The 261,807-nt window shown below is 36.9% G+C and overlaps 2 protein-coding genes across 2 annotated transcripts; one reads left to right on the forward strand and one right to left on the reverse strand.

Moving 5' to 3' along the window:
• Positions 1–36,518: 36,518 nt before the first annotated feature.
• Positions 36,519–160,956, forward strand: C15 (homeobox protein C15). Its single transcript, XM_067771847.1, has 4 exons — positions 36,519–36,950; positions 55,981–56,333; positions 87,484–87,712; positions 160,520–160,956. Exons 1-4 carry the CDS (start codon positions 36,784–36,786, stop codon positions 160,716–160,718), a joined length of 948 nt encoding a protein of 315 aa, XP_067627948.1. The 5' UTR covers positions 36,519–36,783; the 3' UTR covers positions 160,719–160,956.
• A 57,096-nt stretch (positions 160,957–218,052) lies between these two features.
• LOC137237533 (solute carrier family 46 member 2) lies at positions 218,053–259,746 on the reverse strand. Its single transcript, XM_067761270.1, has 11 exons — positions 259,332–259,746; positions 259,024–259,255; positions 234,121–234,234; positions 233,681–233,840; positions 233,423–233,511; positions 232,927–233,361; positions 232,755–232,856; positions 223,065–223,168; positions 222,483–222,600; positions 220,174–220,330; positions 218,053–218,206 (listed from the first exon to the last, which is right to left on the reverse strand). Exons 1-11 carry the CDS (start codon positions 259,518–259,520, stop codon positions 218,101–218,103), a joined length of 1,806 nt encoding a protein of 601 aa, XP_067617371.1. The 5' UTR covers positions 259,521–259,746; the 3' UTR covers positions 218,053–218,100.
• Positions 259,747–261,807: the final 2,061 nt, after the last annotated feature.

The following is a 261,807-nucleotide window of genomic DNA, read 5'->3' on the forward strand; positions in this document are numbered from 1 at the left end:
TTCACCCTCAACCCTCCAGCTCAGCCCGTTAACAGATTCATCCGACTCTTGTCTTATATTAATTCCCCACTACGTTGAACGCTTGAATAATATGAGTGACCTCTCACCTTTCTCTGAGCCTTCGCTTCGTCCGACTACGCCGCAACAGCTGTACCACTCGACAATCTGCTTATGAATCCTACCAGAGCCGCTTCGACTTCCAGTGTTGGGAGGGCCTTTTCAATTGCCGCTGGTTGGAAATTGTTGAAGGCTTCTTATATACTAAGCAAGGCACCCAGCACAAGTTCTTTGTTTTCGAGGAATCCCTCAATCAATTTGACAACCGAATGTAGAGCTGTTCCATAAACCTGCCCTTACAATCGGGGCCGAATTAACCAGTATGCAGAATAAGCAGTTGCCAGGGCCTCCGATTTTTGGGGGCCCCGAAAAATGAAAAAGACTTCAAAAATTTTCTTACAAACATAAACTTCTAGAGAGTGAAAGAAAAATATAATCAGAATTGAAAACAAATTTTACTCAAATAAATAAAATTCAATTGACCGTATTCAAAAGGCGACGACCGACGAACTAGACAAGGTTCCTAAAAAGAACATTTACGACTCATTTGACAAATTGTATTTTGAAAAATTTCGGTTATTTTTGGAACAGAGTGTGTAGAAGCCTTCAAGCGGAAATTTCTACAAGAATGAGTGAATGATTAATGATGGATGACAAATTTGTAACAAATTTGGGGATTTCCTGACATTTTGCACCTTCTGCTAACGTTCGTATCGCTGAACTGTCGAATAAATAACTCAAATATTTAGTATTGTAATATGGTCTTTATTAAGTTTTTTTTGGGACTAGTACAATTACACTTCAATATCGCGTACTTCACAAAACCGTGGTTAAATCAAACTGATTCCTCAGCTTGTGCTGCTTTTATACTCTCTGTTTTTTCGTTCACCCATCTCTGTTAAGGTCTAGTAATTTCGCGAACAATTGTAAGTCATGCTTGGTTACCAGCTATGTACATGTATAATTGTAGTTTATGCATATGTATGTGTGAGTAACTACTTCGGCTGATGACTATATATGTGTGCGTGGGATATCTCCTCACTTCGAGCTGCTGGTTAGGTATATTTGTGGAATGTTCTTCGTTGACTTGTACATAAGTGTCGCTGCTTATTGTGTTTTGTTGTTGCGATTATTACTAACAGCTTAGTGATGCTAATATTCGCCACAGTATCATTTAGTATCATTTAACAAATACCTTTTCGTGAATGTTCGAGAATAGAAGTTAAAGAAAAGGTCGAGAATATTCGAGAACTATAAATGACTGGAATCTTCGATAATATTCTGGAACATTTGAATTTGTATATAAGATGGATAATCAATTAGCAGATGTATTTCCTAACACAGAAATAGCTGCTAGGATTTTTTTAACATTAATGATCACAAATTGTTCTGGCGAACCATCCTTCTCGCAATTATAAAGAATCAAAGCTGCTGAAAGAGCTACAACGCGACAAGAGCGACTAGAGATGTTAGGTATACTTTGCATTGAGTGAGATTTATTGAACAAAATCGATATTGATGATATAATTGATGAATTTGCCGAAAAAAAATGTAGAAAACGACATGTTTAGAATGTAGATACACAGTAATTTATTGATTTTATTACATTGTGACAATAAAATTTTTATGAAAGATATAAGTTTGTATATTTTAATCGAAAAGAAGGGAACGGACGTGAAAACAGGGCCCCCAAATTGATGGTTCCCTAGGGCCCCGTTGAGGGTTAATCCGGTCCTGCTTACAATAAGCATGCTGAAATGCGAAAAATCGCTCTAGAGAAATTCTGTCCGCTACGTAAAGATCAATCAGGCGTTCCAACGTTTTTAATAGAAACGAGAATAGGCTTATTGGTGTAAAGTTTTTGGGAGAGATGTAAGAGCATTTCTTCGCTTTTGAAAGGAAGGTGGCTTTGTAAATTTTTCATTATTTGTGAAAATAGCCCAACCGCAAAGAATTGGTGTAAATGGAATCTAGTAAGCTGCAAAAAACCCCCAAAAACATTATTGAATCCGGCCCACGAAACTTGCACGGGTTAAAAGAATTAATGTCTATGGACTTCGGCTTGGGGGTGGATGGCATTTATTTTTAAGCTGGCAATAGTCGGCTGCGAAACAGAATCCTGCGCAACTGGGACATCTGCTCATCGCCTAGCTTCAATTCAAATCTCTCAGACACTCCAATGGCGCAGGCTCACTCGAGGGAAAACATACCAAAGCGTCTCATTTGGCTCTCCTAACCTCATATTTAAAAATACCCAACCCCACTTTGTAGCACTCCCAGTTAGTGGGTAGTTTACTCCTCTTGGCCAAAATGAAAAGCCATCTACTGAAAGCTCTGAGATCACTATGTTTCTGTGTCCACCACGGATGTTTACCTCTACCGATAATAATCTTCATTGGACAGCAATAATGAAAAGCGCTGTTACAAGCCAAAGTGAAATTTTTTACCGAATTTTTGACGGAGTTACCCCGTGTGTGATAATAGGAATTCACATCGGCTCCGATAAAATAATTCCTGCTCCTTTCTGCTAACTTCAGCTGTGATTTCGCTAATATTTGCTAGCTGCGGCCCCCAATTATTGTCGTGGATCATGTATGCCGAAACCAGCCACCAAATTCCTTTCGCCACTCTGCAGACATGTCGTCGTTACTTCTTCATTACTGAAATTACACAAAAGCAATGCTTTAATATCTCTTTCAACAACTACATAGGATCTCGGCCTCCTTGCCTCACCTTTGTTGGCGTTAGTACTTAGCCAAGGCTTTTGGACAAGGACTTGTTTAAGGCAAAGCAAATTAAAATTCTTTCAGACCTCGAATAGGAACACGACGCAAATTGGCGCAAATCTCTTCGGAGGTTATTGCGCCTTATATTTACTTATTTTTGTTTTTTCTCGTCCTTCCATGCTATAACGTTCTTGGGATCGTACATATTCAGCAGCAAACGAGATCACTGCATCATAGTTGCTATATCTTGACGAAGTATTTGGTAAAAGCTTCTCAGGCGTTGGACATTCACAAAAGGGTTTGGTGTTCAGTGTGAAAATTGTGGAAATGGGAAACCTTATCCCCGTTGAAGCTGCTATCCTTCTACATGGCACATAATACCTGAAGCGACTATGGCCTGTGTAGAAATTGTAAGTAATTAGGCGTCCGCCTAAACAATAAACCTAATTTAGTACAAAGTTTTGGTCTTCTTTTCAGCTGCATGCAGCTGAGGAAATTTCAATAGCAGATATCAATTTTAAATTAATCTCAACTATGTCTATACAGCTAGATCTTATATCTTGTAAAGAGTGCAATCGCTGTCTTCTTTAGACTGACAGCCGGCCCGTGCGTAAAAGGGGACCCCCGTGAGAACGCATGGTTCTTAGAAAACTCCCTGAAAGACCAGTCTCATCATATATTCAGGGCCGTTTACAGCACCCACCAACATCATAAGGGAAAAATAAGATCCCCCCGGGTTGTATGCAAATAACGCAGCGTCCCCTTTAAAAATGAACTTAAAATATTTTAGATTCACAAACTACCGACCACAATGGCATACCGCATTGATGATACTTTTCTGCGAGCAAGTTCGATTTGTACAAATCAAACTAAAAAATCACTAAAATGGAAAGTGGCATTTCTTCCAAATGGATTTCGAAAGATTTAATCAAATGATCATAACTTAACCAAAATCGGCCACAATGGGATTGCAGCTGAGGAGCATTGATGTGCATAGTCCGACATGATTGAGATAGATACATATGTATGTGTTATGTGTGAATGTAAGCATTTTAGTAAGAATATTTACATTTATGGTCATGTGACACGAATAAAAATGCATAGAAAATGAAAGCCCAACTTCATATGATTGCTCAGAAACAGACGTGTGCACTTAGAAGATATTGTCAGCCAAAATGTATTTGCACACAAAAATTTGCCATCATCAGTACCGCAAAAATTTACCACAGGAGACAGAGGACTTTTAACAAGATTGACACTATTTCGTATAAGTATGTGGGTCCAGTGGTATTGTTGACGGGTTGATGCTTGAGGAGGAGCGTAAGAAAAATTGCTGGAAGCAACGTTATTGGTTAAATATTCCATGAGTTGGCAATAAAGTCTGGATTGTGTGATGTATGTGTGTAGATGTGAAAAGATTTCGATAGCTGAAAAGGCTCATCTGCTTTGGATTACATTTACTTGCTCGTAGGTACCACAATTACTTTACCTTCGTTATTACAAGTGTAATATACAATGCCCTTGTTGTTGTAACTAGCGGTACAAAATGGTAGAATATGTACGTAAATACATATATTAAATGTGCAGGGGGGTAGTAGGACTTGGACCAAGGGCGGGATAGAGATTTATATAAACCAACAGAGGAAAGTTTCCCGTTGAAAAGCTACGCACGATACATGGATTTATCCATATCACACTTGTATTTTTAAAAGCAATATTCTACCATCGAGGAAGAGCACATTTTGCAGAACTTCCCACACTTCATCTCGGATGTACTTTTGTACCTTTCTTGGTCAATGAAAATGGCGGTACAGGACTTACATGTAGCTGCAGGGCAGACGAATTTTTATAAAGAAAATTATTTTATGCAAAAATACAGTCGGAGTGTTTCCCAAACCACTGCCGAGGGGCTATACCGCTTAGAAACACTTGTTTCTAAATGAAACACTATTTCTAAAATTTTTGACGGTGCTTTGCACGGAGCTGGAACTCAAGACCTTCGGTGTGGTAGGCGGAGCATGCCAATAACACACCATTAAAGCCGAGTGAGTTTTAAGCAGATATGAACATAACACAGTTAGTAAAAGTTCAAAGGACTCGCTCGCTGGATCATTTGACGCGAAGGTATGGCTTTGGTCTAGGAAGTATTCTACTGACTTCCGAATTTGGTAAAAAAAGAAGAGGAGAGTTTAGAGTAGGGAAAAACTGACAAATTATGGGCACTGCTAGTGAGAGTTTTTGTGCAAAATCTTCTAGAGCTTAAACGCTCAAGAGTCCATTAGAAAACGCAGCCATTACACCCCCTTGCTTTGGCCATGAAAAAACATTTGTGTAATGGTGTGTGTGTCTGCTATGCTATGTATGGCGAAATATTTACTATGTATTACATACAACGACCAGCTTACAACTTCGTGCTTTTCTGATTGCCACTTGCCTCTTACCTCATTTTGTATGCTCTGTTTGCCGTATGCCGTCTGCCACATACCAATTGCCTATCCATTTTGCCAGGCTCTTTTGTCTTTTACAAAGGTGAAACTAATTTTGTATTCATACCAAGTATCAATTTCGTGTTGCTGATGTTGCTGCTGTTGTTGCTTGTTGTGATGTTAATGCTGCTGTTGCTGTTATTAACTGAAATAAAAGTAAAGAAATGATATAAAAATTTCACCAAATGTTGTTATTGCCCTCTTTTAATGTTTTCTTATTTGCTGGCAATGTTGTTGATGTTCTTTTTTGTTGTTGCTGCCGCCACTATTGCTTTTATTGTTGCGTGGAAATTGTTATTTGGTATTAAAATTGCATTGCAATTGTTTTGCGTTTTATTGTTGTTATACATACGTTTAAACATGTATGTATGTACTTATGTATGTTTGTATATGCCTATTTTAGTTGCATTTGTTTTTATACTCAGCGTGCTTTGCACACAGAATATATTAACTTTGATTGGATAACGGTTGGTTGTACAGGTATAAAGGAATCGAGATAGATATAGACTTCCATATATCAAAATCATCAGTATCGAAAATAAATTTGATTTAGCCACGTCCGTCCGTCCGTCTGTCCGTCTGTCTGTCCGTTAACACGATAACTTGAGTAAGTTTTGAGGTATCTTGATGAAATTTGGTATGTAGATTCCTGGGCACTCATCTCAGATCGCTATTTAAAATGAACGATATCGGATTATAACCACGCCCGTTTTTTCGATATCGAATATTTCGATAAACCGAAACAGTGCAATAATTCATTACCAACGACGGATAATGCGATGAAACTTGGTAGGTGGGTTGACCTTATGACGCGGAATAGAAAATTTGTAAAATTTTGGACAATGGGCATGGCACCGCCCACTTTTAAAAGAAGGTAAGTTAAAAGTTTTGCAAACTGTAATTTGGCAGTCGTTGAAGATATCATGATGAAATTTGGCAGGAGCGTTACTTCTATTACTATATGGGCGCTGAATAAAAATTAGCAAAATCGGATGAAGAACACGCCCACTTAAAGAAAAAATGTTTAAAAGCCAAATTTTAACAAAAAATTGAACATCTTTACTGTATATAAGTAAATTAACTCCAGTATGAAATAGTGAAACAAAATACAAAAATAAAAGAAAATTTAAAATGGGCGTGGCTCCGCCCTTTTTCATTTAGTTTGTCTAGAATACTTTTAATGCCCTAAGTCGAACAAATATTTTTCTAATCTTGTGACCTTGCGGCGGCCACAGTGGTGTGATGGTAGCGTGCTCCGCCTACCACACCGGATGCCCTGGGCTCAAACCCCGGGCAAAGCAACATCAAAAATTTTAGAAATAAGGTTTTTCAATTAGAAGAAAATTTTTCTAAGCGGATTCGCCCCTCGGCGGTGTTTGGCAAGCGCTCCGGGTGTATTTCAGCCATGAAAAGCTCTCAGTGAAAACTCGTCTGCCTTTCAGATGCCGTTCGGAGTCGGCATAAAATCAAGTAGGTCCCGTCCGGCCAATGTGTAGGGAAAATCAAGAGGAGCACGACGCAAATTGGAGGAGAAGCTCGGCCTTAGATCTCTTCGGAGGTTATCGCGCCTTACATTTATTTTTTTTTTGAAATTTGGTAGGGGTATAGATTCTATAACGATAACTGTATTCTGTGAAAATGGGCGAAATCGGTAAAAACCACGCCCAGTCTTTATACACAGTGGACCGTCTGTCCTTCCGCTCGGCCGTTAACCCGATAACTTGAGCAAACATCGACATATCTTTACTTTACTACATAAAATTAGATATATCTTTACTAAACTTAGTTCACGTACTTATCTGAACTCACTTTATCTTGGTATAAAAAATAGCCGAAATCCGACTATTACCACGCCCACCTTTTCGATATCGAAAATTACGAAAAATGAAAAAAAATGCCATATTTCTATACCAAATACGAAAAAAGGGATGAAACATGGTAATTGTATTGGTTTATTGACGCAAAATATAACTTTAGAAAAAAACTTTGTAAAATGGGTGTGACACCTACCATATTAAGTAGAAGAAAATGAAAAATTTCTGCAGGGCGAAATCAAAAGCCCTTGGAATTTTGGCAGGAATACTGTTCGTGGTATTACATATATAAATAAATTAGCGGTACCCGACAGATGATGTTCTGGGTCACCCTGGTCCACATTTTGGTCTATATTTCAAAACGCTTTCACTTATACAACCAAGAGCCAATCCCTTTTAAAACCCTCATTAATACCTTTAATTTGATATCCACGTCGTACAAAGACATTATAGAGTCACCCATGGTCCACCTTTATGGCGATATCTCGAAAAGGTGTCCACCTATAGAACTAAGGCCAACTCCCTTTTAAAATACTCATTAACACCTTTCGTTTGATACCCATATCGTACAAACAAATTCTATTCACCTCTGGTCCACCTTTTTGGCGATATCTCGAAAAGGGGCCCACTCTCTTTTAAAATCCCCATTAACACCTTTCATTTGATTCCCATATCGTACAACACATTCTAGAGCAGACATCGGCGTTTCATACATCTTAAGATGGTGAGCAACTCACACAGATAGCCTGCGCTCTTTGTTTAGTGAATGGGTTCAGTCTGTAATGAGCAATTGGCGTGTTAACATCGAGTGTTGGTATCGCTAGTTGTGCAGCGAAAAATATATGCAAGTATTTTCGTAAATACATTTTATTAATATGAATTAATTTAACTAATTTAATACGAAAAAATGCAACAGGATCCAATAGAGAAACTGTAAATTTTATTTGAAAATAATACTAAAAATTCGGTGGATTTTCATCAAAATTCTTAATTTTTTAGTGTATATGGGGTATTCCATCCCATGGAATACCCCATATATAGTTTTTTTGTCCATTTATTTCTAGTACAATCAGGTGTCAGTCTCAAATTTGTAAATATTAATAGTAATAGTAAAAAACGTATGTATTTATTAGGAAAATTATAGGGATCTATTTGTATATGCAAGTGGAATTTAAAGTAGTAAGTAAAAGATAATAAAAAACATTTTAAGGACTACCTTTATAAAAATTGATCAAAAAGCAGGTCTTTTTGAAATTCCTATCAAGCAGCATCCTGTATCTGTAGATTTGATCCGGGCATTGAATTTGCCCAAAGGCGTTGTTCAACATAAAATATTCGCTTGCCATTGTGCGCATCAATAACTTATTATTTATTGCGTGCTTAGCCGTTGCAGTTTAACAAGAGAATGATCAGTGAATTAATTGATTCGTGCGATCAAAGCGCTCTCACTAATACATCCACACAACATTTTTGCCGAAACTTGTTCTAGAGTCACCCTAGATTCATTTTCCTACATTCTTATTTTCCCTTATTTTGTCTCCAAAGCTCTCAGCTGAGTATGTAATGTTCGGTTACACCCGAACTTAGCTTTCCTTACTTGTTGTTTTTATTATGGTCGTTGATGTGAAATCCAATTAGCCATACAGCAGCAATTGTGCTTTTACTTATACATGCATACATGTGTGTGAATGTGTGTACCTCAATGATTATAAATATCATACACACCAGTGAGCTGCAATTATTCATCTTTTAATGTTATTAGTGGACTAACCAAAAAATGAGTATTAGTGCGTATGCAAACAAAGAATATCAAACACTTATATCCACTAACACACATTTACATAGTCAAGCTTCATAAAATGAATAACCGCTCATAAGCCACTAAGCAGTTCAGTATACAATTGTCTTATTGAGCAAGAAAGTCAACTGTATTATACGAATTGGAATAAGTAAGACTAACAGTGCAATAAAATGAATAAAGTCATATCAGTCTTCTGACGCTAGCAACACAACGATTTACACGAAACTAAACTGAATACAGCGCCAAAGTAAAACCCATGATAAACGAAGTATACAGTGTATTACACACGAAATCAACGTGCTACTGAATTAAAGCGACTATGACATCAGTTTATACCCTGCAAAAATCGTTGGATCATGTGGTTCACTTGTGTCATACTGGAGTACTAACCATTATACTCCACTGTAATGCAGCAATGGACCATCATGTTTCTACATGAACATATTTTAAGCCGATCATTGCTCGTTTTTAACGATTTTAATCATTACACGATGTTTATTGGACTGTGGGTACTCCATGGATTACTCTGATGTAATGCGGAGCTGGAGTATATGGTCCAGTCCTAGGACATCGCAATGTTAATTGGTCCATATTTTTTGTATGAATTGTGGTTAATTTTAGAGCACTCGGTTGGTCCATAGCGAGTACTCCATACATGCATGCATGGAGTACTCGCGATTTTTGCAGGGTATTTAACAATGTCATATATGTATCAGACATATGTGTTGCGGGGCACTCGTATGTATTTTCTATTTTATGTGCTAATCACTCATAGTATTTGTCTGTACTTGACTAAGTACATATTTAGACACAATTTTTTGGCTCATGACTAAGTGCATTAATTTTATTAGTACTCAAAGCAGATCTCTGATACACACGAATGTTAAGTATTTGTCTGATTGCGAAAAAGTGCAAAACTGCGCATAAAGACTTTTATGTAAATTCTATGTGTGTCTTTCCACAAATGCCAACGGGGTATATAGAAGAAATTTACTTATGAACAGTATGAGCTTTTCTCTCGACACCGTTCACGGTTCAGAGCCATATCTCAGGATAAGTGCGATTAGGGACGTATAACGTATAATTTTCGCCGAGAAAAGCTTTTGTCTATTTAGATCTCACAGAACTTGTTGTCAAGGGAGGTTCCTCAATGGATTTCGCTTTTATCGCAGGATCCAGACGGAGTTCTTAACAGTTTCGAATTTATATATGACAACAGTGGTATGGATGCGAAGGCTCTTCATAATGAAAGCATGTACTTCGTCTTGTCCCTTTTCACGCCAAAGCCCAATATTTTCGCTTTTTCTTTTTTCTCCTTTTGTAGCTGAGAAAGTTGCGGATTTTACTCCGCCATAGTCGAATGGCAGAAGGTGCATTTCGCCGTTAGAAATCGTCATATCGACACTGCAATCTCCTTCGCTATATTGCAATAAGAAGAAGAAGCTTCCTCCATAACTTAAGCACGCGACGGCAGCTGCTGCGAGGTCACCATTATCATACCTGCAGGAGATTGTTGTAAGAACGGATGTGAGATTGATAGCAGAAACCAGCAGAGGTCTGTTTTGTGAGCAGCTTCCTGATGAAAAACTTACCTTCCTCCAAAGCTTTTGCATTATAGCTTTTTAAAGTGGGTGTGGTTATATATATGCATGCCTTTATATTTCTTCCTGAGTCAATTCCCCCTTTTAAATATGGAAGATGCGTACTCAATTGCGTCATTGTAACAAATCGATAACATTCCGATAAAAAATATATAACATATGGATAGCTTTTCGATTAACAATCCGTCACTTCTTGATATTAAGTCAATCACTTTCTGACATTTTAATAACAAATCGATAAGTTTTCGATAATTTTTTGATTACCTTTGCTATTGACAGAAAATGTATGACACTTCGATAATAAATCGATAATTCGTTAATACCTCATCGCTAATACACCTATAACAAAAGGATAACTCATAACAAACTGTGAACACTTTGGTAACAAATTGATAACACTACGTCTGTCTTCGCTTTTGGCTTTGATTTCGACTTGTAATCTTTCCTTTCTTCTCACGTCCTTTTCTTTTTTCCTTCCCTCTATTTCCATCGCTTGGCTATCATCGTTATTATTACTTACTTGATTTGCGCTTAACCGTTCAAACGGTTACGGCTGTCAAACAAGGCGCACCAGTCGCATCTTCGTTGGGCTTACTGGTGCCAATTCTTAACACCAAGGGACTTTATATCTTTTACAACTGGTCTTTCGAGCGGGGTGGGGCCGACGTCTCTCTTATCTTCTGTAGGCGGTTTCCTGGAAGAATACCCCCTTAGCCGTATAATCATCTGTGATTCGCATTACACGGTCTACCTAGAGTAGCCGCTGTATTTTAATTCGCTGAACTATGTTGATGTCTGCATAAAGTTGATAAAAATAAAATAAATAAATGTAAAGCGTGATAGCCTCCGAAGAGACTTCCAATTTGCGTCGTGCTCCATTTTAATTTTTCTACAAATTGACGGGACGAGACCTACATGTTTTACGCCAACTCCGAAAGGCATCTGCAAGGGAAATGAGTTTTTACTGAGAAGCTTTTCATGGCAAAAATACACTCGGAGTGTTTTCACTGCTTAGGAGCGACCCCGCTTAGAAAAACTTGTTTCTAAATTTTTGATGTTGCTTTGCCTGGGAATTGAACCCAGGATTTTCGGTGTGGTAGGCGGAGCACGCTACCATCGCACCAGGGCGGCAACCCTTTACCATTTGGAAATTATGGCAGTCAATGGTGGATGCCAAGGCGCAAATTCGATTACCCTTTGCTTGATGACAGCATATACTCTGTTGTGAGCCGACCACCAGCCGGTTTTACAAAAGGTAATCTTCCGTCGGTAATAATAACCGCTTTAAATGTTCAAATGTCTAAAACTCCTACTTTAACACCCCTTTGTCTTATAAACATGTACTCGAGACAGTTTTTATCCGTTTCAAGTTAGCTATAAAGTTAATAGATATAAACATTTCTAAGTCCAAGCATTTCAACGTAAATTTGCTGCCATTTAATGAAGTAATAATACTCAAATACATTTGCCAGCTGCAATAGAGTTGTCAATCTAATCGACGTTTATCGATTAGGCCACACCAGCATTCATTCGAACGTTTGTTAAAAGTTTCCAATTTGTGCCGAAGTAAAAACAAGGTAACTGCATTTATGTACAGGAGATACTCTTAGTATTGAAACTTTAGCCAGTACACACATATATATACCTATATAGGTTCCCTGCAAAAAATGCGATTAGCCTAGGATGAATCCGGGATCAGTCGCAAAGGAGTATGCGACCAATGCCTGTTTTGATCTCTTTGTATGAGTTGAACTGTTCGATTTTCTTTGAGCATGTCCTATGAAGAGGCTAATTGTACCCATTTATACCCGAAAGGGACCGATAGGACATATGGGATCATATGAAGATTAGCCCTTTTCGGTTCAATAAGACCTCAAATAGGGTCCAGTCGCATTTTTCATGGCAGTAACACAATCGAAGGGTTTGCCAAACCACCAAATCTATTTGATGTAAGTTGCTTGCCCGCTTTTCAAAAAGGAATAAAAAATATTCTCCGAAAATTTAACCCTAACTCCGGCGTAGCCGTTAAATCCTAGTAATTTAGGTTTGGTATAGGGCTCCGCATTTTTCTTAAATAATTCGATTCAATCATCTGTAATCTTTTGTATTTTACTGATTTCATTGCCGTTTTTTAAATATTTCTTAAAAGGGCTACATAGATTTCAAACTGACTAATCGCAACTGTACCCAAAAGGGGCTAAAAGGGATCAATTATGGCCAATTGTAGACAAAAGAGATCAATTGGGAATCTATCTCCTTAGGGATTAATCACACGATTTTTTGCAGGGTTTCTTTATAACTGTACATGAAGTGTATACATTAGGTTGGTACTTATTTAACTATTTTGTCGAGTTTCACCCCTTCGAACTGCAACACCACGTCAAAATAATTACATATAAATTTTCGTCGAGGTTAGAGACGGTTAAGAGGTGTCCCTCAGGGGTCATATTTAAGATTTCTCTATAGAGAGTAAAAGTAAATTATAGTGGGCGCTATCTCTTCTAAAATTCTGTCTCGATTTGAAACGAAGATGGGGCGCAGGACAGTGATTAAAGTTAATATTCGTATGTACGAGTCTTCATAGAGTAATTGATATTTATAAGGACTACCCTTACATATATACATACATAAAGTCAGTGTGTTGGCTGAGGTATATGGGGCTGGAAATGGCTGGCAATAAGTCAGAAGTGGTGTTGGTGACCTCAAAGTGGACTGTGGATGAGTTAGGCCTAACCATAGGAGATTATGAAATATATAGTAGTAAAAACTAACTTTCAAGGAGCACTTCAGGGCGGTGGGAGAGAAAGTCTCTAGAGTTAGTGGAGCCATAACACCAGTGTTGCCATTTTGGTGCTTTTGAAGCCAGATCTAGCCCTTCTTTCTTGCGTTTAGCTCTAAAAAACTCCGGTTTAGCCTCGAGCTTTTTTTTTGGCCCTCTTTAAAATGTTTGCCCCAGTTTTGGCTCCAAATCTATTTCGGTAATACGTATTGTGAAATTTGTAATGTGTTTTATGTGTGTCGAAGTTTTGTTTAATTTGTTTCGTTAACAAAAACTTTAATCGATAAACTGTGTCATGTGGTTGTATATTTGCTTTCCAGGTTGTGTAACAGCATAGTGTCACCTTCTAAGAGCTTCGGCCCTTTAACTTCAGATTATAATAAATTTTTGTCTCCCGCACCTTAGTTTCATTATACCTTTGAAGAATATATACGAATTAAAAAATAAGATTAAATAAACGAATTCATTGAAAGAAAGTTGCGTAATATATGTGACCCGGCCTATGAAAAGGTGGCTTATGACTCAAAAAAAAGAAACAGCTGTTAAAGATAAGCAATGTATTTCTTCAGTTTCTTAGTAGTTTTTCTTTTGCATTATTTTTTTTGAGCCACAAGCCACCGTTTCATAGACCGGGTCACATATGTCGCGACTTCATAATTAAATTAATAGAGCAATTAAGGCAACGTTTGCCGCACAATATAGAAACGCATAGCAAAATAGATTTCTTTTCGGTTGAAAACACATTGAGAATTGTAAAACCGCAAAGGTTTTCATATTTCACAAATGAAAAAACAAGTATAGCAAAGATAAAATAACAGGATTACAAATGCAGTGGAAAAATATTTAACTCCAAAATTGGAAAAATGTGACTTCAACATTAAATTTTTGGTTTGATGTTAAACAGTATAATTCCAAAAGCTTGCCCACTTTGTGCTGCCTAAGTAATGCTAAAGTTGCAAAAACGTTTTCAAACATGAGTTTGATTAAAAGTAAACACAGAAACAAAATGAGTTAGTTATGATGAATTTCATATCAAATCCAATATGCGTTGAACCCAACCCCCTCAGAATTTGATGAAATTTTGCATGGGGTTACATCTTACCAAACCAACCCACACAACCTCATTTTTATAAATTGCATTTTCGAAAAATTGTGGGCGTAGCAAGGTATCGAAATATCCGAAAATATTAGAAAAATGACGATAATAGGTACTTTTAAAGTGTGATTACTACGGAATGGCTTTACCGATTTCAAAGCTCTTTATACCATTAGAAAGGTATTGAAATAAGCTTTCAAAAAAATATACTGTAAAATTTTTTTTAAATTAAATTTAAAACTGAAAAAAAACACTTCAAAGATCAAGCGATTTTGAAAAATAAAATTTTATTTTAGAAAGGTCTATTTAATATATAACATATCTGAAAACTAAAATGGGGTTTTTTTTTTTAAATTTATTTAAGTAAATGCATCTCTTGGTTACTTTCTGATATTTTGATAACACGTGTAAACTAATCAACCGATTTCAAAAAATTTTATACCGTTAGAAAGGTATTAAAACCACCTTTTGAAAAAATATACTGTAAAAAATGTTTATTCCAGTGGGGTGCACCCCAGCTAACATCAAAACAACGGCTCGAATACTTCACGTACAAGGAAAATGTCGGCGGCTCAATGTACTTGAGAACATGGAGATATACAAGTTAAAAACATTTGACGGCAGGATAATAAACGAACAAACCAACACTATCTCTGACGAAATATTTGAATACTTAAAACCAGGCATGCTTAACCAACGAAACGATATCATTTCGTTACGATAATCAACGTTAATAAACGAAACGAAGTCATTTCGTTTCGTTTATTAACGTTAAGATCGTCAAATTAACGAAATGATTTCGTTTCGTTTTCTGCCATATCAAAACGAAATCAAATCGTTTATGTTGATTATTAATTTCAAACTATGCTGGCAAAGCTGATTGATGGCGGAGTCATTAAAGGTGAAAGCATTATCCAAGCTGATTGCAACTTTTCTCATGAATTTTGACAGTACGAACATTTCTCAGAGAATTTTTGACATTACCACCAACGAATTACACAGACAAATTACATAGAGTTTGTGTGTGTATGTGCGCTCGTTGTTGCCACCTTACGGCTTCACCATGGCTATAGCATTGCCAGCACAATTCAAACATAAAGTATCACGTTTTCGTTAACGTTTTTAACGTTAACGAAAGCTTTTCGTCTCGGTTAAAAACGAGATACAATTTATCTTGATAATTTCTTTATCGATAATATTTCGAAGTGTTTCAACGGAAACGGTGGAAATTTTTTGATAAACGATTAGCTTAACGTTAAGGTGCATCCCTGCTTAAAACTAGTTTACAAAAAACAGCACAAGCCAGAAGGTACTGCAACCAAACACGTAACAATGAACAATCAATAACGAAAAATTTACAATTCGGACGTATCAATACCGCGCACACACACACACGCATATTAACGTTACCTACCACGGACACATAGATTGACATTACCTGCCACAGCACCCATGGACTATAAAAAACAACACAACGGATAGACACAGACCAGAACGAAACTAGGCATTGATATGGAATCAACTAATAAATACAGATGTGTGCAGCTATCAAGAAAATGTTCCTCTCAACTTCGAAACATTAGCTTAAACGAAGCAGCGCTGATATCTGAGCATTTTCCAGCAGTCTCCGACATTCATCGTTGCCGTATTTGCGAAAGTTGTCGCTTTAAACTTAAGGATGCTATCAAGATTGCTGATAATAAGCGTTCTACTGAAACGGAAAGTGAAGAGGCACAAGAAATATTGACTAGCGGTGAATTATATCAAGAATATAAGGAAGTTCCAACATGCAGCAGCTATACTAAATCACTCGAACTCATCTTGGAAGCCATCCATCGCCAATGAAGCGAAAATATTTAGAAAGGGATTCATACTGCAAAAAAAAAAACACAGCAAATTGCGCAAAGTATTACGGATTCACTTGGAGGTCGTTCACTGTCAACTTTATCAGAAGACCTAAAGATCAAAGCTTACTACGAACAAATTTTGGAGAACATGAAATATCAAATCGAAAACTGCTCAAATAATTTGGATAAGCAAAAAATATTATCTCTATTACCAAACACCATGACATCTAAGGAAATTAAAGACATTTTTGAGCATGATTTATCTTACGAATTGATAAAAATTAGCAAAGATATACAAAAAAATAAAACAAAGTTTTCGGACGTCAAACGCTCTAGCATGGACAGGCGTAGTTTACCTGAACAAACTTTAAACACAGTAAAATTGTTTTATGAAGATGATGAAATCAGCCGAATCATGCCAGGGTCACAGGACTCAATTGTAGTAAGACAAGGAAACAGACGCTGATGAATACAACAAAACAAAAGAAGAGCTACTTTCAAGATACAAAAATGCCAAAAATATTACGGGAACTCAAAGCTTCCATTCTTTTGTACCTTTAGATGAAACATCACTAAAAGTAAGCAAATATTCCGAAAGTCAGCAGTACGAGCTGCGCAAAGTTGTATATTAAATCTAAATAAATAAAAATAAAAAATTAACTTTATTAAGTGTATGTCTATTTATTGTGCGTGTCTGAAAAATTTGATAATACGATTCTTGTTCGAAACTATTAGAATACTTAGTCATAGTATCTGTATCTGTATAACTTCCAAAGTATAGCTAGGTACCTTTTTTGTCACACAATAATAGCAAAATAAAAAAAAAGCTAACAAGAGATAGTTTTACTTATAAATTTTTTTAAAAGAAAAAAAACACCATTCTAGCTTTTATATTAAATCGATCTTTCTAAACAAATTTTTTGTTAAATCGCTTGGTCTTTGAAGTGTTTTCCCAGTATGAAAAAAAAATGTAGAAAAAAAATAAAAAATTTTTTTTCTTTCAGTGTAATATATAATCTTTACAGTATATGCTTTCAAAGGTGATTTTAATACCTTTCTAACGGTATAAAAATTTTTCAAATTGGTTGATTAATTTACGCGTGATATCCAAATATGAGAAAGTAACCAAGAGATGCATTTACTTAAATAAATTTAAAAAAAAAACCCATTTTAGTTTGAAGATATGTTATATAGATATATTAAATAGAACTTTCTAAAATAAAATTTTATTTTTCAAAATCGCTTGATCTTTGAAGTGTTTTTTCAGTTTTAAACTTTAATTAAATAAAATTTTTTTTTTCAGTGTACTAAACAAATTTTACAGTGTATTTTTTGAAAGCTTATTTCAATACCTTTCTAATGGTATGAAGATCTTTGAAATCGGTAAAGCCATTCCGTAGTAATCACACTTTAAAAGTGCCTATTATCGTCATTTTTCTAATATTTTCGGATATTTCGATACCTTGCCACGCCCACAATTTTTCGAAAATGCAATTTCTAAAAATGAGGTTGTGTTTGGGTGGGTAAGATGTAACCCCATGCAAAATTTCATCAAATTCTGAGGGTGTCGAGTTCGAAATGTACGTTTTTTTCAGCCTTTGATATGAAATTCATCTTATGTTGAATTCGCTTCTGACAATAAGAGGTCGTCTTAAACGGCTGAATAAATGCTGTCATGTCTTTGAAATAGTTTAATGAACACAAAAAATATCTATGAGTGTAGCAAAAATAATAATTCATCTTCTGAGGACGAAATCATAGATTTTGAAGTCTAAGGCCTTCATAAATCGTTAGCTTAATGTGAAAATGTGCTAAATCACTTTTTTTGAAAATTTGTATTTTAATGCAGTTTTAAAACTGAATTCAAAATACATCGATCACAAGAAAAAGATATTTAAATTTTTAATTTTTACGTGCTGTTTGCAAAGATGTGTAAATGTGCTAAGGCGTCAACTGTTCAAAAAAAGTGTGCTAAGTCAACCAGTCAATAACATCAATCTGAATTACTAGTCGTTTCTTTGTGCGCGCATTTTATTTACTTATTTAATTCATTAAGTGTAAAAGTACATGCTTTGTTGTTATTGTTGTATTAACGATAAAGGCTCTGGGTCGATGTTGAAGGCCCTTTGCCGCATACAGATCCGGTACGTTCCGGTAACAAAGCACTATAAAGGTACTAGTCCGACCATCTCGGGAACGATTTATATGACCACATTAAACCTTCTGGGCCATCCCGTCATCCCCAACCCCTAGTTCCATGAGGAACTTGGGGTCGCCAGAGCCTCGGCTGTCAATGAAATAGAATTCGCCACGGGTAGGTGAAGTTGGCAATTGGGTTGGAGAAGCTATATATTGCGCTGGGAACCCCTTGAGAGAGTTGCCTACACAACACCTTCAAATTGGATTCACCCAATTGAGGCATACCTTTGGTGTTTGATAAATGCTTTGCGCTGACCATAATCTACTTCAATTCTTACACGTCGATAACTACACGCTTTGTTACAGACTAGTTAAAAATAGTAAACAATTCAAGCACTTATGTATATAAGCTGTTATTAAAATTAATAACACTACTGAATCGATTTGCTAGATGTATAGTCCTAGTTATAGGTTCATTCAAAGTATAATTCGTTTTATGAGTTATTTCGATAATTTCGAAGATCACGCAGTGGAATATATGGAATGAAAAAATTAGATAAATCAGAGCAATTCGTGCTAAAGTTTATTACATTTAGGCAAGCATGAGTGAGATAAAAGTTCTATGAAAAGCCTGAAGACCAAGCAATTTGCACCTGCTGGTATATGATGGGAGGCCGTTTGGCCAACGAAGCATACGTAAAGAAATTTTTGTAAAAAATTGTTGAACTCTCTCAATTTTATAGGAGTTATATTCATAGAAAGGATTCCATATTATTGAGCAATATTCAAGGCCACTTCTGACCAAGGATATATAAAGTGCCTTCAACGTCATAGGGTCCTTAAAGTCACTGGTGTTACGTTTACTGAACCCAACCATTGCAACAAATTTTGAAACAATAAAGCCAATGTGACTAGAAAAAGAGAGTTTGGAGTCAAAAATCACACCCAAGTCTTAACTCTCTTACGATTAAGAGATTTAGCATTTAGTTTGTAGATAAAGCATGTGGCAGTTGTCTTTTTGGAATAAGACACAACACAGAATTTGTTTGAATTTAAATATAATTTATTGTCTGCGCACCATCCGGCAAAAGAGTCCAGATCAGAACCGTTAGAAATAGTTTGACAAATAAATAGTATTTTTGGTGAAATATATAGTTTTAGTGTTATATTTCAATCATTAAAGGGGAGGAGTGATAGGGAAACATATTGAGTAAAAAGTGCTAAGCCAGAAGAAAAAATTTGTTTTGAGTGATGAAATTGTGCTAAGTCATAAAATAGCTGCTGGGTTAGCATACATGATTTTCATTTATCTTTTTCAAAGCTTCTACACTCAAAAGTATTGCAACTAAGGTATCCTCATTCACAGTTTTGAAAAAAGAGGGTTATTTCAAAAGTTATTCATTTTTTTTCGTCTCCTGTAAAATTCGTGAAAGTTGACTTAGCACATTTTCACATCAAGCTAACAATATATCTCGTCCCAACATACACTTGAATATCGCACACGTGTATTTTAATGGTGATTCGTACACCCGTAGGACGTTAAAAATTAATAAAAAAATTGGAAAAAATTTAAATTAATTTTCATCGCCCAACATTTTGGCAAGTCGTATTTTTGACGAACCTACTTTTTCACTATACCTTACCGCCAAATGGCAAAACAAAAGTTAAAAAAAAAACGTATTTTTGTTATTAAAAAATATAAAATGAACTATAAAACAGTATTATTTATGTACCTCTCTTGTACCTCATTTTTTTTTTTTTTTTTTTTTTTTTTTTTTTGTAGTTTACTGTATCTTTTTTTATAACTTTGTTTAAGTTTGATTTGAAATAAATGTGAAAACTTACATTGAAAAATGTACATATGTATACTTTTAGCTCTTTTTGCAACAGGTTTTGGATTTTCTTGAAGAACTTTAGCTCTTTCTAGCCCTTTTTTCTAGATTCTAGCCCCAAAGAAATGTTTTTCTGGCAACACTGCATAACACGAATAACAACATCAGCGCCCTGGCAAAGCTACCCGTCAGCTATTATCCAACGTAACCAGCTCTATTATATTATATGCAGCACCAAAAAGAGATACTAGGAGTTTACCGTATTACTGCTTTACGAATATCATATGCTTATCGGACGGGATCCTGCTTTTATCTCGATAAGTCCGAGTAGATTTACTCTGTCAAGTGAAATGGCCGATTTGTATGGTATTGGAATTGGCCGACCACCTGAAGATGCAAAGAAAAGCGCGAGGTGACGAATCGAGGAAAGGGCGCTGCACCTTCATGTTAGTTCGGAACATACTAGAATGGTACGAGCGGAAGTACGGCGAACTAAACCACCACCTCACGCAAGCGTAGGATAGTGGATGACCCTTTCTGTCCAGACTGTTCCACCGAATTGGAAAACGCAGAACACGTAATATTACATTGCTCTAGTTTTCACGGCGGAAGACTCTCTGTACACAGAGTTTTTGGAGAGGAGCCTTCCATTAGGAATTTGGTTCCCCTAATGTACAGAGAGATACATTGAGAAGCATTGGCGACTAAATCGCCTTTTCGCTCTGTGACGTTATGCCTCACAACGGTACAGTGGGGTGTGGGTACATGAACAGGGTTTGCATGGTTTCATTGAGCTACTTGAGAGCAGTGCGCTGCCCCAACATCCAAGATAAAAAAAAATGTGTAGACACGCATAATGTAACAATATACGTTCTACTTAAGATAGTAATGGAACATATCTATTACAATTTTTGAAACTGATATGTTATTCCGTTCATTTTAATGGAAAAAAGAAAACAAAGCTCTTTTAACATAAAAGGCTATGAACGAAAGACCGGAAGTAGTTCATATTTATGGTGGCAAAAGAAAGTGTAGATACAAATTGGGGTTCATTTGTTGCAAGGAAAGAATCCGTTATACCTGTTAATCAACACACAATACAATGTGGAAGATAGGGCCAGGAAGGCCGCGGTTGCCTTGTACTGATGCAAGGGGGCTTTCGGAAAGAGATGTGGACTCTCGCCAGGAGTAGTATATTGGCTTTATGAGATGGTGGTCAAACCGATTCTGCTCTATGGGGTGCTGGTCTAGTGGAAAGGACTGGACACGGCGAGCAACTTCAAAATTTTAGTGTCAGTGCAACGGATGGCGCTGATCGGTATCAGTGGCGCTCTCAGAACAACACCTACCTTGGCACTGAATGTCATGCTGAACATATATCCAGTAGATATTGTGGGAAAGGCGGCCGCGGCCCGGTCGTTAGTCAGGCTTCGTAATATGGGCTATGGGTTTTCTGACTTCGGACACTCTAGCCTTCTTATCAGTTTCGACTTTATCCCGGACAGAACGGACTATTGTATGCCGATAACTGCTCCCTATACAAACTTCACCCAAGTCATTCCACCGAGAGAGGAGTGGGGAAGAGGAATTATCTGGGACAGGGGACCGGTTAACTTATTCACGGATGGGTCGAAGTGGGATGGAAAGGTTGGAGGGGGTCTTTTGTCAAGAGCTAAACGTAAGCCGCAAGTTTAAGTTGGCTGATCACTGCAGTGTATGGTGGATGACATGCTATCCAGTGCTATTACGGTTAGGGAATTTAACATCTACCCTGATAGCCAAGCGGCTATCAAGGCATTGAGCTCAACTAGAGTGCGATCGAGGGTTGTCAGGGAGTGCCTGACCTCGCTTGCGATTGCATCGAACTATTTTGCAATTAAGATTATCTGGGTGTCGGGCCATAGCGATATCCCGGGTAACTGTCAAGCGGATCTCTTATCACGCATCGGTACAACTGAACCGGATGAAGATGGCTGTAGGGATTTCGGGATCCCGCTGGCCACCTGCGGATTGCCCCTCCATAGCTGGGCCTCTAGTCAGCTCAGCAAACTTTGGGCGGACACCCCCTTTTACAGGGTAAAAGATCTTTCTGGCTCACCTATCTATGGTTATTGAGGTTTTGACAGGGCACTTATCCCATGGGTATCCATGCGGTACATCTCAATATACTGGAAACTCCATCCTGCTGCGGCTGTATGGAGCATGATAAGGTTGAATCACCAAATCACTTTATGCTTGATTGCCCAGCTTTTGCCAGAACTAGGCGAAAGTACTTCGGTCGCGACTCACTTGGATCTCCCGAAGGTTTGACCAAACTTGAGATCGGTATCATTCGGAGCTTTGTCGTTGCTACCCAACGATTCTCTAAGTAGCTATATCTACGTCACCGTTATATTATTGTATGTGGTATCACAACGGACCTTCATGTTGTCCAAGAGAGCTTACCTTTTTAGGGCGCCTACCACCTAACCTAACCTAATCTACCCCGTTATACAGACACCGGCTCTGGATGACAGGCGACATAAATGAACTGCTGAAGTGTTTTGGTGGTTGCGATCGTTAGTTATTACCAAATTGGTGATATTAGTCTAAAAGAAGACACAAAACTGTGGAGAAGTATTGTTGACAAAGACAAAAATAAAGGAAATTGGAAAATCGTTTCACATTGGGCAGACCCCACCGACTAAGTGGTGCTAAAATATGGTTAGTTAGTTAAAATAACTGAAAAATATATTGTAACGATTTTACTGCAATTCCCCTTATTTGCAATCTTCTGCCAACGTTCGTATCGCTAAACTGTTGAATAAATAACTCCAATATTGAATAATGGAAAAATGACCTTTATTAAAGTACTTCACAATAACACTTATACTTTGCAACGAATAGCTTGCTTAATAGCGAAACTGATTGATAGCTCAAATGAAAACGCTTCTATTGCCCGACAGATTGCGTGCTTAATCAAAACTGCTTGATAGCTCAAATCAAACTCTTCTATTGCCCAACAGATTGCGTGCTTAATCAAAACTGCTTGATAGCCCAAATCAAACTGAATTTCAAAATAATACTGCTACTGCTCGCTAGATAGCGTCTTAATCGAAACTGCCCATAGCACCTCTATCGCTGATGCTTTTATACTATGTGATTTCCTCGTGTCATCTTCTAGGCGCTTCCAGAATTATTTAGTTAGTTATAAATTTCTCAGCTACAACTACAGATTCTTATAGCTTCTCTCATATCCCATGCGCTTGTGTGTGTGAGCGACACTTCCACAATCACAATTGCATACCTTTAGGAGCATTTCAGATAAGATATCTGCATGTGCTTGTGCGTTGCTCTCAGCTGCGTGTACCTACATACATATGTGTAAACATAATGATTGATTCGTTTATGTAGATACATAATGATTGATCTATGGATGTGCATGCAAGGCGCTGCTTAGCATCGGCTTAGAGATGGCAGCACCCCTTAGTTTTGCTAATATTCGTAACAATATTATAAATATCAGGTGCGGCATTAAGTGTCAGACAATGCATCGGGACAATATGCAAACGGTCGACATGGGCAAATTCTATTGAAAAAATTTTAAATTCTTACCTGGAGTCATGTTCTTGTCCCATCATACTATGGCGGGTAGCCTATCGTTGCATAGCGCTTAATAGGTTTTCGCTGGCATTTTATAACTCTCAGTAGAATGATGAAATAAGTACATATATTCCATCGTCAATAACTGAAATATCAGGTTAGCCATTTCTCTCGTTATCTGGCAATAGGGAAGGATATTCCCCGGTCTTAATGCTAGAACTTTCGGGCATTATCCTTTCCGCCAGCAACTGGAATTTTTCTTTCGGTCTCATGCTTCATTCTTCCAACTGGGATGATTATTTGTTTTTTCAAACTCTGTTGTTAAAGTCGTCGCACATGATTTTGATGTCATGATGGGGACAGCGACCGTATTATTACGTGTTATTTTTCAAAACCTTGCGTTGATGTTGATGTTGGCGACACAACTTTACATAGCCGTGATCGATATTACTAAGTGGCGAAGTCTCTTTTCCACCACATATTCAACACCATGTCTAATATTCCGCTTTCATTTTCCATGACACTGTAGTAGATGACGCAGGCCCGATTGCTCTCCTGTCTTTCTGCGCACATCGCACTTCCGGTTCGAAGGTTATGACAGCCTTAACACTCACAAAGACATAAACCAAACGGGCATGAGTACCTCCCTTTAAAAGTTTCAATATAATTCTGGGACAAATCTCCAAATTATAGTCATTTAAACGTCACCTGAGGCATTGCGGGCGCTTTTTTATTCGAAACTTTCACTAACTGCCATTTAAATAAGTTATTGTTATCTTAAACAAATTCACTGAAACTAGACTTGAATACAGAGAGAGGATCACCTCAGGCAAAAAATTTTATATCGCGCGATTTTTATTCAGATTTTTTTTTTTGAGCCATTTTTTTTGTATCAGAAGAAATATAGAATATAGAAAGGGTGTGTGTAATGCAAGGAGGAGCCGAAAATTCGAATAAAAGAAAGTTCTGAAGGTAATTATTGGGCTTTTCCGGTCAAAGTTTTTTTTAAAATGCGAAATAAAATTACATTATTCCACTTTTCTAACCCAACGTTTCGCTAATAACTTTTTAGCATCATCAGGGGTATATGTTTATTTGTTAAATAATATTGCACTCTACCGCAGGTTTTTTGAAATTATTTAAAACTATTGTTTTTAAACATACAACACTTTTGAAAAACATAAAAACATTGAACATTTATGGACAGTAAATCAATACCATCTTAACGCTGTCCATAAATGTTCAATGTTTTTATGTTTTTCAAAAGTGTTGTATGTTTAAAAACAATGGCCCGTAATCATAGTCGAAATAAAATAAAGTTTTATTGGTTTAAACATGGTTCTAAATTAAATATCATTTTAAGTCTGTTATAGTCCACTCAAACACTATTTCATCTCTAAAAAGGTATTTTAAATTTAAAATGACATGAGCCCGATTTTAATTTTTTAAAATAGGTTTTAAGTTGGTGGTCTGCTGTCAAAAGTTGTGAGAAATTAAACAATTTGCTATTTAAACGCGATGAACTTAAATGGAACTGAAAAAAGGCTTCCCCGACAAGCAAATATACGCCAGGAGCTAATTTATTATACCTAGAATGCGTATCTATTAATATGTTTGTGACGAAAATTACACAATCTAGAAATGTGCGATGGTTACTTGCCTCCACATATGCGAAATCTTTAATTAAGACTATTCAGCATTCAAAGATATTTGTGAGTTTTGATATTTTAGTATCTTTTGGGGAAAAAGTAGCATCCTATACTGATTTTGGTATTAAATTTAGAAATAAATATTCAATGGAAGGAATTATTTACTTTATTTATTTAAACATTTTTTTAACTTTCTGCCATCCTTTTAAAAGTTTTTAATCATATATCAGTCAAATGATATATGTAGGTACCTGACAAGAAAATGGCTAAAATATATTTTCCTTCAATCGCATCAATTCGCCATCTTCTTTTTCCACGTTATCATTGACTATTCATTTAACTGATGATTATGTTCTGTTTTAAGTTTCTTGACATTTCCAGAGAACCGTACATTTCAGCTTATTGTACCTACAACTGTGTTTTTGTTGTTGTTATTCTTATACATTCACATTGCCAATTGTTCTATAAATATGCCACATTTGCGCTTGCCACAATTTAACGATGTCTTCTAAATAGCAAATCAGAGAAATTGAAAAAAATTGCTTTATGCATTTGTGTAGGTGTATCACAAGCACACAAAACCAAAACGTTTTCCATTTAAAACATCGTTGTTGTAATCAAAACACACACACACAAACAAATTCCATATACCTCATAAATAGATCGTGCGTTTGTGTTACGAAGAAATACTGAAAACTTAAACCATAAGCAGGGGCAAGTCAATAAACGACTCCATGAAAGTACCTGGCGACAGCAAATTCAAAGTAATTGTAAACAAAGAGAAGAAAATGGAATAAATAAAAATGCTGGCGCATGCCCACTGTCAATGGCAAAATAGCTGTTATTTTGTTGGCCACGCCTCCATGTAGTTTGTGAAGTGTACTTCACATAGCTAAGCGCGAGATATAAATTATACCAGTGCTGCCAAGTTTCTGGGTTATAACCAGTTTGTATATGCTCACAGTGAAAAAATAAATAACAACCTAACATGTAAATATTTTCGACGGATTCCACGTGCAATTGAAGTGAAACTTCTTCCGATTCATTTAGAGGAAACACGCCCTGCAGGAAAAGAAGTTAACTACGAATCAACCATAAAGTGATGTCAAAAAAAAAAAAAAAACAAAAAACACAAGTGTGCATTATTATTTAAATATTTGGTATCTTACTAGGCAAAAAAAGCCTGACTACTCTGTGCTAAAAAGTTCTGCAACTGGTAATAAAAGTCTAACTAAGATGAAATATTATGATAAATTGCCTTGTTTGTGGAGCATTTAACTAAATAATTTTGTGAACGACAAAAAAGGGGCTTTCAGTCTTTTAAATAAAAAAAATAGATTTTTTATAGCTAAATTTATAGATAATCAGAATATAACTTAAAACATGTAAAGGTGTCTAAGTTAGGGTGTAATCATATATTAAATACTCAACTTAGAGTTTCTATAGCAAATATAGTTCATTTAACTTAAAGTTTTCGAAACTAAGTTCTATCAAAGTGGGCGTGTTTAATAATCAATTTTTCCCACTTGAAATAGATATATCTATAACTCTTCATAAACGAAATAAGTGCACCAAAGTGAACTATGTACATCATGCATCAGCTTCTTTGCAAAATATGGTGGGACGAGAGCATTCCTGACGATTGGAATCTAAGTATTATTTGCTTAGAACATAAGTCGGGCGATCATGCAAACTTCACGAACTACCGCCGAATCTGCCTTCTTAATATCGCATATAAGTTCACGTCAAACGTATGGTGCGAACAATTCAAACCCAACTTGAATCGGCTGATTGGGCCTTATCAGTGCGGCTTTAGAGCTGGTAAATCTACCATCGACCAGATTTTCAATAGGCGCCAAATCTTGTAAAAGACCCGCGAAAAAAATTGACACACATCACCTATTGGCCAATTTTAAAGCCCCAATCGACAGCACGAAAAACAGCTGCCTATATGGCGCTATGTCTGGACTAGGTTTCCCCGCAAAACGTACACAGCTGTGCAAAATACCATTGAGCGACACCATCAGCTCAGTCATAATTGGGAAGGACCTCTCCGAGTCGTCCGAAACTAAACGAGGTTTCAGACTGGGTGACCCCCTATCAGGCGATTTCTTTCAATTGGATGCTGGAGCAAATAGTACAAGCTTAACGATTCTGGAGCAATATGCTATTAAAGCGTGCAATAACTGGCACAACACGCCACTGTTGGCAGGCATAATTCCGAAATTGTAAAAGACTTCGTCGTTCTAGCCAATTGATGATACTTTGAACTAGGTAGGCAATTGAAAAGAAAAGTCCTCTATCGGCATACGAAAATCATGCTCTGGGAGTTTTCGAAAGAAAATTTTTGCGTAAGATTTACGGACCTCCAAACTTTAGCAACGGCGAGTACCGAATAAATTCGAATGATGAGCTGAACGAGCTTAAAGCAGCCATCAACAAAGCCCATCGAATTAAAACACAGTAGCTAAGCTGGCTAGGCCATGTCAAGTGAAAGAATTATAAAGCTCCAGCTAAGAAAGTATTTTTATCGGAACCGCCTATTGGAGCAGAGGAAGAGGGTGTCCCCCAGTCCATTTGAGAGACCAGGTAGAAAACCATTTAAATTCCCTTGGTGTGACCAATTGGCGCCAGTTAACCCAACGAAAAAGCGACTGGAGCCTTTATTGGCCTTGTTGTACGGTCAAAACTATTTAAACGGTTAAGACCCGATTTAGGAAGTAAGAAGTCCTCAATGAATTATTCACTACCTCCAATGAACTTAAGTAGGAGTGAAAGATCCATCAAGTTTATGTATTAACCCCATTCCTCCCCATCCTGACAGCTTCAGCAGAGAGAGTTGGTTGGCGAAATGACCTGGCACCCGTAATTACTGTCACTTCAGATTTGTCACATATTCCTCCATTTTCCTAAGGATATAACCCAGTGATGGTCGTACGGAGCTGTCAGCGTCGCTTATGTCCATTTCGGAACCTATCATGGCTATTTTATCTGCACATTCATTCCCTTCAATATCACTGTGCCCAGGGAAACAGCAAAGTGAGGCATTAAGATGCCTTATGAACGCGATATCCGACTTTTTATACTCAGTTGAGCAGAGCTCACAGAGTATATTAAGTTTGATTGGATAACGGTTGGTTGTACATATATAAAGGAATCGAGATAGATATAGACTTCCCTATATCAAAATAATCAAGATCGAAACAAAATTTGATTGAGCCATGTCCGTCCGTCCGTCCGTCCGTTAACACGATAACTTGAGTAAATTTTGAGGTATCTTGATGAAATTCGATATGTAGTTTCCTGAGCACTCATCTCAGATCGCTATTTAAAATGAACGATATCGTACTATAACCACGCCCACTTTTTCGATATCGAAAATTTCGAAAAACCGAAAAATTGCGATAATTCATTACAAAAGACAGATAAAGCGACGAAACTTGGTAGATGAGTTGAACTTATGACGCAAAATAGAAAATTAGTAAAATTTTGGACAATGGGCGTGGCACCGCCCACTTTTAAAAGAAGGTAATTTAAAAGTTTTGCAAGCTGTAATTTGGCAGTCGTTGAAGATATCATGATGAAATTTGGCAGGAACGTTACTCCTATTACTATATGTACGCTTAATAAAAATTAGCAAAATCGGATGAGGACCACGCCCAGTTTTAAAAAAAAAAATTTTTTTAAAGTAAAATTTTAACAAAAAATTTAATATCTTTACAGTATATAAGTAAATTATGTCAACATTCAACTCCAGTAATGATATAGTGCAACAAAATACAAAAATAAAAGAAAATTTCAAAATGGGCGTGGCTCCGCCCTTTTTCATTTAATTTGTCTAGGATACTTTTAACGCCATAAGTCGAACAAAAATTAACCAATCCTTTTGAAATTTGGTAGGGGCATAGATTTTATGACGTTAACTCTTTTCTGTGAAAATGGGCGAAATCGGTTGATGCCACGCCCAGTTTTTATACACAGTCGTCCGTCTGTCCTTCCGCATGGCCGTTAACACGATAACTTGAGCAAAAATCGACATATCTTTAATGAACTTAGTTCACGTGCTTACTTGAACTCACTTTATCTTGGTATGAAAAATGAACGAAATCCGCCTATGACCACGCCCACTTTTTCGATATCGAAAATTACGAAAAATGAAAAAAATTCCATAATTCTATACCAAATACGAAAAAGGGATGAAACATGGAAAGGTAATTGGACTGTTTTATTGAAGCGAAATATAACTTTAGAAAAAACTTTATAAAATGGTTGTGACACCTACCATATTAAGTAGAAGAAAATGAAAAATTTCTGCAGGGCGAAATAAAAAACCCTTAAAATCTTGGCAGGTATTACATATATAAATAAATTAGCGGTATCCAACAGATGATGTTCTGGGTCACCCTGTTCCACATTTTGGTCGATATCTGGAAAACGCCTTCACATATACAACAACCACCACTCCCTTTTAAAATACTCATTAACTCCTTTCGTTTGATACCCATATCGTACAAACATATTCTAAAGTCATCCCTGGTCCACCTTTATTGCGATATCTCGAAAAGGCGAACACCTATAGAACGAAGGCCCACTCCCTTTTAAAAATACTCATTAACACGTTTCATTTGATGCCCATATCGTACTAACAAAGTCTAGAGTCACCCCTGGCCCACCTTTATGACGATATCTCGAAACGGCGTCCACCTATGGAACTAAGGATTACTCCCTTTTAAAATACTCATTAACACCTTTCTTTTGATACCCATATCGTACAAACACATTCTAGAGTCACCCCTGGTCCACCTTTATGGCGATATTTCGAAACGGCGTCCACCAATAGAATTAAGGCCCACTCCCTTTTAAAATACTCATTAGCACCTTTCGTTTGATGCCCATATTGTACAAACAAATTCTAGGGTCACCCATGGTCCACCTTTATGGCGATATCTCGAAAGGCGTCCACCTATGGGACTAAGGATTCCTCCCTTTTAAAATACTCATTAACACCTTTCATTTGATACCCATATCGTACAAACGCATTCTAGAGTCAACCCTGATCCACCTTTATGGCTATATCCCTAAATGGCATCCACCTATAGAACTATGGCCCACTCCCTTTTTAAATACTCATTAACACCATTCGTTTGATGCCCATATTGTACAAACAAATTCTAGGGTCACCCCTGTTCCACCTTTGTGGCGATATCTCGAAACGGTGTCCACCTATAGAACTAAGGATTACTCCCTTTTAAAATACTCATTAACACCTTTAATTTGATATCCATATCGTACAAACGCATTCTAGAGTCAACCCTGATCCACCTTTATGGCTATATCCCTAAATGGCATCCACCTATAGAACTATGGCCCACTCCCTCATAAAATACTCTTTAATGCCTTTCATTTGATACACATGTCATACAAACACATTCCAGGGTTTCCCTCGGTTCATTTTCCTACATGGTTATTTTCCCTTATGTTGTCACCATAGCTCTCAACTGATGTAATGTTCGGTTACATCCGAACTTAACCTTCCTTACTTGTTTATGTTGGATTCTAATGCGTTTCCTGAAGCAGTCTAACCGCTCTCTCTGTAAGACCCTTCATAAGTGAGGAAGTCGGTACGATTGATTTTCCAGCTGATGCTTTGAGTACTTTACAGCTCGAGCTCTCCTTTTGATTTTCGAGCCATCTGTCCATATTGTTATGCCCCTACCACTATCTAGGCCATTCTTCCCTTGAAGGGTATCTTATGTTCGGTACCTGGAAGTTAACACCCGCCGTGATATGGGCGGTATGGTACGTAAGGTCAGTTATCATTTCATTTGATTGTACCCTTTTCATTACATTTAATACCGTCGCGTGCCCATAGTAGGTTTTAAGCCTTAACCCAGGCATGCTAGCCTTTTCACCTTCCCAACCCTAAGTTGTGGAATTCAATAAGTTAGTATCGGTGGATGAATGTGTTGTACATACTATGTATGATATACGGTGAGATCCCCCGGTTCCTCCCGATAGCAGGGGTATTATGCTGCCATTTCTTTGATCTCACCTCAACGTTACTTTTCCAGCTTAATTTGGAGTCGACAACCACGCGAAGGTAAGCTAAAGGAGGGAATTTTTGTGACAGGAAATTATCTGTGCTACAAAGTCGTCGGCGTATGCTACTACCCTCCTTCCTTCTGCCAAGAAGATATCCAGAGTTTCATTAACTGCCAGTAACCATGGGAAAGGTGATAGCATGCCACCCTTAGGAATGCCTCTGGCAGCCATATTACGTACTGAGCGAACTTCTTAAATTGCGTTGACGAGCCATGCAACTTGGGTTCGATGTCGAATAAGTGCCCTGCAAATGACCGCTTTTGAAGTTGTTGAGAGCACCTTCAATATCGAGGAAGGCTAGGTATATTCGTTGCAGTTCAATAATTTTTTCATGAGGTTGACTAGCTCGTGAGGGGCGCTTTCAACATATTTGCATTATTGGTATGCGTGCTGAGCTGCTTCCATTTTGCAAAAGTTTACGTATAAAGGAGACATCTTGAAGAGATACCATGTAGATAGTGCTGCAGTTTTGAAAGTTCGCATGATTTGATAGCCCATTGTATCTCATCCCGTTCTGCGATGTTTGTGAAGTTGGTTTCGGGAGAATAAGCAGGGTTCTAGCATAGGGATGCTCGTTGCATCCGTATATCCCGGGTAGAGTGTATACTTCAATACCTCCAAAGTTTCCTGAATAGAGGCTGTCCGTGAGCCATCAGATACATTTTTTCAGCTATTTCATATGCAGGAATAAAAAATTGCCACTAAAGAAACTAGGGTCAGTGTTTTGTTTGGCTTTACTTAATATTTACTTCATTATTTTATGTTGAATATTTGACTGTAACATAATGTAGACAGGGTGCATTTATTTTCATTTTTACCGATATCCAAAGAGGCAAAATGTTCTCCGGAAAAAAAATTTCGATTATGCAAAAAGAAAGTCGAAGAAAAAAATTGCAAAGCATCTGCCCAACAAGATGGGATCAATGTCATGAAGCGGTATCCACTTACATTGAACTTCAGCCAGCAATCTTCGAAGCCTTTGAAGAGATAGCAGAAGGGAAAAACGACAAAACTTCAGAACGAGCTTCTCACTTACAGACTGCTATTTCTACCGTGCAATTCCAAACGTCTTGCTATATAATGCAGTATGTGCATTCGATCGTTTTGCCTTTGAGTAAGCAATTGCAATCAGAAATTCAAGATTTGTCCGAGGCCCTTAAATGTGCAAAAGATGCTATGCGGGAATTTCAAGAAATGCGACAAAATTCAGAAATACATTTTCACGAAATTTTCGAAAATGTAAAAAAACAAGTAAAGGTTTCTAAGTTCGGGTGTAACCGAACATTATATACTCAGCGCGAGCTTCAGTTGCACATTTCATTTCAGATAAATTACTTTTCAAAACTATTATTCTAGTAAATGACCCTTTTAACCCTAGAATATCATACTTCGTCGAAACGACGACGCATGTGTTTGTTTTTGGTTTTTCTCCTTAAATTATATGTTTTTTTTTGCTGATTTTTTGTATATATAATATTAAAAAGCTAAACTGTTTTTGTCTTATTTTATTAAAAAACATTAAAAAGAATTTATTAATACAAATTTGAACATCTTTTTTAAACAGGAGACATCCTTTGTACCCTTTTAAATATTACCGTAGTCGATTCGACGAAGTGTGATGTTTACGTATTAAAAATAAGTATGATATTCTAGGGTTAAGCTGGTTTTATATCTAAATTGCCGTGGTCTGTAACCGATCCCGTACATTTTTACTACAAATATTTTCTGCTATAAGGAATATTCACAATTTCATTGCTATATGCTATATGTTAACTTTTCTTCGAGTTATGGCTCCCGAAACATAAAAGGGGCGGTGCCACAATAATTTTCAAAAATTTTAGTGTTTTCCAAATTAATGTTATAATTCAATTTAGAAAGTAAAATTCTATTGATACAAATCTCTTTTTCGCTAAGATATAGTTTATTATTTTCGCCCACGACCCTTTTAAAAATCTTTTATATAAAAGTGGCCGTGGTCATTAACCGATTTCGTTAATTTTTCTTCAAAGCATTCCTTATAGTAAAGACAATCTCTCTGACGAATTTTGTTACGATAGGTTTAACGATTTTTGATTTATGATTAATAATATTTGTAAAATTGATTTTATCAAATGGGGTGTGCTACGCCCATTCCAATTCTTATCAGCAGTCTCAATATCAGACCGCATGTCAAATTTCAACATTTTTTTGTTTTCCAAAATGTTATATATATAAAAAGTGGGCGTGTTTATCATCCGATTTCGCTCATTTTCAATACCAATCTATTCTGGGTCCATGTAAGCTCGTATACCAAATTTGGTGAAGATATCTCAATATTTATCGTGTTAACGGACGGACGGACGGCTCAATCAAATTTGTTTTCGATCCTGATGATTTTGATATATGGAAGTCTATATCTGTCTCGATTCCTTTATACCTTTATTATCGAATCAAAGTTAATATACTCTGTGTGCAAATCACGAAGATTATTATAGAATCACCTTCTATATTCCATTCCTTGATGCATTCATTACTCATATCCAGAGCCTTTCAGGAAACACCAATAAATTTTCGAAAATTTTGGTGTTTTGTTCCCTAAAAATGAATACAACGCTGTAAAATGCAATAAACTTCATGAATTTTATGAAAGTGTTCTGAGTTGTTCCAAAACCGAGTTTGCAATGGAAGTCAAAATGTGGAGAAGGCGAGTCGATGGTCGGAATTTTAAAAACGTGTTTGATGCACTTGAGGTGGGTACAATGATTACCGAAAAAATTTGTATGATATGTTGTTGTTGTTGTAGCGATAAGGACACTCCCTGAATGCCTAGAGGAGTGTTATTGATGTTGATGGTCCTTCGCCGGATGCAGTTCCGGTACCAAGCCCGATCATCGCGGGAACGATTTGTTGCACTTAAAAATCAAAGTGTCAGCAGTATACATGACACTGAAAACTACTTTCGAGAGCAATTCGAAAATTGGCGAAAATTTCAGATTTTCATACGATGGAGTGTTCTATATATATGTCAAAAATATACCCAATATTTGTTCTTTATAGGTATCTGCAGTGCTCCGAGCCGTTCGAAACTAAACGAGGTTTCAGACAGGGTGAACCCTATCGTGCGATTTCTTTAATTTGATGCTGGAGGAAATTATACTAGCTGCAGAACTTAACCGCACTGTAACAATATATTATAAAAGCGTGCAATTACTGGCATGTGCTGATGACATTGATATCATCGGCCTAAACACCCACGCAGTTAGTTCTGCTTACTAAAACTCGAAAAAGAAGCGGTAAAGATGGGTTTGATGGTGAATGAGGACAAAACGAAGTACCTGCTGTCATCCAGCAAAAAGTCAGCGCATACTCGCCCTGGGCAACCACGCTACTGTTGGCAGCCATAATTTCGAAATAGTAAAAGACTTCGTTTATTTGGGAACCAGCATCAACACTAGCAACAACATCAGCACCGAAATCCAGCGATGAATCAATCTTGCCAATAAATGCTACTTTGGACTAGGTAGGCAATTGAAAAGTAAAGTCCTCTCTCGGCGAACGAAAATCATACTCTACAAGTCACTTATCGTACCCGTCCTGCTATATGGGGCAGAAGCATGGACCATGACAACAGCAGATGAAGCGGCTTTGGGAGTGTTCGAGAGAAAATTTCTTCGAAAGATTTATGGACCTATACGCGTTGGCGATGGCGAGTACCGAAGAAGATTTAATGATGAGCTGTACGAGCTATACGCAGACATCAACATAGTCCAGCGAATTCAAACGCAGCGGCTGCGCTGGCTAGGCCATGTTATGCGAATGAAAGATGATGCTCCGGCCAAGAAGGTGTTTCCATCGGAACCCGCTTATGGAAGCAGAGGTAGAGGGCGGCCCCCACTCCGTTGGAAGGACCAGGTGGAAAACGATTTAAACTCCCTTGGTGTGACCAATTGGCGCCGGTTGGCGGAGCGAAGGAGCGACTGGCGCGCCTTGTTGGACGGCCATAACCGTTTAGACGGTTAAGCGCCAATTAAGTAAGTAAGTAAGGTATCTGCAGTGGAGTTGGAGTAATAATTTCACCTATCACATTTCCGTAAGAAATTACACTTAGCCAAGGCATAGAAGTTACACTTCAAAAACAATTTGCTTGATTGCCATAAAAGCGAAGTACAAAAAGTGGGCGGTGCTTACTGTTACGCATTAGTGGTGTTTGTGTTGTTGCATATATGAAAGTGTTGGTAATAATGTCGGCTGTTTTATATGTATTTTATATGTATATTAATAGATGCTGCTTGTTTTTGGTTTTTGGCTTTATAACACACCAGGATTACGGTAGGTTAGGGCGGAACGGCGAACGTCATATATTTACTTGGTAACGAGCTCAGAGACCTGATCAGGAACATACACACAAACATGCATACCCTCATCAGGAAGGAAGCCGTAAAACTGGTATAACGAGTTCGCTACTAGTGGTGTTGCTGCTGCTGCAAATAACAACAATAACAACAACAACAATAATAATAACAAGCGAGTATTTAGTCATTTGCAGCGGGGTGTGTTGGTTGAATTGGTTGTTTTGGTACTTTATTGTTGTTATTGTACGCTTAACAAAATTGCTCTGCTGACTGTCGGAGAATCAAAAAGCGTAACGTTTTATTATTGTTAATTTGCTGCTGCTTTAGTGTGGTTGGTAATATACGAAAATCGCGTGCGTTCGCACAAAATCATTTCAAAATCGTTTTTAACCCGTTCAAGTTAATTAGTAGCCGGTTGGTACTCGCGCACTTAATTCAATAATTGTGAATGAGTTCTATATTTAAATAACATATAAAAAAAGGAACGTGCAACCGCCCTCACCTCGCGACTAGCATTGAGTGCATTTGAATTGTTTGCCCGTCGCAAACCAATGACAATAATTATTTGCGACTCTCTCATTCGCTGGAGTTTGATGACGGTGGTCCGATTAATCGGAAAGTTTTTAACTGTTGGTGTTTTTTGAAAAAATTAATTTACTCTAACATTAAACACAAATTTAGTTATACATACTTGTAGTGAAAGGATAAAATATAGGATAACAACAAAAAAGTTTAAACAAATATAAAAAAATATCTAAAAAAATATTTTAAAATTTATTTTAGTGATATATACTTGAGTGTTAAAAAATTAAAATACGTACACATAAATTTTAATCTAAGAAAAAAAAAAACAACAGAAAGTTCATAAATCCGACTCTTGTCCAAGCTTTTCTTAAATACCAAGCGATTTTTGCTTTAAATTGGCGCCCCACATCATCAACATGTCTTCAACACATGAGCACGAGGATGAGGAACGTGATGAAGGCGAGGAAGATGAGCAAGAGATTCATGTTGACGTCGATTCAGATTCACGCATATCTTGCGGCAGTGGATCGGAGGTGGATATGGAAGGTGGCAGTTGCTATGACGATATGGAAACACCCCCTAGGTAACACTTAAATTATTTTCTTATAAACAAATTCCCAACGCAAAAGAGTCAAAAACTGAGCATCAGGGAAACTATAGAGTGCGCTCAGTCCTGTGGCGCAAATACTTCTTTCTAAGCAGTTCAACTGTAGCAAGTTTTTACAGTTGTTATACACTTATCTGGAACTCTGCAAGAGCCTATCTAAAAATATTCCACATCCATTTATAATAAAGCTAATAATATTTTGGTGCGGTATAACTCCGAGGTGCCCTCTTCAAGTCTCCACCTGTTTTTTCTTATTTTCGCTGCTAATTGGCGGATTCACATGTTATATGCTGTTGTTGTTGTTGTTGTAGTAGCAGTGCTTCGCCCAATCCAATAGGTGCGACCGATCACAAGTTGTCATTAATATCCTCTAACGGGAGTCCAAAGAAATATGCAGTTTCAACAGGGGTGGACCATAGTGAGAGGGGTGTTAGGGGCGCTGGTTCCACATTACAATTGAAGAGACCAACCATCTCTTGTCATGTGGGGGCACATTGCAATCAGGACATACATTTTGTATGTCGGGTTTGAGTCTAGATAGCTAAGAGTTTAACCTTTTTGCCTCATACGGCTGTGTTCTCAGGTGCCGTATTTCCTCATAATGCTTACGGAGATGACTCCTTAAGCCCCTGAGAGGTGTAGCCTCATCAATCAGATGTCTGTTGGGATGCCCAGGTTTCTGGGTATTCAACAGAAACTGTTTCTTCAGCATTTCATTTCTCTCCCTATTGGGGAGTACACTCACCGTATTGTGTAGGTGGTGTTCTGGGGACATAAGAAGACAGCCGGTAGAGGTTCTGAGGGCAGTATTTTGTCAGGCCTGTATTTTCTTCCAGTGAGTAACCTTTAGACTTGACGACCATATCGGGAACGCGTAGCATGCAATCGGACGGCCAATTGTTAACCCCATATTTTATGCCAACTTCGAGTGGCATCTTCTAGGACAGACAAAGTTCGCTGAGTTGATGACAGAGCTACACTCACAAAGGTAGCCAAACCCCTGTCATGGGACAAACATACATACATATGTATATTACCTTTGTTGCCATAACGGTAGCTTGTAATAGCATAAACTAATTGAGATGCAGAGTTCCATACATCAAAGTGATCTGGGTGAGCAAAGAATTGCATTTAGCCATGTCCGTCCGTCCGTATGTCAACACGGTTAATTCAGTAAACTTTAAAACATCTTGTTTAAACTTGGTATGTGGGTTGCTTCGTATTTATCTCCCATCGCTATTTCTTAAATTTTCAAAAGGGGGCGTGGCACTGCCCACTTCTGTAGTAATTCATTTCACATACAACTGGTCGTAAATCAAACGGTTTAAGCTGTCATCGTTAAACTTATTAAAATTGCCGTTATTGTCCTAAACAAACGCGCTGTGAGTTCTGCCTGGGATTAGGTAAAGCAGCAAAAAAGTGCGTCTCTCGGTAAATGAGAACAAGATGAAGTACTTGCTGTCATCCAAGAAAGAGTCGGAGTTTTCGCGCCTTGCCAGACACGTCGCTGTTGATGGAAATAAATTCGACACTGTGAATGATTTTGTCTATTCGGGAACCTGCATTAACAACAAAATCAATGTCAGCTAAGAAATCAAACGAAGAGTAACTCTTTCCAACAAAGGCCACTTTGGACTGAGTAGGCAATTGAAAAGTAAATCACGCTGTGCAAGTCGCTCATAATACCTGTCCTAATGAATGGCTCGGAATAATGGACGGTGTCGGGAGAAGATGAAATGGCTCGTGGAGTGCTCGAGAGAAAATGTCTCCGGAAGATGTATGGCTCTGTCCGTGATGCCGACGGCGAGTATCGAAGAAGGTGGTAATGATGAGCTGTATGCGCTTTACGCAGATATGACGATAGTGCAGCGAATAAAACCCAAAGGCTTCGCTGGCTAGGTCTTGTTATGCGAATTAACGTAGACGCTCCGACCAAGGAAGTATGTTATTCGATGTCGCAGGTTGGAGGCAAAGGAAGTTGGAGACCTCCACTGTGTTGGGACAAGTGCTCGAAATTGGAGTCAGTTATCGCAAAACGGGGATAGCATTACTTGTTACGGAGCGGCGAAAATCGATTAGGCTGTTAAGCGCCAATTAATGATGATGATGATAAGGAATGAATGAGTCTTGGCAAAATGAACGAAATCAAATAGTCCCGAATTTTAAGTACACAACGTCATCCAGAATGTTCTTTGTCAGTACAAGCAGGATGTTTTAAGCCGGCAGTATTATCTTTTCTCAACCCTTAACTTTCCTTTTAATTATATATCTTTATCCTTGTCACAAAAATTTTGAACTGAGGATATTTAATTGTTAAAGAATAAGTTTATTATCTTTCTAGCTCTTGTATTTACATTAGATTATATTATATTACTCTACTTTTATTTTTGATAATGTAATACGATTGAGGTACTATCTAAAATACTATGTCTTACTTGTACAAAAAACTCAAATATATGAAATGAAAATGAAATAAGGACCACGCCCACTTTTCTGTAAAAAAAATTGAAAGGGCCGTAGACAAATATAATATCGCACACTAACAACAAAAGAGTCACAACTTAAAATTTTTCAAAATCGGTTTTTTTCCATAACCCAATTCACAGTACACATCTCTAACTGCCCCTAAAATTTCGTTGTCATTATTTTCTTCTTTAAGTGGAAAATTACCGTTATGTCAGTTTTGGTGTTGATTGCATCGCTTGCACTATATCAACTAAAGAGTACTATTTTTAGTTGTGTCAATGTGCTTAAGAACAAGTGAACAGTTTTTTTACGCATAAAGTGCATTATTTTAAATTCTGACTATATTGTTGCAAAAAACTTTTAATTTTGTTGTGTATTAATTAAAATTGTGTCTTTTTATACGTAAATAGTGAGTAAAGTTGCTTGTATTATTGTGAAATATGCCTTTTTTGATGAAATAATTGTGAATGTACGAGTAGTAAGTTTTCTTAGAAATAGTCATAATTCAAAATTGCTATATATTTTGTCCGTAAACAAATAATTACAACAAAATTTCGTCAATTCATTTTATAATGAAGGTATCCTTCTTTGTAAAACTGGATTTCAGTATAACATTACAGACGTTTTCACATAAACCGTTTTTCTTCTTTCCTGAACATTTACATTTTTTCAAGTTGTGACTCTTTTGTAGTTAGTGTGCGATATGGTTTATCTTTTCGAAAAATAACTTTATACATATCAATGCTCCTTTACTCCTGAAGCGTATTTATGAAAATAAAAAAAAGGAAACTTGGCAAAGGGCGTAGCATCGACTCTTTTTTAAGCAATCATTGTTTTACGTTTCGTAAGCCATAACTATGAGAAGAACTGACCTATCGTAAAAAACTCTGCACATTTGTTACTTTTATATAGCGGAATATTTTTAATAAAAGTGGGCAATATCCATCAACAAACACTCCATTACAATTTACAGTCGTTTGTATGCAAGTGATTGCAATCACCTTTCCGCAACATTCATTGATTTGAAACATATCTCGGCTACAATCAGATTTTAAATTAATTGTAGCTTGAAATTTTTACCATAAAAAAAATTATCAAATTTGATTGCAATATCTGATAAAAAATTTGTTTGGAGATTGCAACTTTTAAAATCAAAAAAGAGAAATCAATTTTGTTTACAATCAAATATGCAGGATAATAATTGATTGAAAATCAAAATATTTGTACATTTTTACAGCTCAGGCTGTTACGTACTTCACGTCGATTAAAAAAAACCTAAAGCCTAAAAATGTTATCCCGAATAAAATTGTCCTTTTATTATTCCCAACTAATCTCTTTTGATATTCTTGAAAGCAAAGAAATTTTTATACAACTATACATACATAATTCCAAATCTTTTTAAGATATAAATAAAAATAAATAAATACTTGGCGTGATTTACCTCCGGCGAGGTTTGGGCCGAGCGTCTCATCCAATTAGCGTCGTGGTCGTTTTAGTTTTGCCTACAAATTGGCGGGACAAAAGCTATATGTTTTATGCCGACTCCGAACGGCATCTGCAAAGCAGATGAATTTTCATTGAGAAGCTTTTAATAGCAGAAATACACTCGGAAGGTTTGCCAAACCATTTCCGAGCGGGGACCCCGATTAGAAAAAATTGTTTCTAATTTTTGATGTTACTTTGCACTTGAGTGACACCTAGGACCCTCGGTGTCGTAGGCGTAGCACGCTACCACCACACCACGCTGAAAATTAGATATAATACAAATTAAATTTTGCTAGCCATTTTTGTGTTACTAACCATTTGGCGCCTCTTTGAGAGTAGCGCCCGCGGCTTGATAGCCCCTTGCAGCTGTTCGTATTGTTGTTATGTTGGCCTCACGCAGTGATTTGGGAAAACCTCCGAGTGTATGTCTGCCATGAAAAGTTTCTCGCTGAAATTTCAGCGGCTTGCAGATTCCCTTTAGAATCGACATAAAACATCGAACTACCCGTCAGTTTGTAGGAAAAATTTAAAAGGAGCACAACCCAAATTGGAAGAGCAACTTGGCCAAAACCTCGGAGGTATTCCGCGCCTTGTATTTCTTTATTTTAATGAGATTAATGAACTTTATTGGTAGACAAATACTAAAATATGAGAGCATTGATGGCCGCGAGAGCATGACCATCCCAGAAGGAAATCGAAACATAAAGTGTAACATATGTTTTTGATTTCTGAGGACATTGAGATATTATTATTTAATAAAATGACCCTTTGTAAATCTGAGGCAGACATATGTCATTTTAAGACTTCAATAAGCAAAATATAACCAGTATATCGACTGGTTTGCTTTTAGCAAGTTAGGGTCTTTAATTTTATACATACCCTGCAGGGCAAATGTAAGACAGTCGCGCAGTTCTGCACTAGACGTTTAATGACAACTTCCGAACTGGTTCTTATTGGATGCAGGGCGGGACAGTCGGCAGCCACACTGATAGGCTTAAGGCTTAGCTATATGTATATAAATTAATCGATCAATAGCTGCGACTATCCCTGTTTGCATAGGGGGTGATTAACATTTCGTAGGGCATTACAATGTTAACAAGTAAGGAAGTCTAATTTCGGGTGAAACCGAACATTACATACCCAGCTGTACACTTGAAATGCTGTTGTTGTTTGTTTTGTGTGTTTAATAGTGTTACAAGGCTGCACAATAATACATATACATATGGCTCTATTCTGAACTAATTTTTCTTCGAGATATGGCTCCCGAAATATAGAAAATTAACTGCTTAGTCATAAAAGCATTTAAATTTGAAGTTTTACATATTTATTGTCTAAAATCCACTTGGGATATGAAATACCATTGATATAAAGCTCTTTTTTGCAAAGATATAGCTTATTTTATTCGTCCACGACCCTTTTAAAAACCTTTTATTTAAAAGTGGGCGTGGTCCTTACCCGATTTCTTTAATTTTTCTTCAAAGCATTCCTTATATTAAAGGCAACCTCTCTGCCGAATTTTGTTACCATAAGTTTAACGATTTTTTGATTTATGATTTATAATATTTGTAAAATTGATGTTACGACAAGTGGGCGGTGCCACACCCATTTAAAAAAAAAATTTCAAATTTTTGTCAAAGGTCTCAATATCAGTCCACACCTCAAATTTCAACATTCTAGGTTCATTATTTACTAAATAATCAGGTTTTCTTTTGTTTTCCAAAATTATGAGGTGGGTTTGGTCAAAGGCTGAGGTATGCTCAAGTCAATCCAGAATCGGATGGAGGTCCCACTTCCCCCACCTAAATAAATACACAGTGAATTAGTGTTTTGATTTCGAACACACACACACGTGGCTCTCGGGCTAAAATATCCACAACCTTGAATCCAGGGGAGAGAGAGAGATGTTCACTAGGTAGTGTCGCTGACAATATAGTGTAATCCAAGGACGATGGCTCTCCACAGAGAGAGGGAGATAGAGTGCTAGCTTAGCGGTGGCTGAGATGGTGAAGACGACGGTGGCTCTCGCTAAGGGGTGCTAACGGCGGTAGTAATGACGGCGGTAGTTAGGATCACGCCCGAAGAGAGAGTACTGAGTGACGGTTGCTCTCACTAAATAGCTTTGACGACGGTGGTGGCTAGACTTCGGGATGGGATGTCCGAGGATCGGGATGTGGTGATGGCGAAGTGTCGATATTAGTATGAGGCTAACTAACTACAATATATTGGCTCGGGTATTCGGCTAGGGTAGTAGGGGAGTTTGTCCCGCCGCAGGCGTTGGGAAGTGTTCCCCTCTTACCTGAGCCGTATATCCGTGCATTACCCTTCCTCTGAGTAATAGGGGGTGAGTCCCGTCTTACTCAGAGATGATAACAAAATATTACGGTTGCCCAATAGGCCGGGGGGGGAGGGGGGGAAGTACCATCGGCAGAACCGACCTTGTAACTTTACCCCGCTCGACGCAAAGGGAGTCCCTGGAATATGGGTAAGGCTGCCCAATAGGCCTGGGAGGAAGTACCATCGGCAGAGCCGACCTTGTAACTTTACCCCCCGTCGTCCCAAAAGGGAGCCCCTACCATGTATTTATATTGACGTAGTGGGGAGAACCGCCCCGCCACTGGCGTTGGGACGGGTTTCCTTCCTACCCGAGAAGGCTGCTCGTGCATTACCTTGCCGATGAGTAATAAGGGGTGTAAATCCCGTCTTACTCACCGGAAATGTGGGTAAACCTGCGGGGTGTCCGATAAGCAGGAGGGGCGTACCATCGGTGGAACCGACCTTGTAACGCACCCCCCTAACCCAAAGGGCACCCCTTGTCGACCGCCAGTGGCTGCCGCCACGCACTTCACTTACCTATGCCGAAGTGTGCCTGGTGTATTCCGGCTAGTGATGGAACGTTATTTCGCTATTGGTGATTGCATCGCCGCTATTGACAAATCGCTAATAGCTATAGCTATTGCAATCCAAAAATATCAGTGATTGGCGATTTTCCTTCATTCGATTCTTTTGAATGGCAATCACCTCTGGCAGAATATCGCCAACAGCGATTATAGCGATTTGCGATTTTCCTTCAGCATGAAATTCTAATACTAATATAGATAGCGGGGATGCAATCATCGATAGTGAAATATCGTTCATCACTACTCATCTGTGTACTTTCCGACTGTGTATTGGCGACAAAAAGGAATAATTTTCTTGAAAATTGGAAAAAATATACTTTTACAAAAGTTTGCCAGCTATTATCGAAAAATGGGGATAGTTATCTTAAGAACTGCACAACAAAAAAATGTCTCAACAGATAGTGGTAAATAAGGGCGAAAAAAATATGCTTTTTGTGCAGAGAAATTGTGGAAACGGCGAACGGAACAAAGCAAACTTGTGCAACAACAATTTCGACGACGAAGTGATGTGCAATAATTGCAAAAAATGGTTTTGCAATGGGCGTGGAAGCACATCTGGATCCCAAATTGTTAAACTTTCGGTGACGGCTAAACATAGGGAAGTCACCCTACATTCTGAAGGTCCACTTCGAGAAATAGTACTAAAATTTTACTCGTGTGGCGTACGTAATGTATATGAATTGGGATCAAGAACAATGGAAGCCACTTATAACTTATCGTTCGTTTTTGCCATGGTTGGTTAAGGTGCCTACCGAGCAAGAGCAGTGGCGTGCACGACAAATATCAGCAGCACAAATAAACAAATTAGAGGAATTATGGAAGGGAAATGTCGATGCAACATTTCAGGATTTAGAGAAGCCAGGTATAGACACGGAACCATCACAAGTGCTATAGCGTTATGAAGATGGTTATCAATACGAGATAGTTTTTGGTCCACTTGTGCGCCTAGAAACAGAATACGATAAAAATTTAAAAGAATCGCAAATACAGGAGGGTATAGAAATAAGATGGGACGTTGGCCTAAACAAAGAAACAATAGCATATTTTACGCTTGCTAAAACTGATTCGGACATGAAATTAATGCATATGTTATTCATAAGTTAATACTTCTAGGCTGTAGCCGTTAACAGTTTTATAAAATTTGTGTTTTTGATGGAAAAATAAAAGAATTATAGAAACATATATCACTCGTCTTATTGTAAACAGATTAACTCAAAATTTAAGTTTTTTGGGAGAATGCAATTCAAGCTTTGTCATATGGTTTGTATATGGTTGAATTCTCCGGCTAATTTCTAGGGCACTGAAGTGGGTGGCTATTTTCTGCTAAAGAATATTTTTTTAATAGTTTGAAGAATTTGCTATATTTTTCCTCTGTATTTTTCATTAAAAATTGATTCACTTTACTATATAAATATTATGCAGGCAAATACAACTTTCAGAATAAATTCATACGGAGTATTTCTGAATACATCGGTGTAGTATAATATAGTAAATAAATCATGTTTTTATGGTGTTACATATACCGATTTATTTCGGGTTGATTCATCTTACATTTAAAAATCAAAGCATTTTCAATTAGCAAAATTTATAAAACAAAGATGCATAGACATCTACTTCAGCTAGTTTCATCTCATTGAGTGTAATACGAGACTGAACATATTAGAATTTCACATTTCATCAGTTTACTATAAAAGGTACATATTTTCGTCTTTTTATTCCAATTTTGGTTCATATATTCTGTATACTAAATTAAATTAATGTATAATATTCAATCTACTCCGGTAAACAAACTTAAACATTCAACTTTTATATCCAAGTATACAAATAATTGCAGATTCGCTTATCAAAGATAAAGCGATCGCCATAGCTGTAAAAATAGCCATATCTACTGATAGCTTAAAATCGCTGTATCGCCCATCATATCTTCTTTAATGAATCGCTTTTAAAAATAAAGCGATCGCTATAGCTATAAAAAATAGCCGTGATTCAAAAATAGCCATATCTATTTTCACTGATAGCTCAAAATAGCCATATCGTCCATCACTAATTCCGGCCAATCATTTTATTCATAGGTAACTATGAACACGGTGGGAATTATGCTCGCATTGTCGCGCACAGCGCGCCACGAATGAAAATTCTCAAGCATTGTGCGTTCACCATCGCTGGCTTGCTTTGTGCTTGCGCGATGGTTGTTGGGCCGGTATGTATGTATATATGTATGTCGGTACATACACTACTAGGGGTGGGCAGTAAATGGAAAATATGATGTTAGGGGTGGGCGCTAAATAGGAAATAGATATTGTGGCGTAGCATTTGCTATGTTACAAAATGTTATAAATATTAAAAGTGGGCGTGTTTATCATCCGGTTTCGCTCATTTTCAATACCAATCTATTTAGGGTCCAGATAAGCTCGTGTACCAAATTTGGTGAAGATATCTCAATATTTACTCAAGTTATTGTGTAAACGGATAGACGGACGGACATGGCTCTATCAAATTTTTTTTCGATACTGATGATTTTGATATATGGAAGTCTATACCTATCTCGATTCCTTTATACCTGTACAACCAACCGTTATCCAATCAAAGTTATAATACCCTGTGTACAAGTACAGCTGGGTATAAAAATGTTAGTGAAAAGCACTGCGAGGGAACAGAATTAAAACTAGTGCCTGTGCTTGCTATTCTAAATCACCGTCGCTGCGCTCACAGCTTTCGAAGGTATTTCTGATTTAAAGCATAGCGAGCTTCTCGTAGCTACATTTTAGAGTTGCTTTCGGAGGGCAATAATTATGCCGATGCTATCTGTTCCATGCCTTGAACCTAGGATCTTCGGTATGGTAAACCAGCACATTTCATTTATACTACGGAAACCGACCTATACCAATTATAAAAAATGATAACTATGCAATGAGAAGAAATACTTTTTAGTAAAAATTTGTCAGACGTTTACAAAATAAAAGAAAAAAGTAAATATGTAACAGCTTGCGTAAATAATTCGAAAATTTACTAACAAATTAGTTTGTCAAAAGCGACCAAGAATGGAAAGAGGAATGAAAGATAATAATTTAATGGCTATAGTTAAGTAGACAAAAGCAAAGAGAAGCAGAGCGAGCAAACCAAACGACATTTCTTGTTAAAACTCACAATCATGGCCGTAATGAATTTTAACGGTTGATAAAAACCATAGCTGCGTTTCTTGTCAGTGGAGCGTTTAATAGCAAACAAGCTGATGAAATTGTTGATTTGGATATACAATTTTTTTATGTCTAGGCACATTTGCATTTAAATTCGACTGTGACGGATGTGGTTAAGTTAAACATAGCAAATGATTATTCAGCGTTTACAGCTATAAACTATTGAATTTGATCACTGTGCATGACAGACAGTAAAGAGTGAGGGAACAAAAGGGAAGACTAGAAATACCTTCTGCAGCACAGTGAATCGCACCAGTTCCGAACTAGCATAGAACCATAGTTTTAATAAAAGTTACTAATTCTAGGTAATTCTGTTTCCTCCCAGTGGTTTCAGCTGAAACTTTTAACATTGTGATGTCCTATGAAATGGCAATCACCCCCTATGGAATACTGGTCGACACCTCGAAAATGAGAAGCGATTTGTAATCTTGCACAGTATTCATACTTTGATGTGTTGAAACTTGTACTTCAATAGCACCATAACTACAAAAAACATGATACGTTTTCCCTTACATTTGACGGCTTCAACTAGGTTTTCAATTCCTGGCATATTAATGAAGCTCATCATATTTATCTCCAGGAGCCTATCCATCTTCGTATTGACCATATGGTATTCTTGAAGAAAATGTACTTACGAATTCGCTGCGAACATGTCGACAGTATTATATTAAAATCGCTTGAAAAAAAAAAAATAAAACAAGTAAGGAAGTCTAAGTTCTGATGAAACCGAACATTACATACCCAGCTGTACACTTGAAATGCTGTTGTTGTTTGTTTTGTGTGCTTTATAGCGTTACAAGGCTGCGCAATAATACATATACATATGGTTCTATTCTGAACTAATTTTAGTTTAAAAGAAGCAAAAAGGATACAGAGGCTAACACCAGTGACCTTGAGCGGGTAATAATGCAGTGTTCCTTCAGATATGGGGATTTCCCTACTGTTTATTTTAAAATAAAAATGTAACAGAACAATAAACATAAACACCCAAGTGCCATAGTACTAAAAAGCGTTATTACAAAAAAGGGCAGGGTTATTAACGAAATTTTCCAACTTTTACTAGAGATAGCTTACTACCTGCATCTAAGCACTTTTACAAAATCTTCTATATTAAAGACGGCTATATAACCGATTTAGTCCATTTTTACAGAAAATATTTACTGTTAAAATACATACATGTGCACCAAATTTTTTGTCGAGTTATGGCTCCAGAAACTTGGGAAATGCATTGTAAGAAAAGGGCAGTACCACGCCTTTCCCATTTCTTGTTATAATGGCACAAAAGACGATTGGTACAAAACTAGTTTTTGCTAAGATTTAACTTATTATTTTCGTCTACGACCCTTTTAAAAATCTTTTATATAAATGTGGGCGTGGTCTTTAACTTTTTATCAAGAGTCTCAATATCAGTCCACACGTCAAATTTCAACATTCTAGGCGTATTATTTACTAAATATTCAGGATTTGTGTTTTCCAAAATGTTATATATATAAAATGTCGCTCGTTTTCAATACCAATATATTCTGGGTCCAGTTAAGCTCGTGTACCAAATTTGGTGCAGATATCTCAATATTTACTCAGGTTATCGTGTTAACGGACAGACGGACGGACATGGCTCAATTTTTTTTTTTTCGATACTGATGATTTTGATATATAGAAGTCTATATCTATCTCGATTCCTTTATACCTGTACAACCAACCATTATCCAATCAAAGTTATAATACCCTGTGTACAAGTACAGCTGGGTATAAAAATGTTTTAAAAACATAAATTGCAATTGTGCAATGCGTTGCCTAATAAAGTAAAGTCAGAACTAAATCCTAAGCGCTTCAAGTTAGCTGTACACCAGATCCTTTGTTAATGAACTTATGAAAAATATCTATGATTTTGTCTTACTTCATCTCACTTTTTGAATTGATCTCACTTTTTGAATCGCGCTCTGTCAGTAACTAATATTAAATATATAAATAAGTTATAAATTTGAACTAGTATTAAGTAAACATTTCAAATATGACACTGTAAGAGACCATGTCTTATATGTGCCTTAAATAAATGAATGAATAAATTTAAATAATTAATAAATATAATTAAAATTAAATTGTAGCCGCTACAACAAAACGATGAATATATATTATGGTTTTATTCGCACGCATTGGTATAAAATAATGAATTCATGGGCGGATTAACATGCAGATCGGGTTCGGGTGATCTCTAATATTGATGCGAAAACGCCAATTATAATATATCTTCTTATTTAAAATTTTACACACAATATTGCGTTGATTGAACTTGAAAATAAAATCTAAAAAATCTTCATCGATTTCACGCTGATTTTTAGTTCTTTAAGAGGCTATGTCTCTTCCAATTTGCGTCGTGCTACTCTTGATTTTCCCTACAAATTGGCCGGACTGGACCTACATATTTTATGCCGACTCCGAACGGCATCTGCAATGCAGATGAGTTTTCACTGAGAGCTTTTAATGGCAGAAATACACTCGGAACGCTTGCCAAACGCTGCCGAGGGGCGACCCCGCTTAGAAAATTGTTCTTCTAATTGAAAAACATTATTTCTAAAATTCTGATGTTGCTTTGCCCGGGGTGTGGACCTAGGGCATACGGTGTGGTAGGCGGAGCACGCTACCATCACACTACGGCGGCCGCCAGAGGCTATGTCTGCTTAAGCATTAAGGCCAATATGCTTATTTTCGCACTTGCTGTACAATTTTGACACCAAAATGTCGCATTTTGGCATTAGCACTATAAATGCGACAGTCGCATTTCTTTTCATTTCCTCCATCAGTTGCGACCGGCAAATTCTTATAATATTCTCCTCTCCTTGGGAGCAGGGCTGTTGCGTTTTTATTTTATTTCTTTTTTGCACTAAACTATTGGGCCTTTTCTCGAGCACAGCGTAATTACGTAATCCCATAAAATATTGATGATTTTCGTTGAAACATTTACAATACCAACGCGGTAAAGGTTGTTAAGACCTATTTATGGTAAAGTCAGAAGGTTATTTTATTCCAACATTTACCATTTTATTCGATGGTTTCTTAAAAGGCATGTGGGCGGGCACCTTGCAGCGAATCGCACTTATACCGAACTAACGCAGAACTACCTCATAAGATACAGCCTATTAGCCTACTAGTTCTAATTCTGTTTCTTCGCAATGCTTTTAACAGTCATTTTTAACATTGTGCTATCTTACCAAATGGCAATTTTTACTCTTTGCAGATATTTTGAACGCGTTCCGAACTGGTTCAGTCGTAAGCGGTTCTGAAATAGTCGCTATCTTTGAGAAATTAATTTAAATTAAATTTAAACTATTCCGCTATGCAACCGATTAGTACCAGTTCGGAAGTAGTCATTAAACCTGTAGTGTGAAACTGGTGATTTGCGTGACTGTCTTCCATTTTCACTGCAAGGAATGAGAATTTTAGCTATGGACATGGTATCCAGGAAAATTTACCCCTCGGAAGTTTATACGGATGGCAAATTTTTTAAGCAGGGTCGCCCGTCGGCAGTGTTTCCGCCGTGAGAAAACTTCTCAGCGAAAATTTATCTGCTTGCAGATTCCGTTCGGAGTCGGTATGGATTAAGTTGAAGTGGGCAGTGTGGAATCGACATAAATTTGTAGGAAATGTTAATGGTTAATGGTAGGGAAAGCTCGGCCTAAATCTCTTTAGAGGTGTTTTGCACCTTGTATAGAATTTTTTTATATGCAACATATTCATTCAACCATCTTCGGGAACTTTCAAACTGAACTTTCGCCCAATATACATATATCGCCCCATAGAGATGCCTATAACGGCTTAGACTGAACACTCAACATTGCATTGACATACTCACGAAACCAAATCACATTAACATACATACATACCTTCAATGCATTTATTTGATTTCCATTTTAAATTAATGAGTTTCACAAAGTGTCAGCGATAAGAATGCAAATATGTATTAAAAGCTCTACCTTCCATTCATACGTACATACATTACGTATTACTCACATTTATTAATTAAGAGTTTCGAGCGGAGACTGGGAGCCCACGCAAAGCACGACATAGCGTCGCGGCTGTTAACAAATAGCCAGTCGTACGACAATAAACACTAAGATTGGGGGGAGTTGGGGAAAAGTCGAAGTTGCAAATGACAAAATGAGAAAAAAAAAAAAACAATTTCGCATCAAAAGCAAAAACACCAAAGTAAAACATGAGAAACGCGCGCTTGAAAGCAAATATTCGTGTGAAATTTGTGATTAAAAGGCTGGTGGCAGGCTGTTGAAGAAATTCCCAAAACAACAAAATCGGCCTTTAAATTGTGCGTGACTCGTTGCGTGCGACTGTGTCTGTGTCTTTTGATTGGAAAAAGATTGTTAGTATCTAATAAAATTTAAGTTTTTCAAGTCATATTATTTGCTGTATCTAATTTAAGTAGCAGTAGCGAAACAATGGCAAATACCAAACTTTGTAGCCATTTTTAAACGGTTTTATTTAAGTTGACTTGACAGGCTGGTTAGGCGGCACGAATTTTGTAATTGAAAATTGAGTAACTTCCCGATAAGCTACAAGCTTGAAACTAGGAATATAGTCCAGGACCCGATGACAATGCAATAATAAGAAAAAAAACTCCGATAGGTGGCGCATGGATCGAAATATTTCAAAAAATCGTATTTGTCGTCCGATTTAGCTTATATTTGGAACACATAATACATACAAGAATAGCAAGCGACCTCTGGAAAAAATCGCCGCTAGGTAGTGCAATGATCGAGATATTCAAAAAAATCGTATTTGTCGTCCGATTTGGCTCATATTTGGAACACATTATACATTATAGAACAGAAAGCGACCTATGAAAAAAATCGCCGCTAGGTGGCGCAAAGATCGAAATATTCAAAAAAGTCGTATTTGTTGTCCGATTTGGCTCATATTTGGAACACATAATACATATAAGAATATAAAGCGATCTATGAAAAAAAAACGCCGCTAGGTGGCGCAAGGATTGATATTCAAAAAAATTGTATTTGCGGTCCGATTTGGCTCATATTTGGAAATTCTTTATTCAATTTATATAGTCGCTTCATCATTTTCTTTGGCTGATTTCCAAATATACCCAGTTCCTCAGGGCCTACAAATTTGAACTGGTAACGTTGACGGGCCACTAAGACGCAAGTCCACTGAATATTTGTTTGATAACAGTAAGTGCATTGTCTGAGAAGACAGATCTTATTGCGCAACGATTGAAGCAATGATTCATTAAATATGCAAAATTGTGGAAAAAAATTCCTTCGAACTATCTTTAAGGGTATTCGTCAGATATGATTTAATGAACTTTCGGCTGTCTTAGGTTAGGTTAAGTGACAGCTATCCAGTGAAGAAACAGCTCACTTGGGCTTTTTTAGGTTGGTCCGTTAATGTTACCACACAGTCCAACTGTGAAACTGGCTCGCAGTTATTCAACAAATTGTTATGTTTCAACATTAAATTTACGAATAAGGCCCACATCGATCATGGAAATTTCCTCCAGAGTGTCAAGTACGTCCCGACCGGGATATTTACGCCTCGCCCACAAATTCTGAACGGCAGGGGACACAATGTTAACGGCCATAACGTCAATTGACCTTATGATTTCTTCAAATAGCTACACTGAAAGAAATGGTGCTAGTAAAATCAACAAATCGGCTCGGTTGTTCTTTACTTAACGGAGATTCGGTGAAATTGATCGAATTAAGGTTAATTCGACCAAGTTCTTTGTCAAACGAACAAATTAGTTCATTCATTTTAACAGAGGAGAAATTGTCGCTCTTAAGTTAACAAAGTTCTGTAAAATTGACAGATTCCTGGTCAATCTAACAGATTTTTCTGTTAACACAACTGATCTCACTGGTCATTTCAACAGCAATCAACAGTCAATACGTGAGCAAATTTCAAAGAGAATTTTACGCCCACTGCGCTCTCTACTTTGTGCTTACGACGATAGTGCCACTTGTTTAAAAAAAAATACCAAACTAAGAAAACCACCAAATCGAAAAACACACAAAATGGGAAAACAACAAAAAACTGGTTTTTCAGCTATCAATACAAAACGAAACACCCTTTTTTGAATTTACTGTGCAAAAATTATGAGATACGGGGCACCTATTTATCGGGTACAATTTTGCAACTTCTCCTCCAGTGCAAAATTGCGCCCTCTTGTTGCAAAAGTTTTGTTTGAACGAACAGGATTTTTCCAAAGTTAGTAACATTTTGTTCAAGTTTTTACGAATTTTCACACACGCGAACAAATTTAATAAGAAAATAAAAAACATCCTTTTTTAATGTTGATGTTTCCGACAACATAAAAGTTTGAGTTGTTTTGGAATCGTTTCAACTTAAGGTGTTACGAAAATTAAACTTTCCGAATTACATTTAAAGTTACTCCAGTGGTGAATTACCTTCTAGCGATTTGATTCTTTACTTTTCTATAACTTACAAGTTTTCTATTTAAAATGTTATATCAAACATTTATACAAGTTTTGTTCTAAACAATCAAGTGTGTCAACTACATGCTAGAGAAGAAATTGAGAATGAGCTGAGCTGCAACCGAAAGAATTGAGAATCAGTTTTGTGACTACTATTTTCATTTCTATTTGCAAAGCGAAGTTCAGAACTATAAATTAAATAAATTATAAAATATAAAATTTGGGTTCGCACCCAATAAGGTGAAATAAGGATTTTCAATTAGAAGAAAATTTTTCTAAGCGGGGTCGCCCCTCGGCAGTGTTTGGCAAGCGCTCCGAGTGTATTTCTGCCATGAAAAGCTCTCAGTGAAAACTCATCTGCCTCGCAGATGCCGTTCGGAATCGGCATAAAACATGTGGGTCCCGTCCGGCCAATTTCTGGGAAAATCAAGAGGAGCACGACGCAAATTGGAAGATAAGATCAGCCTTAGATCTCTTCGGAGGTTATCGCGCCTTACATTTATTTATTTATATGGCAACATAGGTACTTTCGTACAAAGCTGTCGCAACAACTTTTTTTGTTCATTCATTTGACTACGAAAACGGTCAATTACGAATCAACGATTGGTGCGCAGTTGATTCAACATCTTGTTGCGAAGGATACAAATTAACAGAAATTTTGGTTGAATTGACCCGTATTTCGGTTGATTTTACCAGTCTTTCTCTTTCAGTGTACAAAGTTAGTTGAAGTTATGGCCATATTAAGAGGTTACAACGTCAAATTTCAAAAAATTACAATGTCAACAATATTGACGTTATGGTCAAAAATGGTCAAAAAGAAAATTTTTTTTTCTCAAGTGGCCATAAGGTCAATTATTTTATTTCCCATATTAACGTATTAAAATGCTAACAACTGTTGAATTACAGTTACGTTTTATTGTTTGTTGTTCAGTCGAATGAAAAGAGAAATTTGTTTCAAGTTTTTAGCTACCGCGTTCCTATTCTTATACTTTGGTCACATTCTAATGCAAAATCGGAAAAAATAGCCCATATGGTCCAATCTGAGATAAAAAGAACTTATTGAATTAAAAGTTTAGATACATTTTGGAATAAAAAATCGTGCTAATTAGTCTTATTTATGGCCGTTTAAACTGGACATAACGTCAATGGAACTTTTGGCCGTAGACCTTTTGTCACGTGGACCTTTTGTCAAGGATCCATGCAAATTACAAGAACTGTCTTCCCGTTAATACAAAAATAAAATCGTTCTACCCAAACTTACGGAACCTGCCGACAATAGACTTAAGAAAAGTAGTTTGTGTACCATTTGCTTTGAATTTCCGCCATAATGAAGTCAATTGAATTCAAAGAATGCTGCACTAACCTTGCAAAGAATATGGAAAACAGTCACACAAAGGACAGTTTTGCACTACAGGCTTAATGAAGGTCTCCTAACTGGTGCTAATCGAATGCAGAGCAAGACAGTTATTAGCCACACTTGTACCAACTGCGCTCAAGTCTTATTTATAGGTATTTAAATTAGTTAATGAAAGGCTGCAACTATTATAGGACAACCTACGATTAAACCGGTTAAGAGCGCATGCAAAAGGGCTACTACGGGGGCAATTACCATTTCGCAGGGCATTACAATGTTGAAAAAGTGTCAGTTGAAAGCACTGGGAGGGGATATAATAAGAACTAGTACCGTCTTTTAATGAGATAGCTCTGCGGAGCTAGTGCGATTACCTGCAGAGAGTCTAACGATTTATGAGGCAGTTACTCACGAACGTACGTACGAAAAACGTGTCAGCTGACACGACCTATCTTATGAGTGTGCAATGTAAACGAAAACTCACCGACGTGCAACGCCCGTACGCACGTAGCCCGGAACGTAGAAATCAAAACAATTTTAATTTTTTCCGTAAGAACGTGACAGCTGACCGCTCTCTCACTAGACAGAGTTGCCTAGTAAACTTTTGTGCGCTAATTTTTACCGTTTGCAGTTTTATGCAAAAACACCTAATTAAAGTTTGAAAAATTGTGAAAATAATTCGAAATAATTATGTAAAAGTGTAGATTATAAATATGTAATCTATTTATACTTATTTAATATTTATTCCGGCCTTTTACAGTATCAAAAATTAAATTGGAAAAAGTTGATGTTTCCATAAGCATACATGCAAAATGATCAATGGCAACAGTGCTTATCTGTACACAATACACACACAAATATGTTATGTACATATACACAGTCGCACACATTGATTCCTACGGGCTTGAGAGTTCGGTCAAACGTGCTTCGTACGACAAACGTACGTACGTACGGCACACGTCGGTGGGTAACTGCCGCATTACTCTATCGAAATCTTAATTTTTTTTGTTGGGTGCACACAGATTCCAAGTGATGTTGAGAGCTATAAAGATCATCGTAGGTCTAGTAGAATACATACATTATACGCAAACCTCCTTTTAGAACAATGCTTGCACTTGTGATTTTTTGCAATATATTTTTTTCTTATTTCAGTGAATCGGTGCAATCCGAACAAACACGTTCATCGTCCAGTGAAAACTTAACCTTTAGTATATCTCGCCTGCTATCGAAACCCTTCGAGCATCACAATAAACAAAGTCCCGAAAATGATATTCATAGTGAACATGATTTAGCAGCATATAAATTGGCCACAAGTATAGCAACATCGACATATGGTGGCGCCACCGCACTCTACACCTATCCACATTTATATCCAACGGCGGCTGCGGCAGCCGCTGCCGGCCATGTTTTACGTGTACCACCACAACGTACACCGCTAACATGGGCGCTACCGCCTTTACACCATGCAGCTTTGGCTCATCAAGCGGTTAAAGATAGATTGGCAGGTGAGTTGTTTGCAAATGTTTACATAAATACAACTACAAGCCAACTTACTACAGCCAATGTATCTACAACGTTTTATTAGTAAAAAGCAAAAACAGTGAAACGCAAAGAACAAACATGACCATTAACAAAAGAGCTTCCGTTTTATGACTTCTCACACATGAGAATTTGGTATTTAAATTTATTTTTACAATTTAATGATCCATCAAAATCAATGGCAACATTAACCGTTTAAGTTAGGCAAAACTTGTGGAGGGAGAGCAAATGGACATACATATGTACCTAAATAATAGACACTGCGGGATGTTTTTCAGGAACTGACTTTTAGGCAGTTGTGACGAATGCGGTTGTACAGTTAGCAGCGTCTTTGACTGACATGCCAAAATTTGCTCATGCGTTAGTTAGGAAACTACTCGAGGGAACTTTACCAAAAAATCGTCTCTAGACAAAAAAAGGCTCTAAATTGTAAGCCGACGGCTAAGTGGAAGATCTCCATGACTAGGCTGCCGTGCATCAGTTTTTTTTTTTTTTTTGAAGTTCTACATCAGAGCTTTATCACAAAATAATCCATTGCAGAATTCGGTTGCAGAACACACCGTTTAAAAACCGCTCTATCTTCACATGCTCAACCGAGTTGGCGTTCTTGAAATAAATTCTGAGATAGAGGGGTTTAGGCCCTGCAGGAGAATCGAATTTAATAAAGACCTCATATAAACTGAATATGTCCGTGGTGTAGTCAGCTAAACACTTTTTTTCGATAACTTAAGCAAAAACTTCTATGGATCTGAAAATATGCGAAGCAAACTCGGAAACATGTTCGAAAAAATTCGAAAATTACAAAACAATTTACCCAAACTTCGAACTGTTTATTTAGAGTTTTTTTTGCAATTTTTTAAGTATGCAGTTTTGCAGCCCAATCAATTTAATGCTTACAAAGCAAAAGTTACGGATCTTCAAAATTTGCATTGACAATTTTATTCCCGAAAGGTGTTTTAAAACGGTTTTCTCCCACACGAATGGCGCATAGCTTTATTTTTTTATATGGAAGAAAATTCCTTCCGATAAACAATTTTCAAAAATTAATGCGAAATGTGAGAGATCATTATTTTGTATTTTGTTAGACAAAAATTGAGAAATTGAGCTACAAAACTGCATACTCAAAAAATTCAGTGAAATTAAAAAACCAAAAACAGAAAGTTTTCATATTTTCTCGATGTTTCGAACTTTTCGAAGAACATTTTGAGATTGGTTTGCATAGTAGTTCAAGTTACAAAAATTAAGCAAGTTTTTTCTTAAATTATTGCAAATAAAAAAGAGAGGAATTAAATTGACCAAACTTTATAAAAATTGCTAATACTATTTCTGCGTCCGCTGCTGTAGTATGCCAACGTTTTGTGGTTGCATGCGGCAACCCTAATGCAACACATGCATTTTTATTCACCTATGTATTTGCATTAATACTTTTACAAGTAGCAGAAAATTACAGACTTTAACAATAAAATGCAAAATGTACTCCGGTAAATAATCGATCGTAAACATTAAATCGCCGCTGAGGTGATAAAGTTAAATAAATGTACAAAATTTGTATACATACATACATGTTTATGTGGTGAAAGGGGTTTGTTCAGTTACTAGTGTTTTTTCATGAAAAATAAAATCAATAAAAAAAGTAGATTTTATGCCAACATATTTTTTTTTAAATTTGGATAAGCGTTAATCCCGTGACCTACTTATATTAAAAATAAATTGCTTATGAGTCAAAAAAGATCATTTTTATATCTACTTGCACGCACACAAAATGGAGTGGTCTGCGATTGATCTCTTTTGCTTTCATTGGGGGATAACTGGTTTCCTCTAGTGCCAGTTGGGACTAGTCAGTTTGAAATTTATGTAGCCTATTTCAAGAAACCATAAAAAACAGCAACGAAATGAGTAAAATAAAATATTTGATGGAATTGAAACGAATATTGTAAGTAAAATGCGAGTCTAGGAGCCCCTGCTCCATTATGGTAGAATTTATTTTTGTTTTATTTTTCTACAATACCAATACGAAAATTGAAAATATTGTATTAGGGGTTTTAAAAGAATTATAAAATCTGTAAGAATAATCGTACAGTTGGAAAGAGGACTTGTTCGACAGTACGAGTACAAAGAGGATCTGCGGGACAGTACCCGAAGGGATACAAAGAGAAACTGTTAAATAATACCCGTACACTCCGAGAAAAATGCCGCTCTAAAACCCAGCACCACCGGACTCAATTCAAGCTTGTCATGTTCTTACTATTTTGTTCTTGAAAAACGAACGACCTGTTCTCAAAACAACAACCTTGTTGTTGAACTGACAACCATGTTCTTGAAAAGATAACGATTGGTCTTAAAATATGAACAAATGTTCTATTAATGAGAACGATGTTCTTAAATTAAGTTCATGAAAAAGGAAACTACAATGTTAAGTACAACATTTGGCACAATCTATCGAGCAGTTGTAGTGGCCTATGATGTTGCGGTTGCGATCGTGTGGTGCGAGTTCGCTCACCGTCAAACTCTGAAGTTTTTTAAAACAATTTTTTTATACTCTATTTTTTTAACTCTTATTTTTCGTTCAGTTACATTCGGGTAATTCTGAAACTTGTTATGAAATGAAATATATATTCAGATCGGATCATCAAATAAGAAAGATTTCTCTTATCGAGGAATCTCTGAAGAAATGCATATTATGCGTTTTTTTCAAGCCTTTTTGGCATTTAATAATAGTTTTTTGTTATTAATATTTCTTATTAATAACAAAAAAAATTATTTATTAATAAAAAATAAATAAATAAATAGGTAATAATTAATAAGTTATCTTCCTCGCACCAATGATGAAGCACAAACCGTTCTTAAATGAAGCCCAAGTAGTGCTTGAAATGAGCACAGAAGGTTCACAAATCAATACCAATGTGCTCATAAAATATGAACGGTGTACTTGGAAAAACTGTTCTTAAAACAAGCCCATCGGTCACGAGTTAAGAAAAAACGTACTTAACAGACTTTTGTCAACGAATGTTCTCAATTTTGAACTTGTTTCGTTCGTTTTAGAACGATTTTTTCTCTGAGTGTAAGGACATTAAGTAGAAGAATAAATATAGTTTAAACAAGTAAGGACGGAACAGTCTTCGGCACAGCCTGTCATGAATGGGTGTGCGCACTATCCGGATAGTACTATCCGAATAAACGAATAAAAAATCCGAATAAATATTATTCGGATTACGAATACCTGGCGGATAAAAGAGTTTATTATTCGGATAATTTTTATTCGGATAGTCCCACAACTAATGCATATATATATGTATACATAAAAAATCATGGCTTGCTAAGCATAAGTTCAAATTAACATAAATGCGGTTGGTTCAACATGATTCATTTTTAAATCAGCTGCAAATTCTGTTAGTTGTTACCAGATAAAGGGCAATACCAGATGTACGATTTATTTAACAGTGGCAAATGATAATTTAATGAAGGGATTTGTGTATCTAACAGTGGTAATTGGAAAATCAACTGCGATTTTGTTTAGTAATCAATAGATTTATTTGTTGAATTACCAGTCACACCCAACAGCTTAAATTAACAATTTTAGGGTTCAAGGCTACAGGGAGACCGTTAACACAACAGTGCCACTTATTATACGAAACATAATTTCTGGCAATAGTTTATTGTAATAAGCTGAACAGGTTTATTTGTTATAGACACAGTTTCTCATAGTTCCTTTACCCCATAAATCCGTTAGATTAACAAAGAATTTGTTGTTTTAGCGGTTTTTAAAAACAACAGCAGAGAACTGTTAATATTACAGTATTTCTTCTCTGAGTGTACATATATCTGCCCATGTGTATATATGTATTTTGCAAGTCCATATTATTTATGTCAATGCTGCAAGCCAATCCACATTAATCATTGCAGTCGATGCTGCAGGAATGTTCATTGAATCAAATGGATTTCTGTTTTATCAATATATTGGCGTAAAAGCTTTTTCTCGATGGACCACCGACTGGAATTTGACAAATGAATTTCATTCAATTATCTCATTACAGCGCGTCATTGACTCTTTCAGTTTGAGCCGGAAAGTAAGCAGCTTTCGTGGAGTTTTACTACAAAATTCTACAACTAATGTGCATATGTATGCATCAAGCTATGCATGTGTGTATGTATGTTTTTGTACAATTGTCTTTGCATGCCATTATGTGCAAGTTTTGAAATACGCATCAAGCGTTTGGCATTAATTAGTAGCAGCAACAACACATGAACATCATAAACATAAAATTGATGGCAATAGTAATAACAACAACAATAATACAAAGTGTTAAATATAAAAATAATAAAAAACAAGTAAGGAAGGCTAAGTGCGGGTGTACCCGGACATTACATTACAGCTTGCAAAACGTTTAAGTTACCTTCTTTTAAAAGGGGGCGGTGCCACGCCCATTGTTCAAAATTTTACTAATTTTCTATTCAGCGTCATAAGATCAATCCACCTACCGAGTTTCATCGCTTTATCCGTCTTTGGTAATGAATTATCGCACTTTTTCGGTTTTTCGAAATTTTCGATATCGAAAAAGTGGGCGGGTTATAGTCCGAGTTCGTTCATTTTAAATAGCGATCTGAGATGAGTGCCTAGGAACTTACATACCAAATTTCATTAAGATATCTCAAAATTTACTCAAGTTATCGTGTTTACGCACGGACGGACAGACGGACATGGCTAAATGAATTTCTTTTTTCGCCCAGATCATTTTGATATATAGAAGTCTATATCTATCTCGATTAGTTTATGCCGTTACGGTGTACCGTTATGAGAACACAATTAGTATACTCTATGAGCTCTGCTCAGCCGAGTATAAAAATCACTTTGTGACTCCTTTATTGATCAGAGGCAGAAGCAGTAGCAAGAATAATATCTTTAACACGCCCAACATAACGCCGCCCGCAGTGTTAACAACAACAAAGTCAATTTGAACTATACCAAAAATGGCAGTTTTGTACTGTGGGACAAGAGTCATGGTTTTAACTAAACTTTGTCATAATCAAAATCAGTTCTTATAAAATAATAACGAATAAGCGACTGGCTCGCCTTATTGGCCGGACAGAACCGTTGAAGCGCCAACTAAGTAAGTTAGCTTGGTATTGAATTATTTTGAAAAAAATCTTTCTTGATCCTCTGTAAACTTTGCGGCTTGTTGGCTCGTTGACTTCTCCGTGATTTTAATTTGTTTGTTTTCCGGGGGTTGATTTCGAGTTGGTGGAAAAATTTTACCCCACAGTTTGTTTGTCAAAGGTGTCTGGGCACTTTTCTTGCAAGGGCGATATTTCTCGATCTAGCGTCACTTTCTTTGTTCATTATTGCCAAAAATATACAAAGAAGTTAATTTATGTACATACATATTTATTTTATAATATGTCTAATAACTTTTGTCCTGGAAATTCTTTGTTAAAGGCTTCTTAAAAGACTAAAATTTTCTGGTAATATTTTTTTACGGTCAGCCTTAGAATTTTAGTTGAACATTAAAAAATCGTCCAATAAATCGACTCGCTTCGCATGAAACCCGTCTGTTTGTCTGTTTATGTTGGTTCAGCATTTCCTAGAAAACTGTAAAGGGGTTAGCGGTATTTATGTACATAGGTATGTATATGGTGGGATGCGCCCCTCCCAGAAATTATTTGATGCCAAAACTCTATTCATGTACTCTGCGGACCGCCCTGCCCTTTGACATGTAGGTATTGGTCAAATTAAGCGTATTAGTGGCTTTCAATCAGAATATCATACCTCGGAAACCAACAATGCTAGATGTGTCAAACCAACTGGAGGCAGACTACTCCCAACTAATATCTTGGAGCAAATCTCCACTGAATGTTTACTTACATCAGCTATACATTGTGGCTCCTGTTAAAAATATGATATATGAGCAGGTATGTATATTTACCAAGCGAGACTCTCGATCTCCTTAAGAAGACTTAAGGTGGCAAAACCTAAGCTTTCACAGACAGTCGTGCAAGTGCCCGGGTGTGCTACTACCCTATTATAGTGGGCGGTGGGATAAGTCGGGAAACTGAAGTTACGCGGTTATCGATTATTAACTCATGCTTATAATGCCGGCCAAAACATTTTGGAATGAACATATAGCCATTAATATATGTGACCCGGCCTATGGAAAGGTGGCTTATGACTCAAAAAAAATTACTACTACTAAGAAACTGAAGAAATGCATTGTTTATCTTTAACAGCTGTTTCTCGCAATTTCTTTTTTGAGTCATAAGCCACCTTTTCATAGGCCGGGTCACATATTTCAATTTAAAATTCGCCGCCTTTGTTAAATTGGTTTAACGAAGGCCATTGAAATAAATGTTTCGAACACAGACGTAAGCAAATTTTGGTCTATGTTTTGAGAATGTTATCCGGGGTCCCATTCAATTTTAGCATAAAGTAGTACATGGACCACCGGCAAAACTGAAATTGGATTCGTCGGAGATTATACGATTTTCACAGGATATTAACGCAATGATATCTACTCCGAGAGCGTATGATTTCGAGGGCGGCATATTTGGCGCATAGGTATTCCCTGACGTTTTAAGGTGTTTCTGAGGTGAAATCCGTCAAGGTTCTTCGTAGTTACACTCAGATCAATTAGAAGTGACGTCGAAGAATGCTGTAAGTAAGCACTGTACTGGTGTGCGGTGCACACTCTATTAAGGTTCAGGAGCTTATGCTCTTGTCTCACACGAATGTTGGTGCTGGAAAAAGAGCATGGAGGTATTTTAGCTCTTAAAGACACTCACAAAAAACTGGAGGCGCTCTTGGCGCGAGCATCAACGAAGATTTTGTTTGGCTATCTAGCCAGCATTGGTGCTAGCTTTTAAAACTGTGCCATGAAAGTCATAGGTTTCATTAAGTTGAACTGGCCGGCCGATAAGGACCTCATCTCACTGAATAAGTTCGTAGTGTTACCAGAAGTTTGCTAATCGACAAAACTTAAAAACCCTATCAAAACCAGGACCCATGTTATAAAATAACTTCGTCCTTTTGGCAAATACTAGAAGCTTTCTAGGACCTATGTTTGCTGCTGGAGTTTTAGCCTGCAAGCGCAGGGCACGATCACAAAACGTTATCGATCGTTTCCTCCTCCAACCCGCACTTCCCACATCAACGATCACTGAACAAGCCTAATTTAAGGGCAAGTTACGCCACTGAATCTTTACATGAGTCTACAGTTCTCTTCTTTAAATGATAGAAGTAACTTTGTTAGTATAAGGTTGTAAGACCTACACATGAACTTCGACACTTTGCAGCCCCACACTTGGGTCCACGCCTTTCCGCTTATTCGATCATGTGTATCTCTCGCCTTTTCACAATTTTGTCCAAAATTAATTTGTACGTTAACGGACCAAGCTTCGAGGGATGTGCCCTTTTCAGCTAGTTCATCCGTATTTTCATTCCTATCCCAATTCCGATTCATACCTACGGATACTGATATGCATTTTTCTTTTCGGCAGACGCAGCAGTACCAGGCTTCAATCCAGGGTTAGGTTCAACGTTTCCTTGCAGTAAGTGATTGAGGGGCAGTTCCTCCGTATAAAACTATTCCATGACGAGAAATTCACCGCGAAAAACTAAGCCATGTTATATTGAAATTTCAGCCCTTGGTCCTGAAAAAAAACAGGTTAGCAGGCACCTTCGTTTCTTCGACATGCAGATTTTGTAGTTTTTTTTTTTTAAATTAGATAGCTCTGTATATATATTCAAGATGTTAGTTCTTGGGAATCGACTAGGCTTGTGACAAAATATGTGAACAAATAGGAGTAAAGTTGCATGACTTAACAAGATAGCTAGAGTATGCCCCAGCGGTTAAGGGGCATATAATATACCCTCGGCTGGTATGCCTGTCATAGGAGGCGACAAAAATAGCCATATGATTCTATGAGCTGTGTAGCGCAACCCTTTCAAGGGGCTTGCCAGCGCAATTTATAGCTTCTCCAACCCAATTGTCAACCTCACCTATCCGTGGCGAATCCTGTTTCTTTTACAACCGAGGCTCTGTATCTTGTGCCTTAATGGTGCTTGTTAACAAAACGTACCGTGTCTATATCCGGCAAAGGACCATCAACTTCGATAAAACTCCCTAAAACCTTCGGGTAGTGTCTCTATCGCTACAACAATAACAACATAGCTAGAGCAGCATTTTTTATCATGAGCGAAGACGGATCTCTCATATGGGATGATGCAAGCTTGCGTCAGACATAAAATTAAAATTTCTGTATCAGTTGAACTGTGTTTATGATGTTATGCAGTTCTATATTCTCTTTTAGCAGAGTATCAGACCCTTGGGGAGATTGTATGAAGGCGTTTATCGATAGTTCATTATTGGCAGTTTGGCTTATGAACCTTTAGCAGCCCAATTATTGCAGATGCCGCGATAAGTTCATTAGTGTTATCGGTGATATTATTAGCGCCGTTGACTATTTTAATGCAAGCGGCTATCAAAAATTTAGTTTGTGAAACCTAATCGCGATTCCGGAACATAAGTTAAGTACAAAGCTTAACTTAAGACTTTCTGGTATTTCTAGTAACATCGTTCTCCTCCTTATCACGACAGATGACTTCAAGTTTCACGAATGAATGTTTAAGGTAACTGCAACGTCTTGCATTATGAAATTGCTGCTATTAAAGACTTGATTGAATGCCTACCAGAATTTCTTCGATCTAGCTCAACATCTACCCTAACAACAAAGAGAACTCTTAGGCGACTATTGTTCGTTACTGAATTTTAGATAGAAATATTACTATTTTTCCCCATAGTGCATTCGCAGGATACCTGTATGTCTGCTTGTGAAGAAATGCAGCAGCAATAACATGATTTGTATGAGGCACGCACACTTTACGAATGCGTGCCACATCGATCTTACAAACGAGTGCTAAGTGAAAAAGAAGGCAGCAACAACAATGAAGAAATGCATGTATGCAATCAAAACAAAAAAAAAAGATGATGCAACAAAACATTTACAAACAAGAAAAAAATAAAAAATATCAGCTCAGAATGTTGGGGTGTTCTACACTTGCATTGCACGTAGATTCTGGGGGTGGCATACTGAAATTTCAAACTAAATGACAGCATCATGCCATTCATACATGCACACACACCACTGTGTTACGCATATGAGCTTGATCGTGTTGGTTGTGTGCTTGATTATAGTTGTTGCTGCGGATCTTCTTGTATAGCAGTTGCTCTTGTTTCCTCTCACTATTGCATTTCAAGCCGACATGATCCACGCAGTTTTGTTATTGTAGTTGTTGTTGACGGTTTGCAAATTACCTTTTCCTAAAGTACAAAAACATGTTCGCCTTCAAAAGTTTGCGTTCTCAACTAAATACATTATCACCCATTCAGTGTCGATGAGTTTGCCGCCCAGAAGTGTTGGCTCTACAATCATGGAACTCCATGGTTGCTGTTCTAGTGATACATACATCAGGTTGTTTGCTACTGTTGAAAGATGAATTTACATACGAATGACGTTGGCAATGATTGTACGCGTTAAGTATTCATTTTGAAAGGAAATGCCTATTCGATTTCGTTTCCGTCTGCAAGCCAGATCATATAGTATGGGCCCACATTATACAGACTTTGGCTTCTGCTAATTTGTTTACATTATGCCCGCTTTATTTGTGAGTAGAGGCTCGTGCGGCAGCTCCAGTTGGGACAAGTACTTATGCAAATGTATGTTAATATTGGAGGCAGAGACGGTAGCTGTCGGCGATAATCAGGCAATGTGTTCACCAAAAGGTGATTAAATAGCGACAGCCATGGAAATTTCAAAGTAACATCGTAACTCAGAGTTTTCTAAGTCTGACGATGTTTGCAGATTTCAAAATTCTAGAGAGTGTGCAAGGCTATGTTTGGAGCTGGGTTTATGACTCAATGTGTACTCAAAGGCTGGGCGTCTCGAAAACTTGAGGATTAGTGTAAAATGTGAGTGAATCCACTATCTCTGTCTGCCGTGCTTGTTTGCCTGCGCTGATGGTAGATGTTTAAAGGACGAAGAGGTGGAATTATACTTTCTCTTCCTTCTAAATATATAAAGAACCCGTGGGCTCTGTAGTATGGAAGCAGTGTGCTGACTTATCATACCGAGGAACCTAGGTTCAAACCCATGGAGAAGTAATATCAAAAAACTTTAGAAAACTTTAGAAACGTCTTCGTCCCCTAACAGCGGTTTGGCATAACCAGCAATATTTGCGGCACGAAGAGCTTCTAAAATTATGAATCTAGTAGATAAAAATTGGAAGTTGGCCTATTTTTGCGCTTCCTCATTTACCAAAGACGGTTATTGGTAAGACCACTTTTAGGGCTGACGTCTTTATTCCCGAGAGTTTATATTTGTGGATAAATTGATAAATTGAGCAATACTCATGAGTCCCCAACAAGTTCTGTACATCGCTTGCTGCCTTAAATTGATGGAAGTCACAGAAGGTTGGAAGGAATAGGCACAGTTGCAGTACATATGTACATTAATCATCCATGCATCATGGTATGTACAATACAGTGACTCGATGGATACTAACGTACTACGCGCTAGCGCAATCTATTTACCCAGCGGTTTAAGAGGCTTAAAATATTCACGGAGTGGGCATGTCTGCCTTAGAAGGCGACTAAAATCTACAGCCCCGTATATACGCGAGGTAAAAACTCGTTTCCGAGACAGGGTGGTACCAGAGGATGCTCTTACCGTAACATAGATGATTCATTTCCAACACTCCATTAATCGATGTATATTGGAACGATTTTCCGTCATCCCTACAAAACAAAATTAACAGCCCTTTAAACCTTCAGTGAGTGTTTTTGTGGTTACAGTAACAACAAGCAATCAATTGAATTTTGGCGAGTTTTACGACAAGATTTCCCAGAAATAGTGCAGTGGACATCGCCTAAGTCACGCAACGATCAAGGGGAAGACTAAACGATATCAAGACCTAGTATCTGTTATAACACATCAGCTTTTGGCTTCCAGATACAAAATATGGAACGGGAGAAGATTTCAGTTAGGAGATTTCAGTTCATACTTAGGAAAGGAAAAGGGAACTGCGTCAATTAATTTTACCGTCTTCCTGAATTTTGCGGTCTCCTCCAGCGGGGTAATTGCACAAGAAATAATAGGTAGATGATACAGGGTAGCAATTACACTCCCAGCACCTAGCATAATGATCTCTGCTCAGGATTTATAATGCAGATTGATTAGAAAAGATATTGGAGTAAGCTTTCGAGCCTCGCTGGCGTTTGTATTGTATTTCGATGTGGCTTTTTGCTGGGTCTCGAGGCCTAGATATGACAATGTGAACAAATATGTTGCTAAGATAGCCAGAAAAGCAACAGAAATGAATATAAGTGACTCGAACGAGCTTCCTTCTCAAATAAAACAAACGTCAGTGCGAGTACTTATGCACATTATCACAAGTTCCTTCTGAAGAAGCTGAAACTGAGAGGGAAAAAAGTTGATTCATCACTTTCTTTTTCCCAGAACTGCAGAAAGAATGTATTTTCCACTCCTTACTTAACTCCCGCTTAGTCATCTTAAGCGATTTTGGTCATCCTACAAGTTGCGCCCACCACTTCTTTGTGGGACTAGCCGGCACCAATGGGTAACACGAAGGGAATTTAGATCGTTTTCCACCTGGTCCTTCAAGGAGAGTTGTGGCCGTCCACTTCCTCTCCATTCATAGGTCTGTTCCGATCCCTCAGTCGCATAACATGGCCTAGTCATCGTAGGCGCTGTGTTTTGATTCCCTGGACTATGCTAATTGGGTTCTTCATTAAATTTTATTCGGTACTCGCCGTCGCCAGCGCGTAGAGGTCCCTAAATCGTTCGAAGACTCCCAGAGCCGCTTGATATGATGATGTCATTGTCCATGCTCCTGCACCATTTAGTAAAACGGGTTCGAAAAGTGTGTTGTAGAGCATGATGTTCGTTTGACGAGAGGGAACTTTTCAATTGCCTACTTAGACCAAAGTATCATTTATTGGTAACAATGACTATTCCCTGGATTTCAAGGCTGTCGTTGTTGCTTGTCTTGATGTGAGTTCCCAAATAAAAACGTAGGAGCTGACTCCTTGCTTGATAACATCAGGTACTTCGTACTCTTATTTCAATTAATGAACGCAATTGCACACACTGGCGACACTCTTTATGGACAAAAAATTACCTGAATGAAAGTTAGGAAATTCACATGCAAGCCTTTTTAGCCCATCCGAACTTATCTTAAGGGAATAAGAAACGCGTAGTTCCACTTATCTGTCTTAAGACTCACTTACTCCCTTGGTTTCCGTGTCCAGTGAAAGCTTGCTTCTGCAAACATCGTTCTGCGTGCCTATCTTTTTGTAACTCACCTGCAAAGGTTATCAATAGGTAAGGGCGCTCGACTTACTCAATTCTCATTTTTCTATACTACAAACCAAACAACTATCACGTGGTTATTGTTGTCATGCACTTGCACTACAAAGACTTCCAACTCACAGCGCTAAATTAGAACACAAAATAATGCCGATTCGGCTTCGCACTTTTGGCCTACCACTTAGCAGATCACTTTAAGTGCGTATCACCGACGGACTAAACAGTTCAACGCAGCGTCCCTTGTTTTGCTACTTTCGCGATTCTTTTATATCCTCAGTCGAAAGTATTGGCTTTTAACGCTAACCGCGGTCATGCATAGGTCTTTCACTGACTCTCTGGATTTTTCGTTATTTTAATGAGGTGGTTTACATGACTTTTTAATTTCGAGTAGAAGGAATTAATTACGCGTTGGGCGGTCGTGGCCGACAAAACGACTTTGAAATCGAATGCCGATATGCGAGCCGCATAGATAGATGTATCGCTGTCAGTTGCTTGTACTCTGACTACCCTTACACCTTCGACTTTGTGTTGAGATCGACAGCAAGCTGCGCGTCTTTGTTGTCGGCGCATACGTTTTATCCATGCAAATATGTGCTTCACGCATGCGCTTGACTAGTTTGTACCAGTGCGGGTCGTTGAATGTGAGCAACACATCCAAACATATATCCACTCATATAAATGCTTCCATGTGTCTGTTAAGCTTTTAATTTTATTAATTACTAAAACAGTGGCTGTTAGCTGGAGACCCGTAGTGTTGGTGGTACATTCGCCATTTCCGCCTATCCCCGCATTTTTTATTACTTATTTCTCATCTCCTTTTCGGCTTTTATGCGATTATATACATTTTTGTACATTTTTATAAGAACACAAATTTTTGAATTTTATATCCGTTTGTTGTCTTGTAGCTCCTTCGTTTCTCCATCCGCGTGCGTTCGCTTTTAGTTTCGTTCCTTTGCCGTCTCGTTGTGCTTATTAATTCTTACACTTTTATCAGAAATTTACGTTGTCGCTTGTTGTGCTCTTTGTCTCCGCTGATAAGGTGGCGCCTTGGCTTTTTCTCTAAATTGACTTCTTTTTCCAGTCATTGCCCCGCATTAGCGCGCAACCATGGTGGTAACATATCGCATTGTTACTTGGCCTCATCTGTCCCGTCCATATGCTTCGATGATTTATAGTCGCCTTAAGCCGTTTCTGAACCGTTTAAAGATAGGGCGGGCGTCTGTATGCATATTTAGCGACAATCAACAACAATAATTGAGTAACAGGGAGAGTTCAGGAGTGATCGGTGACGGTGATGATAACTGCTGTACTCTAACCAGTTGTCTAACGAATTTTTATTTTAAGAAATTTGGTTGGAAAAAATTCAAAGAAGAAGAAGAATGATTTTAATATTTTTTGTTTGTATGGATGTATTTACAAACTAGGGATGTAACAGATAGACGTATAACGTTTCCGTCCAAATCAATTTCAAAGTTCCGACTCCGGTTCCAGCAAACACAGTTCCGTTACATCCCTAGTACAAACAGCAGGGCAGCACCACCAGCAACAAAAAATGTTTCATTATAAGGCCCTTTAAGGTGTAAAAACTTTAAAATTCTAACTGTAACATTTTTAACAGTAACCTTTAACAAATCAGAAAACTAACATGGGGTTCAAGGAATTGATAAGCGCAATACAAAGCTTTACAGCTGCACAGCTTCCGCAACGCAGTTGTCAGCCTCACTTTCCCGAGGGAAATCCTGTTACAAATATGAATGCATCATACACATGCTTACTAGGCGAGGCTCTGGCGACCATAAGTTCCTCATGGAACTCAATGCGGTCATCCAAATCGTTCTTGAGATGGTCGCGCTTGTACGTTAATGGTACTTGTTACCGGAATGTACCGAATCTTTATCCGGCAAAGAATTATCAACATCGATAACACTCCCCAAAATCTTCGGGTAGTGTTTTTGTCGCTACAACACCAACAACGCAGAAGACCAATATTTCAAATTTGCTGTATTGTTGCTCATCGTTTCGATAACAGCTTCGGCCTCTGTTCCAGTTAGGAATTACGGTTTAAGTATTTATCGCATCCAATTACAGTTTGGGTCACTTTTCTAACTTCCGTTTCGGTCTCGGTTTTGGTTTCGGTTTTAGCTTCAGTTTCAGAAACATATAGGCCTCGCTTCCAACTTCGGATTCAGCCTTGGTTTTGATTGCGGTTACAGTTTCGATATCGATTTCCGTTTTGTTCCCAGTACCAACATAAATCCCCGCTGCGTCTTAAGTTAGAATTAAAGGTTTAGTTTTCGTTTCGATCTCGATCGCAGTTTCATCTTTTTTGCCGTTTCTGTATTAACTTTCATTCTCGTCCTCGCTCCTGTTTTCTGCTGGGTTTCTTTTTGTAGATTATCGATTACCTTTCGATTTCGCTCCCTCTTTCGGCTCGATTCTGGTTCTTGTGCATTTTTTATTTTCAATTTCGCTTCGGGTTGATATTTCGATATAGGTTACAGTTTCAGTTCGAGTTGTTCCAATGATGGTGCTTGTTAAGACTTCAGATCTACATAGTTTGGCAAAGGTTTTTGGTTGCTATTACAGTTTGAGCATTGGTTCCAGTTTCAGCAATAGCTACTTTTGCGGATACAATTCATTCCAACTTTTAGTATCAGTTCACGTTTCGACAACAGTTTCACTTTCGGTTCCAGTTTCTATTTGGATCTTATTTTTGTGTCCCTTACAGTTTTTGTGAGATTTCATTTTTTTCTGCCTCAATAACAAATTCCGCTCCCGTTCCTATGTGGGTCACATTTTGATAATTTTAGAAGTTAGTAAAACCCATCACGGTATTTTTTTTTTTTTTTTTCGTTTGCATTTCTCGTTCCAATATGTATAACTTTTCACTAATATTTTTAGTTTCGATTCCAACTGTGCCTGGTTTCAGTTTCTGTGGCTATGTTCCCTTGGATACTCCTTAAAAATTCGCGGGACTTGCAGTTTTATACAGGCTTCGAAAGAAACCTACTCTCCTTTTTTTGAAGTGATTCCAAAACGGGTTTCGAAGTGACCTTAAAAATGTTTCGAAACAGAATTGAAATGTTTCATTCATCCCGAAATGATAACTAAAACAATCCAAAAGTGATCATGAAACCATTCAAAATTGGTCACAAAATAGTCTCGAAATGATTCGAAAACAGTCCGAAGTGAATCCGGGAAGATGCCAAATTGTCCCAAACTCGTCCAAATTTCGCGTAATGATACCTAAAATAGTCCCAAAGTAGTCCTGGAACAGTCCTAAAATGGTTTCGAAATAGTCTCGAAATTATCCTGAAATTGGTTCAAAGTGGCATTTATATAGTTTCGAAGTGATCATTAAATATTTCCATCTTGTTTCCGAAAAGAATCTTGAAGAAATCACCCTGTAACTTTCCCGATAAAGTTTCAGAATACACTCGAAACGATCCTGTAGCTGTCCCGAAATGATATCTAAAAAAGTCCCAAAGTCGTTTTAAAACTTTTTCAAAATTATCCCGAAACAGTATCGAAATGATTCTGAAGTTTTCCCGCAATGATACTTAAAATTACGTCGAAGTGATCCTGAAATTATTCCAAATCGGTCCTGAAATAGTCTCGAAATGATTCCCAAAATAAAACAGTCCCAAAATTGTCCAAGAAAATACAATCCGATTCTATCCTCTTCAAAATTTGATCGAAGTCCGTCAATCCGTTTCATATGCTCATAATCAAAATATTCAACAACCTTTGAAGTGACCTTTTTGATTTTTCATAAAAAAATAATTTTCATGATTTATAACACGAACTCTCTTATTGGACATTTGATAGTTGTTCGTATGATAAATGACTACTTTATGTACATCACTTAAGCGAAAAGCAATTTTCTTAAGTACTTTTATAAAGTTATATAAAACCAAAGTTTATGCAGTTAAAACTTTTCGTTGCCTTCAATGAATTTCACAGCTTTTGCTATATTCTCATATTTTACGATGCCCCTGCCCAAGCCTGCTTTTTCTTTTTAGCCACAAAAATCGTTTCGATTCTATTTTTCAATTTATCTAAATCAAGTTCAACTATTTATGTACTGAAGTGGGTATTTAAATTTCCAAAAGGTCGTCCGCATACCTGAGCAGGGCATAAGTATTAGGCTTGCGACAAACCGTTCTCTCAATCATCCTTTTGCTGCCGATGGTTTTCCAAATAAATAATGCATGTTAAAAGCTTTTCGTATTATTCGTCGTCGACGTCGTCATCGTTGTCTCAACTTGAATGCCAGCACACCAGAAAGCAAGGCGAAAAAAGCTGCAGCGAGCTAGGGAAAAGTTCTTAAGAAACAACTCGATAAGCACTCAAGCTGTTGGTATACACAAATACTTGAAGTATCATAAAATTCATATTCCCTTTTGGATTATTCAAAAACTCTTATGTGGAAAAATAATAAATAAATATGCGTTTATGTAAATCCGTATAAGTTAGCATGTAATGCTGTAAGTACGCCCACATCCCCCACAGTTAGTACTCGTAAGCAACTTCTTAAGAAGCAGCTACTTCTAGCTGTGATGCATGTATGTATAAGTGTACGGTATACCTTTTGCACAGGTGTGGGCACATGTGTTTAAATTTAATCGAATACAAGTAAAAGCAAACAAGGATGCAACTGTCTTCGGTTTTGCCAAAGTCCTTATACCTTTCATGAATTTAGCTTAGCTATACATAATCTGATTGAATTTTTTAGACGAAGTCAGAATAGCTATAATAGGATTAAACAAAATAATTTAAAAACAATTTTTAAGTTAAACGGTTTTATTGAAAACAATAATTACATTATAATAACAATAATTACATTATAATAATACTACTAAAAGGTATAAAATAATTAGATAGGTCCTAGGTTCTAGTCTTCGCACTCCTCATCAATCTAAGGCGTTGATCAGACAATTAAAAACAGCATTGGGCGCGTGAAATTTCCAAAAATGTGAGGCGTAGCATAACCTGATTAAAATTCAGTTGGTCTTACTTATGACTATCAATAGGAATTTGACGCGTCCAACGCTTTTATTTAATTATCTGATCAACGCCCAAGTTGATGAGGAGTGCGATGACTAGAACCTGGGACCTACCTAATTATTTTCTAACTTTTAGTATTATTATTATTTCATGTAAGTATTGTTTTCAAAAAAACCCTTTAACATACATTTTTTTTAATTATTTTACTTCAAGTTTTTAGTCCATATTTAGTCCCTATTATTTCTCATTCTATTTAGTTCATTTAGTGACTCATCATTACAAAGACTCTTTCCTGACAATTTGTTACAATCTAAGTCCTCAATACATAATCCTTCCATAGACTTTACTCGACTCAGAGCCACGTATGCTTGTCCCTCCTCGAACTCCAAAGTATTTTGATGTCACATCTACCGGACTGTATGTAATATTTGTTCCAAATATGAATATCTCGATCCTTGCGATCATAGGTCGCTTTTCATTGAACACATTTGAACCAAATCAGACCACAAATACGATTTTTAGAAATATTTCGATTCATGCGCCACCTGTCGGAGTTTTTTTCTTATTGTTTAAGTGACTTAAACTATGCACATTTTTTCGTTCGTTTGTTTCATTAGCCATTGAGTGTGCTTGTAATTCTCAACTGGTTAGTGAAATATTCTAAAGACATAGTTTAAATTTTTTATCCCAAAGCGGGGTTTTTCAGAGCAAAATAAGGTGGTGAAGGCGTTTTCCACATATCGACCAAAATGTGGACCAGAGTAACCCAGAACATCATCTGTTGGATACCGCTAATTTATTTATATATGTAATACCACGAACAGTATTCCTGCCAAGAATTCGAGGGTTTTTTATTTCGCCCTGCAGAACTTTTTCAGTTTCTTCTACTTAATATGGTATGTGTCACAACCATTTTACAAAGTTTTTTTCTAAAGTTATATTTCGCGTCAATAAACCAATCCAATCACCACGTTTCATCCCTTTTTTCGTATTTGGTATAGAATTATGGAATTTTTTTCATTTTTCGTAATTTTCGATATCGAAAAAGTGGGCGTGGTCATAGTCGGACTTCGGCCATTTTTTACACCAATTCCAAGTGAGTTGGGATAAGTACGTGAACTGAGTTTAGTAAAGTTATATCGATTTTTGCTCAAGTTATTGTGTTAACGGCCGAGCGGAGGACAGCCGGGCGACTGTGTATAAAAACTGGACGTGGCTTCAACCGAATTCGCCCTTTTTCACAGAAAAAAGTTATCGTCCTAGAATCTAAGCCCCTACCTAAAAGTATCCTAGACAAATTAAATGAAAAAGGGCGGAGCCACGCCCATTTTGAAATTTTCTTTTATTTTTGTATTTTGTTGCACCATACCATTACTGGAGTTGAATGTTGACATAATTTACTTATATACTGTAAAGATATTAAATTTTTTGTTAAAATTTGACTTAAAAAAAAATAAATTTTAAAAGTGGGCGTGGTCGTTCTCCGATTTTGCTATTTTTTATTAAGCATACATATAGTAATAAGAGTAACTTTCCTGCCAAATTTCATGATAATATCTTCAACGAATGCCACATTACAGCTTGCAAAACTTTTAAATAACCTTCTTTTAAAAGTGGGCGGTGCCACGCCCACTGTCCAAAATTTTACTAATTTTCTAATCTGCGTCATAAGTACAACCCACCTACCAAGTTGCATCGCTTTATCCGTCTTTGGTAATGAATTATCGCACTTTTTCGGTTTTTCGATATTTTCGATATCGAAAAAGTGGGCGTGTTTATAGTCCGATTTCGTTCTTTTTAAATAGCGATCTGAGATGAGTGCCCAGGAACCTACATACCAAATTTCATCAAGGTACCTCAAAATTTACTCAAGTTATCGTGTTAACGGACGGACGGACGGACATGGCTCAACCAAATTTTTTTCCGATCCTGATGATTTTTATATATGGAAGTCTATATCTATCTCGATTCCTTTATACCTGTACAACCAACCGTTATCCAATCAAATTTAATATACTCTGTGAGCTCTGTTCAACTGAGTATAAAAGTAACAACGCCGCGTCCGCTGATGGATTGCCTGCGGACTATTCAACTACGGCGACGAGGAGTTGGTAAGGCGTATGCATCAGCTTCTTTCCAAAATACGGTCGGACGAGTGACAACTGGAATAATAGTGTTCTTTTCCCAGCCACACGAATGGAGATCCCGCAAACTGCACCAACGTTCGCGGAATCAGCCAGCTAAATGTCGCATATTAGATCCATTCAAGAGTAATGTGCGAAAAATTTAACCCCACCGTGAATCGCCTGGTTGGACCTTATCAGTGCAGCTTAAGACCTGATATAGCTATCATCGACCAGATTTTAACTATGCGCCAAATTTTGGAAAGAACCTGCGAAAAGAAGAATTGACACACCTCACCTCTTCGTCGATTTTAAAGCCGCCTTCCACAGTACGAAAAGGAGCTGCCTATATGCCACTTTTTTTTGAATTTGATTTCCCCGAAAAACTTATACGGCCTTGCTAAATGACGCTGGGCAACACCACCAGCTCAGTCAGAATTGGGAAAGACATCTCCGAGCTCTGGAAAAATATTGTTTATATGTGTTCAAGTATTGACGTGTGCTGACGACATTGATATCACTGGCCTGACAAAGACTCGGCAAAGATGGGTTTGATGGTGAATGAGGACAAAACGAAGTACCTGCTGTCATCCAGCAAAGAGTCAGCGTATACGCGCCTTGGCAACCATGCAACTGTTTGGCAGCCATAATTTCTAAACAGTAAAGGACTTCGATTATTTAGGAACCAGATACAAACAACAACATCAGCTTTGAAATCCAGCGAAGAATCAGTCTTGCCAATAAATGGTACTTAAAATTCTCGGCAATGAAAAATCATGGTCTACTGGTCATTCATTGCACCCGCCCTGATATATGGTGCTGAAGCATTGACCATGACAACATCAGATGAAGCGGCTCTGGGAGTGTTCGAGCCCGAGAGAAAAGTTCTTCTACGAGCTTTACGCTGACATCGATGTAGTCCAGCGAATTAAAACGCAGCGGCTACGCTGGCTATTTTTATTTTGAGACTGCGGTGTAGCTCTCATCTCTTTTTCTTTAAATGATAGGAAAAACAGGGTTGGAACAGTGAGATATAGATGCATTCCTCAACTGCGAGTTTGGGGTATTTGTCATGAAGAACGCGGTTCACCGGGAAATCCCTGGAATAGTAGCGCGATGCATTCTGTGTGCCTCTGAGTGTCTTATCTTGCTTGTTTTCATACGGCTGAGTTCCTTTATGCCGAATTTTTTCATAGTGTTTACGGAGACGACTTCTTCAGTTCCTGGGAAGCGGGGCTTACGGATCTGGACTTTAGGTACAATTGCGGCTGCAAGCATACCAAAATGTATATCCTGATATATCTAAGACAGTGGATTACTTCATTGAAATCCTTATTGACAGCTAAAAACAAGGTTTTGTTAGGATGTGTTCCCGAACATCAGGGACATGTAGGTAATGAACATGCAGATTACCTAGCAAAGCAGGGTGCTACAGCAGCATTCTATGGTCCAAAGCCCTTGTATGGACTCACAAAATCACTCACCAGGGAAACCATAAATAATTGGAAAACAAAACAAATCAGACGTCACTGGATTTACGGCCAAATTGTGCATATTTCCGGCAATGACAGTATAAGCCAAACTCATTAATCTAAGCAGGGAGGACCTACGAACTCTCACTGGGTACTATACGGGACATTGTGGTCTACGATATCACCTAAGTATTTGTTGTTTCTGTCAGCTGGAGGATGAAACGCCGGTTTACATTTTCTGCGAATGCCTTCCTCTGGTAAGGCAGAGACTCTCCCATCTAGGTGTTGTGACTCTTAATCCCTATGTGATATGGAGTAAAAAGCCTGAAAAGGTAAACAGTAGGGTATAAAAGTTAATTTGTTAATAGGTATAATCATACCCAATCGCCTACTTTTCAGTTGAGTGAGTGGCGTTAAATATACCTTCAACCAAATATCCACGCTTACGCATCGATACGTCCGCCTGCTTCTGCTGGTTCACACGTTGGTAGGAACATAATTTGTTACTTTGAATGGGGAATGGGGAGCCTATAAAATTATGCTTATGTGGTTTCTGACGGATTTAAAGCTTTCTCCACAACAAGTTCACCCCTTTTCACTGCCAACAAAATCGGTAACATTGGCTGATTCAAAGCAATTGGGGATGGAAGTCGAGTTCGAATTGGGGTTAGTGCTATAAATATAATACGTTTGTGAGGGAAAGGTGCGTGTATATATTTGTAAGCGAGTGTACAGGAAATCATGTGATTTTGATGTGTAGCGTTAGCGGTGCGATAAATGGCTTTTACTGCAATTGATATCACCAAAATATTGCTACTAGAAGACCCAGGCTAAGCTCGATATGAAACGCAATGTACAAAACACTTTGGTGGAGTTAAAATTGGATGGGTATAACGGAATTTATGTTCATGTGTATGTTTTATATGAGAATACTCGTACGTGAATGATTTCAATTGGTAGTAAATTTTCAACATATTGATTCCTAGCAAATTTACAGCCGAACGCCAAAAGGAAACATAAACAACGCATAAAATGTGGTATTCAATGTTTGTTTTTGGCAGTGTATAATAAATTTATTAGTTGGGCCATTTTGTGGCTGTTTTTATGTTGGCAGTAAAAAACATCAATAAGGTGTACGATTTGTCGGTTTAACACTTGATCACGTGTTCATATTAAGAAGTGAATTGAATAGTTCAGAGTAAAAGAATCACTTCAACAAGACAAATTTTTGGGTTCACTTAAATATCGATACTCGCGCCTAAAACTTAAACAGTTTTAATATATATTTGATTGAAGCAAAGCTCATTTATTTTATACAAATTTATTGTGTTTAGGACACATATCTGAATTACCAGATAAGATAAGAGCCGAATGCTCTTCCTGAATAGTATAAGAGTTAATTTCTGTCCGAGGAAAACCATAGAAAACTAAAAAAATGGCTCAGCTCAAATTTGATTCCAAGTTCCATTTAAGATCTAAGTTTGGTGGACAACACTGTGTGAAAAAACAAAAGCTTTTTACAAATATTTTCGATACGATCATTAATTAAGTACATATATTAAGCCTGCTTTATTTCTGTTTATTCTACAAACAGAACTTTTATTTCAATAAATATAGAACATTTTTTCACTGTTTGCATTTGTTACTCCAGAGTAGCAGTTTTGCCACTTTGGTGCTTTTGGAGCTAGACCTAGCCGTTTTTTTGTGTTTAGCTCCAAAAATGCCGGTTTAGCCACTAGCTCTTTTTTTTGGCCCGCTTTAAAATGTTTGCCCCTTTTTGGCTCCAAATCTATTTCGGTAATACGTATTGTGAAGTTTGTAATATGTTTTATGTGTGTCGAAGTTTTATTTTATTTGTTTCGTTATGAATGATATGGCAACTCGGTACTCAATTGATAACAAAACCTTTAATCGATAAACTGTGTCATGAGGTTGTATATTTGCTTTCCAGCTTGTGCAACAGCAAAGTGTCACCTTCTAAGAGTTTCGGCCCTTTAACTTCAGATTATAATAAATTTTTGTCTCCCGTACCTTATTTTCATTATACCTTTGAAGAATATATACGAATTAGAAAATAAAATAAACGTATAGACGAATTCATTGAAAGAAAGATACGACTTAATAATTAAATTAATAGGGCAATTAAGGCAGCGCTTGCGGCAGAATAAAGAAACGCATAGCAAAATAGATTTCTTTTCCGTTGAAAACACATTGAGAATTGTAAAACCTCAAAGGTTTTCATATTTCACAAATGAAAAAAAAAAAAAACAAATTTAGCACTTATCAAATAACGAGATTACAAATGCAGTGGAAAAATATTTATCTCAAAAATTGGAAACATGTGAATTCAACATTAAGTTTTTGGTTTGATGTTAAACAGTATAATTCAATTTTGTGCTGCCTAAGTAATGCTGAAGTTGCAAGAACGTTTTCAAACATGAGATTGATTAAAGCAAACACAGAAACAAAATGAGTTTAGTTATGTTGAATTCGCTTCTGACAATAAGAAGTTGTCTTGAACGGTTGAATAAATGCTGTCATGATTTTGAAATAAACAACGATTTTTTAAAATTAATGAACACAAAAAATATTTATGAGTGTAGCAAAAATAATAATTCATCATCTGAGGACGAAATCATAGATTTTGAAGTCTAGGGCCCTTCAAACATATCTCGTCCCAACATAAACCTGAATATCGCACACGTGTATTTTAATGGTGATTGGTACACCCGTAGGACGTTAAAAATTGAATAAAAAAAATGGAAAAAATTTTAATTAATTTTCATCGGTCGTATTTTTGGCGAACCTACAGCCATGCTATCATTGTAGTGGTGTGAAAAATACTTCTTATTTTTTAACGAAACCTTAGCGCCAAATGGCAAAACAAAAGTTAAAAAAACGTATCTTTGTTATTAAAAAATATAAAATGGACTATAAAAACAGTACTATTTATGTACCCCTCTTGTAACTTATTTTTTTTGGTAGTTTACTATACCTGATTTATAACTTTGTTTAAGTTTGATTTGAAATAAATGTGAAAACTTACATTGAAAAATATACGTATACTTTTAACTCTTTTTTCAATGGGTATTGGATTTTCTTGAAGAAATTTAACTCTTTCTAGCTTTTTTTTCTAGATTCTAGCCCAAAGAAATGTTTTTTCTGGCAACACTGCAGAGTAGCAATTAACAGCTACTGCTCTAGCTCTGAACGTGAACAGAACATGGAGCATAGCCGTAGCATAGAAGAGTGATAGCATTTCTTATGCTCTGCTATGAGATACGGGAATGTTATTTTCATTGAAAGGCAGAGATGTTTCATTTTGACCACATCTAAGCGGTAAATGCTTGTACTTCTTATAACTAACGGTTTCAAAAGTTCAAAACAAAAAACAAAGCGATATTTGCGCTGTTTTTTTTTTTGTCGTTATTATTTAATATGAAGCATAAACCTTTATGGAGCTTTAAGGGCCAATTAATGGTGACTTTTAACCATATAACCATAAGCAGATAAAACAGCTGATCAACCTACCTTATGGAAATCAATGTAATCGATTAATGGTGCCATACCATAACGCTAACGCCATAACCATACCATAGCCAACCAACTGGTTTTTGGTTTCTCGCCATATCCATAACCTAAAAATATTTGAGTTGGTTAATTTAATAACCTTTTGTAGATTTTATTCATTGTTTTGGATACGTTATGACTAAGAAACTTATTTTTTGTGGAATATGTGTGTAATTTTTTGCGTTTCACGATTTTTAGGTTAAGGCAGCATTAATCGTTCACAATGGAGATGGTTATGGATATGGGTATGGTTACGACTATGGCGTTGCGGTTAAGGAAGTTTAATTAGCCCTTTAAGTTTCATATCTCGTTGAAAATAGAATTTACTCGGATTTTCTCTCAATAATTCTACTTAGTATCTCGGCAGTGATCTGGCAAACACTCCGAGTGTATCTCTGCCATAAAAAGCTGTTCAGTGAAAACTCATCTGCCTTGCAGATGTCGTCCCAAAACATGTACATACATAAGTCCCGTCCCGCCAGCTTGTAGGAAAGTTCACAAGGAGCAGGACCAAAAATGGAAGAGCAGCTCGGCGTAAATCTTTTCGGAGATATAATTTCAACAATAATTCAAACTTTTCTTATACGTTTTATATTTTTTTTCGTAAAACTAGCAGTTATATACCGCAACAAACCCAAAATTTCCTCTTCCTGGCCTTTAAGTTCACTTTAATAACGATAGAGGCAGTTAAAAATGGGTTGATGACCTATAATTTCAGATTTGAGGTGTCTACTCAAAACTGTACACTTCAGCTAAAAACAATAGTGGAAAATCTATACATAACCTGGGACCAGTTGAGTTGTGTCATATGATAGATAACTCTGTCTAGGACCTAAACAGGTTCTATATTTTCTGTAGATGTCCTAGCTAGATTACTATAGATAAGTACATATGTGCTGGGCGAATAGCAAATTCTGTGTTAGCATCGTGTGGGCCACGGCTGCCTGAAGGCAGCCACCGTGGTGTGATGGTAGCGTGCTCCGCCTACCACACCGCATGCCCTGGGTTCACACCCCGTGCAAAGCAACACCAAAATTCTAGAAATAAGGTTTTTCAATTAGAAGAAAATTTTTCTAAGCGGGGTCGTCCCTCGGCAGTGTTTGGCAAGCGCTCCGAGTGTATTTGTGCCATGAAAAGCTCCCAGAGAAAACTCATCTGCCTTGCAGATGCCGTTCGGAGTCGGCACAAAACCAATTTGTAGGGAAAATCAAGAGGAGCACCAAGCAAATTGGAAGAGAAGCTCGGCCTAAAATCTCTTTGGAGGTTATCGCGCCTTACATAAATTTTTTTTTTTAGATTCTGCCTATGTAGAAAATTCTATTGAATCGCAGTAGTGAAGCAATTTAATTTTTTCTTAATGATTTAAAAATTGCAGGTAAACTTTAAAGCATTAATCGTTTTAAGCTATTTTTCTTAAATTTTTGTACTAAATTGGAAACCTGTGAATTTAATACTGCGTTTTTGTTTAATTTTATTCTCTTTATACTCAGTTGAGCAAAGCTCACAGAGTATATTAAGTTTGATTGGATAACGGTTGGTTGTACATATATAAAGGAATCGAGATAGATATAGACTTCCATATATCAAAATAATCAGGATCGAAAAAAAATTTGATTGAGCCATGTCCGTCTGTCCGTCCGTTAACACGATCACTGAGTATATTTTGAGGTATCTTGATGAAATTTGGTATGTAGATTCCTGAGCACTCATCTCAGATCGCTGTTTAAAATGAACGATATCGGACTATAACCACGCCCACTTTTTCGATATCGAAAATTTCGAAAAACCGAAAAATTGCGATAATTCATTACAAAAGAGAGATAAAGCGACGAAACTTGGTAGATGAGTTGAACTTATGACGTAGAATAGAAAATTAGTAAAATTTTGGACAATGGGCGTGGCACCGCCCACTTTTAAAAGAAGGTAATTTAAAATTTTGCAAACTGTAATTTGGCAGTCGTTGAAGATATCATGATGAAATTTGGCAGGAACGTTACTCCTATTACTATATATACGCTTAATAAAAATTAGCAAAATCGGAGAAGGACCACGCCCACTTTTAAAAAAAAAAATTTTTTAAGTAAAATTTTAACAAAAAATTTAATATCTTTACAGTATATAAGTAAATTATGTCATCATTCAACTCCAGTAATGATATAGTGCAACAAAATACAAAAATAAAAGAAAATTTCAAAATGGGCGTGGCTCCGACCTTTTTGTCTAGGATACCTTTAACGCCATAAGTCGAACAAAAATTAACATGGGCGAAATCGGTTGATGCCACGCCCATTTTTTATACACAGTCGTCCGTCTGTCCTTCCGCATGGCCGTTAACACGATAACTTGAGCAGAAATCGACATATCTTTAATGAACTTAGTTCACGTGCTTACTTGAACTCACTTTATCTTGGTATGAAAAATGAACGAAATCCGACTATGACCACGCCCACTTTTTCGATATCGAAAATTACGAAAAATGAAAAAAAATGCCATAATTCTATACCAAATACGAAAAAAGGGATGAAACATGGTAAGGTAATTGGATTGTTTTATTGACGCGAAATATAACTTTAGAAAAAACTTTATAAAATGGTTGTGACACCTACCATATGAAGTAGAAGAAAATGAAAAAAGTTCTGCAGGGCGAAATAAAAAACCCTTAAAATCTTGGCAGGTATTACATATATAAATAAATTAGCGGAATCCAACAGATGATGTTCTGGGTCACCCTGGTCCACATTTTGGTCGATATCTGGAAAACGCCTTCACATATACAACTACCACCACTCCCTTTTAAAACTCTCATTAATACCTTTAATTTGATACCCATATCGTACAAACTCATTCTAGAGTCACCCCTGGTCCACCTTTATGGTGATATCTCGAAAAGGCGTCCACCTATAGAACTAAGGCCCACTCCCTTTTAAAATACTTATTAACTCCTTTCGTTTGATACCCATATTGCACAAACGAATTCTAGAGTCACCCCTGACCCACCTTTATGGCGATATCACGAAACGGCGTCTACCAATGGAACTAAGGATTACTCTCTTTTAAAATACTCATTAAAACCTTTCTTTTGATACTCATATCGTACAAACACATTCTAGAGTCACCCCTGGTCCACCTTTATGGCGATATTTCGAAACGGCGTCCACCTATAGAACTAAGGCTTACTCCCTTTTAAAATACTCATTAACACCTTTCATTTGATACCCATATCGTACAAACTTATTCTAAAGTCACCCCTGGTCCACCTTTATGGCGATATCTCGAAAAGGCGAACACCTATAAAACGAAGGCCCACTCCCTTTTAAAAATACTCATTAACACCATTCATTTGATACCCATGTCGTACTAACAAAGTCTAGAGTCACCCCTGGTCCACCTTTATTGCGATACCTCGAAAAGGCGTCCACCTATAGAACTAAGGCCCACTCCCTTTTAAAATACTCACTAACTCCTTTCGTTTGACACCCATATTGCACAAACGAATTCTAAAGTCACCCCTGGTCCACCTTTATGGCGATATCTCGAAAAGGCGAACACCTATAAAACGAAGGCCCACTCCCTTTTAAAAATACTCATTAACACCATTCATTTGATACCCATATCGTACTAACAAAGTCTAGAGTCACACCTGGTCCACCTTTATTGCGATACCTCGAAAAGGCGTCCACCTATAGAACTAAGGCCCACTCCCTTTTAAAATACTCACTAACTCCTTTCGTTTGACACCCATATTGCACAAACGAATTCTAGAGTCACCCCTGGCCCACCTTTATGGCGATATTTCGAAAATGCGACCACCTATACAACAACCACCACTCCCTTTTAAAACCCTCATTAATACCTTTAATTTGATACCCATATCGTACAAATACATTCTAGATTCACCCCTGGTCCACCTTTATGGCGATATTTCGAAACGGCGTCCACCTTTGGGACTAAGGATTACTCCCTTTTAAAATACTTATTAACACCTTTCTTTTGATAGCCATATTGGACATACAAATTCTAGGGTCACCCCTGGTCCACCTTTATGGCGATATCTCGAAACGGCGTCCACCTATGGAACTAAGGATTACTCCCTTTTAAAATACTCACTAGCACCTTTTATTTGATACCCATATCGTACAAACGCATTCTAGAGTCACCCCTGGTCCACCTTTATGGCGATATCTCGAAAAGGCGTCCACCTGTAGAACTATGGCCCAAACCCTTTAATACCTTCCATTTGATACCCATGTCATACAAACACATTCCAGGGTTACCCTAAGTTCATTTTCCTACATGGTGATTTTCCCTTATTTTGTCTCCGAAGCTCTCAGCTGAGTATGTAATGTTCGGTTACACCCGACTTAGCCTTCCTTACTTGTTTTGATAGTCTTTAGAGTTAAGGAGAAAACGCCTGCTACCCATTTGTTTGTACGGTACGGGTATCAAATGAAAGGTGTTAATGAGTATTTTAAAAGGGCGTGGGCCTTAGTTCTATAGGTGGACGCCTTTTCGAGATATCGGCCAAAATGTGGACCAGGGTGACCCAGAACATCATCTGTTGGATTCCGCTAATTTATTTATATATGTAATACCTGTCAAGATTCCAAGGGCTTTTAATTTCGCTCTGCAGAACTTTTTCATTTTCTTCTACTTAATATGGTAGGTGTTACACCCATTTTACAAAGTTGTTTCCAAAGTTATGTTTTGTGTCAATAAACCAATCCAATTGCTATGTTTCATCCCTTTTTTCATATTTGGTATTGAATTATGGCATTTTTTCATTTTTCGTAATTTTCGATATCGCAAAAGTGGGCGTGGTCATAGTCGGATTTCGTTCATTTTGTATGCCAAGATAAAGTGAGTTCAGATAAGTACGTGAACTAAGTTCAGTAAAGATATGTCGATTTTTGCACAAGTTATCGTGTTAACGGCCATGCGGAAGGACAGACGGACGACTGTGTATACAAACTGGGCGTGGCTTCAACCGATTTCGCCCATTTTCACAGAAAACAGTTAACATCATAAAATCTATGCCCCTACCAAATTTCAAAGGGATTGGTAAATTTTTGTTCGACTTATGGCATTAAAAGTATCCTAGACAAATTAAAAGAAAAAGGGCGGAGCCACGCCCATTTTGAAATTTTCTTTTATTTTTGTATTTTGTTACACCATATCATTACTGGAGTTGAATGTTGACATAATTTACTTATATACTGTAAAGATATTAAGTTTTTTGTTAAAATTTTAATTTAAAAAATTTTTTTTTTAAAAGTGGGCGTGGTCCTTCTCCGATTTTGCTAATTTTTATTAAGCGTACATATAGTAATATTAGTAACGTTACTGCCATATTTCATCATGATATCTTCAACGACTGCCAAATTACAGCTTGCAAAATTTTTAAATTACCTTCTTTTAAAAGTGGGCGGTGCCACGCCGTTGTCCAAAATTTTACTAATTTTCTATTCTGCGTCATAAGTTCAACTCACGGTTTTTCGAAATTTTCGATATCGAAAAAGTGGGCGTGGTTATAGTCCGATATCGTTCATTTTAAATAGCGATCTGAGATGGGTGCTCAGGAACCTACATGCCAAATTTCATCAAGATACCTCAATATTTACTCAAGTTATCGTGTTAACGGACGGGCGGACGGACGGACGTACGGACGGACATGCTCAACTGAGTATAAAAATCGAATTGCTTGTGTTTTTGTTGCATATTTTTTTATCAGAAGAAAAGAAGCGCAACAAAATAAAATTATTAATTTTATGAATGAAAATAGAAAACAAAAAAATGCGTTGAGCTACGTGAGGAACACAAAGGTCTTTCTGTGTTGTAGCTGCATATTCAGTGACACACCTCACCTCTTCCGCTAATGGCACGCAACAATTCTTATTGTATTTATGTATGACTGATAAGCCAAATTTAGGATAACAACAGCAATTAGGATCACATCAAAATAAAAATACAAATATATGCGTTTAGATATAGACGCAGACAGACTGGTTGCACGCTCGCTGCCAGAGGCGCGGTCATTTTGAAGTGTCTAATTGATTTCACAGCAGGTAGAGAGAGAGTCAGGATAATTGGTACAATACATTGTGGCGCATTCTTGCAGAAGATGAGTAGTTGAAGTCAATGAACAGGTACATTAGTACAAAGCGAGATACAAACACATTTCTTGAGACACTCTAACAGACCCATTCATACTCCTCAACACACCGGAAATAAATATCGGAAATTGCTTGTTATCTTTCGAAATTTATTACTTTACAAATTGTTTGTTGTTTTTTTTTTTATTTGGTTACTTAACTGAACCCTACAATTAAATTAGTTAATTTTGTTGTGCGTTCGTTTAGACGCCATCGTCTGTCGGCGCGGACAATAATCGCTTAGACATTTATGACAATGTCTTTAGAATTGCGTGCCCATTCACTTGCAATCTTAATTGCATAAGTTTTTGTTTATGCTATGTTCGTTTGATATGTAATATTTTTTTCTAATATACTCTTTCAAGCGCTTTTTATGATAATATTAAAGAAGTTTGTTTGTTGTTCAACATTTATTTGCAGCTGCTTTTCCCATCACACGTCGCATTGGTCATCCATATCAAAATCGTACACCTCCGAAGCGGAAAAAGCCCCGCACCTCCTTCACACGCATTCAAGTTGCCGAATTGGAGAAACGTTTTCACAAACAAAAATATTTAGCTTCTGCCGAACGAGCGGCGTTAGCGCGGGGTCTTAAAATGACCGATGCTCAAGTGAAAACCTGGTTTCAAAATCGTCGCACGAAGTGGAGGTGAGTGGTGTTTTTTTAAATAAAAAATAAGCTGTTGTTTTAGAAAAGTTTAAAATTGTATTTATTTTATTAATATAACGATACTTAAACAAGCTGGTCGTAATTAATAATCTGATCGGAAAGAAAATCTTTAATCATGAAGTTTCTTAGGCTGATGAAGCTGTATCCGATAAAAAATTTAAATTCGTTACACAGGCACACAAAGAGAAAATTTGTCTGTATTTTCGACATGCTGAATTCTAATCTGAAGCCTGTTTATCTTTCGAAAACTTCCAAACTGTTTAGGTAAATTAGCTAATATAATAAAATATGAGAGGGAAAATACCCCGCGGGTTGGGGGGCTTTGAATATACCCGCGGCAGGTATGCCTATCGTAAGAGGCGACTAAAATACCAAATTCATTCAAGCGGTTGTGTAGCGCAACCCTTTCAAGGGGTTGCCAGCGCAATATATAGCTTCTCCAACCCAATTGTCAAACTCACCTATCCGTGGCGAATCCTGTTTATTTAACAGCCGAGGCTCTGGCGACCCAAAGTTCCTGTTGGTATTGTTGTTGTTGTAGCAGTGCTTCGCCCCACCTAATAGTTGCGACCGATCACAAATTGTCATCAATATCCCCTAACGGGAGTCCAAGGAAACTTTCTGTTTCAACAGAGGTGGACCATAATGAAAGGCGTGTTAGAGGCGTTGGTTACACATTACAATTAAAGAGATGGTTGGTGTCATGTGGGAACACATTCCAAGCGGGGCATATATTTTGTATGTCGGGGTTGATTCTGGATAGGTAAGTGTTTAACCTGTTACAGTATCCAGAACGAAGTTGAGATAAAGTGACTCGCGTTTCCCTGGGGAGTATGCGTTCCTCCTCTGCAAGTTTTGGGTACTGTTCTTTGAGTACTGGATTCACCGGGCAATTCCTGGCATAAAGGTCCGACGCCTGTTTGTGGAGTTCACCAAGGACCTGCTTGTGTTTTTTGGCTTCATACGGCTGAGTTATAAGGTGCCGTATTTCCTCAAAATGCTTACGGAAATGACTCCTTAAACCCCTAGTCGGTGTTGGTTCATCAATCAGATGTCTGTTGGGATGCCCAGGTTTCTGGGTATTCAACAGGAACTGTTTGGTTAGCATCTCATTTCTCTCCCGGATGGGGAGTATTCTCGCCTCATTATGTAGATGGTGTTCTGGGGACATAACAAGACAGCCCCGTGGCGATTCTGAGAGCAGTATTTTGGCAGGCCTGTAGCTTCTTCCAGTGGGTAGTTTATAGGCTCGGCGACCATATAGGGGACGCGTAGCATGCAATCGGCTGGCCAATTGCTTTGTATATGGTAATGAGCGTTTCTTTGTCTTTTCCTCAAGTACTGCCAGCAAGGGATTTAAGGATTTTATTACGACTCTGAATTTTCGGAACAATTGCGGCTGCGTGCTCACCAAAATGTAGATCCTGATCAAACGTCACACACAAGATTTTGGGGTGCAGGACAGTCGGTAACGGAGTGCCATCGACGTGGATGTTCAAAATGGTCGACATTTGGGACGTCCATGTTGTAAATAAGGTCGCGGAGGATTTAGTCGGTGATAATGCCGGGTTTCGCGAGGCGAAGAAACTGGAGAGGTCAGGGAGGTATCCATTTATTCTGTTGCAGCCAGAGTTCCTCATTCCAAGGCCTTCGGGGTCTATCCTTATCGCTACAAAAACAACAACAACAACATGAGATGGAAAAGAATGTCAATCTATACATTAAACGCAGAACGACGTTTGCCAACAATTGATACTTTGGACTAAGTAGGCAGTTGAGAAGAAATGATGATCTGCTTGCATGCCAAAGGGATGGCTGACGTGCTTTGCGATGAGGAATTAAAATCGGCCAGGCAGTCAAGACTCAATCTGTAATAACGTTTGTCCAAACTTTTATTCCGTGTTTAAGGAAATATTTGTGGTGAGACGTCTTTGCCAGGTCAATTATTGAGAAACTTTTCTTTCCGGAAAATTGAGCAGGCCCGACCTATTCTAAAAAAGTGTATGTAATTCTGGGGTGGGGTATAGACATCAGAGTGATACAGAGGTCAGGGTGAACAACAGAGGAAGGGGAGAAGGATAGAGAGTAACACAGGGAGATGTAGAGGGCTTGACAGCGGAAGAATATTGGTCATTAGTCATAATTCATTAAAGTAGATTTTTCAAATAATATGATATATTAACACATTTATCCCCTTTTTATAGTTCCAAATCACTCAATAAATATCTGCATTGGAAATATCTACAACCTTTTTAAGCGAATTCTGATCCAGGCGAAAATTCAAAACATTTTAGCTGGTCCCTTTCCGCATTACCGGCCTTCCGATGCCTGCATTGTCTAAATGTACTCTTTTGAATCTATGGTGATAAAATTCCCGTAAGGCAGGTTAGGAAGCTTAGAATACACCCGCTGCAGGTATGCCTGTAATAAGAGGCAAGTAAAATACCCAAATGATTCAAGAGGCTCAATTTATAGCTTCTCCAACCCAATGGTCAACCTCACCTTACCGCGGCGAATCCTGTTTTTTTGGCGACCCCAAGTTCCTCAAGAAAGTAGGGGGTTGGAGGTGGAATAGCCTTGGAGGTTCAATGTGGTCACATAAAATTGTTCTCGAGATGATAGGCCCTGTACCTTAAGGGTGCTTGTTCTCTATCCGACAAAGGACCATCAATCGCGATAACACCCACCAAAACCTTCGGGAAGTGTTTTTATCACTACAACAAAGCATTCTCATGGTCGAAGCCTTTAAGGCTAGTACCCGTTTTGTTTTGTTAAGATCGTAATTATCATATATGTATGTATGTATGTATATCTATCTTAATATATATAAATTTCATGTCACTTTGTTTGTCCGCGATGGACTCCTAAACTATTTAATGAATTTTAATCAAATTTGCACACCGTGTGCAGTTTTATCCAGCTTGAAAGATAGGTAAGCGTTCCTGTGAGGTTTCTTTCCGAGAAATGGACCAGGGACCGATCTATTCGAACAAATTTTATTCACGGTTAGATTTGTCTTAAATTTGGAATGTATGTATATTTTCCAGATAAATATTTACGACACTTTTTTCCGGGAGATGGAGCAGGGACCGACGGGGACTGGAACTGCGACTGGAATTGGGACTGCGACTGGGACTGGGAACAAGGGATGGAGAAGAGTAAGAAGAACTAGAGAGAAAAGAAAAGAGGGACGGAAAAAAGATAGAGTTAGACGAAGATAGAGAGATAGGGATAGATGGAGCGGAGAAGAAGTAAAGGAAAAGACGGAGAGGAAGAAAGAGACGCAGAATAAGAGAAAGGCAGAGGGACGAGTGAATAAAAAGATAAGGAAAGGAGAGTAAGAGTTAAAAACTGTTTAAAAGTTGTGCAGATAGACAAAAGCTAGAGCAGAACAACGTCTGCCGGTTTGCCAATGTTAAATATAAAATATAAAAAACCACTCTGTCGATTTGTGAGCTAGAGAAATTCTAGTAACTATCGAACTAGTTCATATTTGGCACTTTAGGTCTAGATCTGAATCATATATATTATATTTGTATAACTAGTTAATGATTTCCCCGCAGAGAGAATATTATCCTTGAATCAGCGTAGCTTTCACCATTTCAAGTTCGAATAAGTGGAATAAAAAAATATTAAGCTGTTAAATCAGCTGTCTATTTTATAATTAAAATGTTTTTTAAACAAAAAAAGAGCTGTCAAAAATTTCAAAAAGAAAATCCAACATTTAGGTATAAGTTAATTCGTATTTTTTGCGTGTGCAAAGGCAAAAAAACAAAAGTCCTGGACTCAAGTATTAAATACATATAAAAAAAAAACATTCTAGACAAATTCACTCCCTTTAAATGTGAACATAAATATTATATAAGTACGTGTATATAATAAAAAAGTGTAAAATGAAAATATGCACTTTAAAAATTCATGAACGCATTAAATGTGAAACAATGAAAAACGCTACATTTCAATTTGTCTCAGACTGCCATTTTTCTACAATTTTACTCCCTTTTAACACTGAAATACATATCTACTTCTACAGTTTAAACTTACATTGTAAGTAGCAACAATGCTGAAAATGATTACAAATTTGTGTACAATTTTTATTTTGTGGGCGTGTGAGTAGGTGGAGGGTAGTTATATCTTTCATCGATGCCATTTTCAACCCTCAAATATGTAGCAAGAAAAAATTTGGCTTTGATAAAGGGCTTATAAATGGCGGCCACAATCTTATAGAATAAGAGGTTCGATTTGCTTTTGAGAATGGGCAGCAGCAGTAAGGCCACCGCGTTAAACGTGATTTAAACTTTTAGGTCGGCCATAGTGTTTAAAGCACACCAAAATTGAAAGTGGAGAATAGTGGATACACACACTTTTTAGTTAATTTTATGCGGGGAAATCGCATAAGTGTAGATAAAGTTATGCACTTAACAGTCCATATAATGCTTAAGTGCTTTTACTGTGCTTTTCTAGTTTTTCTCTTTCCATGCTGCGCATGCAAGTGAAATAGTTTCAATGTTTTGAGTTTTCGTGCTAAGCTCAATTCTGTACTTTTAATTTAAAATGTGGTTGCGTAGGATATACTCGTATGTATGTATCTCTTGTGAGCCAACAATTGCCCCTGTGCAAGTTTCAAAACAGTCATACCCTCGAGAGAGGAGTGGGTAAAGAAACTAATATGGGGCAGACGGATGACTCGAAGGTAGAAGATGGAGGAGGGTTTTTTTTTTGTCAAGCGTTTGATTTGAGCCGCATGTTTAAGTTTTCTGATCACTGCAGGGTCCAAGCGGAGGTTGCCGCAATTAAGCATGATGTTCTGTGCTACTACGGTTAGATAAGTCAAAAACGACTACGATAAACAAGCGGCTATTAAAGCCTTAAGTTCAACTGTGGTGCGATCGAAAGTGTGGTATGGAATGCCTGACCTCGCTTGCCGTTGCGTCGAACTATTTAAATATAAATATTTTCCTAGGTCGCAGGGCTGCATTATTGGCTATTTCCTTTGCTGGCAAATCTAGTGGAGAGCTCCGAACTCCTCTGGACTTTTTGGAGTTCATGGTCTTTGTAAATGCCGGTCCCTAAATTAAAATACTTGTAAACGTTGAAAGCCAGGCTTTTACCGCCAACCTTGCGAAGTACCTTCCTGTGAAAAGGACCAGTTCAGCTTTTCTGTGTTGATGCCGAGTCCCAGTTATATATTGTTGATAATTCAACCTCCATTATATTCTGGAGAAACTGAGGGAGTTTTCCCTGCACAATAACCTCATGGCTCTCCAACCACATGAGGCGAAGCGAATGGAAAATACCTCCTTGCGGGGTGCCTCTATTTACCAGCCTATAGAGCGCATTTCAATCTACCTCCGTGTTAATCTTTCCGCAAGTAAGCAGTTTGTGTAGGAACTCAACTAGGCATGCGTCGATTCACAGGCTCATTAAGGTCAAAGTGAATGCCCCCGCAATAACATTATTAAAGCCACCTGCTATATCCAAAAATTCCACCAGTGTGCGTTCTTGAAGTGAATCGACCAGTCAACGATAGATGCCAAAGAGTGAAGAGCAGTTTCGTTGCTAAAATATATAAGATATCCCTCGTATAGTGCCCTTAATTCCCTAAACACAGTAATATTAGCATTCAAAACTTGTAAAATCACCGGTCTAAATATACTTAATTATTTAATGCCAGCAAAAGTGTTTAATTCAGTAGGCGGTGCCATTATTTATGCATTTAGAAAAGTTCGGACGCCTACTAATTTTGGGCTAAGATTTATAACAGACCCTCGTCATTTGCATGGGGCGGGGGAGAACAAACAACTTGAAAAGAAAATGTGTTAGGCAATTTAAATGCATACATATTTACCTATATAAATACATACACATCTATGGAATGTATGTATGTATGACTATTAGACCTACCTTAAAATAATCAAATTTTTCTAAGATCTTGAAAGATGGAAACGGCCTGAATATGTTGTACAACTTTTTCAACTTAAAAAAACCTTAAACCCGAATACTCCGTGAGTTAATAACCAAATCTTTGTATAAGCTCCTCGAACCCTCATAGCTGTAACCTACAATATTTTGTGCATGATGTCCAGAGACCCCCGTCACGCCGTAAGCTTCTTATTCAAGCGCGAATAAACAAGGCGATCACTGTGACATGACAATAATAATTTCTTGGGCTAACTAGCTTGCGGTCCTGTCAAGTCAGGTCCTGTCAAACACTAGTACTTCTTTTGTCATCATCATTATTTGGCGCTTAGACACTTAGGCGGGTTTTGGCCATTGCCAGACATTCCTGCTTCTTGATGACTTAAACTCTTTCTCCCAACTCAGAGAAACAAGAAATCTCAGGAAGTTCTTTTCTATCGAATACTGAAATCGTCGTTCCATCTTCTCTCTGCATCGTCCACCATTGCGACAGGTCCATCATGACGGGTATGATGAGAGACATTTGAGCGTTTTTGTTGTTTCGCAGTTGCTATACGTTAGAAGCAAATCCAGAAAACTTTCCACGAAACTCAAAATCAAGCATGGTATCATACATGCAAAAAGAGGTAGGATTGGAGTATTGGGATAGTTATTTCCATCGCTATATAGCATTGGGGGGAGGGTGGAGCCTTTTCTTCCCCAGGTGTTATAAGGCAGCATCTTAACCTCTTCGCAGTCACTTTATTAGGCCTTACGTTTCTTTCTAAGAACTAGGCGTGTTTTGCCCCCTTTTGAGTCTCAGTGTCGTAATTAACGCCCTTCTTTACCATGGATGCGCCACATTACTTATTTTTCGAGCTCTCTTGAACCCTATAGTATCCGCAGCGGGGGTACGTTGGGTGGTTAGTTGCTGTGCTGCCCGGTTAGAAAGGACCCGAGCTCAAGTAGAGCAGGGAGATCCATTTTGAGGTGCTATGCCCTAGAAACAATTATTGCTGATTGTTATAAGAACATTCGGTAGTTTGTTCAAACCATTTTTAAACGTCGATGAACCTGCTGATATCTTTAACGTAGAACCTTGCAACTTTCGGAAGTTCCTATAGAATATCACTGCAAGGAGTGTGAAACCTAATGTCTGCTAGAGCTGAGCATTCGCATAGGGAGCGCGTGACAGTTTTCTTGCTGTCCTCTTAGCCGCAACTCCAGTAACGCTGTACAAAGGGATTCACATTCTCTCAAAGTGAAGCTCCATATCCCGGGGCTGTGGCAGTAATTATAACGATTAATTTCCTTGACCTGTTTCCTCTGTTCTGTTACTATCCAAATCAGTCATGTTTGTTTGTTTGGCCCGGAGGTGTAGTTGCATATCGCTATGTCATGAACTCCGTATTTATGTTTCTTTTGATTGACGTGAGTGAATGATGCGTCTCGACGGCCTCCGAAATTTTCAGTCTTCTTGTAATTTCTCGAGTCCTCAGACAGGAGTTCACAGACCTCTCTTTAGCCTGACTTTCGCTTGGACACTTTAAGTTGCTTCTTCTACAGCACCTTGTCTCTCCTCCGTCTTCATCTTGAATAATATACTACCTTATAGCTTCTGTCATCCACCTTATAGCGTTACGTGGGAGCCACACCTACTGAGTATACCACCATCTATGTCTCGAATTTCAATAGTCAGTTTCCAAAGCCAAATACTTTCAGTTATGCGAATGAGCCAGAGCCAATTTATTAAAAAGCTACACACCACAAGAAGAAATTGAAAAAAGCCTAGTCAGAACAGTATCCCCAGAGGCTGTCACATAAGCAATCTGACATCTACTCCACCCAGTTTTGTTGCATAGTTGCCGGCGATCTGCTGTTAGCAACCAACGTCACCAAAGTGTTGCAATGTTTGTAAAACGTTCAACCACTTTCTGTTTCATCGTTGAAACGAAGATTCCTCTCAGTGAGCAGGTGTGAGTGATGCGCCCCGAAACCAGCCAAGAGTATCATTTTAATGGCGAAATTTCGTACTACGGACCCGTCGTGAAGTCAAATGACATCAAGTCGTTGGAATATGTTCCACAATAAAGGCTGAATTTTGCAACTGCTCGCCCAAAAACCCTTTCCTTCCCCACAATACCAACACAATGGATCCGTCTTCCTTTCTTGTGTGGGGACATCCACGACGTCATCAGGTTAAGTGTACAAGGTTTTGAAAAATACCAACCGTCAGATGTAAAGAGCTATAGTGTAAAGAATATGAGTCCAGAGGTTTTAAAGATATAACCCAATAGTTCTAGTGCGGTCTACACGGGAGCTCTAAAGGTCAATATTTTTCCACCCATTGTAAAATCTTCGTTGTTTTCTCACGGTCTAATATGTCATTATGTGTTTGTAGGTATGTATGCCGGTACATAAAAATAAATAAGTACATTCCCTTAAAAACTCAACTTAAATATTAAACAAATAAGAAGTTATCGGGTAATGGCGGCAGCGCTTAATGTGCCAAGCAAACGCATATCAAAATTTTAATGGCCAATGTTCACTCAATCGTCGCATTTACAAGGGAAATGGCGCGCCGATTACAATGGTTGACAATTTTCTCCCATTTTTTTTTTATTCGTTTGCTTGTTTGGTCATAATTGCTTTTTGTGTCACTCTTCGCATTTCAAATTTCACTAAATTATCCCCTTAGACTATTCGAGCTTAATTCGTAGCTCATTAAGTTTTTTTTTCTGTGAGCGCCAGAAAAGCTTGACAACAACAAAACAGCTACAACAAAAAAAGACTGAATTGCATTATTACGTTATTGTTGTTGTTGGTAATTGCCTTAAATTTCTTGATAAATTGACTGTTTGCATTTGATTGGGAAATTTCTGCTGTGCTGGCTTTTTTTGTTTCTTTTACTGTACAAAAATTATTAGATTGTATGCACACATTTGGTATAAGTAGTTAACGGTGACAGCTGTCATCAAGCAACGGTTTGACATGATTGCATGCAAACACTTACATATTTTTATATTCAATATTTTAATCTATTATTTCTTCGGGCTAAAAAATGTACCCAAATGGACGTTTACTTTGCATGTGTCGCCGTGTTGCCATGTCGCTGACGTTCATTAAAATTAATTTTTTTTGTTTTAATCAATTGATTACAATATGGCATTTCCATTTTGATTTCATTTTTGTCGCTGAATTAAATGTGCTCAACATGCAAACATTTGGAAAATTGCAGTTTGGCACGAGTGAACATGTTTGTAAATAGTAAAATTTAATAACAATTACAACAATGCGATACATAGCAATGATAGTTGAAAATAAATTGCCTGCGCTTTCAATTAATCACCACACAAATTTCTTGATTCACTGAATTGTGAAAAATAATTATCTGACTACTTAATATACATACTTACTTAGTACATATGTAAAATATGTATATGTATTTATAATTATACGAGTACAACTACTTACCCAATAAGCCCAACAGATGCGCCTTGCAGCTTTCGAGATAAAAAAGTTTTCTCTGATATTATTATCGCGTTGATACCTCCTGACAAAATATCAACATATCTGCAACCCTAATCGAGTATATTGTCTTTTCCGGTGGTAATTGTTTCAAGATTGAAGCCACTAGCGTATTTTGACTTTCTCGGATTCTTGCTTAATCGAGATTTCGAATAAGCTAGACTTAGATTCAATCTCAATTTTTTTCGACCCACAGAGATTTTGGTTCATTTCTAAAAATTTTACCTAAAAAGAAATATTTTAATAGCCTATACACGAAGCTCAGTCCGCACGAAGAAAATACAAATAGAAAATAATCTTGAAACTTTCCCGAAATTGTAGAGCACATAATTGCAAATAGTCCGGAGTTAAACCCACAATGATGCATAGAAAGAAGGATACACTCAATTTTTTTTTAATTAGACATAGCACTCCCCTGGAACACTTGTTGACCAAATTATCTGTAAATGGTCTTGATATAGTCCCGAAAGCAATCTCAACTGATCCGGTTCCGAAAACATTCCCGAAACGGTCCGATATATTCTCGAAAACAATTTCGAAGCTATACTGAGATAATCATGAAAAAGTTATTATTCAATACAATTATTACAATGGAACAATATTCTATAAAAGCGCGCAATTACTGACATATGCTGATGACTTTGATATCATCGACCTAAACACCCGCGCCGTTAGTTCTGCTTACTCCAAACTGGAAAAGGAAGCGGTAAAGATGGGTTTGATGGTGAATGAGGACAAAACGAAGTACCTGCTGTCATCGAGCAAGGAGTCAGCGCAAATGCGCATTGGTAACCACGCTACTGTTGGCAGCCATAATTTCGAAATAGTAAAAGACTTCGTTTATTTGGGAACCAGCATTAACACTAACAGCAACATCAGCTCTGAAATCCAGCGAAGAATCACTCATACCAATAAATGTTATTTTGGACTAGGTAGGCAATTAAAATATAAAGTCCTCTCTCGGCAAACGAAAATCATACTCTACAAGTCACTTATCCTTTCCGTCCTGCTATATAGTGTAGAAGCATGGATCCTGACAACATCAGATAAAGCAGCTCTGGGAGTGTTCGAGAGAAAAGTTCTTCGAAAGATTTATGGACGTCTACGCGTTGGCGATGGCGAATACCGGGGAATATTTAACGATAAGCTGTACGAGCTTTACGCAGACATCGACGTAATCCAGCGAATTAAAACGCAGCGGCTGTGCTGGCTAGACCATGTTATACGAATGAATGAATACGCTCCGGATAAGAAAGTGGTTCTTATCTTATGTAGAACCTCACTCCCTTTTTTTCAAATAATATTGCCAGTAAATTCTTTTATACTGTTGTCCATCTTTGAGTCAAATTTTACTCAAATGTATTCATCCGTTCTGGCGTGATTGAGTCACAAAACGTTTAAACAATTATTCAAAAATAACTGATCTCAGGAGCCATAGGACCTTCATTTGCGATAATGTTAGCCAGTAGATCCCTCTTGACTATTGTCTATCTGCGTTAAAAAAATTTATTTAACCCTACAAAAATTACGTTCTTTTTTTACCCTATAAAGAAACGTCTAAGAGACGTGTTCAAGTTTAAGGACCCTACATTACTTACATTTATTTTTTTTTTTTTTTTGCTTTTTTTAATCATTTATTTGATATATATTCACTTCGTTTAAATGTTTTTTAAAGAAAAATATTGTTTTTTAATATATTAACAATTAAGATTGACTTGTCTTGGACTTGTCCTTACAAAAATCAGTCTTTTTCGAAAGACCTCAGTTTATAGCAAAAAAATTAAAATATAATAAATTTTTTGTACTTCAATTGAATGATTAACTGTTTTAAACTATACTTAAAAAAATATTAGCTAAAATTACCATTTTAGGCAAAAATTACATATAAAATTTGTAGTCACGTAAAAGATAACGATACGTCTCTTAGACTGAAAAACACCCCCCACTGACAAGCTGGTAATGGTAGCCAAGAAAACTGAAAATGAGAACGTTCTCTCTATACGATTGTGGCAGACTGAGAGTAAAATTAAAACGACGTACGTCTCAAAGACGTACGTGATCTCACTAGGTTAAATCCCTTAACCGTGCTGTTGTGATTGAGTCACAAGCAAACGTTTGGACACCCCAACATCCAAGCTCTATTAAGTTTTGTAATTGCAGTTCTGTTACAAAAATGTGTCGTTTATTTAGAAAGTGTTATCTAGAAAGTGTTTTATGCTCAAATATCTTTAGTAGAAGCCAGTCGAAAACTAGAAACCATGCTTGAAAAACATGCGTTGTCAGCTCGTTAGTATGTGGGGGAGAGTTAACGTAAGGTCTCCTACTGTAAGTTTATCTACATATCCTGAATCTGTGCCATTAAATATATATGAGAGTTTCCACCAAATCAGACCTCTCTGAGCTAATAAATAAATTACATCTTGCACGATCAAAAAACGTTGACATACGTTCACGTAGAGCTTCTTCATTATTACTTAACATTTGGATATTGTGATGAAGGTGCAAGCTCGGTTCAAAGTTGATACCAAGACAACTTTAAAAATCTTTAAAATCATAATCGTAGCTGCGAAGATTTTATACGAAGTTGCCCTTCTTTTACAAACGTAAAATTAAGCTGCGATTAATTTGTCAAACTTCTTCGAAACAAATCTCAAGATTTTTGGAAGTACATATGTACGGCTCATAGTAAATATCTTAAACTTGAAAGAAATGGTGTCCGACTGTAACAGAAAAGGGGGAAAAGTTTAATACCATGGGAAGAAAAATTTTCACAAATTTAATTCTTTGCATACATGTCAAATTTTCAATATTACAACACCAAAACTTCAATAAGAAATGTTATACCCTTTAATTTTATTCTTGCTTTTTATACTTGTCGCGAACGTAACATTTGGTCCATTGATAATTCAGGTACAATTTCTCAGCCGGAAATTATATTTAATCAAGCAGTAAACGAGGTGGATACAGTTCATTCAAGTCCGTTGAATTCAGTGGCACTAGTAATTTTTCTATGTGAGCCCTCGTTTTAGAAATGTTGACAAAAGTTTGGACATGGATGACCTTAAGATATTTACGCCAATATTCATATCACATTAAAGGATTTACTTAGACTATCAAGATATGACGCATTTCATTTGTATACATTTTAAAATGCTAATAAATCAAACAGGGTTAGGAATTATTTTCTTTGATCCCAGTATCAATAGATGCAATTTCAAATTTAGATATGGTAAGACGGTTTTATTGAGTTTTGTGTTGAAATTTTACCGAGTTTGGAAATTAGTCTACCACAATTTATCAATTTTATAATATCGCGATCGTAACGTTCTTTGAATATTACTGACTTACTTCTTGCAATATTTTTTGCATATAACACTGGTTTACAGCCAAAATTCACCAGAGACACTATTATGAAATTCCTATGTATAATTACTCCCTGATTCTGAAAATCAAGGTTATTTTTAATTCTATGGTAACGTTTGTGAGATATTTACGAATTACGGTTATTTCAAAAAAATAAAAAAATTGGGTCCACTTAATCATATATATCTCAAGAACGAATTGAGCAATTCCAAAACGGTTTGAAGCTTTTTAAAGATAATGAATGCTATAAACTGTGCATACAACACTTTCTGCTAAGCCCTGCAGATTCAAAGATAAAGAACAATCATTACGGATTTTTCAATTTTTTTTGTAAAAATATAAAAAAAATTTGTAATTTGCGTGGAAGGATCTCGAATATTTCCATGAATGTTTATAACTTTTGTATTAGTCCATCGATTTTGTTGAATGAAAGCTTATTTTTTTGTAATATAACAGAGCTCAGAGAGAAAAGAAAAAATCTGCAAAAAGTAAAAGTTTTCGAGATCCTTCCTCGCAAATTACAAATTTTTTTATATTTAAAAAAAAAAAAATTTAAATATCCGTAATGATTGTTCGTTATCTTTGAACCTGCAGGGACCCACAAAAAGTGTTGTATCCACAGTTTATAACAAATTTGATTGCCTTTTAAAAACTTCAAACCGTTTTGGAATTGCTCAATTCGTTCTTGAGATATATATGATTAAGTGGACCCAATTTTTTTTTTCGAAATAACGGTATTTCGTAAATATATCAAAAACGTTACCATATAATCCAAAATAACCTTGATTTTCGGAATCAGGGGGTGATTTTACATAGGAGTTTCATAATGGCGTCTCTGGTGTAGAAAAAAAGTTGGAATTTGTAATCCAGTGTAATCATTACTTTGACAGTTTTCTTTAAAATTGTAAAGACAAAAGTTTCGCGACCGTAATAATGGCTATCACTACTTTTTAGTATAAGTCTACAATTTAAATTTCATGTTTTCTTGTTTGTTAATTTTCAACATGAAATGCAAAAACCAGAACATATTCAAAAACATCCAACTCTTGGAAGTAATACTTCTAATTCGACACGATGTCTGTACAATTTTATTTTCTGCATGTATGATTGTTTTTTAAACACATTTTCTTTCTCATCAACTTAAGTTTTGAATTCAAAAATTTAAAAAACCGCAAAAATGTTAATTAAAACACTTAATTGCAATTTATATCACTGTTACATACATATTTTGTACGATTACAAGAAAAGTAAATACATACATACATACATACATATATATGCAGCAGCGAACATGACCATATTTGTTGGCATTTGTATCAAATTTCATACATACATACATAACATTTTTTTTTCGATAGAGTATGAAAATATTTCAAGTAAATCTGTGCAAACCAAGTAGAGCTTTCGATTTCTCGAATTTGTTCGAGAAGGGATTTCTCGCGAGACTCGCCTTCTCGCAACATTCTCGGATCTCGAAATACTCGTAAAGCTCGAGAGCTCGAAATTATATTCATTATTATTATTATTTATTTCATTATTTTCATAAGTATATGTACATATAACGATAGCTTAATTTTACTTGTCTACAATATCATTACTTAGAGAATAGTTAGTGACATCTTTATTTTATATAATAAAAATAGTGTTGTATGTCACATCATGTTTTAACAAATTCAATTATATAAATACTAATAGTGGGGTGAACAAAATATATCAAAAACAAATTGACTAAATGGAGTCACGAAACAATTTGAAGAAAGAAGATAAAGGTTAAGTTTACAGAATTCCTCATATGAAAACAGAAAAAAGAAAATTCTAAACTATACAATGCTTATATAAAAGTAAAGACTATATGTAGCTGTATTATACAATGTAGTGCATCAAAATTTCTATCTGATTGGTATCAAACTCAAGAAGCCAAGTTTTTATTTTTTTTTTTAACTCAGATCTGAATCTAATGTCTCGTATGTTTTCTGGAAGGGAAATAAAAAGTTTGCAAGATAAGACAGTGTAGGAATTTCTAAACAATGTTGTTCGAAAAACCGGCAAAGAAACGCAGGCTGTAAATACCTCGTGTTGGATTTTGCAAATAGCCACCTCTCATGTAAAAAATTTTTAAAACTTTGTAATAGAACAAATGCCGAACTGGGAATATATTTGATCTTCTAAATAAGTCAAAGGAGCGAGTCCGACGTGACAATTAAAAATTTTTCTTACCGCACATTTTTGCAGTACAGTTAATTGATTGATTTTATTGGAGTAAGCACCACCCCAGCAACTTATTCCATATTCTAATTTTGAAGGAAATATACCATAATAAACTGTTTTCAGTGTATGGTTTGAAACGTATTTCCTGAGACGGTAATGTATACGATTGGGTGAAAGTAAGTATTTTCTTAGAGTTTCGATTTGCTCATTCCAGTTAAGATTACAGTCAATTGTGACTCCTAGGTATTTGAAACTATTCACTTTTTCAATTTCAAAGCAGTTAGAGTCACATGCCATATTATTATGAAAAGAATACTCATAACGATGGTTGGAGCACTTATTACTATATAGGATATTACGTTTGCATATTCCACTGTGAAAAGTTATATGAAGATCTTGTGCTTCTTGAAGTTTTGGACTAAAGCACATTAATTTGGTTTTATTGCTGACAACCAGTTTATGTTCCGCAAACCATGACCGAAGTATGTGTATATTGTGGTTAAGATCCGCTATCAAATTTAAAGGATCCGTTAAGTTATATGCAATTCATAGGTCATCCGCAAATGCTTCGACTTTGCCCTTGAAAGGTTGAATAAATAGTGAGTTCACATAGATAAGGAATAATATGGGACCAAGAACCGATCCTTGTGGTACACCAGAGTTTATGACTTTGGTCTCACTAAGAGTGTTGCCTATTTTTACTCTCTGGGTTCGATTTCCTAAATAAGAAACAAACCAATTGTATAACAAGCCACGAATTCCCAAATTATAAAGCTTATTTAAAAGACGGCCATGATCAACCATATCGAATGCTTTTGTAATGTCCACAAAAAGCCCAGCACAATCTTTTTTTGAATCTATACCCTTGTATATAGTTGAGCGGAAGTCCAAAAGATCATCTTCCGTAAAAAGACCATCCCTGAAACCAAATTGCAAAGGACTAAGAAAATTTATTTTTTCAAAGTACGATAACATCCTTACTATTACAATTTTTTCAAAAATTTTAGTAATTGATGACAAAAGTGAAATCGGCCTATAGTTAGCCATATTTTTTTGTTACCTTTTTTTAAAATCGGTATTACAATTCCTAAATTTAATTGTTCTGGGAAAATGCCATTTGTAACACTCAAGCTAAAGATATGTTTTAAAACATCAACAATATTGTATGAGATTTTCTTTAACATAACGTTAGAGATGCCATCATGACCGGAAGAATTACTATTTTTCAAAGATTTGATTGCAATTAAAATTTCCGATCCTGAGAATCGGAATTCTCGCTTGTGTTTGAGAAGAAATCGTAAGCTCTAAAACCAAGTTCGAAAACTTAAAAAAAATTTACAAAAATATCTCACTTTTTATTTAAAGTTTTCTGAATTTGTTTGAGTACCTATGTAGTTTTGTAGCCCAATCAATTTCAGTCTGACAAATACATCAGATCACTTACAATTTGTGTTGTTGAGAATGAAAATGGGAAATAAGCTGAAGTGAGTAAGTAAGAATATACAAGCAGTTTACTTACTTAATTGGCGCTTAACCGTCTAAACGGTTATGGCCGTCCAACAAGGCGCGCCAGTCGCTCCTTCGCTCCGCCAACCGGCGCCAATTGGTCACACCAAGGGAGTTTAAATCGTTTTCCACCTGGTCCTTCCAACGGAGTGGGGGCCGCCCTCTACCTCTGCTTTCATAGGCGGGTTCCGATAGAAACACTTTCTTGGCCGGAGCATCATCTTTCATTCGCATAACATGGCCTAGCCAGCGCAGCCGCTGCGTTTTAATTCGCTGGACTATGTTGATGTCTGCGTATAGCTCGTACAGCTCATCATTAAATCTTCTTCGGTACTCGCCATCGCCAACGCGTAGAGGTCCATAAATCTTTCGAAGAACTTTTCTCTCGAACACTCCCAAAGCCGCTTCATATGCTGTTGTCATGGTCCATGCTTCTGCCCCATATAGCAGGACGGGTACGATAAGTGACTTGTGCACAGGCTAGTGGTTTAGGCGCAGCAGTTTTGCCGAGTTATCCTTGGTTCTAACCTTAAAATGAAACAGTTTAAATCGTTTTCCACCTGGTCCTTCCAACGGAGTGGGGGCCGCCCTCTACCTCTGCTTTCATAGGCGGGTTCCGATAGAAACACTTTCTTGGCCGGAGCATCATCTTTCATTCGCATAACATGGCCTAGCCAGCGCAGCCGCTGCGTTTTAATTCGCTGGACTATGTTGATGTCTGCGTATAGCTCGTACAGCTCATCATTAAATCTTCTTCGGTACTCGCCATCGCCAACGCGTAGAGGTCCATAAATCTTTCGAAGAACTTTTCTCTCGAACACTCCCAAAGCCGCTTCATATGCTGTTGTCATGGTCCATGCTTCTGCCCCATATAGCAGGACGGGTACGATAAGTGACTTGTGCACAGGCTAGTGGTTTAGGCGCAGCAGTTTTGCCGAGTTATCCTTGGTTCTAACCTTAAAATGAAACAGTACAAAATTTCGAAATAATGGCACGTGGTGGCATAGCAATATACCAGTAAATGTTTATTTCTTTCTCCTCAATTTTTCCGAAAAACAACAATTAATAATGAAATAACAGTAATTATTAAAAACCATAAATTAAAAAAATGTAAGTAAATGAATTTTAGTAAACAGGGTATGTAGCGTCATTTTTGCGTACCACCTGATAGTTATAAAACTTATTATAATTTGCATATCGTCGATGCCTTTGCAGAACCATCAATCGACCATTTGCAAACCCGTCTATCTGACGGCATTTAAATTTTACAGGAGAGCAGTAAAATTATTTTTCACAGGAGTTTTTTCTTTATAAATTTTTTAAATGACAAACTATAATTATTATGTTAAGGCCTGGTTTTTCAAAGGAAGTTCAACTCAGTTTGTCAGTTAAACTACGCTTAACCTTATTCTGCAATTTTTCAGTCTACTTTAACTGAAGTTTAAGCTGAGCTTAAGCGGCCGATATGGCAGGAATAAACTCTAGTTAACCTATCAGTTATTTGCGTTCGTTCGAAATGGCGTCGAATATACTCGGCAAGCATTTGGGCTTGAGTACCATTAGAGCTCATGTCGATAACTGGGCATACTTCTAGAACTCAAGAGTTGATTCGAAACGGTGGCTCAACTCGAGAATCATAGCATACTCAGCAAAAGAGGAATATTTTCATAAAGCAAAAATGCTATTACTTAAGTTTAAAAAATTGAATTCCCTACTTGTGATTCTCTAACTGGACTCGAATGTAAGATTCCATACCACAGTATATTCACGAAAATAAAATAAAATACATATAATTTATTTTTGGTTAATTACGCTTCATTACTGCTATCAACCAGGTGTTTATTTCTCACAATAAACAGCTGTTAGCTTGGTGGTATCCCCTTGGAGATTTCAACTCCATCTCAACTCGATATCCAATGTGGGATATTAACTTTTAAGTTAACATTTTAAAAAATTTCTCAAAGGTTGGATAGTGATTGGATAATGAAGTTGGATATCAACTAGAGAACTATCTGATTTACGAATAATTAAATAATGATGTTGGATATCACCTCTGAAGAAATTTTTTTCCATGTTTGTTGGGTAAACAAAATCCAGCTGTTGCCGCATCTACAAATTATCTTGATAATAAGAAACCAATGTTGCCGCACAAAAAAGCATACCCCAAAGGCGGCCTTAAACTGTGACTGTAAAACTGCTCAGTAGTTTAACTGGAGTCTAAATTTGACTAGAGTTTAACCAAACTTAGTTTAAGCTTAGTTACTGAAAACCCGGGCTTAAGAGTATTAAGTTTGTATATACTCAAAAATGCTCCTGTTTTCCCCCGTTAGGACCTTTATTTAAGTGAAAGGGCTTAAATGCAATTATGAGTCCAAGCTCAATTTAATCGTTATTTTACAAAATTGATATCCAAATATGAAAGGTTTTTTTTTTTGGATGGAGCTGGATGCCCTGAGGTGGGGGCTAAAAAGTCTCACATAGTGATATTTGGGTGGTTTTGAAATTTGTCGGTAGATGGTTTCGCAAAGACATCGGCCATGTATACTATGATATAGTGACATTTTTTTTACATAATAGTAATTATTAAATTTTAAGTTTTTCAACTTATCTATGGAGGACTAAAAATCCCACTCTAGTTTTATCAGAGTGTTTCAACAAAAATGAAATATAGCGTACAATCTTCTCACCCGTGGCCATTGAACATCAAATGTTCCTTATGGTCCTAAGTACGAGGATTGATATTTATATTTTGAGCCTTGGCAACACTAATTGTTTGCGGGCGCCATCTGACGTTTTCCACTGAGAGTTTGACGTTTTTAAGCATAACCTTCTTCAGAAAATTTTTACATTTGAGCACAACTTGTGTTGTTTACAGTAACTTAAAAATTGTATCTCAGCGAAAAAATGGAATTAACTCGTGAATATTTTCGTGTGTTCGTGATTTTTTACGACTTTCGATGTGGATTATCAAGACAGAAGTGCTTTGAACAACTTACCTCCACTTTTGGTGATGAAGCCCCATCCTTTGCCATTGTGAAACGCTGGTATAACGAATTCCATCGTGGCCGCCGTTCGCTCAGGGACGAAAGTCGTGAACGTCGTCCAAAATCAGTTGTTGTGCAACAAAACATTGAAGCATTGTATGACGAGCATCAATGAGATATTGCATGAACATTTAGCTGTGAAAAAAATTTGTTCGCGTTGGATGCCGCATAATTTGACAAAAGCTCAATCCTCAATATTTCAATCGGAGTGGAAAAGTGCTTGAACGCATGCAAAAGTGTATCGCTTATCATGGAGAATACTTCGAAAAACAATAAAGCCATTTTCGATAATAAATTACTGTATTTTCATTATTAGGCTCAAAATACAAATAGCAACCCTCGTATAACCAAGGGCAAAACTTTAATTCTTTAATGGTTTTAGTTTTTTTTTTTATATTTATGTATAGCCCTTGTAACCTCCACAAATCTAATATATAAAATTCTTCTGTCACGGTGTTAGAGGCTTAACTCCTCCGAAATGGCTGAACCGATTCTCATGAAATTTTGTGAGCATATTGGGTAGGTCTGATAATCGGCCAACGTCTACCTTTTTTTCGCTACGCGCCTAGGGTCTTGAGATTAAAACGTGGACCCGGGTACTCCTAGAATGTGTTTATACAATATCGATATCGAATGAAAGCTGTTGGTGAGTGCTATACTACAGGATAATTTTCATACAACTGGGAGGCTAGGGTCTCGAGATATAGCCCAAAACGTGGACCCGGGTACCCCTAGAATGTGTTTATACATTATTGATATCAAATGAAAGCTGTCGATGAGTGCTATAGTACAGGATAATTTTCATATAACTGGGAGGCTAGGGTCTCGAGATATAGCCCAAAACGTGGACCCGGGTACCCCTAGAATGTGTTTATACAATATGGATATCAAATGAAAGCTGTCGATGAGTGCTATAGTACAGGATAATTTTCATACAACTGGGAGGCTGGGGTCTCGAGATATAGCCCAAAACGTGGACCCGGGTACCCCTGGAATGTGTTTATACAATATGGATATCAAATGAAAACTGTTGATGAGTGCTATAGTACAGGATAATTTTCATACAACTGGGAGGCTAGGGTCTCGAGATATAGCCCAAAACGTGGACCTGGGTACCCCTGGAATGTGTTTATATAATATGGACATCAAATGAAAGCTGTCGATGAGTGCTATAGTACAGGATAATTTTCATACAACTGGGAGGCTGGGGTCTCGAGATATAGCCCAAAACGTGGACCCGGGTACCCCTAGAATGTGTTTATACAATATGGATATCAAATGAAATCTGTCGATGAGTGCTATAGTACAGGATAATTTTCATACAACTGGGAGGCTAGGGTCTCGAGATATAGCCCAAAACGTGGACCCGAGTACCCCTAGAATGTGTTTATACAATATGGATATCAAATGAAAGCTGTCGATAAGTGCTATAGTACAGGATAATTTTCATACAACTGGGAGGCTGGGGTCTCGAGATATAGCCCAAAACGTGGACCCGGGTACCCCTGGAATGTGTTTATACAATATGTATATCAAATGAAAACTGTTGATGACTGCTATAGTACAGGATAATTTTCATACAACTGGGAGGCTAGGGTCTCGAGATATAGCCCAAAACGTGGACCCCGGGTACCCCTGGAATGTGTTTATACAATATGGATATCAAATGAAAGCTGTCGATGAGTGCTATAGTACAGGATAATTTTCATACAACTGGGAGGCTAGGGTCTCGAGATAGAGCCCAAAACGTGGACCCGGGTACCCCTAGAATGTGTTTATACAATATGGATATCAAATGAAAGCTGTCGATGAGTGCTATAGTACAGTATAATTTTCATACAACTGGGAGGCTGGGGTCTCGAGATATAGCCCAAAACGTGGACCCGGGTACCCCTAGAATGTGTTTATACAATATGGATATCAAATGAAAACTGTTGATGAGTGCTATAGTACAAGATAATTTTCATACAACTGGGAGGCTGGGGTCTCGAGATATAGCCCAAAACGTGGACCCGGGTACTCCTAGAATGTGTTTATACAATATGTATATCAAATGAAAACTGTTGATGACTGCTATAGTACAGGATAATTTTCATACAACTGGGGTGCTAGGGTCTCGAGATATAGCCCAAAACGTGGACCCGGGTACCCCTAGAATGTGTTTATATAATATGGATATCAAATGAAAGCTGTTGATGTGTGCTATAATTCAGAGTAAATTTGACACCGCTGAGTGACTAGGGTCTCGATATATAGACCAAACCATGGACCCGGATACCCCTAGAATGTGTGTGTATTATGGATATCAAATGAAAGCTGTTGCTGAGAGCTCTAAAGTTCATTATGATATTCTATTTAGTCGCATCAACCTGGCAAAACTGATAAATATGTATGCGAAGCCGAAATAAAGACAAGAATTAATAATACCCACATACCTATTTACATATGTATGTCCTATTCGATTTGCCCGAAATTTCGTATATAAATGTGCCTATATTAGTATTTACGATGCTTTTTTCCGGGAAGTATACCAGAGACGGACTGGGACTGGGATTAGGACTAGGACTGGGACTGAGACTGAGACTCGGAATGGGACTGGAACAAAATACATACCACCCTCTGGAACTGTCAATAAGAGATGAAGAAGAAGGAGAAAAACTGGACAGAAGAGAAAAGAGAGAAGGAGACTGAGAAAGAGGTAGAATGAGACGAAGTTGGAGATGAAGCGAAAAAGACGAAGGGAGGAGTGAATAAAAAGATTAGGAAAAAGCTTGTTAAAATGTATGCAGATAGGCCAAATTTAGGGCAGAACAACGCATGCCGGGTCTGCTAGTACTTTATAATATATTGAAAACTGAATGTCTTCTTCGAAAAGTGAATATGTCCGATTAAGCGTAATGTTGTATCTGGCTCCCAACATGTAAATATGTTTATACATATGTGAATAAATTGATTGACATTACGGTAAATGATTATGAACAAAAATTTAAATCAATTAAAATTGATCTCATTTAAATGGTGTTTTTTTTATAGACATTTGATATTTAAGTAAATTAAAATTGTCAGATGTCATTTAAGTGGTACTTGCAAAATAGTTTATTTAAAAAAAACGATCGAATGTGAAATTATCTCTCACCCTTTTTATTAAAGCAGAAAATTAACTAAATAATAGGTTCACCAACCTCACATTCTCTATGGGCTTCCTGAATAAGTTGGGTGGGTAAAAAGTAACGTTATAATAATTTTTGATAAATGATGATTAAACACATTAATGGTCGCTTTCTCAAGTAAACTTTAATGTTTATCTTTCCGATAAAAACATCTTCTATGAACAAGCACACTGTTTTATTCGGTTACAATGGAAATAAACGAACTGTAAACAAAAGTCCTGTCTTACATCGTGCAATTCAATGCAACTTGATTCCTTGTAGTTTCAGACTTTCCTGGATTTCACATCCAGAACATAACGAAGCTTGCCAAAATGCATGAATAGGTATCTAATGCCAAATTAACGGGTTTAATGGTCTACTCATCTAAACGTGCATACATAAAATACAAATCAGTGGTGGCCATTTGGCAGTTCAAAGTCCACTACACTCAGAGAAAAACGCCGTTCTAAAATCCAGCACCACCGGACTCAATTCAAGCTTTTCATGTTCTTCCTTTTTTGTTCTTGAAAAACGAACGATCTGTTCTCAAAACAACAACCTTGTTCTTTAATTGACAATGATTTTCTTGAAAAGAGAACGGCTGGTCTTAAAATATGAACAAATGTTCTATTAATGAGAACAATGTTCTTAAATTAAGTTCAAGAAAAAGAAACGGTACAATTCGTGTGCACTACAATGTTAAATACAACATTTGGCACAAGCAGTGAAGCAGTTGTAGTGGTCCAGCTGCTATATGTTGCGGTTGCGATCGTGTGACGCGAGTTCGATCGCCGTCAAATTCTGAATTTTTTTTTAAAAATTGTTGATATCCTATTTTTTTAACTCTTATTTTTCGTTCAGCTCCATTCACATATGCACAAGTAATTCTCAAACTTGTTATGAAATGTTTTAAATATATATTCAGATTGCATCATCAAATAACAAAAATTTCTCGATAGGAGAAATATATGAAAAAATGCATATTATGAGTTTTTTCAAACCTTTTTGAAATTTTAATAATAATTTGTTTTGTTATTAATATTTTTTATTAATGACAAAAAATTATTTATTTATAAAAAAATAAATGAATGGATACTACTTGAAAAAATTACCTTCTCCACTCCCCCCAAAGATCAAGCACAAACCGTTCTTGAACTGGCACCGAAAAATAAAATGTTAAATATACCACAAATTGTTCTCGAAGCGTGAGGACGCAAAATCTTAAATCAAGCCCAAGTAGTGTTTGAAATGGGCACAGAAGGTTCACACATCAATACCAAAATGGTCGTAAAATACGAATGGTATGCTTGGAAAAACTGTTCTTAAAACAAGCCCATCGGTCACGAGTTAAAAAAAAATGTACTTAACAGACTTTTGTCAACGAATGTTCTTAATTTTGAACGTGTTTCGTTCGTTTTAGAACTATTTTTTCTGTGAGTGTAGAGGGTAGGTGGTGCATTCGCAGAGTAAATCAATGGTGAAATGTGAATCCTTTACGACCTTTAATAGCTATCAAGTCGGTTGCTTGGAAAGCTATAATTTGTTAACCGGGGCGTATGAGTAACACTCGTGCTACATACTCCTTCTCCCATTCAACACATTTCACCTGTACGGTAGAAGTAGTAAATGTTATTCCTTATGCGCCAATAAGCCTCCGGTTTATTGTTTTTAGAATAAAAATAGAAAGGCATATTGGTCTGTAGTCTTTGGTTTCCGACCGATTTAGGAATGAAACTCAAAATCGTTTACATGCAAATGGCCTTGATCATAACTTCTCACCGGATTATTCTACCGCTTTGAAGATTAGACAGCTGATGCTAATGATGACAGGCAATATATTCCTCCGAGGAGGTTTACTTTTTTAACTTTTCCTACAAATTTGTGATACGGGACCTACAAGTTTAATGCCGACTGCGAAAGGCATCTGCAAGGCTGACAAAATTTCACTGAGAACCACTGCCGAGGGGCAAGCGGGGTTGCCTTAAATCTTTTTTTCTAATTTAAACAACATTTCTCAAAATTTTCGATGATTTTTTGCCCGGGACTTGAAGCCAGGACCTTTGGTGTGGTCGGAGGAGTACGCTACCACCACGCCATGGGGGCCACCATAATTGCCTATATCTCTGTTAAATATTGTTGATGGTGTATTTTGGAACGGTTTTCCGTTATCCTTTATCTAATTTGGTTTCGAGACAAACCGGTTACGACGATGTGCCATCATCAGTGTCGATTTTCGTTTGTGTTGATGCCAGACATCATGCATCGTGATGCATAGAAAGGTGAAGTAAGTAGTAAAATAATAAAAGTTTGATCCGCTCTTAATGCGGTCATGAACTTTAAGATAGTAGGGAGGGTACTATTTTGCTACTTTTTTAAGTAACCGAACATTACATACTCAGTTGAGAGCTATGGTGACAACATAAGGGAAAATAACCATGTAGGAAAATGAACCGAGGGAAACCCTGGAATATGTTTGTATGACATGTGTATCAAATGAAAGGCATTAAAGAGTATTTTATGAGGGAGTGGGCCATAGTTCTATAGGTGGACGCCATTTAGGGATATAGCCATAAAGGTGGATCAGGCTTGACTCTAGAATGCGTTTGTACGATATGGGTATCAAATGAAAGGTGTTAATGAGTATTTTAAAAGGGAGTAATCCTTAGTTCCATAGGTGGACGCCGTTTCGAGATATCGCCATAAAGGTGGACCAGGGGTGACCCGAGAATTTGTTTGTACATTATGGGTATCAAAAGAAATGTGTTAATGAGTATTTTAAAAGGGAGTAATCCTTAGTTCCATAGGTGGACGCCGTTTCGAGATATCGCCATAGAGGTGGACCAGGGGTGACCCTAGAATTTGTTTGTACAATATGGGTATCAAAAGAAAGGTGTTAATGAATATTTTAAAAGGGAGTGGGCCTTAGTTCTATAGGTGTACGCCTTTTCGAGGTATCGCAATAAAGGTGGACCAGGGGTGACTCTAGACTTTGTTTGTACGATATGGGTATCAAATGAAAGGTGTTAATGAGTATTTTTAAAAGGGAGTGGGCCTTCGTTCTATAGGTGCTCGCCTTTTCGAGATATCGCCATAAAGGTGGACCAGGGGTGACTTTAGAATATGTTTGTACGATATGGGTATCAAATGAAAGGTGTTAATGAGTATTTTAAAAGGGCGTGGGACTTAGTTCTATAGGTGGACGCCTTTTCGAGATATCGCCATAAAGGTGGACCAGGGGTGACTCTAGAATAAGTTTGTACGATATGGGTATCAAATTAAAGGTATTAATGAGAGTTTTAAAAGGGAGTGGTGGTAGTTGTATATGTGAAGGCATTTTCCAGATATCGACCAAAATGTGGACCAGGGTGACCCAGAACATCATCTGTTGGATACCGCTAATTTATTTATATATGTAGTACCTGCCAAGATTTTAAGGGTTTTTTATTTCGCCCTGCAGAACTTTTTTCATTTTCTTCTACTTAATATGGTAGGTGTCACAACCATTTTATAAATCCAATTACCTTACCATGTTTCATCCCTTTTTTCGTATTTGGTATAGAATTATGGCATTTTTTTCATTTTTCGTAATTTTCGATATCGAAAAAGTGGGCGTGGTCATAGTCGGATTTCGTTCATTTTTCATACCAAGATAAAGTGAGTTCAAGTAAGCAAGTGAACTAACTTCATTAAAGATATGCCGATTTTTGCTCAAGTTATCGTGTTAATGGCCATGCGGAAGCACAGACGGACGACTGTGTATAAAAACTGGGCGTGGCATCAACGGATTTCGCCCATTTTCACAGAAAACAGTTAACGTCATAAAATCTATGCCCCTACCAAATTTCAAAAGGATTGGTTAATTTTTGTTCGACTTATGGCGTTAAAAGTATCCTAGACAAATTAAATGAAAAAGGGCGTGCCACGCCCATTTTGAAATTTTCTTTTATTTTTGTATTTTGTTGCACCATATCATTACTGGAGTTGAATGTTGACATAATTTACTTATATACTGTAAAGATATTAAATTTTTTGTTAAATTTTTACAAGGTATTTATTTAACCGGCTTTAGGTCCAATTTTAAGTATTAAAACACCAAAAATTGTTTTTTCTTTAGTTTACCAATATATTTCGGTTACACACGGTAACCGTCTTCAGGGCTTTGAACTATAAACAAATTACAGAAACATAAAATAAAAATACAATTGACATAAAAAATTGAACAAACATGAACATTTCTCTACATACATTATTTTACACGTCTTCGCTGTTTAACGTGTAGCAAGTCACTGTCCGCATATTGTTTATCAAGAGTTTGTAGTAGCTCGCGCAGTTATCAATGTCCGTTTTGTAATTCATTCGTATGTTAGTCGGTGTGTTTAAAATATGAAGTACTTCTAAAGTCAATCTCTTATTATATTTTTCTCTTCCTGAAGTATTGTTGTTTCGTTAAAGTTCGGAGAGTGGTTTTTCGTCGTACAGTGTGTCATAAGTGCTGTTTTTTGGTGAGTTGCTTCGTGGCAATGTTTAAAATCTGATTTATGTTGGGCTAGTCGAGTTTTTAATTTAGCTTTGGTTGTGCCCACATATATATTATTGCATGATTCCATGTCATTTCCATTACATGGTATTTTATATATCACATTGCTTCTATCCGCCTGAGGTACCTTAGATTTTGTTCTGTTGAATAAATTTTTTAATGTGTTAATTGGCTTGTGCGCTATTCTAACTTTTTCTTTATTATAACAATTCGAGTTTGCTAAGCGCTCTGATAAATTTGGTACATAACATAATGACTTGAAAATTTCAGTTTTTTGTGATTCCCGTTGACTAGCTTGTGATGTACATCTTTTAATTAGGGTATTTGTAATATTTTCAGGAAAATCTTGACTTTTTATACCTTTCATGAAAATGAAATGGTATATTAATTTCGTCACGAAACCGAAAATTGTAAGTCCTTAAAGGAAAATAGATAGACCCACCATTAAGTATACCGAAATAATCAGGTTGAAGAGCTGAGTTGATTTAGCCATGTCCGTCTGTCCGTCTGTCCGTCTGTCTGTTTGTATGCAAACTAGTCCCTCAATTTTTGAGATATCTTGATAAAATTTGGTGAGCGGGTGTATTTGGGTGTCCGATTAGACATTTGTCGGAACCGACCGGATCGGACCACTATAGCATATATCCTCCATACAACCGATTTTTCAGAAAAAGAGGATTTTTGTAATATCTTACCCAATTTAACAGATTGAAGCTTCAAACTTCACCATATACTTTCGTATATTGCACATATTGTTGCCTGAAAAAATTGATGAGATCGGTCGTATATATAGTATATATCACCCACAACCGATTGTTCAGATAAGGAACTTTTCGTAATTACTGCCCCATTTTAAGAGCTAGAGGCTTCAAATTTCAACGAATGCTTAGGTATATAGCATATATTGTTGTCTGAAAAAATCATAAAGATCGGTGGTATATATAGTATATATATGGTGGTATATATAGTATATATATATAGTATATATATATATATATATATATATATATATTTTCGCAAATTTTGGCCCCATTTTAACAGCTAGAAGCTTCAAATTTCACCGAATACTTACGCATATAGCATATATTGTTGTCTGAAAAAATCATAGAGATCGGTTGTATATATAGTATATATCTCATACAACCGATTGTTCAGATAAGAAACTTTTCGCAATTTCTACCCAATTTTAACAGCTATAAGCTTCAAATTTCACCGATTGCTTACGCATATAGCATATATTGTTGTCTGAAAAAATCATAGAGATCGGTTGTATATATAGTATATATATCATACAACCGATTGTTCAGATAAAAAACTTTTCGCAATTTCTACTCCATTTTAACAGCTATAAGCTTCAAATTTCACCGATTGCTTACGTATATAGCATATATTGTTGTCTGAAAAAATCATAGAGATCGGTTGTATATATAGTATATATCTCATACAACCGATTGTTCAGATAAGAAACTTTTCGCAATTTCTACCCCATTTTAACAGCTAGAAGCTTCAACTTTCACCAACTGCTTAAGTATATAGCATATATTGTTGTCTGAAAAAATCATAGAGATCGGTTGTATATATAGTATATATCTCATACAACCGATTGTTCAGATAAGAAACTTTGCGCAATTTCTGCCCCGTTTTAACAGCTAGAAGCTTCAAATTTCACAAAATGCTTACGTATATAGCATATATTGTTGTCTGAAAAAATCATAGAGATCGGTGGTATATATATTATATACTTCATATAAACTCTCATTTTTGCCCCTTTTTTACGGCTAGAAGCTTCAAAATTCATCAAATTTCATCAAATAGTTACGTTTACGTCATATATTTTTGAAATACGTGATTCGTAGTCATAGTTTTTACATGCAGACCACAAAAAACGTGAAGCTTTGCATCCTCACACAGATTACCTACCTATTTTTATACCTTTCATGAAAATGAAATGGTATATTAATTTCGTCACGAAACCGAAAATTGTAAGTCCTTAAAGGAAAATAGATAGACCCACCATTAAGTATACCGAAATAATCAGGTTGAAGAGCTGAGTTGATTTAGCCATGTCCGTCTGTCCGTCTGTCTGTTTGTATGCAAACTAGTCCCTCAATTTTTGAGATATCTTGATAAAATTTGGTGAGCAGGTGTATTTGGGTGTCCGATTAGACATTTGTCGGAACCGACCGGATCGGACCACTATAGCATATATCCTCCATACAACCGATTTTTCAGAAAAAGAGGATTTTTGTAATATCTTACCCAATTTAACAGATTGAAGCTTCAAACTTCACCATATACTTTCGTATATTGCACATATTGTTGCCTGAAAAAATTTATGAGATCGGTCGTATATATAGTATATATCCCCCACAACCGATTGTTCAGATAAGGAACTTTTCGTAATTACTGCCCTATTTTAAGAGCTAGAGGCTTCAAATTTCAGCGAATGCTTACGTATATAGCATATATTGTTGTCTGAAAAAATCATAAAGATCGGTGGTATATATAGTATATATATGGTGGTATATATAGTATATATATATAGTATAATATATATATTTTCGCAAATTTTAGCCCCATTTTAACAGCTAGAAGCTTCAAATTTCACCGAATATTTACTTATATAGCATATATTGTTGTCTGAAAAAATCATAGAGATCGGATGTATATATAGTATATATCTCATACAACCGATTGTTCAGATAAGAACTTTTCCGCAATTTCTACCCCATTTTAACAGCTATAAGCTTCAAATTTCACCGATTGGTTACGTATATAGCACATATTGTTGTCTGAAAAAATCATAGAGATCGGTTGTATATATAGTATATATCTCATACAACCGATTGTTCAGATAAGAAACTTTTCGCAATTTCTACCCCATTTTAACAGCTATAAGCTTCAAATTTCACTGATTGCTTACGTATATAGCATATATTGTTGTTTGAAAAAATCATAGAGATCGGTTGTATATATAGTATATATCTCATATAACCGATTGTTCAGATAAGAAACTTTTCGCAATTTCTACCCCATTTTAACAGCTATAAGCTTCAACTTTCACCAACTGCTTACGTGTATAGCATATATTGATGTCTGAAAAAATCATTGAGATCGGTGGTATACATAGTATATATCTCATACAACCGATTGTTCAGATAAGAAACTTTGCGCAATTTCTGCCCCGTTTTAACAGCTAGAAGCTTCAAATTTCACAAAATGCTTTCGTAAAAGCATATATTGTTGTCTGAAAAAATCATAGAGATCGGTGGTATATATATTATAACTTCATATAAACTGTCATATTGACCCCTTTTTTACGCTAGAAAGCTTCAAGATTCATCAAATTTCATCAAATAGTTACGTTTACGGTCATATATCTTTGGAATACGTGATTCGTAGCCATAGTTTTTACATGCAGACCACAAAAAACGTGAAGCTTTGCATCCTCACACAGATTACCTACCTATTTTTATACCTTTCATGAAAATGAAATGGTATATTAATTTCGTCACGAAACCGAAAATTGTAAGTCCTTAAAGGAAAATAGATAGACCCACCATTAAGTATACCGAAATAATCAGGTTGAAGAGCTGAGTTGATTTAGCCATGTCCGTCTGTCCGTCTGTCCGTCTGTCTGTTTGTATGCAAACTAGTCCCTCAATTTTTGAGATATCTTGATAAAATTTGGTGAGCAGGTGTATTTGGGTGTCCGATTAGACATTTGTCGGAACCGACCGGATCGGACCACTATAGCATATATCCTCCATACAACCGATTTTTCAGAAAAAGAGGATTTTTGTAATATCTTACCCAATTTAACAGATTGAAGCTTCAAACTTCACCATATACTTTCGTATATTGCACATATTGTTGCCTGAAAAAATTTATGAGATCGGTATTATATATAGTATATATCCCCCACAACCGATTGTTCAGATAAGGAACTTTTCGTAATTACTGCCCTATTTTAAGAGCTAGAGCCTTCAAATTTCAGCGAATGCTTACGTATATAGCATATATTGTTGTCTGAAAAAATCATAAAGATCGGTGGTATATATAGTATATATATGGTGGTATATATATTATATATATATACATTTTCGCAAATTTTAGCCCCATTTTAACAGCTAGAAACTTCAAATTTCACCGAATATTTACTTATATAGCATATATTGTTGTCTTAAAAAATCATAGAGATCGGATGTATATATAGTATATATCTCATACAACCGATTGTTCAGATAAGAAACTTTTCGCAATTTCTACCCCATTTTAACAGCTATAAGCTTCAAACTTCACCGATTGGTTACGTATATAGCATATATTGTTGTCTGAAAAAATCATAGAGATCGGATGTATATATAGTATATATCTCATACAACCGATTGTTCAGATAAGAAACTTTTCGCAATTTCTACCCCATTTTACCAGCTATAAGCTTCAAATTTCACTGATTGCTTACGTATATAGCATATATTGTTGTCTGAAAACATCATAGAGATCGGTTGTATATATAGTATATATCTCATACAACCGATTGTTCAGATAAGAAACTTTTCGCAATTTCTACCCCATTTTAACAGCTAGAAGCTTCAAATTTCACCAACTGCTTACGTGTATAGCATATATTGATGTCTGAAAAAATCATTGAGATCGGTGGTATACATAGTATATATCTTATACAACCGATTGTTCAGATAAGAAACTTTGCGCAATTTCTGCCCCGTTTTAACAGTTAGAAGCTTCAAATTTCACAAAATGCTTTCGTATATAGCATATATTGTTGTCTGAAAAAATCATAGAGATCGGTGGTATATATATTATATACTTCATATAAACTGTCATATTGACCCCTTTTTTACGGCTAGAAGCTTCAAGATTCATCAAATTTCATCAAATAGTTACGTTTACGTCATATATCTTTGGAATACGTGATTCGTAGCCATAGTTTTTACATGCAGACCACAAAAAACGTGAAGCTTTGCATCCTCACACAGATTACCTACCTATTTTTTATTTTATATTTATCCTAAAAATCGTTTAGATATGTTCAAATTTCACCAAATGCTTACGTGTATAACATATATTGTTGTCTGAGAAAATCATAGATACCGGTGGTATATATAGTATATATCCCATACAACCGATTGTCCAGATATGAAACTTTGCGCAATTTCTTCCCCATTTTAACAGTTATAAGCTTCAAATTTCACCGATTGCTTACGTATATAGTATGTATTGTTGTGTCAAAAAATCATAGAGATCGGTGATATATATAATATATATATGATGGTATATATAGTATATATATATAGTATATATATATTTTTTTACGATTTCGGCCCCATTTTAACAGCTAGAAGCTTCAAATTTCACCAACTGCTTACGTGTATAGCATATATTGATGTCTGAAAAAATTATTGAGATCGGTGGTACACATAGTATATATCTCATACAACCGATTGTTCAGATAAGAAACTTTGCGCAATTTCTGCCCCGTTTTAACAGTTAGAAGCTTCAAATTTCACAAAATGCTTACGTATATAGCATATATTGTTGTCTGAAAAAATCATAGAGATCGGTCGTATATATATTATATACTTCATATAAACTGTGATTTTTACCCCTTTTTTACGGCTAGAATCTTCAAAATTCATCAAATTTCATCAAATAGTTACGTTTTCGTCATATATTTTTGAAATACGTGATTCGTAGTCATAGTTTTTACACGCAGACCACAAAAAACCTGAAACTTTGCATCCTCACACGAAGTACCTACCTGTTTTTTATTTTATATTTATCTTAAAAATCGTTAAGGTATGTAGATCTGTTCACTATATATTTCTTATCTTATACATCCGATTATTCGGAGATTACGAACGGGATAAGATTATTGTTCAGCCCCATTCATGAAAGGTATGAAGTCTTCGGCACAGCCGAAGACAGTCCCATTCTTACTTGTTAGTAATACTTTTGCTTCTTCTTTGATCTCTTCCTTGGTAAACTAAAGAAAAAACAATTTTCGGTGTTTTAATACTTAAAATTGGACCTAAAGCCGGTTAAACAAATACCTTGTTAACAGAAAAAGGTCGCCAAAGGATTTCGTTAAAATTTTACTTTAAAAAAAATTTTTTTTTAAAAGTAGGCGTGGTCCTTCTCCGATTTTGCTAATTTTTATTAAGCGTACATATAGTAATATAAGTAACGTTCCTGCCAAAGTTCATCATGATATCTTCAACGACTGCCAAATTACAGCTTGCAAAACTTCTAAATTACCTTCTTTTAAAAGTGGGCGGTGCCACGCCCATTGTCCAAAATTTTACTAATTTTCTATTTCGCGTCATAAGTTCAACTCATCTACCAAGTTTTGTCGCTTTATCTGTATTTTGTAATGAATTATCGCACTTTTTCGGTTTTTCGAAATTTTCGATATCGAAAAAGTGGGCGTGGTTATAGTCCGATATCGTTCATTTTAAATAGCGATCTGAGATGAGTGCTCAGGAATCTGCATACCAAATTTCAGCAAGATACCTCAAAATTTACTCAAGTTATCGTGTTAACGGACGGACGGACGGACGGACGGACATGGCTCAATCAAATTTTTTTTCGATCCTGATTATTTTGATATACGGAAGTCTATATCTATCTCGATTCCTTTATATATGTACAACCAACCGTTATCCAATCAAAGTTAATATACTCTGTGAGCTCTGCTCAACTGAGTATAATGAACAACATGTCCCCTGATAGGAAAGAGAAAATGGATAGAAAAGAGACAAGAACAGACCAAATGGTGGCCAAAGAGAATCAAAGAAGAAGATAAAGAGGAAGGTGGAGGAAAGACGAGAAGGAAGGAAAGTTAGAGTAAGAGTAAGAGGTTATTCTTTGTGCAAAGTAGGAATAAGAGATTTTTAAAAGAATGAAGGTGATAAGGGAATTCAATGGGTCGATTAATTTGAGCTGGAAAGACGCAAAGGTGAGAGAAAACTGGAGAGGAAGAAGAAGCGGGTGTGACTAAGGGGATGTAGAAGGAGAGATATAGGATTTTGTTCTTAGCTTCGCAGGTTAACAAATGTATAGCCAGCACAACGTGTGTCGGGTTTGATAATATGGTTACAAGCATGTCAGGTTGTTCTACATGTGGTTAGGTTTAGCTAGTACTGTATAAAATAGTGACGTTTTCTTCTTAGATTAGGTTAGGTTCAAGTGGCTGCCGTCCACATCGGAGCGGCACACTTAGGCTTTTATAGGCCCATTGTGAAACCACACAGGTTTTTTCCTATTCTCCTAATCAAACAACTTCGTTGAGTTTGTGAAGCTAACTAAGCGTCGTGTATTGACCTCAGCTATATCAGTGAGATCTCCGAGAAACACCTTGCCCATAAAACGTTGCCGCAGCTTCTAAAATAATCATTAAATGAAGCACCAATCCTTTCCGGATGCGGTCCAATACAAACATGACCAGTGAGACGACCTACAACTAAGGAAAGATCCCTCTTACTGAGGGTGAGAAGCTCTCCCGATCTCTTCTCATTCCATTCCGGCCATGTGAGTTTTGCTGTGTGGCATCTATCATGATGCTTCCACCTGGCTCCCACTTCCATCAGTAGAGCCTCCTTTATCTTGAGCTTGCAGGTGGTGAGCGGCATGCCCAACTTCTTCCAGGATGGCGAAAGTGGAAGGGAGGTACCCTTTCTTGCAAGCTCATCAGCCATCTCATTACCTGGTATGCCCTTATGTCCCGGAACCCATACCAGATGCAGAGTAAACTGTTCAGCCATCACGTTGAGTGATCTGCGACAGCCTACTACAGTTTCAGGATTTGTTGTGACAGAGTCAAGGGCTTTCAATGCTGCTTGACTGTCTGATATAAATGTGCTTCTGAGAGACTGCCTTCTGCCCAAGGCAGTCCACAGCGTCTTGTATGGCCGCAAACTCGGCCTGAAATACGCTACAGTGATCCAGAAGGCGAAACGATCTTTGTATCTCCAATCGTTCCTAATAGACACCCCCGTCGACCCTGTTATTCAATTTAGATCCATCTGTATAGATCTTAATGCTGTTAGTGGGCCAATCAGGGTCATTCACCCACTGTCCTCTCTCGTATCCCTTGTTAAAGTTGGTATGTGGTTTGCAGAAATCTGTCCATCCTGGTATGCAGAATCTGTCGAGAATTTCAGTATGGTTGCAGTGAGACCATGTGGTCAGTTGACTCAGCCTAATAGCTGCACATGCTGCATTTTTTTTTTTTTTTTTATCTATGGGTAGTAGGTTCAGTATTAAATTCTTAGCATCAGTTGGCGTTGTGCGGATGGCTCCGCTTATGTATAGTATTCCAGATCTTTGAACCTTTGAAGAGCAAGAACCTTCGAGGATTTATTCAGGGCAGGCCACCATACCGCCACCCCGTATAGCAATATTAGCCTAACTATGGCCGTGTATATCCAATGTGCTACCATAGGAGACATACCCTATTTCCGCCCAATTTCCCCTTTTCATGTGCAGAGGCAACCGTGGCTTAACGGACACGTTCCGTGGTAATTTGTGTCCAGTTCAATTTCTGTGTGAGCCCTAGATAGTTGGCGGACTCACTTAACTTAAGCACTGTGTTTGCCAGCACTGGAGTTGAGAGAGGTGGAGAAAAGGAACGTCCACCCGGGCAGAGATCCGCAATACCCGGGTAAGGTCTTCGTACAACCTGGTGCCAGGAGGGCTCCGTGCGCGACGGGCTATTTAGGGGCCCCAGCCTGACTGATCCTCGGCACGGAAACGCATAACGCCTTGGAAAGGAAACAGGAAAAAAGAAACGAGAAAGAAAAAGTAGTAGAAAGAGAGAAAGATACTCCAGAAATAATGGTCAAGAATCATTTCCGTATAACCAGGCCATTAATGGGTCAGGCATACAGCCCTGTTTCCTGATCTTAGCTGGACACCGTCCTGACATCGCACAGGCTCAATACTGTAGTGACCATTTCCAGTCGGCACCCTCTTGGGGGGTTCAGTTGGGGATTTGTGTGTCTTGGTTCCAATTCAAGCTAAAGGCCTTGAATAATGACTATTGTGATAAATATTGTTTTTTCAATTTGATTATATTTTGAATTTGGAATAAAAGAAATAAATTTCCAGACACCTACCACGGCTGCCCCAATATATCCATTTCGAAGATTGCTGCGCTAACCACACTGGATCACAAATTCCAATTTTTTTTCTGCACCAGAGACGCCATTATGAAATTCCTATGTAAAATCACCCCCTGATTTCGAAAATTAAAGTTATTTTTAATTCTATGGTAAAGTTTTTCAGATATTTACGAATGACGGTTTTTCCAAAAAAAAAAAAAAAAAAGTTGGGTCCAACTAATCATATATATTTCTCAAGAACGAATTGAGCAATTCCAAAACAGTTTGAAGCTTTTAAAAGGCAATAATTTTCTATAAACTGTGCACACAACACTTTTTGCTAGGCCCTGCAGATTCAAAGATAACGAACAATCATTACGGCTTTTTTCCATTTTTTTGTAAAAATATAAAAAAGTTTGTACTTTGCGAGGAAGAATCTCGAACACTTTTTATTTTTTGCAGATTTGTTCTTTTCTCTCTTAGCTCTGTTTTATTACAAAAAAATAAGCTTTCATTTAAAAATCGATGGACTAATACAAAAGTTATAACCATTCAAGTAAATATATCCATTTATTACTTAAGTACCCTACTGGGCATTTAGCTGTACAATGGTGGTTCGTTTGTATGATAAATTGCTATTTCGATTTCGAACCAAGAATCCTTATTCAATCGTCGGATAAAAAACAAAACAATTATTAGCTATCACTTAGCAAAAACGTCTTACTTTACATCAGTTAAAGCATCGTTGCTATAAAATTTCTCTCGCGTTATATTTCTCTTAATCGGCCTAACACCTGATACTTGTATACATGGGTAAAAGTTGGGTCTTGGAACGTTAAACAGTCCATCCGGAGTTGTCGTAGTAAAAGCCTTCCAGATACTAAATCGCGTTTCCATAATATTGATCCAAATCATCTCATTGGCATCAACGGTCTAGTTCCATATTGCATAGTTGTGGACAATAGCCTCTGTTGTCAGGATTCAACTAATTTTTTTTTTTTTTTTTTTTTCAATAAAATGATGCACGGGGAATTAGCTCTAAAAATGGAAGTAAAGCCCGCTGGCCTTGTTTCATTTTCTAAAAGGAAATAAAGCCCGTCGACCAAAGGAAAAACAAACCGCGGGTTTTATTTGCCGTACGATATTTAATATTTCAAAAAGGCATGACAGAAATATTTTTTGTTGATACTGAAAAAATCAATATTGTAGAAAAAAATCAAGAAGCATTACTGTAAATTATGAGACGTCGAATGGGACTCAATTTTGTAATATTTACTTCAACTGTGTCTTACGTTGCTTCACGTCATTGTAGCTCACAGAGTATATTAACTTTGATTGGATAACGGTTGGTTGTACAGGTATAAAGGAATCGAGATAGATATAGACTTCCATATATCAAAATCATCAGTATCGGGAAAAAATTTGATTGAGCCATGTCCGTCTGTCCGTTAACACGATAACTTGAGTAAATTTTGAGGTATCTTGATGAAATTTGGTATGCCGGTTCCTGGACACTCATCTCAGATCGCTATTTAAAATGAACGATATCGGACTATAACCACGCCCACTTTTTCCATATCGAAAATTTCGAAAAACCGAAAAAGTGCGCTAACTCATTACCAAAGACGGATAAAACGATGAAACTTGGTAGGTGAGTTGAACTTATGACGCAAAGTAGAAAATTAATAAAATTTTGGACAATGAGCGAGGTTCCGCCCACTTTTAAAAGAAGGTAATTTAAAAGTTTTGCAAGCTGTAATTTGCAGTCGTTGAAGATATCATAATGAATTTGGCAGGAACGTTACTCCTATTACTATATGTATGCTTAATAAAAATTAGCAAAATCGGAGAACGGCCAAGCCCACTTTAAAAAAAAATGTTTTTTAAGTCAAATTTTAACAAAAAATTTAATATCTTTACAGTATATAAGTCAATTATGTCAACATTCAACTCCAGTAATGATATGGTGCAACAAAATACAAAAATAAAAGAAAATTTCAAAATGGACGTGGCTCCGCCCTTTTTCATTTAATTTGTCTAGGATACTTTTAATGCCATAAGTCGAATAAAAATTTACCAATCCTAGTGAAATTTGGTAGAGGCTTAGATTCTAGGACGATAACTGTTTTCTGGGAAAAAAGGCGAAATCGGTTGAAGCCACGCCCAGTTTTTATACACAGTCGTTCTTCTGTCCTTCCGCTCGGCCCTTAACACGATAACTTGAGCAAAAATCGATATATATTTACTAAACTTAGTTCACGTACTTATCTGAACTAACTTTGTATTGGTATAAAAAATGGCCGAAATCCGACAGTGACCACGCCCACTTTTTCGATATCGACAATTACGAAAAATGAAAAAAATGCCGTAATTCTATACCAAATACGAAAAAAGGGATGAAACATGGTAATTGGATTGGTTTATCGACGCAAAATATAACGTTAGAACAAAACTTTGTAAAATGTGTGTGACACCTACCATATCAAGTAGAAGAAAATGAAAAAGTTCTGCAGGGCGAAATCAAAAGCCCTTGGAATCTTTGCAGGAATACTGTTCGTGGTATTACGTATATAAATAAATTAGCGGTACCCGACAGATGATGTTCTGGGTCACCCTGGTCCACATTTGGTCGATATCTTGAAAACGCCTTCACCACTCCCTTTAAAACCACTCATTAATACTTTTATTTCATACCCATATCGTACAAACAAATTCTAGAGTCACCCCTGGCGCACCTTTATGACCATATCTCGAAAAGGCGTCCACCTATAGAACTAAGGATTACTCCCTTTTAAAATACTCATTAACATTTTTCATTTGATACCCATATCGTACAAACACATTCTCGAGTCACCCCTGGTCCACCTTTATAGCGATATCTCGAAAAGGCGTCCACCTATAGAACTAAGCCCACGCCCTTTTAAAATACTCATTAACACCTTCCATTTGATACCCATGTCATACAAACACATTCCAGGGTTACCCTAGGTTAATTTTACTACATGGTAATTTTCCAGTATTTTGTCTCCATAGCGCTCAGCTAAGTATGTAATGTTCGGTTACACCCGAACTTAGCCTTCCTTACTTGTTTTATTATAGATTTGCGTGTTTGTTGAAATTTGTTTTAATTCAGCGAGTACATGAATTAACATAAATAATTAAACTGACGATAATAAAACAAATTTAGATAGCAAGCAAAAAATTAGAAAAAAGTGCAAATCAATATAAGAAATAGTCAGACAAACACACGTCTTTTGAGGGAATTCATTTATTTCTGTTGTAAACAAGTTGACATGTTAACTGTCAATTTGACAATTGTCAAATCAAGTTAATCAAATGCCGTGCTGCATAAAATTACTTATTTACATTGAACACACAAACATACGTGCATTATTAAGTTTTGGAAAGCAGTAAAACAAGTAAGACGGAAACGTGGTCAATGCCAAAATACCAGCAGAAAAAATAAATTAAAATAAAACATATATAAGAACAATCAAGCCAAAGCTTTAGGGTGAAAAATATCTACATACGAATGTATGTTGGTATGCACTGTTGTAGCCAAATCACTTAAATTAGACATGAAACATAAAAGAAGACAAAAAAACAAAACACAGATGAAATACTTAGGGTGGGTGCGATGGTTGTGCTGAATATCCTAAGCTCTATGATATCGTTCCGTTTCATCACGGGTAACACACGTGTTCTGTCTGAAGAACTCAAGTTACCAAAGACGAATCACCGTCAGCACTCGCCAAAAAAAAGAAGAAAAAAAAAAAAAAAACATTAAAAACAAATGTGGTTTCCTGCAGCTAAAGTAATTGTTGTCATTTACAAAATGAAGTCACAAACATTATCTTTGTAGTAGTATTGTTGTATTTACTGCTGCAAAGGCATCAAGTAAAATGGAGTATAATAAAAGTATAGTAAAGTAAAGAAAGATGAGATATAACTGTCCACTTCAAAGTGGAAGTCATGGATGCAAATGCGATTCCTTCGTTATGCGGGTAAATCATTTTGCAAATTTTAGGCTTTTGTATGAAAAAAGGTCAATAAAATCATTTAGCCATACCCATACATGTAAGCAATAAGAGATGTTTTGCATTTCCAACAATTACGGATGTTGTAGAACAATATTCGTACATAATTCAATTAGAACTACGTTTGGAAGGGTTTCTTACTGCAAGGAATCGCGCCCAAACCAATTTTATTTCTGCTAGATAATAAACAAAAAAATTCAATGAAAAAATAGCCCTACTTCTAAGCTGCAAAACGGCGACTTTTCGGGATGTACTTTTTTCTGACTCATTCGATTCATCTAATTTCGAAAGAAATAGATAAATTGTATTCCTTGCATATATGGGCAGATGTCTTCAGAATGAAGCACTTCTATTTGATTTATTTTAAGCTGCTCATCTTTGGAACAAGGAAAGGAAACAAAAAGAATTTAAATATTTTGCCTTAGAGACAGGTGTTAATTCTACCAGCATCTGCTGAAAAGAACTTAGGTAAGTTTGAACCTTTGTTTTATGAATATCTATAGACTGGACAATGGATATATACAGATCAGAATAAAAACATACACTGAGGAAAACTTAACACCGGAATTGGTTTGTTACCAAGACTGATATACATTCATCGAAATGATGTATAGACTCGAAGTTCGAATAAACCCATCTCCCAGGGGGGAAGTGCAACACAATCTAATCGCTTTACTTTTTTTATTGGATAAAAACTTACCGGATTAAAATCGAAAACTATAACAGACAGTTGTCTCAAGTCATATTTCAACTGCCGGTAAAAGCTGCTTCCACTATTCACTAAATGGATGGAGAGGGGGACATTTTTGCATCTGCTGGTGGAAAAAGGGTATTAATACCAACTGCTAAAAACTATTGAAAAAAAAACTACGAAAGTCAAACAAACTTTCCAAAGTTGCCAGTTTTCATTGCATATTTACTGGTGGTTATTGATGGCGAGAAGGTTCAAAGTGTTCATATTAAATTGTTCCCGAAATGGTCGGGCTTGTACTTAAATGGTGCTTGTAACCGGATCTAAACCTGGGTAAGGAACATCAACACGATAGCACTCCCTGGAATCTTCAGAAAGTGTCTTTATCATTACACAAAGACAACAACTCGACTTGCTTGGAATTTGGTACATAGATCCATAATTACCTTGGGCATTCTTTATGATGCTTAATTTTAACAAGAAATGGGCCACGGACTTTCCTGTTTCGGAAATGAGTGTTTACGGTGCGATTCGCTGGAAGTCTTACACGAGGTAACTTTTTTGCCTGCCCGGATTAACATTTTGAATATTTGAGGAAGACAGATTACCAGATTAAAAGAGAGACGAAAACAAGAGAGAGAGAGAGAGAGGCGTAAAATTAGGGTGATAATTGAAGCGAGAGTAGCTGAGTGAGGAAAAATTTGTGGGGAAGAAATGAAAGAAGAAGAGGGAAGATTAGGAATTGCACGGACCATTTTCGTTGAACTCTCTGATGGCAGCCGCATTTGCGAAAACGTTTTTGAAATTGGTTTGTACATTTTCAGTTGCAAAATTCATAGAGATTATTTTTTAGAATATCGAAAATAGAAATACAAAAATTTAATTGACGAAATTTTATAAAAACGGGAATTGCTTTTATTCTGACGTAAACAACAATATTATGTAAAATACTAAAATGGTGCCATTTTAATTATGTAATCCAAGAATGCGAACCGAACGTGGCAGAGTGTAAAATTCTGTGGCATTACTTGAAACTTATGAGAATATCTCTGCTGAGAATAGCTGCTACTCAAATCCTTTATATCCCACAATTATAAAAAAAAAAAAATGTTGCATGCTACTGTTCTATCACGGGAGAAATGCAAATATTAAATTTTGAAGGATTACGATGCTAGACTCGGAGACTGTCGTCCGAAGCACGGATACCAGAAAAGCCACCCCAAAATTCAAAGTCTTTGAAGGGTTGGCAGCCATCGGGGCTAAAAGGTGAACTTTCTGCATCACTGACAGGGTTGGGACTTCACAACGATCGTAGATTTAGTAAGTTTTTCGAAAATTTTCAGGCAATAAAATATATTCAGTTTCCACATTATGCAAAAGAATCACCAAGTTTTTTAATTAAAGACTATAACTTTTCTCAATTCTTAATAAAAAATTCTCAATCAATAATCGCGCAAGATGTTACGTTCGCAAATATAAAAGAACTTCAGACTTAGCAGTTGAAACATATTTCGAATTGCCCATTCACATAAAAAATTCATCAAAGCACTGCTATATGTAAATTTTCCCACTATACTAGAAAAATACTTGCTATAATATTTGGTCTCATATTCATTTGTTAAAATGCAGTTTTTAATCAACGAGTGGAAAAAATAAGTACGCTTGCGAAGTCTGAAAGCACTAATGGCCAAAACATATGTCAAATTCTTCTTCTTATGCTTTGCTTGCCAAAGTTGGAATTTGCATGTCAGATAGCCGCTGGTGATGCGCTATTTGTCGCTCTCTTTGTCTTATAATTGTAGTTGAGCGTCGAAAAAACGATCAGAAATAGACTCATGTTGAAGTACCCTTAGTTTTTACAATACAAATTTGATGGTTTTCTTAAATATAGGTTCAAAAAAACCGACTATTAAATTTCAATGCTTACTACGACTCATTTTGCTTTTAACTACGAATTCGGTATTGAGAACATCTACACATGCATCAAAACAAACATTTTCCTCGAAAGCCCAAAAAATTATTTCACCTTTTCTACTAACTCATTCGCCACAATTCTATAAAATAGCACCAGCGAGATTTAGATTAATTAATTAAATTCTTCATCTCATAACAAATATTACACCTAAAAATTGTTGGCACACTTTCTTCGACCTTCTTCGATTTGCTAACAAAAACATATACTTTCAACACTTTCACATATGAAAAACTTAATATAAGAAATAAGTACAAAATCCTAAAGTAAATTAGCCTCACCATTTGTCTTAAGAAGAAAATTAATTGCGCACATGTGCTCCTCGATGTTGACACTTAAGAATGGATGTGTGAGCACGAATACATTTATCTCCCAAAACTTAGTTAAATTCCATACCGCCTTCACAGTTTGTGGTAACACAATTAAAAATTTACGCACTTATTGCCACAAACATTGTAACTTGATAAATGACTACGAGAGCAATAGTGAAAAATGAAATGGCGAAATGCGTACAAATAATTGTGCGTGCGAGTTTCGAGTCAAAATTTTATAAAACTTGCAATTAGTGTAAGTCAAGCAAAGGATAACCACAAAATGAAGTTTTTTCACTCCATCAAGAAAACTTTACTCCCCCACATTACCCTTTTTTGACAAAATGAAGTCAATTAAAGTAAAAGAAAAGTTTGCGAGAATTTGAGTCGGTAAGTTTTAATACATTTCGTATATGGGGTATTCTATGCTAACTCATTCTACCGATGAATTTCTTACCATGTTGTCAAAAGACAGTCATGTGCCACCTGGGCAAAAATTTACTTATAAAACATATGTAAGTCATGTAATCCACTTCTGATTAGGAATTTATGTACTGGGAGTGACGATTTGCGGGATTTTTTATCCTCCGGAATTTTCGGGATCTGAATATTCAGTCGCCAGATCCCGGAATTGTCCAGAAATTTAGCCTGTATATTTTTTGACAAAAATTGCTACACACATCTATCTGGATATAAAGAGATAATATAAAATCACAAGTATGAACATTTCTCATTTCAAATCAAACGTAAATCAGCTGTTTTGGGTAGTGTTGCAAATTTGTGGCAAGTTAGGTTTAAATCAATTTCGCATGAATAGAATATGTTCAGGATGAAAACAATACCAGTATTGTCAAATTGGTTCTTGTTTCTTAAGATATTCGAAAAAGTGCAAAAAATAGGTTTTTAAGGTTTATTTGAGGTCATGTAACTTCTAGAATTTTTTAAGATCGCTATTGTTCCCAAAAGTATCAAAATGCATTTAAAGCTTTTATAAAATATTCTTTTGCTGCTATCTATGCTTTGGTGATTCGGAGAGCGAATGGTTTTCGTATAAGGTAAGTGTCCCTAATTTCGTGGTACGAAGGATTTTTCTGAATTTCTACCTCTCTTGCGTTAAAAAAAATGAAGGAAAACTAAAAAAGTAAATTTTTCCCATTTAGTTGATCAATTAAGATAAGTTTCAAACAAAACTAACAAATGTTTTAATTTATATAAATCAAAATGTGTGAGTACCTCAAATGTACCTAATTTCGTGACAAAAATTTTCTGATGTACTTAATTCCATGGTAAAGCGTCCCTAATTTGGTATTTAGTTAAACTATAATTTTATGGAAAAAAATAGTTATAATTGATTTTAAACGCAAATTCCTAAAGATACACAAATTGATTTACTGAAATTCATATTCAGAAATTTAAAATTTAAAACTATTTTTTTTTTATTGATATTTTATTTATGCAAAGAAAGAGTTTTAAGACCAAAATAAATAAGTGAATAAAAATACGTACTTTTCAAAAACTTTTTATATTTATTTTTTTGTTGTTGTTTTCTTTTTGAATTAATTTTTATTTTATTTTTTATTTTTTTGTATTTCTTCATTAAATCTAAGAGTTCTTAGAACTTTAGACATTATTGAAATGAAATAAGTAACATTAAATGAAAAAGGTTTAAAACAAAAATAAACAATAAAAAAAAAAAATTATTAAATTGATGTAACATGTTACTTTTCTAAAAATTACTTTTATTTATTATTACTAAAAATGTTTTTTGTTTATTTTTTATTTGAAAAAATACGCGCATAAATAACTCCACTCCAAAAATACGTGCTATTCGTTCCACTGCTGAAATGTAAATGCGCAGTTTACCACGAAATTAGGGGCATGCACAAATTTGGTGTACGTAAATTCGTGGTATCGCTTTAAGCAGTAATTTGAGGTTTATATTCAATTTTTTTGCTATTATCAATATTCATTCAAAACAATAGCAAAGTACTTGTAATCTTGATACATTTTTTTTAAATTAAATGAAAAATTATTGAATAAACAAAAGTTCTATAATGCCATTATTCGTTGAAATGGTGTGCCTCGCAGAGCTTTTTGATTAAAATATTGACGAATAGATTAATAAAAGTGTACCACGAAATTAAATCAAACATTTTCCTCGGGAGTTTTTTTAATTCAAGAAAATATGAAAAACATAAAGTATTATATTACCCTAATTTCGTGGGTATACCACATCACAAAAAAAAGTGTGTCCCTAACTTCGTGGGTTAGAAATATTAAAAAAAAGTCAACAAAATTATTGGTATGAGTTTTGCAGTAATAGAAACGTTTAAGAAATGTTCACTACATACCAAAAAATTATCATCATAAAAAAAAATTTTACGATACAATTTTTACAGGCTTGACAAAATACACTGGACTCCTTAACACTTTACTTAAGAGGCCTCCTTACAACAGGCTCATTTTCCGAGCTTCCAACTTTATATTGCTTGACATTTAACATTACGTTTAATATTAAAAATTAGTAAAATATCAATTGTTATACCGTAAAAACCAATCTTTATTATGTAATATTCAGTTTAAAAAAACACTCCCCCAATTCCTTGTTTGGAAGAAAAAATCGAAATGCCACGAAATAACGTACTACCACGAAATTAGGGACACTTACCTTAATTATATTATCTATTTTTTATTTTAGTGGGCTGTATGTTCGTTTTATTTCATTGTTTTCCTAGAAGAGCAGAAGTCGCCTTGCATCTGTTACACCTTTGTATGTATGTATTTAATTGGTGGCGAGCACTTGGGGAAAACTCCACCATTTTACAGTTTATGTATTTATTGGGGATGAGCAGTTCGGCTCTAAGGTATTGGCTGCGTTTTGAGCCACCTTATTTCGCTATGAAACCCCCCATTTGGGATAACAATTTTTTGTCCTCAGAATATTTCACTAACCAGTTGAGAATTACAAGCGGAATAAATGTTAATGAAACAACCGAAAGAAAAATGTTCATAGCTTAAGTGAATTAAACAGCTTCTGAGAAATTGTCTATTAAGTTTACGGGGCCGAAGTATTTAAAAAAATCCCAACATTGACGAATTCACTAAACTCGGGAAATTCAATAGACGATTTCCCAGAATCAAAAACAGATTTTCTTAAAACTTGAAATAGATTTTGAAGAGATGGAATGGCAGTTTCAGGTAGCATAACGACCTTAAAACAAATTTTTAGGGGAGATATGACCTCAAATGTACCAAAAAACGTGTTTTCCGCACTTTAAGGCCCCAACGTCGTAAAACTTAAAGTTCAGGGCCTTTTTGGACGCCAGATTAGAATTCACCACGTTGAAACCCTCGAGAAAGTAAAGTCCTGTTTCTGGTTATAAAATTTATTTAGAATTTTGTCGACATGTAATATAGAAGAAAAAGGCGTTTTTTGCAGTTTTGGACACAAAACCTTATTCAATTTGGAATATCTGACATCTAAACATTTTAAGGATTCATTAGCAAAAATCTTGCCATAGATCTTTATATTTTTTTTTTTTTTTTTTTTGTGCCCAGCTTATTTTGCTCTTAATAGGCGAATATTTGTGGACTAAGTTTTAAATTATGCATAGTAAGGTCCAATAATTCTTGGACTTGTGGGGCTTAGAAGAGATTGGTATACCGGGATCCCATCCCTAGTATGTATGCATATAAATTACAATAATTCCCACCACTACTAGTCCTACCTCACCGGTCTTAAGCAATTTGGCCATTAACATTAATTTGGTTTTCACCTTGTCAAATAAAAAAGGACAAAAAGCAACAACCAACTTAAAGAAAGCTTAGCTAAGCGAAAGTATTTAATAGAAGAAAAAGGTACATAACAAAACGAGAGCAAGTGCTGCTTAGTTGCACTCTCGGGATTTAACGATTTAAAATGTCCCAAACGAAAGCAAATTTTCTTTGCCACATGGACCAACAAACTTTATACTTACCAAATATTCAAAGAAAGAGATCCTGAAAGCTTCAGGAAGAATTATTGTTTTATAAATACATTGCAACAATAACAATAGTAGCGTAACGTTGCCGTAAGGACAAGAAAAGCTTAGAGCTTTATCGGCTTGGGGGCATAAAAAACGTGGCAAAGTGATTATATTGCTTGGTCATTGTCGTTTGTGGCTAAATTGTTATTGCTTTTAGAGATAATTACCGTTAGCCCAAATGGCTGTAGTTAATAAACAACATTCAGGCACACATTACGCAGATTTTCTAACCTGTTTGTAGGGATTTTGTTGGTGGAGTCTGTTATCTGTGAAGTACTTAATTCGTTAATGTTTTTGGCGTAAATTGCAATTGGTGTGAAATGATTTTAATTACTTCTCCAGCTAGTTTCATGAGCAGTGGTGTCAATCTTTCGCATAAACTGATAAATTCAATGATTTCTTTATATTCATTTACATGTCAGTGGTTGCTCATTTAGGAAATTTCATTAGTGAAATTGAATTATGCTATGTTAAATATCTCTGTGCAGGTGTGATAAGAGATTCGTGACAAGATTGAGTTCTAAACTGCTAACTAAGACCAATATAGCATATTTTGGTAGAAGTGATTTCTTTTCAGTATCTTGGCTGATATTATTTTCAAACACTTGTCTATGAATAGGAAAATTACTTCACGGGTTTAGCTCCTTAGCATATGGGCAAGTCCCAAAAACTTTTACTTTTTTTGATACTCGGGTTTAACCCACGGGCAAAAAACTTAAGGCCAGAAAAAAGTACAAGGACATTAAGTTTGACCTTTTGACTATCCGATCTGATATTTTAAGAATCAAGAAAGTTGATAGTAGGTTTTTGCAGAACATAAAAAACGTCGATTTTTACACTTTTTCAAGCGATACCCTTGATTTTTATACTCAGCTGAGCAGAGCTCACAGAGTATATTAATTTTGTTCGCATAACAGTAATCCGTAAAGGCATAAACTAATCGAGATAGATATAGACATCTATATATCAAAATGATCTGGGTGAAAAAAGAAATTCATTTAGCCATGTCCGTCCGTCCGTCCGTCTGTCCGTCCGTTAACACGATAACTTGAGTAAATTTTGAGATATCTTAATGAAATTTCGCATGTAGGTTCCTGGGCGCTCATCTTAGATTGCTATTTAAAATGAACGAAATCGGACTACAACCACACTCACTTTATCGATATCGAAAATTTCGAAAAACCGAAAAAGTGCAATAATTCATTACCAAAGACGGATAAAGCGATGAAACTTGGTGGGTGCGTTAACCTTATGACGCAAAATAGAAAATGGGAAAAATTTTGGACAATTTGGCGTGGCACCGCACACTTCTAAAAGAAGGTAAGAAGGTTAGAAAGATGTAATTTGGCAGTCGTTGAAGATATCATGATGAAATTTGGTAGGCACGTTACTCCTATTACTATATGTGTGCTAAATAAAAATTAACAACAACTAAGGCATGACGTAGCTGAATGCGTTTATAACGATTTCAACTATCGTAGGAGTGCCGATTCGACTCCCACTCCCGGGAGAAAAGGCTTTGAAGAGATTTACAAGGTATAATCGAAACAGCTGTCGCCTTGTCCGTCCTGATGTCACGTTGTTTAAATTTTTCCTAAATTATTATATACATTATAAAATTAAAAATTGCTTGAAATAAATGTTTTCATACATTTAAAGCGATACGGGCAATCCCCGGTTAACTCATATAAGTAAAAATTAGCGAAATCGGATGACGAACACGCCCACTTATAAAAAAAAATTTTTTTTAAGTTAAATTTTAACAAAAAATTTAATATTTTTACAGTATAAAAGTAAATTATGTCAACATTCTACTCGAGTAATGAAATGGTGCAACAAAATACAAAGATAAAAGAAAATTTTAAAATGGGCGTAACTCCGCCCTTTTTCCTTTAATTCGTCTAGAATACTTTTAATGCCATAAGTCGAACAAAAATTTACCAATCCTTTCGGAAATCGGTTGAAGCCACGCCCAGTTTTTATACACAGTCGACCGTATGTCCTTCCGCTCGGCCCTTAACACGATAACTTGCGCAAAAAACGATATATATCAACTAAACTTAGTTCACGTACTTATCTGAAGTCACTTTATCTTGGTATAAAATATGGCCGAAATCCGACTATGGCCATGCCCACTTTTCCGATATCGAAAATTACGAAAAATGAAAAAAAAAAAATGCCATAATTCTGTACCAAATATGAAAAAAGAGATGAAACATGGTAACTGGATTGGTTTGTTGACGCAAAATATAACTTTAGAAAAAACTTTGTTAAATGGGTGTGACACCTACCATATTAAGTAGAAGAAAATGAAAAAGTTCTACAAGGCGAAATCAACAGCCCTTGGACTCTTGGCAGGAATACTGTTAGTGGTATTGCATATATAAATAAATTAGCGGTACCCGACAGAAGATGTTCTGGGTCACCCTGGTCCACATTTTGGTCGATATCTCGAAAACGCGTTCACATATACAACTAGGGGCTACTCCCTTTTAAAACCCTCATTAATTCTTTTAATTTGATACCCATATCGTACAACACATATTCTAGAGTCACCCCTGGTCCACCTTTATGGCGATATCCTGAAATGGCCTCCACCTATAGAACTATGGCCCACTCCCTTTTAAAATACTCTTTAATACTTTCCATTTGAAACCCATGTCATACAAACACATTCCAGGGTTACCCTAGGTTCATTTTCCCACATGGTGATTTTCCCTTATTTTGTCTTCAAAGCTCTCAGCTGAGTATGTAATGTTCGGTTACACCCGAACTTAGCCTTCCTTACTTGTTTTTTTTTTTTTTGAATTTTTTCGATAAAGTTTTGAGGCATCGCTGAAACGCTATGGAATGTAAACTGAATGTTGTTTTTGGACGGAGATTCTAAAAGTATGAGCAAAACTAATGTGCCCCTCCAATACTCAAAACTATCATCAATCAAAGTAGCGATACTTTTTTATACTCAGTTGAGCAGAGCTCACAGAGTATATTAAGTTTGATTGGATAACGGTTGGTTGTACATATATAAAGGAATCGAGATAGATATAGACTTCCATATATCAAAATAATCAGGATCGAAAAAAAATTTGATTGAGCCATGTCCGTCCGTCCGTCCGTTAACACGATAACTTGAGTAAATTTTGAGTTATCTAGATGAAATTTGGTATGTAGGTTCCTGAGCACTCATCTCAGATCGCTATTTAAAATGAACGATATCGGACTATAACCACGCCCACTTTTTCGATATCGAAAATTTCGAAAAACCGAAAAAGTGCGATAATTCATTACAGAAGACAGCTAAAGCGACGAAACTTGGTAGGTGAGTTGAACTTATGACGCAGAATAGAAAATTAGTAAAATTTTGGACAATGGGCGTGGCACCGCCCACTTTTAAAAGAAGGTAATTTAAAACTTTGCAAGCTGTAATTTGGCAGTCGTTGAAGATATCATGACGAAATTTGGCAGGAACGTTACTCCTATTACTATATGTACGCTTAATAAAACTTAGCAAAATCGGAGAAGGACCACGCCCACTTTTAAAAAAAATTTTTTTAAAGTAAAATTTTAACAAAAAATTTAATATCTTTACAGTATATAAGTAAATTATGTCAACATTCAACTCCAATAATGATATGGTGCAACAAAATATAAAAATAAAAGAAAATTTCAAAATGGGCGTGGCTCCGCCCTTTTTCATTTAATTTGTCTAGGATACTTTTAACGCCATAAGTCGAACAAAAATAACCAATCCTTTTGAAATTTGGTAGGGGCATAGATTTTATGACGATAACTGTTTTCTGTGAAAATGGGCGAAATCGGTTGATGCCACGCCCAGTTTTTATACACAGTCGTCCGTCTGTCCTTCCGCATGGCCGTTAACACGATAACTTGAGCAAAAATCGGCATATCTTTAATGAACTTAGTTCACGTGCTTACTTGAACTCACTTTATCTTGGTATGAAAAATGAACGAAATCCGACTATGACCACGCCCACTTTTTCGATATCGAAAATTACGAAAAATTAAAAAAATGCCATAATTCTATACCAAATACGAAAAAGGAATGAAACATGGTAAGTTAATTGGATTGTTTTATTGACGCGAAATATAACTTTAGAAAAAAACTTTATAAAATGGTTGTGACACCTACCATATGAAGTAGAAGAAAATGAAAAAGTTCTGCAGGGCGAAATAAAAAACCCTTAAAATCTTGACAGGTATTACATATATAAATAAATTAGCGGTATCCAACAGATGATGTTCTGGGTGTCCCTGGTCCACATTTTGGTCGATATCTGGAAAACGCCTTCACACCACTCCCTTTTAAAACTCTCATTAACACCTTTCATTTGATACCCGTATTGTACAAACAAATTCTAGGGTCACCCCTGGTCCACCTTTATGGCGATATCTCGAAAATGCGACCACCTATACAACAACCACCACTCCCTTTTAAAACCCTCATTAATACCTTTAATTTGATACCCATATCGTACAAACACATTCTAGAGTCACCCCTGGTCCACCTATATGTCGATATTTCGAAACGGCATCCACCTATAGAACTAAGGCCCTCTCCCTTTTAAAATACTCATTAACACCATTCGTTTGATGCCCATATTGTACAAACAAATTCTAGGGTCGCCCCTGGTCCACCTTTGTGGCGATATCTCGAAACGGCGTCCACCTATGGAACTAAGGATTACTCCCTTTTAAAATACTCATTAACACCTTTCATTTGATACCAATATCGTAGAAACGCATTCTAGAGTCAACCCTGATCCACCTTTATGGCTATATCCCTAAATGGCGTCCACCTATAGAACTATGGCCCACTCCCTCATAAAATACTCTTTAATGCCTTTCATTTGATACACATGTCATACAAACACATTCCAGGGTTTCCCTCGGTTCATTTTCCTACATGGTTATTTTCCGTTATGTTGTCACCATAGCTCTCAACTGAGTATGTAATGTTCGGTTACACCCGAACTTAACCTTCCTTACTTGTTTTTGTCATTTTCAATATTGACAATTTTTTGCTTATAGCTTTTTGAGGCAACTGAGTATTGAAATTTGGATTATGCACGATAATAGCCTATCAGGGACTCAAAATACCTGGACCTCCAAATTCGATGTGCCCCTTTCAGTTTTGATAGTAGAGGCAGAAAAGTGGAAGCACTTGGTTGCATACATTTTTTTCAGGAGCATTTTTTTTTGTAGGCACAGCTACAATTTTACTCTTATCACTTCATACCCGTTTGTTAATTTTTTCTCTACACCTCAGTAGTATATCATCAATTGCCTCATCTTGGAATATTCACGCAAGGAAAGTTATTGATGTTTGTACATGGGGCAAATATACGAAATTTTCGCCAAAAATTGGCATCGTCAAAAAGTGTAGAAAAAAATTTGTTTTTTTTAAACCAGGTATTTTTTTAAAGTAAATGAATAAAAAAAAACACAAATTTGGTACAAAAATTAACAAAAAAAAATTTTTCTACACTTTTTGACGATTGCCAATTTTTGGCGAAAATTTCGTATATTTGCCCCACTTTCCTTGCCATTATTCCAAGATGAGGCAATTGATGGTATACTACTGTGGTGTAGAGAAAATATTAACAATCGGGTATGAAATATTTGACAGTTACTTACTTACTTACTTACTTAATTGGCGCTTAACCGTCTAAACCAGGGATGGGTCTATTTTCGGCTCCTAAATCAGTTTCAGTGCCAGCGAGTGCTAGGTGAGACGTTTGTGTGTTTTGGGGTGTTAGGGGAGTAAAAAAATACATTGGAAATATCGTACGCTTCGTCTCAAACGATATTCATCGCAAAAAGGTTGCGGAAACACTTAAAAACTGAAATGAAAATATTCTCTCTCAACCTCGAAAACAAATTCCCAAATTGTGTTGCTATAGTACAAAAACAAAAACATACATTTTTTGGCCAGAAATACGAAAAAAGGGAATAACCATAGACTGAATTCGACTTTATGTTAAGCAGCGCATTATTGACTTCATTTCACCTTCACATACATTTAATTATATGCAAGCCGATTCATTTTGCAATATATACATAAAAGTATTTAACAAGTATTTTAATATTTAAACAAGTATTTTAATAGTAGTAACATTAGAGGAAGTAGTAGCAGAAAACGTACTAATGCACATTTCGTATGCAATCGTCGGAAAACGAAACCCTTTTCAGACTTGTTGGCAGTGTTGCCGTGAGCCTAGAAAGAAATGTACCAGTTTACAAATAAAAAAAGGTACAAATCGCATAAACAACGACTAATTTTACCAATTTTATTATAAACATAACTGCTTTCATTTATAAATTTCAAATTATGGAGGAATTTTCAAATTTCTTCAGCTCACATACATATATCGTTCCATACAGCAAAAATTGTTGGAGCATGTGTTGCATGTGTATTTAATTTACGGCGACCATTTTGTAATTTTAAAACTTGCTTTGTTTATGATTTGAATCATAAAGGAACTTTTAAAAATACAACTGAAAATTCAGTTCGAGTTGTGAAACACAAAAGCGACATTACATGTTTGTGGCCTTTAGTGCGAGCGAATCCGCCGGTAAATAAAGGCTAGTTTACCCTAAAACGCTTAATACTTTGAACATAATAAGAGCGGTGGCAGCTCTATTTTCCACATATGTATAAGGCCAAATACTCTCTCTTTATCAATCTTATGTGTGTTTATATATTATTCTCTTCCTGTGTTCTTCGCCCCACATACCTGCACTTGATCGTCCCTCACCTAGCACTTAAATGTGCAAAGCGTGCCCGTATGAGCAAAAGGCTCATACGAGCCGTTTTGCCCATCGCTGGTCTAAACGGTTACGGCCGTCCAACAAGGCGCGCCAGTCGCTCCTTCGCTCCGCCAACCGGCGCCAATTGGTCACACCAACGGAGTTTAAATCGTTTTCCACCTGGTCCTTCCAACGGAGTGGGGGCCGCCCTCTACCTCTGCTTCCATTGGCGGGTTCCGATAGAAACACTTTCTTGGCCGGAGCATCATCATTCATTCACATAACATGGCCTAGCCAGCGCAGCCACTGCGTTTTAATTCGCTGGACTATGTTGATGTCTGCGTATAGCTCGTACAGCTCATCATTAAATCTTCTTCGGTACTCGCCATCGCCAACACGTAGAGGTCCATAAATCTTTCGAAGAACTTTTCTCTCGAACACTCCCGAAGCCGCTTCATCTGCTATTTTCATGGTCCATGCTTCTGCCCCATATAGCAGGACGGGTACGATAAGTGACTTGTAGAGTATGATTTTCGTTCGCCGAGGGAGGACTTTACTTTTCAATTACCTACCTAGTCCAAAGTAACATTTATTGGCAAGATTGATTCTTCGCTGGATTTCAGTGCTGATGTTGTTGCTAGTGTTGATTCTGGTTCCCAACTTGATGCTGTTGCAAACTTTGCAATAAAAAATATTTGGCGGTTATTCGGTTTTATATTTTTACCAATATCTACAAAACCGGGTCTCGTGTATCAAAAAATTTTTACATAGCTAACAGCTGCCTATATCTCCATATTTTGTTAAAATTTCGATATAATCGGTACAGAAGTGTTGAAATAAATGTATATTTAACATTGTGACCTCAATTTATATATATTTTGTTCGATCTTTTGACTATATCTTTTGTCTTTTGGAGGCATTATGTAAAATGAAATAATTTCGTGATACCATGTTTAAAACAAAAATTGTTTTCTCCAAAAAAAACCAAAGTTTGGCAGATTTCCCCATATGTATGTAACTGGTAGTCTGATAATTAGATCATTAGCTACCTGAATAGTGAGCTTAGTAGGTTTCATGTCTCACTAATCAGGCCCAATCACTTCGATTCGTACTCGATATAAAATATGCTGACTCCGCCAAGAGAGTTGGTAAGATATGTGATATATTTGTAAATAGAAAAGAACATTAACTATCAATATTTCTTGCATTTTTTCACAATAGTTGGTCTCTGCTTTCTCCCAACTTTTCACATTCACTTTTAACTGTTCGACGGGGTTTCGTCATTTCCCAGAAGCTTATTGTATGAAGTGAGTGCGAAATATGCTTCCACTGCTATTTTACATTGAAAATATTTCAAGCTGCTTCAGGTCTGTGGACCTGTCCCAGTAGAGGATAAACAATTTGGACGCTGAATTTTCTCATTGTTGGGCCAAAGACTTTTTCTAATAACTTCGCGATGACTATCATATGCTTCTTCTATGCTAATATAGAAGAAGTCCTTGATTTCATGCGACTCGTGGCGGGATACTAGTCCTCAGGCTTGGACTGCAATACGTAGAAACCCACTCTCTTTACAAAACTTATTTTACATGTTTTTTCAGCTACACTGATTGACTTCATTATATATAGATGATACATTCTTGATTCTTGCTGTCAAATTTTAGTCAGAAAAATGGTTTGCATAGTCCTTATCAAAAAGTGTGGTTCTTTCCCTTGTCATCCTCTCATTGGCGAATATTATTTCCGTAGCTGACCCAGAACTTGGTGCCTTAACTAAAGCTACGCATTTAATGAGGAGATATTTAATTAAAGGTTATCAAGCCCTGATCCAAGCTTGTATGAAATGCTAATTTATTCTTGTAGCATTCTCTCTCTTCCTTTCCCTGGTTTCTTCCAAAAACCTTCGTTTCTGTAAGAACGCTTTCTTTTCGGCCCCTCCCACCCATTCGGGAATCCTTGTGAGCATAGACTTGGGTTATTTAAGACAAACACACATTCGCCATAGAAAAGGTAAGGGATCCATGAAAAAAACGCCGCTAGATGAAGCTTTTGTGGAAATACTACTCTAATTGTTTTCTTTATCGGCCTACCATTATTATATTGTTGAAATGAACTCTTTTTAGTTTTTTTACTATTCACAAATTTTAATTACTTGAATAGAGTTAAGAAAGTTACTGTTAGCCACCATGGCCATACTAATAGATACGATTCAGAGCTCGGTACACCCCAACTTTCAGAGCATTGGCTTTGTCAACTATTTTACTATCGGAATAGTGGTTCGTTCGTATGCTGAATTCCTATTCTTATTCTACTTTCCAAAAGTTCGCACAAGGTGCTAACAGCTGTTGACATAACCTTTGGTAAGTTGGAATTTTGCATTTGTCTCTTTTGACATTTTTTAATTTCAACACTGAAAGTCGACTTAAATAGAAAAAAGTACTTGGCGCGATCTATCTTCAAGTACATTTAAGCTGAGCTTCTCTCCAAATTTGCGTCGTGCTACTTTTGAATGTTTTCTATAAATTGGCCGGCCGGTACTTAAATATTTTATGCCAATTCCGAGCGGAATCTGCAAATAAATACATCTTTACTGAGAAGCTTTTCATGGAATACATTTTGAGTATTTTCAAATACCAAAGGATGACGCCGATTGAAAAAAAGTATGTCTAATAGAAAAAACTTTTTTTATAAATTTTCGATTTCGGAGAACGCTACCCCCACACCCACCATCGACTGCTGATTGGAATATCACCCTATCGCGGCTACCAGTTCTAAAATGCTCTAAAAAATAAAAAATGTAAGGCGTGATAACCTCCGAAGAGATTTTAGGCCGAGCTTCTCTTCCAATTTGCGTCGTGCTCCTTTTTAATTTTTCATACAAATTGGAGAGACGGCACCTACTTATTTTATGCCGACTCCGAACGGCAAGGCAGATGAGTTTTCACTGAGAGCTTTTCATAGCAGAAATACACTCGGAGTGCTTGCCGAACACTGCCGGGGGGGACCCCGCTTAGAATAATTTTCTTCTCATTGAAAAATCTTATTTCTAAAATTTTGATGTTTCTTTGCCCGGGGTGTGAACCCAGGGCATTCGGTGTGGTAGGCGGAGAACGTTACCATCACACCACGGTGCCCGCTCTACCTCAGAATTTTATTCAAAAGCACTCTATTTCAGAATTTGTTTTAAGAACGCCCTAACTCGAAACGCGGTTGAAGACTGCCCTATCTCAGATTTTTTTCAATAATGGCCCAGATAATGTCAAAGTGTATTGAAATTATACTTATGCAGGGCATTTTTGAATAAAATTCTGAAGTTGGTTGTACTTCACAGAATTCTGAAGTAGGCCGTCTATCAATAGTTGAATTATTGAAATAGAGTGTTTTCGAAACCTCAGCCGAGTTAGTGTGTTATTCCACTCAGAATTCGGAGTGTTACCAAAATCTTTGGAAATTTGTATTTTTAGTCCGTTTTGATTCATATGTGAAACATGAAGAAAGTAAAGGGGTGATAACAAAAGTTTATAAAACTATCTTCTTATGTGTGGTAAGACCAAAAAGTATACTTATGGATATACGCATTCAATTGCAAGTGTGCGCCAAAAGCATGCTTAGATGAAAATTTTGGGTTTTACTGTTGTATAACCAGTGGCGCAACTTTACTATATAGGGCCCGGTGGCATATTTTTTGGATGGGCCCCTATCAATAAAAATCGTCGCATTGTACTCAGTTTAGTTTTAACAAATTTCGAGATTTTCAGCGTACTCAATTACACGTTGTGTATGTCCCACTAATGGCCAGAGACTGGAGGTCTCTTAGAAATCATCAAAGTTTACATATAGGGTTATGTAGGTGTCGTGTCTCATAAAAATGATGGTTCAGCACTAGCTGTAGTTACAGGAATTGTAAGAAATAACAGTAATGCAGTACATACTTCAGGAAATCCGCAAGAACAATTAATTTTTATTATTAATAAATCAGCAAGATATCTAATACACGACAATTTTTCTATTTCGTCTCTGAAAGTGGGTCGAAAATTTAGAATTTCCCAGGCAAATCATTCAGATAAGTCTTTTTATAAATCTCAACAACTTCTACAGCTTTTTTTAATAGATCAGTGTCATTTAAAACTTTTAAAGTGGAAGGTTGCAAAACACTGGAATGTTACAATTTCATTCTTTACAACGAAAAGCTATTTCAGTTGGTTTTTAATGATGTCCAATACTCGATAGAATATATTCACTTTAAACAAACTTTCCGGACGCTCATCAAAATGGCGTTTTACTATCATCTGGCGAGTTTTAGGAAATTCAGGGATCATGAACCATTTCTCTGCTTTAAGTTTCTTTAAGTTTTTAAATTTTCAAATTCATGTAGATACTTTTTCAATTCTTCTAGACATTTTCATAAGGCATTTGAGAGATCGGTGGCTTTAGACTGAAGTGCTTTAAAGGTTGCATAGATTGTAAGTAGGATACTGCAATGGAAAACCAATAACATAACAAAACTGTAGTTTTTGATCTTCTTTTTGAATGAAATAGCTTCATTTTTTTTCATCTGATTTGCAATTTAACGGAATGTTTTCGTTAGCGCTTTTTGGACTTCAACAAACCGAACTTTTAAAGCAAAACGACATCATACGTCCTGTCCATTTAGTAGGGTTTAATGTTTTTGAAGTTGAAGACTCAATTTCTTTATTAGATATAAAACTTGATAAAATATTCCATCTTTCGATACTATGCCCAAAAAAATTATAAATTTGTTGAATTGTTTAAAAAAATTTTTGCATATCAATAACCTATCTCACGTGTAACGTGTACATCTCTAACAATGAATCAACATCTTTTTGTTTAGTTTGGCTGAAATGCTTAACGATTAACTTGAAATTGTATTATGGTCTTTAGTTGTCTCACTTTGGATTTTTAGCAGAACTTATAAAAATAAACTTTTCAAATATAGTAAAATACTCAGGTATAATGTAATATTTTTGAGCTCGCGCCTTTTGGTCCGGGGCCCTCTTAGGTCGGGGGCCCGTGGCATTTTGCAGCCCTGCCACCCTATTGTTACGCCACTGTGTATAACGAAAAAAGTTTCTAAGCATGCAAACAACAATATAACATACTCATATGTTTATGCAAAAAAAAAATTGTTACACTGATGCGGGTGAGTGCTAGAAATGTAATCAATTTATTCGTACAACTGTTTTTTTGTTAATTTTATGTGGTGTGGCAGAATTGAGATTGCCAACTTTCAAACTTCAAACCAACCAGCAGCAATGCCAACAATATTCTTAACTGCCTGCAACAACATCAATGACAACAAAGCCTTGTATATACTAGAGATGGATATATTTCTTACAGATCCCGTTTTTTCCATTTTCTATATATACAACACACATAGATCTCGAAGCATTAAATGTTTAGCTACCGGATTCAGCCATACCCTTTGGTTTTGCTACTTCACATACGCGAGGAGATGCCTGTTACAAATACGCATGTATCATACACATATCTATTTGGCATTCGGGGCTCTGGCGACCTCAAGTTCGACATATAACCAGGGGTGTGTTCAATGTGATCATATTAAGTCGTTTCCGTAATGGTCTTAATGGTGCTTGTTACGAGAACGTATAGTATATATATCCGGCAAAAGACCATCAACATCGATGACACTCCCTAAAATCTTCGGGTAGTGTTCATATCGCTACAACAACAACACAACCTGCCCAATACCGCCCACTCCAACCACCTTGATATACATAAAGCGCCGCGAATCCCGATGTTCCGCATTTATCTCTAGTTTGTACCAATAGTCCTACATTTACTTAACTTTTGCTTACTCATATAACAACTACAGCAACAACATTAATAACCAAAAACTGGCAGCAACATTTTATCCGCAGTAATAATTCACTTTGCAATATGCGATATGGAATAAAGAAAGATTTGACTTCATTGAGTGAAAATGTTGCAAATTGAATTGTTGGTTTTTATTTGTTTGCATAGACATGTAGATATGTACACAAATATATGCCCATGTAGACTCGTAAATTTTTCACAAAATTATTTTTGTAGTTTCACGTACAATATGGCTTTAAGTTATATATCTGTGAATTTATCTACTTGCAATTGAATTTGAGATGTTAGAAGACTTTAAAAATTAAAATAATTTTTTTTTTGGAGTAAGTAAGCGCAATTATGATTTAAAATTAAAAGATCGAAGCAGAGGAAATCCCGTTTTTTTTTTGAACAGATCGGGAATCCAAAGAAAACTTACTCTCCATTGTGCAGCTTAGAGACAAGAACTTCTGTCAACAACTGAGTTGACTTACTTTAATTAAGGGGTTGCTTTCATATGATGCTGCCCCTCATGCTTCAGCTTAGGATATCCTTACACTAAAGACCCTGCAGATCAGCTCTTCATACAGCTTTTTACCCTTTGAGAGGGAGGGTGGTATGGTCTTGAAGGTTTCATGTGGTCATTCTAAATCGTTCCCGATATGATCGGGCTGGTGCCTTAATGGTGCTTGTTACCAGAACGTGCCGGATCTGCATCCGGTAAAGGACCATCAACATCGATAACACTCGCCAAGGTCTTCGGAGAGTGTCCTTATCGCTACAACAACAACAACAACAACGCAACGTCGAAACCGCTAGCCCCAAATTTAAATTTGACAAGGGTTAACGCAAGATACTTCCAATATACGTCAATTATACACCCTGTCTTAAAATCGAAAAATAAAATATTTAATTTTTTTTATTCAAATATTTACTAATTAAAAGCCCAGACAGTTGCAAAGCTCCTACGATGCGCGCATAGGCGTACAACCAAACTAAAACAAATTTTTTTGTTTATAGGCCTTGAGTTCGAATCGAACCTCCTTAAATATAAATTGTTCTTACTCCAAAAGATAATCAGTTCTTATTAGCTGCGATTTTAGAAGAAGTGGCGGTGTAATCATACCACACAGGAAACTCTATCGAAAGACTGGCTTTGAGGAACTTGCAGGCGACCTGCAATGGTCACAGCATTGTTTATCAAGTGAAGCTTGCCGCCATTAATGACGCAGTTTAGATAATGCCATCAATATTTACTACGGCAGTCAAAAGTTAGTTAAATCTCTGACTTCGACAGTTTTCACTCGGAAAAATGTATAACTTCCAAGCAGATATGTACTTAATGGCTGGAACCATAACTTTCAAACCGTGGAGATACCTACGAATCAATGCTGGCATTAGGATCTCTTTGGTTGACTAAAGATCATCATCTTTGTTAGTATTTTATGTGAGGTATCTCCGACTGTAATCCATACGTTGGCCCAAATATTCAGATCAATACCATTTGTGTATATATAGGATGCCGAGGTGGAATTTTGAATCGCTTTAGGCTGTGCTGTTCAACTTTAAATATATATCCGAATGACTTATTCAAAATTGAAGCCGGCTTTATCTGGAGCTATATATCGTTAACTCCATTTTTGATTAACCGCGGTCTTTAATTATCGATTTACCTCCGATATTTGTACAAATAATCACATGCACACATATACGTATATTAGACAGGGTCGAAAAAAAGTGAAAACCTGTTGCTCATAATTTAAAGATTATGTAAGGAGGGTCCCTAAAAAATTTGTCTGATAAACGCCGTCGAAATAATTTTTGTGATTTTCAAAATCTATGTGTAATTATTTTTGCCTTAAGGAGCTCTTTGTTTCCTAAATCAATTATAAATAAATAAATGCAAGGCGCGATAACCTCCGAAGAGGTTTTAGGACGAGCTTCTCTACCAATTTGCGTCGTGCTCATTTTAGTTTTTCCTTCAAATGGGCGGTACAGGACCTACATGTTTTATGCCGTCTCCGAACGGCATACGCGAGGCAGATGCATTTTCACTGAACAGCGTTTCATGGCAGAAGTACACTCGAAGTGTTTGCCAAATCACTGCCGAGGGGCGATCCCGCTTAGAAAAACTTTTTTTCAAGTTTTCGATGTTGCTTTTACCGGGAGTTGAAACCACGATTTTCGGTGCGGTAGGCGGAGCATGCTACCATCACACCATGGCAGCCGCCAATTAAATTATCCCTACACAAAATCGTATTGTTTTTGAAATAGCGCTGAACTATCGTATTGAGAGACTGTACCAGCTCGAATTCTGTCCCTTTGCAGTGCCTTCAACTGACAATTTTAAAAATGTGTTGTCTTACGAAATGGCCATTATCCCCCTTTGTAGACCTTTTGAAAGTGCCCTAAATTGATTCAGTCGTAGATTCTTCTGAAATAGTGGCGGCCTTCAATTAATTAGTTTAAGTACATACACCTTAGACTTCGGCGCTGTTGCTATAAGTGCGGCTACCAACTGTGCCGTTCTGCATCCGATAAGCAACACTTCAGAGGAAGACATGAAATCTGTAGTGGGAAACCGTTCTTTGCGTGACTTTCTCTCGTATTCGTAGCAGGTATGCTTCCCATTTCACCGACTTAAGCTTATTGGACCGAATTCTAAATTTTCACAGGACCAAAAAAATGGCATACTGTACAATAGGACTGATCCAGCCTACTATGTATGTATGTATGTTTGTGGACACACTTTAACATTAACTTATGACTTATTCAATATGGCGCTTCATCCCTCACACACAGCCTGTACCCACATCAGTATCCATTCGCACGAACAAACAAAGTTTTCTCCAATGCGCAAACTCTGCGTTAAGTTTCCGCATGAAGTAAAATCAAGAAGGTTGTATGAATAGTGATGTATTAAATATATACATAGCTGTCATCGCCATTTTCATCAAAACTTAAAATTTTAAAAGCATTTTCAATAAGCATAAGGAATGTGGAAACTTTTATGGTGCAATTAACACGTTATTCATATGCTTCCATTTATGACACACAATCTCTACTTTTACCCTTAATGTCACTTGTTCTCTCAACAGTCCTTGGAGCAATCAACAGCCATCCATGTCCTTGTAAGTGCTAAGTGGCTGATTCTGTATTTATACACATTTGTGGCTGTATACGCTTAACTTGATGTACCCATGTGTCTACCCAGTAAGCCATTTTGTTCTCAGACTGAGAATTAATGATTTAGTTTTGAGAATGTAGTTTGTACTCAAATGCCATAAACAAATCAGCCAAGATCCCGCATTCCGGAATTGTTGTATTTGTAATCGAATTTGAAAAAAAGTTTTATGACGTAGCTCTTTTGAAGTTTTTCGATTTATTACATTTCGCTCATATTCGGAGTATTTAAAACTGTTACCTGAGTAAACGACTACGGCGGAGTAAAAATAAAATTTCTGGAGTATATTTTTTTCCTTTTTGAAAGCGGGCGAACAACTAACATCAAATTGATTTGGTGGCTTGCCAATCCCTTCGTCATGAAAAGTTTCTCAGCAAAAAAGTTATCTGCCTTATCAGATGCACATGGATTCGGCCTAAAACGTGTAGGATTACCAAATAATGCTCCCATTAGCACACAACATTCTGGAAGAAAAGTGGGCTCTATCTCCCCGGATATTTATCGCGAAAAATATTATTATTATATTCGGTTTATCATACATTTTTCATACTCTTTTAATGACAGAAGTTTTCAACACCGTGGCAGATTTTTGTAGGAATGACAATGACGACCTGGTAGCTGACGTACAGAGTGTGGGGGAAGACGAATACGATACCCCGATTGCCGATGATGAAAAACACGCTCCGGCATCCAACTTTGGCGAAGTGCGAATGGCAATATTACGGCTAAAAAATCACAAGGTGCCAAGTAATGACGGGATACCCGCCGGGCTGTTCAAACAAGGAGGCGAAGAGTTGGTATAAGATAAAGAAGCAAAAAAAATTGGGTCTTGCAGTAAATGTGGACAAGACGAAGTATTTGATGTCATTGTGGCCTTTGTAGTCACGTCACTGTTGACGGATATAAATTGGAGACTGTGAAGGATTTCGTCTATTTGGGAAGCAGCATTAAAAGCAAAAACAATGTCGGCCTAGAAATCAAACGGAGAATAACTCTTGCCAACAAGTGCTTGTTTAAGCAATTGAAAAGTAAAGTCCTGTCTCGACGAACAAAATTCTCGCTCTACAAGTCACTCATCATAACTGTCCTTATGTATGGCTCAGAATCATGGAAGGTGTCGAGAAAAGATGAGATGGCTCTTGGAGTATTCGATAGAAAAGTTCTCCGGAGGATTTATAGTCATATCCGTGATGTCGACGGCGAGTACCGATGGGTATAATGATGAGCTGTATGAGCATTTTGCAGATATGACGATAGCGCAGCGAATAAAAACAGAAAGCTTCGCTAGCTAAGTCATGTTATGCGGATGAACGGATACGCTCCAACAGTTTGCAAACAGAGGAAAGAGAAGACCTTCACTGAGTTTGGAGAGACAGTTGAAGGAAGCTTTAACCTCGCTTGGTACTCGCAATTGGCGACTGTTATCGCACGCGAGCTGACCTCACTGATTCAACGTACTTCATTTTTATATAAAACTTCAAGGATAGCAGTATGTTGAATTTAGGCAGGATTTACAGATCGCGTCCGGACACATTTTTTGCTTGCATTTTACTCCTTCTATTCTGATTCCATTCGAAAAATGTGAACAAACATGTCTTAAGGCACGAACAATCATTCCGTCCATTCGTCACTTGTAAACAATCCGCTTTTCATACGTACATATGCATTGAAAACTACAACCAAAAGATATTAGGTAGTAATACTATTTAGTTTTCAACCCAAATAAACCTTTAAGATAAAAAAATGTAGTAGGAGGTAAGAGCGGAGCAAAATAAAATAAAAATAAAAAAAAAATGTAAGGCGCGATAACCTCCGAAGAGATCTAAGGCCGAGCTTCTCTTCCAATTTGCGTCGTGCTCCTCTTGATTTTCCCTACAAATTGGCCGGACGGGAGCTACATGTTTTATGCTGACTCCGAACGGCATCTGCAAGGCAGATGAGTTTTCACTGAGAGCTTTTCATGGCAGAAATACACCCGGAGCGCTTGCCAAACACTGCCGAGGGGCGACCCCACTTAGAAAAATTGTCTTCTAATTTAAAAACCGTATTTCTACAATTTTGATGTTGCTTTGCCCGGGATGCGAACCCAGGGCATACGGTGTGGTAGGCGGAGCATGCTACCATCACACCATGGTGAGCACTGTGTCAGCAATAAAACATGTTGTCAAAAGCGTGACGTCATGCCGAGAAATTTATTTCCCAGCCAACTATGATTTTTTTGCTCTCTCATTTTTTAGTGCGGGATCTGTTTATTGGTTCATGCTCAAATGCTGCCAGAGAAATTGTGGAAAGTGTTCTTTAAGGTTTCTAATGGCATTTTCATTAGTTATCAAATTTAGGTATTAAATATTTGCAAACCTTTCTCAAACTTTAGTGAAAGAGGTAGAATCGCAAAGCAATTTCGAATGTCATCAACTCATACTCGACTTGAAAGCAAACGTTCGAAAAGAGTTTGAGAGAATGTTTAGCTGCGAATGGTAAGCTGTATTGCGAAATCAAGTTAAGAGTTGACAAACTTCCCTTATTGTCTCATTGTTTGTTGGGTATATTTGAATTCATTAATTCTACAATACATATACATAGCCTAACGAGCTTTCAAATCGTTTATCGTTTAAATATTCATTACAAAACTGTCATTTGCTTTACATTTCGCATGTATTTGGTAAATGGGCAAATGTATTTTGATTTACCGTAATTGTTTTCTGAATATGTTTGTGTAATCTTTGTTGTGCATATCAATTATTATGTTTAATCTATTTTTATGACCTAAACCAATTTTAATTATATTTATTAAAACTACATTAAGCTATAGCTGTCTGAATATATAGATTTGCAAGTCATTTACGTTTAACCCATGCGGTGTAAGTTGGGACTTTTCGGGGACAAATTTAATGGGGTGTAAAATCTAAGCGTTTATCAGTGTTACTATCGGAAGTCGAATAATGAACGTTCTAGTTAGGGTGATCCTTTCATTTATCCATTTTTAAGTCCCATCACTTCGCAAAACTACACAATAAATAAAGAAAATTTAAACATCTGCAGATATTTTAAAGGAATTGCAGACCCGTCAGATGTTGTTCTGTCCTCACTTTGATCTATCTGCTTGACTTTTAAGATGTTTTAATTTTTTACTCCCATTTTCTCTCTCTCTACCCCTTCTTCCTTTTCCCATTTCTTTAATTCGCTCTTCCCTCTCTCGTTCTCTTTCTTCGGCTATAGCCTGTCTCTATCTCTATATCTTCATCTTTCTCTCCAGCTCCCTTCAACTCTTTATTTTTAACTTTGTTTAGCTCTATATATTTCTCCTTCCCTCGTGTTTTATTTCTTTCGTTCCTCTATCCAAATTTCTAGCAATACACTTCCTGCAAAAAATATGCGAAATATTAATGTAGGCAAATATCAAAAAACGCACCATAAATCTAAAGTTTTCGCATGTATCGGTCCCTAGTCCACTATCCAGAAGAACACTATCCTTAATTATACAGGCATACTTACTTAAATGCTTTCGCTAGCTGTCCTTTTCCATCATTTGAGGTAATTAAAAATCCGATGTAGTGAAATGCTCTCGTTGAGAGCATGTTTGAATGGATGGTTGACAGCGAACACACACACAAACTATTTTTTTTTTAATGTCACTTCTGTTTAAACAATTTCGGCTGTATTAAAAAGGAATACACTTTTTTAAAGCAGTACAAAAGTTAATTCAAAGTTAAATTTGGAGTGAGAAATATTTTAATCGAATGAATCGTTGATTTAGAGCTGTGCGAAAACCATTATATGATTTTTACCACATTTTAGCTATTTGCCTAGCTCTTATTATAGATCACTTCACATTACATATATCGAAATTAACCATCTTAGATACATAGCTAAACTTTAAGGGCTTCATTCTGTATTGCGAACGATAGCTCAATACTATTTTAAGTAACTTATAAACAATTATATTCTCCAAAATTACAAAAGTGTACACGTACTTTATTCGGATTCGGTCAAAAATGAATTCCAGTGATTGGAGAATTATATGTAGGCGTAAAGTGTGGCGAAAAAGTAACAATTGTTGTTGTTGATGTCGAGAATAGCAATAATCTTTTTGGTTTTGATTTGTTCAAAGAGTTTGGATATGAAATTCAACAAATTTTAAAAATTAGTGCAGTTCAGGCTGACGAAATTAACGATTTATTGACAAAATATAGTGAAGTTTTTGAACCAGCAATCGGGACCATTCGAAATTTCAAAGCCAGTGTGTATTTAAAAGAAAGTGCACACCCTAAATTTTTTAAAAGTCGCCAGATTCCCTTTTCGCAAATTCCACATTTTAAAAAAGAGGCCGAATGACTCACAAGCGCCGTTATTTGGAAGCCAGTTAAATTTTCGCAATGGGCTTCACCTATCGTTTTAGCACCGAAACCAGACGGTTCAATTAGAATTTGAGGTGATTTTAAATTAGCTATAAATTCGCAAATCGACATAGAACAAAACCCATTGCCTACACGAGAAACGTTATTACAAATGATACGCTGCGGTCAACAATTTACAAAAATCGACCTTAAAGATGCTTACCTACAAATGGAACTCGATGACGACGCAAAAACGATCATGGTAGTTAATACACCGCTTGGACTATTCCAGTGCTCCAGCAATATTCCAAAAATATCTCGAACAACTTTTACAAGAGGTAGAAGGGTGCGGAAACTACCTTGATGACATTATCATCACTGCACCTACTGTTTCTGAACATTTAAAACGCCTTGAACAAGTTCTACAAATTCTACAAGCAAATGGCATCAAATGCAAACGGCAAAAGTGTTCTTTCCTCGAAGATAAAATAGAGTATCTTGGGCGTCAAATAAGCGCAGAAGGTGTTTTGCCTGACGAAGCCGGTCTGAAAGCGGTCAAAGATCTGCAACCGCCAAAGAACCTGAAGCAACTTGAAGCATTTATGGGTAAGGTAAACTACTATTATAATTTTATACCTAACTATTCCCAGATATCAGCCCCACTTAATTTATTGCGCCGTAAAAATGTTAAGTTCACTTGGGGGCCTGAACAAAACAGATCATTTAATTTATTAAAAAAGCACATTCTGAACACTACACAGTTGGCACATTATGATGAAAAGTTACCCTTGATTTTAGCAACTGATGCTTCATCATATGGTATTGGTGCTGTAATTTCACATACATATGCGGACGGAACTGAGCGTCCTATAGCCTTTGCATCAAAAACTCTTGACAAACATCAAATTCGTTATAGTCAAATAGAAAAAGAGGCACTGTCAATTGTTTTTGGTATCAAGCGATTCCATCAATATCTCTATGGAAGAAAATTTACTTTGCTTACCGATCATAAGCCGCTTGTCAGTATTTTCAACCCAAATAGCCAATTGCCTTCGATGACGTCACATCGCCTACAACGCTGGGCCATAACTACTGATCATAGTAATGCTGATGCTTTATCATGGTTACCTATTGGGACCGACAAAAATTTCGACAGCGAAGAAGCATGCTATACAATAGAAGCGTTAAACACGCCAATCGATGCCACAATAATTTTATCCCACGCCAGAAAGGACACTGTTTTACAAAGAATTTTGTACAAAAGGGCTGGCCAGAAAAGCTTAGTCCCCAAAATGAAGACTTGCGTTCATTTTTTAACCATCGCTACGCCTTAGTTGTGCAAAACAGCTTATTATGCCTTCAAACCGAGTATACCCGTGCCGTCATACCGCTTTCTTTGAGAGCTAAGATCTTGAACATTTTGCATGACGGACACTGTGGGGTTTCTAAGATGAAGCAGCTGGCTAGACAGCACGTCTGGTGGGCCAACATAGACAAAGACATCGCAAAGCTAACGGAGAATTGTGATGTGTGCAAACTCGCAAACCCCGCACCTGTAAGAGAATATAACAGTTGGCCTGAGGTAAAAAATCCTTGGGAACGCATCCACATTGATTTTGCTGGTCCTGTTTTTAATTCAATGTGGCTAATTTGCGTTGACGCGTACTCGCAATTCCCCTTCATCATGCAGTTATCGTCCACTACAACAGCTGATACAATATCGGCCTTGAATTCAATTTTCGCAGTCGAAGGTATCCCGCACACGCTTGTCAGCGATAATGGTCCGCAACTTACAGCAGATTTTTTTGAGTGTTATTGCAAACAACATGGCATCAAACACGTAACTACAGCACCGTTTCACCCCGCATCAAATGGGTTAGCTGAACGTTTTGTTAGAACCTTCAAAACAGCTGTAAAAAAGAACATCGATGACGGTTTACAAATCAAAGCAGCCGTAACCAAATATCTTTCTACATATCGTTTTATGCCAAACACTGAAGGTAAAACGCCCGCTGAGCTACTACATGGTAGACCAGTTCGTACGTTACTAACCCAACTGTTAGAGCCAACCTTAAGCCACGACAAACCACGCCATAAACCAAAGTTCCAAGTAAACCAGCCGGTTTTTGCTCGAAACTACGTAAGAGGGGAGAAGTGGATCAAAGGTTCAATCATAAGACCAATTGGTAAAATGGTTTACATCGTCAAAACGCAACGTGGCAATATCAAACGCCATGCTAACCAGCTAAAGGCTAGATCCATAACCAATAACGACAAAACAACATCGATACCTATAGGACCTGAGTTCATACAAACTCAGCCAACCAACGAGATGTCTGCACAGGCACATGAAGAACAAGCAACATTGGAAGAACCAAATGATATTAAGCAGCCAAATCTTACACCAACCGAAGAGGCGCAACAACGCAAAAGTTCGCGTGTTCGTCAAGAAGTTCGTCGATATAACGCTCCGGATTTTCGAAACTAATTCGTATTAAATTTCATCACGTTTTTATAATTTACGCATTTTTTGAATTTTCACAATTTCACAATTCATGTTCTTAAATGAAGGGTGGAGTAGTGTTATATATTACCTACTGCATTTCAATACTATTTTAAGTAACCTATTTTAGTCCAATGAATTACGACTCTGTGTATATATGGATTTACATACATGAACTTGTACATACATTAACTCGTAATAAATCACTTCAGTTTTAGCTCTTAATCGCGGCGGTCGTTTTCCGGTAATTAATAAGCCTGAAGTAAGTAATCATCACCTTGCATAAACCCAACGGTTCCTAATAAACAGGGAAACCCTAAATTGTTACAATTCGCCTCCAAACGATTTCGTCTAGCAATGGTATTCTCAATCATTTTCGTCCGGCCTTTACGCGATTCGTCTTTGAGGCGAAACGAAAGTTCGTTAGTAATAGAGAATGAGGCCCTAAAATACAAAAACCCGTTTTTGCATTAGAGCTTTGCGGAGTTCAGTGGCATAGTGAGGTTTTCTGGCGCTCGGAGCCAAATAATTTTTTTTTGGCGTTGAAGGACAACAACGGAGGGAGCTTCGTTCCCCGGCGGCTTGAAAGGCATAGAGGAGGGACTTAGTTTTGTCCGGCAGCTTCATGCTGCAAACTAAATATTTATATCCCTTGTCTCTTCAAATTTTTCACATCACAGGACGTGGCACTGATTTAATGTACATACGGCCATATTGTTCACGACGTGGACCTTGCACATAATACAAAAACTGGGCAGCCACTTCGATGGCACAATGTTACTACTGTGGAACCCCACACGTTGACGTTCGAACATAATGCAACATAAATGCATCCGAAATTGCCTACAATGCACAAAGATACATAAAAATTCTCAAATCGCTGCAACGGAGAAAGTTGCAGGGCTGCCAAATTTCCCATTTAGATCTGCAACGGAATATCTTCTTAGGACGTCTGAGCAGCGAGGCATCCCAAAAGACAATTGATTGATGTAGTTGTGCCTCCAAGGTAGATAAGAAGACATCTGCATAAGCCCTATGACGAGATCTGGTGTAGTATGATCCAGAGCAACACGAACGCAGAGTCTGTGATTTACTTCAAACTCAGGCTCCCGCCTTTGCAGACATCACCGAAGAAGAATGCACACTTCCGAAGGATATGCGCATTACTCTACCCCTACTTCGATCTCTATGTACATATGCCCCCAGCCTGGTGTATAGCACAAATCATGTATTCGTCTGTAATGTGGAACAAAAATCTGTAATAGCAATTTGTTTTTTGCTAACACCATATTGAAACTGGAAAATGTATATTTGCACCGCTCTCTCATGTCATCAAAATAAAATCGGGATGTCCCACTTAACGCCAAAGTGGGGGAAAAAGGTGTCGGAAAAATTCAACTTCCGCACATTAATATTCCCAGTTGGACTAGGTGAATCGTGCAGCTGCGAAGACCTGCAACATCTCTAATGATGGAAGTAAGCTGAATGCTGGTATCAGCAAATTATGAACATGCATGGTTAATTCGTACAAAATAAGAAAAAAAAACTAAAAAAATGCATACCAAATTTTCGATTTATTTTATTTTTTGTCGGTCATTTGTAAAGTCAAATATACTAAAATTTTTCTTTGTATCCTTTGATTTGGCATTTCCGCAAAGTTTTTGAGAGAGATTTAAACATTTTTTTAAAAATCAAAAAGTCATTACGGCCGCCGAGTAGAGATAATGGTTTTACCTTCCTATAGTTTTATCATGGTCTCAAGATATCATCTATAAGTACATTCAAATACATATTTATTAACAATATGGTTATGATACATTAGCCATAATACATTACTAATAATAATACTGAGATAGTCATGTTTGGAAAAACATCTTCTCCATACGAGATTATAAAAGTAAGTAATTCTAACGGAGTTTTAGGTTCAATTTCTTTTCTACTGCGAAGAAATATTTTACAAACACATATTTCATAAAAAGTTCTGTTCCATCGAAATCTGTATTATAAAATTCACCTAAGTCCTTACAATTTCGTCGTAATTATTCCTGTTTAACAAATTTCCAACTTCTAAGAAAAGTACAAATATAAAATTAAGGTAATTTAGTCGTGTAAGTCTTGCGCGTATTTTTTTTGGGAGACGATCGAGAACACTTTTCATGATGCGAGAAATTTCACATTCTGCGGAAAGATATCTCTAGCCGATTTTGCGTCGCCTTCTTTCACGTTTTACCATATCAATGTCCCATTTTTCACAAAGAGAGTTCGCTTTTTCTACTGCTTCTTCACAGAGAGTGTCTCGAATTTCGGATCCACGTTTGACAGTTTTTGTTAAACATTTTTTTGATAATTCCTATCGTAAGGTTGAACATGAGAAAAAAAGATATATGATTTCAATCATTCCACAATCTTTCGCAAGTGTTCTGGATATATGGATGAATTTTTTAGTATAGAAAGTTTTTTCCAGAAATCAGTTATAATAAAAATACAAACTACCCAGGAAGTTCTGCTTTGCGGACCATTTGGCGCCCCCCTGTGAGTAGCGCCCGGGGCAAAATGTCTCCCCCATCACTACGCCACTGGCGGAGTTATAACATAAACTAAACATTTGACGACTTTATTTTATTAGATGTACAGAGAGCACATTGCTTATGATACTTTTAGAATACCTTAATTGTTCCACACAACTTATTCTATTTTAAGCAAACTTTTTTTTTAAACTCCAGAATTAGCAAAAATCTTATAAATATTAACTCTTTATCTCTTTACAGACGTCAAACAGCTGAGGAGCGCGAAGCTGAACGTCAAGCGGCAAATCGCCTAATGCTATCCCTGCAGGCCGAAGCAATTAGTAAAGGATTTGCTCCACCCCCAGCAGCGCCGCTTTCTGCACAACAAGTTAATGGTGCCCCCTTAGCCGCCCTGCATGGACTACAGCCCTGGGCTGAGCAACATGCAACCGGTTGCTAATCCTTCACCGCGCAATATTAAATGGTGTACTAAATATTAAAGTAAAAAAAGTTCATTTGTGATATGCTTTGTATATATAGGAAAATCTACTACGTACTTAAATTAAAGAAACAAAATTATATATTATCATTCTGAACATAGTGACAAATAGGTATTCATCTTATTTAGTTTCGTAGACGCATAAGTAAATAATTATCAAAATTAAAATTAAGCCTAACACAAAATTGTTTCAGAAGAATGATGAAAGAGCTTTGTCTTTATTTTATTGGTTTTTGATATTTTAATACCTCTTGAATATACATATCAGCTGCTGAGTGGATTATCACCTTATATCGGATGCCAGTTCGAAACCCAGCTTTCTCTAAATATTTTTCAAAACCTCTTATGCCAGAATTTGGCTGAAGAACGCTCTATCTCGAAATTGTTGTTCATAAATGCCCTTTTTCATGTCAAACGAATTCTGAGGGCGTTCTTCGAACAAATTTTGAAGTATGGCATTTTTTAGGAGTTTGCTGAAATAGAGCGTTTTCGAAAAGACAGCCGGAATAGGATGATATTCCACTCAGCAGCCGACATGCAATCATTCAAATTATACTTTCTTCAAACAGCAAATCTTTTCACATTCATAGATTGTTCTCATTCTTCTGTAACATTTTTGCTTTTCTATCTAGGTACTTAAAATGGCTCCACTCTTCGAAAATTTTAAAGTAATTTACAATTACAGCTATGTATAAAACAGCTTATGTAAGCTACAAAAAAATTTAAATAATGTAAATATGCTACTTACATTCCTATTATATAAATATCAAAAGGGAAAAGGAGTTTGACCCAATACAATACCCAAATGTATGTATATAAGGGCGGGTCGAAAAAAATGATTTTCTAAAATTGCTGTATTGTATGACAAAAGGGCTATTTGTGTTCAATTGACTAATATTCTAGGAAAAATGTACAAATATCTTCCAATATATTTTGAGTCGACGTAGTATTTAACAAAGTGTTCAACTATGTCAAATTCCACACAAAATTTTGAAAATTAATCATCCCATTCAGTGAGAATCACTTTGTAGTTTCTAAAGTTGAAGCAAGGAGGGGAGTCTGACCCATGTATTAATACATTATCATTAATTCCAGCTTACATTACTTTTCAGACACTTGAGTTTTAGGTTCTTGTATATGGTTATTGTATGTAGAAAGTTTGCTCGACTACAGTAGGTAGATAATCCATAGCATGCTGAATCTAATCAGAATGAATCTAACGGCCGTGGATACGTAAGCCATATTAACGAAATTTGATATTGAATTTAAAATTACGTCCGTATACTTGAAATAATTTACGAGGCTTGTCGCGAAGTGGTCTGTCAACACTGCGCTTTCTTACTTTATGCGTCATTCGTGGATGCTTCGTTTAGAGCTACATTATTATGTCGACCACACCGCAATGTTTTCACAAACGGTTAATTACCGAATGATGTCGCATATTTTACGAACATGTAAAGTACTGTGCTGTACTATACGTAATGTACATGTAATGTATTGTACTGCGCATACATGAAATGTACAACACAGTTCATTGCATGTACATACATTAGGTATTGTGCAGTAAAGTACAGTACATTACATGTACATTACGTTGTACAATACAGTATTTCATTAAATAAAAATTGGAATGCTGAAATTTATAAATAAATCGTGACCGCAATTTGTCTTTGACAATGGTCAGTAGCCAATAGCTCGAATTGGGCAGATAATTTCACTAAACTAACATTGTGAGTGCTGAATGGAATAGAATACATTTTAAGAATTAAATTTTAGTGAAAGAGGAAGGAACTTTTTTTAACAGTAAGCTTTGAATGAGTTGGGTAATGCTATTAATGCAATTAAGTTAATCTAATTAATCAATTTCAACAAAAAACGTGATTAAATATTAGTTTCTTCAATGTTATTTCAATTTTGTATTTACAAATAAAACGTAGATGAGAATTTTGTACAAAATTTTCAGTTTTTGTATCAGATCTAATTTTTTTCGACCCTGCCTAATGTATAAATACTAGACTCGATCGATTTATTAACCGATATCGCGCCATCGATTTTCCGATATTTTTTTTTTTTTTTGTTTCAAAAAACTGTTATCGCCAACGTTTTTACAACAGTTTTTTGAGAAAAAAAAAGGAAAAATTTTTTGGGTTTTGGGGAGTGTTTTGGTCGAAAAATTTACCATTTCGCCATTTTTTTTTTCGCAGGCTCGAAAATTATTTCTTTGGGTATGCGTAGTGGAACTTTTTTTCCTGAGCCCAAATCCTATCGGAAAATCGATGGCGCGATATCGGTTAACTCTCGTCGATACAAATCGACCCAGGTTAATAAATACCCAGGGCCATTGCAGGAAAAACTAATAAAATGTTACTCATACGCCCAATAGAGCTGTAGTTTTTTATTTCTCTTTTCTTTGTTTAATTAGTATTCCGTTAAAATATTCTCTAGTCAAAAAATATTTTAAAAAATTTATTATTACAGTATTCGTTCCGAATATATAGCAGCAATCAGCGAAATAGCAGTAGCAGTTTTTAAAAAATGTCATCAATTAAGTTCTTTTCTTCTCTATAATTTAACAAACATGCTTCTGTCAATTTTTTAACTGAAAATATGTAACTAACCAAACTCAAAAAATGTATCGAAAAAAATTTAAACTTCGAGTTAACTTTACGAAAATTTCGAACTTTTAATTTTAAGTTCTCTACATTGTTTTGAGTATACAGTTTTGTAGCTCAATCAACTTAAGTCTAGCATAGTACAAGTACAGATCTTTCGAATTTCTCATCGATTTTGTACAATTTTTTTCTAAAATATCCAGACTTAAATATAAAAAAAAATCTAAAACACCCTTCGGAAAAAAACTGTTCAAAATAAATACAAATTTTGAAAGTTTTTTGACTTATAGTTTGGGAGACAAAATTTAATTTTACTACCAAACTACATATCTAAACAAATTCAAGCAATCCAAATAAAAAGTTCTAAATTTTCGTAAACTGAACTCGAATTTTCGATTTTTTTTCGATAACATTTTTGACACATATTTTCATAGTTCCAGTTACAAAATTCATGGCAGTATTTTCTAAAACCTTCGAAAATGCAGAGAAATAAGAATTTAATTGATGAAATTTTAAAAAAATGTCAGCTGCAATTTTTCTGTTCGCTGCTGTACATGTAAAATTAAGTTTTTCTTTTATTTAGTTTCAAATTACATTTTTATTAAAATTAGGAAATAGCTTGCAATGGCCGTCGGCTTGTTAAGACTTCTATGGTAAAAAAAGTACTTTTTAGCTAACAGTTTTTTATCACTTACACTTAAAAAAAATCACCAAAACTCAATGGAATAGCTTGCAAAATTTACCACTTAGCTTAGAATAAACATACATATTTAGATTAAATTAATATAAAATAAAAACGTGAAGTTATCACGTACTAAAAAATTAAATACAAACGGCAAGTTGTATTATGCAAAATAATAAATGTACAAATGAATGTAAATATCTTAACAATTCAGAGCGCTTTTTTATATCGTGAAGAAACCATTAATTTTTCCGCCTTTTTCGCGAATACTTTTAAGGAAATCACCTCTGAGGTTCGTGATTCCTGAACGTTTATCAACGTGGACTCAAAATAGCTTGGTCCATTTTCAGTTCAGGAGCGATTCTCAATTAGATCTCCAGTTTATTATTTTTTTTTTTCTTGTTTGATTTCTTGTTAAACGTTGTACGGCAAAGTTATCACCATCACTATATGTTGCTTAATAGTTCAGGCGAGTTTAACCTTTGAGTTTTTTGGCGACGACTGTCATCAAATAGGATCGTCACCAGTTTCTCCCAATTCTTGAGTCAAAGTGAAGCGGGCGAAACCGAAGCGGGGTTTTTCAAGTCAATTTTAACCTGTTATATTTACAAAATCTTATAAGTGGAAATGAGAGAAAACATCACAAATATTGAGAGAGCGTGCTCTCATTGCAGAGGAGATTATATTTTGCCCGACCTTCTCACAAAATTAACAAAAGCCTGCCTTATAGCTCCTAACCAAGGGTAGAATCAAGAGTATCGGGTTTGAACTAATTAATTAACCCGTACTATTCTTACAGGGTCATTGGCGGTATCGCCCTTTTACTGTTGTCGAAATCCAATTAAGGTAGGACTACTTCAACTCGTCACGAAGCTTCTAATACATCAGAAAAAGGAGTAGGTATGCTAAACTCAAATTTGCATTTCTTGCAAAGAGTTGTTCTCCGTTGGATTCCCAGACTGAGATTTTTGTCACTCAAATTTTGTATGGATCGATTTTTCTATTATAAAAGCAAGTATTTTGTCTTGTCCTCGATGACCGAGACTATTTCAATTTGTCCATCCTAAGGTTACAAACTAGAATTCCACAGAGTAGAATTTCCGTAGCGTTTATTATAAAATTGCAATACAAACAAGGCTCGCGATAGACCATAGGCACAGGACAGCAGCCATTCCAAGGACTAGAAAGGAGCCCCTTTAGCTTATTCTTGTACACTTTGCTTCCAAGACAATTTGCTATCCAATATAATTACCAATAACCGTATAATAATCGGATACCTCGAAGATTGTCTTATGGTTTTTCAAAGTACTTAACAACGGCCCTCGCCCTGGCTCCACGCATAGTAAATCCTGATAATAACACCTTATTTTGAAGTTGATCAGTAATACCCTTAAAATTATTAACTGTATTACCTGCGTTTACTGGAATTTAGGGCATTAAGAAATTTTTTTCAACTTCTTTAGCTATAATTTGATTGCACTTACGATTTATCTGCTTTTCCGCTGAAACACGCAGCCATCTGCGTGCACTTCGTATGGAATATGTGTTGCGCTGTGTAGATTTGAAATATCCAACAATGCCGAGTTATGTCTTCCAACTTCAGTGTAGGCATTTTAATGCTGAAATATCCTGAACTTAATGACCCAATGCTAATTTCGAGATATTTTGATAATGGAGGCACATGAATAGTTAACTTTCCACAGAAGCCTGCTTTCAGCGGACAAATAAATGACATTTCTAAAGTAAGAGTGAGCCGTAGTCTCAACGTAAGCTCCCTCCAGTGTGACTGATTCGATTTCTTTTCACATCTCAATTGCTCTCGAGGCTATCGGACTATGGCCGGCTGCCCGGCCGCTGCTTTGACTTGCAAACCTCTCGATCGAACGCTATTTCTTGTTATATTGTATATTGGTCGGATTCAGTTGGCAGTTGGAATGAAGTATTTCATGAGCATATGTCCTTGAGTACACAGAAATGTTATAATATACAAAGAAATGGGAGTCTAATTATAGCTTCCTTTGAGTTATCTCAGGTGTGTAGGAGAATGCTTTTATGCCGTTGGAGCTGTTTAAAGCAGGGACGGAAAATAATAATTTTTTTTTTCTGGTCAAAAAATTGTCCTAAGTGAAAATGTTTGAGTTCCCATGTATCCCTATAGCAATATGATGTCGAATCATGCATCCTTTTTATTTTTCGAACTTTTTCCATAAGAGTCCACATATAAAAGTAAAATCTGTATTTTTATTTTTGGAGTCCGATAGAACTAGTTAAATTCGGACTTTTAAAAATAAAAGTCCGGAAATAAAAGTTAATTACGGACTTTTATTTTTTAAGGCCAAAATAAAAGTCCCGCTTGATAAGAAATAAAAGGCTTTCCGAATTAAAAAAACTTTGTTATTTCGGATTAGCCGTTTCTTGGTTATCAAGCGGGAGTTTTATTTTGGCCTTAAAAAATAAAAGTCCGTAATTAACTTTTATTTTTAAAAGTCCAAGTTTAGCTAGTTCTATCGGACTCAAAAAATAAAAATGCGAAAATAATTTTTATCTGGATCCAAATATATTTAAAGTCCAAAATTAATAGTTTTGCAAGGCATAACAGTTTCAGCCCTTGGTTTAAAGTTGTAACTTTCTTGCGCGGAAGACCCGAGATGAAACCTCTCATCAATTGAGGTCATTAGGACCACCATAGGGGATCAAGTTCTTCACCATCTCTGTTTCCTCTCCAGCGACCGCCCCTTTCATCTGCCGCGGGATTCGATGTGGAGTACTAGTACTTTGCCGTGCCGGAATCTAGTCATCTATTCACATGGCATCACGATGGTCACGATACATTCGGCTTTTTTCGCCGAACTGCGTATAGCTCACAACTAAGAAATATATTTGTGATAAGCTACTCAAGTGTCACTCTATTGAATGTGCCATTCAGGAATTCATATCCTGAGAGCACAGAAAAAGAGTTTCACTTTTTGCATGTACGGTTGTAAAAATGTATGCTATCAAAAAGGATAGCACTTTTTACTTAATAAAAAATCTCTTTACCTTTTACGTGTAGATCATTCCAACCCTTATTGTTGGGTAGAGCCATCAATTCTAGCTTGACCATAAAAGCGTCAAAGCGTGTTGATGTGTACTTTATGCTTAAATTGCCTTCTGAATTTTTACTCATACCTACATCCTACATACATTCTGCACCTTAAATGCTTTATTATTATCCTTATTCCACATGAATAGACTCTTGACTTTTTGCTGCTCTGTTGTAGCAAAATAAAGTAAACCCCAAAGGACTTGTCACGCCAACAATCAAGCCAAGAAAAAAGCAGGAAAAAACTAAGCAAAGACACTACAATTGACAAAACGTCTGGAAAACATTTGAAATTGATGAACTTGTTACGAAGGATACGCTTCACTACGGCGCTGAATGTTAAACACGTGTCAGACCGCTAGCACCACTAAGCACCAGAAGCCAGCTCACAGCCTCGCTCTGCTGTATTCTAAAGCAACCTGCTACCTAATCAAACTGTAAATTATATTTGTTACGAGGGGTTGAGTAAAAAATCATTGAATGGTTATCAAACAGATGCTGAAAGAGGAGTTTTAGACGGGGTTCAGTAGAAAAAAAAACGCGCTAATAAATTTACTAATACTTAACTTTGATGGATGATTTCAACGTAAAGTTTTACAAAGTTTCCATAATCATTCACCGCTGTCAATTAATAAACTATGCTGCCTTAAACAACAAAAAACAGGCCTAGACTGCCCTAAAAGAGGCAGGGCCAAAAAATAGGACACGAATAGGGCCACTGTGATGCTCTAAACGTTGGCTGTACTTTATTGTGCTAGAGACAATGGATTGAATCCCCAAGTTTCACGTTTTTATATTGGAAACTAAGGGAGAAATTGCTAAAAATCTTTTAATCTGAACGATCGGTTGTATGGGAGATATATGTTATAGTGGTCCGATCCTACCGGATCCGACAAATGTCTAATATAATACCAAAATACATTCTTGTGCCAAATTTCATTGAGATATCTCAAAATTTGAGGGACTAGTTTGCGTTCAAACAGACAGACAGACGGACAGACGGACATGGCTATACACTCAGTTCGTCGCCCTGATCAATTCGGTATACTTAATGGTGAGTCTATCTTCTACATTTCTCAACGTTACAAACATCGGACCAAAGTTAATATACCATTCCATGTTCATGAAAGGTATAAAAATGTGTTTTCAGAAAAGCGATTTCAGCATTGCTATCTCGCATGTGTGGAGACCATAGCAGACTAGTTTGTTATACTTAAAGCATTATAGACTTTCTAGTAGCACTTGGGAAAAAGAACCGGAAGCGTGGAAATTCTTATAATTAAAGAGAGAAATTAAATCAAACACTCAACCTGCTGAATTTTCAACAAACCGAAACATCTCAAGAAACAGCTTTCCTACAAAGTCGTTAAATTCTTTTGCTAATTCACCCCCCTCCCCCCCCCCCACACTTTTCGGTCTGAAAACAGGTCCACCACTTACTTTTCCAGAGTGTTTCCATAGGAAAAAAAATTCATTTGGTTAATTCCAAAGGTGCAACTCTGCTGAAACTGCTTGCTTCACCGGCTTCCTTTCAAATATTATGCGGACAATGTAATATTACAACACCAAAATGGCGTATAGTGTGGATTCCCACTGTCAAATACCCGAAAACCGCAAGCTGATATAACAGGTTAAACTCGATCTGGATATAACTCATCCACAATCAACCTCGACGTACGCAAACTATGCCCCGCATGTAATGTGTCTCCACATGACAACAACCATCTTTTCAATTGCAATGTCGAACCAATACCTTTAACACCGACGTCTCCTTGGTCCAACTCCTGTTAGAGGATTTTGGTGACAATTTGTGAGTGATCGCATTGCTACAACAACAACAAAAGCAGTCTTTCTAGAGCTAACGAGGCTTCAGAGAATGTGATAATTTGATTTTTTAAACTGATACTTGAAAATAGAGAATGAGCAGCAGAACGAAACCATTCAGATAACACAAGACAACGTCGGTTTCGGGTTTATAAAATATTTTGTGATAGAATGACACTGGTTAGTAGCAGCAGCGGAAAGGAAATTAAGTAGAGAAGCACTTGTCCGCGTCTACTCTTTCAACTAAAATCATTTATTGTGAAAAATTACTGAACGTATAATAACCGCACTTACCGAAAATTGTCCAATCGAAGTATATGTTAAAACATTTGTCTAGTTATTGTAGTAGCAATAAAGTTACTTTAGGAAGGTTTTGGGGAGTGTTATAGATGTTGATAGCCTTTGGCGTATAAAGATGATATACATACATGGATCAGATACACTACCGAGCTCCACTTTAATCTGTCTTTATCGCTAGTCAATCAACGAATCACCTCAAACCTCCTCGGTCTACGAAACTCCACCTTCCGTAAGCAGCTTGTTTAGTCATCTGGCTCGAAACAAAACACAAAAAAATTTTTCTGACCCGGTAACTTTTGATAAGCTTCCTGAGCTTTAGAAGGAATTTGGCAAACCTATTCTTTGTCTGGAGAACAAACGCTTAAAAATGTGAAGTTTTAGTTGTTATAAAAGAAACCAAAAACTAGGTTGCTTGGTGTCTTACCACAAAACGGAAGTCAGCGCCTCAAGTCGTGTGGGAATATTTTTATACCCAGCTGAGCAGAGGTCACAGAGTATATTAATTTTGTTCGCATAGCGGTACCCCGCAACGGCATAAACTAATCGAGATAGATATAGACTTCTTTATATCAAAATGATCTGGGCGAAAAAAGAAATTCATTTAGCCAGGTCTGTCCGTCCGTCCGTCTGTCCGTAAACACTATAAAAAAAAAAGAAAAGTTTGAGGTATCTTAATGAAATTTGGTATGTAGGTTCTTGGGTACTCATCTCAGATCTCTATTTCTCTATGAACGAGATCGGACTATAACCACGCCCACTTTCACGATATCGAAAATTTCGAAAAGCCGAAAAAGTGCGATAATTCATTACCAAAGATGGATAAAGCGATGAAACTTGGTAGGTGGGTTAACCTTGTGATGCAGAATAGAAAATTAGTAAAATTTTGGACCATGGGCGTGGCAGCGCCCACTTTTAAAAGAAGGTAATTTAAAAGTTTTGCAAGCTGTAATTTGGCAGTCGTTGAAGATATCATGATGCAATTTGGCAGGAACGTTACTCCTATTACTATATGTGTTCTAAATAAAAATTAGCAAAATCGGATGACGAACACGCCCACTTAAAAAAAAAAAAATTTCGAAAGTCAAATTTTAACAAAAAAATGTAATATCTTTACAGTATATAAGTAAATTATGTCAACATTCAACTCCAACATTTGCCTCCAAAGCTCTCAGCTGAGTATGTAATGCTCGGTTACACCCAAACTTAGCCTTCCTTACTTGTTTGTACTAGATCTATTCACGGAATTTTAAATAACTGCTGTTTTTTGCTGCTTTTTGATACAATAAACAAAAAATAAAATAATGGACAGAATAATAAAGTTTGGAATCAATGATTTTCGATAAATTTATCTTTTTCGCGCCAAATCATCATCATAATTAATTAACGTATAACAGTCTGGGCGATTTTGGCAGTCTCTTTTTTGGATGGCAATAGGTACGTCGCCCTTCAAATATATGGTATGAAGTCGTTTTATGCGAAGCCTGGTTTGGTGGTCCTTCCATCCCCTCCTTGCGAAGGTAACGATTCTAAAATGTTCTAAAATCCAGCACCACCGGACTCAATTCAAGCTTTTCATGTTCTTACTTTTTTGTTCTTGAAAAACGAACGACCTGTTCTTAAAACAACAACCTTGTTCTTGAACTGACAACCATGTTCTTGAAAAGAGAACGGTTGGTCTTAAAATATGAGCAAATGTTCTATTAATGAGAACGATGTTCTTAAATTAGGCCCAAGAAAAAAAAAACGGTACAATTCGTGTGCACCACAATGTTAAATACAACATTTGGCACAAGATATTAAGCAGTTGTAGTGGCCCAGCGGCTATGATGTTCCGCTTGCGATCGTGTGGCGCGAGTTCGATAACCGTCAAACTTTGAATTTTTTAAAACTGTTCTTAAAACAAGCCCATCGGCCACGAGTTAAGAAAAAACGTACTTAACAGACTTCTGTCAACGAATGTTCTTAATTTTGAACTTGTTTCGTTTGTTTTAGAACGATTTTTTCTCTGAGTGTAGCCGTATAATCTTTGTAATGGCTGTTTAATTCGCATTCGTAAATGGAACATGTGGATTGTTTCATGATGGGTCTTTTTCAGGATTTATCGTATCGGTAAAATCTGTTGCTCGTACACTTGATAAAGCCGCAATCAGTTCGTCGACTTTGCTAATTACAGTCTTTCGAGCAATACTCTACGTTGATTCTTGTAGGTGATATTGGGGCATACACTCATCCGAATATATTTTCATCAGAATTAATAAATGATTTTTATCAACTCTTCGACTCCGTATTTCGCTTAACTATTTTAAAGTCGGGCTATAGCAAATGTTAAGTGGTGGAAAGATTTATGTCGAGACGTATTTTGGTGTGGGCTTCACCATTTCCCATACTATCTGGAAATAAGGAGAAATATTCCTTCAATAAGATAAACACACACTGAAGACGGTAACCAGGTCAATAATATCAGTTCGGCAAGAATTTAAGCTGTTTCTGAATCCTTCTATCATCTTTCGGTAGAGTTTTTCAGTATTATATCTATCAGCCAGCTCAAATTACGCCACATAAAATACACTCGGCGCGTATTTACACAAAACATTAAAATTAGACCGATCATTATCTCTCAAAGTCAAATTCTGTGTCGAAAATTTATATGTATGTAAATGGGCTTCAACCCATACAGAAATTCAATCATACATGAAACGTTTTCATAAAACCAAGGTTTTCAAAAGAAGCTCCGGGGAAATATACTCATTTATAAAAGCACGATTAATTTTTACTCAACCCGCTGAATTACATATTTTCCACCCTTCAAAATTTTGATTTCGCCTGCCAAACAAACAATTATCCTTGCATACTCTTACTGTTATGTTCATGAATCTGTGATGCTTTGGGTATTCGGAAAAAAATGATGCGCCGCGCTTAATTGAAAGGGCGATTCTGTGCTGCTGTTGCTGTTTACTGCTACCATCCTTCTAAAGTTCTATCGATATGGACTAAGGCATCGAGTCCCGGAAATCCCAAATGCCGGGACTACCGAGCCATATTACCATTCCAAAATACCGGGATTGCATTTAGCAAAATACGGGAATTTCGGGATTTCTTCGGGATCTCATATTGCAAATTTGATTAACTTTAATCGGCGAATGTTGCTCCTGTTTTAATTTTTGTAAGCTTCAATTTCAAACCACAGGAAATCCACTTTTTCTGGTAAAGTACAGCCTTATTTAGACGTCTCAATGGTTCGATTTCAAAGGAAACAGATTTTTCTATACGATGGAACTCGTGGTGTACTTTTAAAATGAAGTATAATTCCACTATCCCCTACTAGTCTGGAGTCCGAAGGATGTTCCTCCTCTGCTTTTTATATATGCATGTAACAAGTTACGGCCTAGTCTATTAGATGTTACTATAGATGATCTAATAGTTAATGAATATTTTTTTAAAATAAAAAAGTATTTTGGATTGGCTTAAGTTTTATATGGAACACATTTGGAGAAGTTTACATCAGGAATTCTTTATTTTTGTTTGAAAAGAGACTAATTTTTATTTGTTTATATAATTTGTTTTGAATTCGCTTCCAAACAAAGGACTGTACTTAATGCTTTTTGGTAAACTACTAATATTTGTATACCTCACATAATTATTTTTTTAACCAAACTCCAAAGGTAGATAACAGTATCTGAATGATCCCGAGAAGTCACGGGATCCCGGGATTGTCCTTTTCGAGTACCGAAATCCCAGGATTGCAAAAGATCTGCGGGATTCAATGTCTTAGTATGAATGTAGGATCATCGTACATAAGTGGATGTTGTTGAAGCGCGTGTGCCTCATAGCGGTTACACGCGTATCCTGTTTCACATCATTTTGACAAACGTTTTTGTATTTTTATTGTGTTTATTACTTTAGCACTTTAATTCAAGTGTTTGTTGCTTTTCAGCTTTTATTTAATGTAATTGCCATCAGTGGCGGATTTTCACATTTACAAGTGTAACGCACAAGTGAGTTGGCCTTACAAAGGAAGGGTGCGTGGTTGGTTATGTATGATGGGTACCACAAAAATCAAATTATACAAACGAGTTCAAGCTGGTTATTATTTGTAATAAATTTTGATCATTTAATAATGCATATTAACAATAACAAAAAATTTTAAGTTAACATGATACGAGTATGCGGTGTATATATAACAAAAATGATTCATTTATGATACAATTTTAAGCGTATAAAAGAGTCAAGGACTACCCTGCAAAAATCGTTGGACCATGTGGTCCACTGGAGTACTTACTATTCTACTCCACTGTAATGCAGCGATGGACCAACTCATGTTTCTACACGAACATGTTGTAAGCCGATCATTGCTCGTTTTTAACGATTGTAATCACTACACGATGTTTATTGGACTGTGGGTACTCCATGGATTACTCTGATGTAATGCGGAGCTGGAGTATATGGTCCGGTCCTAGGACATCGCAATGTTAATTGGACCATATTTTTTGCATGAATTGTGGTTAATTTTGGAGCACTCGCTTGGTCCATAGCGAGTACTCCATACATGCATCCATGGAGTACTCGCGATTTTTGCAGGGTACTACTACAAACATACATACATATGTTCATATACACACTCTAAAACTTTATACCCTACATATTATGCCAAGTAAAAAGAAATTTCATTGATTGAAAGTCTTCATCGGTGCCCAAAATGATGATGCGTTTCTACTCAATTGCAATCGAATTTAATGCATCCTTGGTGACATAACTGCTGTCAACAGCTTATTGCGTACAAAGTGAGAATAAGTGAAGTGAAGTGAAGTGAAGTGAAGTGCAGTAAGGTAAAGATAGACAATTCAAAAGTTATGACAACGCAAATTTAATTTCAATAAAAGTCAACCAACAACAAAAAAAGAAGAGAAAATTTATTCGTCACTGCCGGTCATCATGCAATGGAGGACAAGCGAATGCACTTGGAATACAGAGGCAAAATGTCTCATATACTGCAAAATTTTTATTCCTTTACATATTGTAGCATGCCTGTAGGAAAAAAATGTGTTAAAAGCTCTGCACTTAAAGACCTAACTACAAATTTTCCAACAGTATTGAAGAAAAACTAAAAATGTTTTTCGGAAGAGCACACAAGTTTCTCAGAAAAACACAAATAGAAGTCAGAAATAGACATATTTAGTTCAGAAAAATGTAAAGGTGCTTCAAATGTCAACGGCACCCTTTTCCTTCGTCATAATGATTTAAAAAACATTTCGCGCAATGCTAAAGGGTATGAGACAAAAATAGAAGCGAGCTAGCACAATCTGCAGTAGGTGCTGCATCTTTTGATTGCTGAATAATATGTCCATGTAATGGAGTCGCCTTCGTACGTCCCCTGGTCCTCCGTGCATAAAAAACGCATGTTAGTTTTAAAAAATGTTTTTTTGTTGGGCCAAACGTTTCCAGTAGGGTTCAGCATGGGCAAATACAGTCCCAAGTGGAAAAAATAGTTGACCCATTACCACCAATTACCAGCTGAAGTCCCGAATGACATCTTGCATTGTCGCAAATCAATACCAAATCGGTCAATCTATTTCCAATGTATTTTCATACATCCAAGAAATTCCGGATATCGCCGCGTTTCCACACTTTAACTGGTGAATATTCTGTTTTCTTGTAAGTGATAACATCTCATCTATGTATGTACACAATCTGCTTTCCCCGCTGAATATACCCACTCTAAGCTCTTTTTCTATTGTTTTTATCTTAATTCATTGTCGCAGGCAAATGATAGAGCTTTTTTTAAACGATTTTATTTAGCTTGACTTGATAGGCCGGACGGCCGTTGTGAACGAATTTTGTAATTAAAATTTAAGTAACTTCCCGATAAGATCCAAGCTTAAAACTTGGAATATAGTTTACAACCCGATGACATTGCAATACAAAGATAAAAAAAAACTCCGATAGTTGACGCATTGATCGAAATATTTCAAAAAATCGTATTTGTGGTCCGATTTGGCTCATATTTGGAACAAATATTACATACAGTCTGGTAGAAGTGACATCAAAATACTTTGGAGTTCGAGGAGGGACAAGCACACGTGGCGCCGAGTCGAGTAAAGTCTTTGGAATTATTATGTATTGAAGACTTAGATTGTAACAAATTGTTAGGAAAGAGTCCTTGTAATAATGAGTCACTAAATGAACTAAATAGAATAAGAAGTAATAGGCAGTTGGTCTTACTTATGACTATCAATAGAAATTTGCGCGTACAACGCTTTTATTTAATTGTCTGATCAACGCCCTAGATTGATGAGGAGTGTGATGACCTACCTAATTATTTTCTAGTTTTTAATATTATTATTACTTAATGTAAATATTGTTTTCAATAAAACCGTTTAAGTTACAAATTTGTTTGTATTTATTTTATTTTAAAATACACTTATGATTTTTTGAAGTACATTTGCCTATTTTGTAATTTTATTTTAAATCTTCTGAAATACATTTGTTTTTCTAAATTTTATTTGTGTTTTTCCGAAATACATACATCTTTTTCGAAACAAATTATTAGAGTTTTTCTGGAAAACGGTCGCTTTGTTATCGACAAAAATCGATTTTCTATTCAAAAGTTGTCGATATTTTTCGATAACAAATCGACAACTTTAAAATAAAAACTGATAACCTTTCGACAACAATTTGATAATTTTTCGTTTTCAATAAATTTTCGACCACAAGTCTATATTCTTCGATAATTTTTTGATGGCAAATCCATTATTTTCCGCTAACTATTCGATAGCAAACCAACAAAACGTCGATAATTTGCTGATAATAAACCGATAATCGACTTAACTGTCGTTACCGCTATTACGTCGATAACAAATCAATAACATGCAGATAACAAGATATTACTATTAACAGCTCAATCTTTCATACTCGTAAATGAATTTTTCCGAGCAATGCCAACATGATTCCAAACCAGTCCCGATATGAACACGAAATATTGCATAATCATATCGAAATGGCTCCGGAAAAATTCCTCCATATTGATCTCAAAATGTTCCGGAAATGATCTCAGAATAAAAAAATAAATGTAAGGCGCGATAACCTCTAAAGGGATTTTAGACCGGGCTTCTCTTCCAATTTGCGTCGTGCTCCTTTTCATGTTCCCTACATATTGGCGGGACGGGACATACTTGTTTTATACCGCTTCCGAGCGGCATCTGCAAGGCAGATGAGTTTTCACTGAGAGCTTTTCATGGCACAAATACACTCGGAGTGCTTGCCAAACACTGCCGAGGGGCCACCGTGCTTAAAAAACTTTCTTCTAATTGAAAAAACTTGTTTCTAAAGTTTTGATGTTGCTTTGCATGGGGCGTGAACACAGGATCTTCGGTGTGCTAGGCAGAGCACGTTACCATCACACCGCGGCGGCCACCAGAATCGTCGAACAAATAAGCCAGAAGCTGTCCCAACACATTCGAAAATGATTTCGAAATAATACCTTAAGCAAAAACGAAAAAATCCAAAAAATTATTTCAAATGATTACAATATTTTTACAAAAATGTTTCTAAATTATCATATTGTAACGAATTTACTGCAAATTCTCTTATTTGCAACCTTCTGCTAAGTTCGAATCACTAAACTGTTGAATAAATAACTCCACTCTTCAATAATGCAAAATGGCCTTTATTAAAGTACTTCACAATAACACTTATACTTCGCTTATAGCTTGCTTAACTCAAACTGATTCTCGCGCATCTACCGTTGGTGCTTTTATACTCTGTGATTTCCTCGTTGCATCTTCTAGGCGCTTCTAGAATTTACTTAGTTACTGCCATATAATTATGACTACAGATGCACGTGTATAGCTACTCATATGCGCGTGTTTTTGTGAGCGACACTTCCACACATGACGGAACGATACAAGGTGGCAGCATTGTGACATACCTACAAACATAAATAAAAATTCCATGTATTTTGTTGTTGTAAATTCGATGGACAAATGTCAAAATCGTACTGCGCCGATAGTTGATGTATCAAAGCAAATAAAAGAAGGGTATGATCAGCTGTCCCATGCTGCCACCTTGTATCTTTCCGCCATGCTTCCACTATTACAATTGCATACTTTTGGGAGCATCTCAGATGAGATATCTGCATGTGTTTGTGCATCTCTTCTCCGCTGCGTGTACGTACATATGTGTAGAGATTCGTTTATGTAGATACATAATGATTGATTTATGGATGTGCATACAAGTCACTCTTAGCATCGGCTTAGAGATGACAGTACCTCTTAGTGTTGCTAATATTTGTAACAATATATATTATTTGTAATTGCTGTTTTTATGTATGGGCCCCTTTTTCGCTCTTATTTGGAATCCAAAACTATAAATAAAGTTTTGGGTTGTAAAGATGGAGATTCGGGCTATTAGCGAGCTTTGGGCAATTTTGGTCGTAGTGCTCTTGTTTAGCTATATTTTATTAAAATAATTTGCTAAAAATAAACGATTGTGAGCACACAAAGAAATGTATTTGTACTATGGCACTATTGTGAATATTTGCACTACATTACCGGCAGTTGCTACCATACGCCAGATGGTAGCGGAAGCTGTAAGCTGTAATTGATTGATAGAAGAGCTAATTTCTGTTGATATATGATAAGAGACTTTTATATTGGTTACGCAAGATGCGCACGGGTCCGGCTCGTCTCAACATAATACCAAAACAGTACGGAAATTATTTAAAATCGTTCCGAAAAAAGTCCCTGCATGCATGCGATCGGGGCTCGCCTTATTTGTTTGGTTTAAGTTATGAGGAATAACAATTATTTGTAGACCCTGATAATGAAATAATGTTAAGTTTACACTTAGCAGACGAAAATCTTACCATTCATGAAATCTATTTCTGTCGCAAAATTACAGTTATGAAAAAACTTTTATCGAAAAAAACCATAGCTTCGATACTCCTTACGAAAAAGATATGATGCGAGCTCTGTCAGAAATTAAAAATTAATAAATGCAAGGCGCTATAACCTCCGAAGAAATTTCAGGCCGAGCTTTTCTTCCAATTTGCGTCGTGTACCTCTTAATTTTTCCTACAAATTTTCGGGGCGGGACCTACTTGTTTTATGCCAACTCTGAACGGCATCTGCACTTTTTCTGATAAGCTTTTCATGGTAGAAATACATTCGAAGTGTTTGCCAAATCAACAACAACTTTTTTCTAAAATTTCGATGTTGCCTTGCCCGAGGCTTAAATCCAGCATCTTCGGTGTAGTAGGCGAAGCACGCTGCCACCACACCACTGCGGTCGCGTCAGAATTCGAGATCGTATTTGATACAAATGGAGATATGTAAGCGTTCCCTCGTAATTTTTTTTTTTTTTTTTTTAATTGAATGTACCAGAGAGAACGTTTAGAAGAACATTTTTATAGATTTTCCATAGCGGAACTGAGGTGAAGATATTTCTATTTTTTACTCTAGTAAGTTATTTTTTTTATTTTTAAAGTTATTTTTTTTTAATGGATGGGAAGACGAGCGGCAGGTTATAAAAATTGGGCGTGGTTTCCAAACCGATTTCGCTCATTTTCAAAGGAATCAGTTATTCTTCTACATTTAGCCAGTTTTTGGTAAAGAATTATCGCTTTTTATGCTTTTCCAACATTAATCAAAAGATAAAACAGGTAAAGCTATCTCAACTTCAGTACCCTGTGTACAGGCACAGGTGGGGGTATAAAACAAAAGTTTTTGGCTGAATTCAAGATCATTTCACTTCCATTCTATAAATTCCTACAGGGTTGATAGCACAAGTATTTGCCTGGGAATTTTCGATATTAAAGGGAATACAAATGTACGAAGCAATTAGCAGGGGGAGGAAACATCATTTGTAATTGCATTTTAATGCAATTTACGCTTCGCTCTGCAACTCTTTCATCCTCGTTTTGGGTTCATAGAAAATTCATACCGATTTACAAATTTATCTTTGCACACTTTTATCGTCCATCGATTCGAGTGGGCCATAAACGACATCAGTCAAAGTACTTAATATGTACATATATGTGTAGCTTTGTGCATGTATGTACTTACTTATGTATATACACAAGGACTTATTCATATTGAAATATGTCCTTTGTCCTTAATTTTACTTTTTGCTCTTTTGCCGGATTAAAAGATAAAAATTCATATTCCCAAATCCCAAAGCATACGTTCGCCGCCAATGCTACTGTGAGAGTAACAACTTGTGCATGAGTCAATATGCAGTAGCATCGTCCAGCCGAACAACAACACATCATATTGAATGAATGCTGCAAATGAAAAAATTAAACTGGAATTACGAAGATAGTTGGACTTTGTTGCAATCACTCCTTTAGTCACCCCCCTTAAACCATTCCCGGAGGATCAATTACCTTGTTAGCTGGAAATTCAATTTGAAAACATTTCTCGATTGCCTTTTCTGACCCGATGCTTGATCAAACAGTGGTTGCGAAACCATCCCTCTGCCTTTGTTCTTTATATGTCTGGTATTTCATATACATACATACATACCTGCTAAAAATACGTTTACCAACAATAAATATTTGGATGGTTTTGTTGATTTGTTTGGTGTTGCTTATAACAAAATTATTTGCAAATATACAAAGATACAATTATTTCGAATTTAACAAACATTTTATTGGTTTTTATGAATATTTTCAATTCATACATTGGAAGTCATGGAAGCAACTCGAATTTAAAAATTTTACATGTATACGGCATCCTTGTGAATTGCTCAATCATAAAATTTTAAATTTAGGATGAATATTTTATTCTTCTCACTGAGTTAAAGTACTTAAGTATCTCTCTATACTTGACGTTCTCTGGTGCTGAGACCCCGTCGAAGAAAGATTTTTCTAGGAATTTTATTCTGCAATATTCTAAGCAATCTCAAATTAGGTACCATACTGTTTCTGTCGCTCACGAAAGATTGCAATTGCGACGCGAAGTTTGACTCTCTGTGTTAATTGGCAAAGGCAAGAAGGACCACCCGCATTCGCCATCAGCATACCGCACAGTAGACGCAGCCGAAAAACTGTTTCAAAAGCATCTAAAACCACGTACCGCAGCCGCCGTAAAACAAGTTGACGGATTATCACCAAAGCAACCTGACTTCAGGCCCTGAAAATGCATTTTAGGCGCAATTGAGCAACCTTGGACGGTAGAGACGCTTTCAACAGCACCATGCTACCTACAGCACGTCATCAGAAGCTATCTCAGTGATCGCATCTTTACATATCAAGGCTCAGGCGGTATGCGGTCCATTAAAGTCATAAACGGAGCAGCACAGGATTCAATTCTGGCGGCAGGACCTGATATGGTTGTGCAACGTCGAGCCAATCCACACAGGGTTTATTAATCGGTCTTCATGTAGGTTACCAAGACTGGCACCTATACTAGTCCTATCGCCTCTCTTTATTTGCTTGCCTGATTGGTGCTTAAGCGTTAAAGAGCACTAGTCATCCAGCAATGAATTTCAGTCGTTTCATTGTTTCGCTAACTAAAACCGATTTTCGATTATTTACGAAAGCATTACCGATGTGGGCATCGGTACGCACCGTTACTAACGCTAACCTCATGGAAATTTCAGTGTATCTCTCCTTAAATGTTCTAACGTGAATGAAAGCAGAAGATTGATAGTAGAGGTGAAAATAGACAGCTGAAAATTTTAACGCCTAACCTTTGGGAATGGATGTTGAATGTTTTTGTTTGGTGTTGTGATAGCAAAAATACTCCCTGAAGTACTTTTATCACTCTTGAACCTTCGGGTCTGTGTGAACAATATATGTAAGCTCTTTAACCCGTAGGGAGCTTTGTTTCAGTATAGGATAAGCTCCAGTTGATTAGAGGCACCCATAGCGGTATTTGTCAACTCATTAAGCCCTATGTCACCCTGAGATAGAAAAAAACTGCTTTGGTGATTTGCATATCTAGTGGTAGCTCGAAATGCTCGTCCTCCTACACGGTAGCAGAGCGTACTGTGATTAACATTTATCAGTTGCAAATATGAAGTTAATTTGTATTTAGCTGCCTCCACACATACTCAACCTCTCATCTTCTCAAATGGATACATCTGTGTTTAGGTTAAACATTTACGCATATTTACGCACGACTAAAAGTAATACAAACATTTATCACCCAGCGTGAATTATGAAATTATATAATAACAAAATACTGAGGAACATAACAAATACACCCCTGATAATTTTTTTTATGTAACCAACGTTTGTGTTAATAAATATTTAATGAGAGATGTTGCTTGTTATGCAATAAAATAAGCTATTTACATAACGGCACTATTGGGAAGGGAAATGAGCATGGAAAGGGGGTGGAGAAAAATGTATTATTCGATTGCTTTTATTCTGTGAACCACTTTTGTGCTTTGTTTTCGCCAACTTTACTTGTGATTCTCAGCACAGATGGTTTGCCGGATCTCAATGAAATTAAATATCCCTTCTGATAACACCGTCGGTAATTTTTAATTTAACACATACCGGCCACCGTAGTATAGAGGTAGTGCCCTGCTCTATCATGCTCAAGTCACGAGACAAGTAACATACAAAATACTATAGAAACCTTTTCCTTAAACAGCAGGGCCCCTACGCTGTGGTTTATCGATCTTATTTCTGCATTGGAAAAACTTCTCAGCTAAAATTCATCTGTCGTACTAGATGTCTATAGGAGTCGGTATAAAATATGTGGGCCCACCTATTTGTTGGATAAAGCAGCATTCGGAAAATGAGCTCGCACAAAGATATCGTTTTTATTATAAATATTATGATAAAGGAGATTAAAATAGCGATGTAACTCAACTAAATTAACCCAGTCGGCTCAGTGGTCGTGCTTGAAAGTTCAGCAGCAACGCAGCTACCAAGTAAACCACTGCACTTAAAACCAACATAACCACCGCCCTGTACCAAGAGGCCAGTTCATGTAGCGACTGTCTGGAATCTATTGCTAACTCTTTCATGAAGTGTTTCTTCCCAGAAGACTTGCGAAATGCTATAATGGCAGTTCTTTTTTTTTTAATCGGGTTGTTTGAACTTTATGTACACCATTAGGTTATGGGGGCTTAGAATATTCCCAAGGCAAGCGAATAAAATCCAAATCATATTGTTGAGTTGTGCGCTAGGCCTATGACCTGCCTCGTGAAAACGTCTTACAGTGGTACGCAAAAATAACAAGCCTCGAATGAGAACACTTTTTTTTCAGATAACGACCACGGCAAACGTATAACGGACTAAGATTTTAGAGACCATGATTTGAGGGCATTTGCCTGGAATGTCGGAATTATCCGCTGGTTGGTTGATGTCCCCGTCAACGTCAAAGAGGTTAAGACGAACGTATAACGGACTATGATTTTAGAGACCATGATTTGAGGGCATGTGCTTGGAATGTCGGAATTCTCCGTTGCCTGGCTATTTCGGTTGGTTGATGTCGTCGTCAACGTAAATGAGGATAAGACGAAGTACTTGATGTTATCCAAGAAAGAATCGGCGCCTTGGCAACCAAGTCACTGTCGACGAATATAAATTCGAGACTGTGAAGAATTTTGTCTTTTCCTTCTGGTAACCAGCATTAACAGCGAAAACTATGTTAACTAATGTCGTTTTCTTTTTTGAAAAAAAGGTTACCCTCATGTTGTACTCTTAACTTCTTTCTTTTGAACTTGATCACCTAGGCTTCTGAAAAATAACGGAATTTGTAGGCAATAGTATTCCCTATCTCATTCAAGGTGAAATATTTTGTGAAAGGAACACACAAGCTGACCAGAGGGCAGAGAAGAACCAACAGTGCGACAATATTTTCAGAAAATAAAACGCCATTAGAAAACTAACGGAGAATAACTCTTGCCAACAAGTGCTACTTTGGACAGAGTAGGCATTTGAATAGTTAAGTCGCTCATCATATCTGTCATGATGCAAGCTCGGAATCATGGAATTACTCGAAAGAAAAGTTCTCTGAAAGGTTTTTGGCGCTTCCTGTGATGTCAGTATCAAAAGAGATTAATGATGATCTATATAAGCTGTAAATGAAGATAGTGTAACTATAAAAACCCAAAGGTTTCGCTGGCTAGGTCATGTTATGCGAATGGATGAGGACGCTGCGGCCAAGAAAGTATTTCCATCGACACCGCAGTTTGGAAGCAGTCGAATGTGTATGTCTCCACTGAATCGAGTTGGGAGATACAGGTGGAAGAAGACTTGACTTCTCATGGTGCTCCCAATAGGCGTCAGTTATCGCAAAATAAGAATAGCCTAAGTGTCTGATTACGAAACGGCCAAAATCGCTTAAGCGGTTGAGTGCCAATTAATTATGAAGGGCCTATGTTGCTTTTGTTGTATTAACGATAAAGAGACTCCCCGAAGGTTTTTGGGGAGTTTTATCGATGTTGATGGCCTCTTGCCGGATATACATAGATACGATACGTTCCGATAACAAGCACTATTGAGGTACTAGCCCTTCCACCTCGGGAACGATTAATATGACCACATAAAACTTCTATGACCGGTTTTTCAGTAGTTGGTTAAGCTAAGCTTAAAGCAAATTTGCTTAAACTCTAGTCAAATTTAAACTCCAGTTAAACTACTCAGCAGTTTTTCAGTCACAGTTTAAGGCCGCCTTTGAGGTAGGCTTTTTTGCGCCAACATTGGTTTTTTATTATCTAGATAATTTGTAGATACGACAACAGCTGGATTTTGCTTACCCAACAGACATGGAAAAACAATTCTAAGGCGAAATATATTTAGTTCCGGAGGTGATATCCCACATCATTATTTAATTATTTTTAAACCAGATTTAGTTGATATCCAACTTCTTTCCCCAATCACTACCAACCTTTGAGAAATTTTGTAAAATGTATAGTTCTTGAGTCTCCAACGTCGAAACCTTCATTAAGACGTCATTCTTAAATTATTTTCCGACCTTTGAGAGATTTTGAGAAATGTAAAGTTCGCAAATGAATATTCAACACATTTCTCCATTTGATATCCTACATTGGATACCTCCAAGGAGGTACCACCAAAACGAATAGCTGTTTATTGTGAGAAATAAACACCTGGTTGATAGCTACTGCTATGAAGTGTTATTAATCAAAAATAAATTATATACATATATGTGGCATGGAATCTTTCATTCGAGTCCAGTTAGAGAACCACAAGCATAATACCATTTTTGTTTTATAAAAAATTCCTCTTTTGCTTAGTACGCAATGATTATCGAGTTGAGCCACTGTTTCGAAACAACTCTTGAGCTTTTAGAAGTATGTCTAGTTATCAACATGTTCTCTAATGGTTAGGTTAGGTTAGAGTGGCCACCGGTGCGAGCACCAGTGCATTTAGGCCCATAAAGGTCCCGTTGTGATACCACGTGGATCTCTCCCCTACTCAAAGCAACAGGTCGATTTAGTCAGGAATTTCTTAGGTTCCAAGTTAACCAGATCACAAAGATCATCAAAGAAAGGAGATCCCAGAGATTTCTTCCTCTTGTGCCAAAGCGCCGGACAATCGCACAGAAAATGCTTGACTGTTTCTATCTCCTCTTCGTCTTTGCTGCTTCTGCAGTAATCATTATAGGGAGCACGCAGCCGTTGTGCAAGCCTTCCGATTGCTATGTGGCCGGTTATAAGTCCAACCACCAGAGATATATCCCCCCTTCCAAGAAGAAGGAGACGTCTCATGCGTCTCGCGTCCCATTCAGGCCACACGAACTTAGTGTGGTAGAAGGATTCAAGATTGCTCTATCTCACACCCGCTTCCCTAAGTAAAATCCCTTTCAAAGTGAGCTTACAGGCAGCGAGCGGCATGCTCAATCCCTTCCAAGAGGACGAAAGTGGAACGGATGTACTCCATCTTGCAAGTTCGTCAGCCATCTCATTGTCCGGTACATCCGAGTGTCCAGGCACTCATACCAGACTAAGGGAAGTTTGCTCAGCGATCTCGTTGAGAGATTTGCGGCACTTCTCTATTGTCCTGGACTTACATGAGACCGATCCAAGCGCTTTTAGTGCAGCCTGGCTGTCAGAAAAAATACATATTTAGTTATAGCCGTGAATAGCATTTCTCAGGTGCTGGACGGCCTCGTTAATAGCAGCCACCTTTGCATGAAAGACGCTGCAATGATCGGGTAGGCTAAAGGATAGATTCCACCCTAGTTGAGGTGCAAAGACACCGCTACCCACCTTATTATCCAGTTTGGAGGCGTCAGTATATATCTGCAGCCTATCGCTCAGGTCCGGCGGCTCCCTCAACCAATAATGGTACTCAATTTGGTATATTCGACGCCATCTAGAACGAACGCAAATATCCGATAGGTTAACTAGAGTTATATGTATGGCAGGGTTACCATATCGGCCGCACACTGCAGAATAAGTTTAAGCGTAGTTTAACTGACGAACTGAGTTGAACTTGTACTGAAAAACCGGGCCTTAAATGAAGAGAAAATATAGTAACGCGCCGAACGCCGCTGCCGCCGTGCCGATATTTTTGACATTCGGCGGCGGCATGCAAAAAACTATGAAAATCGTTTATCGCCGGCTTATATCTCTGTCGCCAGAGCCTTACCTTCTAAGTATGTGTATGATACATTCAACAGAATTCTCCTCGCATAGGTGCGGTCAGGGGCGAATCGTGACATTGTGGGGCCCTGGGCTAATGTTACTCGGGGGCCCTGTCTTCTATGGTGATGCAATATATAGTTATCAGAAAAAAAATAAGCTTACAAAAACATTTATTTATCAAAACAAATATGACAATAGAGAATATTAAATTACAAATCAACCTTTCTGCATTTTCGTGCAGCGAATTCCTTTATTTGCTCATCAACTGCTAAATCCTTTGTTAGATCACAATTTATAGAAAGAAGAGATAAATGATTAAGTCGATCGTTCGACATTGTTGTCCTATACTTATTTTCAATATATAACATTCTGGAGAAAGAGCACTCCGCTTCTCAGCTGGTGAGGGGTAACGTCAAAAAAAATGTTTTAAATGGTGTAACAATTAGGAAATACACCAACAAGTTCCTTTTCATAGATAAGCTTATAAATTTCACTACCTACAAGACGTGTAGCAGTCTGATTTAGATTGTAGTAAATATGATTTTAATTGAATGCAATCATTTACTAAATATTCATCTACGTCATCTGAATAATATTTTGCAATATTGCGTACACTTTCCAGATCCACACTTTCCTGGTTTTTACTGTGCAAATCCATTAAAAAATTAAATATTTTGCTGGTTGTCTCATAGACTTGACCCCTTTCATTTAAATCCATAAACAGCTTACCAATGCAACGTTTAGCGTATCTCTTTTAAATTTTTCTGAGCCGCACACTGAGACTTTAACTGTAGACTTATCGGCAAATTTTGAAGTAATTTGTCTCTTGTAAACGTTGTTGTAATTTGTTTACACACTAGTACTTAAGTTTTTATCTTTCTCTTCGTACTCTTTTAGCTTCTCATCTGAATGCTGTCGTTTGTTGTACACGAACTCTTTCAACGAAACAATTAATTTATTGTCTTAGCAAATATTTAAGCCAGGGCTCTGTATTTTTTTATTTACTACATGAAATCTCTTCAAATCTCATGAGTTTCGCCAGTTTATTAAATAAACTTCGTGCCTCTTTTCTGAAATCAGCTTTCTCATCCTCATTCTCGCTAAAAGTTTTTAAAATTTTCATAATTTCGGAATAATGATTTTTTAAAGCTTTGACAGCCTCATAATGACAAGACCATCTGGTTTGGCTTTAACTTTTTAACGTAAATTTTAGTTGCATTTCACGATGTAACAATTCCCACCTATGGGTTGAAGATGAAGAGAAAACTTATATTTTTTGCACCACTCCAAAAAAATTTACAATTTCGGTTGCAACTTTAACACATTCTTCACCAACTAGGTTAAGGGAATGTGCAGCACATGTTACATAATCGGCACTTTTGTTTTTTTTGTTTAATTAATGCTTAGACACCTTTGAACTAACCCGACATATTGGTTGCGTTGCCATAAGACTGTCCCCTACAATTATCCAGTATCAGCTCATTTTTTTTTCTAAAAAGTCTTGTAGAATATTAAATAAGTGTAAACCAGTATGACTACTAATTTTAGTGAACGAGATACATCTTTCGTACACATTTTCCTGAAAACAGTATCGTATATCAATAGGAAGTTGGTCATTGTGAGACAGATCTGGAGTTGAATCCATCACGATTGAATAATACTTTGTGTCGTCGTTATTTATTTGATTATAATTTGTTTCACTATCTGTTGCCCATAATATCAATAACTTCCTCATATACTGTTTTGATGAGTACGATATTGTCGATTTCGGTCGCAGCTCTCTTTGTTCAATATGTTCCCGAATGAATGGGTCAAACTCTGCCAATAGATCCAGAGCTCCCATGAAATTACCATTATATGGTGAACCAAATACTTCTTCGGCACCTATAAATGCTAAGCCTCTTATACTCAAAAATGTTATTACTGCAATAACCCGTTTCATGACATTATGATAGTACTCTGTTTCTTTCTTTGATTGACACTGGAGCTGCTTATCTACAACAGACGTATTTTCTTTTCGTGTCAGCCAAGCTAACATAGAAATTTTATGTTCATTAGAATTTTCGTGATTTTCTAAAGACGTTCCTATGTGTTTCCCATCAGGAAATCCCGTTTAAACGGTTCTGGCCGTCTAGTGTTTGTAGTAGTAAAATAATATGAGTGTGGTAGTAAAATACCAGTGCGTCTTTTAGGGCATTCGTATTTTATTTTTATTGGTGGCTGGGGGCCCTTTGCATCTACGGCGCCCTGGGTTGAAGCCCAAAAAGCCATTAGGTAGATCCGCCTATGGGTGCGGTTGATAATTTGGTTGCGGAAGCTCTGTAACTATAAAGCTTTGTAATGCACTTATAAACCCCTTGAATCCCATGACGAAATCATCGTCCTTATCTTCGGTAACCTACCGATTAGTAGATAAAAACAAAATGTTCGGCTCGACTTCCTTTCAAAAACCCACCGTCGATAGGGCTCTAGTGCCCACATTTTTTTTTTTAAATGCTCCTTATATGCGTATAAAATTACTTTACTTGGATATATATTTTGGTATATTTTATATACATACATGTATATACAAAATTAAAATTAACAAGTTCAATACACTAACAATTATATTTATACAAATACATATGTATAGGTACGTAAATAACAATGATGACTCGTTTCATTGAAATTAATGATTTAACCATAATAACAATTTAATGTTTACCATAATCGTTTGCATCGTTCAATTCTATATAAAACTCATTTGATTGATGATTATTCCCAAATTTGTTGCTGTTTCCATTATTTGTCCGAGTCAAGCTTTTGCACGCCAGCACGAATTTGTAAGGGGTTGCGCAGAAAATGTTGTAGTTGTAATAAACATCTGAGGTAAAGAGAAGCGATTAAGTAAACCTATTGGAATACTAAACAAAAATAAGAACATATACCTTTCCAAGTCTCGATCTCCATCTTGTCGAATAACGTATACTTCTGGAATGTCATTTAAAGCTCGCTTTCCATTGGTCCAACCATGCGAATATTGAAAAGTCTGAGCGAAGCATGTGGCAACAAAGCAAAGAACAGCCAGTGTGAGGAATAATTTGAACATTTTGCTTAGCTGAGAAACAAACACAAAGTAAATATTAAATCAGACTCCTTCGGAACCTTTCATTTACACAAAGTACCTAAGACCTCGAAAGCCCTTAAATTCTATAGCTTACTTGTCTTAAAGCTTATCATGCCCATAGCCCAGCAAATATAAAACACAGTTAAAACCGCTAGGCACCAGCGACCACCCATTGGACCACAGTACATTTGTATTAAATATGCGATGCAAGACGTTAACCGAATTTTAACAATGGAATTAACTCTGTTTTTTCTAAAGCAATGTCTTTTTTCCCATCCGCTTTTAGATATTGCTGGTTGTATAGCGTACTTCGGTCGTATGAAACGTTGCGCTGTAGGACTGCACTGTAGGGTAGGTTACGTTCTTTTATTCAGTGCTAGCACCACATCCCTGAGCTTCCTCTACCGTCATTGATCAAAAGAGAAGCAGTTAGCTCAGTCCATATTTTTGCACTAAAATCTGATTTTTTTGATGACCAAATTTTAATCCTCGACCCGGTCCTCTTTGAGGATGTGACAACGCGATCAAAACTTCCGGACTAAGGCTGAGTAACACAGCACTGTGCTGTGTTATTGTGTTAACACTCAGTAATGTGCAGCACGCACACGCACACTTATCGATTAATTTATAACACAGTGGCACACTCGATGGTACAAAGCTGACTATTTCTATAGCACAGAGAATGACACTCAGATCGTAAGTGCACATTCATACATACATAGTCCATTGTGCTTGTGTGTTGATTGTACTCATAATCTTGCCTGTGTATTACGTTTAAAAGATGTGGGCGCAAAATGTATACTCTAAGTTGAAAATGTTCTATTTAAACAAAAATTGTGGTTATATAACGTAGATTCCCTAAACATGGGAGTATGAAAGAAGATAAATGTTGCCATGATTTACTTTTCTAAATGGCGTCAAACGTGGCGGTAGAGGTACGTAACACATTACTGTGATCTGATATTGTGCCAACACTCATATCGACTTTCGATAATAAGTTATAACACAATTATGTGTGCCTGTGCTACTGTGTTAACACTCAAAAAATAGTGTCATTACCCACCACTATTCCGAACAACAACTAAAAATTCTTCAGAGTGCGGTGTGTGAATTCCTAGTGTAGCACAAGAATTCTGTTATTCCTCTGCAAAATCTTGAAAATTACACGAGCGCCACCTGTGTACGAAATGTTTTGCGTAAATAAGGTGCGTGGCGCAACAATATTAAATACAGTGGCTCTGAAACCACTCATTTAGCAGATAAATATCTCATGTGGTGGCAAGATTAAACTGGTAGGTTATTGGAAAATATCTCACCATATTTATTAACTTATATACAGCCTGATTCTAATGTGGTAACAACTTTCTTCACCACAGGAACTTTTTTCATGTGGTAACTTTTGTACCCACTAAAATAGGTGGTAACATCGATGTAACCACACAAAAGCTGTTGTTTAGAAAAAGGCAATACTGAAAAATACAGAATTATGAGCGTAAATAAGTAAACATAATAGTAAAAAAGTGTTGCCTCTTGCCATACATATTTGTTTCCATGTACTTTCACAGTATATATTACAATATAGCTATGTAAAAACGTATGCATGTATGCACATATGTACATATATACACATCGTCCCGTTTATTCGTTAACATCGTATCTACGAGTGACACTTTTTCGGTAAAGCCATGGCGGAACCATACACGGTGGCAGCATGGTGACATACCTACAAACATAAATAAAAATTCCATGTACTTCGTTTTTGTAAATTCGATGGACAAATGTCAAAATCGTACTGCGCCGGAAGTTGATGTCTCACATTAAATAAAAAATTGTATATTCAGCTGTCCCATGCTGCCACCTTGTATAGTTCCGCCATGGGTAAAGCGAAGAAAACCAACTTTTAAATTTAACCATAGACACTGGTGAGTTTTTCGGTGATGACAGCGTTACCACTTTGGCCAGAATCGCGAATAAAACAACTGGTAACGATTTTCGGTTACATAATGTTCTGGGTACTATTTTACCGGCAACGCTCAGAATCGGACCGTTAGTGACAACTATGACCCGAATACCCCAATCATATATAAAGGAATATACTTTCGATCCTCCGACTGTGACTAAATACGATTAGAAATAGCGAAGTTCACAAAGCAACGGAAAATGATTTAGTACCCGCCCAGTTGTTGACGCACTGAGACGAAGAGTTGATATCGAATAAGAGCATGGTAACCGGCCTGAAGATACATATGTATGCCGAACCTAATTCATTATAAAGGAAAATGACGGGCTACAAGCTGAGTGAATCGTCTCAGAGTGACAAACTTGTAGGTCCGTGTGAAGTAGATTTTCAAGCATAGTGTACAAGTACAAGTGTGTTGACTTCTTTCTGACAGGCACTCGCTTAAGTGAGCATAACGGGAAAATCTGGGTGGTCATTGTTGTTTCGGTTGAAAACGGTCAATTAGAGTTCTGTGCAGAGACGTAAATGATTGAAACAGGGTTTATGTAGTCACAAAAGTGTTGCTCCTGTTCCACAGCATTTTAATTTTATATCATGGCGAAAAGTGTTCAGCTCAGAGTTATTGATTTTAACTAAAAGTTTAATTTATTACGGAGGGTTACTCCTTTAAGTGTAAAAAGCAGAGAAAACGTAGAGTTTTTCAAATTATTGTGAAAAACTTTTTAATTTGAATTTCTATACCCAAGTTCGCTATATTTGTGTAACACAAGAATCTGGAGGTCAATTCCATAACTTTGAAAAACTGAAAAATGTACACTTATTGAAACCTCATTTGCACACACAATTTACACCTTGAATTTAGTTGTGTTTTTATGCACAAAATTTTGAAATTAAAAACAAAATTTTCATTTGACAGAAAAAATAAAGAAAAAACTGCCTAATGTCAAAAAACCCTATCGAAATACAACTGGCTTGTTTGTTTTTAATGAACTACGTTGTATTTTTCTTGTATTTCGTTAGTTTTTTTATACTCAGTTGAGCAGAGCTCACAGAGTATATTAAGTTTGATTGGATAACGGTTGGTTGTACATATATAAAGGAATCGAGATAGATATAGACTTCCATATATCAAAATAATCAGGATCGAGAAAAAATTTGATTGAGCCATGTCCGTCCGTCCGTCCGTTAACACGATAACTTGAGTAAATTTTGAGGTATCTTGATGAAATTTGGTATGTAGGTTCCTGAGCACTCATCTCAGATCGCTATTTAAAATGAACGATATCGGACTATAACCACGCCCACTTTTTCGATATCGAAAATTTCAAAAAACCGAAAAAGTGCGATAATTCATTACCAAAGACAGATAAAGCGACGAAACTTGGTAGGTGAGTTGAGCATATGACACAGAATAGAAAATAGTAAAATTTTGGAGAATGGGCGCGGCACCGCCCACTTTTAAAAGAAGGTAATTTAAAAGTTTTGCAAGCTGTAATTTGGCAGTCGTTGAAGATATCATGATGAAATTTGGCAGGAACGTTACTCCTATTACTATGTGTACGCTTAATAAAAATTAGCAAAATCGGAGAAGGACCACGCCCACTTTTAAAAAAAAAAAATTTTTTAAGTAAAATTTTAACAAAAAATTTAATATCTTTACAGTATATAAGTAAATTAATTCAACATTCAACTCCAGTAATGATATGGTCCAACAAAATACAAAAATAAAAGAAAAATTCAAAATGGGCGTGGCTCCGCCCTTTTTCATTTAATTTGTCTAGGATACTTTTAATGCCATAAGTCGACCAAAAATTTACCAATCCTTTTGAAATTTGGTAGGGGCATAGATTTTATGACGTTAACTGCTTTCTGTGAAAATGGGCGAAATCGGTTGAAGCCACGCCCAGTTTTTATACACGGTCGTCCGTCTGTCCTTCCGCATGGCAATATCTTGAAAATTACACAGGCGCCACCTGTGTACGAAATGTTTTGCGTAAATAAGGTGTGCGGCGTAACAATATTAAATACAGTGGCTCTAAAACCACTCATTTAGCAGATAAATATCTCATGTGGTGGCATGTTTGAAGTGGTAGGTTATTGGAAAACATCTCACCATATTTATTAAGCATATTTACGCCCTGATTCTAGTGTGGTAACAATATTCTTCACCACGGTAACGAAATCATGTTGCAACTTTTACACCCTTTTGGTATTCTACCCGCGAAAGTAGCCGGATAATTTTTTACCCACAAAAGTAGGTGGTTACATCGAAATAACCACACAAAAGCTGTTGCTTAGAAAAAGGAAAAACTGAAAAATAAAGAATTGTAAGCGCAAATAAGTAAAGATAATAGTAAAAAAATGTTGCCTCTTGCTATACATATTTGTTTACATTATGTACTTTCACAGAATAAATTACAATATACCTATGTAGAAAATTATCATGTATAATATGCATATACACATCGTCCCGTTTATTCGTTAACCTCGTATCTACAAGTGAGACATTTTCGGTAAATCGAACACGGCTACCACACCATGTTTTCATTTGGGACCAAAATTCATCGAAAAAAAGGACCAAATTTTTGTTTTATTAGTATAAAATAAAAATTTTTGAATGTTTCCATATAAAATTTTACTAAACATAGTGAAGACTTTCCTTTAATTCAAGCTGAACAAACAAATATATGTGCATGCAACCAAAAATGGTACTATATTTTGACATAGGATAAGTCTATGTCTTTCACCAAGCAAACGTTGCGAACCTAGTTTTGGTCACAAATCACTTGGTTCTAGCATTATGTTGTTCATTGCAATGAAATAAAATGTACAATGCAGTTAGGTTTTAGTAAGAAACGGTTCAAAGTTTGCGTTCTGGTGTTGCCGAACTATGTATGTGGAAAACTCAGTAAATCATAAATGAAACTAGGCAATTTTGTTAGTGCTATTTTTATAGATGCTTCCTTTTTCCCTTAACGTTTTAACTTCATATCAGAGCCTAGATTCAGTAAGTGTCAGTTTTGATCCCAGGCTTCAGGAGTTCTGCTAGCACCTACTGGAATAATTTTACACAAAACATTTCTTCCGAAATCAAATCTCTTTTACATTTGCTTCCTTCCAAGATACTTAGTTTTCAATTATCTTGCGCGGCTTAACACTACAATAGTCTTGGAATTCCTTAAACTCATTGAGCTGGGTGAGAAAGATTTAAATATCAACGTACCAAAGGAGAAGTAATGCATAGAATTTCTTTGTATAAGTTTTGAAAGTAGAGCGCTCGCTATAAGCTATGCTAGGCGAGAAGTAATTTTTATTTTCATATATTTTACATAGTGTTGTATAACGGATCGAAATATCTAGCCGTTATTAATATTGTTTCGAATAAAAGCAAAACTAAGGGGTGCTGCTATCTCTAAGCCGATGCTAAGCAGTGACGTGAATTCACATCAATAATTCAATCATTATGTATCTACATAAACGAAACAATAATTGCGTCTACACATATGAAGAGAGATGAGATACTCCTGAAGGTATGCAATGAGAAAAGCTTTAAAATTGTGCAATTGTAGTTACAGCTGAGAAGTTTGAGAGCTGATGGACTAGTAGATTCTGGAAGCGCCTAGAAGATGCGAACGTTGAAATCAAAGAGTATAAAAGGCCACAAGTGTAGAGGCGCTGGAATTCACTTGATTTGAGATTTCGATTAAGACGCTATCTAGCGAGCAAGAGCAGTATTATTTTGAATAGTAGAGTTTCATTTGAGCTATCAATCAGTTTGGTTATTAAGCAAGCTATTCGTTACACAGTTTGAGCGTTATTGTGAAGTACTTTAATAAAAGCCATTTTGCATTATTACATATTGGAATTATTTAATCAACAGTTTAGTGATTCGAACTTAGCAGAAGGGCAAATAAGAAGATTTGCAAGTAAATTCGTTACAATTGGTGTCAGAAGAGGAATTGTTGAATAAATTCCAGAGGGCGAACGGAACTGTTATGAAGCATTGAGGGGCGCTCTAGAGAGACGATACGGAACTGAGCATAGGAGACAGATATACCAAATGGAGTTGCTGAACCGCTTCCAGAGACCTGGCGAAACAGAGTTTGCGTCGGATATTGAAAGGCTAGCACATTTAGCAAATGCGGACGCACCCATGGAATACACTGAAAGGGTAAAGATTTAGAGCTTTATAAATGGCATACGGGACGTCGAAACAAAGCGAGCTACATACGCAAACCCAAAGCTGACATTTGCTGAAACGGTATCACAAGCTCTGATTCAGGAAGCAGCGTCGCTTCTGTGTAAGCCAGTTTTCAAAGCACGCCGTGTGGAAGTAGAAAGGCCAGAGTGGGTAGACGCAATATTGGAGGCGCTGAAAGGATCGAAAAGCGGAGTGAAAAAGTTATCAAATGCTTCAAATGCGGGAAGTCCGGTCACATTGCACGTCATTGCGATCTTGGTCCTAATAGTTCCAACAATGTGGATGGCCGTAAACGCAAAGCTGGAGGAGATGAGCAAGAGCGAGTAAGAGGTAGAAATCGAGAGCTAGATCCAGCTATTGAATGGCCTGTGATATCTGTGTTGCAAATTGGTAGAAAATCGAGCAGTCTTACCGTCAGAGGGAATGTGGATGGTAAAGAACGTGTACTGACTGTAGATACGGGCGCATCTCATTCCTTGATCCGATCTGACTTGGTCAACCGGAGAATAAAACCGTTACCTGGAGCAAAGTTGCGTACGGTCATTGGCGAGTATAACCATGTTCAGGGAGAAGTGATATGTGAAGTCTTGATTGGTAAGGTCACGGTTCTACACAAATTCGTTGTGGCGAAGATCGTTGAAGAAGTCATATTGGGAGTGGACTTCTTGGTTGACCATGACATCAAGATCGATATGCAGAGAAGGGTGATGCGTTATGAGAACGAGGATATACCACTTAACTTCAAGTTGGAGAAAGGGTTCAGTAGTAATCGAGTACTGGTGGAGAAGACTTGACAAAAAACCACGGAAGTCAAAGGCAAAGTTAATAGGTCGAATGGGTCAAATAAAGCAAAATCAAAAGTACCTTCGAGAGAAACACTGGCATTGACAAAACCTAAAAGACGCAGGAACACGAAGCAACAAATTTCCGAGAAAGAATGCGAGGGTAGTTTCAAGCCGGAGCGCACTACTGTTGTGAAACGTGGGAACGATACTGATATGCGAAGCCAATACGTCAAGCGCAAGCTCTACGAAGTAGTTCATTGGCCAAGCAACAGAGTGCGAGGGAACGATCCAGGATAATGAGTAGTAAGATGAAACACAGGTACGACAAGGGAAATAATTTGGAAGGTTTCCGGGAGGGAGATTTGGTTTGCTATACAACCCTTACCGGCGGAAAAGTGTTCCATCCAAATAGCGGTGCAGTTGGGAAGGCCCGTACAGAGTTGTGAAGACGATCAGTGAGGTCATCTACCGCATACAAGCAATTGCGAAATCACGAAATAGAAGAGTGGTACATTTGGCGATGCTAGCAGCGTTTAGATCGAGAGATTTGTCTGATCTGGACGATCAGACTTATGTGGAGGGCAGTGTTACGAATATTAGCAAAACAAAGGGGTGCTGCTATCTCCAAGCCGAAACAATAATTGCGTCTACACATATGTACCATGTACGCATACGAGCAGCTGAGAGTCAAAGTTCAAACACATGCATATATCTGAGATACTCCTGAAAGTATGCAATGAGAAAAGCTTTAAAATTGTGAAATTGTAGTTACAGCTGAGAAGTTTGAGAGCTGATGGGCTAGTAGATTCTTATTAAGCAAGCTATTCGTTGCACAGTTTGAGCGTTATTGTGAAGTACTTTAATAAAGGCCATTTTGCATTATTACATATTGGAGTTATTTATTCAACAGTTTAGTGATTCGAACTTAGCAGAAGGGCAAATAAGAAGATTTGCAAGTAAATTCGTTACAATATTATTAAAAACAAGAGTTTTTTTTTGATTAGTCGGTTACTTCATCAGCAATTAACGACAATGTGTTTGCCTACACTTTTCTTTTTAATGCCTCGCATAAATTATATCCTAAGTTAAATTTTATTGTTCTGGCACATTTTATTGACTGAGCAATTTTTTATGGTGAGAGTTCCATTGAAGTAAATTCAAAATTATATGGGGGCTAACGAAAGTGTGGCGAATTTTTGGGCAATATTGTGAATTTTTACCTGAGTGAAAAAGGAAGAAAAGTACCAATCGTGGCTACTGCCTAAAACGGACCAAAATTGAAGATAAGGGACCAGCGGACCAAATGGGGTTGAAAGGGACCATTTTTGGTCCAAATGGACCAACATGGCAACCGTGATAACGAAGAAAACTAACTTTCCAATTTCTCCACAGACACTGGTGAGTTTTTCGGTGATGACAGCGTTACCACTTGGGCCAGAATCGCGGATAAAAGAACTAGTAACGATATTCGGTTACATAATGTTCTGGGTACTATTTTACCGGTAACGCTCAGAATCGGGGCGTTAGTGACAACTATGACCCGAATACCCCAATCATATATAAAGGGATATACTTTCGATCCTCCGACTGTGACTAAATACGATTAGAAATAGCGAAGTTCGCAAAGCACCGGAAAATGATTTAGTCCCCGCCCAGCTGTTGACGCACTGAGACGAAAAGTTGATATCGAATAAAAGCATGCTAACCGGCCTGAAGATACATATGTATGCCGAACCTAATTCATTATAAAGGAAAATGACGGGACACAAGCTGAGTGAATCGTGTCAGAGTGACAAACTTGTAGGTCCGTGTGAAGTATATTTTCAAGCATTTATAAATCAAATGAGGTTTTAGACAAGTCAACTTCCCAACGCACGACTTTTTGATGTATAAACATCTTTGCTCATGGTATGGGGAAGTCCCTAATGTAGACGTAAGTTAAGCTTAAAGTTTGGAAGTTGTATGCTATATTGGGATATATAGAATGTAAGCGAAGGCGTAGCGTGTGAGATTGTATTGGTATTGGGGGAATACAGTCTGCAATGTAGTAAATACACCGTAAATTAATGAGGGAACAATGTACGTGGTACAGTTGATATGAGCGCAGGCAAGACAAGAGTGTTCTCAATTCGTTATCGTAGTGCTAACGGTTTGTTATCAGTGTTATCGTTTTTTTTAAAGATTTGTTATCGAAGGAACATAGGTAACCAATGAGTTACCGATTTTTTATCGGCTAGTTATAGGTTTGCTATCGAAAGGTTATCGATTTACTATGGAAAAGTTTATAAATTAATAGGTATATTAGAAAAATTTCATCGGAAAGTTGTCAATTGGTTATCAAACATTTACCAATATAGTATAAAAAAAGTTATCTATTTATTGTCGAAAAGTGATCGACTATTTATCGAACAGCAATCGATATATTATCACGAAGTTATTGTTATCGAAAAAAATTATCCATTGGTTATCGACAAAATTAAAGATTTCTTCTTGGAGAACCAATTTGTTATCACCGCACTGTCGATTTGTTATCGATACCAACAGATGCAAGCAAAACTTCGATATAAAATCGATGACATATCTACAGCCCATGATAACAAGCCGATAAGAAGCCGATGACTTGCCAATAACAAACCGATAACTCGTTACCACTACATGCCCATGAAAAAACTGTTTTTTGCAATTCGTTGTTTCCGATAAGAGGCCAAAGAAATTTTTCTCTAAAGGTCCGAAATTATTTGTTTCTGATAAAGTTTCCTTTATGGTGGATTAATTTCAGCCCCTTGGTGAGCTCTAGTTAATTTAAAAATATAAGTTTTCTATGCGTACACTTATATTTTTATACATAGAACTTTTTTTTGACTTGATTATGGAGAATTTTATCGTAAGTGGATGCAAGTGCTGATATTGATATTGTCCACTTTCTTTACTTTCTCGAAACATAAAGAAATATTGATAATTATAATAACTAATTGGAGCTCAACCGACTGATCGCTTTTCGCCGTTGCGTAATGTATCACTCCAGCTATCCGTAGATCTCGATACCCGAGGTGTTTATATCTTCATCCACCTGTCCCTACCAGCTCAGGAAAGAAGAGTTCCTCGGCATTCAAATACGGTTCTCGATGGAAAAAATTTCTAGGAACATCTTCTTTCTTTATATATGCTTATGTCAGCGAAAAGTATAAATCTTCCCAAGAAATTTTCTCTCAAATAACCCAAAAACAATCCCATCTTCTCTCAATAATTTCGAGCCATACTTCAAGATAGGTTCGATTTTTGTGCGTCGAAAGCGGACTCAACTTTTCAATTGCCTAGTGAGTCAAAAGTAGCAATTGTTGGCAATAGTGAATCTACTTTATTAGATTAGATATGTGAAGGACACAAATTTGAAATTTTATCCGTCGATACTTAATGAGTTGCCAAGGCGTGAATACACTGACTCTTTCTTTGATGACAGGAATTACTTCGCCTTGTCTTCGTTCACCACCAGAACCACTTTCACCCAAGTCAGAGGAGTCAGCAAAGATGAAACAACTTAAAGCTCAGTCTTGCCAATTGGACGTAAATATTAAGTTTCTTACTTTTATTTTTTTTTGTCTGTGTATAAGGATGCACTTTGTTTAAAAATTGTGTACTCAACAGGAGTAACGATCTTTTTGAACTATACCACTTTGCAAAAGCAACTACGGTTTATATACCAAACCATTTGATGGATTGTAGGTACTTGCAGAATAACTTAATTACTTACTTTGTATGCATACATGAATGGTTTGAATTGAGCAATTAAATGTTTTAACAAATAGTATTAACTAGTGCTATTGGGGCGTTTTTTGTATCACTAACCACCTACTGAAAAGATTATTCTCGGCGTAGTGTCTATTTAAAGAGGAGCAGCATGTGAGGCATACGTCAGCATACATGTATGTGTCTATACATTAGGGTGGTTGGTAAAAAATCAAATGCACGATTTTTTTTAAATCTTTTAACAGTAAAACCAAGGCTAGTGATATAGGTAATAGCAGTGTTTTTTTACATATATACACATCTACATTTGCGGGTAAAACAAAAACGCGTATAATCACTTCGATAATTTTTAGGAGACCCATCTAGCGGCAGTGGTTAAATAACTCGCTATAACACGTCTTGTTCTTAATAGCGGAGACACGCACTTCTGTTGGTGTTGTGTATAACCTATAGCTGAATCGGTTGCGATGAATCGTGGAGACACACACTTTTCGGTCATAGAAGTGGAGAATAGTGTAGAGATAAAATGGAGAGCCACATTTTAGTTGCAACTGAGTATAATGCATACTGAAGTTTAGCAGTACTATTTTTTTTTTTTGCGCATCAATTTAATAACTTTAAATAAAGTTATGGGGCCTGATGAATAAAAAAGTAAGCAATTGCTTATTAGTAAAAGCAATTGCTGAAAAGGCTATTGCTTGAACTAATAAGCAATTGCTAATTATTATATGAATAAGAATTTTAGAAACCGCTGCTTTTTCTACAAAGTTTAAGCTTTTACTTGAAGCAACACATATATACATATATATGTTGAAAAATTTTGGTAGATATCATTTACATCAGAAAGTGGCATAGAGCGGGTGTGAAATCGATCATGTCGGACATTACCGAACTTTCGGAAAATGTGGAAGTCGATCAGCAACTCAATTCTGTAAGAGCACTAAAAGAACATAAGGTAATTTTTAACAAGTCACAAGTGCCGCAAATAAAAAATGAAAAGGAGTCTGCTTTACAAGCGCTAACTGCAAAATATGAAGTAATTTTCAATAACTCATTAACAACAAAGCAAGTAATGAAAAAAATTTCAAACATAAAAACAGAAGTGAAAAAAAAATTTGATTTATCACGCACTGGTAACAAGAGAATTTCTTACAAGCCTTGGAAAAAATGCTCATCGATCTTTTGGGTGCAGAAAAGAACCCAGTGTTTGCGAAAATTCCAGGTAATAAACAAAAATTTGGAGTTTTGAAATTTTGCTTTTATTAACTTTATTGTTCCGTTTTTAGGTGCAAAATCCGCAGGAATTAACGAATTGTATTACCTGAAAATCCTACTACCTCAAGTTCTGTGATGTCAAAGAGAATATTGAAGCGTAAATCTTCCTCCTTGCTCTTGCACCTCCTCGTTTTTCACAAGTTTCGTCCAAAAAATAGGTGCTCAACCACTCTACGTTCTACCGATTGAATCGATATAGCTTCCGAAAGTCTTCATTATTACATTCCCTTCGCACATTATAGTGTTTTCTTTTACGAATAGTCAAGAACTGCGCCATAGTTAAATGTTGCGCGAAGGAAAATCGAATAAAAACGAAATTACAAAAAATTTAGCATGGGGTAGAGCAGCCTTGAAAAATCGTAAGCAAATGCTACCTAGAAATAGCAAATGCTTCATTTATTCATTCGGAATTCAGGAATTGCTTATAGAAATAAGCAAATCCTGAATGAAAATAGCAATTGCTTTTAGAAATAGCAAATGCTTATAAAAAAGCAATTGCTTGGATTTTTATTCATTGAAATTTAAGGAAAAGGTCAAAAAAAGCAATTGCTTTTTTTTATTCATCAGGGCCATGCACTTGGCCGTCCAGTTTAAGTGTACATGTATATACATGTAAAAAACACAGCTAATATCAAAACTTTTCCTGATTTCGTTATGGGGATTAAAATTTTTATTCGCATAGCGCTAGCTGACCTAGTTGAAAAGTTCGAATTAAATAATCCAAAATTATGGTAACATTTTTTCCAGAAAAGAAAACGCTATTATATACAATACCTGCTTTTACCGACTGCTGAAATCAATGTGACCGTATCTCGGCTGCCTTTGCGAAAATATCCTATCTCAGAAAACTTTTCAAAGGCGCCCTATTCCTAAACGCCCAGCAAATTTTTATCCAAAAATGTCACTCAGAATTTATTTCAAACACGCTTTATCTGAGTATGGCAGATATTATATATATATTGACGCGACAGAAGCGTCTATGCAAATGGATCCAAGATAGGCCGTTCTTTAACAGAATTCTGGTTTAGTGCGTTTTTGAAGTTTTAAGAAATATGCTGAGATATCTGATAATCGATTATTTTGCTTTGTAATTTTGTATTTCATTGATTTATTATTAATCGATTAATTTAAAATAATAGTAAAATATTTTTGAAAATTATTAATGATCTTGTATATAACTAACAGTCTGTGGCATTTTTTTTCAAAGGTACATTGGCAGTGTCCTTAGTCACGAAGCTCCTACGCCTTAAATCAATGTGCGCCGATGATCTTATAGATTCCCCAAGTGGGTTAGGGGGCTTAGAATATACCCGAGACAAGTATGCCTGTCGTAAGAGGCGACTAAAATAAACATATAGTCTTCAGCCCAATTGTCAACCTCACCTACCCGTGGCGAATCCTGTTTCTTTAGCAAGCGAGGCTCTGGCGATCCCAAGTTCCACGTAGATGTGGGGGGAGGGCATGGCCCTAAAGATTAAGTGTGTATTCATATTAAATTGTTCTCGAGATGGTCGGACTTGTACCTTAATGGTGCTTGTTACCAGAACATACAGGAACTATATCCGGTAAAAGACCGTCATCCCCAAAACCTTAGGGGAGTGTTTTTAGCGCTGCAACCACAACAACAACCTGATCTTAATGCAAGAGTTAACAAGTCGTCACTAGAATCAATGGAATATGAATTCGATGTTTGGGTCTCCATCGTACACAAAAGACTTCGAAAATGAACTTATTATATTATCTACAAGCTGGATCGGCTTGGCATTCAACCTAGTCTCACCCAGTGGATCTCGTGGTATCTCTGTGGTCGAACGCGAAAACTTATTTATAACAAGTAAGGAAGTCTAAGTTCGGGTAAAACCGAGCATTACATACCCAGCTTACACTTGACATGCTGTTGTTGTTTGTTTTGTGTTGTTGTTGTTGTTATATCGATAAGCTTACTCCCCGAAGGCTTTGGGATAGTGTTACAGATGTGATGGTACTTTGCCGGATACAGATCCGATACGCTCCGGTAACACAGCAGCATTAAGGTGCTAGCCCGACCATCTCGGGAACGATTTATATGGTCACATTACTGGAAACCTGGTTGCGCTACACAGCCCCTTGAATCTGGTATTTGAGTCACCTCTTACGACAGGCATACCTACCGCGGGTATATTCTGACCCCTAACCCGCTGGGTTTTGTGTGCTTAATACTGTTACAAGGCTGCGCAATAATACATATACATACGGTTCTATTCTGAACTTATTTTTCTGCGAGTTATGGCTCCCGAAACAGAAAATTGCTTAGTCATAAAAGGAGCGGTGCCACGCCCGTTTTTTTAAATTTGGAGTTTTTCCTATTTATTGTTATAAATCCACTTGGGAAATGAAATACCATTGATATAAAGCTCTTTTTTGCAAAGGTAGAGGTAGTTTATTTTATTTGTCCACGACCCTTTTAAAAGTCTTTTATATAAAAGTGGGCGTGGTCCTTAACCGATTTCGTTAATTTTTCTTCAAAGCATTCCTTATAATAAAGGCAACCTCTCTGCCGAATTTTGTTACGATAGGTTTAAAGATTTTTTGAGTTATGATTAATAATATTTGTAAAATTGATTTTATTACAAGTGGGCGGCGCCACGCTCATTTAAAAAAAATTGTATCAAGAGTCTGAATATTAGTCCACACGTCAAATTTCAACGTTTAAGGTGTATTATTTACTAAATATTTATTTAAATACATAAATACTAGCTTTACCAGGCGCACGTTGTAACGCGCGAGATCGAATGGATGTTGCGTTATTTTTTCTGTTTTGTTTGATAATTTAATTTATTGTTCTGTAAATTGAATTGAATTTTGTACGCATATTTGGTGAAATTTTCTGTTAAAATATTTTATTCTTGTATCTTATTGTATCTTATTTTATATTATTGTATTGCTTTTACCGCTGATGATTGTTGCTTTGATTACATTCCGAAGAAGCATGACTGGTGAGCCAATTTTCAAAGTTGATATATGCGCAGGCATTCCTTTTGGTTCTAAGGAGTATAGAAATTCATTTGGATAATTCACAATTTTATCTTCATCTGTAACTGTGTCGATCGATTTATATTTCGTCACTTCACCAGGAAATTGATTTTTAAAGCGATCATTGATTTTGTTAACATGATCATTTTTGGGAGCTAAGATAGTTCTTTCGCATAGCCAAAAAATAAAAACATTTAAATTTAAAATTCTTAATTCTGAAATATGGAAAACTTTCGTCTTGATCGAAGGAACCTCGAGCCAAAATTTGGTGATGATCGAAGTATAGCAAACACGTTTTCATAGGGAACACACACACAGAATTTGATTTTTATAGAAGATGTAGATAGACTGAAGCTAAACAATTTTTTTAACAGCGGCAGATTACTAAACGTCCAAAAGGCATAACAGCTAAACTCAACAATGCAGTCAAACTTTGGGTTTTAAAATAACTTAAGTTTGTATGGCAGCCATAGTTTTTCCCCATTCCACATTTTACTGGAGGTTTTAAGACTTAACGTCACATAGCTCCTTACCAATTTTAATTATCCTACCATTGCGACATCCAGATATATGCAGTATAATATATTCCATTTGTATGGGAGGTGCCACGCCCCCTTTTTCGCAATTCCATATTTTCTTGGTGGTGTTAAAGATTGACCTCAAATAACTCCTTACTGAATTTCAATGTTCTGGCATGTATACCTTCAAAGTTATAGTACCAAAGATTCCATTTGAAGGCGGTTCCACGCCCCCTTTTTCCCAATTCCTCATTGAATTTCAATGTTCTGGCATGTATACCTTCAAAGGTATGCAGTACCCAAGATTCCATTTGTATGGGAGGTGCCACGCCCCTTTTATATATCGAAATTATTTTTAGGCTAAAACCTTCCCGTTGATCGAAGGAACCCTTAACCAAGATTTGGTGATGATTGATGTGTGGGAAATACACACAAACACAATTTGATTTTTATATATATGTATATGGCTAAGCCGATTTGGGATTTCAAAATCCCATCTAGCGGCAACTAGCTATAGAACATGTTGTTCCGAAAAGCGGAGAGACACACCTCTGGTGGTCATAGTGTATAAGGTATAGCTGAATCGGTTGCGGTGAATAGTGGGCACACACCATTTGTAGAGGTATTACACAGAGGTGAAACATATACACATATTTCAGTTGCATCTGAGTGTAATGCGTATTGAAATTTGGGAGTATGTACTCATATTCTGCACAGCAATTTCAGAAGAGTAGATAAAGTTTAGCGCTTATCAGTCCATATAAAGTTGAAGCTTAAACGTCCCTGCAGTCAAACCAACTAGTTGTATACTAGAAGAATACTGGTTTGCCAAAAATCTCAACTAGTATGAGTTCTGTCTTTTTTCCATATTACCAACTGGTATTTTAAACACGGCGATGTCCTACGAAATATCAATGGCCAGCCTCCGCATCAGCATCATACCAATTGACAAACTAGTCATTATATACACCAACATCATACCAGATGACATACTAGTCAGCATACCCATCAGACTCATACCAATTAACATACTAGTCAGCCTTTGCGCCAGCATTATACCAGATGGCATACTAGTTATTTTATACACCAATATCATACAAATTGACATACTAGTCAGTAGACTGGGTTGGTCACCATACAAAAAAAAAAAAAGTTGCTAATGTCCGCCCCTAAATTTGAAGATCATGTTGAGAGGGTTTCGGAAAAAATTTTTTTAATTTTTTTTGATCCTTCGAAATACAGCCAAAAAGGTTTTTTCGTTGTAGCTTGGTTATTTGACGACCGATTTTTAAAATTGATGTGTCCTTATTTTGGCCTTGAGAAGCTCCACATTTCCGTTTAATGCCCTTTTAAGCCATGAAGTCGTTTTCACATGATTAGGTCAGTTAACAAAATTGTACCCCCCCCCCCCCCCCCCCCCCCCCCCTAAAGTATGTTTTTTTCCTTACCAAACGAAAGTACTTAAAAATTCAAGAAAATGTTGCTTTGAAACCATATTACTACAAAATTAAACAAAGAAGTTATAGCACTTTCAATATTTATTGCAACTGTTATTTTACCTGATTCTTATTATACTTAGACCTAAAACTCATGATATTTTTGTAGGAAAAATTGCAGGGTTTGGATTGAAAAGATAATAAAGATATGCCAAATATCAGGAAAAGGGGAAGTCAAAGTAAATAAGTGAGTCAAACCTGTTGTTTCATATTTATAATAATAACGCTATGCGACAAAATTAACTTTTTTCCTGGGTATTGGACAAAACCCACTTTTTTGTAGAGATTGAGGCTTAAGTAAACAAAGTACTATCTCCGTTTTTCGAACCGAAATTTTATTGTTTTGTTAACGCGTTCAGCAAATTGAAAAAGTAAAGGTGAAAAGTTAGAAGTCAGAAGTCGTATTCAGAAGTCAGAGTCTGACTTTTCTCCTCGTATTACAGCTGTTATACTAAATTTCTCAAAACAAGAATCCAGCCCTTCTAATAAGGGAAAAGGGCGGACCACGCCCACATTTTTACTTGTTCAATTTGCTGAACGCGTTAACAAAAAAATAAAATAAAATTTCGAAATGTAGAATTTTGTTAGCTGACCTAATCATGTGCAAACGACTTCATAGCTTAAAAGGACATTAAACGGAAATGTGGAGCTTCTCTAAGCCAAAATAATGACATACCAATTTTAAAAATCGGTCGTCAAATAACCAAGTTACAACGAAAAAACCTTTTTGGCTGTATTTCGAAGGATCAAAAAAAACTAAAAAATTTTTTTCCCAAACCCTCTCAACATAATCTTCAAATTTAGGGGCGGATATTAGCTACTTTTTTTTCGACCCAGTCTACTAGTCAGTGTATTCAACATCAACATACCAGTTAGCATACTACTCAGTCTATGCATCAATGTAATAACAGTTGACATACTAGTCGATATTTACATCAGCATCCTACTATTTAATATACTAGTCTCAGTTGGGTTGAAAAATTACTTGAAAATTGATAAATTAGCTCAAATTTATGTTATTCATTATATTTCATATATATATACATATGTATATAAATTTAAAATTTATCACTTCAATACATTATACTTTGGAATACATTTTAATAAAAATACGTACATATATATGAAAACTAAAAAGTAACGGAATAACACACGAATGTGATGCAATCTCAAGACGCAGGGCTAAGTTTATGGGTTCACCATGGCCAGAAAATTCCCACATTAAATCCCTCAAGCCAAGAGAACTGCTGGGGTTCATCATGGAAGTCGGATGGGATGAGGTGCTGACCAAACGTCGCAGTGCAATCCTCAATAAATTATCTATCTATCTAACGGAGAAGGGACGAACCAGTAGTGGTTGACTGTGTAAAAACAGGCCAAGCTGCACTAACGCCGTCCTGTTATGAGTGTTAATGGAGTTCAGAATGGTGGTAGTGATATGCACTTTACGGAAGTCATGCTTATGGCTGGATAACCGAACAATTTCATTTAATTGAGGGAATCATAACGCCTTTAAACGTTTTCGTTACTGACTAAAGGGATAATATCGGTAGATACTGGCTGGGTTTCCGGTCTTTCTCTGTTATTCTGGAAAGGCATAGGCTTTTAACGACAAGTAAAGAAAATGTCTTAGGCTACTGATGCCCTCATGGCACAGGTGTTTTGGCATCGGTATAGATCTTCCCTCTGGGACTATTGATATGGATGGCTTGGCCTTTTCAATAACTTCTTTAACCTCTGTTGAGGTAACGGTGAGGGTTGACTCGTCATGCTTGTGTTTATGTGCCTGTTGATTTGGACGATATCTAGCATTGTCAACTGAAGTATGCATTGCAAATTGGCTACGGAAAGCACTCCGCCATTTCTTCGAGCCGCCAGACGAAATTCTAGTCTAATGAATTATTTAAATACTAACTAGTATTAATAACACCACAAAATTATAGCCAATGAACCATTCTAAAACTGACCAGTATGATGAACGCCACACAATTCTAGTCAATTAACTACTCATACACTAACTAGTATGAATAACACCACAAAATTATAGTCAATGAACTATTCAAAGGCTGACTAGTATGAATAAACCCACAAAATTCTAGTCAATGATCTAGAATGTTTGCTGACTACTTTGGCTTTTGACTGCAGGGGTATATAGATTTAAAAAAACACAGCTGTTATTATTTTCCACCTGATATTTTCAGAGGAGTGGAGGCCACCCTTTTTCTATGCTTCCTTGAGGGGGTTCCGATAAGAACAGTTTCCGTACCGAAGCATCTACATTAGACCGGGTCGATTTGTGGAGAGGCGAAAAAATCGCCCATTGCTCTGTGAAAATCATATTCTAGGGATCAAAGTAAGAAACTTTGCCGAAGGAACCATACCTCTAAAACGAATTCTGATGTCCCCCCCCCCCCCTTTGGGTCGTAGGGGCAAATGTTGAAAAATCCCACTTTGAAATGCCTATGTTTTTTCTTTTTGGAGTTTATTGGAGGCATCAGAATTCGTTTTAGAGGTATGGTTGCTTCGGCAAAGTTTCTTATTTTGATCCCTGGAAAACGATTTTCACAGAGCAATGAGCGATTTTTAAATCGACCCGCCCTAATCTACATACATTCGCATAACATGGCCTAGCCTGCGTAGCCACGTTGCAGAAATAACAATTTTAATAAGGATCTATGAATTAAATTGTTTTGAACGAAGATTAGCACTAAAAATTGTGCAGCTCCCAAAAGTATGTCTCCAAACCAACTTTAACAAGCATTGACAGAAAATCACTCAACATACATCAATTATATCTGTCCACATTTGTTTGAATGACAAACTGCCATTTTTAGATGGCTGATTCCACCATAATTGGCACTGCTTTGGGGACAGATTTTTATGGATTTAACAGAACAAACTTTGGCTTCAATATGGGAGCTTGCTCTCGCCCGAGCATACATATTTTGTTTATCTTCACCAGCCCCTAACGTGTTTTAAAAGCTCGGTCGGGAGTCCGTCTCTTGTCAACGCTTTGTTATTTTTAGGGGGAACATTGCAATTCTAACTTCATCAACAATGTGTGGTTGCGGTAGCATCGTAATCTCCCTTGCGTTATTGTGCTGCCTTGTACCGTCCATCGGCTTTTCAGTTTAGTATTGATAGCAAGAAATAGAAAAGAAGGATATCAACTAAGCTTTGACACCTTCCCTAAAAAGATTCAGGCCGTCCAGATAAGTGCTCTTAAAGCAAAGTGCTCCAGACGTTTTCTCATTGAAAGTTGTTTTTATGTTGGGAGTTGCTAGCCCAGCGCATACATTTATAAATCGAGTGGCTAAACCACCTTGCCAAAAATCGTGCATTAATCCATAAAGAGATTGATCTCCGATTGATTTCTTTCGTGTACATTTGGGCATAATTGATCCCCTTTAGTCCTTTTCGAGTACAGTTGGGATTAGACAGTTTGAAATCTATGTAGCCCATTTTTGGAAATATTAAATAGAACGGCAACGAAATTAGTGAAATAAAAAAGATTACAGGTGATCGAATCGACCTATACCGCACCTAAATTACTAGGACTTAACGACTTCGCCGGAGTTGTGGTTAAATTTTTAGAGAAAATTTTGTAATCCTTTTTGAAAAGCGGGCAACTTACATCTAATATATTTGATGGCTTGGCAAAACCTTCGATTGTGTTTCTGCCATGAAAAATGCGACCGGCCCTATTTAGGTCCTTATTGAACCGAAAAGGGACTAGTGTTCATATGTTCCTATACATGTATAAAGGGGATTGTTCCTGTCGATCCCTTTAATGTATAAATGGGTATAATTAGTCTCTTCCTAGGACTTGCTCAAACAAAATGGAACATCTTAGGTTTTTCCGGTCAATTTTTTTGAAGATTTATAATATTATGCAAGGCTAATTGACCTATTGCGTTGTCAGTGCAAATAAAACAAATTTATTCACTGTTACAGCCCGACGTTTCGCTAGCCATCCTAGCATTTTCATACAAAGAGATTAAAACTGGCATTGGTCGCATACTTCTTTGCGACTCATCCCGAATTCATCCTAAACCAATAGCATTTTTGCAGTGAAAATATGGAAACTCGCTTTCAGCTGCACATCTTGGCAGTCAGCCGATGCACACCTCTTTTACTACACTTGCCGATTATGCCAGAGTATACCTCCGTTTTCCAGGACAAATAATCGGGCTTGACTTACAAAGTGTTATTTAGCATTTTGAAAGAAAATGCAACCTTGTCGTTAATTCACAATGAGAAATCGGCGCACTCGGTCATCTTTGAAGGAAACAATAGCAACATCCAACAACTTTGCATGGTGCAATTATTTTAAACTTGCAACAACGAATGCTTTAAGACAGAAACTAAAGGGACTGGAGTTTGTATGGTATATTTTAGGCAGAGGCGTTTAGCATTCTCTTTGATGGGGCATAAATGGGAACATGAAAAATTTCAATTCCAATACAGTAGAGTACAGATGTGAACACCTCACTTCCAGTGGCAATCTTTCTGGTTTCGCGGTCACTTAAATTGGCTGAGATAACTCGAAGCATTTGAAATTTTGTTGATATACAGCTCAGAGTAGGAACTAAGGATGCTTAAGCAGGACGATGTAAGTTTATAAAAAAATATTGAATATAGTTACGTTTCAACATTTATTTAAGCGCATAATTTCAATTAAAATTTTCCCAAGTTTTAAATGTCAATTATCTATGTACAGAAATTTAATAAGTCAGCTCTATTTATATACATACTACATAGTTAGTATATGTAATAACATTTATTAATATATAGATAATTTTTAATTTTATTTTACTTATTTATTTATAATTTATTGGCGTCCATAATCGTCTCTATCTTCATAAATTCCACTTGATAGATGACAGTCTTCAGATTATTTGTTGTTGCCATTGGTTTGAGGGGATATCGCTGAAGCATCGGGACGAGTTAGCCGTTCACTACCGAGTAAATTTTGCAGTTGCAATGAGCACCTGGGGTATTAAAAGAAAACACAAAGAAAAATGTACTCATACAGTAAATAAAAGTTAGAATATCCACTCATATTTACACACCTTTCCAACTGGCGATCATAATATTGTGAATTGCCGTATACTTCTGGAATTTCGTAGTTTATATAAGCATTTGGAGTCCGCTTGCCATTTGTCCATCCATGTGAGTACTGAAATGTCTGGCTGAAAGCTGAAGCCACGAAGCAAAGCACGAACAAGCAAAGTACGAATTTGAACATGATTTTGTAGGCTATAAAACAAAAGAATGCATGACATTCAGATAAGTTTATCAAATAACACATTAGATTTTAATAATTAATTAATAATTAATCCCAGATTAAGTTAGATAGAGATCATAAAATAAAAATCGGTTCAAAGAAAGAAATATATGATAACATTCATGTCTACTTTTATAGAAAACCATCAGCTTATTTAACCTTGTTATATTTTCAACACAGTTTAGACAAAGAAGATAAATACAATAAGAGCCGTCACTCGTTATTTTTTTGGCATTTACTCGATGTAAACTGTGAGGTAGTCGCTACTTTTGTTTTATGAGGAACATTTTTGAATTGCTTCCCATTTATCGATGCGGTGTTGTCACGTTATGCAAACATGTTTTTTGGAAAGAGAATTAAATAATTAATTAAATACAGTCGGAAAAATAAACACAAATACCCCATGAAAATGTATAGAAGACATTTATAAACATCTCGCCCAAAAAAAAAGTAGCGACTACCTCACAGTTTACATCGAGTAAATGCCAAAAAAATAACGAGTGACGGCTCTTATTATATATATCCTCTTTGGTTTAGACACCAACAATTTGTGAACCAGGCTGATTGACGTGAACACACTGTTTTCGAAATATGTTTTTGTATTCATTTCTAAATTTGGTTTGCTATATTGTTTTGTGTTTCCATAAGATCTGTTAAATAATGATTACTAATGGTAATGATTACCGGTTCAAATGATTATTTTCTTAAAAGACATTAAATGATTACTTGCCATTATTTTCTATTTTTAATGATTACTTTCGAATTGACTAAAAAAATAATCAGAAAAAAAATTATGATTTTTTACGATTATTGAAAAAAAAAACAAAAATAATTATTATTATTTTAAATTTTTTTTTAGTTTTTTCTAATGGTAATCAATTAGTAATAGCTTTTTTTCGGAAAAAAAAAATTTAAAAAATCTTTGGCTATTAGAATAGGCATCTAATTAATTGATTACTAATGCTAATTCAAATTTAACAGGTCTGGTTTACATTACTGAAATATGTTTTAAGCCAGTTGAATAAATTATTTTAATATACGTCTTTTCTCCTACCTAACATTTTTTTTAACTTAAAAATTTATTCTTCTTTATTTCTAAATATTATTTTTTTTTTTTTCAAACTAATTTGAGCAACAAAATTGTATGTCATCGACTAGAGTGGCAAGATTAAACTCTAGTCAGTTTTAACTGAACTTTAAACTCGCACTGAAAGATCACGCCCAAGTCGATTTTTGGAAGTAAATCGATTCTTTCTACTCATCCCAATCTACAGAAAAGCAGAAATTTCTAAAAACAAGCTCGATAGTAGTTGACTATTTTGTTAAATATCTAAAAAAAATTCATTTTTATAAATGAATAAATGAAAGGCGCGACCTGCGAAGAGATTTAAGGCCGAGCTTCTCTTCCAATTTGAATCGCGCTCCTTTTAATTTTTCCTACAAATTGGCAGGACGGGATCTACTTGTTTTATGCCGATTCCGAACGGCATCTGCGAGGCAGATGAGTTTTCTCTGAGAGCTTTTCATGGCAGAAATGCACTCGGAGTGATTGCCAAACACTGCCGAGGGGCGATCCCTCTTCAAAAAAATTTTCTTCTAAGTAAAGAACGTCTTTCTAAAACTTTGATTTGCTTTGCCCAGGGCGTGCATCTAAGATATTCGGTGTGGTAGGCGAAGCACGCTACCATCACACCACGGCGGGAGCCAAATTAACTTTTAGTCAACTATAAAAATTCAGCTATGAAACTAGTGACGTTACTAAAGAAATAGGCCACTGCTTTTTGGTTATCATGTTATGCCGGAATATCCAGCAGTGACTTTTTTCGGCCACTGCCATAGAAAAATAGTCAGCTCTTTCCAAAGAAAATAACCAAAGAGTAAAGCGCAATAGTTTATTTAAATTATTTGACAACAACTAATAGCTAACTCATTGTTAGCTTAAATTTTTTTCCTGTAGGGTAGCTATATTTAGCAATATTTGGAAAAAGTGTACTCAAAACTGTTGTAAAAAAATTAAGATTTTTTTGATGCCCTTCATATAAGAGGTGGTTGGAATGGTACCAGCTTCAGACCGTGATATATCGTGCTGAGATATTGCCAACAAAGCCAAACTCAAAACCATGACCCTTGTTTAAAATATTTATAAACTCCCTCGTATCTACAGATAATAGCAAAAAAAGAGATTTAAAATTAGAAATCTTGAGTAAGGGCACAGCGAGTTTTAAGGATAAATATTTATATGCTTTTACGGAATCACAAATCCACAAAAAAACATTGCAGTCCGCGTTGGAAAACAGAAATCGGATAAATCCTAGACTGGGTAATCGTTTGTGGAATCAGACGTCTGGCAGTTCTTGGCGTTCAGATAGATAGATCTATCAGTGCAAACATTTCGCAAAGAAACCTGACTCTGCTGCAAAGGCGTCAATCGACAATAAGGATATTCACAAAGCGCACTGGAAGTCTTATTTTCGTAATATTAAAAGCTTGCCACCGTCAAAATATTTTTTATATGACAGTTTCTAAATATTTTATTTTAGTAGAAGAGTAACAATATGCTGAACACGTACTGTCATAAAATCACAGATTATATTAAGGTCATAATTTAACGACATTATGACGTGTTGCGATACCTTGCGAATATCCTATGTGTTTTTAGTTTATTTTAATTTTAAGCTTTGTATCTCCATTAAGAACAGCTTTCTGACGACAATCTTTAAAATTCTCTTTAATCTGCATGGATTCAGCATGGTTGCTTTTACAGGGAAAATCCCTCTGCATGTATGCTTGATACAGAAAAAAATCTAATGGTGTGGTTTTGCTTGTAATTAAGAACTTTTGATAAGAACGTCCCAAGTTCCCTGTTTCCAGCATAAATTATTATAAACTTTCTTTTAAACCAAATAGTGCGATTATTTCACGACATTTCCTTAAAAATATATAATATATTTTAACTTACAAAACTTTATTTATTTTGCAGTGAGAGCGATTATTACACTTGAGCAATGCACGGATTGAACTGTAAATCCTGCTAAAGATGATTCCATTTTTATACACCAGCTGTTCGCTATTTGCTGACAGCTGATTGGAAATATTTGCATATAACCCCAATAAACATTTTGATTCAGAACCAAATTGAGATTGAGATTAAAGCAAAAACTTATTATCAAGCCGCAAACGTTAGTTCTCAAATGCATTACAAATAAGCGTTATTCTTAATATAAAAGGCACATATTTAACGTGTTATTTTTGATTCTCCTCAAGTTGAGAAATTTAATACTCTTAAACATAGCCGGAATGTGACCGCAACGGCTTTTTCACTTGTTTCTCAACTTATGTCACTCAGGCAGAAGAGTTTTTGAAAAAGTTAAGCGTCAACTGATGAACAATACTGCAAATCAATTTAAAAATTAACATTTTCTCAGTCCTTTAAGATTCTTTTATATATTGTTTATTGGGACGTCGAAAAAACACATTAATACAAACATAGACCCACATGTTCATTATCCAAATGATAGCAATCATTTTCATTCATAAAAACTTAAATATGTAATGTATATTATACCTCAATTGTTTTAGCGCAAGCCTATCCTTAGAATTACTTAAAAATCTATGTGTGTGTGTATGTTTATGGAAGAAAGAGCAAACTGAACTAATTCCTTAATTGAAATTAACACTCATTGATAAGAAATTTAACAAGTTGCCAGCTAAAAGAAGTAGCTGACTCATAACACGTTTCTAGACAAATTGGAAATGCACTCAAATGAATTGAATAGAACACCCACGAGCACCAACAATAAGATCTTCAAAAAACTCTTTATGCCTGTAGCACGGTTGCCACTTTGGTCCTTTCCGACCCCATTTGGTCCGTTGGTTCCTTTTTTTCAATTTTGGTCCTTTTTAGGCTGTAACCAAGATTTTGGTACTTTTGTTTCTTTTTCACTGAGGTAAAAATATCCACAAGATTTTCCACAACTTGATTTACCTTTACATAATTTTCAATTTCCCTCAATGGATTTCTTACCATAAAAATTACCGATAAATATTGAGACTTTGTGAAGCAACATATCGACGTGCCAAATAAAAATTGACCCATAAAAAAGTTGTACAAAGAAATCCTATGTAAACATATTGAACGTGTACCTTTTCGTATGCGATGTCGATATTTAAATTTTTCTCACACAGCCCAAAGCACAGTAGTGAGTTTAAGGAATTTCGAGACTATTGTGGTGTTAAGCCACGCAAGATGCTGTGTATTTATTTTACTCGTTGGCTAACTCTGGAAAGTGTTTTCTTGCGTACGTGTCACACTGCGATACGGCTATATTTAAAATTTTTGTGTCTGGAAGTTAATGGCGTTTTTGCTATGCAAATGTCAAATTTAATATCAGTAACAGAATTAAAAGTTTATATATATGATATAATATATGTATATAATCAGAAAAAGTTTGTCTGCCGATATTATACCATCAATATAAAGTACATTTTGTGTAATTTTAGGTACAATGATTATATCAAAATGTTGTATATTTAAAAAATGTCAGTGTACATAATTTAAAATACATACTAAGTATCTTGAGCCAAGGAACATTTTTAATAGAAGTAAGCCAGAAATATTTTTGGAAGCGTTAACTTTACATATGCTCAACGTAGAACTGATATAAACGCTTTGTGTCAAATTATTCCCGTTGGAGAGCAGGACCCCGCAAACTTTAACAACAACATTGTTAACTAATTTTTCGCACCTAGTAATTTTTTCCCTAAAACAAATTATATGGAAAAAAAGTGTACCTTTCCAAACTCGCACTTACTTAATCTAGGCCTAGATGGGAAAATTGAAGCTTAAGTGTGAAGCGGAAGAGTAAGGAATGAAATTTTCGTATGATTCAAAAAAAATTGGAACACCCAGCTGTTGGAAAATATTTTTTTTTTACATTTAGGACTGATTTTATGATAGAATTGATACATCCGAGCTCTGGAGAAATCTAGTTTAAAAATAAGATTTTTATGTAAATAAAACTGAACTAGTTTGATTTTACGGATGGTTTCCTCCTTAAGGTTTTTGTTAAAACGTGTGTGTGACATTGTACTTTACCAAAGCAGACTAATCCTAGAAATGTAAAAGCGTAATAACTGTAAATACACTTTATGTTATATACCATATATGTTTATATTTACATATTTAGGCAACTCACAAAGTCTTCTATTCGTTTCATCAACATTTTTTGTAGAAAACCGTTTTAACATTTGTGAATTGCCGAATTGTTTGTAAACCAATTAAAGAATATACAATTTTGGGCAATTTTTTTGAGTTTTGGTCCTTTTTTTGGTGAATTTTGGTTCTAAATGATAACATGGTGTGGCAACCCTGGTCTGTAGTAAAAACATGCTATGCTGCTATGGCCTTGGTTCCAAAAATGTAGACAAACATTTACTATCAATGGGAAGATGCGTTTAATGTTATTCATCCGCCCGGGAGTGTTAAAAAGTATTCAACATTCATGTAAAAGCGTATAGCTGGTTTTTAACAATTTTGTACATTTTTCATACTGAAGAAAATTGCTTTAATTACTTTCCTTGTTTAGGACATATTACTGGCATACTAATAAAGAATGTGGGAATCTACTTATATTCTAACAATATATGCGAGGCGTGATAGCCCCCGAAAAGACTTTAGGCCGAGCTTCTCTTCCAATTTCAGTCATGCTCGTTTTAGTTCTTCGTACAAAATGGCGGCACATGACCTATGTACGTGTTTTACGCCGGATTTTCGATGTGGTAGGTGGAACTCATTACCACCACTCCACGGCGGCCGCCATATTCTAACCGAAGCTGGGATATTAACATCCAACATATGCTATTTATTTGATAAAAATAAATTACTTACTTAGTTAATTATTGCTTAGCCATTTAAACTGCCGTCCAACAAGGCGCGCCCAGTCACATCTTCGCTGTGTTAACTGGCGCTCAACTGGTAAAACCAAGGTAATTTGATACGTTTTCCACCTGGAAATATTTCCAGCGCAATGGGGACCGCCGGATAAGCCGTTTCTTTGTTATCATGCCCGACTTCTTTTTTAAAAGTCCGAGTTTAACTAGTTCTATCGGACTCAGGTAATACAAATCCGAAAATTATTTTTATCTTGATCCAAATATATTAAACGTCCAAAATTAATAGTTTTGCAAGGAATTATATATAATTATTATAAAAGGAATAACAGTTTCCGCCCTGTTCGGATGTGATCTTTCTATTTATACAAAAAACCCATTTACGTAATGTTATCGTGCATTTTCCGACTTTTTTCACTACAGATGCCCACATTTTTTTTACCGAGCTTGTTCTTTTTAGCCTATCATTCAGAAAATAAGTGTGTAGCTACACAAACTCTGCCTTTTTCCACACTTCTGCTTCATGTCTGTGCAAGACAAAGGCTCCGGCTAACGATAAGGAATACACAATTTCATCAGTGAAGAACCTTCAACCTGACAGTAGCAAGCTGGCCAGGCCTGCCCTATGGACTGCTTGCTCAACGTACCTGATAGGATTCGGATGGAAAGGTAGTTTTATACAATTTTTAGCAAATACAATGGACCATGGTGAAACCGTACAAGGTGGCAGCAGGGCGATATACATACAAACAAACATACCATGTATTTTGTTTTTGTAATTCTTTGGGTTTATGTCAAAAATGTAATGCGCCAGAAGCTTAAATGTCAAATCAAATAAAACAAAAGCCATAGCCACTGTAGACATTTCACACCGTGTTTAAGAAAATCCAAGCAAATTTTCTACAAAATATGTAACTTTATTAAATAGGTATTAAATAGGTAAGTTACTGTTATTTTTCATATCACTTAAATAATCTGCTCAGTAATAAATTTAAAAAAATTAATTATAGACTAGTTATTTCAGAATCCGGTGCAGCGTTCCCATTGGTAGTTCCTTGAGATGCCTTTTTAGTTTTGTTTTTGTTTCTGCGTAAAATTATGTAGCATAGCCTGTAAAACAGTAAAGATTGAATCAGATTACTTTATCCACTGATCAAAGACTTCTGTAAATATGTACAGAACGAACAGAAAAATAGCATTGGTAATTTTTTTTTTTTAATTTCGTCAATTCAATCTATATTTAAAGAAAAAAACTTGACTTCACTAGTTCGAGAAAATTTTTATTATGATACGTATATAAAAAACAAAATGTCCACGCGCTGAGAGGAAGATCTAAACACCCTTCGAAAAAAAAATTGCGAAATTTGATAAAAATACCAACGAGGTATAACCATTTATGTCATAAATTTTATGAGATAATTAACGTTTTTCCTCAATGAAAGAAGTTCATTTTTTCAATTGTACATATACATACAAGGCGAATCCATGCCAGGTGGTGGCAAAGCGAATTCAGCCGCCGTGCAGAAGAATGTCAAGCCAAAAGAAAATGTTCATTGATTCCGATTAACTGACATGTTGTAGTACAACGCGTTGTATGGAAAATAATCAAGAAGAAGCAATCAGCTGTCGGGATAACAACACCTGGTACTGAATTCGACTTGCATACGTATTTATATTTTTTCTCAAAAAAAAAAAAAAACTAATTTGAATTTTTAACTTTGTTTATTTTTGGATTTTCTTTTGTTTGAAGAATGTTTTTTAAATATTAAATTGCGCAAAAACTTCAAAACGAAAATCAGAGCCGACCAGAAGAGAGAATGGTTATACCTTGTGTTTTTATCATGGGTTTGCATAGTTGTGAAGGTCCACACCAGAGTTAATACAACGAATATTAGCAGAACTAAGGGATACTATCATCTCTAAGCCGATGCTAAGCAGTGACTTGATGCACATCAATAATTCAATCATTATGTCTACACATATGTACGTACACCCAGCGGAGAAGCAACGCACAAACACATGCATATATTTTATCTGAGGTGCTCACAAGAGAGGGCAATAATTTGTGCAAGTATTACTCACGCGCATATGAGAAGCTATAAACGTAGTTGTGGCTGGTGATTTTGTAGCTGATAACTAACTAGTAAGTTCTGGAATGGAAAAGCCTAGAAGTATGCAACGAGGAAATCAGACAGCATAAAAGGCGACAACAGTAGAGGCGCGGGAATCAGTTTCATTTAAGCAGGCTATTGTTTGTGAAGTATCAGTGTTCTTCTGAAGTACTTTAATAAAGGCCATTTTGCATTATTAAATATTGGAGTTATTTATTCAACAGTTTAGTGATTTGAACTTAGCAGAAGGTTGCAAATAAGAAGATTTGCAGTAAATTCGTTACAATTGTTTATATCGTAAGCAGTGTCGAGAAAATTGGGAAAGTTTATGTCAACATTGATACCAAAAGAAAGTTTTTTTTATATGACGTAGGTTTGTCTTAAAAAAAAAAAAAATGGAGGGGTTTATTGTATTTTAAATTAATATGCCCTTTAAGCCATTATAAGCTATTAAAAAGTGTGTAAATGTGTCGCTTTGATATGAATCTCCATATAAATAGGAAAATGAGATTGTTGCAAAAATTATACAACCTCTGGATTAGAGACTTTGGTACTTACATATGTGCTTAATTCCTAAGCAAAAAAAGTTTAAATGTGACGCAACAAACTAAATGGGGTTACACTGAAATGACAGCTCTAGGTCGGGAAAAGTATTTCGAGTCGCTCCGATACATAGAACCGACCGCCGTGGAAACCAGAGATGGTTTCAATTCACCGTAATGAAGACTTGATTGCTTTTTTTAAAAACGCCATTCACAAATTCGATTGAAATCTGCAAGTAGCAGGGATCTGCATTAAAAATGGTTTTTTTAAATATATAAATTTTGCGTTTCGGTGTGGATCTCCACATTTTCAGTTACAAAATTCAAAGAAGTATTTTTTTTTTTTTAATTTATAAAATAAATATATAAAGTTTATAGAAATTGCCACTGCCATTTTTCTATTCGCTGCTGTAATTAAACTTACACAAATACAATCACATTTGGTACATAAAATATTTCGCCAAAGAGAAAAATTGCGCCAGGGAATGAGTCGACGGTGTCCTGATAGATTACACTAAATATTGGCGGGAATATGAATTGTCCAATCGGTTCACTTATGCCGAATATGGAGTACATTTTACCTGTGAATAAATTTATTTATTTTTTTAGTAAAGGCACCGGCACAATGAAATATTTCATATAGATTCGTGTAACACAAGCTTATGCATTCCAGTAGGTTCCCCCATAAATTCAGAAAACAAAAATACAGAAACACATTTTTTCAGAAAACATTAGTCAGAAACTTTTTTTCAGAAAGCTAAAATTCAGAAGTCAAAACTCAGAAACAAAAATTCAGAAATGAAATTTCAGAAGTCAAATTTCAGAAGTCAAAATTCAGAAGTCAAATTTCAGAAGTAAAATTTCAGAAGTCAAAATTCAGAAAGTAATCAGACAGTAAAAAAACATAAAATTTTGCGCATAATTTAATGTTTTTTTGCTGTCTGATTACTTTCTGAATTTTAACTTCTGAAATTTTACTTCCGAATTTTTTTTCAGCCTGGAATACAGCAAAGTGGAAAGAAGGCGTTATATTCAATCGAATTATGGAATATGTATAATATCACCAAATTGGGTGAAGTCCGTACAAATAATTCTATCCAAAGGTGGCACAACGATATTAGAGGTGCGTTTGGGACACACCCTAACATATTTAATTGCATAAATAAAATAAAAAACGAACAGGCAATAATGGAAAGAAAACTGCAGCAATTTTCAGCTGTAGGTGAGTCATATCGGAAACGCAAGAAAAAATATAAAGACTTCGTTTTTTTAATACTGTAAATTCAAAAGATCGCGGGCTTGAATCAAGCTCAAGCCCCAACACTTAATTATTTTATCATTATTATTGTTATGATACATTTTTTCTTAATTGAAACAACAAAAATTGTTAATACATCAGAGCACGGGGAAAAAGTGTCAATAAAATATGGCATTATGTCATCATTGCAATTAAACAATTCCAATTTTCATATCCATTCTGCAACAGATGTCGCAGTGCTGTGAATATCAATTGGCAAGAACCAAAATAGAAGTAGAAATAATGAAGACAAACAAACATCCGCTGTGATAACTGAATGGTTATAGCAAAGGCGCCTAAACGTTGCCGATAAAGGAATTTAGCAGTTCCCGAAATGGATCCATACAACGAGCTTTGGCAGTTTTCAATTTTTTTTATTTTCATCTATTCTAATTTAAAATTTTTTTAATTGAGAAAAAATGTATCGTAACAATAATAATGATAAAATAATTATTGTTAGGCTTTGAGCTCGATTCGAACCCGCGATCTTACAAATCATAACAACAAAAATTGTAAATTCATTTGAAAAAGATAAACGCGAAAAAAAATTAATTAATTACATGATTGCTATTGCATACAATTCAAAATTATAGATTGTACTACTTTTTCTTTATATATAATTCCTTCCAAAGAAATAAACGTTTTTAAATTTTGAGAAGAATTTAATGTGTTTTCTGTCGTTTGCTTACTTTCTGAATTTTGACTTCTGAATTTTGCCTTCTGAAATTTGACTTCTGAATTTTCACTTCTGCAATTTGACTTATGAAATTTGACTTATGAAATTTGACTTCTGAAATTAGACTTCTGAGATTTGACTTCTGAGTTTTGACCTCTAAATTTTGTCTTTCTGAAAAAAGGGTTCTGACTAATGTTTTCTGAAAAAATTTGTTTCTGAATTTTTGCTTTCTGAATTTATGGGGGGCACCATTCCCCAGTAACATCGCCACAATCACCCAAGATATTGCATTTGTAAACATGAAGGAACTTCAGACTTGGCAATTGAAGATTATTTGGCTTTGCCCATTCATATACAAAATTTTGCGAAGCACTTTTATAAACATTCTCCCTATGTATATATACAACAGAAATAATTGCTAACATATTTTGTGTCGTACTCCTTTGTTATATTATAGATTTTAATTGCGAAAAATGGTAGAAAAGTTACCAAGGAGTGGGAAAAATAAAAATTTCACTTGCAAAGTGTGCCAAAACCCTTTGCCAAATCAAATGTCGAATTATTCTTCTTATGCTTTGCTTGCAACAAAATTTGCAAGTTGGCTACTTTTTCTTGTCAGATGACGCCAATGTATCTCAATTTACCGTGCTCCATAAAAATACGTGCAATCTACTCATAATGTATAAGATTGAGCTAAACTCATCTATATGAAAAACTGCTTATGTGACGGGGCTTTAAAGTAGGAAACCTATGAACTTACTCAATTCTTCGCCATCGACAATGCTTGAACCAATAGTTTTAATTGCGATTACACGTAAACTCACAAACATATCAACAACACCAGCAGCGTAAAATGATTTTGTGTCCTTGGCGAAGGCCTGAAAATAGATTATGAAAGGATGTTCATACATAGGTACATAAAAATAAAATAAATAAATAAATGTAAGGCGCGATAACCTCCGAAGAGGTCTAAGGCCGAGTTTCTCTTCCAATTTGCGTGGTGCTCCTCTCGATTTTCCCTACAGATTGGCCGGACGGGACCTGCATGTTTTATGCCGACTCCGAACGGCATCTGCAAGGGAGATCAGTTTTCACTGAGAGCTTTTCATTGGCAGAAATACACTCGGAGCGCTTGCCAAACACTGCCGAGGGCCGAACCCGCTTAGAAAATTTTGTTTCTAATTGAAAAACTTTATTTCTAAAACTTTGATGTTGCTTTGCCCGGGGTGTGAACCCAGAGCATACGGTGTGGTAGGCGGAGCACGCTACCATCACACCATGGTGGCCGCCTTAGGTACATAACATGTAAAAATTCAGAAATAAAAAATCTAGATGAACTTACGAATAATATTCGGGAGACCACGATAGCTAATGCCGATAATATTCCAATAGATGAGTCGGCAAATTTCAACCATTTGCTTAATATTGCCGTACCAATGAAAGTGCCTTAAACGATTATTTTAATTAGTATTTCATAAAAAGACATTAAGCTAAACATACATTAAAAAATAATAATAATTATAACATTAACGAAAAAAGTTTAAGTATTGGCGATAAACGGTTTTAGCTAGGGTTAACATATTCCAGAGTCATCACTACTGAAACTAAGCCTGACTCTGGACCGGGTTATGGGGTTTACATTTATTAAATGTTCACCATTGTGGCTATGGAGATATCTGCAGCTCGTAACTCTACGGAAGTTTAGTTCTTTGAAACTCAACAATTAATTTTTAGTCAATTATAATTTTTTTTCGAAGTTAAAAAGACGACGAAAACGAGAAAACAGAAAATTATAGTGTGGATGCTGTTCACACAGTTCTGTCAAACATAGAAATATTGGTAGAAGGCTCTCCAGGAAGCAGAGATTAAATTAACCCTGCGCATTATGAAGCCTAGAAAAGCCCCATGGCCCGACGGGTGACCCACGGAGGCAATTAGGCTGTTTGCAAATAACTCCGCAGAACTTATGTTGGACAACAAATATAAATAAATTTTCCTATCAGATAGAAGACAGAATGGCTGGCTCTCATAAATAGAAAAGCAGGCCCCAACGCTCCTGTCCGAACGAAGCTACTCGTCAGCTATTTTCCACAGTAACAGTTCGATAATACTGTCACGGATATTAGCATCACTAAATTATCCCATCACTAAGGCGATGCTAAGGCCATGCCAAGCAGTATTTACGTTAATAATTAAATCAAGTATACACATATATAAGGCAGCCCAGAGAGATGTCACACACAGATGCATTTACTTATATGCCTATGTGCGCGCGAGAGACTGTAAACTACAAACATTCACATCAATAATTCAATCTTTATGTATCTACATAAACGAATAAATAATTGCGTCTACACATATGTACGTATACGAGCAGCGGAGCGGCAATGCACAAACACATGCATATATCTTATCTGAGTTGTCACAAGAGAGAGCAATAATTTGTGCACGTAGTTGTGGCTGGCGATTTTGTAGCCGAAACAACTAGTAAGTTCTGGAAATCGAAGAGCCTAGAAGTATGCAGCGTAAACTATAAAAGCGGGGCAAGCGAGTAAGAAGTAATTCAGTTTGATTTGAGTTGTCAAGCAGTTGCGATTAAGACGATATCTAGCGAGCAATAGCAGTATTATTTTGAATAGTAGAATTTCATTGAGCTATCAATCAGTGTGGTTATTAAGCAAGCTATTCGTTGCACAGTTTGAGTGTATTGTGAAGTACCTTAATAAAGGCCATTTTGCATTATTACAAATTGGAGTTATTTATTCAACAGTTTAGTGATTCGAACTTAGCAGAGGATTGCAAATAAGAGGATTTGCAGCAAATTCGTTACAATTGATGTCAGAAGAGGAATTGTTGAATAAATTCCAGAAGACAACAAGGACATGGCAAAGTTCAGTGAATTGAAGATCCAGCAACTGAAGAAGGAGTTGGAGAGCCGTGGATTGAATACAAGCGGCGTTAAACTCGAACTTCAGGCACGGCTACGAGAGGCAATGGAAGCAGAAGGAATTGATGTGGAAGAGTATGTCTTTCATCTTGATGGCGAGGAGACAACAAAAATTGAAGAGGAAAACGAAACATCGCAGACAGTTACGAGCACAGACTTGAACATGATATTGGCTGCAATATCTGCACAAACATCGACAGTAGCATCAATGTCGTCACAAATGGCATCACAACTAGAATCACAGAAGACGCATATTGCAGAAATGTCGTCAGAAATAACATCAAAGATCGAAGCACAAGAAACGCGTATTTCAGAAATGTCGTCGCAAATGTCATCTCAACTGGAAGAACGGAAGACATATATGGCATCGCAACTGGAAGAACAGAAGACATATATGATATCTCAGTTGGCTCAGCAGTTGAAAGCGCAAGAGGATCGCATATCATCGCAGTTGGAGGGTTTTAGTGAACGACAAGATAAAATGGAAGCTGAGATGGATGCTTTGAAAGATCGGATTCAGCAGTTACAATTAAAACGTCCAGCAGTTTCAGCGAGTAATCCAAAGGTAAAAACACCATCCTTTGACGGTTCTGTTCCTTTCCAGGTCTTTAAGCTACAGTTTGAGAAGACCGCAGCAGTGAACAACTGGAATGTGGAAGATAAAGTTGCCGCACTCTTCGTAGCATTGAAAGGACCAGCTGGCGAAATCTTACAGACTATTCCAGAGTACGAACGGAACAGTTATGACGCATTGATGGCTGCTGTAAAACGGCGATACGGAAGCGAACACAGGAAACAGATATTTCAAATAGAATTGCAAAGCCGCTACCAAAAAGCTAACGAGACTTTGCAGGAGTTTGCTTCGGACATTGAAAGATTGGCTCATCTTGCAAATGCGGATGCACCCGTGGAATACACGGAAAGAGTGAAGATTCAGAGCTTTATAAATGGCATACGGGACGTCGAAACGAAGCGAGCCACATACGCAAACCCAAAGCAAACATTTGCTAAAACGGTATCACATGCATTGACCCAGGAAACTGCCTCCCTATTAAGTAAACCAGCATATAAGGCTCATCGTGTAGAAGTAGAAAGGCCAGAATGGGTAGACACAATTTTGGAAGCACTGAAGGGATCACAACAGAAAAATGCCGGAGTTATTAAATGTTTCAAGTGCGGCAACCCAGGTCATATTGCACGACATTGCAGCACCGGTCCCAATAGCTCCAATGGCCGTAAACGCAGAGCTGAAGGAGATGAGCAAATCTCCAAGTCCACTCAATCGTTAAACTAAAGCGAGTCAGCCGCAAGGGGCGACAGCTGGCTCCCTCAATTGAATGCCCCATAATCTCTATCTCACAAATTGGAAGAAGGTCAAACAATCTTACTGTCGGAGGACATGTGGATGGAAAGGAACGTTTACTGACTGTAGATACGGGTGCATCTCATTCCATCATTCGAGCGGATTTAGTCAACAAGAAGATAACACCATTGCATGGAGCAAGATTGCGTACAGCCACTGGAGAAGACAGCACGGTTCTAGGAGAAGTATCATGTGAAGTCACAATTGGGAACGTCACGGTAGTACACAATTTTATAGTGGCAGATATTGTTGATGAAATCATAATTGGAGTGGACTTCTTAATCGACCAGGGCATCAAGATCGACATGCAAAGCAAGACGATGCGATATAAGAACATGGATGTACCACTTAATTTCGGCTACGAGAGAGGCTACAGCAGTAAACGAGTGCTGGTGGAAGAGAGTCAGCGAATACCACCAAAATCCGAAGCAGTCATCTGGGCAAAGGTTGATGGAGATTGTGGGACAAACAAATTGTGGGTTGTCGAAGCAGCAAACAAATCAGCACTGAACATACTTGTAGGAAAAACCCTGGCTATGACAAAACAATATGGACGTGTTCCGGTAAGAGTACTCAATGAGTTCAATTCACCACTCAAACTGACTAAAGGAGCTATTTTTGGAAGATTCCAAGAGGCTGAAGTAGTTATTAACTGTGAACAGCTCCAGGAACACGTTTCAGCTAGTAATACTAATCTTTCGAATGACATCACGGCATGGACGCAGGGGCTAGAGGAAGCATATCAGAGTAAGGCAAAACAACTGCTCCTAAAGTACGCGAACATATTTGACCAGGATGGTTCTAAACCAGGTCGCACCAACGTTGTGAAACATCAAATTGACACTGGAGATGCGAGGCCGATCCGTCAAGCTCCATGTAGTGTTCCACTGGCGAAGCGGCAAGTTGTGAGTCAAATTATACAAGAAATGAGCGACAGCGGCGTCATCGAACCATCAGCTAGTCCCTGGAGCTCACAGGTAGTACTTGTAAAGAAGAAGGATGGAAAAATGAGGTTTTGCGTGGACTACCGGAAGTTGAATGACATTACGAAAAAGGATAGCTACCCATTGCCAAGAATTGACGACACTCTGGACTCACTCTCTGGTACGAAATGGTTTTCCACACTGCACTTGAAAAGCGGCTACTGGCAAGTGGAGGTAAAGGAGGAAGACAAAGAGAAAACAGCCTTCAGCGTCGGAGATGGTCTTTGGCGATTTACAGTAATGCCCTTTGGACTATGTAATGCACCAGTTACTTTCGAGAGACTCATGGATCAGGTATTGAAAGGACTACATTGGAAAACATGCTTGGTGTACCTGGACGACATCATCGTATTGGGCAAGAATTTCGATGAACATCTTAAGAACTTGGAGGAAGTTTCCAAAGAATAGCTGGCGCTGGTCTGAAGTTAAGTCCCAAAAAGTGTGCGCTGTTTAAAAAGGAAGTAAATTATTTGGGTCACAAGGTAACGACAGAGGGCATCTGCACTGCGAACGAAAAGATAGAGGCTGTAAAGGATTGGCCAAGACCACAGAACCTACATGAATTAAGAAGTTTCCTTGGGCTGTGCACATATTACCGCCGATTTGTACAACATTTTTCCAGCGTAGCCCATAGCCTCCATGAGCTTACAAGAAAAAATAAAGCTTTTGAATGGAAGAAGGAGCCAGAAGTGGCTTTCCAAACATTGAAGGAGCGTTTGTGCACTGCTCCAATGTTAGCATATCCGATTCCAGGAGCAACAATTATTCTAGATACAGATGCGAGTGGATATGCTATAGGAGGCGTTTTATCACAACTGGTCGATGGACAGGAGAAGGTAGTTGCATATTACAGCCGTTCGATTGGAAAACGAGAGAGGAACTACTGCGTTACGCGGAGAGAGCTGTTGGCATTGGTAGAGTGCGTTAAACCTTTTCACAAATACCTCTACGGCCAGCGATTCCGTGTCAGGACAGATCACGCAGCTTCAAAATGGCTACTGCAGTTCCGTAATCCGGAAGGACAATTGGCACGGTGGATCGTGCGACTACAAAGCTATGACTTTTCCATTGAGCATCGAAAAGGTAGTACCCATGGAAATGCCGATGCAATGTCACGAAGACCATGTAGTTTGGAATGCAAGCACTGTTCAAAAGCCGAAACTAAAGAAGACATTATAGCTGTCCGGCTAATGACTATAACATGTACAGATGAATGGGACAAGGAACAGCTAAGAAAGTGCCAGCTAGAAGATGCAGATCTGTCACGTGTTATGCAAAGGCTCGAACGAAATGAAAGACCAAACAGAGAAGAGATGTCAGCAGAAAGTCCCATTGCGAAGTCATATTGGGCACAGTGGAACAGTTTAGAATTGATATCCGGTTGCCTTCATCGAGTATGGGAGAGTGAGGATGGTAAATACAAGAATAAACTGATAGTTGTTCCCAGAAAGGGGATTCCTGATGTGCTCAGAGAGCTGCATAATGGTCCAAGCGGAGGTCATCTTGGAATCACGAAGACGCTCGAGAAGATTAAACAGAGATTCTATTGGGTTGGTTGCCGTCAGTCGGTCACTGAGTGGATTGCGAACTGCGAGGTTTGCAGCAGAGCGAAAGGGCCCAGAACACGAAGTCGTGGCCAGATGAAGCAATATAACTCAGGTGCGCCATTTGAAAGGATCGCTATGGATGTCGCCGGTCCATTTCCTACTAGCAACGGCGGAAACAAATATGTACTGGTAGTTATGGATTATTTCAGCAAATGGCCAGAGGTATACCCAATCCCAAATCAAGAAGCGGAAACGGTAGCAGAAGTGTTTATAAACAATTGGGTTGCAAGGTATGGTGTACCAATGGAGTTACATTCTGACCAAGGCAGGAATTTCGAATCAGCTGTGTTCCAGGAAATGTGTAAGTCATTGGGCATTCGAAAAACACGGACAACTGCATTGCATCCTCAATCCGGTGGTATGGTAGAACGATTCAATAGAACATTGGAGGAGCACTTAAGGAAAGTAGTGGACAAGTACCATAAAGAATGGGATACCCGCATACCATTATTCTTGATGGCTTACCGATCAGCAGTGCATGAGACAACGGGCCAAACCCCTGCAAAAGTAATTTTTGGCAATGACCTTAGACTGCCAGCTGATTTGAAGTTTGGGATAGATGCCAATTCGGAGAGAAATGTCAGGAAATCCACTAGTGATTTGGAAGAAGAGCTAAGAGAAATACATGATCTGATAAGGCAACTAACAAAGATTATGAGCGACAAGATGAAAGCCAGATATGATAAAGCAATTAATTCAGAAGGTTTTCAGGAAGGAGATTTGGTGCTGTTATACAACCCACAACGTAAAAAAGGTTTGTCCCCGAAATTGCAGTGTAATTGGGAAGGCCCATACAAAGTTGTAAAACGGATCAACGATGTAGTGTACCGCATACAAACCATCGGTAAACCACGAACCAAAATGAAGGTGGTCCATTTGGAAAGGCTAGCAAAGTTTAGATCGAGAGATTTGTCTGATCGGGACGATCAGACTTAGGTGGAGGGCAGTGTCACGGATATTAGCATCACTAAATTATCCCATCACTAAGGCGATGCTAAGGCCATGCCAAGCAGTATTTACGTTAATAATTAAATCAAGTATACACATATATAAGGCAGCCCAGAGAGATGTCACACAGATGCATTTACTTATATGCCTATGTGCGCGCGAGAGACTGTAAACTACAAACATTCACATAAATAATTCAATCTTTATGTATCTACATAAACGAATAAATAATTGCGTCTACACATATGTACGTATACGAGCAGCGGAGCGGCAATGCACAAACACATGCATATATCTTATCTGAGTTGTCACAAGAGAGAGCAATAATTTGTGCACGTAGTTGTGGCTGGCGATTTTGTATCCGAAACAACTAGTAAGTTCTGGAAATCGAAGAGCCTAGAAGTATGCAGCGTAAACTATAAAAGCGGGGCAAGCGAGTAAGAAGTAATTCAGTTTGATTTGAGTTGTCAAGCAGTTGCGATTAAGACGATATCTAGCGAGCAATAGCAGTATTATTTTGAATAGTAGAGTTTCATTGAGCTATCAATCAGTGTGGTTATTAAGCAAGCTATTCGTTGCACAGTTTGAGTGTATTGTGAAGTACCTTAATAAAGGCCATTTTGCATTATTACAAATTGGAGTTATTTATTCAACAGTTTAGTGATTCGAACTTAGCAGAGGATTGCAAATAAGAGGATTTGCAGCAAATTCGTTACAATACTATACGCAGCACCAGTGTGGTACGGATCTAAACAGACCCCCCTCCCGTAAAAAAAGGCCCCAACGCTCCATCGTCTTACCACCCACTGTGCGTTCTTGACACTGCATGCAATTTGATCGAAGGCCTTCGAAGCAACGCCTCACGGGAACATTCGGGGATGTTGGAGAACTGTCTCGTCGACAGCATGGTTTCCAGAGAAGGCACTTCTCTATGGATGCCATAGCATCCCAGATAGCGTACCACAGAGCAATACCGATAGCCTTGCTGGTCACGCTGGACGTTAAAAACGCTTTTAAATCAACCAGGTGGAACGACATGCTTAAATCTTAAGGGACTTCCTCAGGGACAGTACCTAATGTGTGAAACCACTCACGGTCAATGAAAGGTTAAGATAAGAAGCGTAGCGGGCAGAGCTCGGTACCGATTTCTTGCGACAGTCCTGTCGATTGCCAGAAAGCACCTTCCTCTCCTTTTTGCAGAGACGTGGCAGCTGTGATAACAGCACGAAGGTGCGAACTGGCACAACTCAAAACTAAACCAAACCTTGCGCACGTTAAATATTTGGATGGCTGATCACAGGCACCGGCTAGCAACAGCAAAAACGCAGATCGTCATCCTCAGGAAGAGGCGGATTCCCTCTAATAGGAATATGACGGTTGGGGACCATCAATTAGAAAGACGCATTCCAACGAATTATCTGGAGATGAGGCTAGACAGTAAGCTGCGTAATGGCTGCGCACACAATACCTAATCTGAGTAGATTATTGGCGAACACAGGCGTTCCAAAGTCATGTACAAGGAAGCTGCTTGCACCAGCCTCTGTTTCTATACTTGTTTACGGTGCAGAAATCTGGCCGGATGAAATGAAACATAGTGTTACGAATTTACTTGCAATTCTCCTTATTTGAAATCTTCTGCTAAGTTCGAATCACTAAACTGTTGAATAAATAACTCCAATATTGAATAATGGAAAAATGGCCTTCATTAAAGTTCATCACAATAAATAATACTGTTTTTGCTCGCCAGATAGCGTCTTAATCAAAACTGAATTATTGTGCCTGTACTGTTGTTGCCTTTTATACTCTCTGATTTCATCGTTTGCATCTTCTAGGCGCTTCCATTTCCAGAATCTACTAGTTGGCCATGAGCTATCAAATTTCTCAGCTGTAACTACAATTGCACGATTTTAAAGCTTCTCTCATTGCATACTTTCGGGAGTATCTTAGATATATGCATGTGGTTGTGCGCTGCTTCTCAGCTGCGTGTATGTACATATGTGTAGACATGATTGATTCGTTTATGTGATACATAATTATTGATTTATGGATGTGCATACAAGGCTTTGCTTAGCATCGGCTTAGAGATGGCAGTACCCCTTAGTGTTTCTAATATTCGTAACAATAAAACACATACCGCTCCTACCTTAATCGGGAGTCATAACGGGTTAACTTTCCCGCGGAAGAAAAAAAGCAATATACGACAGCGGATCGAAAGTGAGTAGAGCTTCTGTTGCCATAAAGGCGCGAGAAAAACCGATTCGACGCTGGCAACAACAATGGAAAGTGAGCCAGGGAAGTTATTCCTGAACTGAACCACCAAATGGAGAGGTGGACTTTTGCCTGATGTTGTTGTAATTGTATTAACGATAAATACACTCCCCAAAGGCTTTTGGGAGTGTTATCGATGTTGATGGTCCTTTGCCGCATATAGATCCGGTACGTTCCAACAACAAAGCACCATCAAGGCACTAGCCTGACCATCTCGGGAACGATTAATAAACCTTATATGCCTATAACGCCCTCCCACCCCTAGTTTCATTAGAAACTTGGGGTCGCCAGAGCCTCGCCTGCTAAATATGTGTAAAATACACTCATATTTGTAATAGGATTCCCCTCGCGTAGGTGAAGTTGACAATGGGGTTGCGAAAGCTTTGAGCTATAAAGCTTTCTGTTGCGCTTATCAACCCCTTTAATCCGACTTTTGCCTGATCGAGTTTCTGATTACTTACCCAAATATCTCCACAGAAGAAGTAAGATCGAAATCCCGAATTTTCTGTACTGCGGATTTTCAAACCTTTTTCGAATTAGAGCACTTCGCCCAACATCGAAGAAGGGTAGGAGGGAGAGGTGACCTATTCCCGTGCAGTGTCATCAATAACATGACCTGCCGAAGCGACAGATCTTATAAAGTCAGCAACTATGTGAGGCACGTAATGCGCACCCATACTCGATGTAGTGCTAAATGCTGTGCCAGATACGAGGGAGGTTCTACTGGCTAGCCCTTCAAGAAGAAGGGAGATCTACACTCGGGGAGTCTCGCAGTGAGACTTAAATTATCTCGGTCAACGCATAAAGTATTTTCGCCTTCAATCCATCCTCCATCTTGTAGTATTAGAAAGCGGTAGGTTCTTCGTTTCTTACTCTAATCTAGAACTGAGTTTAAAATTAGTACAAATTTAGTTACCAATTAATGCAGCAGCTGAAGAAAATGTGAAGAAAAAACTAAAATCATTTCCGTTCCAATTGAGTTTGATCAGCGTATAACGATACCAATAGTCATTCTCTCCTACAATATTCAAAATAAAATAGTTAAATAAAGCTTTTAAGAAAAGAAGGGGAACGTATTTCGGTCATACCTGTCGCTGGTCCCAACGTTAAGAAGTAAGCAATGATTAGCAAAATTAGTAACATCCTTCCGTGGTTGGGGCGTTTTATCAGTGGAAATTTCAGGCAATCTACCACCAACGTAGGATCGAAAAACTCACGAAAAAATGAACGCCTAGCGGGCTCAATGTTTGGAGAATGCTGTGCTGCCTTATTCGTAGCATTTAGTTGTGAGCTCAATTCAAAACTAACATTTTTCGCTCTATCCACTTCATCAATACTCGTTTGTTCGTAAGCTAAATTTTCAGAGCCAGCGCTTAGCGATGGTGGGCCATGTGTGGGTAAAGGTGGTGGAGCATCCGCTACAACTTTTGCATCCGATTTTGGTGCAGGTTTTACTTCTTCAATGAAGAAAATGATATATAGTATGGCAATTATTTGGAACGAAGCGGCCATACCGAACGATACTGAAATATATATGTAGTATTGTTAAAAAGGAAAAAAAACAACAATTTGTTTCAAACTCACAGACATAACCTAATTGTTGGAATAGAATACCGCTTATGGGTTGACCAATGAAAGGTACTGCTGTGATGAACATTGCAAATATACCAAATCTGAAATGTTATAAAAGAATATTTATTCAAATAAATAAATCTTTCTTGATCATTATAATAAGTAAGCATTGGAATATCAATGGCTTATAAAGCTCGTTGTATAAATCTATCGGCAGCACCCAAGAAATGTTATATGAGATAAATGAGTCATGCGAAAATCGAAAGTTACCTAAATATGCGATCCTCCTCTGGTGTTGCTATTGTTATATAACTGTAAACAGCCATTAAGCAAAATGTTAGTCCACCGAATAATGCCGGCACGATCGCCTCACAGTAAGCACCAAATTCCATTGGAAGGGAGTCGAAAAATATAGCCGATATAAGTAGACCTTGAGGAGTAAACATTTTTGATATATGATACGGCCGAACTTCAACTTGAAGACTTTAAAGCATGAAACTCAAAATTTCAATTCCACTTTATGGGAAAAGTAAGATTACAAATTAACGGAAAGAAAAAACTAAATTCAAACAAGTTTGTTTCTTTTGAGAGAAATTCTTTTGTTTTAGAAGTGAAGAATGTGTGAGAACAAATAACAAGTATTTTAAAATGTTTAATTTTGAAATTAAATGTAGTTACATACTCATAAAAAGATACCAAAGTACACTTACATGTAAACGATAGAAACTCGCCTATAATGGGCATTATCATACATGGCTTTCGCTTGTTGTACCGATCCGACCAACCACCAGCAAAAAGCAGCACAATTAGAGGGAAGATGGCAGCTGAACATAGAAATAACTCGTTAATAGTATTTAGTAGAAGAATGAATCGACCGTAATAAGAATATAGCTATAGTAGTTTCCTAGAGGCTTAACACATGCTAGTTTATAGCAGTAGTAGTAGTAGTAGTAGTAGTAGTAGTAGTAGCTAGTTTGAAATGGTTTCAAAAGTACTTGGAGCAATTAAGGTCCGAGGAGATATTAGGCCAAGCTTCCACTGTGAAGAGGGACCCCTCTTAGGAAACTTTTTTTTTCTAATCGGAAAACTTGTTTCCAAATTTTTGATGTGGCTTTGCCCGGGACTTGAACCCAGGACTTTCGGTGTGTTGAACGGAGCACGCCAACACCATATCGCGGTGGCCGCAGCGAATATACTAACTTTTTTAACGACATTCGTCTTAGGATAAGAACAGAGTGTGCGCTGAAAACCGAGCTGAGATTGGCAGCGTGATAAAGATTGTCAGTGCGATAAAACTGATTACATACAAGTCAATACAAATAAGCTTGTGCATAAAGCGTCAGTTATGCACCGACGTGTGTCGTACGTACGGATGTTTGTCGTACGAAACACGTTTGAGCGAACCCTCTAGTCCGTAGGAATCAATGTATTCGTCTGTGTATATGTACATAACATATTTGTGTGTATATTGTTTACATCAAAGCACTGTTGCCATTGACCAGTTTGCATGCATTGCTTATGCAAACATCAACTTTTGGAATTACAATTTTCCATGGTGTAAATGGCAGAAACAAATACTGAATAAGAATTTCTAGTTCATTTATTTGTAACCTGCAATTTCATATAATAATTTCGATATTTTTCAACAAAATTTGAAACAATCATTAGGCCGTTTTGTATATTAACTGCAAACGGTCCAAACATAGCACACAAAATATTTAATAGGCAACTCTGTCATGTGAGAGTGCGATCATCTGACACGTTCTTACGGAAAAAATCAAAATTGATTTGATTTCTACGTTCCGGGCTACGTACGTTGAACGCCGGTGAGTTTTCGTTTACATTGCACCAGAGGCAATATTAACATAGAGACATTACAGGGACGAAAAATAGTGTAAAGCAAGCTTCACAAAATTCTAGTACGTCACATTCACCACTTACCACAGCAGAATTTTTTAGACTACCACTGTCTGTATTTATTATTTAACAATTATTTGTACACTTTTTATTCAGCTAATGTGTTCAGAATTTACATTTTTACACTTTAGAACTACAATCGGTGTATTTTGTGTGCTTAGATTATGTTAAAAATACTGTTAAAATTTTTGGTGTGGTGGAAGTGACCTACTAAAATTTTGTGAAGCTCCGCTGCTTTCCACTGAAGTTCGCGCATGCAACATCTTTATCTTCAAAAATTTTTGCATTGCACACTCACAAGTTAGGTCGTGTCAGCTGACACGTTTTTTCTACGTACGTTCGTGGGTAACTGATGCTTAACACAGTTAACGCCGACAAGAGCAGAGCGCAAAGCCGATGAGTGCGAGAAAACAGTTTCAAAGCGTTTTGCGCGCTTGTTTGCACTGATGACCTGATATGAAACTTCTCGCTCTCTGAGAGCACGTGAAAATGTGCATTTTTTATAACATTGGCTATAGATGCCATCATACTCAAAATCAAATTCAGGCATTTCAGGAAACTCTTTGGGTATTTTACATGGTAAAGGTTTAATTTATGATTTTCACCGAAAACTTACTCAAGATTGTCAAATGTGATATCAAAAAACTCGATTTTTTGTCAGGATTACAAATCCGAAGAAAAAATAACTCTTTTTCACCCGTGATAAATTTATCTGTGACAACACCTTTCATCGAAGGGCTGCTCACGAAACGGGTTTTGCTAGCTACTTTCGATTGGTGAAAAAGTCAGCTTCTTAGTCTTCGCATTGATGTAAATGGATGCATAAAGGCCACGTTTTTGTGGAGCGTTGCGACATTCCATTTTTGACAGCTGAGATAAATTGTGCTTTTTTATTGTATGTGGATAACATATGTATGTATGTACTTAAACTTTTTGGTCGCATCAAAGTGAAAAAAGGGGCCAGCCGTCCATTGTTATCTTATGGCGGTGCCAGAGCAACAAAGCAAAGCAACGCAATTGAAATATATTATTTCATATTTTTTCACTTACCTACCACAAAATATTTCTACAAAACTTTGCCTTTTTTATACATTTTAGTAAGTTTTTATGAGCTCACTTGCTGATTTATTTGAAAATAATGAAACCGAACGGATTTCTTGAAGTTTTTTTTGGCGTATTTTATGCAACTCTATAGGCATCTGATCTTCAAGACCCATTCTTGGAAACGAATGAACTTTTGTTTACAATCGAATGAACCATTGTTTACAATCGAATGAACTTCAAGACCCATTCTTGGAATCGAATTGAGAGAGAATGAATGTTTCGTATCAGGTCATCAGTGCTTGTTTGCATTGTTGATGTTTGCTTTTTAGCGTGAATTCGTGCTTTTCAATGGTTTAAAAATAAAAAATGGATATCGATCAAATAATAAGTGAAAATTTTTTTTTAGTGTAATTGGATGTTTTCCAAATTCTTTTGTGTTAATAATTGCATTAATCACACTAGGAGAAGCAAAATACTCTTCATCGGATGAATCCATTACCGTGTACAGCAATTTTATAAATACAAATGAACAACAAGACTAAATTACATAAAAGCAAAACACATGGAATAAACAGTATTTTAGCGCTGATTCTCGCATTCACTGTGTTATATACAAATTTCCTTCTCGCATGAAAATAAGCTCGATTCGGCTCCGCTCGGCATCAGCGCCCACTCTGTTCTTACCCTTAGCTATATTAGCGCATGGGGGACAATAATCGATTTGCGTTTATCTACAAGGTTGAAAATTTTTGCTTAAATTTGTATATTAACTTTGATAACATAACGGTTGATCGAAACGGCATAAACGAATCGAGATAAATATAGACTTTCATGAAAAAAGGTATTGATTTAGCCATGTCCGTCCGTCTGCCTGTGATCACGATAACTTTAGTAATTATTGAGATATCTTATTGAAATTTGGTATAGGAAACCATATAACGCGTGCATCTCCCATTTCCTTTTAGAACGAACGAAATCGGATGATAACCACGCCCACATTTTATGTATACATATAACATGTTGGAAAACACAAAAACCTGATTATTCAGTAAATAGTACACCTTGAATGTTGAAATTCGATGTGTGGACTGATATTAAGACTCTTGATAAAAATCTGAAAAAATTGTTTGAAAATGGGCGTGGCACCGCTCACTTCTGATAAAATCAATTTTACAAATATTATTAATCATAAACTAAAAACCGTTAACAAACGAAGTAAAAGTCGGATTGAAAAGTAGTCATTTTAAAGCCTAATGTTATTACTATAAGAAATGGGAATTTTTTTATTTTTTATCGCAATATCTTAAAAATTCCTTTTCATTCTACTTCGTTATTTCCTCTATTTCTTTTGATGATCTGATTGAGAGACAAGAACATCCGGATTTCAAAACATACATACATATATATATATAATTATATGGCATCCGATGTGATGTGGTCGTAACGTGCTCACCTACCACACCGAAGGTCGTGGGTTCAATTGCCGTGAAAAGCAACATTAGCCGAGTTTTTTTACACGTATATATGTCTACGTTTCCCGGTAAAAAAAAAACCCTATCCGCGTTTAGATACTGTTTAGGAGACCCATCTAGCGGCAGTGATTAAATAACTAGCTACAGAACATGGCGTACCGAAAAGCGGAGACCACAAACCTCTGTTGTATGTCTGTGTATAATCGGTTGCGGTGAATAGTGGGCACACACCATTTATAGGTGCAATACATAGAGCTAGTGTAGAGGTGAAACACAGACACATATTTCAGTTGCATCTGAGTATAATGCGTATTGAAATTTAGGAGTACTAATTTTCTACGCAGCAATTTCAGAAGCGCAGATAAAGTTTAATACTTAGCAGTCCATATAAAGTTTAAGCGTATATGTATTGTAACGATTTTGCTGCAAATCCTCTTATTTGCAATCCTCTGCTAAGTTCGAATCACTAAACTGTTGAATAAATACTCCAATATTGAATAATGGAAAAATGGCCTTTATTGAAGTACTTCACAATAACACTTATACTTTGCTACTCGCTGGCTTAATAACCAAACTGATTGATAACTCAAATGAAACTCTACTATTGGCCGCCAGATCGCGTGCTTAATCAAACTGATTGATAGCTCAACTCAAACTGAATTACTTCTTACTCGCTTGCCCCGCTTTTATAGTTTACGCTGCATACTTCTAGGCTCTTCGATTTCCAGAACTTACTAGTTGTTTCGGCTACAAAATCGCCAGCCACAACTACGTGCACAAATTGTTGCTCTCTCTTGTGACAACTCAGATAAGATATATGCATGTGTTTGTGCATTACCGCTCCGCTGCTCGTATACGTACATATGTGTAGACGCACTTATTTATTCGTTTATGTAGATACATAAAGATTGAATTATTGATGTGAATGTTTGTAGTTTACAGTCTCTCGCGCGCACATAGGCATATAAGTAAATGCATCTGTGTGTGACATCTCTCTGGGCTGCCTTATATATGTGTATACTTGATTTGATTATTAACGTAAATACTGCTTGGCATGGCCTTAGCATCGCCTTAGTGATGGGATAATTTAGTGATGCTAATATCCGTGACACTGCCCTCCACCTAAGTCTGATCGTCCCGATCAGACAAATCTCTCGATCTAAACGTTGCTAGCCTTTCCAAATGGACCACCTTCATTTTGGTTCGTGGTTTACCGATGGTTTGTATGCGGTACACTACATCCTTGATCCGTTTTACAACTTTGTATGGGCCTTCCCAATTACACTGCAATTTCGGGGACAAACCTTTTTTACGTTGTGGGTTGTATAACAGCACCAAATCTCCTTCCTGAAAACCTTCTGAATTAATCGCTTTATCATATCTGGCTTTCATCTTGTCACTCATAATCTTTGTTCGTTGCCTTATCAGATCATGTATTTCTCTTAGCTCTTCTTCCAAATCACTAGTGGATTTCCTGACATTTCTCTCCGCATTGGCATCTATCCCAAACTTCAAATCAGCTGGCAGTCTAAGGTCATTGCCAAAAATTACTTTTGCAGGGGTTTGGCCCGTTGTCTCATGCACTGCTGATCGGTAAGCCATCAAGAATAATGGTATGCGGGTATCCCATTCTTTATGGTACTTGTCCACTACTTTCCTTAAGTGCTCCTCCAATGTTCTATTGAATCGTTCTACCATACCATCGGATTGAGGATGCAATGCAGTTGTCCATGTTTTTCGAATGCCCAATGACTTACACATTTCCTGGAATACAGCTGATTCGAAATTCCTGCCTTGGTCAGAATGTAACTCCATTGGTACACCATACCTTGCAACCCAATTGTTTATAAACACTTCTGCTACCGTTTCCGCTTCTTGATTTGGGATTGGGTATACCTCTGGCCATTTGCTGAAATAATCCATAACTACCAGTACATATTTGTTTCCGCCGTTGCTAGTAGGAAATGGACCGGCGACATCCATAGCGATCCTTTCAAATGGCGCACCTGAGTTATATTGCTTCATCTGGCCACGACTTCGTGTTCTGGGCCCTTTCGCTCTGCTGCAAACCTCGCAGTTCGCAATCCACTCAGTGACCGACTGACGGCAACCAACCCAATAGAATCTCTGTTTAATCTTCTCGAGCGTCTTCGTGATTCCAAGATGACCTCCGCTTGGACCATTATGCAGCTCTCTGAGCACATCAGGAATCCCCTTTCTGGGAACAACTATCAGTTTATTCTTGTATTTACCATCCTCACTCTCCCATACTCGATGAAGGCAACCGGATATCAATTCTAAACTGTTCCACTGTGCCCAATATGACTTCGCAATGTGACTCTCTGCTGACATCTCTTCTATGTTTGGTCTTTCATTTCGTTCGAGCCCTTGCATAACACGTGACAGATCTGCATCTTCTAGCTGGCACTTTCTTAGCTGTTCCTTATCCCATTCATCTGTACATGTTATAGTCATTAGCCGGACATCTATAATGTCTTCTTTAGCCTCGGCTTTTGAACAGTGCTTGCATTCCAAACTCCATGGTCTTCGTGACATTGCTTCGGCATTTCCATGGGTACTACCTTTTCGATGCTCAATGGAAAAGTCATAGCTTTGTAGTCGCTCGATCCACCGTGCCAATTGTCCTTCCGGATTACGGAACTGCAGTAGCCATTTTAAAGCTGCGTGATCTGTCCTGACACGGAATCGCTGGCCGTAGAGGTATTTGTGAAAATGTTTAACGCACTCTACCAATGCCAACAGCTCTCTCCGCGTAACGCAGTAGTTCCTCTCTGGTTTTCCAATCGAACGGCTGTAATATGCAACTACCTTCTCCTGTCCATCGACCAGTTGTGATAAAACGCCTCCTATAGCATATCCACTCGCATCTGTATCTAGAATAAATGTTGCTCCTGGAATCGGGTATGCTAACATTGGGGCAGTGCACAAACGCTCCTTCAATGTTTGGAAAGCCACTTCTTGCTCCTTCTTCCATTCAAAAGCTTTATTTTTTCTTGTAAGCTCATGGAGGCTATGGGCTACGCTGGAAAAATTTAGTACAAATCGGCGGTAATATGTGCACAGCCCAAGGAAACTTCTTAATTCATGTAGGTTCTGTGGTCTTGGCCAATCCTTTACAGCCTCTATCTTTTCGTTCGCAGTGCAGATGCCCTCTGTCGTTACCTTGTGACCCAAATAATTTACTTCCTTTTTAAACAGCGCACACTTTTTGGGACTTAACTTCAGACCAGCGCCATCTATTCTTTGGAAAACTTCCTCCAAGTTCTTAAGATATTCATCGAAATTCTTGCCCAATACGATGATGTCGTCCAGGTACACCAAGCATGTTTTCCAATGTAGTCCTTTCAATACCTGATCCATGAGTCTCTCGAAAGTAGCTGGTGCATTACATAGTCCAAAGGGCATTACTGTAAATTGCCAAAGACCATCTCCGACGCTGAAGGCTGTTTTCTCCTTTACCTCCACTTGCCAGTAGCCGCTTTTCAAGTCCAGTGTGGAAAACCATTTCGTACCAGAGAGCGAGTCCAGAGTGTCGTCAATTCTTGGCAATGGGTAGCTATCCTTTTTCGTAACGTCATTCAACTTCCGGTAGTCCACGCAAAACCTCATTTTTTCATCCTTCTTCTTTAAAAGTACTACCGGTGAGCTTCAGGGACTAGCTGATGGTTCGATGACGCCGATGTCGCTCATTTCTTGTATAATTTGACTCACAACTTCCCGCTTCGCCAGTGGAACACTACGGGGAGCTTGACGGATCGGCCTCGCATCTCCAGTGTCAATTTGATGTTTCACAACGTTGGTGCGACCTGGTTTAGAACCATCCTGGTCAAATATGTTCGCGTACTTTAGGAGCAGTTGTTTTGCCTTACTCTGATATGCTTCCTCTAGCCCCTGCGTCCATGCCGTGATGTCATTCGAAAGATTAGTATTACTAGCTGAAACGTGTTCCTGGAGCTGTTCACAGTTAATAACTACTTCAGCCTCTTGGAATCTTCCAAAAATAGCTCCTTTAGTCAGTTTGAGTGGTGAATTGAACTCATTGAGTACTCTTACCGGAACACGTCCATATTGTTTTGTCATAGCCAGGGTTTTTCCTACAAGTATGTTCAGTGCTGATTTGTTTGCTGCTTCGACAACCCACAATTTGTTTGTCCCACAATCTCCATCAACCTTTGCCCAGATGACTGCTTCGGATTTTGGTGGTATTCGCTGACTCTCTTCCACCAGCACTCGTTTACTGCTGTAGCCTCTCTCGTAGCCGAAATTAAGTGGTACATCCATGTTCTTATATCGCATCGTCTTGCTTTGCATGTCGATCTTGATGCCCTGGTCGATTAAGAAGTCCACTCCAATTATGATTTCATCAACAATCTCTGCCACTATAAAATTGTGTACTACCGTGACGTTCCCAATTGCGACTTCACATGATACTTCTCCTAGAACCGTGCTGTCTTCTCCAGTGGCTGTACGCAATCTTGCTCCATGCAATGGTGTTATCTTCTTGTTGACTAAATCCGCCCGAATGATGGAATGATATGCACCCGTATCTACAGTCAGTAAACGTTCCTTTCCATCCACATGTCCTCCGACAGTAAGATTGTTTGACCTTCTTCCAATTTGTGAGATAGAGATTATGGGGCATTCAATTGAGGGAGCCAGCTGTCTCCCCTTGCGGCTGACTCGCTTTAGTTTAACGATTGAGTGGACTTGGAGATTTGCTCATATCCTTCAGCTCTGCGTTTACGGCCACCCACATTGTTGGAGCTATTGGGACCGGTGCTGCAATGTCGTGCAATATGACCTGGGTTGCAGCACTTTAAACATTTAATAACTCCGGCATTTTTCTGTTGTGATCCCTTCAGTGCTTCCAAAATTGTGTCTACCCATTCTGGCCTTTCTACTTCTACACGATGAGCCTTATATGCTGGTTTACTTAATAGGGAGGCAGTTTCCTGAGTCAATGCATGTGATATCGTTTCAGCAAATGTCAGTTTTGGGTTCGCGTATGTAGCTCGCTTCGTTTCCACGTCTCGTATGCCATTTATAAAACTCTGGATTTTTACCGTCTCGGTGTATTCCACGGGTGCGTCCGCATTTGCGAGATGAGCCAACCTTTCAACATCTGAAGCAAACTCCTGCAATGTCTCATTTGCTTTTTGGTAGCGGTTTTGCAACTCAATTTGGAATATCTGTTTCCTATGCTCGCTTCCGTAAAGTCTCTCGACAGCGGCCATCAATGCTTCATAGTTGTTCCGCTCTCCTTCCGGAATCGTCTGTAGGATTTCCGCTGCTGGCCCTTTCAATGCCACGAACAGAGCTGCAACTTTATCTTCATCATTCCAGTTGTTCGCTGTCGACGTCTTCTCAAATTGGAGCTTAAATACCTGGAATGGAACAGAACCATCAAACGTTAAGGATTTTACCTTCAGAGTAGACGTTGAAGTGATTGGACGGTTCAATTGTAACTCCTGAATCCGATCTTTCAAAGCATCCATCTCGGCCTCCACTTTATTTTGTCGTTCACTAACAGCCTCCAGCTGCGATGAGAATTTTGTTTCCTGTGCCTCCAGCTTTGTTGAGATACGTTCTTCTTGTGCTTCGAGCTGTAATGTTATGCGTGCCTCTTGTTCTTTTAATTGTTCTGCAATTTGTGACGCCATGTGTGTTTTCTGTTCTTCCAATTGTGATGCCATATATGTCTTCCGTTCTTCCAGTTGAGATGACATGTTGGTGGATATTTGCGATGACATTTCTGTTATACGTGCCTCTTGCGCTTCCAGTTGGGATGCCAATTGCGACGACATTGATGCTACTGTCGATGTTTGTGCAGATATTGCAGCCAATATCATGTTCAAGTCTGTGCTGGTAACCGTCTGCGATGTTTCGTTTTTCTCTTCAATTTTTGTTGTCTCCTCGCCATCAAGATGAAAGACATGCTCTTCCACATCAATTCCTTCTGCTTCCATTGCCTCTCGTAGCCGTGCCTGAAGTTCAAGTTTAACGCCGCTTGTATTCAATCCACGGGTCTCCAACTCCTTCTTTAGTTGCTGGATCTTCAATTCACTGAACTTTGCCATGTCCTTGTTGTCCTTTGGAATTTATTCAACAATTCCTCTTCTGACACCAATTGTGACGATTTTGCTGCAAATCCTCTTATTTGCAATCCTCTGCTAAGTTCGAATCACTAAACTGTTGAATAAATACTCCAATATTGAATAATGGAAAAATGGCCTTTATTAAAGTACTTCACAATAACACTTATACTTTGCTACTCGCTGGCTTAATAACCAAACTGATTGATAACTCAAATGAAACTCTACTATTGGCCGCCAGATCGCGTGCTTAATCAAACTGATTGATAGCTCAACTCAAACTGAATTACTTCTTACTCGCTTGCCCCGCTTTTATAGTTTACGCTGCATACTTCTAGGCTCTTCGATTTCCAGAACTTACTAGTTGTTTCGGCTACAAAATCGCCAGCCACAACTAAGTGCACAAATTATTGCTCTCTTTTGTGACAACTCAGATAAGATATATGCATGTGTTTGTGCATTGCCGCTCCGCTGCTCGTATACGTACATATGTGAAGACGCAATTATTTATTCGTTTATGTATATACATAAAGATTGAATTATTGATGTGAATGTTTGTAGTTTACAGTCTCTCGCGCGCACATAGGCATATAAGTAAATGCATCTGTGTGTGACATCTCTCTGGGCTGCCTTATATATGTGTATACTTGATTTGATTATTAACGTAAATACTGCTTGGCATGGCCTTAGCATCGCCTTAGTGATGGGATAATTTAGTGATGCTAATATCCGTGACAGTATAAAGATGTAAAAAAACACAGCTATCATAATACTTAAGAAAAACTTTACCAAGCCATCTCGGCCTTTGGCAGTAATTTGACTAACATTCCGAGTGCATTCCTGCTATGAAAGGCTTCTCAACGAAAATTCGTCAATCTCTTCGCAGGTAGCGGATAGGAGGCCATGTATATTTTTTATAAAAAACATTTTCCTTTGGCATCATGATCACCGCTACTTAATAAACAAACACTCAGTCAAATAAAGTAATCGCTTTATAGTGTATATAAATCAATTAAACAAGAGGCTATAAAAGATAATGTGCTATGTAAATACGTAGTACGGATACAAATATCTTAAATAAACGGCGGCCGCCGTGGATGGTAACGTGCTCCGCCATCCACACCGAAGATCGTGAACACAGGGCAAAACAGCATCAAAATTTTATAAACACGTTTTTTCAATTAGAAGAAAATTTTTCTAAGCTGGGTCGCCTCTCGGCAGTGTTTGGCAAGCACTCCGAGTGTATTTCTGCCATGAAAAGCTCTCACTGAAAGCTCATCTGTCTTGCAGATGCCATTCGGAGTCGGCACAAAACAAGTAGGTCCCGTCCCGCCGATGTGTAGGAAAAATCAGGACGAGCATGACGCAAATTGGAAGAGAAGCTCGGCCTAAAATCTCTTCGGAGGCTACCGCGCCTTATATTAATTTTTATATATGAATGTACAAATCTTTTAACAAAAAAAAATTTTTTCAATCAACATTTTTTTACATTATTTACATACCTTCGCTCACATTTTCATACAGACAAACCATATGATGTTTACTCATATAATTATAAAAGAAAGATTTATTAAAAAGAATGCTATTGATTTATATGTCTGAATGTATAATTGCGAAAGAAAAAAAATTATAAATAATCGTTAGGCAGTGAATATAACTTGTTTCATACACAAAATGAATGACCGAAACTTAAAGAACCAGTTTTGAATTTTGATATGAAGAATTCAAATTCCGAAGATGAATTGCAAAACTAATTGAAACAAGTAAGGAAGGCTAAGTTCGGGTGTAACCTAACATTACATACTCAGTTGACAGCTATGGTGACAAAATAAGGGAAAACAACCACGTAGGAAAATGAACCTAGGGCAACCCTGGAATGTGTTTGTATGACATGTGTATCAAATGGAAGGTATTAAAGAGTATTTTAAGAGGGAGTGGGCCATAGTTCTATAGATGGACGCCATTTAGGGATATCGCCATAACGGTGGACCAAGGGTGACTCTAGAATTTGTTTTGTACGATTAGGGTATCAAATGAAGGGTGTTAATGAGTATTTTAAAAGGGAGCGGGCCTTAGCTATAGAAAGGTGTTAATGAGTATTTAAAAGGGCGTGGTCTTAGTTCTATAGGTGGACGCCTTTTCCAGATATCGCCATAAAGGTGGACCAAGGGTGACTCTAGAATTTGTTTTGTACGATATGGGTATCAAATGAAAGGTGTTAATGAGTATTTTAAAAGGGAGCGGGCCTTAGTTCTATAGGTGGACGCCTTTTCGAGATATCTCCATAAAGGTGGACCAGGGGTGCCTCTAGAATTTGTTTGTACGATATGGGTATCAAATGAAAGGTGTTAATGAGTATTTAAAAGAGCGTGGGCTTAGTTCTATAGGTGGACGCCTTTTCCAGATATCGCCATAAAGGTGGACCAAGGGTGACTCTAGAATTTCTTTGTACGATATGGGTATCAAATGAAAGGCGTTAACGAGTATTTTAAAAGGGAGTGGGCCTTAGTTCTATAGGTGGACGCCTTTTCGAGATACCTCCATAAAGGTGAACCAGGGGTGACTCTATAATTTGTTTGTACGATATGGGTATCAAATGAAAGGTGTTAATGAGTATTTTAAAAGGGTGTGGGCCTTAATTCTATAGGCGGACGCCTTTTCGAGATATCTCCATAAAGGTTGACCAGGGGTGACTCTAGAATTTGTTTGAAAGGTGTTAATGAGTATTTTAGAAGGGAGTGGACGTTAGTTCTATAGGTGGACGCCTTTTCGAGATATCGCCATAAAGGTGGACCAGGGGTGACTCTAGAATTTGTTTGAAAGGTGTTAATGAGTATTTTAAAATGGAGTGGGCCTTAGTTCTATAGGTAGACGCCTTTTCGAGATATCTCCATAAAGGTGGACCAGGGGTGACTCTAGAATGTGTTTGAAAGGTGATAATTAGTATTTTAAAAAGGAGTGGGCCTTAGTTCTATAGGTAGACGCCTTTTCGAGATATCTCCATAAAGGTGAACCAGGGGTGACTCTAGAATTTGTTTGAAAGGTGTTAATGAGTATTTTAAAAGGGAGTGGGCCTTAGTTCTATAGGTAGACGCCTTTTCGAGATATCTCCATAAAGGTGGACCAGGGGTGACTCTAGAATTTGTTTGAAAGGTGTTAATGAGTATTTTAAAAGGGAGTGGGCCTTAGTTCTATAGGTAGACACCTTTTCGAGATATCTCCATAAAGGTGGACCAGGGGTGACTCTAGAATGTGTTTGAAAGGTGATAATTAGTATTTTAAAAAGGAGTGGTCCTTAGTTCTATAGGTAGACGCCTTTTCGAGATATCTCCATAAAGGTGGACCAGGGGTGACTCTAGAATTTGTTTGAAAGGTGTTAATGAGTATTTTAGAAGGGAGTGGACGTTAGTTCTATAGGTGGACGCCTTTTCGAGATATCGCCATAAAGGCGGACCAGGGGTGACTCTAGAATTTGTTTGAAAGGTGATAATTAGTATTTTAAAAAGGAGTGGGCCTTAGTTCTATGGGTGGACGCCTCTTCGAGATATCGACCAAAATGTGGGCCAGGGTGACCCGGAACGTCATCTGTTGGATACCGCTAATTTATTTATATATGCAATACCACGAACAGTATTCCTGCCAAGATTTCAAGGTTTTTTTATTTCGCCCTGCTCAACTTTTTTATTTTCTTCTACTTAATATGGTAGGTGTCATACCCATTTTACAAAGTTTTTTTTCTAAAGTTATAATTTGCGTCAATAAACCAATCCAATTACCATGTTTCATCCCTTTTTTCGTATTTGGTATAGAATTATGGCATTTTTTCATTTTTCGTAATTTTCGTTATCGAAAAAGTGGGCGTGGTCATAGTCGGATTTCGGCCATTTTTTATACCAAAACAAAGTGGGTCCAGATAAGTACGTGAACTGAATTTAGTAAAGATATATCGATTTTTGCTCAAGTTATCGTGTTAACGGCCGAGCGGAAGGACAGACGGTCGATTGTGTATAAAAACTGGGCGTGGCTTCAACCGATTCACAGAAAACAGTTATCGTCCAAGAAGCTCAGCCCCTACCAAATTTATTTATATTTTATTTATTTATTTATTTATTTATTCAGTCTATAAAGATACAGGTCTTACAGACTGCCAATAATGGTAGATACAAAAAATATTAACACAAAGATAACAAAATATACATGTAAATATATAGCTTACAAAAAAATAATAAGTTCTTATAACAAACAATTTAAAAGCAATTAAATAGCTGACTTTAAAATATTTATAAAAGCGTCCCTACACATAGAAAAATCAAGCTCAATAGAAGATGAAATCTTATTGAATTCGTTCAGGGCACGTGCAATTGGCGCATTCCTTCCATAATTGGTTCTAATATTGATACCATAAAACGGGCAAACATTACGAAGATCCCTCCTTGGAACATTAAAATTAATTTCCACAAGAAGGTCAGCGCAGTCTACATCTCCGTGGATAATGCCAAACAAGAAAGTCAAGGAGAGAATAGATCTCCTGGCTTCCAGGGATTTAAGATTCAAAAGAAGTAAACGAGCAGTATATGGAGGAAGAGGGTATGTAAACCTTAATGACCGTAAAGCATACTTAAGAAAAACTTTTTGAACTCGCTCAAGCCTGTTGATTGAGAATTGTTGGAAAGGTCTCCAAATGATGGTAGCATACTCAAGATGAGAACGCACGAATGAGGAGTAGAGTACTTTTAAAGTATACGGGTCAGAAAACTCCGAACTATTACGCCGAATGAAGCCTAGGATAGCATAGGCCTTGGCAACGATGCAATCAATATGGTTCACGAACATAAATTTTGTATCAAATACAACCCCAAGATCTTTGATTTTTTCAACAGTCTGCAACGTACTGTTAGCGATACTAAACGAACTGTTGAGATTTGAACGAGATTTTGAGTAGGTTACGTGGAAGCATTTATTTATATTTAATGAAAGATGAGATCGAATGCACCATGAGTAAAGTTTATCAATATCAGCTTGAAGATTAATAATATCGTTTGCGGAATTTACAACAGAGTAAACTTTGAGATCATCGGCGTACAACAGAAATCTAGCGTAAGAGAAGCATGAGCTAATGTCATTGATGAATAAGATAAAAAGCAGTGGTCCCAAAATACTACCCTGCGGGACGCCCGATGTCGCCAAAAAGGGATCTGATGATACCCCATCAATAGAGACGGCACACCATCTATTACTTAGATATGATTTTAGCCACTGCAAAAAGGTTGAATGAAAGCCAAGGCAGTACAGCTTGTGAATTAGAACATCATGCGATACCTTATCAAAAGCTTTGGAAAAGTCGGTATAAATACAGTCGACCTGAAGACCAGATGAAAAGGCAGAGATACAATATTCACTGAACTCCACAAGATTGGAAACGGTAAAGCGACCAGAAACAAACCCATGCTGTCTCGGACAGATCAAGTGCTTCACTGAAAAATAAATCTTTTCCTTGACAACGCACTCAAATAGCTTAGAAACGGTGGAAAGCTTTGAAATTGGCCTGTAATTGCAGACATCAGTCTTACTGCCAGATTTATAAATAGGAGTTATCGAGGCGAATTTCCAAGCATCAATAAACTCACCAAAGCTAAGTGATAAATTGAACATGATCTCTAACGGGACAACTAGGGAAGTGCATCCTTTTAGCAAGGCAGCCGAGAGACCATCAATGTCAGCTTTAGTAGAGTTGCTCAGTTTCGAGATGCCACTGAAGATATCTTCAGATGAAATTGACATTGAACCAAAATTTAGGGATGAATAAATTTCAGACGAGAAGTCAGACGAGGGACTAGCATCATTATTAGCAAAATTAGAACTAAAAAAATCAGCAAACGCGTTAGCCACATTGTGGGGAGTGTTAGCAGGTCTGTCATTGTAGAAGACGGTGGCAGGCACCGAGGAGCGAGATTTCTTCGACTTAACGTAATTCCAGAATGCTTTCGGGTTAGACTTTATATTCGTCTCAAAGCTTGTAATGTAGTTTCTGTAAAGAAACTTCTCTAGACAGTTGAAATCCTTCACATAATGTTTATATTTGGTAAGAAATAACGGGTTTTTGGTTCTTTTAAACTTTTTGAAGAACTTGTTTCTTAAATTCTTCAACTTAACCTTGTTGTGTACCATGGCAACCTATATGGTTTCCTTTTCGCAACTGGTACATGCCTCGTACACAGATCAAAGAGAGTCAACTTAAATATTTCAAAGCAATGACCAACATCAGAGATGGAAAGCAAATTGGCCCAGTCTATTTCAGCTAGATCCTGATCGAGTCTAGAAAAATCACACTTCGAAAAGTTAAATGAAAAATCATCAATTAAAGAGCGAGCTCCAAACTCATAAAATTCGAGTTTAAGAATTAGAGCAGAATGGTGCATATCCGTCGGAGCGAATGGCGCATGGCACTCAGAAAGATTAGAATTTATGTCATTACTAATAAAAATTAGATCTAATATTCTATCGAGCCTGTTTTTGAAACTATTGATTTGATGCAAATTTAGACTTAAGATATTATCTATAACGTATGACTCAAAAGACTTAGTAATATTATTAGGTAATAGGCCTGACGCAGAGTAACTATGAGACCAAGAAATATCACAAAGGTTAAAATCCCCTAAAACACATAAGTGATTATCTCCTAATTTACTTAAAACTAGGGACGATATATTGTTGACATGAGCTTTGTAAATTTCTTCCAAGCTGTTCGGCGGTATGTATGATGCAACCAGATATAGAGATCCAGACTGTGGAGAACCACGGACATTGACGCAGATCTGGTCAAGGATGGTATCAGAATTATCTAACATAATAAGGGAGGCATTATACTTGCGTTGGACAGCAATTAGTACGCCACCCCCTCTTGAATGCCCAGTTTTAGTACAATCCCTGTCCTTACGAAAAACGACGAATAGCTTGGGATCGAAGAACTCAGCGTCGAAAAAATCCGAAGTAAGCCAGGATTCAACAATGACAAAAATATCGTACTCCAATTGGCAACTAAATGCTCTCAAAATGTGCGATTTAGTCCTGATACCAGAAGCATTTTGGAAATACACTTTAAGCTGTTTGTTAATTATGTTCTCATTACTGCTGGAAACTAGGTGAACTGGAGTTGCTTTTCCACTTGAGGAAAAAAACGGAAAGGGCGAACATTCACACCAGCAGGCCACAAGTCTGGCGATAAAATTTTCTCATAAACAGCATTAGTAACGCCAAGCTTAAAGTTGACTTTGGTTATTGAGTCAACAGGTGTATCTTTCTTAACGAGCCCTTTGCATGAAAAATTAGATCGATCGATTTCACAAGGATTGGCAAATTTTTGTTCGACTTATGGCATTAAAAGTAAAAATAAAATAAATTTAAGGCGCGATAACCTCCGAAGAGATCTAAGGCCGAGCTTCGCTTCCAATTTGCGTCGTGCTCCTCTTGATTTTCCCTACAAATTGGCTGGACGGGACCTACATGTTTTATGCCGACTCCGAACGGCATCTGCAAGTTTGCATCTGAGTTTTCACTGAGAGCTTTTCATGGCAGAAATACACCCGTAGCGCTTACCAAACACTGCCGAGGGGCGACCCCGCTTAGAAAAATTTTCTTCTAATTGAAAAACCTTATTTCTAAAATTTTGATGTTGCTTTGTCCGGGGTGCGAACCCAGGGCATACGGTGTGGTAGGTGGAGCACGCTACCATCACACCGCGTCATAAGTTCAACTCAGCTACCAAGTTTCATCGCTTTATCCGTCTTTGGTAATGAATTATCGCACTTTTTGTGTTTTTCGAAATTTTCGATATCGATAAAGTGGGCGTGGTTATAGTCCGATTTCGTTCATTTTAAATAGCGATCTGAGATGAGTGCCCGGGAACCTATATACCAAAATTCATATCAAGATACCTCAAAATTTACTCAAGTTATCGTGTTAACGGACGGACGGACATGGCTCAATCGAAGTTTTTTCGATCCTGATGATTTTGATATATGGAAGTCTATATCTATCTCGATTCCTTTATACCTGTACAACCAACCGTTTTCCAATCAAAGTTATTATACTCTGTGAGATCTTCTCAACTGAGTATAAAAAAAAAACTTCATATTATGGCATTAAGCAATCAAATACATATTAAAGGCAATTACAGACTTTATTACGGATTTTATGTATTGCTTTTTTTAAGGTAGATCAACGATTACTGCTCACGAATAGAAATTGTTAGATACATTTTATTATACTCAGTTGAGCAGAGCTCACAGAGTATATTAACTTTGATTGGATAACGGTTGGTTGTACAGGTATAAAGGAATCGAGATAGATATAGACTTCCATATATCAAAATCATCAGTATCGAAAAAAAATTTGATTGAGCCATGTCCGTCCGTCCGTCCGTCTGTCCGTTAACACGATAACTTGAGTAAATTTTGAGGTATCTTGATGAAATTTGGTATGCAGATTCCTGGGCACTCATCTCAGATCGCTATTTAAAATGAGCGATATCGGACTATAACCACGCCCACTTTTTCGATATCGAAAATTTCGTAAAACCGAAAAAATGCGATAATTCATTGCCAAAGGCGGTTAAAGCGATGAAACTTGGTAGATGGGTTGATGTTATGACGCAGAATAGAAAATTAGTAACATTTTGGACAATGGGCGTGGCACCGCCCACTTTTACAAGAAGATAATTTAAAAGTTTTGCAAGCTTTAATTGGCAGTCGTTGAAGATATCATGATGAAATTTGGCAGGAACGTTACTACTATTACTATATATGTGCTAAATAAAAATTAGCAAAATTGGATGAAGAACACGCCCACTTTTTAAAAAAAAAATTTTTTAATTCAAATTTTAACAAAAAATTTAATATCTTTACTGTATATAAGTAAATTAAGTCAAAATTCAACTACAGTAATGATATGATGCAACAAAATACAAAAATAAAAGAAATTTTCAAAATGGGCGTGGCTCCGCCCATTTTCATTTAGTTTGTCTAGAATACTTTTAATGCCATAAGTCGAACAAAAATTTACCAATCCTTCTCAAATTTGGTAGGGGCATAGACTCTATGACGGTAACTGTTCTCTGTGAAAATGGGCGAAATCGGTAGAAGCGACGCCCAGTTTTTATACACAGTCCACCGTCTGTCCTTCCGCTCGGCCGTTAACATAATAACTTGAGCAAAAACCGATATATCTTTACTAAACTGAGCCCACGTACTCACTTTATCTTGGTATAAAAAATGGCCGAAATCCGACCATAACCATGCCCACTTTATCGATATCGAAAATTACGAAAAATTAAAAAAATGCCATAATTCTATACCAAATACGAAAAAAGGGATGAAACATGGTAACTGGATTGGCTTATTGACGCAAAATATAACTTTGGAAAAAACTTTGTAAAATGGGTGTGACACCTACCATATTAGGTAGAAGAAAATGAAAAAGTTCTACAAGGCGAAATCAACAGCCCTTGGAATCTTGGCAGGAATACTGTTAGTGGTATTGCATATATAAATAAATTAGCAGTACCCGACAGATGATTTTCTGGATTACCTGGTCCACATTTTGGTCGATATCGCGAGAACGCCTTCACATTTACATCTAAGGGCCACTCGCTTTTAAAACCCTCATTAATACCTTTAATTTGATATCCATATCGTACAAACACATTCCAGAGTCACCCCTGGCCCACCCTAATGGCGATATCTCGAAAAGGCGTCCACCTATAGATCTAATGCCCACTCTCTCTTAAAATGCTCAGTAACACCTTTCGTTTGATACCCATATCGTACTAACATTCTAGAGTCACCCCTGGCCCACCCTAATGCCGATATCTCGAAAAGGCGTCCACCTATAGAACTAAGGATAACTCCCTTTTAAAATACTCATTACCCTCTTTCATTTGATACCCATATCGTACAAACACATTCTAGAGTCACCCCTGGCCCACCCTAATGGCGATATCTCGAAAAGGCGTCCACCTATAGACCTAATGCCCACTCCCTCTTAAAATGCTCAGTAACACCTTTCTTTTGATACCCATATCGTACAAACATTCTAGAGTCACCCCTGGCCCACCCTAATGGCGATATCTCGAAACGGCGTCCACCTATGGAACTAAGGATCACTCCTTTTCAAAATACTCATTAACAGCTTTAATTTGATACCCATATCGTACAAACATATTCTAGAGTCACCCCTGGTCCACCTTTATGGCGATTTCTCGAAAAGGCGTTCACCTATAGAACTAAAGCCCATTCCCTTTTAAAATACTCATTACCACCTTTCATTTGATACCCATATCGTACAAACAAATTCTAGAGTCAGCCCTGGTCCACCTTTATGGCGATATCCCTAAATGGCGTCCATCCATAGAACTATGGCCTACTCTCTCTTAAAATACTCTTTAATACCTTCCATTTGATACACATGTCATACAACCACATCCCAGGGTTACCCTAGGTTCATTTTCCTACATGGTGATTTTCCTTATTTTGTCTCCATAGCTCTCAACTGAGTATGTAATGTTCGGTTACACCCGAACTTAGCCTTCCTTACTTGTTCATTTCTATTTTTGATTTCTTCAGTTGTTTGTGGGTTTTGTTAATTGATAAATTACAACGCAAAATTAAAAAAAAAAGTTTGTGTTAAACAATAATTAGTAATACATATTCAGGCGAATATACACAACAGCGTTTTTAGGATACAATGTTGATCATATTTAATTCCAATATTAAATAAATAAATGCAAGGCGCGATACCCTCCGAGGAGATTTTAGGCCGAGCTTCTATTCACATTTGCGTCGTCCTCCTTTTAATTTTCGCTATAGATTGGCCGGACGAGACCTACATGTTTAATGCCGACCCCGAACGGCGTCTCAAGGCAGATCAATTTTCACTGAGAAGCTTTTCATGGCAGAAATACACTCAGTGTTTCCAATATTGGATTGAGTAAAAAATTGTTTTTTTTTTACTTTATGAGTTGTCTTTTAATCTCAAAGTCGATTCAATGGGCCTTAGGAACTATTTAATTTATTTATAAAATAATAAAAATATAATAATAAAACTATGAAAAAATTATTTTGAGAAAAATGTGATTGTGAAGTTTTTTTGCAGTGCCCAGTATTCGAGAAAATATATTTTTGTCCATTAATCTATTCATAAGGCTTTTTTATTTAACTTTAAATACGGTGAGTATCCACCCTAAATTTAAAAGGTTCCAAAGACACCTTTTTGAACATTTTTGTCCCTTTTTAAAACTGCAGTTTGACGCAATATCTTGTCGTTACTACTAGGCTATATTTCAAGAATATCAAAACCGATGAAGTCCAAGCAACAACCCATAAGCCTCAGCTATTTTTTTCTAAGGGTATGCGTGAAAATATGGATCAGAATATTCGAATATTTAAAAAAAATTTCCCCTACCAGTCAGGAGAATCTACAGACACTGCTATTCATAGCCTTATGGAAAAAATTAAATAGACTTTGAAGTTTAAAAATAAAAACCTATAGAATTGATACACAAGGGTATGTAGATGCCTAAGTAATCTGCATAACAGGGAATGTTAGGTTAAGTTAGAGTGGCCACCGGTGCGAGCACCAGTGCACTTAGGCCCAAAAAGGTCCCATTGTGATACTACGTGGGTCTCTCCCCTACTCAAACCAACAGCTGGATACAGCAAACGTCAGGAGTTTCTTAGGTTCCAACTTAGCCAGATCACAAAGATCGTGTAAGAAGGGAGATGCCAGAAATGTCTTCCTCTTGTGCCAAAGCGCGGGACAATCGCACAGAATATGTTTGGCTATTTCTATCTCCTCTTCGTCTTTGCAGCTCCTGCAGTAATCATTATAGGGAGCACCCAGCCGTTGTGCGTGCCTCCCGATTGCTATGTGGCCGGTTATAAGTCCAACCACCAGATATATGTCCCCCCTACCAAGAAGAAGGAGACTTTTCGTGCGTCTCGCGTCCCATTCAGGCCACACGAGCTTGGAGTGGTAGCAGGATTCAAGATTGCTCCATCTCACACCCGCTTCCCTAAGGAAAATCACTTTCAAAATGAGCTTACAGGTAGCGAGCGGCATGCTCAGTCTCTTCCAGGAAGACAAAAGCGGAACGGATGTGCCTCCTCTTGCAAGTTCGTCAGCCATCTCATTCCCCGGTATATTCGAGTGTCCAGGCACCCATACCAGACTGAGGGAAGTTTGCTCAGCGATCTCGTTAAGAGATTTGCGGCACTTCTCTACTTTCCTGGACTTACATGTGACCGATCCAAGTGCTTTTAGTGCAGCCTGGCTGTCAGAGTAAATATAAATTTGGTTATAGCCGTAAGCAGCCTTCTCCAGGTGATTATCCAGTTTGGAGCCGTCAGTATATATCTGCAGCCTATCGCTCAGGTCCGGCGGCTCCTTCAACCAATAATCCCTATCCGGGATAATAACCTCGTACTTCATATTGAAAAATACAGTCGGAGCTCAATAGTCCGACGAAGACGAATCCAGATACTTAAGGATAGCTGCGTGGCCATCCACATTGTCTCTCCATCCGGATAACTCTCGCAGCCGCCGAGGATAAAAGGCCGGACATTGCTTGGCTATTAAATCTATTGGCAACACATTAAAAATAGTGTCCAGCGCCTCCGCAGGGGTGGTGCGCAGGGCACCCCCCACGCAAATTAAAGCACTTCTTTGTACCTTCTGGAATACCCGTAGGTTTGATTTAGTATCTAAGCTCGTCCACCAGACCACTGCCCCGTATAAAGGAATTGGTCTAACCACAGCGGTGTAGAGCCACAGAGTAATATCCGATGATAATCCCCATCTTCGCGCAACAGCTCCCCTACAGCTGTGCAGTGCCACCGTTGCTTTTTTCACACGCTACTGATCGTTTTCCCTCCAGCATAGTTTCCTATCCAAAATTACTCCTAGGTATTTGGCAGAGTCCCTCAGCATCAGGGTCATACCCGCTAGCACCGGCAACTGCAACGCAGGTATCTTATATTTCCTGGTGAACATAACCAGTTCAGTTTTGGCTGAATTGACCGATAGACCTTTAAGGGCGAATTAATGGTGACTTATAACCATAAAGCCATAACCAGATAAAACAGCTGATCGAATCTACCTTAAGGAAATCAATGTAATCGAGTTAGCGTTATGGTACGGCACCATTAATCGATTACATTGATTTCCATAAGGTAGGTTCGATCAGCTGTTTTATCTGGTTATGGTTTTATGGTTATAAGTCACCATTAATTCGCGCTTTACTCCTGGTCCAGTTCTATGAATCAAATATACTTTTTCGAACCAAATATACTTTTTCGGAAAGGGGAGAAAAAATAAAAATACACGTGTATCGGCGAATTTCATGTACACGTCAGAATTTTTTTGTATGTAGATAAAAAAAAAAATTATACATAAAAAAATTCTGACGTGTACATGAAATTCGCCGATACACGTGTATTTTTATTTTTTCTCCCCTTTCCGAAAAAGTATATTTGGTTCATAGGACAGAATTAAAGCTTGTTTTTGTAACGCAGTGTTATATACTCAACTGTGAGCTTCGGCAAAAAAAAAGTTGGAGCTTTAGTCGACTCAAAACATTCAAAATTTGGCAGTCCATATAGGCGGTCCTCAAAATTCTTGGGCATATCAAATGCAAAATGAGGTGGGATCGATAAATTCGTGAAAAAAGTGCCCGACAATGGAAATTTTACAATTATTATCACCATTTATAGGCGCGTAGCAGTCTATGTGATTTGGTTAATTTCCCAGCAAATCATCCGTTGTAGGAATAGCTGAAGCAAATGGGGAGCATCAAAGGAAATCTAGTACTTTACTACCGGTTTCTCCGAGGGTAACCCTGAAATGTGTTTGTATGACATGTGTATCAAATGAAAGTTATTAAAGAGTATTTTATGAGGGAGTGGGCCATAGTTCTATAGGTGGACGCCATTTAGGGATATAGCCATAAAGGTGGACCAGGGCTGACTCTAGAATTTGTTTGTACGATATGGGTATCAAATGAAAGATGTTAATGAGAATTTTCAAAGGCGTGGGTTTAGTTCTATAGGTGGACGCCTTTTCGAGATATCCCACATAAAGGTGGATCAGGGTTCACTCTAGAATTTATTTGTACGATATGGATATCAAATGAAAGGTGTTAATGAGTATTTTAAAAGGGAGTGGGCCTTAGTTCTATAGGTGGGTATTAAAAGGGAGTGGTGGTAGTTGTATATGTGAAGGCGTTTTCCAGATATCGACCAAAATGTGGACCAGGGTGACCCAGAACATCATCTGTTGGATACCGCTAATTTATTTATATATATAATACCACGAACAGTATTCCTGCCAAGGTTTCAAGGGTTTTTTATCTCGCCCTGCAGAACATTTTCATTTTCTTCTACTTAATATGGTAGTGTCACACCTATTTTACAAAGTTTTTTTCTAAAGTTATATTTTGCGTCAATAAACCAATCGAATTACCATGTTTCATCCCTTTTTTCGTATTTGGTATAGAATTATGGCATTTTTTTTTCTTTTTCGTAATATTCGATACCGAAAAAATGGGCGTGGTCATAGTCCGATTTCGGCAATTTTTTATACCAATACAAAGTGAGTTCAGATAAGTACGTGAACTGAGTTTAGTAAAGATATATAGGATTTTTGCTCAAGTTATCGTGTTAACGGCCGAGCGGAAGGACAGACGCCATGTGAGCTCCGCTCAACTGAGTATAAAAATATAACAACTTTTTGCTCAACCCAATATTTTGCTTTTATTCTACTATATATATATATATACACATATATATAGATAAGCAATAAACAGCAAAATGAACTGGTATTTCAAGCAAAGCTCTTACATTTTTTAATTTACGTACCACTTTTTATTTTTTAATGTAGATTCTAGCAAACATGAAATGCAAATTCCTGAAGCAGGTATTCTTCTTTCTTGATATTAAAGATTTATATTAATATTTAAAACTCCAATAATTGGGTGTTAAATAACCAAAAATATTGAATATGAAATGAAAGTACACACCGATGGGAGCTCGTTTTCCAGACACATCGGCAGCCAATTTCTGCGCTTCGACTTCCGCTTTACAGACTGTGTAATTAAAGCCCACTGAGCTGATGGCGAGCGCAGCATCCTCTGCTGTTGCACCAAATGTTGTGTTATCAAAATTGAAAGCATCACAATCTATGCCCAGCTCTGATTTATCCAAAGTGGTATCACAAATAATTTTATTATAACCTAAATTAACACGGCATGCCTAAAAATTTTTGAGCAAATTAATTTCACACTCATTCAAAATCTTTATCAAAAACCGAAACACACAAAAGCTTTACCTTTTCAAGTGGGAAGTTTTGCATTGCAACTGCATTGAAAATACTGGCCATGAGGTAGAAAAAGAAAAAGGGTTCAATAACTAAATATTTGCGATATGCCCATAATTTTTGTAAGTAAACGAGCACCCCTTTTGTCTCCGCATCCGCTTCCGGCATAGTGTCGCCGTAAATGCCATTTTCACGCGACATTCGTGCGATTAAAGTTTCACGATCACTTTTCTCTAAATAAGCTCGGTTTTTGGACTATTTTTGTTTTCACTTCAATTCATGTGTTAATGTACTTTTTTTATTGTTTAGGTGCTTAACACATTTTTAAAGCTTTAATTTACACAAAGTTATTCTTTATAATGAACAATAACATATAAAGATTAGAAAATTTTTATTGAGATCTCTTTCGTTTTACTGTCTATCTTCATTCGCGCCCGTTTCAAAACTAAACAGACTAGAACATTTGGATATTTTCAGTAGGTACCTACCGGTAATTTGCATTCATAAAAATCTCATTAGCCAACCAAGACTTGCTCAACATGTGCTTGTAAATAAATTAAGAGATGCTAAGCTTTATGCCTAAAGCGATCACAAATATTATCGAATGTTATTATATAATTCCATCATCATTATTTGATATTTGTACACAAAATTTCTTAGATGAAATTTATATGAATATATGTAAGTAAACAAGATGCTTTGTTTGAAGTGATCGTGCACTGTGGGTAGATGGGGCGCAATTCTTTGCCAAAAACCAAACCGATTCGAATGCATAAAATCAAAATTCATGGGGTAAACACTACACAGAAGTGCATAACAAATGTGTATTGCTGTTGATGCCGATGATATTGAGATTATTTGCCTTAAATGTCATGTCCTAAGTTTTGCTTTTACTGGTCTGAAAAAAGAGGAAAATAAAAAGTCTACATACTTATTTCTTAACATCCACATTACAATTAATAACGTTAAGGTGGAATTCGAGATTCGATGGATTTATAAACGCAATACAAAGCTTAATAGCTTCCGCAGCCTAATTGTCAACCCCACTTACGCTAGAGGAATCCTGTTACAAATATGAATTTATGATACTTATACTTGGCGGGCGAGGCTCTGGCGACCCCAAGTTTCGCATGGAACCAGGGGCTGGGGGCGGGATGGCCCAGAAGGTTTAATGTGGTCAGATTAATCGTTCCCGAGATGGGCGGTCTAGTACCATAATGGTGATTGTTACCGGAACGGACCGGATCTCTATCCTGCAAAGGACCATCAACATCGATAACACTCCCCAAAACATACAGGGAGTGTCTTTGTCGTTAATACAACAACAAGGTAGAAATTCCGCCAGGAAAGTTTCTTGCCAGCAAGTACTGCTTACTCGCAATAAAGAAAAGCCACAGTTCCCTTATCATATCCATCCAAAATTATCTTCGACTTTGGTTCCCGAAAGACGTTTGAGAGGGAGTGATCAACTGACCATATGACCACTTCAAATAGCTACAAAGTCATTGAAGTTATGATCATACACGGCTACAAGTTTGATCCTAAATTTGGTTATGCAAACTTTTTTGGCCCAAATTGGAAACCACATAATTTACTACTCCGTTTTTTAACATTTATCGGTATAAAATACCGAACTAAACTGGTCAATAGGTCTAAATTCCCGATATTTTTAAAAAACAAAACCGAAATACTTCCAATAAATTAAAAAGAGAAATTTGTATGCACTTCTAGTTTTAATACAAAACCCGTTAGTTTAAACTTTCCGCTGGAAATCTAAAAAAAAAATTGCATTTGAATGTAGTGTAGTTATTTGTTTTTTACTGTATGTGATAGCTTTGTAGTAGAGCTCAAAACTCTGATCCAGAGCACTTCTACTCGAAACCTGACCGAACGCACAATATTTGATTTTTTTTTGTTAAATGCAAACATATACTTGTCTATAATATATAATTGAAACCAACTTCTATGTTCTTCTTTTTTTTGGGGAAACCGGTATAATCTTAAATTGAAACCAAATTTGTTTTGGTCATATATGACGTATCAAACAAACGGCATTTTGGAGTCCTGCATTGATCAGTGTCATGTATATCTCAATCGTTTTCGGTGATACCTTCAGAATTGAGGCATATATAGTCCCCAAAACTCTTCCCACTACATAAATGTTTAACAAATCTTTCACTTGAGTAACCCAACCAATTTCGGATATAGCGCTAAAAATTTGAAACTAAATAGGCTATAAACCTCATTTGGCTATATGGGAAAGCTTTCCGTTCAATATATCAAATGTGAGCCCATATGTGGCGATAGGTCGGTCTAGGGGTAGGGGTACCAAATCACTTCAATATTTTCATAAATATATACCATAATCTTTACCAATGAAGTCTCACATGCTTTCGGAGATATCCCAAAAAATGAGAACCCAGACTTGCCATAAGTTCGATTGTGCAATATGGGTATCAAACGGAAGGTGCTAATGAGTTCTACAGTA

Source organism: Eurosta solidaginis, chromosome 1 (genome assembly GCF_040869045.1).
Source record: "Eurosta solidaginis isolate ZX-2024a chromosome 1, ASM4086904v1, whole genome shotgun sequence".
Classification (NCBI taxonomy): domain Eukaryota; kingdom Metazoa; phylum Arthropoda; class Insecta; order Diptera; family Tephritidae; genus Eurosta; species Eurosta solidaginis.

What these genes read in the sequence shown, in the direction of transcription:
- C15 (XM_067771847.1), top strand. Translation starts at nt 36,784, where the DNA reads ATGTCTTCAACACATGAGCACGAGGATGAGGAACGTGATGAAGGCGAG. An exon ending in GATATGGAAACACCCCCTAG is followed by an intron (nt 36,951 to 55,980) that starts GTAACACTTAAA and finishes TTCTTATTTCAG; the next exon opens with TGAATCGGTGCAATCCGAAC. An exon ending in AATCGTCGCACGAAGTGGAG is followed by an intron (nt 87,713 to 160,519) that starts GTGAGTGGTGTT and finishes ATCTCTTTACAG; the next exon opens with ACGTCAAACAGCTGAGGAGC.
- LOC137237533 (XM_067761270.1), bottom strand. Translation starts at nt 259,520, where the DNA reads ATGTCGCGTGAAAATGGCATTTACGGCGACACTATGCCGGAAGCGGAT. An exon ending in CCAACAATTAGGTTATGTCT is followed by an intron (nt 233,362 to 233,422) that starts GTGAGTTTGAAA and finishes TATATATTTCAG; the next exon opens with TATCGTTCGGTATGGCCGCT. An exon ending in AACGTTGGGACCAGCGACAG is followed by an intron (nt 232,857 to 232,926) that starts GTATGACCGAAA and finishes TGAATATTGTAG; the next exon opens with GAGAGAATGACTATTGGTAT.